The sequence below is a fragment of the Mesoplodon mirus genome, assembly GCF_964341445.2.
Source record: "Mesoplodon mirus genome assembly, chromosome: 1".
NCBI lineage: Eukaryota > Metazoa > Chordata > Mammalia > Artiodactyla > Ziphiidae > Mesoplodon > Mesoplodon mirus.
This window is the reverse complement of record NC_138976.1, coordinates 81999964-82225425: the sequence shown is the minus strand read 5'-3', so window position 1 is coordinate 82225425 and position 225462 is coordinate 81999964. Positions and strand designations below refer to the sequence as shown.

General features: G+C 38.5%; 1 protein-coding gene and 1 long non-coding RNA gene across 2 annotated transcripts; one reads left to right on the top strand and one right to left on the bottom strand.

The window, feature by feature from the left end:
* Nucleotides 1–29152: 29152 nt before the first annotated feature.
* On the bottom strand, nucleotides 29153–207540 carry RORB (RAR related orphan receptor B). The gene is made up of 10 exons (XM_082628156.1): nucleotides 207523–207540; nucleotides 79498–79583; nucleotides 75135–75276; nucleotides 66237–66638; nucleotides 49533–49654; nucleotides 48016–48148; nucleotides 45186–45293; nucleotides 43332–43442; nucleotides 40252–40364; nucleotides 29153–29790 (listed from the first exon to the last, which is right to left on the bottom strand). Exons 1-10 carry the CDS (start codon nucleotides 207527–207529, stop codon nucleotides 29635–29637), a joined length of 1380 nt encoding a protein of 459 aa, XP_082484282.1. The 5' UTR covers nucleotides 207530–207540; the 3' UTR covers nucleotides 29153–29634.
* Nucleotides 40395–45053, top strand: LOC309808146. The gene is made up of 3 exons (XR_014294703.1): nucleotides 40395–41833; nucleotides 42643–42759; nucleotides 44006–45053. It is a non-coding gene; the product is annotated as an uncharacterized lncRNA (long non-coding RNA).
* Nucleotides 207541–225462: the final 17922 nt, after the last annotated feature.

Sequence of the window (225462 nt, the reverse complement as noted above, 5' to 3'; positions counted from 1 at the left end):
TCCTATTTCTGTTACATCTTTTTATACTACACTAGCTGCAAATATGAACCAAGAAACATCATTAATTTTACCTAAGTGAGGTACCTATTTTTCCAGAAATGTAGAATTAGGAAAAAAAAAGAGAGAGAACTAAAAGGATAGATGAAAATAATGAGATTTAAAGAGATTGTGTTTCACTCAAAGTTAATATAACTATATTGTCCGAGGAGGGACTAGAACTCAGACCTTCTAAGTCATCACCATTTTTCTTAATAATGACTGAATTTGAGTTAAGGCAGATAATGTTCTCTTGTTGTATTAAACTTCTTCTCTGTTTTCTTAAAAAATATTCAGATGTTTCTGTGTGTGAATAAGTTTTTAACTAGGAAGTCTTTATAAGGCTGTCATCAGATGGGTCAAATAAGATTTACTTGTCTATGCTTTTCAAAGAGGATAATTCATTAGATATCTGATTTTAGAATTCTAGTTACAAAATGATATTGCAAATTAATGACTAATGATTTTAATATTTCACTTTGCTTATTTGTATGTGTGTATATAATATGTGTGTTTGTATAAGCAGAAAGTAGCTATTTGAATACCAGGCTTGGGCGACTGTTGAGATTTCAGTGAAAAGACTCTGTAAGACTTGGATTTCAATGAGTCTTTCAGATATTTCATTTTATTTAGGATGATTTGTGATTATTTCCTATTGTCATAAAAGGCCACTTAGGCCTGTGGCATGCCTTGAATTGTCCCAGAAGGGGCTTCATGGAATAGTAGAAAATTCTCTAAACCCTGAAACCAGGTGGACTTAGGTTTGAACTGAAGCTCTGCCACTGAATAATTTGTTACCTTGGGCAACTTGATTAACCTCTCTGAACCCAGCTTATCATACGAATATGGTACGATGATCTGTTAATATACTGACTTATCTTTCTTCTTGCTATTCTCCATCCCAAGAAGGTAGGTGGATGCCCTTGCCTCAGGACCGTAATGGCTTACTGCATAAGTTGCAGGTCCCGATATGACAGCCTCTCACCAAGACATCTGGAAATTGATGGGGGCTGGAACTTGGAGCTGGTGAGGCAGAGGAAGCCTACCCTGAGAAGAGAAGAGAGACTCACTCCTGGAGTCAGGGAAGATGATGGTGTTTTGCGTAAGAGGCGTAGGGCTCGTGAAGGGCCAGTTCATGGATATCAGGACTGACTAAGAGCTATGGCCTGAGAAGTCACAGGGAACAATACATGTCCATGCTAGTCATGGATCAAATGGAGCCACCTGCCTGTGAATGGATCCCATGGGCCTGTGGGCCTGATGGCCAAGGTTAGAAGCCCTTCTCTGTTTTTCAAGCACCCAGTGAACTGCTTTTGTTCTTACATGTTTTGGAATCCCGAAATATGACTGAGACTAACTCTTTTATCCTTTTGCAGAGAGCAGACCTCTCTCTAGATTTAGGAAAATAAGGTAATGTGCCATTTCTTGTACCTAAATGTTGTAGAGCAAATTCATCTGTGTAACCTATTGTCTACCAAGCAGGAGTAGTCTGAGAATTAGAGATAATGTACATGGAACACTTAGTACAGTGTCTGGCACACAATAGTCATGCTGGGAAGTTGTTAATCATTATTATTTAAGATATTCTTATTTTATCATCAAAACAGTTTCCCACCCAGGATTGGTGGAGCTGGAGATGCTTCTCTCTTTTTAAAAAATAGACTTTTTTAAATGACCAATTTTAGGTTCACAGCAAAACTGAACAAAAGGTACAGAGATTGCCCTTATACTATCTGCCCCCACACATGCATAACCTCCCCCATCTGCTCTTTTCAAACAAAAGGCTAATAGTTCATGACATTGATCCTAGAATGCTAGCATTGAAATGGTTCTATATTAGGGGAGACTGGGCAACAACAGTAAATAGGCACAAAAATGTGATGACTTGACACAATAGACATTTATTTCTCACTTAACATTCCAGGACAGACTGTGGCGAGTGGTTGAGTTCTCTGTTCCACACAATCTTTCTGGGACCCAGGCTGACAAGTGGTTCTATCATCTTTAACAGACGGGCACCAAGGGGAGAATGACATGAAAGGGAAGAGAACACATGGGAGGTTTTATGGGTCAGCCCTAGAAGTGGCACACATCCTTTTGTTCACATCCCATCAGCTAGAACTCAATCACACAGTCCTGCCTACCTGCAAAAGAGGCTAGCAACTGCAGTGTAGCAGTGCGTCCAAGAAAAAGAGAGAAAGGGGTTTGATGGACAGCTAACATAATGTGTCACATTAAGGATTATTTATTCTGGTCCAATTTTTCACTTGATTGAGTGTGGCTCTGGAAGGTGGAATGTTCTTTGGTAGGACTTTGGAGAGTGGGTTTTTTTCTTTCTACAGAAATGTTTAATACAAAGTTCTCCTTATTTAGGACGTGGACCACTTCTGACTAACACTCCATATCTTCTCGCACCAGGCATCTTCACAATATCATCAGGTATATTCCCTTTTGTTTTCCCATAATTTACTTATAATGGCAAAATCTACTGGACACAAAAAGTAAAATCTACTTGGAATGAGAGTTAGCTTTATTGAGCACTGTTAGTTTAGTGACAGCTATAAAATATGTCCATTGTGACTTTCCTCTCACTGCTTGACCTCCATCCATTTCCCTTCTCACCATCCCTCTAAGCGGCATCACGTGAAATCAAAAATTTCTTGCCCTCATTTCTAAATTGCATACAACCAGCTAGCAGGCATATAAGCAGTGAGGTAAGAGTAGAAATTTACATAAGGAGCCTATTAATATACTATACAAATGAGGGTCCTGTGGAGAATGTTAATTAATTTCCTACACTGAATGGCCATGATCACGGTAAATTTTCACTGTGGCAAGAGCTAAGATGGAGGTGGAAAACTTGGATATACATAAGAGATGGGAAATTAACTAAATTTTATGAAGAGAGTTAATTATCATATACTTTTCCTACAAAGCAGAAGACCTTAAGCAGTGCTCTGACTTTAAAGCTTGGTTTCATAAGCTTGAAAATGATTTTTAAGAGTCATCTTGGACCATTTCTTGAAGGGCAGTGGGTGGGGAATTGAAACATTTTCATGAAACATTTCACTTTATCAAATTTTTCAATTGAGGGCATTTTTAGAGTACTATTGTGAAAATTTATGATCTGTTCATTTCTCAGTCCCCTAGAGCCATGGCTGACAGCGCATAGGTGGACTAGACAGAACATGTGATTTTGGGGTAAGTCCCCAGTGTCTGCTCCATTACTTTAGTGGTTCAGTCATTGATTTATTGACTTAACTAAGACTCACTAAGTGCCTAGTGTTTGCCATGATTAGGAAGGTGGGTACTCACAGGTCTGTGAGAAGGCAGACATGTAAAACAACCTCACTGCACCAGAAGCTAAACTTGAGGCATTTGCAAAATGCTTCTGAATTCCAGTGAAAGAGGGACTCCCTTTCTCAAGAGGGAAGGGAAGGCTTCACAGAGAATGACACAGAGTTTACCTGGTGGAGGGAACAGCAGCTGGGAGAGATGTTTGGGGAATGGTGAATAGTTGTATAGCTAGTTTCTAGGTATTGGGATACCTAGAAACTAGGTACATATTGGGATATAGTAGGAGGTAGCATGAGATAAAGCTGAGAAAAATGGGTAAATTTGATAAAAGCCTTTCATGTAATTTTAGCAAATGAGTTTTATTATGCAGGCTAAGGAAGTTAGGAAATGCTTTAAACATAATCAATTCTGGGTTAATTAATTAATTCAGCAGACATTTATTAATCATCCACTGAGTATAACCTGCTTGGCCTTAGAACACTGACTATGATGTAGACACTGCCCACAGGAACTTAAGAGTTCGGTGAGTGATTACAATCAGTAGAATTGGCTCTAAGGGTTTTTTGGGAAGGGCTCTAACTGCTCATACCTTCCAAATTCACTTCATATCACCAATAATATCATTATTATCTGTGATATGGTTGATGGAAGTTTTCTCTATCTGAAAGGTAAAGGTTCTAGCAGGGAAATAGCACTTTGCTGACCAGATAGAGTTTCTCAAAATGCCATGGGCTCTCGGCCTGCCTCTCATTGGGGTCATCAGGCACACACTCTCTCTAGGAGCAGGAGGCATCTCCTCATGCTTGCAGTCTAAGCTTTCTTTACCAAGGCAAGACAAGACCAAGAGTTTCCCTAAAGGAGTGAAAAGAGATGCAGTGAACTGTTCTTAATTTTAGCATCACCTTTCCTAACCATGGACATTTCAAAATGTCCTGATACCATCTTCCAGTAGTTTTTCTTTTTCCTGCCAAAATTAACTGATTGACTATATCAAACATTTGTGGACCATGTGCCCGATCCCTGTGTCTCTGACTCCTGCCCCTGCCAAAGCAATTCCTAAATCATGGGTAAAATTTTAAGTTGTGTATCTCTGACTGATTTACCTTTGACTCCAGCAAAGAATGTATTTCATTGGGTTTTGGTGAATTAGCTGAAAACTCTGTTGCTCTCTGGACAAGGGATGGTTCTATTGGTCACGGAGGATGACCCAGAGTTTACCTGGTGGAGGGAACACAGCCATTGCCTATGTGGGAAGGCTGCTGTGGTCCTCTGTTCTGTGAGGAAAAAGGCCAGATAAGGTCAGGCAATACCTACAGCCCTTGTCCAGCTCTTCTGGCACAGAAAGCTTCCATGCCTTCTCATCTTATTTTGGGCCTCATTCAGGTGCAGTAACCTCCTGTTGGTCCAGCCGGATTAAGACATTCCCCCCAGTCTCCATCCTGAGCCTCCCAGCCTCAGCTAGGCTCTGAACTCCTGGTCCCAGAGAGCAGGATGGATTAGTGCTCAAGGCTCCCACGCTGACTCTATCAAAGCTTTCCTCCACACATCTCCATTATGTGAATGGCTCTGTTAACCAAACCTATTATCATTCCCCCTTGGTTTTCAAGTTGAGAAAGGGAAAGCAACTTCTTTAATGGCCCACAGATTGATGATTAACATTTTACATGTCCCTGCTGCTAAGTAAAAGAACGGCTTTGTGGACAGTGAAAATGCCTAGGAGAAGGAAGCGGGAGTCAACTTGGTTTATTAAGTTGTGCTGCTTCATTAATCACAATCTTTTTTTATGGCAGTGCTTAAAGGCCCATCCATTGTACTTCTCGGGAATGGGGTAGATCGAAAACAAGTGCTTTTAGTGCACCTTTGACATCTGGCATAGCAGCCGGCTATCTGCGATATTGCTCTCAAGCAGTGTGGGGAACTGCATTTACTGTGACTGTGCTGGCCCTTCTGATTTAAGCTACTGCAGAGGGCAATGAATTACCTTAAAGGAGCTCCAGTGCAGAACTCCAAGTTTTATGCCGGACCCCTGCCAGCTTCCCCACTTTATGAGTATGAACAATCAGACAATTGAACTGATTTGACTTTGCCGCTCCTGGAGTTTCATTGCCTCGAACCTGGGGATGTAATGATGGCAATGCCATGCTAAATGCCGCTCTGACTAGCAGCAGTACCCCTGCCCGCTCAAGTAGGGCACCCATTCTTGTTAGCTGAAAACTGCTCTGATTTGCAGCAAGGGGGAAAGTAGATCCTATGCAATCAGATTAACTCAACTCTGAATGTTATTTTCATTTAACACTGTGGAACCAGGCAGTGTCCCATTTTTTTTTTAATGGTAAACTCATTAAAAGGCAGGGTTCTTTTGCAAGGAGTCTTATAGCACTGGTGAGGAAGGCACCTGCCAAGTCCTAATACAGATTGCAGACACACATTTGTATAAGCTTACATATAAAATACACATATACTCCTACTCCACAGACAGGCTCGAGCTCAACTAGTATCATCAATATACAAAAGGGCATCTGGTCCAGTCAGAATGACGTGAAATTGAGTTATTCATAATGTTTAAAACTCATGTCAGTACATACTCATTTTAGCTCTTTGTGTGAAACAGAAGACAAGTGCTAAGGTGTGGTTATTGTATACTTTCTGTGTTAGAGGACATCTTCACTTTCGGGATTTATTATGTGTAAAGTAAATTTCCTCTAACATCCTTTGAAAATTGTGTTACTGTATTTGGTAGGCCAATCCAATGTTCACTGTAAAAAATTCAGAAAATGCAGTGAAGAACCCAAAATACATGCCACACACTATCTTACCACTTAGAGATCCCTATTATTAAAACTTTATCCAGACATCTCTCTTTGTAAGTGTACACTGATTGATTGCTTCATTTATTCATTTTGTATCTATAAGCAAATCTGTGTTGTTAAGACAGTATGTGAAGTGTGATCCCATTTATATGAAAGGAAAACACACACACACACACACACACACACACACATTTAAACAAAAACTCCCTGGAATATCAGTTCCTTATGTCCACATGCTTGTTTGGCATTGACGGGTAGACTCGAAGTCTAGCAGACATCTCAGTTGATTTAATACCTGAGTACCTGATGTCCCTCCAAATATACTTCTCCCACAATCTCTCCCATCTCAGTTAATGCAGTGCAAACTTTTGGTTGCTAAGGCCCCCAATTTTGGAGCCATCCCTGATTGTTCTTGTTTCTTTCACCCCATATCCAGTTTATTCACAAATCCTCTCAGCTCTACCTACAAAATATATTCAGAACAGGATCACACCTCACCATCTTTAGTACCATTGTTGCTCGCCTGGATCATTGCAATAACCTTCATATTGGTCCTCCTGACTCCCGCATGCAATTTGGATGAAAATCTACATTTTAGGATTGTCATATGCTTTTATGTTTTTCAAAAATATGGTGACAGTGGGGTATTTTGGAAAGAGCAGATGCTTAAATCTAGATAGTCCTGGGTTTGCATTATAGTTGTGAGGGTTACTAGCTATGTGGCCTTAGAAAATTCATTCTTTCTTTCTGAGTCTCTTGGTTTCTTCATCTGTAACGTGGGCTAATGATATCTACATCCTGGGGCTCTCATGCAGATGAAGAGAATTCACATGAAGTAGCAACAGTCTGGCACACAGTCTGTGCTCTGTAACTGTTCATTTTCGTGTTTCCTCTCATTCATTCAACTGGGATAATGTCAAACTCCTTCCTGTGGCATATAAGGCCTCTACAATTGTGACCCATCTTCTTTAAGCTAGACACCTCTACCTCCTCACTAAGTATCCCATGCTTCAGCTACAGTAAATAGCCAGTCTCTCCCAAAACCCATCCTCCTTACCTCCTCCGACACCCAGATGGCCTCCCTCGTGCCTGTCTACATCTTCCACACTGATAGAAAATTGACATCATGTATGCAAATCTGACAATATTATTAACGTCATTCTTCCACAAGAGGGTTTCCATGGCACATATAATAATGTCCAAACTTCCAAATGTGGCGTACACGTGCCCTCTGTCTCTCCAGATGTAGGTCATGGTATTCTTTGCCTTATATTTCATCTTGCCTTTGCTGTGCTGCCACTTGTGCTTGGAGTCTTTTTACCCCACTTTCTCTTTGATGACTAAATCTTATTTAGCCTCTTAAAAATGCTAATATTCCTTTATTGATGTATAATTTATGTATAGTCAAATGCACAAATATTAATCATACAGACTAATAAATTTTGACAAATACATATACACAAACATCATCTAGATCATGATAGAGAACATTTCCATCATCCCAGAAAGTTTTCTCATGCTTCTTTCCAGTCATTCTCCAGCCCTTACCAAGATACTGATTTCTATAAGTGTAGATTGTCTTTTGCCTGTTCTTGAATTTTTTATAAATGGAATCACCCTTTTGTGTCTGACTTGTTTTGCTTAACATGTGTTTGAGATTTATCCATGTGACTGTGTGTATAAGGATTTCATTCTTTTTATTACTAGACATGAATAGTGTATGTAGTGGTATCTCATAGTTTTAATTTATATTTCCCTGGTGCCTAATAATGTTAGATACCTTAAGAAAAAAAGGAAAAAGAAGAAATAGGATAAATTATATTAGAAACTGTCAGAGGGATTCATACATGGTAAAGATAAGCATCGTTTTGTGAAACTTTTTTTCAGTTATTTGTATGAGCATGTGCGCGCGAGTGTGTGTGTATTGGTAGCAGTATCACCTGTGAAGAGAGTTTGAAAAGGGTTTGAAAGCAATTGATTTAAATTTCAATTAATGGAGGCACTCACTGAGCACAGTGAAGAATGGAAAATGAATTGAGGTAGTGGGTGAGCAAACAAAATAAACATCATGGCTTTCTTTGGGAAACTTTACCAGCTTCCCCAAATAAGACTGAATTAGATGCCTCATCTCTAATTTTATTTTGCTAACGTTTTGTCGTTACCGAATGTTTTGACTCATAAGGATAGCACTTCTTTTTATTTGTGTTTTCCTTAAATATCTACTTCCATTCTTCTTCTGTTTTTAAGCCCATCTTTGGTGGAGGTGGGGGTGTGTTTTTAAAAACTCAGTCTGTGGTGACTCTTGATGGGGGAATTTAAACTCGTTATATTTATTGCCACAAAAAATTGTTACGTTGAATGATTTCTATAATTTTATATTTTCTTTCTATGTCATTTGATATAGCTTTCTTTTGGTCCTATTTATCTTGAGCCAGAATTTGTTAGCTAGATATTCTTGTATTTCATCTTACATCTTTTTTTTTTAACATCTTTATTGGAGTATAATTGCTTTACAATGTTGTGTTAGTTGCTGCTGTATAACAAAGTGAACCAGCTATACGTATACATATATCCCCATATCCCCTCCCTCTTGCGTCTCCCTCCCATTCTCCCTATCCCACCCCTCTAGGTGGACACAAAGCACTGAGCTGACCTCCCTGTGCTATGTGGCTGCTTCCCACTAGCTAGCTATTTTACATTTGGTGGTGTATATAGGTCAATGTCACTCTCTCACTTCGTCTCAGCTTACCCTTCCCCCTCGCCGTGTCCTCAAGTCCATTCTCTACGTGTGCGTCTTTATTCCTGTCCTTTACCTAGGTTCTTCAGAACCTTTTTTTTTTTTTTAGATTCCATATATATGTGTTAGCATACAGTATTTGTTTTTCTCTTTCTGACTTACTTCACTCTGTATGACAGACTCTAGGTCCATCCACCTCACTACAAATAACTCAATTTCTTTCCTTTTATGGCTGAGTAATATTCCATTGTATATATGTGCCACATCTTCTTTATCCATTCATCTGTCGATGGACACTTAGGTTGCTTCCATGTCCTGGCTATTGTAAATAGAGCTGCAATGAACATTGTGGTACATGATTCTTTCTGAATTATGGTTTCCTCAGGGTATATGCCCAGTAGTGGGATTGCTGGGTCATATGGTAGTTCTATTTGTAGTTTTTTAAGGAACCTCCATACTGTTCTCCATAGTGGCTGTATCAATTTACATTCCTACCAACAGTGCAGGAGGGTTCCCTTTTCTCCACACCCTCTCCAGCATTTACTGTTTGTAGATTTTTTGATGATGGCCATTCTGACTGGTGTGAGGTGATACCTCATTGTAGTTTTGATTTGCATTTCTGTAATGATTAGTGATGTTGGGCATTCTTTCATGTGTTTGTTGGCTATCTGTATATCTTCTTTGGAGAAATGTCTATTTAGGTCTTCTGCGCATTTTTGGATTGGGTTGTTTGTTTTTTTCATATTGAGCTGCATGAGCTACTTGTAAATTTTGGAGATTAATCCTTTGTCAGTTGCTTCATTTGCAAATATTTTCTCCCATTCTGAGGGTTGTCTTTTCTTCTTGTTTATGGTTTCCTTTGCTGTGCAAAAGCTTTTAAGTTTCATTAGGTCTCATTTGTTTATTTTCGTTTTTATTTCCATTTCTCTAAGAGGTGGGTCCAAAAGGATCTTTCTGTGATGTATGTCATAGAGTGTTCTGCCTATGTTTTCTTCTAAGATTTTTATAGTGTCTGGCCTTACATTTAGGTCTTTAATCCATTTTGAGTTTATTTTTGTGTATGGTGTTAGGGAGTGTTCTAATTTCATTCTTTTACATGTAGCTGTCCAGTTTTCCCAGCACCACTTATTGAAGAAGCTGTCTTTTCTCCATTGTATATTCTTGCTTCCTTTATCAAAAATAAGGTGACTATATGTATGTGGGTTTATCTCTGGGTTTTCTATCCTGTTCCATTGATATATATATTTCTGTTTTTGTGCCAGTACCATACTGTCTTGATTACTGTAGCTTTGTAGTATAGTCTGAAGTCCGGGAGCTTGATTCCTCCAGCTCCATTTTTCTTTCTCAAGATTGCTTTGGCTATTCGGGGTCTTTTGTGTTTCCATACAAATTGTGAAAATTTTTGTTCTAGTTCTGTGAAAAATGCCATTGGTAGTTGGATCGGGATTGCATTGAATCTGTAGATTGCTTTGGGTAGTATAGTCATCTTCACAATGTTGATGCTTCCAATTCAAGAACATGGTATATCTCTCCATCTGTTTGTATAATCTTTAATTTCTTGCATCAGTGTCTTATAGTTTTCTGCATACAGGTCTTTTGTCTCCTTAGGTAGCAGATGACATGATACTATACATATAGAATCCTAAATACTCTATCAGAAAACTATTAGAGCTAATCAATGAATTTGGTAAAGTAGCAGGATACAAAATTAATGAACAGAAATCTCTAATGCTGCAATCCTATACACTAATGATGAAAAATCTGAAAGAGAAATTAAGGAAACACTCCCATTTACCATTGCAACAAAAAGAATAAAATACCTAGGAATAAACATCTTACATCTTTTATCTAGCATTTTCACTTGTCTGGAAGATTCTTTATCTCTCCTTCAATTCTGTAGGACAACTTTGCTGGCTAGAATTTTTTTGGTAGGCAGTTTTTCCTTTCAGCACTTTGAATATATCACACCACTCCCCTTCTGGCTTGCAAATTTCTGCTGAAAAATATTCTGATAGTCTTATGAGGGGCTCCCTTGTATATAACAAGTCGCTTTTCTCTTGTTGCTTTTGAAATTCCTTGTCTTTAATTTTAACAGTGTAATTATAATGTGTCTCAGAGTGGGTCTCTTTGGATTCATATTATTTTGAACTCTGAGATTCCTGGATCTGGTTATCTGTTTATTTTTCTGAATAAGTTTTCTACTCCTTTCTCTCTTTTCTTTCTGGATTCCTATAATGTGTATATTGATCAAATTTATGGTCCCATAAATCCTTTAAGCTATCTTCACTCTTTTTTACTCTTTTTTTTTTTTTTTTGTCTTCTGAGTGGAGGGATTTCAATGTCCTATCTTTGAGTTTCCTGATCTTTTCTTCAGCTTGAACTGTTGTTGAACCCCTCTATTGAATTTTTCAGTTCAATTATTGTATTCTTCAACTCTGTGATTTCTGTTTGGTACTGGCTTTTTTTGGCCTTGCCACGAGGCTTGTGGGAATCCTACTTCCCCGACCAGGGATCCAATCTGGGCCCTCAGCAGTTAAAAGTGTGAAGTCCTAACCACTAGACTGCCAGGGAATTTCCTCTGTTTGGTACTTTAAAAATATTTTCTCTTCAATGAAATTCTCACTTTGTTCATGTATTGTTCTTCTGACCTCAGTGAGCATCTTAATGACCATTATTTTGAACTCTCTATCAGGTTAACCACTTATCTCTATTTCATTAAGGTCTGTTTCTGGAATTTTATCTTGTTATTTATATTCCTCTGTTTCTTCATTTTCTCCTGTATTTGTTTCTATGCATTAGGTAAAGCAGCCACCTCTCCCAGTCTTTTTGTTTGTTTGTTTGTTTTGTTTTTATTTATTTTTATATAGCAGGTTCTTATTAGTTATCTATTTTATACATATTGGTGTATACATGTCAATCCCAATCTCCCAATTCATCCCACCCCCTGCTTCTCCCCTTGGTGTCCATACGTTTGTTCTCTACATCTGTGTCTCTACTTCTGCCCTGCAAACTGGTTCATCTGTACCATTTTTCTAGGTTCCACATATATGCGTTAATATACGATACTTGTTTTTCTCTTTCTGACTTACTTCACTCTGTATGACAGTCTTTAGGTGCATCCACGTCTCTACAAATGAGCCAATTTCATTCCTTTTTATGGCTGAGTAACATTCCATTGTACATATGTACCATATCTTCTTTATCCATTCATCTGTTGATGGGCATTCAGGTTGCTTCCATGACCTGGCTATTGTAAATAGTGTTGCAGTGAACATTGGGGTGCCTGTGTCTTTTTGAATTATTTTCTCTGGTTATATGCCCTCTCCCAGTCTTGACAGAATGATCTCATGTAGGAGATGAACCTTGTCAATCAGCCTGGCCTGAGCGCTTAGCTGTCTCTCAAAGCTTTGTAAGTGTCCAAGCCACCTTCTTTGTTCTTGGTTCCTCCGAGTAGTTGAGGGTGTGCCAAGACCTGTCAGTGTCCTAAGGGGGAGGTTGGCAGTCAGCACCTACATGCAGGTTGATTGGCAGCTGGGCCCTCAGGTGGCATCTGGGAAGTATGAAGTTGAGCACATTCCAGAGAGAAACCGGGAGGTGTTCAGTTTTGCCTGTGTACTTGGCTTGGGTGTATAGCTGTGTGTGTGGGGTGATTCTGCATCTGTTAAGAACTGATTCTTTGTTTTCTACCATCCTGTGGGATTTGTAAATGCAAGCCCCGTTGGCTATCAGAAGCAGAAGATCCAGGGGCCCATCCCTTGGATGGTAGCTACAAAAACTGGAGCACAGATGTGAGTTCAAGCTCCTTCCAGGAAGATACTGGTGATTTGTGGTGGGCTAGAGGAGAAAGTGGAGGAGGCATCCTCTGGATTCCCTGGTCTCCAGGGAGGATGACGATCAGCCCCCGTTTTGATGTGGGTATTTTCTCATTTGCCCGATGTGTAGGTGTTGCTCAGCTAGTTTATGGATTTATCTTAGAGGGAATTGCTCCACATGTACCTGTACATTTGGTGTGTCCATGGGAGGAAGGGAGTTCAGTAGCCTCCTATATCACCATCTTTGACCAGAACTCCAAGTGATTTGTTTTTATGAGTCTTTTCTACTTCACTAGAGGCCAGGGAAGGGGACAGGCAGGACAGGCTGGTGTTCCAGGTGTCTTGGGCCAAGGGGCTGCTTCTGCTGCCCTGAGGCTCCTGCCCTGCCAGCTATCTAAAATTTTTAGATGCCTTCCATGGAAGTTTGATTTGACTCAAAGCTAAACATTCTTTTAAATATGTTATTAGTGGTTATATTAAAGCTTTTTTTTTTTTTTTTTTTTTTGTAGTACACGGGCCTCTCACCATTGTGGCCTCTCCCATTGCGGAGCACAGGCTCCGGACATGCAGGCTCAGTGGCCATGGCTCACAGGCCCAGCCGCTCCGCGGCATGTGGGATCTTCCCGGACTGGGGCACGAACCTGCGTCCCCTGCATCGGCAGGCGGACTCTCAACTACTGTGCCACCAGGGAATCCCCTAAAGCTCTTTTTAAAGAACATTCTTAAGCCTATATATCTCATCATCATATCAAAATCAAAACAATTAATTTCGATTCTGCTTTATAGGCAATGAGTTTAGTATTTTTGCTTTAAAATTCTCTACATTTAAATCATCATTTATTATTTCTCGGGTTCTGCATTGTATTATTTGAAACAAAAGCTCTTTTTTTTTAGTGTTTAGTTTTGTAATAATAAGTAATTATTTAAAGTTATCAATTAACTTTTGTAATTATGTTTAAAGGTTTATTAAAAACAGTATAGTTTTTTTAAGGAACCTCCATAATGTTCTCCATAGTGGCTATATCAATTTACATTCCCACCGACAGTGCAAGAGTGTTCCCTTTTCTCCACACCCTGTCCAGCATTTATTGTTTCTAGATTTTTTGATGATGGCCATTCTGACTGGTGTGAGATAACATCTCATTGTAGTTTTGATTTGCATTTCTCTAATGATTAATGATGTTGAGCATTCTTTCATGTGTTTGTTGGCAGTCTGTATATCTTCTTTGGAGAAATGTCTATTTAGGTCTTCTGCCCATTTTTGGATTGCAATCCCACTACTGGGCATATACCCTGAGAAAACCATAATTCAAAAAGAGTCACATACCAAAATGTTCACTGCAGCTCTATTTACAATAGCCAGGACATGGAAGCAACCTAAGTGTCCATCAACAGATGAATGGATAAAGAAGATGTGGCACATATATACAGTGGAATATTACTCAGCCATAAAAGGAAAGAAATTGAGTTATTTGTAGTGAGGTGGATGGACCTAGAGTCTGTCATACAGAGTGAAGTAAGTCAGAAAGAGAAAAACAAATACCATATGCTAACACATATATATGGAATCTAAGAAAACAAAAACAAACAAAAATAACATCATGAAGAACCTATGGGTAAGACGGGAATAAAGACACAGACCTACTAGAGCAGGGACTTGAGGTTATGGGGAGGGGGAAGGGTAAGCTGTGACAAAGTGAGAGAGTGGCATGGACGTATATACACTACCAAATGTAAAATAGATAGCTAGTGGGAAGTAGCTGCATAGCACAGGGAGATCAGCTAGGTGGTTTGTGACCACCTAGAGGGGTGGGATACGGAGGGTGGGAGGGAGGGAGACTCAAGAAGGAAGTGATATGAGAACATATGTATATGTATAACTGATTCACTTTGTTATAAAGCAGAAACTAACACACCATTGTAAAGCAATTATACTCCAATAAAGATGTTAAAAAAAAAAAAAGCAGTATAGTGTAAAGACTAAGAGTGTGAAATTTGGAGCCAGAATGCCTGGGTTCAAATTCTGGTACCACCTCTTGTTGGCTGTACAGTTTTGAGCAGGAAAGTGAACTTCTCTATGTGTCATCTTCCTCACTGGAAATGGGGAATAATAATAATAGTAACTTAATTGATTTTCACAAAAAGATTTAAGTGAACTACTATAAGCACCCAGGAGAGTGCCTAGCATATAGTAAGCACTATTAACTCTTACTATTTTCTTTTTTTGTGTTTGGCTCATCTTTCAGTGTTTTGGTAAACATCTTAGAAAAGTCTCTTCTTCTTTATCCAGGAAAGGTATATAGATACTATTCTCTTGTAATTTTGCATATTTGAATATGATTGTTTTGCATCTTCACATAGGAACAAGAAATTGGTGGAGTGTAGGATTCTTGGATAATATATTTTAATTTTTTTCCCTGAAAGCTGATAAATAGCATTTTATTGTCTTCTAGCATTGATGGTTGCAAAAGTCAATGTAATTTTTGTGTCTTGAAGGTGCATTGTTTTATCTTCTTGGATTAATTAATGAATTCAGTAAATATTTATTGTGATGATTCTAGGTATAAGATACAGTTCTTTGCTTTATTGGATTATTGTCTTCTCCCCACCCCTATCCCAATTAGGTTGTCAGCTTCATAAGGTTTGGTTCACTTGTGTCCCAGTGGTCATTTTGGTCAAACACGAAGCTGAGCAGATGCTTCCTTTGTTGTCTTGGCAAGAGTCTCCAGACTGGGAAATCTGAGGGGCACATTTAATTCCAGCTGAAGGCAGGATTATGAGTTGATGATTTACTGTGAGACCCAAGCTTTACTATAGGCACCATTCAGAATGAGAAGCTTGGGGATTTGCATTCATCAGACATAAGAACCAGGAGCCAGGAGGTGAATTATAGACCAAAGCTGTTTCACCAGCTGGTGAGACCTTGCAATTCAGTTCCACTGCAGGTAGAGCTGTGCTCATTAACGAAGGGCAGTCAGGCAAGCTGGTATAGAGCTCGCCAGGGCCTTTGCCTACAAGGGCACTACCTCCCCACAAGGCAGGGGGAGGCTTGGAGGAAGTACCCTCTGGTTTCTCCTAGGTTGAGTTCCATGGATCATTTCCCAATTAGGGAAGTGGAGAGCCTCAGAAAGTCTCTTGCTTCATGCTCATCACATGTGTTCAGGTGTCAGAGCTCCTGGGAGTCATGTTGCTCCTTACAGAAAAAGAATACATTATTATCAGATATTAAGATTAGTCATAAAATAATTTAATAAGCAAATTTTCTTTTAAATATTATTTCATCAGTTATTAAGTTCCAGTATAAACTTAATATTGGGTAGGGCTTTCTTGTTTTATGAGATCTAGATTAAGCACACAATTCCATGCTCCATCTAACATCTAGCTGAAGAAATCTAAGCATCTTCTGAATATTTCTGTGAGTTTCTGGGTATTTGAATCGTCAAGGTCACATAAACCATTTTGAGGTTGACTTTACCGAAAATGAGGAGTCTGTTGGGGGGGGCGGTCATGGTGGAGGTGGTGGTGCCATATTGTTCACCAAGCAGAAAACAATCTAAAACCATACATTTACCATCCCTGTTCTTAAAATCCTGCCACTGAGACTTTCTCATGGATCCTCTGGCCCATCTGTACCTAAGTTTCATGATCTCATTGGCTCCTTTCTTGGTGTCTTCTCCCCCTGTTTCCCCATATACTTCCTTCCTCTTGGAGAGCCTTGGGAACTTTGAATTCTTCTCCAAAACTTGTAAATCCAAAACTCTTAAGTCTCAATAGAATGGAGAGTTTTCTACTTAACAGAAATTGTCTTTCAGAGCAGGTAGTTGTGATGATAATAAATAACATATTTTTTCCCAGTACATCAATGTAGATGAGTGGCAACCAGTCCCAATGTTTAAAAAAGACTTATAAGGAAAACCCAGCTTGTGGATGACCAGTTCTATGAGGGCATAGTCATAGCAACACCGAGTTAAAGATATGCTTTTCAGAAAGCTTTTCAGGCAGGATTCCAGAGCCTTCGTAACTAGCCTACTTTTACCCTTTCTCCATTGATCTTTCATCATTGTTCACCATGTACTCAGTCATCTAAGGAGCCAGGCTGGTAAAATATGAGTAAAGAGCAAAACTGGAGAAAACATGTCCTAAAAGGAACAGTTTTTCCATATGAGAATATTATTGCCAGATCTTCTAATTTTTTTAATAAAAGAATCTGGAAAGTCCAATTTTATATGGAATTTCCTAATTAACTATAAGCCAAACAAAACATGTGAGGGTAATATTTGGAATGCAGCTGCCAGTTGCTTCATATTCTAGCCTCCTCTCTCTCTCTCTCTCTCTCTCTCTCTCTCTCTTTGTATATGCTTCTTCCACTACTAGAAATACTCTTTATTAGGAAGAACATCTTGTCATCCTTCAGGGCTCATTTCAAATGGCACTGTTTCTCTAGGTTTCCCCATTTTGCTCCCACAACTATTTCCAAGTAGATTTAACTGCACCCCCTTTACAGGTACCAGAATCCTCTCTCTAAACACCTCTTGTGATGTGTGTCACTGCCTTTGTTTGCTGGTCTGCCACCCTTGCTACACTATGAAAATTCTCAAGGACAGGGACCATGTTAGCCATCTTTTAATCCTTTGCTTCTGGTATAATACTTAGCACATAAGTATTAATGTTTGTTGAATGGATGAGGGAAAGAGACATGATTTTGGAATGTGGGGCCTGAGCTCAGCTCTCCTTTCTGCTTTACCTCTCAGATTTTTCTTTTACACTTGATCACAATGCCTTGCCTTTAGAAATTGTTATCCCTGACCTTTGGGGACAAATAGAAAAATAGCGAATACAATCTTTGTGAAAAACTAATGAAAAAAACTAGTGTGAAAAAGTTTATTGGTTGTTTTGAGCAAACATCTGGGCTCTTTCTTTGAAGAGTCTATTTTTAAAAAGTGTTTTATGGGCTTCCCTGGTGGTGCAGTGATTGAGAGTCCACCTGCCGATGAGGGGACACGGGTTCGTGCCCCAGTCCGGGAAGATCCCACATGCCGCGGAGCGGCTGGGCCCGTGAGCCATGGCCGCTGAGCCTGCGCGTCCGGAGCCTGTGCTCCGCAACGGGAGAGGCCACGACAGTGAGAGGCCCGAAAAAAATCTTTTACTGCACAGTCCATTGAGGGCAATTGGGTGGGCAGGTGAAGGTGTAAGTGAGGTAAAAGCTGGAAGTTGGATGGAACTGTCTAGATAGCATCTGGGACTCCTCTCTGGAATGGGAATTAGAAAGAGCAATCTGACTGCTACCTTGAACCTGTCCAGATAAGAGCTTTAAATTTTGCTAAGGAATACAAGAATGTTTCCCACAGAATGGTGCCATTTAGCTACCTGAGAGTTGAGTCTCCACAAGTTCACACAAAATTACTTTTAAGAATTTAATTCCTAATTTCAGGGAAGAACAGTGCTTTGGAAAGGAGAATTTAGAGAGACCTCCCCTTTTTTATTATCCTGAAATAGTTAGTTTTAACTTTAAAAATCAATAAAGATGAAGATCTTCTTTCAGTTGGATGATGTAGAATTAAGATGTGTGCCAAAAGGTTATTTGGGGGGAGGGAATTATTTTAATAGCTAATATTTTTTATGAACTTTTCTTCCAAAAACTAGAAACACCTAGGGCTCAATGGCTTTAAGCACAAGACACCCCTCCCCTCAAAAAAAAAAAAAATCAAGTTTCTACGTATGTCATGTTTTTATCTAATCATCTGTCTGGTTGTGCACAGGGAATTTCATTGCGTAATGAACAAGAATTCCCTGACTAATGATGTGGATGTGGGATTTGAAGTTTCTGCAGACTGAAGGTCATCAGAGTTACTATTTATTTGGGGAAAGTCTTTCCCGACTTTGCTTTCCCCACTAACCTACCCCTAACACTTAATCAGCTCCATCCCACCTTAAAATGTTTTGTTTCCAAAGGGGAAAGGGCAAGTGGCATTTTACCTGAACATGTTAGAGAACTGCAGGGCTTTAGGTTTGTTTGTAAAGTGTGGCAAGGATGGGAAGTACACAGAAGTTGTTAACAAATTCTCAACGATACTACATGGTAGCTTGGTATGGATCATAGCTCCAGTAAAACTTCCCTGCCATTTGGCAAATCCCTTCTGTTGCTACTTGGAGCTATAAAGTGATTATGAATTCTATTCTCCATCCTCCTGGTTAAATATTTTTAGCTGGCTATGAGAACGTGTTGTAAATTCTCTTATTTCATGTTTAATACATAAGTGGGTCATTGGCCCCTGGGAAAAGTGCATGGAAGGATGAAGGTATGTTTGGGATTGCAGCCATATTTGAATCCCAGAATTCCCACTGAATCCATTTACCTCTCAGATGCCTCTGACAGCTTTCTTCAAATGACTTTCTCTCTTCTCTGTGCCCTGTTATTTCCTGATGCTACTTTGACCCCTTTTCTTTGCATTAGGAACAAATTGTGTGACTTGTCTTCATATACAGATGTTTGAGGAATACCTTCATTTTCTTGAAATCAATTTAGTGTCAGCATCTCATTGAATAGGTGGGAAATTACAAAATGTCATTGGAATGCACACCATGTAAGAGGAGGAGGTGTGTCTATTGGTGCATTCTCTTTTCTCTAATTGGGAACTGTCAGTAACAAACCTGCTTCATCATCATCATCATAGTGGTGGTAGTAGTAGTAGTAGTAGGTAAAACCCCTACATTTTAAAACACAAGTGTCTGTAAAAGCCGTGTTCTAAGTGCAGATATGGCTGACATCACTGATATATACAGGATGTCTGATTGATTCTCTTGTCACTGATTCGTGTTATTGGTTGTTCTGATGAGGTTCTTCAAGTGAACAACACTTGTCTTTATGAGCAGATTACATTGTGGGGAATGTTTGGGTAACAGATAATCTTTGATGTGCAAAAAAGAAGACTGGGAGTGAGGAGTGAAAGATATATCTATTTTATTTAAGGTGTTGATATGCCAAAATAGGTCTAGACATACACTTGCTTTGCTTAGTCATAATGAGCAGAGCTAGCTATAATTGGGGATAAAAGATAAGAGAAGGAAGACTTTTGTCTCACCATTAAGAAATTAATAAAATAATTAACATTGTAAACAATAAAACAGAAAACACCAGAATGGGCTATGATGGGTGATAATGAGTTCAAGAGTAGAATTAAATAGAGAGTAAGTGACCACCTGTATGAACACCATGTAATTTTTTTTGTAGCTAGTGTAACAGTTGTAATAAAGTTTATCTTTTCTAGTTATTTGTTTTAGTTTTCACCCTTTTGTACACCCACCATTCTTGGACCTAGAGCCTAGATTCCATAAGGGCAGAGTCTCTATCTGTCATACTTCACAATTGTATTCCCAGTACATAGTGTCTGGCATATATTAGTGGAAATAAATATTTGTTGATAAATGTTTGTTGCCGTATCTGATAGGAAATCAGATTAGAGATTTTCTTGGACTCCTTTCACATTTGTGTCAGGACTGCTAACTGGTTCCCAACCTGGTTTCCCTTTCCCATGGGCAGGCAAGTGGACTACATTTCCCAACCTTTACTGTTATGTGGTTCTGTGGGATTAATTCCTACTCGTGGAATGTGGGTAGGCCTGGCCCATCCAAACCTACTGTGTAATCCTGCAAGCTCTCTCTTAGTTCCCTCATCTCTGGCCACATGCAAAGTATCCAGTGACTAAGATGACATTTGGCCCACTGTTATGACTGCGGCAACAGGAACACATGGTCACAGCTATAATGGGTTCCATCTCTTAAAAAGTAGTACCTTCTCTAAAATTTCTTACTTGTGCAGTGATATAGCTCAAGAATTAATCAGTTCTCCAGATTCTCTTCTTTTCGACTGAAACTTTGTCATCTGATGTAACCAGACTGGGAGATTTGAGAGGGACATGGCAAGTCCAGGCTTTTTAGCCACTCAGGCTCCTTCCCTTATTGCTTTTGGTTAAATCTTTGGAGAAAGGAAGGGAAGAGCATTTCTCCAATGCCCTTTGCCAGTGTAAAAAGCATGTCTATATGTGGTGCCTCTGCTGGAGGATGATTTGCTCAAGGGCAAAACCAGTGAGATGACAGGGAATAGATAGTAGGGAAGCTAAAGTTACAAAAGGAGAATGGACCCCAATACATAGTTGCCACATTTGTTGTATGCTTGCACTATGCCATGCCCTACTCCACGAACTTGGGGAGATTTAAGATCTGTGAGGCATAGCCATCAAGAATTCTGTAGTCTCTTAGAATAATCTTTATTCAACCACTTAAGCTTAGCAAGTTCAAGTTTGGAAAACAGAGAAAACTTTTATAGTATGGTGGCTTGGTAATCTGAGGCACCTTCCTACCAAGATGGCATTAGAGGGTTTGCTTCACTTCTACCTCACCTTTATTTTGGTCAAGGAGCTGCTGCCACTGGAGTATGAGGCCAAACCCTGGCTACTCCTTTGATACCTGAAATGCCTCATGCACATGAGCCTAGTGTGATTATGGGAACATGTTACCAGTTCTTACTCTTAAATAAAGAAGAGGATCTATGAATGAAACAAAGCTTTGTGCACAAAAAGGGCTTAATTCGTAATTTTGGTAACACTATCAAAGGTTAATAATTGTCATCTTATGTGGTTCAACCTAAATTTTAAAAATGGTAAATTTCATCTTCAGTTTCAATGCTGCTTAAATCTAGGTTTCTGAAAAAAGTTTAGATGATTTTATAGTAAAGAGTTCTATGACCTATTGGTGACAATTGACATGAGCCTGGGATAGGTTGTGTTGATGTACTTGATGTCTCTGGTCACTTGAAGACCATCTTAGAAACCAAGGGACACAAGTGGTGCTCTGACAGAAACATCAGTGCAGTTCTGCTTCAGGTCCACAGGGGATCTGGATGTTTTGAGCTGAGAAGTTGCTTGAAACATACGTACTGCAAGGGTTTCTACTGGTTCCAAAGACTAAAGTTGGGAGAGACTGTACAGAAAGCTTTCTGATGCTCATCCTGTCATATGGGCCAGTGGTTTTAGTTTTAAAATCTATTAAATCTTGCTTTAAACTACTTTTCTTAGAACATCTCAGCTCTAGGAACCCCAACCTGCAACAACTACCAAGCACCTGAAAAATTGCCATCACCTCTTAGAACTGCTTTTTTTTAAAACATCACTGTGAGTCTGTGATTATCTTCAATCGCTTCTGACTACAGCTTCAAATAAGACTCAGAGCATTTGTATGTTGGTGAGCATTGATTCTGGTGTTGGAGCAGCTTGGTGATGATTTGTTTTAAAAAAAAAAATCAGATCTAGAGACTTAATCATTAATTATTATCTGAAAACTTTGATGTATTTCAAACCTGCTGTAACGTACTTCAAGAGCAGAGGAGTTGCTTATGATTCTGCTAGCAGGGGCTTTGTTTTGTGAAAGTTCTAGGAAAGGAGGGCTATTAGCTTTATTTTACTTATTATCTTTGAGAGTGTTGCTCTCATTTTAATTGCAACTTGGTAAGCTTTTTGGCTAGAATGAAGCCTGGGTCTTTTCTCAATGAGCATTTCTAACTCAGGCCAAGTCCATGAGGACACAAGAATTTCCAGAAAAAAATTACCCAGTATTTACTAGAAAAAGGGCAACTCTGAGAGTTGGAACCCATGGAATAATGTTTTCAAAGCCAAATCTATCTTCTTCACAGCCTCCTTGTTTCCTGTGTAAGAAAAAGAAAACGAGGCAAGACTTTTTTCTTTTCCTTCTTTTAATTTTGTTCAGCATTAAAGGAGGGAACTTCATAAACATTGATTGTCATTTACAGAAAACATTCAGAAATCATGTGTGCATTATCAGGGAATGCTAACAGTATTCAACTAATAATTTACAGGACATAAAATAAGGACAAAAACCTATTACATTCTAAAGTAATATAAAACTCTGTTTTTAATTGTTAGGGAGTGCTGTTTTATTCTAGCATATTTATAATAAAAAAACTCAATGCTTACTTCCTAAATGACTCAGGCTGCAGTTTTACTCACGTACACAGAAATTAGGCCTTACATGTTAAACAAGGAGAGAGAGATCAGAAAATTGTAGATTTTAAAACTATATATGTCACTGGGTTTATTTGTAGTTTGCCTTTTGCCTCTATAGGCCAATAATAATACATGTAATAATGTAATTAAGCTCCAGAAAAATCAAAGACTATAGGAGGCATTATTCCTTTAAAAAAGAATAATTATTACGCTTTTTAGAGTGCATACTTTTATTTTACATACGTCTGGCAATGCACCTGGTGCGCGCTGCCAGCAATGACGTGCATGCTAGCAAGAGACACAAGCTGCACATTCAAGGTGCAGTAGTGGTCGGTAGGTACAGCTAAGCCCCAAACAGCACATGGTTTCAACGCTGGAGCACGCAGCGCTGCTCTCCACTTTACACGCGTAAGCTGGAGCTAAGGTAAAAACATTAAATCTCTGAATGTTGGAAGTATAAGAAAATCATTTCTCTCAACCCTAAAAGCAAGGAATTATTGTCAGGGATTTCAAAAATATTGGAAAGTCTCATTTAAATCTAAATATCTTTTTTTTAAATTATAAATCGGTCATCATAAAATACTAGCCTTTTAAACTCGTATTTGGGATGCAGGAAAAGCATCAGGTTCATCAGACTTGCTCCTGCCTGTGTTGTTACAGCTCATGACACCTTCAATTTGCCTCCCTCTCAGTCTCTCCCCAGCCCTCCCCCAGGTTCTTGACAACATTTATTTGGTAAAGGTCAGTTATGGCTTCAGCGAATGAGTGGTCTGACCTTGGGGTTATTAATACGAAATAAATGTGTACAAAAATATTTTGTTCATCAGAAAGCAGAGTTTGTTTTCCTTAAGCTATTCCATGCAGACGGGATATGGACTAAGCCATTTGCTACGAGGAAAGAGGACTTAGGCAACATTTTTTTAAAACTTTCCTTTTTCATGTTGTCTAGTTCAGATAGAGTTTGCAGGTCTTAGGCCAATCTTCAATACAGATTCTTTGGAGCAGATTTAATTGACAGCCCTGTCCCTTTCTCAGCTGTCTTATAAAAAGAAGTGTACACTTAACACCAATGACCAGTCAAGATGCTTAAACTGTTACAACCAGTTTCTGAGAAGTACGTAACACGCAGAAAGGAAGCAAGTACATATTTGCTCTTTGTTGGTTTTTCCCCCTCTAAAAAAATCGTTACAAAGTCTTATGCTTAAACAGAGACATAGAAAAATCAGTGTATTCACTGTCTCTGGTTATTTACAGAAAAAATTACAGAGACAGCATACATTGTATTAGACCTTCCACAAGCATATATTAAAAGTAATTACATTTGAAAAAATATTTTTATTTTTCCTCTACATTTCTACAATACATACTCAGTTTTCTATAGGTGTAGTTTTCATTCCTGTGTGTGTGTGTTAATCAGATGAAGCAGACAGTACTGTGCTTGGAGATGGGATCTGGAGCTTCTCAGACATACCTAATGTGTGTCTGCATCTGGTCGTGACCCAGGCGGGCAAATGCCCTCCAGCCGCTGCCCGAAGAGCATGGTTTACTAGAAGGATCATGCTGCCCAGCAGGGATGCACATTCCCTGGCTTCCCTCAACTGGGCTTATTCAATGCCGGTAAACTTGTGCTTTATTTTTGGCCATAAGAACAATCACTGAGCTGCTCTGTCTGATCCACTGGAGGTTGTGCTTACAGTCATGCAGGAGGCAAAGATTACTATGGCCGGTTCACTTTGGAGGAATTTCAGCAGCTTGGGAAAAAAGTGCACCAACAGACAACCCCCATCCACTGCAAAGGGGTCCATGGTCCTGCACTTCCTAACAATGGAGGACTATGCTATTGTGATTATCGAATGAATTCTTTAGCTACAACCAAGGGAAAAGTAAGAACTCGTAGATAATGAAGCCACACATCTAAAGAAACACACTGAGACTCAAAAGCATAAAAATCGTGCATTGGACTTTCAGAAGAAAAGTGGCAAGAAATCTGACCACCTGGCTCTATGAAGCTGGGAGTTTGGGCAGAACGGATGGAAGTGTCTTTTATAAGCCATCATTAAATTATCTTCATTTTTAGACTGTTTGCCATTTTTAAAGATGACCTCTTACTATATATTCTAGCAGTGATGGTGAAATATGAAAACGAAATTGAGAATCAGAAGAGCAAGATCTCCTGACCCCTAACCCCTGACTGATATCATCCAGAGTTGTATCTGGACAGACTTGCTCCAGCCAAACAGGCCCCTAGATTGGATTTTGCTTTAAACCAGGGGTTGCAAATCATGGACCGCCTTCTGCCCAGAGACATATTTGTTTGGTCTGCACTAAGCTCTGAATCAACTGACATTTACAACTCAAGAGACTGCATAAGAGTTAGAAACTTTAGCAATACTTCAGCTTTAACTGACTGTTGGATGCCCCTTTTCATTGGGGTATTTCCTTGCTAGCTTGCCACCGGTCTGCTAGTGGCAAGCTCATTTGCATCAACTCCCTGGCCCTTTTAGACTTTGGAATTTTTAACCTTTGCTTTAAATGAACATGTACCTCTGGTGTCCTGAGACACTCCCCTGCCACCAACCCCAAATGGTTGTATTTGCAACTCTTGTCTAAAGACCCACGTGGTTTCCCATATCAGGTTGCTGCTTGCACTAGCAGTTGGGAACAGAAAATCAAATACCACTTCACCTAAAGCAGATGGTGAGCCTTCCCCTCTGTTTAGAGGGACTTTGTGCAAAGTTTGACTACAGATGCACACTTCAAAGTTATTGCTGTTCTCTTGAACGGTGGTTCTGTCTGGGCACAGACATCCTTGCCTGAATTTACTGTCAATCATAGTAACCGACTGGAAACTAAAGTTTACAGAGAAAAAAGAATCGTGAAAAAGTCATTTCTTCTAATTTCCAATAGCAGTAGAATTCTTCCTTGCTTCTGTAATAAATGGAAACAAAGAACATGGAACAAAACTGACATCATTTGCAGCTGACTGATGTTTTTGAAAAAGCTGTTAAGTTGCGTCCTTGGGACACAAGAATTGCTTTTGCAGTCAAGTCTGGTACCCATGGGACTGTAGAAAGTGAGCCTGAGTTGACTATCCATGTGTGAGGTTTCCTCCAAGCAGTTGAGCTTGACTGCTATGAAGTTATGTGTTGAACAGGCAGCTACGATAGGAAATGAACTGATGCCTCCCTGGCACCTACTGTTAATATCCAGAGTCTCTTAGATTCTATCAAAGAAGTCTACCCAAGAGACCACTATATTCTCTGTTTTCACCTACTCAGTGGTCCTTTAGTCCAGAGCCCTGAAGACACTATTAAAACAAGGGAAATCCAGAAAGGGTATGTTTGTCGAATACATCTCCACCCTCAGCTTTCAGTCTTTGGGGATAACAGAGCTGCAGAAAAAGGAATACAAAGAGGACCTGAGTCATGGAGAGTTGGGGCAGATGTGAGATGTTAAGCCAGATGTGGAAGCCCTTATTCTCCTATATTGCCTCAAAAATTTGCCTTTCTTTTTACAGACCACAGGTCACCTCCATTGTCAGGTTCATTGAATGCTACTGAGATGGCTTGCTCAGGACTTGTATAGGAAGCTTGGGTTCTCTGGGAGATACATATTCCTATAGATGGGGCAGCTGGATCATTTGGCTCTCAGCAGATTTTAGAAAATGAGACTAAATTATTCCTACTCATGAGCAACTTTTCAGCAGGTCCAAATAGTGAAAGTAAATTCAGCTTACAACATGAAGTTACTGCTCGTTGGTCTGAAAGCCTTGTCAGAGAGGTTCTCTCACTGGCATATTTAATTTATGCCATTTACATTTTGTTGTCATTTTCCTGTTTTTTTTTTTTTTTTCCTTCCTTCTTGGTGTACTTTTTTTTCTTCTTTTTTTTTTTTTTTTTTTTAAAAAAAACAAAACATCCCTGAGTGAATACAGTGCAACATCTGCATCAAGCAGTGATTGTCATTTACGAAGTTTGAAGTGAAAAGTACAGATCCTGGGTCCTTTCTTCCAGTGCACATTTTATCATGAATGTGTTGCAACCACTCATGAGTCTTCATGGGGCAGGGACAGAGATTGCGTGTGGTAAAGAAAGTTGTTCTTAACTGAAATTTCAAAATACCTCGAGATGCAGTCACAGGAGATGTTCAAAGGGCAGCTTTTAAAGGTGCTTTGTTACCACTGAAAACATGACTTGGCTCTCTTTCAAGGGACAGATTTGGCAACTGTGGCGAAAAATGGAAATCTTTTTTCTCAACTGAACGGGGCTGAGTGTGTACTGGTTTCCACTATTTTGTTCTGGTTCAGTTGCTAGCTGTTTCCTGTCCCCTAGCTTCAAAAGGTTCATGCCGTCCCAGTGAAATGCTTGCACTAGTGGAAACGACACAAATTCAAATCCAGTACCTCCTGAGGCAAATGTGGGGAACAATCTTTTTCCTATATCACCCATGGGACAGGGGAGGAGAAATTCTCAGCCACTTCATCAATTGAGCCAATTTAAATCCTCTAAGGTAAACTGGAGGAAACAAATGGTTCCCTTTGCAACTGAGCAGGAATTACAGGCTGACAATTGGAAACACTAGGCCAACAGAACAATGAAAACAAAGTTTGACATAAGTTCAAAGCTCAAAGGGAAACACCAAGTAGACACATTAAGCATCGCCTATCACAAGCCAATCATAAAACATACATTGCATTTGGAAACGGTTTGGTTTAATTGAGTGCCTTCCATTACCCTGTTTTCCTAGCAATCAGTAAAGTAATCTTTCCATTAGAAGGAAATATGACTCTTGGAATTAATTCTTTATACAAAGAGCTAGCAGGAGTGACATTTACACCAAAAAGAATTGAGTCCCTGTAGCAGCATAATAAGCAGTCTACAGCTGTCTTCTTAGACACTGAAGGTAATTTGGTTCAATGTAGTTAAATTAATTGAATATAACGGTAGTTGAGAAAGATTCATTATTTTAAAGCCTTTTTGTTTTTCCCTATTGGTTTGGAATTCATCAATCATGATGTGGGCAAAGACTCTTGTTTTCTAAAAGCAAAGACTAACACTACTGTTTGATCATCAGTTTGCAGTTCTGTGGCATCATGGAGATGGCTCTCAACCATCTAACTTCAGGAAAGCATAAGAGATCAAAAAAAAAAAAAATCAAAATTTCCACTGATGGAAACTTCACAAAGCAGGTATGCATTTGTGTGTGTGTGTTGGACAAGGAGAAGAGGGCAGGTCTTCATGAGTTGATGGCCAGGCTACACTTACAGGAGATCATAATTTTCATTGTCTTATACACTAAGCTCTTCTCTAGCTCCCTTTTAAAAAATCTTATTTTGGATCAAATGAGACCAAAGGCATAAGGCCTCCAGAACACAGGCAGAACAAACTCCCTGGAATTTATGCTTTTCTGGTGATCGCTCTGATTGGTCAGCAAGTGGAGAAGTGAGGAAGTACTAGGAAATCCAAATTGTCTAATCCTGATCTCACCTCTTGCATTCTGTACTTTTAAAAGTTGCTAAAAAAATAATCCCCGGCTAGATGGATGGTGCAATTTCAAACGGCACAGGAAATAGTTTTGGCTTTGAGGTGTATTAGTTCTGTAGAAAACCCAGATCTTTTATTCTAATCTATCAAGGTTTTGCTATATTTTTATAATACAGCATTTTGGAGTTGAAAAAATTAGAGACCCCAGACTAGAAGGACATAGAAAGTCCTGCCTCCCCCTTTATTGCTGCTTTTTCTAACAAACTTATTAAAGAGAATGAACATAAAGAACTACTTCTTTACTCTGTATATTCTCTTTCTTCCTCTTCTTTGAAAAAAAATGGTTAGAGAGAAAAATGTTTACATGAAATGGCATTAGGACCCTGGGCTCTGACCTACTCTTTTCCTCTAATTTTATTAGCAAAAATTGCTGGTGGTCATAATCTACAGACTGTATTTCTCTGTTAAAGATACAATAAGCACCAAAATGAAGGTTCTTTCACAACTTGAAATCCAAAGGAAAAAAAACTGTTTTATGTGTCCTGGTGGAAATATCTATTGTTTGGTCAGAAAAGCCCTGGACTCCACAATGTTATCTGTGGCCTAATTCTTAAAACAGGAAAATGGCTCCAAATACTTATTTTTTTTTTCTCAATATGTACCATCTTGACAAGGCTTTGATGTCATTGATCGAAACAGAGTTTTTATACAGAGGTCATGCATTATATTTATTCCTTTGTAGACATTTCTGAATTGGTACCATTCTGCTATTAACTATAGATGAAAACTCTGGCTGGGAAAACAAAATCCTGATTGTCTAACATAAAGGTAACATATAACACAAGGTAAATAACATAATAGTGCCTGACTGAACCTCCTTTGCTAGTAGGTATGGTATTTTAAGCCACAGTGCATGTGCATGTATAAGTAATAGTCATATATAATATTCTCAGATATTATATACTCATTACATACATGCACAGTGCTTTCCAAGACAGCTACAAATTTATACATGCATCAACTATCTAAAAACATAGAAATCGTTAAGCCTATTAAGTGGAATTTTCTTAAATTATATTTGAACAATCAACAGGAAAAGTAATCATGTAAAGTACTGCTCTGTTCTCGTATATATCTACAATAAAATTCTATAAACAGTTGTCTCCCCAGACATACCTGAATAACATTAAAAAAAAGATAACACCCAGTGTCCTATATTTGTATATTTATGGTCATTTCAAAAACAAACAAACAAATAAAAGAGCCCCACTCAGGTGCATATTTACATTCTTCAAACTGTAGCGGTGAAAAATAATTGTATTAAGTGCAGGACATTCCTAATGTTGCAGTAGTGACATTTTCCTTAAGTCTTCATGAACACATTGCTTTTGTCTTAATGGTGCTGCATTCCATGACTATGAGACAGTTCGCTCGTCACCTTCACTTGCAGACGGTGGCACAGTCAGGATTAAAGAGCTCCTTGTATAACGGAGGAAAGAGTGTATTCACTATGTCTGGATGCGATTGCTTAAATACCTGCAGTTTCTCCCCGTGCAAGTTGCAAACTGCCGTGATGGTTGGTATCTTGGCTATTAACTGCAGAGTGGAGAGACAGGGAAGGAGACAAAGGGGGAAGCTCATTAGTGCTCTGTCTCCTGAATCAGTGTCCTTCCTGGCCTCAGATGAAGGGAACTGGCTTTGGAAAAAGATGTTCAAAAAGAAAGAAGGCTCACTTTCAGCTTCTCCTTTAGAACAAAACAAAACAAAACACCTCCCTCCCTGACTCTCTAACGAGAAAATAAAGAGAGGGAAAGAAAGCAGGACCAAGCTTCCTAATTCACTGTTCTTATATAAAGTAGGTATGGGAGGTAGTTTAGTTTAATCGTTAGGAGGGGTGCTCTCTCGGCAGGCTGACTGAGTTGGAATCCTGGTTCTAAAATAGCTAAATGGCCGTGTGGCTGTGACATCCTCTATGTCTCAGTTTTCTCGTTTGTAAAATGGGCTTACTTGTAGCACGTACTTCATCGTGTCGTTGTGTAAACTGAGTGAGGAAATTCGTGTGAAAGTGTTAAGAATACTGTAGGCATGAAATACAATTGTTAGCTAATATTATTATCTATCATTTCCCATAGATTTTTTTATGATGTGAATATCAGATTGTTTAGTTTTGGAAGGTGTAACCTAAATCATACGACGTGTAACTCACAACGATCTGGACTGCTTTTCTGTCAAGGTCACTAGCTTGCCGGTAGCTCTCTAATCCTTTCCCACCGTAATGAGTAAAATGAAACCTATATTTAATCAAGGGAGAATTTGGGAAGTCACTGGCACTCAGCTTCCTTAAGGAGGTGTTTCAAAAACTCATGGGAGAATATCCACTTATAATTGTTAGGTTTTGATATATAAGTATCATGTAGAATGTAATTTTTTGAGTTTAAATACCCAGAAGACTGTTTTAATAATTTAAAATATCCACAGTTTGTTAAATGCTGTTAGGTCTTAGGTTCTGAACAATTCTAGCTTTTGACACACTTATAATTTTGGAACACTTAGAATCCATCATTCAGTGTCAAAATTGCTTAAGACCAAATGTCATTGTGATCGAATTACTGTGGGAATAAGAAATGTTCTCATATAGATAATACTTTTACAAACAATAAACTTGATAGTTCATACAGCTGACCAAGGGTACACTTGAAAGTGATGATAAAATTAAGTAAAAACCCATCTAATCACCAATTAGGCTCACTGGCTCCCTACCCTATTCAATAATAAGAAACCATTTCAGCCTTTGAAGTAAAGGAGGAAACAGATAATTAGTTACTTTGTGGCTTTTCAAAATCAGAAATTTCCACTCTTTTATTAACTTTCCTTTTAACAACTAATGACTATATAACCACACTATAAGCAACTTTAAAAATAGCATCAGGATTAGACTTGTTGACATATTCATTAAAGGGATCTAGAACACATAAAGAAGTCTGGGGTTCAGACTTTCTTTTTTTTTTTTAATTCTATTTATTTATTTATTTATTTATTTATTTAATTTTATTTATGGCTGTGTTGGGTCTTCGTTTCTGTGCGCGGACTTTCTCTAGTTGCGGCAAGTGGGGGCCACTTCTCATTGCGGTGCGCGGGCCTCTCACTATCGCAGCCTCTCTTGTTGCGGAGCACAGGCTCCAGAGGCGCAGGCTCAGTAATTGTGGCTCCTGGGGCTAGTTGCTCCGCGGCATGTGAGATCTTCCCAGACCAGGGCTCGAACCCATGTCCCCTGCATTGGCAGGCAGATTCTCAACCACTGCGCCACCAGGGAAGCCCTGGGGTTCAGACTTTCTAGTTCCACTGCTATTTAATGATAGGGATAGAAATGAAAAAAAAAATCATGAAATCTTTATAGAATGGATGTTAAATTTTAGACTGAGAATCAGGACTTTCTCTCCAACATTATGAGGTATTTAAACTGGTAGCAGACACTTCTACTAGACACCAGAATTCACAAAACCGTACCGTTTTTGCTTATCATCTATAGGGGAAGACAGATGAATAAAGTGACCACACAGTCAAAAGCAGACCGAAAAACTGGTGAGTGCCATGGAGGAATGATGCTAGGACAAGTGGTAGATAATAGAATGCTCTGACTGCTTCAAGGCAGGCACTTCTGAGAAAGGACCATTTAAGCTGGGCTCTGAAGGGAGAGGAATAGATAACTAGATGCTGGGGCTGGGGGTACATAATATGTTCCAGGATCATTGGTGCTATTAGAACTGAAGGAAGTTCATTGTGGGTGAGCATGTTCAAGGATAAAGCTGGGGAGGCTGCTTGGTCAGATTATGCTAGGTCTCATAGTCTCTGCTAAGGTCTTTTGAAGGGTTTTAAGAAAAATTATCAGAATCCCATTCTGAAAGATTCCCTTTGAGTCCAGGGTGGAAAGCCGTGTCTTTTCTATATTTTCATAGGTAAAGAGTGTACAAGTGTCCACTTTAACTAGAGTCCCTTGGGAAATTATTCAAGCTTTCTTAACCAGCTGGTTCACACAGAAGGAGACTGCAACAATTTCGGAACACTTCTTGTGCATTACAATTCTCCCTGAAATAGCTACAGAACGCAGAGAGACTTTGAAAGATTTCTATAATCATCTGCAGTTGAATTGATGATGTGTGGAGCTCTTAAAACATCCAGATGCAACTCTATAATGCTTGTCAGTCTTTGGTGTGCACAGAACCATTGGAGTGCTTCCTAAAAATGCAGATTACGGGATCCACTCCTAGGGATTCTGTTTCACAAAGTCTAGGTGTGGAGCTCAGATTTCATGTTTGAAACAAATATCCTGAGGATGCTGGTGCACTGGGTCCATAGAACAGACTTTGAGAAATACTGTTTAAGAGGTTCAAATCTCATAAATTTACAACTGTTTTTCAAAGTAAATTCTTTGACGAGTAAATTCTTTATCATATTAGAAATAGTCCCGGTAACGGGGTGTCAAGTTAGCTTCTTTTCAGGAGGCCGATAAAAAAGTTATCATAGGCTTCCCTGGTGGCGCAGTGGTTGAGAGTCCGCCTGCCGATGCAGGGGACACGGGTTCATGCCCCGGTCCGGGAAGATCCCACATGCCGCGGAGCGGTTGGGCCCGTGAGCCATGGAGGGAAGGTTTCATTTGTTTGGTTCTGTTAGTTTGGTGAGAGACAAATAATGAAATTTCCTGAGTTCCCTATGAGACACAAATACTACATAGAGAGAATTAGTCTAGTGATAAAAATACAGGCTTTCAAGCCTGACTGTCTGGGTCTGAATCCCAGACTTGCTATTTACAGCTGTGTGATCTTGGGCAAGTCACTTAACCTCTCAGCTTCCTTATCTGTCATATGTCCATTATGACAGTCCCTATCTCGGAGGGTTGTTGTAAGGGTTAAATGAGTCAACACAAACTATCTATGGAGTGCCTGGCCCATCCTGGCAATATCTATGTTAGATGTCATGTGTCATTCCCACATAATGCTTCCCTCAAGGAGAGAAATGGTCAAGGTCATGCTTGTTCAGCCAAATAACATGGAGGGCAAGAAACCAGCTTAGCCGCTAACCAAGCACCCAAAATTGAGTCTCTGTATATTGTGGGTTAATGAATGGGGAAAATCAGCCATTTACTTTTATTGAAATGAAAAGCAACATCATATTGATTTTTATTTTCTTGTAGCAATTAAAGTAAGTTGCTCATTTAGTAAACTGTGATTCATAAAGTAGAATTCTATGTATTACAATTCTTAAAGCAGTTTTCTGCTCCTTTAGAGAATGGGTGGTTGAAAAATTAAATGTATAAGAGGATGGCCAAAATCATTCCACAGTTGTGCATTTATTGGAAATATTTAACCACGGGTTTGGTTTGGGAAAGTAAATATGGACTCCTGCTTCTTTCCTTCCCAAAACTAGGTTTAAGAAAGTCTGGTTCAGGATCTAGTTCCCTCTTTTAGGGGATTTCAATCCTATCCTGTTGCTCATCTGTAGAATGGGTTGAATGGTGACGAATGCTTTTTGTTATAGAGCATTGGGACCACTTGAGCAAAGAACACCGAAAAAGACAAAGAGCTTCCCCAACCTCTGTGCTCTCAGGAGGGGCTGATTTCAAGGCATCCAATTAGCTGTGGGAATAGAAGTGCTGCCAGGGGCATCCATCACTCTGGAGGCACCATGGCCAGGAGGCCAGGAGGAAGCAGCGGTAGCACTTGTCAGAGCCCAGAAGGGCCTGGTGGAGGAAGCATCAGGCAGTCACTTACTGCTCATTAATATTATGTACTGCAGCTGGGGGACCCCCAAGTCAAAGGGAGCTCACCTCAGCAGCAGTTAATGGCTCAACAACTTTTTAAACAGCTGAGGTGGTGATCCAGAAGCACTTGGAGATGGAGGGGGCAGTCGATTTCAAATCATCATGAAATTTCTTCATGTTTAAATAATCTCCATAGCAGGAGTAGACAGACGGTCTATAAAAAGTCATTTTTACACTCATCTCTCTCTTATGATAAACATTTCTTGTAAGAAGGAAGCTTTAGCTTATACCTACAGGGGTCTACAAGAAGAAACGGCAGCTGTTGGAGAAGAGATAATAATCCTATGCTTCTTTCCAGAGGGTGGTTTTATGAGAAAATCCACAATTTTATAGCTGGTACATTTGATGTTGGAAGAATGGAACATGCAGAGGTGAAAACTAAGGATTGTGTTCGTGTGGGCTTCCAGGCCATCAAGATGCCCTCCAACCTGAAGCAGGAAGTGAACAATGGCTTGATCAAAGTGGAAGAAACTTCAGAAGCACCGATAAAGACAGGACACAATAAGGTGAGGTTACATACATCCATTTCTCTTGTCCACTCACTTCTTTGTTTGTTTTTGGCTGTGCGGCATGCGGGATTTTAGTTCCCCGACCAGGGGTCGAACCCGTGCCCCCTGCAGTGGAAGCACAGAGTCCTAACCACTGGACCGCCAGGAAATTCCCCACTCACTTCTTTTTTGGGTTTTTGGGTTCAGCTAAACCTAGACACTTGGCCTAGATTTCTAACACCGAATTGGAGGTATCTGTTCAGGTCACAGCCCTCTCTTACCATCCTTACTCCATGCTGGCATCCACACTGTATGGCATGTTTTCTCAGGGAATGGCTGACTAAAGTGGAAGTGGACATTTGGTTTAACTGGGGTTGGAATTTGGAATCAGACGGTGAGCCAGCAAGTTACTTTCTAAATGTAGCAGAAACTATGAGTGACCTAAGGAGCTGGAGCTAAGAGCTACCCATATTTCAGGGAAGCAGAGAAAACTGGTGTTCAGAGAGGGAGAAGAATAAAGTAGATATACATAAAGAGAGAGAAACTTGTGAGATGGAGAATTCTGAAGGCTTCCTAATTCCTTGTCCTAGTGTTTCCTGAATGGGGGCTGAATTTTTTTACCTTAGATGAGATTTCTCTCCATTAGTTTATTTTATTATTTTCTCTTTGCTTTACCTGGTGTGAGCTGGTTCCTGTTATGTGTAACCCAAGAGTCCTAACTAATACATCGACTTGCAACTTGATGAGTGAGGAGGAACATCAAAACCTCTCTTCTTATTATAGACCATTAGTCCGATGGACAACCCTTGAAATTTCTGGGTGTTGGACCTGTAGTGTATGCCAGCAAACTATAAATGGCTAAAATGGATTGAAATAATCTGGTCTCTCACAGGAATCCCTCAAGGAAACCGCTAAAGGGCCAAGACCATGTGTTATTTGCCTTTCCCTTCTCTGCATCTGGCATACAGTACATGCTCAATATACATGTAGGTTGAAGTAGAAAACTATTCCATGAGAAAGGTATGTTTCTTGAGTATCGATTTGGAATTTAAAAACTTGGATGATCTATTGAACTGTTTTTTATAATTTTGACTCTTGCATTATTTTACAGTGTATATACCATGTGAGGAAACCTGAGCAGGGCTCCTGGAGTGCCCAGTTTTACATGGGCAGTGGTTACACAGGTATGTTAACTTTGTGATGATTCACTGAACTAAACACTTAGGATTTAAGAACTTCCAGCATGTATGTTATACTTTAAGAAAGTATAGAAAATTTAAATATAAAACAAATTCCTAACCAAATATGAAGGGGAACAAGGAGGCTCAGACCACAAGGCCACATCATCTGAACTAGGACCCCTTAAGTGCTGACTGGACAGACTGTTGTTTAAGATTAAACTGATGAATCCCTAGGCCCACCTACTAGGAATTCTAATGTGACACCTAGTGTCCTGAATGAAGAATAAGCAGGCTTCAGGCAAAAACATCCCATTATTAATCATGACATAGTCTCTTTAGATCTCACTGAGCAAGCAATGAAAATCAATGTAAATGACCCTTGGCAGTTTTCACTAATCTCTCAATCCGTGCTCGCTCCATAGACCCTATCTATGAGTCAATATGGCTTTTTTTTTTTTTTCTAAATCTGTATCTTAATAGCACTACTAAAGTGAGAGTGACCAGGAGTGATTTCTTTCAAGTAATATTTCAATTATTAACGTGTAAAATAGGGCTGTGTAAGCCTTACCTCTTCTAAGCTTTTATTTAGTAACCTGGTACTGTTACAGTAGAAAGACAAATTCCCCTTGTTGATGATGTAGTTTTGTTATTGTTATGCTAGAAACGGAAAGCCTGATGGGAATGCTGACCCCTGGACACAGGCTTTATAAACAGTGTATGCTTCACAGCTTTGGGATTGGAATATCACCCTAAATTCAATTACCATAGAACTAATTGAATCTGCAAGACTTGTAGCAATCCTTCTATTTATTCACTTAGAGTTGCGGCAGAACATCTAAAGAGTCCTTAAAACTGTCGCACGGGACAGGGCACTGGAAGGCAGGAGAAGACATCAGGAGGAACCTTTATTTTTCTCTTTTAGAGTCGTAGAATATTATACTGAAGGGAACTTAACGACCAGCCAGTCCCACCTCCTCATTTCAGAGACAAGAAAACTGAAGCCCAGAAAACAGATGGGCTGCCTCCCCCAGTCATATGGCTTAAAAATATATATGTATACATGCATATACATATACACATACATTCTACACATATTACATGTATATGTATTTTTTTCCACGAGCTTTAGTGAAAGTGACCAGTGTGACCTCATTTCCTCACTTCTCAAATCCAGGATCCACCCAAATCTAACTATTATTCATAGCCTGCCTATACCTTATACTTTCTTACATCTATATCATTGCCCCCATCTCTTGGAATGTCATACTCCACCTCCCTAAACCCCTAACTTCCATCTTTTGAAATAGTTATCATTCATCAGTGATTAGCTCAAATATACCCATTTCTTGGATAAATATTTCCCTGCCGAAACAAACTTTCTTCTGTCCACAGCAACTACAACAAGAGCACTTACATACTATCTGTGATGAACCATGCAGCTTGCTTATATTTGATCTCATTTAGTCCTTAAAATAACCATATGACATCGATACTATCTTTAATCACATTTTACTAATAAGGAAACTGAGGCACAGAGAGGTTAAGTCCCTTGTCCAAGGTGACTAAGCAGCCAGTGGTTCTGATGGTTTATTATAAATATGCTACATGTTATTATTATGGTCATGAGGAGAGGAAACTAAACTCTTTAATAGGGTTTTTTTTTCTACCCCAAACAAACAAACAAACTGATTAACATATAGGGGTTGAGACCTTCCTTCTAGTTAATGGATAAGAATTCCTGAATTTCAAATCTTCCCTAGGTCCAGGTTTGGTCAAAAGTATAAGGCACTGCTACTTGAACTTTAATTTCAGGAAGTGGGCATGCAGAAAGTGTATTGGAGACAGTTTTTTTAGGATGAAATCTAATGACTATGTCTGAACCCTGCACCTCACCTAAGTCTGCTCCACCTGTTCAGGGTCAAACTGGTCGGTGGCATAAACACTCTTTGCACACTGCACAGAAGGCAGATCTACCCACCTACTGCGGGTGTAACCTGAACTGCTGGACTTGAATACAACAGTTGGGTATGTGCACATTTTTCTAGAGATAAGTTTCATGATGTTCGCCAGATTCCCCAGAGGGGTCACTGTTTTAGAGGCGTTGTGGAGGCAGAAGAGCTCCAGGACTATGAAGGAAAAGAAGAAATTTCTGAAAAGATGAAAAGAATCTGTGGGAGGGTAGCATAGTTTTTCTTAGGTTTAAATAAAGCTATTTATTCCTTCTGGGGAGTGTGGGTTTGGTGAGAGGGTGTCCCTATATGTCAATGGCACCATTGTCCTTAAAGTATTAAAGCAGTCAGAACTCAAGAGACTTGTCTCACCCTCTGCCCTTCCTCAGGACACAACAGTTGAATCTGAGACTTAGACAAATGGAGTGACTTATGCAAAACCACACGGTTCAGAGCTGGGATAAATGAGAATCCAGTTCTCATTCCTTTTCATGGTCCCTCCACATTAGTTCACAGAACATCCTATCAAAATGATGACTGTTACAGCGAAGGGTCCCCACAAAAACTCAATATCCACACATGATCAGTGGAAGCAATGCTTTGTCATCTGGCTCCAGTGAGTTTTATGTAAGAAATAATCCTCTCTAATGCTTTCTCTGATTCCCAGCTTTGCAACATTCTCTTTCTATAAGAAAAGAATTGAATGGATGTTAACTAGACTTACTGTGGTGTTCATTTCACAATATATACAAATATTGAATCATTATGATGTACACCTAAGGCTAATATAATGTACGTTAATTATACTTAAAAAAAACTTTTAAAAAACTTAAAGAATTGTATACTTTTCCCACTAAGGATGGAGAAAAGAGAGTTAAGCTGACTTCACTTGGTGTTTTAATTTTTTTCTTGCTATTAAATATCTTTCATCTTCAATTTCTCTCTCCCCTTTCTACCCCAAATACCTCAGACCACCACCAGGATACCAGGTGGTAGAAAATGGTAAAAGCATGAGGGTTCTTCTCTTGGGAAGTAATAATCACCATGTCACAGTGTGTTAGAATTTATGCAGTGGAAATATTTCATTTGAACCTACACATCTCTATAGCAGTAAGAAATTATGATCTTCCTTTTAGAGATGATGAAACCACAGTTTTCTGACAAGAAGATGATCCCCTTAAGCAGAATAGCAACAACTTTTGTCTAACTCTGGATTTTATTAATTTCTTAATTTTTAGGGTGGTAAATATGGGAACCAAAGTCTTTGGGAGATCCCAAATGCAGGAAACATCCTCCCTGCCCACATTAACTAACCAGATGTATTTATGCATATATGCTATGGAGCAATTACAGAGACAGATGCGTATATCCACATTACTGTGTTTTCTGCCCAGTGTATCTGAAGTTTTGCTTATGTATGTAGAAGTTTTGCTCTTACCTGGGAGAAAACTGAGGTGTGAAGAGCAGGAGATTTGTCCTTGCCCACATGGTAAGTGAAAAGTTGCACCAAAGAGAACTATCACTCTACAGTGTAGAAATGTTCTTCCTAGTGATGTGTTAATTTTAACAAAATGTTACCATAATGAAGCAGCATATTTAACTCATGGAGGTTTTTTATAGCAGTACTCTGTATGTGCAAAGTAAAATCTGATAGTATCTCTAACAGAGTCTTCCCCCTTTTTTAAAATAAAGAACTTCAAGAGCAGAGTGGGAGGGTTTTAATGATAAAAATATAAAGAGTAGGATTCCTATCATCTTTAACTAAGGATAGGCTCCATTTCCTAGTTGTTTAACCTCTAAAAAAATTCCAATTCTTAAGAAATTTAAGATACTTAAGAATCTAAAATAACACTGAATATCATTAGAAAATTCCTTTGTCCTCTTATGATCATTTTACTTTGGTAAACAACTTTTCTCAGTATTCTTCTTAAAGATCACTATTTTTAATTAAGTTGAATCACGAAATGGATAGCATGGTCCATGCATTTTGCCCCTGAGATACTTCATTTTGAAAGAATCCTAGGGTAGAGTTGAAGAAATTAGAGTTGAAGGGAAATTTACAAGACATCAGTCTAATCTTTGATTCTGGGTAGGACTGTCATTTACAACATACCTGAAAGGAAACCAGGCAGTATCTATAAGAATACGACCAATGACAGGGACCTCACTTCTTCACACAGTGGTCTACCCTCTGTTCTCCAATTCTCGTCATTTTATAGTTCTTCCTCATTTTGAATAAAAATCTACCCATTCTTTTGCCTGGACCTGACTCCCAAGTGACACAAAGTCTCCTCTTTCTTCACATATGATTTTTGAAGACTTGTTTCCTTGCTTCAAGGTTTTGTTCTTCAAAACAAAAGATTTGTCTTTGATTTGTCCTTTGATTTGTCTTCCTCTACCTGTGGTTCAGATCCATCAGTATCACCCTTCCCTACGAAAGTCATTGTCCTCTCAATCTATTATAATTTCCTAGTCTCCCTTTTAAAATGTGTACCTCAAAATTTATGCAGCCTTTGGTAATCTTCAGAAATTGTTGCTGCTGAGAAATGTCCCTTGCTTTATGTGACTAGCCCTCTTCAGCTCACTGGGCTCTTTCAGTGACATTGGGTCTGAGGACCTACCTTTGCCAAGGTCTCATCATCCAGGTGATTCTTCTGAATCACATGTTGAAGTGCAAAATAAATTTTTTCCTGAAGCTTCTGGACCTTCCTTGGTTCTATCAGCCAGGCTCGGTCTGACAAAGGGAAAGAATGGGTAAGGAGGGGATAGAATGTAAGCTTTGCTGTATTTCACCTACATGTATATAAGTGCTGAGTACCAGGCCCATTTCAAATTAGTTCCAAATTACTTCTGAAGACATGTAATTATTCTTCTAAAACAAATATTTTATAAGCAATTCTATGATGACAGTAATGTATAATACATTGACATACAGAATCAGGGTGGAGGTAAAGACACAATGGTTCAAAGAAACTCCACGTGTCTTACTGTCTCTGACAATTTACATCTCTTACTTTCTCTGGACATATGCTTAGATTTTCTTTCAAAGTTTACGTTAATGATTTGTGAAGAAATGAATTAATTATAGAAGTGAAGAAAACCTATTGTAAAGGAGTGTTTTTGGAATTCAGAATCTCCCTTCCCTTTTATAAGCTAAGTTATAATTTATATAGCATCAACATGAATCAGTTAAAAAATTTAATCCTGAGTCCTCTTTTTCTATATTGAATGTTTAAATAATAGATAGGATAATCCCTCCTTCCCTTTAGCCTTTCCCACTTTCCTTTCTTTTTTCTTTCCTCCCTCCCTCCCTCTCTTTGTTCCCTGCTTCCGTCCTTCCTTTCTTCCTAGACGCTTTATACCATGGTGACAAAATTCAGCCCAGTGTCAACGCCTAAGGTTGAAACTTCAATGAAGAGACACCTAGAGTCTCCAAATGCTGAACAAATACTCATGGAAAAGAACTTGGACATGATCCTTCTGAACACAGTTCAGGTCAGGTGAGAAACTCGATTCTGTAATCCTAGACAGGGCCAGGACAAGTCTAGCCAACAGTTAAGCAAACCCTTACGTAAGTGAGCACAAAAGCCTTCAGTGACAATTGTCAATCAGAATACATTAAGTTCCCCTGCCTCTCCCTTCCCTAAACTATCTGGAGCTGAACAGACAGTAACTATTATGGCAAGAACTTGGGCGGAAGGGTGGGGTCTGGCATGCGATGGAGCCTACACAGGCTGGAATACTGTCTTTCCTCTCTTTTTGAATATGGCACTAGGCCAGGGTGGCAAACAAGGTATCTGGGAGTTGCAGAAGCCTCTGAGTGTGGGTCTGTTCCCCACTGGGTAGAATAAGCTAAATATCATGCTTCCAAACTCCGTGGAGTTTGATGGCTTTAGCATTTCTTCCTAGAAAAAGGCTCATAGTTCAGCTGATTTCTAACTCATAAGAAGCAGGCTTGCCGTCCAACTGAGGCATATCTTCATGGATTGTTTAGATTTGATATACCATGTCTTAAATATTTGCTGCTGGGAATTTACTGACTTGTCACACGCATACGTACGAGGACAGTGACTTTTGTAATGCTTCCTTTGATTAAGCAGGAACCAGACTGAAACCAGCTCCCTCATCATGGACTCAAAGGCTTAGAACTAATCTTCACCTGAACTGTAATCAATGGGAGCAATCAAATGCAATGAGAAAACGGTAGGAGGAAAATTATTTGGCAAGTGGTTGCTACCAGAAATAAATATTGCTTGTCACTTCTTCCATTTATCTTTGTGCTGCCAAGTCTGGGAAACTTTCTAGGGTTTAGAAAAAAAGAAAAAGAAAAGGAAAAAGCCTGGAGGAACAGCTTGATTTTAGACAGAGCCACAAAAGAAACTGTTAGTAATGATATGCCAATTGATAACTAATTTCCATTTTTGATAAAATAGTTAAATAAAAAACAGAAGCAGATTAAAAAAATCCTCATAAGATTTATCCTCATAAAAATCCTCATAAAATAAGTAAATAAAGCCTAACAGATACAAAGTGTAAAGGCCGTATTATGGGTAGACATAGCTAGAGTGACATGTCAACAGGGCCCATCACAGGGAAGATTAATTTCTTCCAGCCTCACTGAAAAATATGTTAGGTATAAGAAAAGATCAAGTCTCTAGAGATAAACGGGTTATAGAAGGAATGAGTCTCTTGACCATAAAAATGACCAGGAATGTGTCTGTCTTTTCATAGAGAACTGTCAATAAAACCGCTATTCCCTGACCCCAAATCTAACTGAACAGATGACTGAATGAACAACTCTGACTTTTCATTCTGGTTGAACCATGCATTTATTAGGATTCCATACAGTTTCAAGCCAGCATATACTTTTAAAAAGAATTTCAATGGCTATAGTGCTATTTGATCTATAAATGTCATACCATACCTTCTTCGAAAACTTTTTTGCTGTTTACTGCATTTCAGAGCTAGACGAGGTGTTTATTATTATGAAGCTCAACCCTCTTACTTTACAGGTGAGGAAACTGAGGCTCTGAGGGGTCAAGTGTTTAAGGTCACACAGATACCTGGTGACAGAGCCTGTCCTAGAACGTCTACCACCACATCGGAGATTCTTCCTTTACCAGTCTTTAGTAAGAGCCATTTTTTTCCTCTGCTGTCCTTACCTCCTTTTAAAGCTTCTAATATTGCATTAAAAAAAGAGGCATTTGCCTGAAGTGAGAACGCCAACATTAATATGGATAGAAAAACCGATGACAGAGATATTTAAAGAGGAGAAAATATATGTTTTACTTTTTTTAGTCTCTATGCTGGCTTGTACACTCAGGTATATTTCTACTAAGTCTCACCTAACTGGACATTTTTGTCTATGTCCTTTATTCTTAAAATCAAAATAGAACTTAGTTATAGCTCAGGCCACTATTTGTCTTCATTTATCTGTTAAGAAATGATTATGCTTTTCTGAATCTGGAGTCACCCTTACCACACATCCTACTCTTGCATTTGGGACAAAACTGATACTTAAATTAACCTGAGGATACTTTTCTTTGACTTGTCCAAAAATATCACAAGCTTGCTAAAGAAAATATAGTTCTTTAAAGTTTCTTCAGAGCACCTTGGCTTAGGCAGATGCAATTCATGTTAAAGACAGCAAAACAGTTTTTTTTTTTTTTTAAAAAGGTAAGGACCTCAGACCCCTCCCTACCTGGAGATATCAGAACAGCAGATGAGAACAAAGCAATCTCTTCTTCAGTCAGCTGCAAGGAACACAAATTCTTTGCAAAGTCAAATGCTTCATTCACTAGGTCATCAGAACCTATAAAAGAAGGCAAATTAAATGAAAATACTTGAACAGAATGGGACAATAGTAAGAAAAGTCTCATAATCAAGAAGTTATTCAAGGATTTGCATATTAGGCACACAGAAAAAATATTTCTAAGTTCCTGACCATAACAAATGATTTAGTGGTAATTATAGAATGAGAAAATTGGGCAACATCTTGACCAGGTAATGAAAGTCAACATCACCAATGAGAGGCAGATAGAAATGGTTTGCACCCATTGTAATATCCAACTGGGAATATATAACCCCAATCTAATCTTGTAAGTTTGAAATTCGCTCCGACTAAAAAATTTTAAATTAGTGATTTGGGGATCCTTTAGCACAGACATAGCATTCATAGAAAACCTAAACATGTATAATGGGCCATGGGCTGTCAGTCTTAGTGGCACTTATAGGATGTCACTGGCAATGTAGGATGTCCAGGGGCCTCAAGCTAAGCGAATGGAGATGAAGTGACTTTCAATTTGGTAATTTCCTGGAAATTTGATTGAGAAGCAAACATTCATTTATGTTTACCTTCTAATGAATGACTCGCAGGTCAGTTGCTTAGCCATTGTGAATTCTGGCAAAATAATGCTTCATCCCTACACGGATCCTTGGTAAATGTTTATTTTATGAAGCTGGAAATATACCCAAGTTGCTTGCCAAGGTTTTCCCTCCTTTCTTGAAAATCTAGCCTTGGAGATGACATGGAGGTATATCAGCTGCAGGAGGGAAACACTGCCGGCCCCGATGGATTTGCCATTGGCTACCATATCAACTGACAGCACAAAAGGTGAAAGGGCAGTGGCCTTCTTTGATGTCCGTGGGCAGGATATGGAACAAATGGCACTGTCAATTGTTAAAGCCTTTCCTGGCACCAGCCCATCTTTGCTAACGTTCTTCCATGCCGTGCACTGACGACTGGATGTGAATGACACACTTCCAGAGACTGACTCTGTCCTGCGCTCCCACAAGAATGGTCTGGGGATCATTTTGGGCTGGTTGGCAGCCACGCTATCTGTGCTCCCAGAACTTCATGAATTAACAGGGAGAAAGTCACTACCCTGGGTGCGAAACAAATGAAAGAGCCCCTCTTTTAAGCATCTTAACTAATGATTGATTATAAATTTGCATAAGAAACTTAAGAGGTCACCCATGGACCACCAGTGGTCTACGTAATATACTCTGTGAAGCAGTAAGCTAGAAGGTAAAAGAAAAGCTGATCCTACAAAGAATGCCTAGAATGCATCCCAGTTCTTTAGAATCAGTTTTTGTTGATTTCTGAATAAAGCATGTTGGTGTCAACAGGGTCCACGTTTCTTTCCTTCCTTTTATATTTGGAGGCACAACTATAAAATCAGGAGTTAGATGAAACACTGGAGGCTCCCCTAGTCCAACCCTTATTTTTTTTTTTTTTTTTTTTTTTTTTCCGTACGCGGGCCTCTCACTGCTGTGGCCTCTCCCGTTGCGGAGCACAGGCTCCGGATGCGCAGGCCCAGCGGCCATGGCTCACGGGCCCAGCCGCTCCGCGGCACATGGGATCCCCCCAGACCGGGGCACGAACCCGTATCCCCTGCATCGGCAGGCGGACTCTCAACCACTGCGCCACCAGGGAGGCCCCCAACCCTTATTGAATAATGAGATACTACGTCATGTTAGAGAATCAAGGCATTTCTTATAGTGGAGAAACTGATGGTAGTTAATAAAATTGTGTCATCATCAAAGGTGAACTCACCTAAGGCCTTGAACATTTGCATTCCTCCATATTTTCCTTCAAACAGAACAGTGTTGTTTAAGGGGTTGAAGGCACGGCACATTCTCACTAAAACCACTTCCAAGCAACCTATGAGAAAAAAATTTCAAATGTGTGTGTATATATATATATAAAGAGGTTACTACTGCATATAGGTCAAGAGACTTTAAAAGACTTTAAAACACACACATAGACACACACATTCAGAAACACCTCAAGATTCCTTCCCAAGTAAAAAAGAATTATGTTAGATATAAAGCTCTCTTGAAGTCTACGTGATGAATTAAAGATAAAATATACTTTAAAGGTGACTAAAATGAAGGGCAAAAACATTTTCTTCAGAAGCATACATTTCCCCCCCCCCCATTTCTGACTGATAATGAAGTTAGTTGCAACTCTTGAATTCACTGGTGATCATAAGTGGCCCAGAAAGGAGATTTGCAGCAGGCAAGTTCAGTCTGTTAACTTCTGTAGAAGTTTTGCTGTTGGGGTAACCTGTTCTCTCCTTCAGTTTTTAACACACTCCATGTATATTTCTGCATACAATGACTTCAATAGGGACACCTTCAGGATGTTTCTTGAGGGTACCATTTATGTCCTGGTATCTTTGAAATGAGGGTTTCTTGGTCAAATAAGTTTTGGCAAAAGGTTGAACATTATCCACTCCAGGGAGTTATAATCAACAATCACAGGTCAAAGGCTGTTGAAGTCCCAACATGAAGGAGTTTGTTCAACCCTGATGGACCTAACATTTCTGAGTTCTCTGTTAGCCCAATGGTGGCAGGACCTTCATCTGCAGCCATAGGCAATTGTGGTTATTGTATTCACTGTTATATCTCCATCACCTAGAAAAGTCCCTGGCACATAGTAGGTGCTTAATAAATATTTATTAAATGAATTAGTTCACTACCTTTGTTTTTCCTTCTGAACATTTACTGACATCCTGAGCAAGTACTGCAAAGTTTCTCCACATTTTGGAGAAATGGGCTTTTGCCCCACGGTGTGTTGGAAGGTGACACCCAGGCTCAGAAGTCAGAAATTTGCATGAGAACATCGTATAGATGATTTGGCACACCCATGTTGTACCCAACTGTACCCCTGGTGCCTTTCTTAATGCCTCCATGTATATTTATGTCTGTGTTTTACTTCTTTGTTTTGCTGATGTATCTGCTTTCCCTCATATGTCACCTTAGCATAGGGGCTTACGCATAAGAAGGAATCTGCAAATATTAATTGAAATAATGCTTTTCTGAGAAAAACAATAATAGGTACCATTTATTCACTATCTACAATATGGAAGGCACTTCCCTTGGCCCCTTACATTCTTCTGCATTCCATATCTCCTACCCTTAAACCCAGGTGGGCCTACATGACTGCCTTGACTAACAGGTGCAGTGGAAGTAACCCTATGGGACTTTTGAAGCTAAGTCCAGAAAAATGCTACACACTTCTGCCTGGCTCTCTTGAAATGCTAACTTTTGAAACCTAGCAACCATGCTGTGAGAAAGTCCAAGCAGTCTGTGGAGGATAGGAACTGAGGCCCCCCTGAGCCCAAAGCCTTGACTGAACTCTGGGCTGTCAACCAGCACAAACTGCCAGCCATGTACATGAGCCAGTATGCAAGTGGGTCCTCCTGCCCTCAGTCAAGTTGCCTCAGTGAACACCACAAGCCGTCCCTTGCTAAGCCCTGCTCAAACTGTAGCTTTGGAAGCAAAATAAATGATTATCGTTGTTTGAACTAAGTTTTGGGATTGTTTTTATCCAGCAACTAATACATCAAGTTAATGTTTGAGTCAAGATTTGCACCAACTTTAATCATCTGGTAAAGAAGCAGCAGCAACTTAGAATAATTGTGGCTCAAGTTCAAAAGGCAGCTTTTCTCCACACCTCTTTTTGTACAGTAGAAACTAACACAACATTGTAAAGCAACTATACTCCAATAAAAATTAATTAAAAAAAATAAGCCAGCTTTGCCAGATACTGGCTATGTGGTATTGAACACAGCCCTTCACTTCTCTGAATCTTTACTTCCTCTTCTATACGATGGAAATAATTACTGAGCACACAAGATTAAAAGAGATGTCACAGGTAAACATAAACATATATATATATATATATATATATATTATTGCATATATATAAATTATGTTATTATTATTTGCTATAGCCCAGGACCATGAAGGTTCACATGAACACCATAGTGGTTCTTATTTTCTATTTTCAAAGGGGGCCAAAAAAGACAAATACATTATTTTTTTCCTGTTTGGATAATGGCAGCTGCAAAGTCAATCATGTGCAAAGTTTCCTGAGTTGCTTCGTAAGTGACAGTGTGTGTGTGTCAGAGTGTGAGGGAGAAGTGGGGGGAAGGATTAGAGCAGAGTGAGTTTCTCCCGGTGTATTCTGGCTGCAGGCTATCCTCATTAAAATGACTGGAAATGACCACAGAGGCAGAGCTCAGCTAGCCTGGATTTTTTTCCCCCCAACAGAAGGCAAGTAGTACATTTTAGAGCCAGCTCAGCAATTCGGCCACCTTGACACGCTAATTACTAGCACTGCCTGTCAAGGTGGGTATCTCAACCTCCACAATTAATAGCTCCACTTTCAATAAGCAAAATTGTATTTGACTTCAAAGGGGAACTGAATGACTATCAGGGCATTTTTATTATTGAGAGTTTCCTTTGGGAGTTGGCTGACAGCGTGGGTGGTAAAAATGAGCTACATGTTGGATGGAGGATTTTCTAGAACTAACAGCAGGCTAAGGGTCAACCACAACCTGGTCTAAAATAGGCCCCCCATGAATTTTCTTGCTTACCTGACTTCAGAAGCAGGATTTGATCATTCTGACAGAGTTCCATGAAGCCTGTTATTCGCTTTGCAAACTCTACCACATATTGGATGGCGTGAGTGATCTGGATGGCACATTGCTGCCACAGTGCTTCCCTGGACTTCAAGAGAGAAAACACAGAATGTACATGGAGCAGAGAACAACTTGGAGACTCGGTGAAATACTCAAGGTTGCCCTAACTGGCGCTTACCTGTCACCTGGGGTCCATGGTAGGAATTCACCCACCTTTAGAGGAGAGGCAGTATTGTCTAAGATACTGCTTTGACCTCTTTGAAACTTGATACACCACAATTATCAAAGTAATGAGGCTACAATAATGGAAATGTTGCAATAGTACAAAAAGATAGGCATTTATAGTTTCTTGATTATTCTGCCTCCTTCTCCTCACCTAAACAAACTCAAGCTCTTAGTCTATTTTGTAAAATCAAACTCTTACACTGAGGAATAGCAATTTCACTCACAGGCTTCCACAAATTATTTCCACGTGTACCTGACAGACACTAAATCTGTAATATTTTTATGTTGTGTTCTTTTCCCAGAACTTAGGGAGACTGCTTTTTGGTACAAAAAAAAGTTCAAGGGAAAAGACATCAAATCAGATCACTCTCTTAAGTTATATAGAACCCCGGAAATGTATTTTGATCCTTGGGTTATTTTCTTTGGAATGGGAAACATAAATCCAAGTGATGTGTTAATTCTGTTTCTTATTGACCATAACAATACCTATGCTTTTGTCTCCTTATTCATATAAAAGTGGTAAGATTTAATTATTCCACTGGAGGAAAAATCAGTATGTTGTAGTCATATATTTATATATAGACACATTTATATATTTTATTAAAATTTCATTTACCGGTAGGTTTTGTGATTATGGATCTCAATCCTGTAGAAAATTAATGTGAGTCAAAACAGCAACAACAAAAACAGCAACAAATTCCTTCTCTTAAAACCTTCTCTAATGGACACAAAATAATCAAAATAATAACAGTAAAAATGTAGGGTGAGTTGTCCCTTTTTCCTTTGGTCCTTTTTAAACATGTAGGGCAAGAAAAAACATTCAGAATGCTTTGTTGCATATCTTTGTAGTGTAAGTTTGCAGCTATTATTCCTGCTATGACTTTTTCAATTGCTTCTATTCCTTGCCTGGCTGCAAGAAACCACTATGAGATGTCCTAAAATCACCTGATGTGGGCACAGTCTCCCCCGTCACTCAAATAGAGCAGTGATTTTCAATCGGGGTCGTTTTGCCCCCCAGGGAACATTTGGCAACATCTGGAGACATCTGGGTTGTCACAACCATGGGTGAGGGGATGCTACTGGCACCTCGTGGGTGGAGACCAAGGATGATGCTAAACATCCTACAATGTGCAGGACAATCCTTACAGCAAAGAATTGTCCAGTCTGAAATGTCAACAGTGCAGAGGTTGAAAAAGCCAGGAACAGAGAAATCACAGAAAAACCCTTCCTGTAGTTTCCCAGAGTACCTTGCTTTGATACGCTTTAATTTCTTCATACGTGTGGATCTGCCATGCCAGCTGGTGTAGCTCCTCCATGGTGTATTGACATGTCTCCAGATGGGACTTAATGATGTTCTGCGCAATTCGATCTATGAGAAAGAATATCAATTTGAGGGTCTGTGAATAAAATCCCACTCTGCGGAAAGAAACCTGATGTTGATGTGTTTCCTGTAGGAATGCCTTTTGGAGATACTCCAATTGTATGAGCATGTCTTTAACATTACTATCTATTTAAAAATCTCCAGACAAACTCTTTATTGCTTTTTTTCAATTTTCAGTCTTTTTATCAAAATTAACTGCCTTTTCCTGCTCTTTTTGGTCACAAAACTGGGGTCTTAAAGTTGTAAAGTGTTCAAATAGATATTTATTTTTAAAATAAATACAAATTACCATGTACCATGTTTCTTGATATTTGGCCTGAAAGTCCACTCACAGTCTTGTGACACCTGTCACACTGCAACAGTCAGTGTAAACTCCAAAAACTTTAAAATATTTGGAAAATCACTAGATCCTCAGTGTTTATCTCAGAAAGGAGGAATTGAAATATAAATGTGTTGCTTATATTTTAAAAAGGGAGGATTAAACAATAATCTAAAAAAATAGTTTTCTATAGAGGAAAGAGAAGAGAATGGGGGCACAGGGATAGAAGCCAGACTTCTCTGATGGTATTATTTTTGTAGATTTGACTTTGGAACCATGTAGATATCTTCCATAAATAATGTGAGAGGGAGATGAAATGATACGGACTCATGAGGTGATAATTTTGAAGCTGGGTCATGAGGGCCCTTATATTCTTCTTTCAAATTTTTCATAAGATAAAATATTTCCCTGAAAAAGTTAAAAAAGAGGAAATGGTTTTATTCATTTAAAAAGTATAAATAAACACAATTTGGGGGGGCCATTTATTCCAAATGGGTTGTATTTAGCATTATATCTTAAATATCGATGATTTTGGGTTTTGAGGTATGGGAGTTGAGTAATAGAACCAGACATAAGAGCTCTCCTTAACAACCGGCAGTGAGTCCCCCGAAGTTGGATACAGCTGGCAGAAGGTCCCCTCATAATCCCCCCTCTGCTATTTGAACATGTGAAGGTGACATCTTGGAATTCTGCACTTAGGAATTCTGTAAGTGGGATGTGAGTAGAATGAAGATGACCAAATTTTCTGCCTGGTAACTGTTCTTGGCTCATATAGAAATGGAGTTTTTCTTGTGTTTCAGGTGGTGCCATTTTAAATGCAATTTCTGTTCTTTCTAAATAGCAATATTTCATTTCTCCAGGATAATTCTCAAAGCAGTACGTAGGTACCGTTTTCTTTTTTTACCTTGCTAAGCTTCTGGTATATATGGAGTGAAATAAATTGAGTTTTAGTAATGTAGAGAATAAAAAATGTAAGCTTAAGCTTCTAATGAACCTTTGAAATAAAAAAATCTCATATATCCATTGCCTGGCACATTATAAACACTGAACAAATGGTAGCCACGATTGTCATTATTAGGACATTCTACATAGTTTTTCATCAGAGAAGGAATCTGACCACCCAGTGGAGATGAAACAGAGCTATTTAATTTTGGAATCAGTGCTACTGAAGGAAGATATTTTGATATTTATTAAAGTTGTTCAATCAGAACTATAAACTGATGGATGTAGAAGATGCTACAAAATGCTAACTTATGATTATGTCTATGCTCTATTGGATTCAGCATTGAGCATTTCTAGACTTTCATTGCTTATCATGCTATAAAACTCCTTTCTTTAAAAAAATCCTATATTCAAAAATTTATTGAACATCCTCCTATGTTGTAAAAAAGGGCAGGAAATATTCTATACATATTAAAATAGATTGGTATGTCATGGTTCATCATTTTTCAATTTCATTTGGGCAGTCTAATTACTTAGACTCTTAAAAAAACATATCTATTCCTCAGTAGGTATATAATGAAAACATAAGATTTTTATGGCTCTATAGTTTTCAAACCTTTATCTTCTTGGTGTAGTCTGTTTTCATTTTCAAAGATACACCGATTTGTCAGTAATTTACAGGCTTCAGGGTTTCTAAGCAAAATTACAATTGCACTCAAAATTGCACTATGAAAAACTTTTTATCTGTTCCTTTACAACATCTCCTGAGAATTGCTGGCCAAGGTTTAAGAATTCCCTGGCCTTCTGCCACCAAAGTTTAGGGTTCTATGGGGTATGAGGAGTGGGCATAATAAACATGTGGGCAGATTAAGCAAAATTGAAAGTTAAATCCACATGGATGCTTTAGGACTCAGCTCAGATGGCCGTTCCTCGAGAAGGTTTCCCTGCTTCCCAGTGTCCTCAGGTAGAAGGGCCAGCTGCCATTACACTTTAATTCCACCCCCCAACTGAACCTTTATTCCAGTCAGACTCCCACTGTGCTTATTTGAATGGATGTTTCTACACCCTTCAAGATTGTGAGTTTTCAAGAGATGGACTGCAGAACCCAGCACAGTGCCTTCATATATTCATTCACATGTTCACAAATACTTTTTGAGAAGCTATTATATACCAAGTTAAGGTACAGAGTTTAAAAAAAGACATTTTCTTTTTTTAAAAGGATCTTATAATAATATCATGGCATATCATGATGTAACAAATGCCCTGAGTTATTGTGGAAGCCCAAAGAAGAAAGTAACTAACTCAGTCTGAGGAAGGCAGAAAAATATCCACAGAGAAGATGCCTGTTGACCTGGGTCTGGGCAGGAATTTGTCACATGAAGAGAAAGGCGGACCTCAGGTAGAGGGGATGATGGAAAGGCACAGAGAGAAAACTAGCTCTGAGCTAGATAACTGCTGACATTAAACTTTACATCTTTACAATCCTTACTTTTTACAAACAATTTCCCTTTGACTGAGGAAAAAAGTGAGGTTCAGAAAGAGTGAGTGACTTTAGACCCATTTTTACAGAGCTAACAAATGGTGTTGAAATCAGCTATGTCTTTTCCAGCAGAAAGTCCGTAGTGTTTGCAATACAGAGTTCATTGAAGAGATGGGGAGAAAGAGACTAGGGACAGACACTGACTGGAGATGGAACAGCTGCGTAAGCATGGCCATGGAGTTTGGATTTTACCCTGTAGGCGATTAAGAGCTGGTGGAAGCTGTGAAGCAGGAGAGTGACATGGTCAGTTTTTTGTTTTAAAAGGGTGATACTGGCCATGGCAAAGAAGATGAGATGGCATTAAGGAGTAAGTGAGATTAATCAGGCTGTTGTGAAAAATACAGACAAGATATGAGGAGCTTCTAGAACAGGTGAGAATGACAGAGACAGAGTGGAGGGGCTAGATTCAGGAGAATTCTGAAGGAGGATGCATAGGACCAGCAGGGTGTGTGTGTGTGTGAGAGAGAGAGAGAGAGAGTGAGAGACAGAGAGAGAGAGAGAGAGAGAGAGAGAGAGAATTAAATATAGTAGGTACTCAGCCAATGTTGAGTTAGTAAAGATAATGTTGAAAATATGCATCCATCCATTCGTCCCCTCGTTTTCTGCTTTGACAAAGGATTTTAGAAAGCTGAGACTGACCCTTTGTTTGATGATCTTAAAGCCTAAGCACTCATGATGGCTTTAACATTAAACATGGGCAATTATTTCCCATACCCTTGTGGGGAGAAGTAAAAGGCAAATCTCTTTTTGACATAAGACATATATCAATGAAAGCTAAGGCACAGTAGCAGCAGTAGCAGGAGTGATCCTTCTCCACTTCCTTTCATGGGTCTGCAGTGCAAAGGTGAGCCACGTGCAAAAACCGGCTTGACCCTTCTCAAGGCTCAGGCCGGGGGGTCAATAAACCACACAGTAAAGCTAGACTTGGTCCCTCGGGAGCGAGGCCTGAAGGCTCATTCTGTCGATTAGAAAGATGCATGAACATCAGAGGAGATGGTCTGCTTGGACTGAGAGTCTGCAGTTGTGAAAAGGGGAGAAGGATTTAAAAAGAAGGGACAAAAGGGAGAGACAATGAATACAGTATGCAGAGTTCCTGCTGGGAGCCAAAGGAACTTTCAAGAGTCCTTGCCTGGAAAAATAGAAAAGGTAATAGTAAACGCTGTCATCTCTAGGGACCAACCACATGAGAAAGTCCAGACAAAAAGACTGAGGTAAAAGAGCAGGGGATATGGAATCTTTCTGGGCAATCGCACACCCTTCATCCGTTTCCCTGATTTGGATTGCTGTTGCTTCTCAGAGCCCAGTTTCGGATCCTTTAACCAGCTTGGGCTGCAGAAAGCACATGTTGAAGAAGGAGTCAGCACGCACTGTGCCGGGATAATGGGTGCAACAGAAATATGACTGAATAATGACTGAATAATGGGAAATTCAACCACCTTCAGAGGTGACGCCCATGGACTCTACACTCTCCTTTTCCTGAGACCAGGAATGAGGCTAGAGATTTCTTAAGTGGACCTGAAAATGCAGCTATATCTTCTCAGTAGTTAAGATTCTGTATGTATCAGTGAGACAGAGCTTTGTCCACTTCACTAAGAGTATGTGGGCTGTTTGATAGTTAATAAAACAACAACAAGGAATGAGAACAACAATTGTATATGCTCAGTCCAGTCATTCCTTTTCAGTCATGATGAGGGGAAATGTAAACACTGATGCTGGCAAGGGAAAACTGGGTGTGTAATTATAGGTTAATAGTAAGTCCATGATCCTTATTTTCTATTTGTTAATTTCATGAAAAATATCCTGCTCTCACTTTCTCTTGCATCTCTTTTTTTTCCCCATAAAATTGCTGTTTTATTTTTAGACTTTGACCCTTATACTATTCTTGAAGGAAGGCTTATTGGAACCCAAGACTTATAACTAATTAATAGAATTTGTAACTTCAGGTATTAAGTAACTTTATGAGATAGAAATGACAACATGTGATACAAATGAAAGAATAATCCTAGAAATCTTTAAAATAATTGATATAGAGATATGTTTTTGGCATAGGTTGTGGTGATGGTTTCATGAATGTATACTTATCTCCAAACTCATTAAGTTGTAGACATTAAATACAGACAGATTTTTGTATGTCGATTATATCTCAATAAAGAGGTTTAAAAAATAATTGATATAGGCAAATATACTTTATCATTTTTGATGAAAAATATTGAAAAATATTGTTAAAATTGTTAGACTTCCCTAGAAGCTTTAGGGGTAATCTTAAATCCACTTATGACAGGCAATAAGAAGAGAGAAATTAAATTTTTGAAGGGAAAACTAGAATAAAATTGATGGTAATTCTCAATAGTGTGTGCAAAAATTGTAGAACCCTGGGGCTGGAACTAACCTCCTTCCTTCATTTCCAAATGGACTGTATCTAAATAATTCCAGAAATTAGTTGGGTCTCCTGTCTCTCTCTGCAACTTTGGCTCCCTCCCCCGCACTGTGATCCTCATCAATCATCACTGTGATCTGTGGAATAAATCAAAGAAGTAGGAAGGAAGTCCCTCCTTAAGGTATTTACAGGTGGTTGAGATGTGCATGATATGTGTAAATGTTAATAATATTTTGTGTAAATTAATTGTGTAAAAATAATATTTTGAAGTAATATTAAAGAAATATATGAAAAATAAATTTTGTTAAGTCTTAATTCATATAGAAAAGCAAAGTCTGGAAAGAAGTCATCTAAATTGCCTAGTACTATGTAGACAAAAGGTTACATCTGCTTATTTTGGTGAAAAGTAAGTAAACTGACAAGTAAGGTGACAATTTCTTGTTTATAACTGTAATGTTATAAAATGTGGACCAGCTTGCAGCTACTAAAATAGCAAGTGACCTTCTGCAGCTCTGATTTCAACCACTCAGCGGGTTTTTTCCACCAAAGGGGCTTATTTTAGCTCTCACTAGACATTTCAGCAAATGGCGCTCTCCAAAGGCTACAGTGTCTCAGACACGGATTGCACGGGTGGTTTCATTAGAATCCCACATCCTGGGAGCGGGGAAAGTTGAGTGTATCTTTAAAAACTGCTGCTTTCAGTGTTATTACCAAGAGCACCCGTGGCCCAACTGTATCAAGGCGAGAAAGCTGAGACTCAAAGCTATATATAGCACTAGAGGGGGCTGCATCTGAAGTCCCTAATTCTTTCTCCTCCCCCTCCTTTTTTTTTTTTTTCTTCATGAGAAAGGATGGTTTCTTCTTGGTGAACTATACCCCCTATTCATTTTCCTCCATAAGGGATTTTTTTTAGAACTTGGAAGTATTCTTCTTATAATACTATATCTCAGCCTCAATCAAAATGATTAATGAATTTTTAATTTATCACTTGCCTTAAGGATCTAGAGAACTGCTCAATTCTCTGTTTAGTTTATACTACTAGTGTGAAAGGGGAATTCTTAGGGGATTTGCTTTGAATTAATGGCAGGATATCTCTATGGACTTGCTCAAGGCAAGTTTTAAGTGCCTGCATTAGGTTTTCAGAATATCAAGATTCCTCAGAATCCACACTCTGAGGCAGTAACTCTAATATATTAGAACAACTGGTTTAAAGGTGAAACATTTAACCAAGTGTGCATTTTGTCTTTTTGACAACAGACTACCAGTTTTATAAGTTCTTGGTCATTAAATAGAACAAGTCTGCTGGTTAGTGTGTAACAGATGAGTGTCAGAGAGGACAATGTTACTTTCGAGACCTTTCTGATTTTTCTAATCTCTATTTAGAGACGATTATTTTGGGGGCATAAATAGAATTGTGCTACCAGCATAAAAACATCAATATTTAAGCTTAAAACAGCCATCTATTAGTGATCCATAGCCTCAATAGGGAGGTAATATTTTCAGCATTTAAGTTCTTTAAATCTTTTAAAGAAGAATTTAGGGGCATAAATAACCCATAACTTATTTGTTGGCTCCGTTTCAATGTCCAACCACTCATTACTCTTTTACCAGTGAATTAGGAAAGCTTCAAATTTTCAAACAAATTCTATTGCCAATTATTACATCAGAGAATGGCATAGCTGATTTTTACTTCATGTAGATCTGAACCAAAATGTTCTTAAAGTGCTTCAGAAAAATATATTAACAAAATATAAGATTGTTACTAACTATAAAAATGATGAAAATGTGATAAAACTCAATAAAATATGAACACAGAGAAAAACAGTGAAAAAAATCAGATTAATACTACAAGTAATAATATCTGGGAAAGGACTGAATGAACAGATTAATAAATAAAATGGTTAAAATTTTATCAAATTTCAGGAAGTTCAGGTGAGAGCATTTTAATAGGAAGTAAGAAAACTGAAACTAAAGCAGAAAGAAAAAAACTGAAAGAATCCATAGGGCATTTGTATTTAAGCAGAGTATATCCAAAGGAAAAAACATCATACACAGCAAAACAAATTATCTACGAGGGTGCCTTCTTAATAATTTAATAATGGAAAGCTGTCTTGGATCACAAGTGTTTTGTTTCATTGCAATAGTGCATGTCTAGTTTTGGGGAAATTACAGTTCCCTTTCTTCAAACTAGCTAAGAAAATTAAGAATATAGTATAAAAACATTACCTTTTGAAGCTAACTTTCATAGTAAAAGAGACCTCCCTCACAGAACAATCAGAAAAGATCAACGTACTTCAACGCCCTAGAATTGGTGAGTTCTAAGGAAAGCAGCTTGTAGGATGGAGGAAGCCAATATGAACCCATTGAGCCTTTTATTTCACGCCCTTTGGGAAGTCACTTAACATTTTAAAGTCTTAGTTTCTTTGGGTTTGATTTTCTATCCATAGAAAGATTTGGCAGCAGTGATACTTTCTAAGGGCTGTGTAAAAGCATGGCAACTTGAGTCTAAGGGGCTAAATAGGAATGTCTCTTTCTTTTGACTCACAAGGGAGAGTCTTTCAAATTACAGAAGGTGGGAGTACAGCTCACAGTCTTAAAAGTACTTGAAGTGTCTTAGAACAAACAAAAACAAGATAATCTAGAGCCCACGAAAATATTTCCCTACTCTCTTTTAAAAAGTACACCCCTTTGGGCTTCCCTGGTGGCTCAGTGGTTGAGAGTCTGCCTGCCGATGCAGGGGAACGGGTTCGTGCCCTGGTCCGGGAAGATCCCACATGCCGCGGAGCGGATAGGCCCGTAAGCCATGGCCGCTGAGCCTGCGCGTCCGGAGCCTGTGCTCCGCAATGGGAGAGGCCACAACAGTGAGAGGCCCGCGTACTGCAAAAAAATAAATAAATAAAAAATAAAAAGTACACCTCCACACATTACCCAAAGGACACTTAGCAGGTCACAGATGATGAAAACCTAATTACGGAAATTGCTCACGGCCATCATTAGGATTGACCTTTACTATTTGGATTTTGTTGACATATGGATTGACCGTTAATTTAAACAGAAGCAATCCCTCCCCAACCTTACCCCCCTTTGGAAATGTAGCCAATATAATTCTGACCTTTAGGAAGAACTAATTCAGGAGGAATCTTTGGAGGCAATTTTTACATTTTCAAACATTTAATCTAAATTTTTAAAAGTAATGATTGCTTAAATAATACATTTAATTGACTAATGCTTTAAAATAAGTGTTTTCTAAATAGTCTAGCACCAAATGTTCCTGGAGCAAACCTGTCTGAAAACCAAATAGCAGTTCCACAATAGTCTGCATAAATAGGGCTCAGATTTAAATAATAAATTTCTTCTCAGTAGTAAGGGTATATCGTCATATATCCTTATCTATAGCTTACATCCTAAAATAAAATAAACAAAAAGTCTTTCCAGCTAGAAACATTTCCAACAGGTTTCCCCACATTTGTAAATATCACAGAAATAAATCCTGTACTGGTTGGCAGGGAGAGCTTGTTAAGTTGGTTGTATACCATGGTAATGAAAACCAAAGTGTATCAAGCTCCATCAACCTGGCCATCAATTGACATTTCTGTGTCCCATGGCCTATGTGGCATTTTAACCCCAACCAGCTGTTCCCAAAATAGGTGTTTGAAAATGTGGCTAAAGCAGTACCTATTCATCCCAGGCAAGGGAAAAGTGATTCAGAGCTCTTTCTAAGAGTGAGTGTCAAGCTTGCAATGCGGGAAATACTAGTCAACAGTGGGGCTGCTTCAGAGATTGTCTTACAAGCATAAACATTCCCTCCTTCAATAAGTCATAGGTAGAACCTCATGAAATCTCCTTCCCTCTTCCTTACTGCAGAATACTTCATATCTACTATGGCTTTTGAAACTGAGTGCATAAATTGGAATTGGTTTTCCAATAGCTTCCCAATAGCATTTTTTTTTTTTTTGGTTGGTGGATTTTAGAATCTTCTTAGGAAGTTCTGAATTCTGAGTCAAAAATTAATCCCAAACTAGTATCTCCAGGGGAAGTCTACTGAGGAAGATCAGTTTTGCATAATTTCAACTCAAAATAGAAAAGGTGATTTAAAAGATTTACCTAATCCAGTGAATGCTAGCACATAAGGAAAGCTGTACTGACAGAGGTACAAGCATGTAGTGGTTAATCTGCATACAGCTACTATAAATAGATATGCAGGTTTATAAGTACTTCAACTGAGCATATATGTGTGTATTGCTTATAATGTAAATCATGTTTATATATGTTTAGAGCCTTGCTGGTCCCAAAGTGCTTTTGTATACATTATGCCATTTATTCCAGTTGTGGAGAATCATTGCACTGAGCACGACAGCAGAGTGACTACAACGTATTACTAGGTGAGTTAAGACATCTTTTTCAGGTTGTTAAAGGATATCTAGAAAGATACGGATTTGAATGACTCTAGGGAAGAACTACAGTGTCCTCTGTCCCAGGATGCTCCAGAATAATTCATGGCCATGGACTAGTTAATACTATAGTTGTGACCATGGTAAAGACCCCAGAAATGTGACAAATTGAATTGATTAGCCCAGTCCCCACACTCGGGCAATTCCTTTTTTTTTTGAGATAGAAGACACAATTCTGGAAATAAGCAGCCTCTTGGGATGTAGTCTATGGGAAGCAGAGAACAAGGTAGTATAAAAATTTCAGAGGAGTCAAGTAAATCCCTCTCAAGTGACCAAGGTGATCTGGGTAGGCCTGGGGCTCAGTCAAGACCATATATTTATTGTTTTGTCCCCCTTTTTCTTTCAAGAGGGGTTTGGGGAGGTGGTCAGGTTGAAGTGGGCCAGAGAGGACAGGTCGATTTGCCCTGAAGTATCCATACAGCGGCTCACTCTTTACTTTGTACATGAACTAGGGATGGTTTGAGACTGGCCACCAGCCTCTCATTGATCAGCTCCTGGCTGTCCTTGATGTTCATTTTTTTTTTTTTTTTTTAAGAGTGTGGATGAAGAGAAGAGACTGGTGCACACTTCTGATGTGACTGTGGTTATTAACTTTATAGCTGACAGGGTCATTCCACCCCATGGAAATTGCCAAGTGTGGTCCTATTCCTTGAGACAACTGTTTCAGCATCGGTCAGGATTGCCTAGTTGCCTGTAAGTCCCCTCCCCTCCTCTCCACTACCCTACCCTTCTCCTTGGGAAGTGGCTGTAACAAAGGGAATATTTGTGCACATGGCCAAAGCTCCCACCAGGAGTTGGGAGAACCATAATCCTTCAAAGTCATTGAGCCCATCTGCCTTATTTTTCAGATGAAGAGACAGAGCTCCAGAAAGCTGAACTAATTTTGAACAAGTTCACGTGGCTAGTATGTGAACTAGCCATCAGGAGCCCCAATTTCAATATCCCTTCCCTAAACTGCCTGCATAGGACCTGTGTTTGGGTGAAGGTGACAGGGGTGTCAGATGATGATGGAAGTTCACAAGATGTCTTCCCTCAAGGCAAGAAAGAAAGAAGACACTGGATTTTCATGTCCCTTACTGCTTGTATGCTTTTTCTCATTAGTTTAGTCTAATGACTTACTAGGTACTTGCTCCTAAATTGAATGCCTACCTGTATTTGATAAAGGTGCCACCAGAGGACATAGGAAATACATAGCTGGAGTTAAATTCTATTCTCTGTACCATTTCTGAATGAGTAGTTGAATATGCTTAATAGGTTTAGGCAGCTGTAAAATATTTACCTGTAAAAGCCTATGTCATTGAAGCTGCTGTCTTATGACCATAGCACCTGCTTGGGGTTCTTAATAAATAACAACTGAAACACCATCAACTTTTACAGAATTTCCCCCAATAAAACAGCACTAGAAATACCTTCTATGTATCCACATAGCCTTGATGAAAAAAATAGTACATTACAGGGATTAGATCACCTTTAGGCCAATCCCTTTTTGTAATCTCCTCTATTAATACTCAGCTTCTGTAATAGATGAATTTGCTAAAAAAAAAGAGGTTTATTTCTATTTTTGGTGTTTAAAGTTCCAGGCTCCATAAATAGACCACAAAAGGAATATGAAAATAAATCTACATTTAAGATTACCCAGGAGGGATCAATGAATTCATTGACTTCATTGTCTTTATCTGGAGAGAAAATTACTGAACAGCAAACTCAGATAATGTTTGTAAAAGGCAATCTATCCCCTTAGCACTGAAACTAATTTGATGGATTTTCCCCCTGTTTTTAAAAGCATGTTGTTTGGCTGGTTGAATTGTCTTGTTGTCTGGTACCTCATGGATTCACTGTCAATCATCTTTGAGCTTAAATGAGCTTTCATTAAGAGTATTAGTCCTGCAGAATCCTCCAACCCATCTGAGGGCTATAGTGGGGGAGCAAAAACACGACCTTCCATTTTCTCTCTCTGCTTGTTTGCCAGTCCTCCTATAGCCAGCTTCCTTTCCCTGCGACCAACCACTGCAAAATTTTATTTGCAAAGATATAACACCTCCACCATGCCAGCTTGAAGTAAAATTCCTGCTAAACCCAGTTAAACCTGATGCCTAAATATTAATTTGCAGCTTACTTTTGCCCTTCTCTTATTTTATGGTGTTCTGTCCTATGGGATTTTGAGAAACCCAAAGCATATTATTCTGGAAATGTTTCATGTTCTTCTCCTTGCTTACCCACATTTTCTTTTCGAGTCCCAAGACTATGGGAATAAAACATTCCTGATAAGAGCTATGGCACAGAGTAAGCAATACCCCCCCGTCTTCTTCACCTGCAGGAGAGTTTGTGGTATCGTCATGCTCAGTATTTAGAATACATGGTGTTGAACTGCAGCTACTTATTTTCATGCCTGCCTCCTAGACGGTGAGGACAGGAACCATGTTCTCCTTGCCTTGAGTGCCTGGCACACACTACCAAATGTAAAATAGATAGCTAGTGGGAAGCAGCTGCATAGCACAGGGAGATCAGCTCAGTGCTTTGTGACCACCTAGAGGGGTGGGATAGGGAGGGTGGGAGGGAGATGCAAGAGGGAGGAGATATGGGGATATATGTATACGTATAGCTGATTCACTTTGTTACAAAGCAGAAACTAACACACCATTGTAAAGCAATTATACTCCAATAAACATGTTAAAAAAAAAAGAATATGTTTTTGAAAGAATGCCTGGAAGTGTAGAGTAGTAGAATGAGCTACATAAGAACTTAAGTTTTACCACTTAACTAACTCTGTGCCTGGGAAAATCACTCACTCTTTCTGACCCTTAATTTCTTCATCTGAGCAATGGGACGATTTCTTCACTTCCCACCTGAAGGCACTGGTAGGAGGCTTAAATTGGCTAATGTGCATGAAGGCATTTTCTGTCTATCCATAAGGTATTATTATTAGGGTTCCTGAACCTAGAAGTCTGTAGTTCCTCTGGTGCACTTTTAGAAAGACAAGTTTGGTTTTTCAGGGGGAATATTCCTGACTCATAACACTCAACTAATTGCCTTTTGGGGATCTGCATGCTGTTGCTAGTAATGTTTTATGGTTCTTAAACATGGATTTTTATTAAACTTTCAAAACTGTAAGACTGTATTCTCTATGGGCTACTCCAAAAACTGTTTTTTTTTTTAAATCTGCTTTTACAATGGCCCAATCAGAATCATGATCTGGTTGTACAATTTCATGGTTCTCTCAGAAACGAGAGGAAGCAGCCAAGAGTAAGGTTAAAAAATTATCTCGTGTGATATAGCCTCAATTCACCCAGTCAGAATGTGGCTAAAATCACATTTTCTTTTTTCCCTTATTGTTTTTGGTCGCACAGTGTGGCTTGCAGGATCTTAGTTCCCTGACCAGGGATTGAACCTGGGCTCTGGCAGAGAAAGCACCAAGTGCTAACCACTGACCGCCAGGGAATTCCCCACATTTTCTATTTTTTTTTTTGTCAGCACAGGCTTCTTTCTATGACAACTTGTCACCAGCCAGATTAGTATAGATCCTTGTTAATCAACTCAAGTCAAAATGTCAGCATGCACCCTCTGTAAGCTCCTTTGTAGCGCCCCGAGTAGGACGTCAGGTAGGCAGCAAACACCAAGCAGGTCTTGTTGTGGGAATGCCATTAACTTGGGAGGGGCTCCCTTTGTTTGATGGGAAGAAACATAGTTAAAATAGTTTTTAACTATTTTAACTAATATAGTTTTGATGTTACTTTGACCTGGGTTCACATGCTTACTTTGCTTTTAACAAGTTTTGTAACTTCTGAGCCTCAATGTTTTCCTCTGTAAAATGGATACACGAATAATTATATAACAGGCATAATAGGGTTGTTATAAGAGTTGAATATTGCTAGGCACCATTAGGGGCTCAATAACAGGTAATTAGGTAATGACCAATAATGTTATTAAGTAATAATGAGATTAATAACATTATAATATCAATTATATTGATAATAATAATAATAATAATAATGAGGCTTATGCATGACAGAAGCTGTTCTAAGAATTTTCAAATATTAACTCATTTAATCCACACACACAGGTAGGGATTATTATTATCTCAGGTTTACAACTGAGACTCAGGTTGGGTTAACTGCCTGAGGGAAAAGGAACAATGAGCTTTTGACCTCAGGCAGTCCGACTCCAGAACCAAAGTTCTTAACTGCTGTACTACACCACTAATGCCCTCCTGCCCAGTTAGACTGTTATGGACTTAGTGCTTTAGTGAAATGAGTGGCAGTTTTTTGGACGGTGTAGGAAAGCACAGTGCATCACACTGCTGTGGCTCTTATAGGTGCCTCCATTCGACACTCGAAGGAGTTTGTGTCCACTAGATGGCATTGCCGTTTTAACAAAATGGGAACCAAGGCAATACTTAGGCTTCGGAGCCTGCTAAATTTGAGAGCCCTAGGAGGACAACCTAATTGCATCCCTGAAAGTCTGATGGAAGAAACCTCTGAAATTTAAGGCGGATCTAGAGATCTCTAAAGACTAATAGTATCTTGAAATAAGTAAGAAAAATAAATGCTAGTTCATTTTGGGGTCAATGTCTGTGTAGAAAATCTGGATGAATTTGGAGTTTCTCTAGTTCATAGAGGAATAGACTCAAGGCCAGGAGGAGAATGACCTGGTTAGGGTTACTTGAACTTGATGTTTCTGGCTGTAGTTTTCTTTCTGTAATACCTCCTACTGATTCTAAATCACAAAGAAATTGTGATTTCTGCATTCTTAGAAGTCTTTCCTTTTTGGGTATGGATCAGATCATCCAACAATTGTTTTTGTTTCAGTATGTTTTAAACATGTGTTCCCAATCAATAGCAAACTCAGGAACTTAGATACTAAGTAGGATAAAAGCAAAAAATGGTGCCTATTTCCTTTTCCTTTTAACATGTCCTTTTGGAAAGATCTAGTGACTCCACTTAAACAGATGGTCCCCTATCGAATGACAATGCAGTTTGTGAATATTAAACCCATAGCAAGTAGCAGGATAATGGATAAGCACAAGGACTCCAGAATCAGACAGCCTGGGATGGAAGTTGGCTCTATCATTTAGTAACCAAAGGACCCTGGGCAGGTCATGAGACATCTCTGAGCCTCTGTTTCCACATCTGTAAAGTGGGAGTAATAGTTTTACTTATCATATAAGATGCTTGTGAAAATTAAATGTGTGTGAAGTGCCTGCGACATAGTCACAGGTTAAGGAGAGCAGCGTAATGAATATTTTTGTTATTAGAGCTGATGTGTAGTTTTCTGTGTCTCTCAGTTGTGGATGTCGTCACAGGTGCTATGTCAACCACTTCTTTACTCCCTGCCACAGGCTGAATTGCTAAGAGAGAAAAATAGCGTTTCAGGTTTTATAACTGTGTCACGTCACTTCTTCCTCAACCAGATGGTAGAAGTAGCCAAGATACATATGGCGTGTCCTTCGTTATGTGTTCACATCAACTTTATTTAAAACACTCGTAGGCTTTAGGCTCCTACTCACAGTTTAGACAGAGAAGGTGATTGAACACGTGGTGAACAAGTGAGAACAGCTCAGAGTTACTGAGCGCTTGTGGAGTGCCAAACATGGCTCTGTTTTACAAGTATTGACTTATTTAATTCTTACAACAATGGTGTGATCTGTGAGCTAACGTTTTTTGAGGAAAAAAAAAAAACCAGGATGAGCAAACCAGGATTGAGAGACAACAGGCGACAGATCCAGGATTTGAATTCAGGTAGCCTGGTTCTTAACCACTATTTTCTGCTCAGGGCAAGATGTGAGGAAGCCTCAAAGACTCCCGAGCTCCACACTGCTTTCCCTGTGCACTAAGTACTGCATGAAGCCTGCTGTAGCCACTGCCTGCTAGCTCCTCCGGGCTACTGTTAACATACAGCTCTGTTACCCAGGAGGGTAATGTGTTAAACCTACATCCATATTTTTATGGCAATTAGTTAATAAAATCAACTGATTAGACGGTTAACAGACTCCTAAGCTTAACAGGGTAAAACAAAGCTGCGACAGGTCAGAAGAGAGAGTGCACTCTTGAAGACCACTCCTTAAGAAGGACGTTGCAGAAGCAGGAGGGTCTGCAACCGATGCAACTGTGCCTGGGACTTGCCCTGCTCAGAGGGGCTTATTTGTTGTCCTTCTGTAACATTCCAGACTACACTCTTTTTATTGCCAGTAATTCAGACTCTATTCCCATGTAGAATTCTTGAATTCAGATTTACAAGAGCCTTAGAGGTCTTCTGGTCTACCCCTCTGCCTTTACACAGAAGGAAACAGGTTTGTCCCCAGTTATCTTAGATGGAGAGTTGGAGCCCTGTTCATTCAGTTACTACATACTGCTTCTATATCCCTTAGCTATATCACTTATTTTATTTTTTTTTTTTTTTGCGGTACGCGGGCCTCTCACTGTTGCGGCCTCTCCCGTTATGGAGCACAGGCTCCGGACGCGCAGGCTCAGCGGCCATGGCTCACGGGCTTGGCCGCTCCGCGGCATGTGGGATCTTCCCGGACCAGGGCATGAACCCGTGTCCCCTGCATCGGCAGGCGGACTCTCAACCACTGTGCCACGTGGGAAGCCCTATTTCACTTTTAATAGCATCACTTTGAACACTTGCTGAAATTTTCTTGTTTATACCAATAACATTTTTCCTTCAGTGATGAACCCAAATTCAACAGATAGCATCTGTTCCTTACAGATAGCATCTTTCTATTTATGATTTTTTCTTTCTTCCTTTGCTTGAAATAAACTTTTATGGGCCATGGGAACAGTGACAGTTATTAGACTATATTTTAAAATCAATTCGTTTCCTCGCTAGAAGCCATAAATGCAAGTAATTCAACGTAGACCTAAGAAAATGATCTTACTAAATAGGACCAAGGCAATTTCAAAGTAGAATTTCCAAAAATGAGCTGGAAGGAGATTTCTACTTACCGATTTCCGTCATCGTTATCCCTGGTGCTAACTGCCCATTGTTGAAAGAAGTATAGGTAAACAAGTTGGGTACGGATGTGAGGTCATAGATGGGTTCTTGCTTTATCTGTTTGATTCCAGTCATGTCAAGTCCTGACTGATCAGGGGACGGCTGGCCGGAATCCACGTTGTAATAACCCTCGGACTTGGGAAGGTCCATGACGTGTCCGTTGGCGTAAGTGCCACTGGCCTCGTTGTTCGGGTTGCTGAGGCCATTGCTGATGCTGCTGCTGTACACCCTGGCGAGGGCTTCCGCCTCCCCACTCTGCTGCTGCCGCTGCTCCTGCAGCCGTTGCTGGTGCTTCTGCACCTCAGCATACAGGCTGTCCCTCTGCTTCTTGGACATCCTCCCAAACTTCACAGCTGGGTGGGAGACAAAAGCAGAAAACAGCGCTTGAGGTTCTCATTCGCATTAAGCACCTCAAGTCCAAGGGCTCATGGACGGCTGTCCCCTCAACATAAAATGCACCAAGTCCCAGTACCATAGCCCAAGAGTCCATTCGTTTGCACTCCACATTTGATAAAAGGCTATATTCACGGGTGCCTGTACTGGTTTATGTGCATAGTGAGAACTAAACCTAAGCGAGGAAGAAATGTACAAACTTAATAGATGTATTTCTCATTGACACGAAGTTAGAAGGCATATTTCCTCGTTCTTTCTTACTTGCGGGAAAAAGAAGAATTCACAAAAACCCCAAACTACCACATAGTACCTATTCAAATGTAGACCAACACTCATTATTAGCTTCCCTCCTAAGCATTAGGATTTCTAGATTGCCAGATAGGACCCTATTATTTCACTATTTTCTAAATAGCATGCTGGGTAAGACCAAGGGTGTGAAGCAGAGTGAGAAACACAATTTCAAGGAAACCACATCATTTGCCTTCGATTGGATTTTGGGATCAAATGAAAACAATCTTTGGAAAACAGCAATTTTGTGAATACGATACCCAGCTAGTGAGACAACGGTAACCCTTCCTTTCTTATTCTACCGTCCCCAGGTTTTATACTGCCCCCCTCTTCTGGAAAAATCCTTAACCATCCTGAGGAAGAAGGAGAAAGAGGCTCTGTCAGTGGTCATAGAGTAATACAAAGATGCTTTGATCTGAATTCATTGTTCCTTATAGAGCTTAACCTCCTGAACTGCTGCAGATCGAGACATTTTTCCTCACATGCTGTCAACTCCCGTTTAAGACTGTGCGCATCTGGAGGCGAGGGGCCACCTTATCTGAATCATCAAGCATGATGTCGTTCAGCTCATGTTAATGGTAGGGGCTATGGTCAACTTAGAGGTTCCCTTTTGAGATTCTGCTTTCTTTTCTTTTGTGACACTGTTCCCGTCACTGGCTGGTGGTGGGAGCTCAGAGAATGTGGGAAGAAGAAAATGGAGAGTAGAAATAGGTCCAATTTCTGGACTCAGTCAGTAGAGTTGATGAGAATAACTTCTGAGAATGACTAAATGGTGAAGTGCTTAAGAATTCTCCAGCACCAAGGACCCACAGGAGAGATTCTTGTTGTGAAACAGCTGCCGTTTTACCTCCCATATGCCTCCAATATTCATTTTCTCTTTCCAGTGGTTATAGAGCTACCAAAGTTTATCTGAGCATAGGCTGTTCAGAATGGAGACCACATTTCCCAACCTCCCTCACTGCCAGGTGTGTCTCTGTGATGAAGCTCTGGATAACAGGAGTAAATGGAAGCACTGCATGCAGGTGTGTGTCCTGAGGCTCGCCATTTTCCTCCTTTCTGCCTGCTGGATTGTGGATGTGAGGGATGGATTTAGAGCAGCCCAAACTCTTCCTATCTCCTTAATCTTTAAAAACCTGTGTTCTGGCTTTCTGACACTGCCTAAGTAGGAAAACCAAGTGGCAATTATCCACTAATTTTTCTGAATAAAGACAAGGAATTGGGTTAATACAGACCAAACTCCCCATTCCACCTCAGTTGTCATTTTTATAGGTATTTTTTAAAATGATTTTGTTCCTTTATTTATTTTTTTTTTAAACATCTTTACTGGAGTATAATTGCTTTACAGTGGTGTGTCAGTTTCTGCTTTATAACAAAGTGAATCAGTTATACATATACATATGTCCCCATATCTCTTCCCTCTTGCGTCTCCCTCCCACCCTCCCTATCCCACCCCTCTAGATGGTCACAAAGCACCGAGCTGATCTCCCTGTGCTATGTGGCTACGGATAAAGAAGATGTGGCACATATATAGAATGGAATATTACTCAGCCATAAAAAGAAACAAAATTGAGTTATTTGTAATGAGGTGGATGGACCTAGAGTCTGTCATACAGAGTGAAGTAAGTCAGAAAGAGAAAAACAAATAACTATGCTAACACATATGTATGGAATTTATAGGGTTTTGAATCATTGTGTTTAACTTTGTAGAGACAGGGCATTAAATTCTGTTTCTCAGAGACAAATATATTTGCTTCCTAACTGCAGTGGTATTTTCAGCTTGTCCATGGACAGAATTCTGTAGTTGCTTTTAGAGAAAGCTTTCTATCTTTATCATTCCAAATAATTTACTCTATATCATTCTCTAGGGGGAAAAAACCCTTTTAGTATATGAAAAAAATAAATCATGGTAAGTTTTGGTTCAGAAAAAACTTTTTCCCCCCAAGAAATGTCACATGCTTCTCCATTTGCTCACCCCCTGTCCTTTGCATTCCTGTAGATTTGGAACAGCTCTTTGTGACAGAGATAGAGAGGTGAATCCAAAATTTATGTCTACTGCTGTAGGTTAAGATTTTTGTTTTGACTGGAGTAGACCTACTTTCTGACTTACTTTAGTAGAATAGTTTTGCATTTATTCATTTGAAATTTATAGGGAGAAAAAATTAAGAACGAGGAACTCTTCTGACATGGAGACAAAAATGTAGTGGCTCTTTTAAAACTTTTTCCCAAACCTAAACCTTGCTTTAGATTTCTATACACTTTAGGTGAAATACACATTGTAGTAGGTTGACTGCGTTAATAACCCTGATGCTTCTTGCCTATTTGCCTGCTCCACCCCATGTAAATTTGCAGTGCCCCTTCATTCTGTGCAGGCATCCTGCTCCATCCCCTTGACTCAGGGTCATGTGATCTGCTCTGGACCAATGGGATATTGACATATGTGACACAAACAGAGGCTTAAAAAGCGCTTGTGTGATTGAGTGCCCCACCATGAAAAGGACATGCCTACACTAGTTTGCTGAAGGATAAGATATGTGAAACAGAGCAGAACCATCTCAGGCAAGGCCAGCTACAATCAGGAGAGCTGTAGAACTGACCTGTAGCTGACAGCAGATATGGAAACGAGCCCAGTCAAGACCCTATACTGAACAATCTTAGGTTCAGAATTCTGCTGTTAACCATAAGACCTCACAATCAAAGCTAACAGTGTCAAATAAGTATGCTGCCAAGCTCTTTGCCCTGTAAACACCCAAAAACCCACTCAATGGTGAATAGCTAGGCCTCTTCCAAAAAACATTGACTTATCAAGTCACTGAGCAATTTAAGTATTTTCAGAGAAAAAACTTAAAGCTCCACAACATTTTGGAATTATCAGGCTTCATCCTAAATCAAGGACTTTGCTGACAATGACTATAATACTATTTTAGAATCAATTTTCCATTCATCTCAGAAACACTGATGAGCCAGTGTTTCAGTTTTATGCCCCTTCCTGTAATAAAAGTGGTGACATATTTGGGAAAAAATTATAGTACTTGGCAAAATAAAGTTACTGAACTTTCCTGATATAAAAATAATTTCTTGTCACTATTTATAAATACATTTATTGTATTCATGGGCCTATGTTTTTAATTTCATTTAATTTAATTTGTTTTTTATACAGCAGGTTCTTATTACTTATCTATTTTATACATATTAGTGTATATATGTCAATCCCAATCTCCCAATTCATCCCACCCCCCAGCCCCACTTTCCCCCCTTGGTGTCCATACCTTTGTTCTCTACATCTGTGTCTCTATTTCTACCTTGCAAACCGGTTCATCTGTACCATTTTTCTAGATTCCACATATATGCGTTAATATATGATATTTGTTTTTCTCTTTCTGACTTAACTTCACTCTGTATGACAGTCTCTAGGTCCATCCATGTCTCTACAAATGACTTCATGAGCCTATTTTAACAAAGGCTATATTACTATTATATTTTCAAGTACTTGCATTCTTCTTACCACTACCCATTAATCAGAATGGCACATATTTTAAGTGTTTGACCCTCTCAAACTTGAATTATTCTGTTAACGAGATTCACTTGAGTATGGAGACAGCCTCTTGTTAAACTGTTAGCTCTCAAAGAAACTAGCACAATTTGTATACATTGCAAGTGCTTTATAAATATTCAGTGATGATAGTATTTGCTCATGATATGCTCTTAACCCTCATTTTGATCCCACACTAGCAAAGAACCATTTTACGCAAAAGTATTGGAAATCTTTTCATATCTATTTGAATTGTGGGATTCTAAATGGAATGGAAGTTTTTGGAGTAACTATAAAACAAAGATGATGCTTCTTCAAAGATTTCTGCTTCCTACCACATGACAACTAGACACATGTTTTTGGTGTCAAGAGGAACCCCGTTGTAGAACTATCATCTATGACTTTCCATAGTCCTTTTGGAAATTATTTTATCTTACTATCTTTGGCTGTGAAATTCTTTATGTTTATATCTCACTACTTATCAAGGAAACTAGTCTTAATTTAACTTTACAATTTCAAGGCTATGCCGCCTTTTTATAGTGCTTTAAGATTTTTAGAAAAAAATCTGATTCAGTCTACCCAACCCTATTCATAATTTTAAAATATTCTCTCTCTTCCCCTTCACTTCTCCAACAGAACTTCCTGTGATTATGGAATGTTTCCTGCACTTTCCAATATGGTAGCCACAAGGCACATGTGGCTTTGAGCACTTGAAATATAGCTAGTGTGACTGAAGAACTAAATTTTAAATTTTATTTAATTGTAATAAATCTAAACTTAAATTTAAATAGAAACATGTGGATACCATACTGGACAATGCCATTCTGGATAACAAGAAGCTAAATCTGTGACACCTGCCCGTGTAGGGCAGCTTCCATTTTTTCATAGAGGCATGTCACTTAGGAGGACACATACTTCATTACTGCAAGGTGAGTATAATGGTTTTTCTTTGGGGTGCAGTATCTTCCTATTGATGCCGAAATATTTTCTGGGTTTCTTTTTTGGTAGTGCTAATACAATGACACTGAAGATTCCGGCAAGTAACATTTGTGAAGGGTCCAGTTAAAAAAAGAAATAAATACAATGGTGGAGAAGATTCAGTGCACATATGTATGCTGTCACTTCACACACACATATACATGCAATACCTTCACCTTTTTATACACATAATGTATTCCAAGTGGATCTGACTTTTGATTCTTTGCCAGTGCTAAATTCGAACAAATTTGTTACTGCTGAGTTTGTTGTCTACTCATATATCTCCCATGACTAATACGCCACTATAGAAGCTGAAATTCAGGAGAGAATGAAAGTCCAGAGGAGTCAACAGTTATATCAAGCAATCTACTAGCAGTCATATTGTTTTAGTGACCAGGTATGGTGAAGTAAATATTCTTGGAGCCGGGCATAACTGACAGAAAACAAATGCAAATATTAAAATGAAGATGCTACTTTATGTCAGAGGGAAGCTGGGTGGTGTGTATATAGAAGTTAGGTGTGAGGGCATCTTAACCTTGGCTACGGGTACTACTGCTAAAGCACTTTGAAAATATCTACTTCCTCAGTAGAAGGTAGGTATAATAAATTAGTGGCAGGACACATACTACCTCTTATTCTTGAGCCCTTACTAGACACAGGTAATTAACCATAACCTCAGGGCTTCATAATCCTTTGATACCACATACTAGGCATTACTTATCAATAGGAGATAAAACCTGTTTAGCTTCCCAGGTATTAGTGTGACTTGTTTAGTTTAAAGTACCCTATATATTCAAGGCTTATAACAAACTTCCTCTATATAAACAGTAAAGAAGAATTTGTTTTCCCTTAGAGAGAATCATGTTTTTCTTCTGCTGAAGCCTCTTCTCCTCATTCCCAGCCCCTGCTATCACTCCTGAGCATTTCTCCTCACCATTAATTTGACACAAGCCATGCTTAGGAGGCATTTTGAAAGATGTCCCTGGAAGCCTCAAGATTGTCTCTGGACCTAAAATTAAGATGGATCATTATCCTTAATCCTCAGCATCCTTAGATACTATCTTGCTTTTTCTTGCACAGAAGTTTATGCTATAGTAAATTTCTTCCCCCTTGAGAATAGACTGCGGCTGTATCCATAAATGATCCCCACGCCCCCACCCACGCCCGAACCCCCGCCCCGACAATATATTTCTTTTATGTCATGAGATTCAGACAACCTCTTAGATTTTGTGGGCTGACGTCACTGAATCTGCCTTGGACCATATGCCCATCCCTTGCTCATGATTCTGTTCACCAGCACAGACCCACATGATCTCTCTTTCCAAATAGATACTTCCTTTTATTGTAGGAAGAAGCAACAAAGGCAAATACTCAATGGCTTAGTCTCTCTGTAGAATTATTAATGAAACTTTTCAGATACTGTCAATTATTATGCTGCCTCCATATTACAGAAATGAAGTGCAAAATTATCAACTCAAATTCCCAGAGAATTTCACTAAAGAAATTCTGAAAACCATTTAACCTCCACCCTCCACTTTCTTCACTTTAGTTATGTGCAAGTACACAGGGCTACAATTTACCCTAAGAGTAAATGTATGTGATTAACAAATCTAGAAAAACAAACAAACAAAATCAGCTAATACATAGAAAAGTTTTGGAAACCTACATCTTGTAGCTTTAGAAGCCACCTATAAACTGGAAGGCTCAACGTCAGATTCTTTTTATTTTGGGGGTTAAATATATCTCATTGGTATACTTTTGTGCAAGACAAGTTTATGTGGGCTGGAAATTAGAGAAATGGTAAACAAAAATTCAAGATGCAACTATCTGGAGAATGCAAGCTGAGAAGTAAACAGTGTATATGTTTAGATACCATCTATGCAGAGCTAAATTTATCCAAATGACTAAAAGGCCCACATTTAATTCAATAACTCATAAAATCCCTTTATACCAAGAGACAGTGCATGCCAATTTTCTATATTTCTTTAAAATCTAGAAGTATTTCTGTTTTTTTTTTTCCTTTTTTGGTCCACACTGCCTTGAACTTCATTACAGGGAGTGTGACCAGAGACACATAATCCACAGTGATTCATGTAAAGAGAATGAGTATCAGGGGCTTTGCCCGTGTCTCGGGCTCTAGGTAAAAGAGAATTCCATGATTCATTCAACCAACACTTAGGTGCCTGCTTTTAACCAGACCCTGAGGATACAGTGGGAACAAGACAGAAATGGCCCCAGGGCACAGGGCTGCTCATAATCGAATACAGGAGTGCTACGGCCAACGTCAGTGGGGAAAGAATTCGTTTAGATGAAAACTTAAAAATGGACACAAAGGGCTTCCCCGGTGGCGCGGTGGTTGAGAGTCTGCCTGCCGATGCAGGGGACACGGGTTCATGCCCCGGTGCGGGAAGATCCCACATGCCGCGGAGCAGCTGGGCCCGTGAGCCATGGCCGCTGAGCCTGCGTGTCCGGAGCCTGTGCTCCGCAACGGGAGAGGCCACAACAGTGAGGGGCCCGCGTACCGCAAAAAAAAAAAAAAAAAAAAAAAAAAAGGACATAAAGCCAGATGAAATTCTTTGTGTGAGTTTATTTGTCCTCTTTCATTAATCTAAGAAGTTCAGTTGGGGTGCCAAGCCACCCATTTGGATTGGGCGTGAAGGTGGAGTACACACTCGAGTCTATTCTGCAAAGGACACCATCTACAGAACCCTTCTAAGACATGGAGCTCTGCTACAGCCTTTTTGACCTTCATCATGCCTCTGAATAGTCCACATCCATTAATTGAGCTTCTGGGCTTCCTACAGAAGCAAGGTCTGTTCCTTAGCATCTCCACATACCAAGCAACTTGTGCACCAGTCAGACTTACCCAGTGACCAAGTGGTCCAGGTCTGCCTGGGACTTTCCAGTTTTAGCTCAGAAAATCTCACATCCCAGGAAGTCCCTCATTCACAGGCAAACTTGGACAAGTGGTCACCTTTAGATCTAGGACTATGTGGCTTCCACCTAACCTAGTTAGCACAGGTTGCTCCATGAGCTACAGAAAAGTCTTTCCTTTCTTCCTATGTTATAGGCAATACTATATATTTATTTGCTCTTACTTTTCCTCTTAATACACTGCCAGCATGTGGTTTTCTTTTCTTCTTATCCCTTTGTCTAGAATTCTTCCAGCAGCTTAAACAGACTCCAGCAAAGCATCCATTTGATGCATCCATAAGATTCAAGCCATTTCTGTTTAATCATGTCACTGCCCTAGAGTGACATATACGTGTCAGCCAGTATATTATTTATACTTTCTAGCTCTGAAATTGTTTTTAATGGAAAATTCTTTTTCAGTTATCCAGCCTTGTAATTAAATAATTTTGAATGAAAAAAAAAGCATACATTTGAAAGCCTTTTTTTTTCTTTTACATCTTTACTGGAGTATAATTGCTTTACAGTGTTGTGTTAGTTTCTGCTGTATAACAAAGTGAATCAGCTATACGTATACATATACATATATCCCCAGATCCCCTCCCTCTTGCGTCTCCCTCCCACCCTCCTTATATCACCCCTCTAGGTGGTCACAAAGCACTGAGCTGATCTCCCCATGCTATGCGGCTGCTTCCCACTAGCTCTCTATTTTGAAAGCCTTTAAGTAAGAAGTAGGAAGGCGATGCCTTACCATCTCTCGACATTCCTAGGGCAAGACACTTCTGCAGTCGGCAGTGTTGGCAACGGTTTCTGTTGGTTCTGTCAATTAAACAGTTTCTCTGCCTCGGGCAGGAGTAAGAGGCATTGTTCTGCTGGCTCCTTCTAAAGAATCCCTAGAGGGAGAAAGAGAATGGGAGGGAGATAAATTTATAAGAAGCGACCATTAACAGAGATGATAGCTACATTTGCTACAGTGAACGTCGTTAACTGAGTTCACTTTTTAAAATTCTTTGGCTACCTCTCCTTGGACTGCTTACAAATGTTTCTACTGGGGAAAATTTGGACTCTGCAGAGATATGAAGGTATCATTCATTCAATCAGTGTGTACTAAAGACATCTGTGCTGTTCTATGCAAAGTAAAACAGAACAGAGTTCCTGCCCGCCCCCCAGAGAGCAGTGGGAAGGGAGTGGCAGAGGAGAGTGTCACGTATGACAAAACTTCATGGGGACAATAACAAAGGCGTGTGTCAAGTGCTGTGGGAGTGAGGAACTCGGGGTACTGAGTAGTGTGGGTTCAATATGCGCCACTATCTTCCTAGTTTCTAAGATGCATTTTTATCCATTTGGAAATTTTTGTATTTGGCCAGAATGTATCTGGAAGGTTGTTTTTCTAACCAGTGATGTACCTTAGAGTCAACCACATCTTTGAATAAAGGAAATATGGTATAAAAACTGCTCAGTAGAAAACAGACAATAAGTAAAAGTTGAATGAATGCTCTCTGCTTGGCCTCAGGCTGTAGCGATCTAGGAGGTCTTCATGCAAGTATGTTTAGGTCCTTCTGGTACAAAATGAACTGCCTTGGACCATACATCACCCTTATAAATAAACCCACAGCTGAGTCTATTATTTTTTTTTCATTCTTTGGATACCACCCACCTTAGTTATCTTACCAAAAATCCTACTGGGGTAAATAAACATTTTCTCCAGAGATATGAAAGTATCCTTCACCCATTCATTCACCCATTTAATTAGTTTCCCTCATCACTCCTTGTCCTTGAATTAAAATACAGCAAAAGTGCAAAGAGCTACAAACAAAGCAGTGATCTACAAATAGATTTACCAAGAGAAATTTTAGGAAAAGATATCCTGTACTATCATCTCTCGGAAGGAGGAAGCCTAGAAAAGGTCCAGGATGGTCATGCAATGCCCATCTCGCTGAGAGGCCTGGAAGAGGTCACCTGACTTCTGTCAAACAGTTTCCTCAACTATCAATGGGAGGATAGTGCAGGGCTGCGACTAGGGTGAGACTGGTGAGGCAATCACCTTGGTCACACATTTAAGGGTTGCCAAAAGATGTGGTACTCAGGATAAACATTTTAACACTGATTTTACATGTTAAAAATCAACATTAATGCAAACTCCCCAAAAGTTTACATAAAAACAGAATTAAAATTATCAATTTTCCTTTTGCCTCAGGCTTCCATATGGCTTGGCAAGGCACTGTAACAGAGAGCTTGGCCAACCTTATGAAAAGCCTCAGAAAAGGATGAGTGGCCAAGTACCTCCTTAGAGAGGAGTGCCAGTTGGTTTTGTGGTTGTAATCCTCAAGCCATTCAACAACAAGAGCTAGTTTTGCCCCCACAGATACATGCATATTATTTACTTAATGAACCAGTGGTGGCAACATAAGATATCCAATTGGCCAGTTCGCATGAACTCATGGAGTTCTTAAACAAGAGATCACATTTAAGCCCCCAGAGGTTGAAATTATGTATTTCATATACTGTGAAAGCTGTCAGAAGGTATAACCTCAGCTCATCGGTCTTGACTGAAGATGACTTGGGATTTACATTTTACAAAAGAATTGTGTGGTTTTTACCTATGGATACTCTTAAGTGCCACTTAGCAAAGGAGTTGACAGAAAAGACTTTTTTGAAGTCACAGCTACAGCCCTAATTTAAGGCCAATTTGACATTAATTGTGAGACATTTCTTGCTTATCTGTTGCTCATTACTGCAAATGAAGTTTCTGGCATGAAAAAGAAATTTTGTTTTAAATTTTTATTGGATGAAAAGGAATTTGAATAAGTGCACAAGCGGAAATGATGTTATTTAAAATGGGTTGTTTATATTGATCTGAAAACAGTATTATGAAAATTCAGAGGTTGATACTAAATATGCTGACATTGATATCTTATTCTGAGCAGAATTTCTTGAGTTTGCTATTTGGAGAAAAATGTAGCATATTTACAAATGTGGCTTTTTCCATGAAATAAAAAAAAAAAAGTTGTGTGGTGTACAGTGTCATTTTGACTAAAACCTCTGAATATGCTTCAAAATAACAGCATAAGTTCTTTAATCCTGGATTCCTTCTTTAAATAGAAAAGATGACAGAAGCCTAAATACTCGTTCTTGGCTATTGACCTGTTGGAATATATTTGTTCAGTAGTTAAATCTTTTTTGGAAATCACTGCTTAAAATGTTTAGTTCCTTAACATGACCATAGCCTCATATTTTGAAATCAGGCATTTTCTAAATACAGCTTTATACAATGAAACACAAAACATTTCCACTTTGACACTGAGCTACAAAACATTTTTTTCATGGGTACTGTGTAAACTAGACCAGAGCTCTTAAAATTGCATAATAAACCAACACGGTGGAAGTGATTTCACTGGAGAGGTGTCTGATTCCAAAATTATTAGTATTTAGGGGAATTCCCTGATGGTCCAGTTGTTAAGACTCTGTTTCCACTGCAGGGGGGCATGGGTTCAATCCCTGGTTGGGAGAATAAGATCCTGCACGCCACGTGGCATGGCCAAAACAATTTAAAAATAAGTTAAAAAAAAGAAAACAAAATTATTAGTGTTTATGAAGAAAACTGTTTGTCTATCTGCCCAGAGGAAGCAATAACTTATTCTAGGAGGGTAAAAAATTGCTGATTCGTAATTTTGCCTTAACGTTTCTTGTGATAAGTTGAAAAATTGCATTAAGGTGAATAACATGCAATTCTTAATTATAGGTCTGCAGAAGAACAGAATACAAGGCACATCTCATGATGTTCAAAGATGGATTATTGCTAATCACCTCTAAAGCCAGTCAGTATGTTGACGGGTTAGGACATTTCATGTTATTCGGCCCCCTCTGCATCCCTCCCCTACTTTATTCTCATTTAGTCCTTTTTCTTTTCTTCCCTCCAGTTTCAATTCCAGGAATCATAATTTTTGAGACTATTATGAAGACACTGCCAATTTTTCACATAGCATGACTATTTGAGTTACAGTACGTTTTGTTTCATTTATATCTGAATGTCTTATAAGATTAAAGTTGGTTCTTAGAATTTTTGATTGTGCCACATCTCCTTCAGTTTACTGACCTTAAATTAATGATTCACTTTGCTTGCATCTTTGATCAAAAATATAATTGCTTTTGCCAATAACTTTGCCAGTCTATCACTTTCCTCTCCTGGACTATGGCTGCATTTCATTTGTTCTGGTTACATACTGCCCTTTAAAATTGCAGGACTGTTTTCATTTCCCCCTTGATATTTAGTCTCTCACCCTTTCTTTCCTTCTAAGGATTAAATTTAAACATTTACTCTTAAGTTTCAAATTTCTCTTATTTCAGATTAAGTCTATGTTAACTGCTATTCCTCCAGCTTTGTGTTTTAAAAATCAACTTGCTCATAGGAATTAGTTTGTCTTTGGAAGAATTGGTTGGATTTGTTGTGGAGAACACCAGACTGAGAATGAAAAACAAACAAAGAAACATGCTTTTGGCCATGTTCTCTCACTAACTAGATTAGTGACATTGGCCATATGACATAATCTTGTTTAGACCTCAGGACCTCATTGATGAAGTTGGGGCAGATGAATTTTAACTGATCAGAGATTATCTGCTCCACTTTTAACATTTCCATGCTTCCAGTTTTCTTTTATTTTTCTGGAACATGAGAATAAAGGATGGTCACATGCATATTGCAACTGCTATCTCGATGGCTTTCTCAAGGAGATAAATAAATACAGGGCCATTAGCTTATAATCTTTATTTTAACCTTTCATATTGATATAAATGTGCTGGAGTTTACTGGACACAAAACTGTTAAAACAGCAAATCAGTATTTATATCTCTGTAAATGTGAATAATTGAAGCTTTTAAATATTAATCCATTTTTAAGCACCTGCTGATGAGTTAGACAATGACAAAAACGTAAAAGGCCAAAGAACAGAAAATCAACCCACCCACCCACCAAGCAAGAATTCCTGAGTGTCCGCAGCAGGCACAAGAATCCTTTAGCAGGCCTTTCAAAAGGTGTCACCTCTTGCACTGTGAAGTACACAGATGCCTGAGGCAAATGTGGATGCTGTTGGCAGTACTGAGTTAAAGTCCCATACCTTGCAGCCTTCACACGTGATGACTCCGTAGTGGATCCCAGAGGATTTATCGCCACAAATTTTGCATGGTATCACTTCAATTTGTGCTGAAAGGGGAAAACAGACATTTTTGAGCTTACGGAGTTGTTTTCTTTTCGCCCTCAGATCTCCCTTCCCACCTTTCCCCGCCATGGCTCAGTGTTTGAAGACACTAGGATGGGGGTGGGGCTGTGAGATCACCCACTTCTATTTGAACGGCCCCCAGCTGCTTCTTCTAAGTAAAGGGCATCCATTTACCATTGTTTGTTTCGTTTTCCTCAAACTAAAAAATATAACCAGGGACCAGAAGTTTTCTAAACTTTTGCTTTCACAGTTTTCTCCTTTTTTTGAACTTGACCTTTATGTAGTGTGACTTAAAAATCCCTTGAACCTGTGGCTTTGGTTTTCTTATTTTGCACTTCAAACATTAAGTCACTGAGAATGATCACATTGCCTTATTTCAATATTATTTTACATAAGTAAATAAGGGAAACTGGAAGGGGTGGAGGTGACTTTACACATTAAGTGGTTGGATGATTACTTGTGAAAATGCCAATGATGAATCAGTTCAATATTTATTAAGCATCTATATATCCACTAAAATAATAAAGGTTGTTGACACAAGATAAGATATACTAATGACTCTAATAATTTAATCAATAAAACAAAATGAATACATGGAGATATCAGGGGAAAAAACGATAAAGCATATGGGTACTATCACTTCAATAGGAACTGAAATAATTTCATTGGAGATGAAGACATTTTGATTTTGAAGATTGTGTAGGAAGTACAAGGTAAAAGGCATTTCTGCAAGCAGAATGGAATGAAGGAGGCCCCGAATGATTGTGGCTTGTGATCACTGAGACAAGCAACTTCGTTCTAATGGAAACTTGGGCCATATGGTTGGATAGAGGGAATGATGTCAGATTATCAAGCTCTTGGGAGTTAGGCAGAGGAATTTTCACCTGACGTCACTGGCCATAAGGAATCAAAGAAATGAATGAAGAAATGATGAAAGTGATGGTTTGGGTACTTTAGAAAGGTAAGTTTGGCAGGTTAACCAGACACAAATGGAAGACTAACTAAAAAAAGGCTATTCCTAACCTGGGTGTTAGGAACTGAAGGTGTGAATTACATCGGTGGCAGGATAAATGGAGAGGAAGAAGCAAATAGACAGCTCAATGGAAGAGGTGAGAAGATAAAAGAAAGACAGGATGCAGAGGTGGAAACTGATGAAGAATCAAAGGTGACTTCTAGCTTCCTAGCCTTGGGTGTAAGATTAAATAGTAGGTTTGACATGCATGGTTGGTTGGTAAATTAATTCCTTTGTGGAATATGGTGGGGCATGGGATTTCCATTTTGCATGTGTGCAATTTGGTGTCATGTCTTGTAGACACCCGTGTATAGAACCTCTTGGAAAGATGATTTTAAGCCATCAGCTTTGAGGTTATGGATGAATCCATGATATAAACTTTATTTAGAATGTAGTAATTCCTACGTCACTGATAGTATTCTCAGTGTTGTTAAAATTATACACAGTAGGAAGATCTGCTATTCTTGCTCCCAATTTAAAATAATTATGCAAAATATGCTTCAAAATACTTTATACATCAATCTGCCACTTGGATGCTTTTCTACAGTTTCTCACCCTTGAATATACAAAACAAATAAATGCAAGACACAACCCTCTTTTTCTTATTGTTTTCATTAAAAAAATAATACTTAGCTTTAGGGGAGCACATTAAATTTTTTTAAATTAAATATTTCTCAGTAAGTTCAAATCATCTTTATAAGCAAAAAATTCAGTTATGTCCCTATTTTTCATATGAGAAAACTGAGGATCTAGGTGGTTAATGACGCCCTTGAGGTGACTCGGGAAATGATGATGGGAAATTAGCTGATTTTCCTGAGATTTCATTCAGTAACCCTTTCTCTGCTTCTCACAAAGATAAAATACAAATACAATTCTGAATTCCTATATTATTCCAATAGCACCAGTTAAAGAGATAATGATAAAAATATCAGGAGAAGAGACAAATTCAACTAAAATACTTATTAGACTAAGTGTTTCTATTTGCTTCTGATTTTATATATGAACTAGGATTTGTTTTAAAAATTTTGGGATATGAAAAAAATGTGAGATTTGATGTCACTCTATTCTGTTATGTCCCCCTGGATTCTAGTCCCTAATCTGTTAATGATTGGGCCCATGACCAAGAAAAAAATCTCTGATCTTGTTTTCTGGTTTGTAAAGCTTAGCTGACAGACTTCATAGAGGTGTGAGGATTAAATGAGATATTTTATGTGCAAGTACCCTGCAAATAGTAAAGAGCTACAAAATGTCAATCTTCATCATCACCATCAAAAACATCATTATTTCTGATGTTTCTGGACAAAAAATATGACAAGCCACATTATTATTCCTTTATTAAAAAATCTAATCATTAAAAAACCCAAACAAATGACACTATAAGCTTTTTGTACCAGGTTTTGTCTTTTTTTTTTTTTTCCAGTGTAACCTTTCCAACTGTGGATTTTTTACAATGATTGCAAAATTGACTAAAAATCCCAGGTATCCATTGTATAGTTGTTAGGTTTATATGATATTAAGTCAGAGGTGCTCTTTGCATAAATTACTCCCCAGGGAGTAACTTACACATGGGGAGAATCTGCTTCAATAAGTTCTTAATTATAAAATGATCTAAGTCTAAAGGAAATGAAAATAGAGGTAATTTGCCCCCTGGGGTGTGAGAAGATGTTCTGGAAAGCCACAAAGGTTATCTTACACAACTTCGGAAATACAAATAGGATAAGGAATGATTCGATAGAGCATCTGCATATTTATACATATTTATAATTCTAGCTCAACATGTAATCCTGAAGAACCATAAACATTTTAACAGTATTTTTAAAGAGAAAGAAGTCACTTAAAAGTGTATATGTATAAGCCTGTTGTGTGGGAAGGGGTTATCAGTTTGGAAAACCTATGACCATTTTTACCTACTATGACAGAACAGATCATCTGAGGTTTATTATAGGTGAATATAAATTTAAATAATTTAAAGTACGAAGCCTTTTCCTTTTCTCTCATTTAAAATAAACTGCTTCTGAGCTACAGATTCACAGTTCACACTATATATTTTATAAAGCACATCTTCAAGGAGGGTATTTCAGACACTAATTACGACAACACATCACATTATTGCTCCAATGTTTGCCATTTCTAAATGTCTTGCCATTACACCAGTCATTGTTTCCTGTGCGATTGTCTTTCGGTGACTGCAGATCTAGAGACAAGCTATTTATCGTGGTTTCAAACTGAACATCTAGGGAGGATTTGGTGGCTTGGACCTCACCAGCTGTGACAATGAAGGTGATAGAGGCTGAGGAGGGAGTTCAACGTCCATACTTTTGCTGGACTCATAGATTAATTCAACAATAGCCTCTGAGACGAATTTAGATGGGCTGCAATGCCCTGAGAGATGGCTTGAGATGTGCTCATTTATCAGGTTTTCAATTTCTTATATCGTCCTTTCACTTACATTTTTCTATTGGTAAGCCTCTGTGGAGACTGTAGTTAATTTTTATTTACCAATTAAATTTTCTTGTTTATAAAAGCAGTCATATATTGTTTATTTGGAAACGATATTCTTACAGCGTCAAAGAGTGTCAGGGAAGATTTAAAATAATTTGATGTTTAACTTCATATTAGAATAATTCATGAAGTACAACTAACTTAATATCCCCTGATTTGGCAGGCAGGTCCTACTCAACGATTGCAGAGTAGTAATCCAAATTTGTCTCCCTCTTTGAAGATGGCAGTTCTCACCCTGGAGTACTCCTGAAGGCCCTTCCTTGCTGAGGGGCCCTTAACACAGCATCACACAAAGCCGCCACGCTTTTCATTCTCCCTGCTTCTCAAAACATACATATCTTTAGTTCTACTCCTTCAGAAGCCCCAGCTGTGACACCAGGTATCAAGGTTAAATAAACTAATCCGGGCTAATGCGTTAACTAGAAAATGAATCACTTTGATTCATCAAAATACCTTAACTGTTAAAAGCGTCCGTAAGGAATGGTAGTAATAATGGACCTTTTACGTACTTTCTGGTTGGTGGAAACATTTTTTTACTGTGTGAGCTCCTATGGCTCTCCTTTCCTACCATTCCAACTCTTATACCTCAACCCGGCCGTTTTTATATTCTGGCCATTTTAAATCCATTGAGGACAGAGTCCAGGTCATACTTCTTTTAAAATATTTTCTATGGAGCCTGAAAGAGAATTCTTATAACTCCTTAAAGCAATAGTCCTAATTTTTTTTCTTTCAGTACAACCAAAAGATATGACCCTCCCTTTTATGAAAGAGGCTTTAAGTAATACTGATTTTCCATATTTGGGGTGAGGAGAAGAAATCAAAATCTCAAGACTGGAGTGGATATGTATTTTGAAAAAGGCCCCCTGGTGATTCTGATATGATAAAAGGCTCCCATTGAGAATTAAATGAATCAAATTATTAACAAGGAATTCTCTGTAGCATGTAAGCCACTGTAAAGGAAATAAGGTCCTGGGATAAGGCCAGAATCTGAAAATACTAAGGAGTGACCAGTAGTTCTCTCTATATTTCCTGGCTTTTGTTTGGGGGCTATACCTGCAGCATCTTTTGTTTTCTTAAGGGAAATATGAAGCATCTACCCATAACTCCCATTCCTGGACACTGGGTTTGCCTGCCAGTTCCTCCTTCCCAGAATTTTACAGTTATGCTAAAAGTGGGCAGTGCAGGAAGAACTCTCAATGTCTGAGTGAAGCACAATTTGCATATGTAAAAATTTCCAATACAGATGACTATTTTGGTTAAAAATCTTTTTGCAGATGGTCTCAGTAGCCCAAGTTGTATCTCCTACTTAGATTGTATCTCATGTATCATTTGTGGAAAATCTGAATTAAAATCCCTGTTTGTACTCTTTTCCTCTCTCACTGGCAGATTAAGTATCTACCTCTATTAGGTACAAAACTCTGTGATATCACATAGCAACAGCCCCAAAAGATGAAGCAGGTATTCTTGAAATCTGGTTCCACTGTAACTTTGATTTATCAGAAAATAGCTCCAAGATTGGGGTAGGATGAAAGTGTGGAAAAATGAGACCCTCAGGAAAAAAGTAAAAGTCTTTGAGCCTTTGCCCTTATACCATGTTATGTGGTAATTTGAAAAGATTCCAGATATTGGATCAGGTTTGTGTTCTCGTTTATCTCATCAGGTCACAGAGTATCTTAATCCCAGCATCCTGCTTAAATACCAAATATAGTGCATGAAATTCAGTGTACTCTAATTCCTACTGGAATGCCCTCACATCTATCAGTATTTGGGGTCACCCTTTCTTCTCAAGCTCTTCTCTGTAGTATTCAGGGTGGTGGTCTGTGTGAACTTTCTTTTCTATTCAGTTGATAGACAGCTTCTGAATGATCTAAAGATACCATTTATTTTTATATCACTATAATTCGCTACACTATATCATTGGAAGCTACAGTAAGAAAAAAATTACTATCATAAGATAATGGCAAAAAATGATTTTTTCCAAAGGCATAATTGGTAGGATTATCACGAAGGGAGTTGATTTATCTTTTGCATATTAGCATTTACCCCTAAAGAGTTGCTTGCTTACTCTGACTCCCCAGAAGAGTGAAACAACAGAGAACGAGACCAACAAAGACCAACAGAGAACAATGACAGAAATTAGTATTATCATTAGTAGCATTACTGATAATAAGTTAAATATCCCCCTTGGAAGCAAAGCAAATCATTTTTGTAAGTCGTCCTGGTTTTAAACTCATAATGTTTGAATTAATTCCCATTAAGTACATCTTGTCCTGTCAAAGTGTTCATTATAATGAGATAATGTGTGTGTAGGACCTGACATCATTCAGGTTGAAAGCAGTTAATGCCTCCCATGACCACCCAGTGTGATCTGTACACCAGTTGCATCGGCAAGACCTGTGAGCATGTTAGAAATGCAGACTATCAAGACTTGCCCAAGCCAACTGCATCAGAATTTGCTTTGTAACAAGCTCCCAGGGCAGTATTCAAATTTGAAAAGAAATGTTCTATGATGTCCAGGTAATCACAGTTTTAGCTACTGTGAGAATTGATGGAATTTTTAATTGTGCTGGCATTATAGGAAATTAAAAACTTTACAGGATTCTGGAAAAGCACATTCTGCTATTGTCTTTTAGGCATTTCTCTTTTGTTCAAAAGGCAGTAAGACGATTGAAGGGTTAGTTATAAAAAACTCTGGTCATTAATTGCCAGGGCAGAAGAAAGAGAAGGCAGAGTATTCCCAGAAACATCTTGCGTTACTGTAATGAACATCCAGTGTACCGGTTTCCTTTGCAGATTTAACGGTTGTCAGCTGTGCCTACATCTTCTTCATGTTACAACACTGCATGGTAGCGTGTCCCCCCTCTTCTGTGGACTCCCTCTTGGGGTTCTGGATGCTAGCTCACTCTCTGGATCCTCAGTGTGGAAAAAGCCTCTCTTGAGAAGATTAAAAAACAGTTTTTCTATTTTAAAAGTGGAATTGCACCAAGTTTACTTCTTTTGTTAAATGTAAGAAGGTCAAACAGTGTTTGAAACAGAAATGAACTCATTTCAGCTAGCCATGGTAATTCTGGAAATGAAACATTTGGAATGCTGCCCCATCTCATGAAAACAGATTAGTTAACATAGAGTTCAATAGTCATGATGGATACTCATCACATTCCTCTCCTCTATCATAGTGCCGTCTTGAGATCTGCTACTCAAAGTGTGGTCCCTGACCAGCAGCACTGGCATGGCTTGGGTGCTTGACAGAAATGTGGGCACTTAGGTCCTACCCTAGACCAACATAATCAGAATCTGCACTGTAAGAGAACCTCTGTGATGCATATGCAGAGTAAAATATGAGAAGTTCTGGAAGAGAGAAAGGAAAGACTTTCTACAATTTAACTCTCAGGGTATCTACCCTCAAGCTCCAACTCTCTGTGAAGAGAACTTTATATAAGAAAAAAAGACATGCATCCTCTTTGATAGCTAATTCTTCCAGTTATAAAAAGAAGAAAACAGCAGTCATTGTGCTGCAGTGAAAAAACTTGTCTCTCTTTAGTTCCTTAATTTGTTTCTGAACCCCTTTCTCTGGTCTCCATTTAGCTGAAAACTTCAATAGGAAATTCTAGTTTATGCAGCACCACCTTCACTGAAGGAGGGCAGGGATGGAGAAACTCCACGCACCAGGTCACACAGATGATTCAGAGTGACCAGGCAGAGTTAATTCTCTGGAGAAAAATTCAGAAGAGCAAAAAAGCCTCTTTTAGAAGATGAAAAAATACAGCTTTTCTATGTTAAAAATCTAATTGCATTAAGAGAATGAAGAGACAAGTCACAGACTGAGAGAAAATATTGTAAAACACGTATCTGATAAAGGACTTGTATGCAAAATATTCAAAGAGCTCTTAAACTTCAAAAACTGGGCAAAAGATCAAAACTGACACCTCACCAAAGAAGATATATGGACAGCAAATAAGCATATGAAAAGATGCTCAATGTCATATTATATTAGGGAATTACAAATTAAAACAACATACTTTTAGAATGACTGAAATCTAAAAAAAACTGACAATACCAAATGCTGGCGAGGATGCAGAACAAAGGGAATTCGTTGCTGGTGGGAATGCAAAATAGTACAGTCCCTTTGGAAGACAGTTTAGCAGTTTCTTACACAGCCACATGGTGTTACCATATGACTCGGCAATTGTGCTGCTACGTATTTACCAAGTGAGCTGAAAACTTATGTCTACACAAAAACCTGCAAATGGATGTTTATGGCAAGTTTATTCATAATCACCCCAAACTGGAAACAAACAAGACATCCTTCAATAAGTGAGTGGCTAAACCCACTATGGCACATCCAGACAATGGGATATTATTCAGTGCTGACAAGAAATGGGCTATCAAGCCATGACAAGATATGGAGGAACCTTATATGTATGTTGCTAAGTGAAAGAAGACAGTCTGAACAGTCTACATATGGTATGATTCCAACTATATCACAGTCTGGAAATGGCAAAACTCTGGAGTCAGTTAAAAAAAAAAGAAAACAGTGGTTGCCACAGGTTTGGGGGATAAATAGGTGAAACACAGAGAATTGTTAGGGTAGTGAAACTGTGCTGTACGATACTGTAATGATGGATACATGTCTATGCATTTGTTGAAACTCACAGAAATCCACAGAGCAGTACCACACAAAGAGTGAACCTTAATGTAAACTAAGGACTATAGTAAATAATAATGTGTCAGTATTGGTTCACTAATTAATTGGTTCATTAATATATCACACTAATGCAAGCTAGTAATAATAGAGGAAATTGTATGTGAGAGGGTGGGTGGATATATGGAACTCTGCTCAATTACTTTGTAAATCTAACACTGTACTAAAAATTCTATTAACTATTAGAAATAATTGAATTACTCAAAGTGCTTCTTTTGATGGAGGTAGTGAAAATCCTCTGAGACAGCCCCAGCAAAGGCAACTGAGCAAGCATTTGTTTTAGGTCACAGATATGTGCAAAACCAAGTTTCTGTCTCCAAAGTGAATACAATGATTGTACAACCCCACACAGGTCTACATAATCTCGACACAGGGCAGACTGAGATGAATGCTAAAATAAACCTGGAAGAAGTATATTGATTTCAACTAGGGAAAGCTGCCAAGATTTGATGGATGAAGTGGCTTTTGAGCTGGGTCTTAGAGAGTAAACAGGGTAGTTAATGGGGTTAAATGAAAAATAAATAGTAGCAGAATTCTTTTAGAGTTATCAAACAATCATGCTTTTATCTGTAGTCACATATGTCATATTGAACCATATGAATTTGCCACCCTTTTGTGCAAGGAGATAGTCAACGTTGGCGATTTCATGTGGTTCAACCCAGTTTCACTGTTCACTGTGCTCTAAGATATGGTTCCTATATTACATTATTTTCAAGAGTACTTGAAAAGGCCAATTAACAGGGACATGGTTGAGAAATATAAAAATAAAGCCACTAAATTATATATTTGAAGGTAAACAATTCAAAGGTTGAAACAGGAAGACTAATTAACACTCCCCCGCCCCCCATACACACCAAGAAAACCCTAAGCAACTGAAGTGTGGGGTGGAAAGGACACAGTACTATTTCTCACTCTTTCTATTGATAGATGTGGTAGAGACCATTCCTGAAGTTTTTCAGAGAACTTGAAAATAAGAGAAAAAAAAAAAAGTCTCTTCCTGCTTAGTGGTAAAGAAAGACCAAATCTCTTGAAGTGTGTTAAAAAAGAGACAAACCAAGACTACAGGGGCAAAGATAAGGACATAGTCTAAGATACAGTGATCAGAATCCAATTTCAACGCCTTCGTTCTTGAAAGAGAAACCTAGTGAAATAGACGTGGCATCTCATCTTTGCATGAGATACTTGGGTGGATTCTTGTCCCACATGAGGACGACGTCCATATAAGATCAGAATGTTGGCACCATATTAACATTTTTCTTCCTAATGTAATAAGAGCTTGATTTAACTGGCTCACAATGTCCTACAGTCTGCTTGGATGGTCAAAAACTGAACAGTATTATAATTTATCCCTCTTACATATTTACAAACGCTTCTGTTTTTTAAACATGCCCTTAGCCATGGATGCAGCAAATAATTACATAAACAAACTTTAGAACATAGGTGAGATATTTACACCAGTTTTGTGTGTGTCAGAGAGAGAGAGAGAGAGAGAGAGAGAATGAAATGGAAAAAGAACAGTTACTACCATTATCCCCAAAGACTTTCTTTGCCATCAGAGGGTTGACGTAGGGAAAAATTCATTTGAATGGGCACTCCAACATGACATGAGAGATCTTTCACTTATGGGAGAACACCTGGATACCAGTGATCATTCTATAAGAACTCAGATTTTAGGAACTCATTTTTTGGATTAACTGCAAGAGATTTGATTCTGTTTTTAACATAGACAGTGCTACAACAGAAAAATATATTGTAAGTATCTGCATTGAGAATTACATTTTTATATCATTTATGTTCTAGCAAACTTGCAACTCAGTCTCCATTGTTTCTGAATTGAATTTTGAAAAGAAATTATAGAATTGAAAAGACAATCGTAATTTTTATTTCATCTCTAGAGACAAGAACAAGTTCAGAGGCTGGAGAAAGGCACATTTGGGTTTAGTTCATCCTTATATAGACAGCCTTTTTCAAAAAAGGAGACACTTAGAATTTAAATGAATATATTCTCACCTGTATGCAGCACCAGAAATTATTTTAGGGGTAAAATGATAACTTGGGATGTCACTCCAGTAAGCCCTTTCTTATAATTTCACCCTATTCCAAACATCACAAAGGCCCTATATCAAGGTAGGCAAAGGCTTAGCCACTCAACAAATATAGAATTATGAGTGCCTGGCTCCCTTGAAGACTAAAGTGCCTTTCTGCTGATACTGCACACTTTCCCTAAAGAGATTACCAGCATAATCCTAAACATTATAGGACCCAAGCTATCTTATTTTTGAGCTCATCAGATCCATCATGCTGCACGTAATCCCTAACAGCTTTATTCAGTGTTTACGTAAGCTGGTAAGGGAGTTCTGTGAACAACGATGACCAAGTACTAAGAACAGATACCCTGATTTTCAAATTTCATTTTCACAAGTTTCGTTTGAACTGTTTTTCTACAAGCAGCAAATTCATAATCATTGCTTGATAGTTTATAACAACATTTGCATGGAGATGTTTATGGCTGCTCCATTCGTTAGCTGTGTTTCTTATACATTAATTTCTACCAAAGGCATTTTGATGCTACCAGGTGGTCTAAATTGGTAGGAAAAAGTGGAGTTTTTCTGAGTATTTTCTTTAGAGGCTTGAATTACTTCAAAGCAGCAGAAATATTTATTTTGGGGGAAATAATAGAGGAAAAAGACTGGTGAAAACCAGTTGCTCAGCACAGCACTAAAATTTCTACCGTAGTAACTTGAAAAAAAGCTGCAGCTTTAATCTGGAATATTTCTTTTAATTCCACTAAAATTTAAGAGGAAAGTAAAATATCTGGTTCTCTTTAAAATGTAAAGGCACGTTTGTTCATACAGTTCATTCAAAAAATGAGGGGTGTGTGTGTGTGTATGTGCACATACACGTATAAGCTCCTAAAATTAAAGTGTTCTATGTAACTTTACAATAGAAGACAAATTCATGTTTGTTTTTTAACACCAAATCAAGGGAGAAATTTCAGAACATTTAAGTTTACCTGTCAGCCTCTGCTAATTGTAATTCAGACCCAAAGAGGATTAAGTACATAGACATTAATACGTCCAGTGTTATTAATTTCTAAACAACAATAGCAACAATATCCTGAGTAAATCTGTCAATAGAAGGATAAATCGTTGTTTAAAGATTCCATTGATGTCAGAACTGCAATCTGCTGGTAATGGCTTATTTCATGAATAAAGTCTTTATATATATTTTGGAATCAGTGAATAATTGCCTTGAAACAATATCTATTCTTTTCTAAAAACACAGGCACTAGGAAGCTCTAGCATTGTGGGAAAATGTACTTCTGAGTTAATATAATATTTTAGGAGTTTTAATTTGCTTAGTAACTTTTTTTGAACTTTTAGGCTTATATGATTTGAAACGAACAATTATATCAATTTACATGTTAAGATTTCCAACTGTTGTTCTAGTACTAACAAAAAAAAATGGCAATAAATCATGCACCATATTGACCTGAAATATTTTTAAAGTGAATGCTCAAAAATCTCTCTATGTTATGAGATAATGTGTGTTTAGGGAACTATATACTACTTTACTTACAAAAAATTTAGAAGAAAAACTCAAACATAATTCACCTGACTGTTAAAATCATTCAACCAAATAGAATTTTTTTTGAAAACAGATTTCTTACATATGAGAAAGTGCCTGCCATAATATATTGATAAAGAAATTTTTTTTAAAAATTACAGAAGTAAAATGATCTTAACAATAGTAGTGGCAATAGCTAAAATCAAAGCGACAAAATTATGACATGGATGTTCACACTGTTAACCTCATGTTAGTGTAATGGGCAGACGACCACATGAATTCAGTCTCAAAACTTACGCGTTTGGTAATTTGCTCTAGGATATAATAATATTTATACACAAATATGTTCTCCAGTGTAAAATAAAACCTGAGTGACTTATTTATTATATACATGCTCAAGTCAGAAAATATTTTATTGTTCCCGCACTTAGCCATCACTTTATTTTGCCGAGAGCTTATAAACGCTTACTGTCTTGCCTGAAGGATAGTTCGTACAGCTAAGTGTCAGAAGAAAGAAGAAAATGCAAAACTCACCAGTGGCCTCAGCTTTGGTTTTGAGCTCATCCTCACACATTTTGACGTAGCAATTAAAAGTCTAATCGAAAAATATCGCACTTTTCATTAGAGGTCTAACGCGTCTGTCCCTATGTTACCCTACAATGAGAATCCCAACAGACTGCATTAATGAGATTAAATGAAAGAGGAGTTAAAGGCATCGCCTGTTCCGTTTCATTAAGTGAGGGTGAAGGGCTGCCCAGGCGAGGAAGGCAGGAGGGAGAACACTGGTTTTACTTTTTTTTTTTTTTTTTTTTGCTGTACGCGGGCCTCTCACTGTTGTGGCCTCTGCCGCTGCGGAGCACAGGCTCCCGACGCGCAGGCTCAGCGGCCATGGCCCACGGGCCCAGCCGCTCCACGGCAGGTGGGATCTTCCCAGACCAGGGATCGAACCCGTGTCCCCTGCATTGGCAGGAGGATTCTTAACGACTGTGCCACCAGGGAAGTCCCCAGACAGAATTTCTGATCTTCAAGCCTTGTCACGAGGAAGGATAAATACATGAGTTTGTAAAAATTGCTTTGACTTCCATAGAAAAGAGCATGATCTTTAGTTGAGAGCAATATGCTCACATGAGTGTCAGCTTTATGTAACTTTTGCTTAGAGTTAGTAAATTGTTTCAGTGATGAATCTCAAACCTTTCTCTTCACCCCTCACCTCCCCCTACCACTTTTGACAGCTCTCATTTTTTTCCCCTAATCACTTGTCACAAATGGTTTCTTGATCTCCTTCCCTTCTGTTCCTCTCTTCATTTAAGTATCTCGGCTTTTTCCTGGCCCACACTATATGGGAAGAAAGGCAAGGGGTGGAGAGGTGCTTAGAGGAGGCTGGGTAAACCCCTTAAATATTATTGTCAGTCTAGCAGAGCTGAGCCCAGTGGTTCTCAGCTCCGGATGCCCACTGGAATGATCTGGAGAATTAAAAAGTATCGAGGCCTAGGGATTTCTCTCTTACTTCCCGTTGATTTGTTTAGAGCAGGGCCAAGGCATGTGGACTTTTTAAACATTGCCAACATGATTCCAATGGGCAGCTGGGACTGAAGACCCCTGAAATGTTTCTCAGAATCACCAGAGCCATAGATTCCTGACCCCCACCAACTACTAAGTCAGAATCTTCTGAGGAGAACTTGAAGAAGCTAGAGTAGTAAGCACTCAGGTATTTGCTATAATTAGATACATGTGGGAAAAACTCAAGGACAGAAGCTTGAAGTTTGAATTAGATTTGAATTAGAACATCTGGTTTGGGATTCTTGGGTAAGTTACTAAACTTTTTCTGTGCCTCAGGTTACATATCTCTAACATAAGATCATAACATCTGCCCACTTGAGTTGTATGAGGAGGAAATGTGAAAGTCCTTAGCACTGTGTCTGGTACATATTGGAAATTCAGCAAATATATTTGAAAATGAATCTTCTTGCCTTTGCTTATCTCCGAGACATGCATTTTGGCTGTTGACTCTGGTTATTATTTGTTCATTCAGCCAATACATATTAATTAATAATTAATATTATTTGTACTAGACACTGGGAAACAAATAAGATGGAGTTCGCACTTCAGTGTGTACTTAAAACCTATGGGTTTAGGGTCTTCCCTGGCGGTTCAGTGGTTAAGACTCCACACTCCCAGTGCAGCAGGCATGGGTTTGATCCCTGGTGGGAAACTAAGATCCCACATGCCACACGGTGCAGCCAAGAAAAAAAAAGAGAAAGGAAAGAACAACAACAACAAAAAAAACCCTTGGGTTTAATCCTATTTAAATTCTTCCATTATAATTGTCATTTTCTATATAATAGCAGGAATAATACTTTTAGAAGACCTGTTGGTAATGAGGATAGGTAAGAAAGCTATTTAGAACCACTTTTTTTTTTTTTTTTTTTGCGGTACGCGGGCCTCTCACTGTTGTGGCCTCTCCCGCTGCGGAGCACAGGCTCCGGACACGCAGGCTCAGCGGCCATGGCTCACGGGCCCAGCCGCTCCACAGCATGTGGGATCTTCCCGGACCGGGGCACGAACCCGTGTCCCCTGCATCGGCAGGCGGACTCCCAACCACTGCGCCACCAGGGAAGCCCAGAACTATTTTTTTGAAGTCAGAAAGTAAACAGACTTGGGGGATACCAAATGTTTCACGTGTTACCATTTGAATGGGGAAGCTGAATTGTTCTCTGTGAACTACTTAAAGGTTAGTAAATGCTACCTTGCGTGGAACGAAATTTATAGGCACCATTCATAGGATGCTGGAAGCCAAATCCTGGGTTAGAAATTTATACCTCCTCATGCCTCCTGAGCCTTGAAAAAAAATCCAGCTCCTGCTCTGGCGAGCCAGGAAATTAGTACCAAACAACGCTGAAACAGACTCAATGGCGCCTTGATGCACAGAGCATGCCCATGCCCCACAAAGGTCAGGATTGGAGATAGAAGCATGTGCACGAGGGGGGAATCCAGCCTGAATACGGGACGTATGGTCAGGAAAGAAAGGAAGAAATGGTTGGAATTTATCTAGAGTTATAGTGTTATCACACTGCTCTCCTTATCAAAAACTTTCCAGCCCTCCAGGGCCCACAACACAAACCCATTCTCCTCTTTAGTCTGGCTTTTCGCAGCCTGGGTCAGCCCTGTGTTCAGGTACTTACCCTGTGATCCAGGGCCAAATCCATCCATCTACCTTGAAAGTCTGCCCCAAACTCCTCACTTCTCAGCCTCTTCCATGACACCCCTCTCTCCTCCTCGACGCTGCTGAGGGCCTCTCTCTACTGTGCTCCAACTACCCACACCTGACCTATTCTTGAAGACCCAGCTCAACACCCATCACCTCTGCAAAGCATCCCCTGCCCACTCCAATCATAGTGATTACCCTATCATTTGGTCCTGGTGTTCTTCATTAATCCTGATTATTTGTTCACCTTTCACGTTGACTGTAAGCTCCTTAGGGATAAAACCCTCTCTTTGTGTTTCTCTCAACGTCTCCTAGAGATTCAATAAAATGTATGGAGTCCGTTAGTGGGTGAGTGTATTCCTGCTGATTGACTGTGGCACTGGGGGACCATATATAATTCTCACCACCTACTCCCACCATTTCCTTTAACTCATGTTTCACTTTGATAGCTCATCTTTGGGGCATGTTGACTTATTTGCTTGCTGCTACTTAGCAGAGATGAGAGCAGGTTAAGAAAAATATCTCTTATCTCTTTTTGCCCTTTATTTAATCATAATTGGTTTTTAGTGTAGGAACAAGGACATTGAACCAAGAAACTTCTCTTGATTTCCTGTTCTCCTGTAATCTACTACCTTTCCCTTCATCCCCTATGTCAGGTATTTAATTGCCACTTTGGAGTTTTCTCCCATTGGTGTAGGTCCCTTCTTTGTCCTGTTTGGATTTCTTTTTCTCTGGTTAGGAGTATTATCACTAGAGGCAAGAGGGTGTTGATCTCTCCTCCTGGATGGCTCTCCCTTCACCCCACTCCACTGTAGGCAGCAACTATTATACACTTGTCATACCAATGTGGTACTTAGACTGTCCCTGGTATTACAAGACATTAAGCTAGTGGGACAGAAAAGTACTTAAAAAAAAAATCTCCTAAGATTCAGGGGAAAAATGAGAGATGAAGCTTCTTAAACAAAAGATGTGTCATAAAAGAGAGAGAGCTTGATTTTATAAAAAACTGTCCCTCTTTAGCACTGGGGTTCTCAAATTATAGTTCCCCAGAACAGCAGGATCAGCAGGATCACCTGGGAACTTGTTAGAAATGCAAATTCTCAGACCCCACCCAAGACGTATTGACTCAGAACCTCTGATGTGGGTGTGTGGGAGGGGCTCCAGCCATCTGTGTCCTCACGGCCCTACAGGTGGCTCTGATCACGCTCGTGTTTCAGAGCCACTGGTTTACAGCATGGGTTTTCCAATCAGGAGGAGCTAGGGTTAACTGGCAGCTCTGTCACACACTGGTGGTGTGCTCTGGACAAGTTATTTAATCTTCTGACGCCTCAGTTTCATCATTTGTAAAAATGGCCATAAGAACATCTACCTGATAGAAGTATTGAAGAATTTAAAGTATGGTAATTCCTGTAAAGTATTCAGCTCTGTCCTAGGCACAAAATAAGCACTCAGTGACTGTGGGCCATTACTGTATTACTTTAGTGGAGACTAGAAAGTGTTCCGTACTTTAAAAATCTCTGCTATTTTTCTTTATACGTTTCTCAAAACAACTTGGCTGCATGTTAAAAATCATTTCAGGAACTTAAAAAAAAATCTGATTCCCAGGAGATTTACTGCAGACCAATTTAGTAGGAAGTTTTGGATGTGAGACGAGACATTTTTTATTTTACAGAAGATGCCAAGATAATTTTGATGTAATTTAGATAACATAATGCTGTTATATATTAAAATCAACATTGCCATGAAAAAGTGGTATAAGATTAAATACAGGTAAGAATTAATCATCAGTAATGTCAGATGTCATATTCATTATTTCCATGATTCTGCCCCAATTCAATGGCAGAAATGTACAGAGAAATGCTGAAGGTAGGTCCTACAGCAGGGTTCCCAACCTTGCCATTATTGACATTTGGAGCTGGATAATTCCCTTTTCTGGGAGCCGTTCTGTGCACTGTAAACATCCTTGGCCTCTATCCACTAGAAGCCAGTATCACCCTATAGCTGTGACAACCAAAAAGGTTTCCAAATATTGCCAACTATCTCCTGGTGACAAAATAGCCCCCAGTTGACAACTGTAGTTGTTTTAGAGTTTCAGTGTCTGGATACAAATCTAGGCTTTACTATTTAACAGCTATCTGATTAGAGCAAGGTATTTAACCCCTCTGAGTCTCGGTTTACACTCCTGTGAAATGGAGGTAATAATAGTATCCACCTCATGAGTTCTGTTATGCCGTTTGAAAAATAAAAGAGAAAATGCATAGAAAGCACCGAGAACAGTGTCTGAAGCATGGTAAATGCTATGGACTGAATGTTCCTGTCTTCCCAAATTCATATGTTGAGATCCTATCTCTCAATATGATGGTATTAAGAGGTGGGGCCTTTGGGGTGATTGTTATGAGGATGGAGCCCTCATTAAATGGGATTAGTGCCATAATAAAAAATTCCCAGAGAGCTCTTTCACTCTCTTTTCACCATGTGAGGATACTATGGGAAGTTGGCAGTCTGGAACATGGAAGAGGGAACCCAATCTGATCTTAGACTTCCAGCTTCTAGAACTTCTAGAGAAACAAATTTCTGTTGTTTATCATCCACCTGGTCAATCAGTCTATGGTACTTTGTTACAGCAGCCTGAACAGAGTAAAACAATACATATTCAGTAAGTATCAGCTATCATGTGTATATATATATATATATATATAGTCTTTATCTTGATTCCAAACCATTCGGAAAACTCTTCTACTAAAGTCTTTGCATAGAATTTGTGTATCCATTTATCAGTTTATCCTCTGAGTAACGAATCAGAATGACTAAATATACTCATATACATCTTAGGGTCTACAGTGGGTGTAGAGGCAGAGGAGCAGGGTGTGTCGGAATCATCAGAACAGGGTTCTATTTCCACCCTTTTCTAGCGATGCACTTTTAGGGAGTGGCTTAATCTCTCAGCACCACTGTTTCCTCATTTATAAAGCAGGGAAAATAATTACTATTTCATGTATGTGTTGTAAAAATTATATTAGATAACATAGGGGAGAGCATATAAGCCAGTATCTTGGTATACAGAAGGCACTTAATAAACATTTAATTCCCTTAAAATCATAGCTGGTGACAGCATAGTAGGAAGCAAGGTGGAATCCCTATCTTCATGGCTGTGGACTTTGAATGGCATCATTTTATCTAAATTGATGAGCAGTGAAAAGGGTTTCTCCAGTCATGTTAACATTTTGTTCTGTAAAAACTGCATTTGCTTCAGGTTTCTGAGGGGCACTTAGTAAAATTAAATATATATTTTAATTTTTTATTTTGTTTTTTTTTTTTTGGCCTTGCTGTGGCATGCAGGATCTTGGTTCCCCAAACAGGGATCGAACCCGCACCCCCTGCAGTTGAAGCACAGAGTCTTAACCACTGGACTGCCAGGAAAGTCCCTAAATATATATTTTCATTTAGTCAAAACTATACATTCTTCAGAAGGCTGAACGAATTAATCTACTGATGGTTTTGTAAATGCATCATTTATGCTATTGCGCAACAGCAAAATTGTAAACATCCTTGGCCTCTATCCATTAGATGCCACCATCACCCCCTAATTGTGACAACCAAAAAGAGTTCCAGATATTGTCAAATATTCCCTGGGGGATACTTATCTTGTATAATCCATTTAAGAAACTTTAGCCATTTAATTTTGGTGCAGTATAGAGTAGTGATTAGTGCCTTAGTCTGTAGCTAAATTAGTCTGGTAACTGAACTTGCAAACGTTTTAACTTTGGTTCAAACCCATATTATAAAAACCATTTACATTTTCAAGCATTTTCTCCTCAGTGCTCTTACTTATTTTCCATTCAAGGGAAGGTTATATAGGCAATATAACCTTGAGACTAGCAATACTCTTATTGGATGACATTAGTAATAGAACCCCAAATTCAAATGGCAGAAATCCTGAGCCCTGGTTGCTCATTTACTAATACATTCCTAAGCTTCCTTCCAACACATCAGGTTTTAAACGTTAAGTGGTGGCGCAGTGGTTGTGAGTCCACCTGCCGATGCAGGGGACATGGGTTCGTGCCCCGGTCTGGGGGGCGTCCCACATGCTGCGGAGCGGCTGGGCCCGTGAGCCATGGCTGCCGAGCCTGCGCGTCCGGAGCCTGTGCTCCGCAGCGGGAGAGGCCACAGCAGTGAGAGGCCTGCGTACCACAAAAAAAAAAAAAAAGAAAGAAAATTAACAACAAAAACTTCCCAGTATCAAGTAAAATTAGATTCCTTTCATTACATGGTTATTATATTGATAAAATATGTAACATAGATTTTGGGGAACAAGAAATTATATTCATTAAAAATGTGGAATATTTTTCAAAAGACTTTATATTTTTAAATTAGTTTTAAGTTTACAACAAAATTGAGAGGAAGCTAGAAATTTTCCATATACATCCTACTCACACATATGTGTAGCCTCTCCCATTATCAACACCACTCACCAGAATGGTACTTTTTTTTTTTTTTTTAAACAAGGATGAACCTACATGGACACACCACAATCACCCAAAGTTCATAGTTTACGTTAGGGTTCACTCTTGGTGTCGTATGTTCTATAGGTTTGCACAAATGCGTAACGACAGGTACTTATCATTATAGTCTCATACAGAATATTTTCACTGCCCTAAAATCCTCTGTGCTCTGTGTATTCATCTCCCACACTTCCACTTCTCTCAGCAACCACTAATCTTTTTATTGTCTCCATTATCTTGCCTTTAATATTTTTTACATTAAGCAAACAATATCTAATTCAATAGAAATCAGAGCTATTTAAGAGTTGAGATCTGAACATTAGGAAAGGCTGAAATCCAATTCCTTCTTGAATCTTGACGTTCGTTTATTCAGCAAATACGTTTGTTGAGTGCACAAACTATTCTAATAACTTAGTTAAATACCTTTCTTTATGGAACTTCCAGTACGTAAGCTTACTACGCAGGAAGAGTAAGAGATTTCCTTGGTTCTCATCTAGCATCTGTTTGGTTACATTCAGTGATGGGAGGTTCAGCACTTTGCAAGACAGCCAATTTCACTATTGCATTCTCCTCCTGATCAATCGATTATGACTTCCTCCATATCTGTGGTTTGCCCACAAGCCTTGCTGAAATAAAAATAGGATGTCTGTGTTGTTCCATTGGAGTTATCAGTATATTAAACACTATCAAAAAGTGCTATGAGGTTAGTTTGTCACTGTTTATTATCTGATGTGCACAAGATGACTGCCAGTGACACAACCTTACCTCGCTGGTCCCGTGACTCTAGTCTATAATCTGTTCTAAGGTCTTGCTGTTGAATGTCTATAGAGCATATATGTAAATATGCATATATATATTTATATACATACATATAGAAATGTATATGTGCATTTATCTATCTAGTAGAAATACTTGTCTATATATAATTTATGTTTCTCTGCCTGCTTTTCAATGTGGGATATTTTACTTATTTCTAATCTTCTGGAAGCTTTCCAGTTCACCAGGAATCATCAAAGAAGAAACACATCTGTTATCTGCAATATATCATTCATCTGGAGACTTCCACAATTACTTAAAGTGGCGAGCTTCACCTTGTACCCCCTATTCAGTGGTGAACTTCAATTCTGCCTTAATGTCTCTTGTTCTACCTTATGGTATGAAAGTATTTCTCCTGAGTGGTGGAAGCACCAGTCTTAAAAATATGCAAAGAAATCGATACCATAAGAATGTTTCCCAAAGTATCTTAACTTGGAAGTTGACTTCCAATAAGCTCCCTCATAAGCCTGTATATGATGAAGACTCCTGTTCTCTGGTGCCGTAGGAAACAGCAGTAATTTTGCATGGTGCTGAATATGCAACACCACATGATGAACTTTGATTGTTTTTTTTCTTTTTTTTTTTTTTTTTTTTTTTTTTTTTTTTTTTTTTGCTGTACGCGGGCCTCTCACTGTTGTGGCCTCTCCCGTTGCGGAGCACAGGCTCCGGACGCACAGGCTCAGCGGCCATGGCTCACGGGCCCAGCCGCTCCGCGGCATATGGGATCCTCCCAGACCGGGGCACGAACCCGTATCCCCTGCATCGGCAGGCGGACTCCCAACCACTGCGCCACCAGGGAGGCCCCCAAACTTTGATTGTTTTAATCCAGGACACAAGGCTATAAGCTGCTGCACCTGAGACCCATATTACTCTATACTCTCGCGTGAGCTTCACCCACGCTAGCTCAGAGTCTTCTAGCAAAACCATTCCCACCACTCAAAAGTCTTGTCTTCCTCCATTGTGGTCATCAAGTAAAAAGAATAATTTCTTCCTTTTATGACCATCAGTGATTTTTAACCCTAGATCTCTAGGTTCTGTCATTTATTGCTATGGCTTAGATTCTATTCTCCTTTTTTCTTTCTGTACACAGGCACCAGCAACATATACAATTTACATAAGAACCAGGCAATTCTGTCAGAAAGAATTCACATATAGTCATTAATGCTAATCCAACTCAGTTTTGTTCCAAAGTCAGCAACAGAGTTGAGTTTCTCATCTTGTATCTCCTAAGGCACATCTTTACCAAGAGACAACTTAACTACCAGAGTCAGTCAATTAACTTAAAAATGTGGAAAGTCCAAAAATGGTAGCATTATCTCTGTGTGCAGTCCAAGTTTGCATTAGTAGAAAGAAATTTGTCCCTGACGTATCTTACAAGGTAGAACCGTGCATGGTTCTTTTCCCTCACTCACCCTGGGACATCTTGCGGCATCTTACAGCCAACCAAAGTCATGAATATTTTACTGCACAGGGTGAGAAACAAATGAAGAATGTAAAACCACATACACAGATCATGCTGCCAAACTAAGTGTGGATTTAGCATCCTTAAAGAACAAAAATCTTTCATTTCTAACTCAAAATTGAAAACAGGTGTTTACTCTGATCAAAAGTTAAAAGCAGAAAATCCAGAGAAGCAATCAAAGTAAACACAACAAGCCATTCATTGTTTTCATTTTTGGAATCCTCCAGGGTCCAGAGAATTAAGCAGTAATAACAGCAAGCACAGACTGAGAACTTCATATGTGCCAGGCACCACGTTAAGAGCTTTCAAAACATCATTTATCGATCACAACAACTCTGGGAGGTAGGTGTTAATATTCTCGAGTTAACTGGTGAAGAAACTGAGGCACACCTGGGATAAGGAATGGAACCTCGCAGTGGTGGTCTCAGTATGTGGTCCACAGACGAGCAGCATCGGCATCATCTCCGCCTCCCCTGTCCTTGTTAGATATTCAAATTCTCTGGCCCACCTCAGATCTACTGAGGTGTGGTCCAGAGACTCTAAGAGTGAACATTATACCAATCTGTGTTTTAAGAAGCCCTCCAGTTGCTTCTAATGACTGCTAAATCCTGAGAACAAAGGCTTAGATCACCCAGTTTAATAATGGTGGATCCACATCTGGTTTGTTTTGTTTGGTTTTTTTTTTTTTTTGTGGTACGCGGGCCTCTCACTGTTGTGGCCTCTCCCGCTGCGGAGCACAGGCTCCAGACACACAGGCCCAGCGGCCATGGCTCACGGGCCCAGCCGCTCCGCGGCATGTGGGATCTTCTCGGACCGGGGCATGAACCCGCGTCCCCTGCATCGGCAGGCGGACTCTCAACCACTGCGCCACCAGGGAAGCCCTCCACATCTGTTTTGGCATTTAAGCCCATCCTCTAAATGACATACACATTATGTAGGCTTGTTCACAATGGTGAGTGATATTTAGGAGCACTTCAAGAAAGCCATACTTTTTACTGTTTATTAAGTTTTGCTTGTTTTGTCTATTTGAAGAAGTCCTGAAGGCCTATGTTTCCAGACCCGGTAGTTTCAGCACATGATCACTGCAAATCATGATGAACTGCACATTACACAAGCCTTTCCCTCTCATTTCTAAGGAGCTGACTGACACTGGGTTATCTCCTTGCTAGGGGCAATCTGGTGCTCGCCATGGTGGACATACTGCCTATACTGTGGAAAATAGAGCATGTCACTGTTTTGGGGATTAAATTTCCTTAGAATGTTTTTTTAGGGGTGAGACTTGGTCCACAGGAGGTCACTGACCAGTAGTACCATACGTTTTTGGTTCTAAAGCCTATCTACAGTCCTCTTAATCCTCATGACATTTGATTACCTGTGATAAATCTGTGTGTCTGGATGAGAAAAGAATTGTCAGTTATTTTCTCTTTCTGCCTTTTCATCATGACATTAGGCTGGGGTGGCATTTCATCATTACTATTTTTACTCAGTACCATTAGTACTTTTGCTGTGCTTCATGCTGACTGTTACTTCAGGAGTGAATGAAAGATTTAAACTTCAGTCTCCCTGAAGAAAGAAAAAAGGAACAAAGAGAAATACATGTTTATGATGATCTCTCCCTTTGCTTCCTAAGATTAAAGGGTTACTCTATAAAACTTGGAGGTTTACCCTATTTTGTCAGAACAAAGGGTAAAATACTGAATGTGGATACAATTTAGCGAATGTAGTAGCATCTGCCTTTCCACTTTATTTATGTTTTTTTTTATCCTAAATACTTATTAGGTGTTCAAATCGCTGTCTTAAGCACTATTAAGTGGTAAATTAAAGTTATTTTCAAACTGCTTGAAAAGCATTATCAAAATATTGCTGCTATGGAGGTCAACAAAGCCTGGGGAATTTTCAGTAATAAATGTCATATCAAAGACTTAAAAGACTTCTTTTGTTACCCTATTTGAGCAATTTTTTTTTTCTTGGGCTGAGGTAAAATTGCCAAGTAGAAATAATTGCTATTTCGCACCACCACACTTACTAATAGATAATAACTGGATGATCTGAAGGAATCAACATTGAATTATTGTCATATAGTTGAAAATTAAGAACTGTATCCCATGGGCTAAAGAAGTTTTCAGATGAGTATGGTATGAATGCTGTGGGAATATTTCAATAAATAAAGGACAATAATATATATCTTTGACTCTGTGACAGAAATGCTCAGAGACTGAATAACCCAATTTGTCTATGCCCTTGCAGCTAATGGGTCCAAGAATAGTTAATGCTCGGAATCTAAAAATTATCTTTTGCTTGCTAAAGGCAGCTTATGGGTGATGTGTTGGGAGTAGCAGCCGCCTTGGGTAGGTTTCAGAAAAGTGCTTATTCTGATTTTCTGAAGAGAGGTTAAATGACTTTGCTGAGAAGTTTATATTGCTTAGGGTATGAAAAAGACAGAATGATTAGGATACATTAAAACAGGAAAGGATTCAAATAATATTTACTCACAAAATGAATCAATGTGAAAATGAAAACACAGCTAATCATCTGCATTGGATGTGTCCTGCCTTATTTGAGAATCTAGATCAAAAGTTCAGAAAATAACAATAGGGCATTTTTTAAGAAAGGATCTTATGTAAATTATAGGAATATGAGAAAAACAAAATAACATTTTGTTCTTAAGCTCCCATTCCACGTATAGGAAAATAACACCAGCATGCTCTGCAGTTCGTATGCAAACGAATAAACTCTTTGCAGTGGATTGAATGTTTGTGTCTCCCTAAAATTCATATGTTGAAATCCTAACCCCTGATGTGATAGTATTAGGAGGTGGGGTCTTCAGGAGGTAATTAGGTATTGAGAGTGGAGCCCTCCTGAGTGAGATTAGTGCCCTTATAAGAAGAGACCAGAGGGCTAGCTAGCTCTTTTTTTCTACCTCATGAGGATACAGTGAGAAGCTGGCAGTCTGCAGCCCAGAAGAGCGCCCTCACCCAATAATGCCGGTGCCTTGATCTCAAAGTCCCAGCCTCGAGAACTGTGAGAAATAAATTTCTGTTGTTTTTAAACCACTCAGAGTATGGTATTTTGTTATAGTAGCCCAAATGGACTAAGACACTCCTCTCTCCCCTTCCATTTAGCATAATGGTTGAAACAGCAGTACTCAACGTTTTTTTATTGTAGCACACTTAAGCAAGGCAAAGACCTCGCAGTGCTCCCGCCTGACCTGTTCCCACTTTCTAGTGGATTTCCAATTATCTGTGTGATTACATATTGTGATGGTTGATTTCATGTGTCAACCTCCCTGGGCTAAGAGATGCCCAGACAGCTGGTAAAACATTGTGTCTGAGTGTGTTTTTGAGGGTGTTTCTGGAAGATTAGCATTTGATTTAGTAGACTAAGTAAATAGGATATGCTATCACCAATGTGAGCAGGAATCATCCAATCTGTTGGGAGCCTGAATAGAACAAAAGGCAAGAAAGGGCGAATACCCTCTCTCTTCATGAGCTGGGACATTCATCTTCTCCCACCTCTCACAGCAGAGCTCTTGGTTTTTAAGCTTTGTATTCCAGGACTTACACCACTGGCCCTCCAGTTCTCAGGGCTTCGGCCTCAGAATGGAGTTATGCCACTGGCTGCCCTGGTTCTCAGGCCTTTGGCCTTGGATTGAATTATACCACAGGCTTGCCTGGTTCTCCAGCTTGCAGATGGCACACTGTGGGACTTCTCAGACTCCATGACAGTGTGAGCCAATTCCTATAATAAATCTCCTCTTTATATATCCAACTGGTCCTCTGTCTCTGGAGAACCCTGACTAATATACATAAAGTAGCAAATCTACAATCTGATCTTAGTCTGAAATCTTATGAAAATATAGAATAATAAACTAGAGCATCTGTAAACTACATAATAACATGTTAATTTTAGTTTCTGAATATCAACACTTTAATAATGCCTTGTAAACCACCAAGTAAGTTACTAGCGAACTTTGCCCTTAGTCTTATGTAAAAATGAAACTGTGTGGAATTGTCATTTGCCTATTACGAGAACTGTAAAAAAGGGCATGTCATGTTTATTTCAAGGCTGGTCTGGAGGAATTGATGGCCCTCTCAGTGGACTGAGGATCACACTTTGAGGAATACTGGTTTGTGGCATGGGCTTTAGACCTGTGCTCATGCTCTAGTCCACTTAAGAGATGCATACTTGGTCAAGATGATACACCTGTCTGCGTCTAAGTTTCTCTGTCAAACGAGTGTGATGATTCCTCATAGGGTTGCTGAAAGAATAAAATGAAATTCTGTTGTATGGTAATTGGCCCATGCTTGGCACATAAAAAGTGGTCGGCAAATGGTGGTCATTATGAAGCATGACAACTGCCTATCCCATAGCTGAGGTTGCTGCCCCTGAGCCAGAAAAGAGCCACAAACCCAGGCATGCTGTGTACCTGCATTGTCCTCATTACGAGAGGTTGAGAGTCCTCCCAGGGACCCATATATATGTTTTGGGGCTCAGTACTGAAACTCTAATAACTTGGCACAGATGTCAAGAAGAGCTGTCCCGGGCTTCCCTGGTGGCGCAGTGGTTGAGAGTCTGCCTGCTGATGCAGGGGACGTGGGTTTGTGCCCCGGTCCGGGAAGATCCCACATGCCGTGGAGCGGCTGGGCCCGTGAGCCATGGCCGCTGAGCCTGTGCGTCCAGAGCCTGTGCTCCGCAATGGCAGAGGCCCGCATACTGCAAAAAAAAAAAAAAAAAAAGAAGAGCTGTCCCACAGAGCATGCATTCTTACTTGCACAAGGGACCTCATCTCCCAAGCTAGTTCTTACTTATTCCCTATGATTCTGTGACATGGAAAATTACACCTACCAATTAATTCAGCAATAAATTCTTATCAAATGCACACTCACTGCCCGGGCCACTGCTCATTTATACTCATAGTTATCCCGCTAACAAGTTGCCTGTTATTTTGAGGGGACATTATAAACAGTGTCATTTTTATACTAATTATAACAGCAATAATAATCATAAATAATAATACTATATATGACACATTTTTATGTATATTACCATGCACATTTTAAAATTTGAAAATGTTTACCATTTATAAATGAAACCAATTTACACAGTGAAGAATTTCTTAATAAAACAGAAGGAAAGGTATTAAATAACCAGATACAAGGAAAGGAATTGCTGGCTAAACACTGGGGTTCTTCAGGAAAAAAAAAAAAGGTGCTATGTAATTCAAGCATCATTAATTCTTTTTCCACTCTGCCTGTCTGGTTCAGTTCAGACAAAATGGCTTAGAGACATAACAGTCTGTTAGTAAGGTCAGTCGCAAAGGATAGACCACCACTTGGCATGTTCTGTATCCTGTCATCACCAGTGCTTTAGAACCAAATGCTGCATCAAACCTTTCTTAAGCACCACTCCACAAATTCTCTTCTCACCACAAGAACTTCCACCTGTGCTGTTTTTATTTAATATAATATGCAGTGCCAAAAGGCATCATTCATACATCTTTTAAAAATAGCCTTTGAAACAATACAAAATTCATTCATTTAGGCAGCTCTTTGAAAAATTATTGAGTGCTGGATCCAGAAACTCGATAAATAGTTTATATAACAAGTTTTACATTTTATGATTTTTTTTTTTTTTTTTTTTTTTTTTTTGGTACACGGGCCTCTCACTGTTGTGGCCTCTACCGTTGCAGAGCACAGGCTCCGGACGTGCAGGCTCAGCGGCCATGGCTCACAGACCCAGCCGCTCCACGGCATGTGGGATCCTCCCAGACCGGGCCACGAACCCGTGTCCCCTGCATCGGCAGGCGGACTCCCAACCACTGCACTACCAGGGAAGCCCAACATATTATTTTTAAGTGTAAAATTCTGTGGCATTAAGTACATTTACCTTGTTCTGGAACCATCACCACCATTCATCTCTAGAACTTTTTCTTTTTCCCACGCTGAAACTCTGTACCCGTTAAACACTAACTCCCCATTCCTCCCTCCCTCCCTTTAGTCTCTGGAAATCATTCTCTTTATCTCCATAAATTTGACCCAGCAATCCCACTACTGGTCATATACCCTGAGAAAACCATAATTCAAAAAGAGACATGTATTACAATGTTCATTGCAACACTATTTACAATAGCCAGGACATGGAACCAACCTAAATGTCCATTGACAGATGAATGGATAAAGAAGATGTGGCACATATATACAATAGAATATTACTCAGCCATAAAAAGAAATGAAATTGAGTTATTTGTAGTGAGGTAGATGGACCTAGAGTCTGTCAGAGTGAAGTAAGTCAGAAAGAGAAAAACAAATACCGTATGCTAACACATATATATGGAATCTAAAAATAAATAAATAAGTGGTACTGATGAACCTAGTGGCAGGGTAGGAATAAAGACGTAGACATAGAGAATGGACTTGAGGACACGGTGGGGAACGGGAAGCTGGGGTGAAGTGAGAGTAGCATGGACATATATACACTACCGAATGGAAAATAGTTTGCTGGTGGGAGGCAGCAGCATAGCACAGGGAGACCAGCTTGGTGCTTTGCAATGACCTAGAGGGGTGGGATAGGGAGGGTGGGAGGGAGGCTCAAGAGGGAAGGGATATGGGGATATATGTATACATATGACTGATTTGCTTTGTTGTACAACAGAAACTAACACAGTATTGTGAAGCAATTATACTCCAATAAAGATCTATTAAAAAAATTGACCACCTTATACAAGTAGAATCATACACCATTTGTCCTTTTGTGACTGGCTTATTTCACTCAGCATAACGTTTTCAAGATCCATTCATACTGTAGCATGTGTCAGAATTTCCTTCTTCTGTTAAAGTTGAATATATTCCACTGTATGTATATACTACACTGTTTATCCATTCATCCATAGATGGACACTTGCATTGTTTCCACATTTTGGCTATTGTGAATAATGCTACAATGAACATGAGTATATTGTTTTAATTTTTAAAAATTTCATTTGTACATGGCAAAAACAAATCCATGTTTTTGACCTTGGAGGCCATTTAATAAATAGTTGGCATTTCGATTCATGGCATTTTTGTGTCTGATAGAAAGGATGCTTACATTTGGGAGGGAGGCCAGCGTTTTGCTATATACAACAAAAACAAGCCTGTTCTCACTTGGTTTTGTAGGGATATGCTGAAGAAGTGCAGCTCAGTTAGAAAGTATACGGTATTGGTATGTGGGCCTGACATGTAGTCCTCTGTGGCTTAAGGAGATTCAATCATCTTTTTCTCTGAACTGCAGATGGAGAGTGGGTTGTCATGGCATTCAAAGGGAGATATTTGGCAGGTTTGTCCAATGTTGGAGGACAAGCAGAGAAGAAAGATTATCTCCTAGCAGTTAGTCTTGCAAGAATCACAGATTTTGGAGCCTTACAGGGCTTTTAGAGATCACTAACCTACCACACCTACCCTCTAACCCAGGATCCCAATTGACTGATAGGCAATTAATAGTCCAAGAGACTGAAGTTAAGTTCTAGATCAGCACAGTCCAATAAAAATATAATGCAAACCACATGTGTGATTTAACATTTTTCTAGTAGCCCCATTGAAAAAGTAACAAGAAACAGGTGAAAACTACTTCAATAAATGTTTTATTTAACCTAATGTGTCCCCAATATTATCATATGTAGTCAACATAAAAATTACTAATGAGATATTTAACCTTTTTATCCATAGTAAATCTTTGAATGCCTATGTGTCAATGTGGATGTCAAATTTTCAATGGTTCAAGTAAAATATAGTCCTGCCAAAACTATATAGCTGTGATTAATGGAAAAAATATTTTACACTGCTTTAATATTTAAACTTAAATTATAATGAATAAAAATTAAACATTCCATTTCTTAGGTGCATAATTCTAGTGCTCATCAGCCACATGCAGTGGCTACTGTATTGGACAGTGCAGTTCTAGGTAATACTTTTCCATTATAGAATCAGGCTTGATATTTGTAGTTCTGTAATTAACCTGGTACCTGGCATATAGGAGGTACTCAGTAAATGTGTGTTGACTGAACTGAGATAAATTTGAGTATTCTAATTTATTAGTCAAGTACATTTTGCATGCCAGTTACCCTCCTGGTATTACTCCTACTTCTTATAGACCAGTGGTTTTCAAAAGTGTGGACCCACGGGCTTCCCTGGTGGTGCAGTGGTTGAGAGTCCGCCTGCCGATGCAGGAGACACGGGTTCATGCCCCGGTTTGGGAAGATCCCACATGCCGCGGAGTGGCTGGGCCCGTGAGCCATGGCCGCTGAGCCTGTGCGTCCGGAGCCTGTGCTCCGCAACGGGAGAGGCCACAACAGCGAGAGGCCCGTGTACCGCAAAAAAAAAAAAAAAAAAAAAAAAGAAAAAAGTGTGGACCCATGACTGGAGCATCTGTCATCACCTGGAACTTGTTAGAAATGCAAATCTGAGGGACCCTTCGTAGATCTACTGAGTCAGAAACCCTGGAGGTGAGGCCCAGCAAACTGCGTTCTAACAAGCTCTCCAAGTGATTCTGACGCATGCTGAAGTTTGAAAACTAACGCTACGGGGTCTAAAGGAGTCCTATTTTCCTCAGCTTTTCCTTGGGTTGGGGGGGATGCCAAGAGGGCAAGAGTTTCTAATTTTATAGTGCTGTCCAGTAGAACATTCTGTGACAATGGAAATATTCTGTATCTGTACCGTACAACATGGGCTTGAAATGTGATTAATGTAAATAAGGAATTAAGTTTTAAATTCTCTTTAGTTACCTTACCTTTAAATTCACACAGCCGCATGTGGTTATCTCACACGCCTCTCTTACAAACAGGCATGGGGCTCAGTAACTGTGCAGGGACTGTTGATCCGAATCTGGAGTGAGCTCAGCGTTAACCTGGAGGTAGAATCTGATAGGCGACAGTCCTGTCTTCTCCAGGGCTACTCTCTCAGAACAGAGAGGAGGCGGATTCACTGAACCGCTGTGCGCTCTAAGCCCAGGATTAGGGTAATTGAAACAACCTGTAGCCTATTGCCTGCTCAAGACTCAGGGACTTACTTTTCCAGGTCAGAAGTGGAACCATGAATTCTGACAAGCAGGCCATGACACACAATAATCATATTTTGCAATTAACAACTGCACAAGCTGTTCTCTTGCTTTGGCCCCTGAGTTATCATTACTGACAGTCTATTAATTTTTTAATGGTGCAGGCTATCTGGCTGTGCTTATTGTGACCTTTTTGGTTTGTTAGTTCTCTTTTCTGAAAAAGCTTTCTGGAACTGACAAATGTCTCTCCTTTTGTCCTGGATCCTTTCTCTTTCCACAGTTCTTGAGCAAATTACTATGATTTCCTTGTACTTTAAAAGTACAGAGGTTTTCCATAATGACACAGAGAAAAAGAAAATGACTGGGTTTCAAGGTACGAGGTGGAAAAACCTCAGTGTCATGACTCCTATTACGTAAAATGAGAGTGGATAAGAAGAAAAGTTACTTGCATTTTTTGTTCGGGTCATTACACCTTACTTAAAGCAACTCAAAACCCATGTTTCCCTGGACATGAATCATCTTTGATCATGTGATTGAAATGGGCTCTGTGGAGCTGGGATGTGGCACCTGATGAAATTTACCTGGCAAAACACGGGGACAGCATAGCCCAGTGGTCCCCATCAGAACATGCTTTGTAATTTAGGTGCACCAAGAGCGTAAGTGTGACCTTAAAACAACCCCAGGTGCTAAGCCTGATCCCCATCTGCTTACTCTTCCCATAGAGAGGAGACTTACTTTGTACGTAGTTGTAAATGCTAGGACCTATTTAATGACCATGCCATTTTTATTTGTAAGTAGAACCAAGAAACAACATATTATGCACAGAGGGTATCACATAAACTGGTAAACTGGCAAAAAAAAATCTGACTTTGATGAAAGGAAAGTGGTATAAAGCTGTTGTTTCAATATGTCTACCTGAAACCTTTCCAAACAATATTCTCTCTCTACCTCATCCATCTAACGTTTTAATTGACAGACAGTAAAGTGTGCTGGGAAAATAATGGTCTCTTAAATACCTGAGAATGAAAAGCAAATTAAGTTAGCACAGTGTAAAAGGCAAGTAATTACATAATGTCAATCCCGTTTTATACTGTTTAGTCTTAAACAGCATATAAAGAAAGAGTATGTTTAGAAGCAAAAAAATAAAACTACCTTTTTAGATGACTAATGCCCTGCTTATTTTGGTGAGCAACGAATGGGCTTCAGGGCAGCTTTTTCAAACGAGAGGCTGCCTGCACCCAAGGCTTCTCTTTCTCCAGCCTGTCTTCATTTGCACTAGCCCATGACAGGTGACCATCAGTATGAGTCAAGGATTGTTTTTTGGTTCACAGGTGTGTTTCTAAACAGGAAAACAACCTGACTACATATGGAACAGAAGAGAGTCCCAGAGAACCTTGTGTTGCTGGGAGAGTGACCCAACTGGTGAAGGTTCCTCAGCCTCTGGCTGTACCCAAGGCTGGCTTTGTGGCCTCAGGCTGGCTTTTATTCTTAGTACCTGGGTTTTATCGGCTACCAAAAAGGAACAGTCTCAGAGACTGGTGTCTCTGAGACACCATGGCAATGACAGGGAAGCCTCATAAATAAAAGGGCAGGACAACCTAGTATTGAGAAGGATGACGGGAAACTGACAGGCTAAGTGGCACTTGGGAGATCAATGGACCAGTTTCCCTCAATCTCCAAGTCCTCCATCCCTCCCTCCCATTCTTCCTTATTTCTTTTCTTCCTTCCTCCCTCCCTGTTTCTTGCTTTTTCTTCCTTTCTTTCCAAATGGAAATACTAGTATTTTGTGCGTATGTGTGTGTATGTGTGCATGTTCGTGTTCTTTGCAAAAACTTCACAGAAGGCAGAGATGTAAAGAAGAAAGTAAAGATGCAAGTAATTCTATTTCCCAGAGAAAAAACACTGTTAAATATTTAGTGCATTTTTTATGAACTTTTTCCTGACATTTTCCCAGTTCTCTGTTTCTCTAGTATGTGGGTATAACAACATGATATTATATATATATATATATATATATATATATATATATATATATATATATTTGTATTAAATACACCAAATCAATATACATACTATGTGTTGATTGTATATATAATTTCCATGATATTTTACACTCAGATATCCCTATTTTTTTTCTGTGAGAATTAATAGTTTCATATTTTGTTCACCTAAAGTAGATTTTCCCCTAGATATCTCTATTTTTGAGTATTCCTTAAGGAGCAGACAAATAAGGGTCATGGTCCTTTTGTTTGCAGATTCTTGGTGGCTTAATTGAAATAACACTCAAGAACTTAGAAATAAGGGTTGAAATATGAGAAGAGTGGGCTGACAGCTCTGGATCCTCAGATGTGACGGGAAAATGCTATGTGATGGTCACAAATGTACAACTGGTGTAAAAGTCTCATTCATGCAAAAGGTAGAGAGTGGAAATTAGGGTCCATCAGACACAATGTTCCTTATTTCAATGTATTGTTATTACACTAAGTAAATTTTATCCTTTTAAAAACATACTAAAGCCTCACATATCCAGAATTTTATAGCTTGAGCCTCTGCAAATTCCCCTAAAGTGCTGGGTTATTCTTTCAACACCACAATTTTTCTACTGGAGACTCTTTGCATGGAGAACTTTCTAAAATATGTTACATAATTTTCATTTTTCTTTCTTACTTTTTTTTTCTGCCGTGCCGCACGTCTTGTGGGATCTTAGTTCCCCAACCAGGGATTGAACCCAGGCCCTCAGCAGTGAGAGCGTGGAGTCCTAGTCCTAACCACTGAACCACCAGGGAATTTCCTTCATTTTTCTTTAAAATAGTGTTCTGAACATGATGTAACTTTCTGTGAAGACTCAGCACCCTTTTAAGGGTCCATTGCACTGGTGTAACATTTAAAGGCCCAGGTCTTACAGGGTGCATGGAAATGTTGTATCTACACAAAAATGGCTCCAGAGGGCTGTGCTTTCTGAGCTCTTGTGTCTTCTATTTAATAGGTCTCTGTTCCTGCATTTATGGACAATCTATTGCTCTTTTGGCTGGATCAGTGCATTTTCCTGTAGGAACAGCATTGACTGCCCTGTCCTTTCACTCCTTCTGTGGAGGACTTGGAAATCAGATAACCAAACTTGCTGGAATTGTGTGTACAGTAGAATAAAATAGATAAATAAAAATAGGCTCAGAATTAGGCTTATCCTGGTTCTACATGGAAGAATTAGGAGCTTTAGTAATAAACTTGGTCACCTATTTTGATTATTTGGAGGTTCTTTTTTTTTAATTAAAAAAATTGAGTCATAGTTATGTGCCTAAAACATGCAATCAATAAATATGTATTGAATTGAGTTAAGCTAAATTTCTGATGTATATCAGGGGAAATGACGTTGCCAGATAGTTGAGTTATGGATGGACAAAGGGCTATACTTGGTCACTGTAAGAAGCTGGGTGGACCTTTAAAGGTACCAGAGATAGAAAACTGCTGTGACTGTCGTCAGTTCAAGAAACAGCCTACAGACACAAGGAAAACCTTCCTCAGGTTCAGCAAGCACCTCACAGACTTGTCACAACAGCATCTCCCAGTTTCCTCTCTCTCTTCACCCCTGAATTGTGTATTTTGGAACATCCTTGACAGGCTTGCAGTGCCTCCTGTCATCCCTTGCAGGTTTTGAGACATGTTCCTGACCATTACTATCCAGCCTTGGTCTGGTTTCTCAGGTTACAAACAGGTAGTATCTGCTTTCCCCCTTGGGGCCCTCCCCTTTCACACTTTCACTAGCCCTTAAGTCAGCTATCCCTAGAAAATTTGTTCAGGCAATGAGTAGTGAAAGACGAACGTTTTCTAGACACCCTTGGCTGTTTCTTACTCTCCAATTCTACAAATTCTACTGTAATGTCACAGGGATACTCCAAAGATCCTGGGGGTTGGAGGTGGCCACAGTGTGGGGACCTCCTAGGACAGGGCTTCCTAAGCTTTAATGTTCACACAAATCACATTTTAAAATGCAGATTCTGGTTCAATAGGTCTGGGATGGGGCTTGAGAGTCTGCATTTCTAATCACTTCTTCTACTCTAGGTACTATACTCTCTCTAGCAAGAAAATGAATCCTCGCCCTATCATTCCTCAAGTTTTGCATTCCTACTCTTTATTTTCCAGGGATGTGTGAACGCTGAAGCAGGAGATGGAAGGGTCCAGGGAAAGTGAATATATGGCTATGGTCACTTTCTGAACTATCAAAATCTGGGCCATTGTAGATAGTAATCCACTTCCTATTTTCCAAAACCAAACAGAAAACAAACCTAAAAAAATGATACTCTGTCAAAAGAAAAAAATCAACTATCATCTTACATCACACACACACACACCCTCTCTAAGCATTAGAAATGATGAGAAACATATTTGCTTAAATACAGGAGTTAGGGTCTCTTCTACATTAATAAATGAAATGTACTTAATCTATCTACTGGAATTCTGTGATGTAAACAATTTAATGTGAATACATTTGGCTTCCAGCTGTCAGTGAATTTAGGTAAATCCAGCTTTGAGAAAAACATGCTTTATATGAAAAACACTTTAAAATTCCATGAGAGTAACTATTTATTATCTCAACCATCACACTTTTGGGCAGTAAAATGAATAATCCATCCAAAATTAGAATTTTAGGGCTTGATTTTACAGTATTTGCCATAAACCTGAAGTTTCTTTTTCTTTGTAACTAGAGTGTGTGTAATTTTTGTGTTCTCTTAAAACATTTTTAAAGCTAAGGGACTTCTTCATCTTAAAGACAAAATTAATAAGAAGGGCGTGGGGACTTCCCTGGTGGTCCAGTGGTCAAGACTCCATGCTCCCAATGCAGGGGACCCGGGTTCGATCCTTGGTCAGGGAACTACATCCCACATGCATGCTGCAACTAAGGAGCCTGCCTGTCGCAACTAAGGAGCTGGCGAGTTGCCACAAAGAAGCCCCCCTGCCACAACTAAGACCTGGCACAACCAAATAAAATAAATAAATAAATATTAAAACAAAAAGAAGGGCATGATGTTTTGCCTGTTCAATAAACATTGACACACAATGGAAAGCCAGTTATTCACATGCCTAGAATATCATAGTCCCAGTTGAAGATTGGGCCATTTTTTTATGGTAGATATTTTTTTTTATTGGAGTATATTTGCTTTAAAATATTGTGTTAGTTTACACTGTACAGCAAAGTGAATCAGCTATACGTATACATATATCCCCCTTTTTGGATTTCCTTCTCATTTAGGTCACCAAAGAGCATTGAGTAGAGTTCCCTGAGCTAAACAGTAGGTTCTCATTAGTTATCTGTTTGACATATAGTATCAATAGTGTATATATGTCAATCCCAATCTCTCAATTCATCCCCCCCACCTTTCCCTTTTGGTATCCATACGTTTGTTCTCTACGTCTGTGTCTCTTATTTATGCTTTGTAAATAAGATCGTCCCAGTTGAAGATTGGGCCATTTTTTAAAGGCAATATAAGGGTAGTTGAATTTTAGAAGTTCAGTCTACATTAAAGTCCATTTTACCAGAACTGGATCCAGCTAGAAATTTCAGTGCTTTCTAGTGTTTGGTGGAAGGTGTCTTCATTGTCCCCCTGTTTCACTGACATTCAGTTGGCTTTGGAATTTCCTTTAAAATACCCAAATCTCTCCAAATAGGAAGCTTTCTAAAGTGAAATTACAAGTAACTCCTGAAGAGCAATATTGTATTCTCCAAAATCCCCTTTGGTGTCTTGTGAGGGATAGAATACAGAGCTGGATGGGCCAGAGGTCTCAGGCAACATGACAGCAAACCATGGACAGAGCTTACCGTGTGCCAAGTCAGTATGATTAGCATTTACAGGTGAGGAGATAGAAGATTATGGAGGCTAAGAAAAGTTCCCAGAGTCACGTAACATGTAAGTGGGAGAATCAGGACTTGAACTAAGATCTAGCTGAGGTTCAAGCATTACGACTCCTAGACTAGTAGCAAATACTGTTACACGTAACTGATAAAATAATTAATATTACATTTTAGAAGGACTCGTAATTGATCCAAAAGTAATCAGTCGTCAACAAACGTATCTGAGTGCCTACCATGTGCCAGAGAGAAACCCAGGCACTGAGGATAGAGTGGTGACTAAAAGAGATGTTTGTTCCAGTCCAGCAGGGACTCCTCGCACTAGGACTCCTCGGTACTCCTAGAACGAGTGCTAGTGCTAGTGCTACTACTCCTAATCGCTGCTACCTCTACTTGGAGCTTTACCACGGCCCAGGCAGGATCTTAACTGCTCTCACCTTATTGCCTCATTGAGGCAGGTAATATTGTCAGCTTCAAGTTACAGATGAGGAAACTGACGTACAGAAATATGAGGTAACTTGCCCAAGTTCACACAGGGAGTAAGTGGAGGAGGTGGAATTTGAATCTGGGCAGTCTGACACCGAAGTCCATGTTCTTAGCCACCATAGAAACCCAATCGTTATGATGAGTGAATGAATAGCAAGTGTGTGAAATACAGCCAAGAAGCACAGGGAGTGCATACCTGGAGACCCACTCTGGTCTGTGGGCTAGAAAATACTTGCAGAGAGTGCCCGCTCAGCAGGTCCCTGAGAGAGGAGAGAGTGGGATATGTAGGAGGGCGTGTGGGAAGCCCCTCTGATGCCCTTGTCCTATGGTTTCTTCTTTTCCTTTAAAATTTGGTTTCATGGACGTGGAGATATAGAACGAAAGCATGGAAAAGAAAACTAATATTTACTGAACACTAGGCACTTTGCTAGATGCAGTCCATACAACAAATGATTTTTAAGTCTCACAAATGTCCTGTGTGATAGGTCTTGACACCATTTTAAGAATAAAGAAATTGAGGCTCACAAAGTGATCGTCCAAAGTCCCATAGCTAGTAGGTGACAAAATTAGGTTTTGAATCCAGTCCTCATCTGGGCTTTATTACTGAGTGTGGGACCCTGTTTTGAAGAGAAAATTATAAGTCATGGGGTAAGAGGGGACCTGTGTAGTTATGTTCCAGTAATGGAAGAAACAGTAGAGAGACACAAAAACCCAGTTAAGGGCTTCCCTGGTGGCGCAGTGGTTGAGAGTCCGCCTGCCGATGCAGGGGACACGGGTTCGTGCCCCGGTCCGGGAGGATCCCACGTGCCGCGGAGCGGCTGGGCTTGTGAGCCGTGGCCGCTGAGCCTGCGCATCCGGAGCCTGTGCTCCGCAGAGGGAGAGGCCACAGCAGTGAGAGGCCTGCCTACCCCCCAAAAATAAAAAATAATAAAAAGAAAACCCAGTTAAAATTAGGATCACAGATTCTTTCATCCGACTACTAAAATCCCCCACTTCCTTAATTTCAATTTCTGCCCTTCCTGTCTATTTGCAAAATTACTAAATCCTTATATTGAATCTAACTGTGGACGAATGATTCCAAGGAATATTCTGACCTCAAACATAGGTAATTTTTAAAAGGGATGTTTTTAAGATGCTCTGTAATGAGATGTCCAATGAGTCCTGCCTGTACTACTCTGTGAATGTTAACACTGTATTTCATTTTAAAGAAAAATTATAGGTAGAATAATTCATTCGCCAAGCACGCGCATAAAGCCTTCATTTCATTCTGGGTTCCTTGTTTAGAAAAAAAAAATCTCATCTAATGATCAGTGCCAAATCCAAAGGAAAACAAGAAGAAATAAGAAACGTTAACAGTGAAAGCAGGCCAGAGAAATATACAACTGTTTTCCTCAGAGGATTAGAAGATATCTTGCTTTGAATCACTTTGTACCCATACAACAAGGTAATACATGTACTTTAGCTGACTAAACAAGATTCCATTGATAGCTTAAAAGCTCTGAGTGTTCTTATGTAATGAATATACTATTTCATGTACTAATGGCCCAAAAAGAATGAGAAATGTTTTTTTATCTTTCCTTCAGAAGAAAAGTTAACTGAATGATGAATTAAGAGTATAATACCGTTGTTCTAAATCAAAGAATGTCCAACCATAATGAATGATGATCTATAATAATATTACATTGTTTACAATGCATTCATTAGGATTAGAGGTGAACTCATTTCCACCACTGGCTTTGGATCTTAAAAGCATTATTCTATGTGTAGATAAAAAGTGGGTATTGATTTCTTTTGAGGTAAATATCAAAATTTATTAACATGAGTTTGCCAAGGTCAATATTTTCCTTATAGAGCAATATATGTTTATTGAAGCACGGCATCAATTTTTGTACTGTTATACATATCTGGATGTCTTCTATTTATAGAATATCAGAGTCAGGAGGAAGCTTAGCCCAAATCACTCATTTTCCAGGTGAAGAAATTGATCTTATGGAAAGGGAGGGACTTGTCCTAATTATCTCACTCACCCCACATCATGCTGGTGAAAAATCATGCCTACTTAGATCTAGTCCCATATTTTTGCCACTGTATCCTCCTGCTTTTCTTGAATATTTTGAAAGTTGTCTTCTAAATCCAAAGAAGCCTTATTTTCAATAAAATTCCTACAAGCAACATAGAATCCTGTAACCTAAGAGCCCTGCGTGAAAGGGGAGAAATGATAAGAACTAGTGACAACTTATGCAGAATTATACTAGAATAATTTTTCAAAAGAAAAGGCCCAGTGATTGAACAGAATTCTAATGTTAGCAGCAATGGCACCCAACATTTCACATCTCTCTATATCCACTCATTTGGGGCGTTTCTCCCACAATGACTCTAGTCTTGCCCATGTTACTTGCTTTGGCCAATGGGACAAGAGCAAATTTGACAGAAGCAGAGGCTTGACATGTGTTGGGACTTGCTCTCTATTGCTGAATTTTGGAACCCTAAGACCACATGTGAAGGAGCCCAGGCTAGCCTATACTGGAGGATGAGTCATGCCAGATGAGGCCCCTTTGACCACCCATCTTCCCAAATGCCAGACATGTAAGGCTATCCAGGATGAGTCATTTCCAGCTGAATTGTCAGCTGACTTCAGAGATCAGCTAAACTGGCTCAGACAAAAACAACCACCCAGCTGACCCACGGAATGGGCAGTAAGGCTAACTGACATACTCAGTTATCTATTATGATGGAGTTAAAGCATATATGACTGAAAAGCACAGAAAGCAACAATAACACAAAGTAGGCAAGTGGCTCATTCCAAGTTCATCCATGTAGTCTGGCAATTCTTGAATCATTCCAAAAATGAAAACCATTCAAATTCTCTCATTTTCAGAGGTGATAGAAGTTCTCATAGAACAGTAACTTTTAATATAGAATTTGGTCTATCCCACTGGGAAGTGGTCAGGAGAGAGCTGATATGAGTTTTATCTGATTTGGGCATTAAAGCTCTGACCAGTGCAAACACAAGTCCTGAAACCACCCATTCAGAGCACCATGAATCAACCGAGGCTAAACTCCTTCAATGATTTGATCTTTATTAATTTAAAAGTATTCCTATCATTTATCACACCACTGTCAGCTTAGATGAAGGTGTTGATAGGTTTATTGATGGGGAATGCGAAGCCCAAAGTTAAACAATCTGCTCCTCAAGGTATTAGCAGCTAAGGTTGGTACCAAGAAAATGGACACATTGGTTAGGAGCCCACTGGATGCTAGATAAGACTTTTAATACAGAGCAACAGATAAAGAAACAGAATAATGCATCTTCACTGATGTAGGTAGGAGAGGGCTATGTTGTTAATTCCATGATTAAACCAAAGTTAAAAATTTTGTTTACTCTGACCGATCTCCTGAGTGATGTCAGTACATATTATTAGAGCTTCTCTCACAATCTCTGCTCTAAATTTGAGTACATCGCAAAACATAAATAAAAACATTTGCCAGATGCAGATAAAAGATTCCAAATTTGTCCATGTGGAGTGGTATCACACAGAAGCAGGAATAATTATTTCTAAAATAGAATATTAGGAAAATGCAAACATATCACACAAACACACACACACTCATACACATACAATTTTATTTTCCCTGAATCACTAATACAAATAAAAATAAGTGAAATATATTTCTCTACAATATAAATTATCTTGCTAGTTCTAGAATTTCATATGCCATTGGCATCTGTGTATCATTGACACTTTGGTAAATTATGGACCTCTTTGGTGCTACTATCCTCTGTGAAAAAGAGTGCTGTGTCTGTAGGGTGGGGAGGGAATGAGAATTTTTAGGGCAGTGAAAATGTATGACATTATAGTGATGAATACATGTCATTATACATTTGTCCAAACTCATAGAGTGTACAACACCAAGAGTGAATCCTAAGGTAATCTATGGACTTTGGGTGATTATGATGTGTCAATGTAGGTTCTTCCTTGGTAAAACATGTAACATTCTGGGGAGTGATGCTGGTAATGGGGGAGGCTAGGCATGTGTGTGGGAAGAGGGTGTTTGGGAAATCTCTGTACCTTCCTTTCAATTTTATTATAAACCTAAAAGTGTTCTAAAAATAGTTTTTTTAAAAATAAAGAGTAATGTGTAGATTTTTTTTTAAGTCGAGTGCTCAAAAACTTCCATAGAGTGATAATATGCACAAACCTAAAAGTATTAGTTGAAAGCTGAATGTGAATAGCTTCTTAAGGGAGTGGGGCTGGAAGCAGAAGGCACTAACTGACAGTATAGTACTCATGAGGCGATTCTTCATAGTCTATGGTTAGGACAAGCAAAGGGTAGTCTATAGCTGTCAGCTGCATCCCCTCTAACACTTAGAATTCAGAGAGAGCAAAGAGGCTTACCAACATTACTGAAAGGCAAGAGATCTTCAGTTTGATAAACCCCAAATAATTTATGATCTGGCTGAAAAAATCCTAGAGCAGACACTTGCTTATAGTCTTTATAAAAGCTCTGTATAGAATATGGTTATTCAACCTTTGGAGAATGCCATTCACTTTTGTATTTTCATATATTACTGTTTTGGTTCCTGGCATTTTTTGAAATTAGGCTAAGGAGAGTGGTTTCCAAAATCTGGAATAAAAAGACATGCTTAGGGTAGGCAGGTTTTCAGATCCATCCTAAGTTGTACTTTTGGAATCTGTTGATAGGGAGGATTCACAGCTACAATGCACTGAATAAAGCGTCTACATTTATCTGTACAAGATAATATTTATTCAGTCTTCAGGTAACACTTTGTGCATATACAGGTTGGGTGACTGCCATTCTTACCCTGAGGGTCTCTGATTGGGCCATTGCATTAGCGCTGAGATTGAAAGGGGAATAGGAACCTAGTCCACCAGAGCCCTGGGTGTATCGTCATTTTCAACATGAAACACTTTATGTATGGCTGTTTCATATGCAACAACCTAGCTTCATATCCATTGATAGCCAGTCCCAGTGAAAGCAGCTTTCTGGCGATCTCACTTTGAAGACAGCCCCCAGACTAATTCTACTTCTGCTTCCCTTTTGCTTAAAGCTCCATTAGTTTGAAGGTCTGTGACAACAGTCACTGAAGAGAGAATTAGAACAGTTGCAGAGCACGTGTCTCCATTACCAAGGAACAATGACTTTAAACGGAATAAACTAATGTCTAGCTGAGTGTGTCCTTAACGGCTTCTGTCCTCTGTGATACTGAGCTGACATGAAGAACAGTAGACTCTTGAATCAATAGACAACCTTTCCAATGCAATGAATGGCACCGTGAAAGTCCCAGGCTGCTCTCTTTAGAGCCTAGCACACTATGCTTCCCAGAGAAACAATAAGAAATCAACATTTAAGTGAGTGCTTACTATATGCCAGTCCTTGTACCAAGTAAGTCATTGTTTCATTTATTATCTCATTTAATCCTCACAATAACCCTTTAAGTGGTTATATTTCCCTAAACCTATTTTTTTTGGTGTGTTAGTTTCTGCTATATAACAAAGTGAATCAGTTATACATATACATCTGTTCCCATATCCCTTCCCCTAAACCTATTTTGCATGAGGACACTGAGGCATAGAGAAGAGAAATATCTTGCCTAAGATCACATAGCCAGTACAGCCCCAGGCAGACTGACTCCAAAGAAACTCTCCACCACTCCATAATACTGTCTATAGTGCTGCTGAAATGACACAGCAGTATTTTTTTTAAATAAGACAAAACTTATATAAATAGTAAGACTGCATAGAAGACGGGAATAAACTTCTGTATGATCCACTACACTGAGCCTACCAGTAATAGCTCATTTAATGCTATCAGTGGTTTATAACTCTTAGCCTGTCCAGCCAGAGTCTTAAGGTTGGAGAGAGTGTTTATGGCCATCGAGACTGGCACAAGCTAAGTCCTCCAAAATGCCTCCTCACTCTCATAAGAGTCCTCACAGATAAGTTTCAATTTGAATCAGCTCTACACAAAGACGACATTTGCAATGCCATCAAACTTGAGCAGTGCCATCAAAGTTCTCAACCTGTTTCCTAGTGAGTTTATTTTCTGGCTGGGCAAATGCTAAATTCTGCCTTACTGAAGGAAGTGACATCTTTAACTTGTAGACTGCTCACCAGAACTAACATAGAGCATATTTCGATTCGGCCATCAGAGTCTCAAAAAGCAGAGAGGTTTAGAGCTAAATAGTATTTGCTCCTTAGATGTCATACCTCAGCCGTAGGCCAATGTCCTCCCATCCAGGAAGGATGAAGCTGGTTTGTGGTTTGAATTGCTTGTCTTCTGTAACTGACAGATCATTAACCTGGGGGTAAATTTTGGAATTCTATTTGACTAGACAAAACAATTATTTGGCAGATAAGTGAGTATCTGTAGAATTAGTAAATTGAAAAAAAATAGATAATAAATATTTGGAAATATAAACAATTTCAGGACTCTGTACAGAAAACATGAATAGATCCACAGAGACTGTCAGGATGTTCGGGGAAGACAGTTGGGGCATGTGCAGCTTTGGGAACTGCCTGCATGGGTGCAAGCTAGTTCTTTAGTCCATAAGCTGCTTTATTAGCCACCTACTGAGGCAACAGTAAATTTCTAAAGAGAAACATTGGCACGAGCCCTAGATGCACATCTATGGTTTGGAAAGTAGGTTTGTGTCTGTTCTTGAAGTGGTAAACCTTGCAGACTTTTGGGGAAAGAGGGTGGGTAGAGGGAGCTAAAGATGCATTCTCTACCCCTCATTTGCACACACTAGGGCCCAGCCATGTGTCACACAGCTGATTATGCATGAATAGAGCACTTAGGACATACAAACCCAGGCAGAGATATGAGCAAGAGAGCCATAGTAGTACAAGCTCTTGAGTCTTCTCTTGAAGAAACAGCAGCTCTCATTTTTCTATGATTTCAAAGCAAATGTTGACACCTACTAAATGAGTGGGTCTTTCTTTTTTTCCCCCAAAGATAAACTACGCAGGTCCTACAACTGTTTACACTGTATTATGTATATAAGGACCTCAGGCGATTACAAGCTCAAGTACCGTCTGAGGCTTGGGTAGGTAACATACATGGTTAAAGGGAGATGAGCACAAGACAGTAGGGTGTGGTGGGGACTGTGGTGAACTAGTAAGCACGTGCTCTGTCCAAAGGAGCAGCTGCTGCTCAGATCCAGCTGACTGTTGCTAGGTAGGACTATAGACGCAAGAGGCAACCCAGGATTTTGTGTGATACCTTCTAATTTTTGAATGTTGGTAACTGATTCAGGTGTTTTAAAAACACTATAGGGGTGAAACAAAACAATATTGTTGGGGGTATCTATCAAGCAGGCTGCCAATTTGTAACCTTTGTAGGGTTCTCTTCAATTTAATAATTTGCTCACATTTTTAAGCGGCACTGGCATTCCTTACCTGCCATTATTAGGGCATGGGCTCTGAGCCATTTTTCTAATATCAGTGACAACTTCCACTGGTCCATTTACCCTTTTGGCTAAGTTCTTTTTTGTACACATAACAAAAGCCAGCTGGAAACTGATTTTAGAAAACAAGTAGGGAGTATATTAACCCAGATGGCTAACAGGCTCATAATTTTAACCCTAAATCCTGGTCGTATTAATGTCATGGCCTAACAACCTAAGCAAACCAGTCATAAACTTTTCCCATTCTACTTAAAGTGTAATGCTATTTTGGGTGTTACTTCTTCAGATGGAATGCAATATTTCACCCATGCTGGGAAGTTCAAGGGGAGATATAAATAGACACTGAATAGATGATAGAATATTTATATTGTCACCACAAATCCAAGGAATCCGATTTTTTCTTTGAACTGATTGCTATGGGTGAGAATTCTTTGTTTTGCTTCATGAGTACAGACTTTAAGAACTAAAATAACAATGCTATTTTTTAAAATGTAAAATAACAATCTACACGTGTAAAGTGTATAGCAGGCGTCTTTGAGTTTTTAAAGTTTTAGAGAAATACTGGCATAAAATATATAATCAAATAGTCCATCAGAGGAATGTCCCATGTTCTAATGCCTACCAGTAGCCATGAATTCAGTATCAAATGATGTTTGTCCCTCAGGGGCATCACTTCATTCAGAGAATTTCGCTGCGGAGTTACACAGACTGGGGCCTTTGAATAGATGAATAGAGATGCACTTTAAGGGAGAGTGGAATATTTGAAGAGGAGGATGTGGGCTCACATTGTATTGTTAATGCCTCTTGCTCCTTTGCACTTTGGCTTGAGGTCTGTAAACTTTTCCCTTTCAAGTAGATGGAGATATTTCTTGTCATTCTGGTGACGTTGTAAAGGCAATCAATTTACTGCTGGCAAACCTCACTTGCTAATAGGAACCTTCCTTTGATCTTAAGTTCCTGGGATAAGAGATAAGAAAACAAAACAAATCTGGTTTCCCTAGTAAATCACCTCTTCTCAGCTCTATCTTGAAACTAGTCTTAGTTTTATTAATCAGCTGATGGAGTGGAGCACATAGAAAATGTTTGTTTACAGCTCAAGAAAGGGTAGACCTCCTGGATCCTATTTCATTGTCCCCACCTTTGGCCACGATCCTTTTTTTTTTTTTTAATTGAAGTATAGTTGATTTATATGGCATGGTAACATTTTAAATGCCTGAGACTGCATAAGCCTTTACTCTGGATCTTTAAGAAGGAATGAGCGGAAGTTCTTAAGATGCTGGTGAATTTTCATGAGGGAAGATAGAAGCTAGTAATACATCCTTACTTCCACTTAGGGACCCAGAGGAGTTATGTAGGTTTTCTGGGGTTCTGTGCTACCAAGGTCAGGGACTTGAGCCTTTAGGGTAGAGGGAAGGGGTGAGATGTTCAGCCACCTGAACATCTGGCTCCTTTCCACAGCTTGATGGCGCAAAACTTCATTCACATCTGGAGATTCAATGGAGTATTTGATTCTAAAAGAACCATGACTTTCCCTTACTTATCTGTGGACTTACTAAAGAAATTTTCCTCTCTACTACTTTTGCTGTTATAGAAATGCCCATTATGCAGTCAAAGTAACTGAGGCATGATTTATTTCAGTGACTTCCCCAAGGTAATGTGATATCCTTATAAATCACTGGTACCTAGAGTGTTCTTGCCACCTTCCTGAGCTGATTCTGGGAACTGTCTGGGACCAGCAGTTTCCTTGGGTCCCCAGAGGAAGATATAACCAGCTGCTTGATTTACCATCCTTGATGGATAAATTTTGGTGGCTTTAATTCGTTCTTGGAAAAATAGTATATTCCTTAAAAATTATTATAGAATTCTTTTGGAGGAGCAGCAGTAACAGGTAAGACAAGTGACATTCTCTTTCTAATCTTCCCATAGCCACCATGAATTAGGCTTCAGTGTTGGTTTTACACTGTTTTCTAGGCAATAATTCTTGGAAAGATGATTCTGGATCCCAACCAAGGGGCAAGATCAGTGAAATAAGTCAGAAAAAAACAAATACTGTATGATCTCACTTACGTATGGAATCTAAAAAAGCCGAGCTCATAGGAGCAGAGTAGAATGGTGGTTGTCAGTGACTGGGAGTTGGAGACATGCAGGAGATGTTGCTCAAAGGGTACAAACGTCTAGTTATAAGATGGATAAGTTCTGGGGATCTAATGCACAGCGTGATGGCTATAGTTAATAATACTGTATTGTATACTTGAAAGTTGCTAACAGAATAGATCTTAAATAGTCTCACCATAACAACAACAAAACAGTAATTATGTGAGGTAAAGGATGTGTTAACTAACCTTATTGTAATAATTTTACAATTTATATGTGTATGAAATCATCACACTGTACACCTTAAACCTGCACAATGATATGTGTCACTTATATCTCAAAACTGGGAAGAAAAAGGAGCAAGATCACCAGAATAATTTCACTTTTTTGAATACTCATGCAAACCTTGGTAACAGGTGACACTGGCTTAGCAAATTAGCATAGAAAAAAATTCACGTGTATTTCATGCATTTTTTGGAGACTCTTTTGTGTCACAGGGAAGTTTATCTTAAATTGATGATTTCCTTATCCCTTTGGTTACACTCTTGTTGAGACTTACTATATCTGTGTCATTTCCAAATTTCACTTCCTAAATAAAAGCCTTTTAAGGTTATTCTGAAATGCCTTCCAATGTTCCTCAGGCAAATGAGTCTACCCAAAGGGACTGCCCACGGACAGAAGCGAGCCAAGGCTGACTGACACAAGTTGAGATCAAAATCTAGAATTTTCACATTCTTACAGGTGGTGTTTTATAAAATACTCTTTTCCACTTCAGTGAATGTGACACGTTAGGAAAAGTGCTTCTCAAGTTCAGGATTGCAATTTACATTCTCAGGCAAACAAATCTACTTTTCTATCTCTCACTTATTTTTACCATCAACATTTTAATCTCGTGCCTTAATTCAACTCTTGTACATGGCCACATTAGAGCTTTTAATAAGAAAAGAAGTGGCCCACCCCTCAGAGTTCAGTTAGCTGTGCTGTGATTTAGGGAGGAAAGCCTTTGGAAATTCAACCCTTTAACAATGCTAAAAGATGCTGGCAGCAGCCTAAAACAGACAAACCAAAGGAAGAAAGAAACTAGAGAAGAAAAAAGGTAAAGTATACTCTGCCATGTGTAAATCATTATTTTAATGTTTAAATAAATAAACAGTAGTTTTGCTAGCACTTGGCATTTTACAACTATTTAGTTTTAAGTTCCATGCCTGATTTGCTAAAAGTCAGAATTGAAAATTCCTTATAAAACTAAAGTATTATGTACTAAATGTAAATTGTTGTTTCTTAATCTAGTGAGGAAATAGTGGAATAAACATTAGAAAAATCACAAAAAGATAACTTGATCAGCTAAAAATATTCATATTCTATAAAACATGTATATATTTATATATAGAAAATGAACACAGTGTATAAATTGGCTTGTTGGGAAGAGGTATTCAATTTCTCATATATATAAAATCAAGGTCAGGGACTGCTCTCTTTCCACATGCAGATAATCGCTGACTGCTGAGCTGAAGCTGGGCAGGGCAGGCAGAAGGAAAGGGAGGAGGACACGCTCAGACACAACATCAACTGGCCCGGGACCTGACTGGCAATCAGAACTTGTGCAAATGAGTTAGGTGGCCTTATAGGAAAGAGAGAAACCCAGTTGTGATTTTAACCATAATAGTGTCCACATGGAAATAGTGTAGAAGGACTAAGGGCTTGTCCCATTTCAGCTAAGTCAATGGTATATGGCATTAATATGGTATCTTTAAGATAATCTACTACTTTAAGTAAACTTTTAATATTCAAAATAAAATCTTTTTACTGCACTTTATGGCACAAACAATTTTAAGAATCCATTTGCAAGACACCTGTATCACCTGGTTCTCATAACTGGTTTACTTCCCGGAGTCCTTCATGCCCTGGACCTGAACATACTTCACTGAACCACATACTGTGGCGAAAGGATCATCCCCAAAGAATACGTTCAGTTTGGGTCTTAATTGTGCTCTCTGTAAACTGTTACTGTTCTCTTTCTCATGTGAGCATCTGATGGCCTATTTATAACCTACACTTTTCCTGTTTTTCCTAGAACCCCTATTTTTATCTTATGATCTTGGTGGTCACGGGAATCAAAGCTAAACATTTAGAAAGAGAATTGCTCTTGGCTGACCCCTACTGGCCTAGACTTTCAGTACAGAAAAAACAACAAGTGTATTTAAAAAAAATGCCCCCGGAAGGAAGGCAGAGTATTTGGTTCCAATTTTATCTTCATCACTTGTAGGTGTATTGATCTTGAACAAGCCATATACCCTCCCAGGTCCTGAATTTCCTTATCTGTATGATGGGAGAGTGGGTATGGATTAATACCTTCTCTGGCCAGGCCAGATAATATGTGGGGATTTCTAAGATTCTTTGGAGTCTGGGGAGCTGTGGAGCCATCCCCAAGGTGGGTTACTAGGTTCCCTTTAGTCCAGGGACCAAATAGAAGAGAAACAAATTATTGCTTGTCACTATAAATTAATTAATCAGCTACCAAGTGACAGGCACTTGATGCAGGTTCTCATTCAGTTCTCACAGCAAACCTACAGTGTTATGACTCTCGTTTTACAGAGTTGGAAACTGGCGACCAGCAAGGCTAAATAACTGGAAAGTAGGAGAGCTGGAACTTACACCAGGTTGTCTGGTTAATGAGTCTGCTCAATTTCACTTCATATCCAGAACGGGTATCACCCCCTAATAACTTCCCCTGAGGAAGTGTTTGCTCTTGGTTCTCTAAAACAGAAATAAACGAACTATTCTGCCTACTGACTTGCATGTTCACGTGAAGACTCATACCCTGTGAAGGCTGCTATTACTCCCTAAAGCAAATGTAGGATGAGGAGGAAAAAAAAAAAACAGGAGGTTTCCTAAAAGCAGGCTGATGGTCACCCTGGATCTAAGCTACCGATTCTAATTTAAGGCAGTAAAAATTTTGAAGGCAAGGGAAGACACCAAATCCATTTAAAAAGGAGATGGGACTCTTCTACAGAACCAATGTGACATTAGTGAAGAAACTAGATCCAGTTGATGGAGTTAATTGTACAGGAAGAAACTGAAGAACATAGAAACAAACCAGAAAAATTCAATTATTTCAGTACATAATAGACACAGACCACAGAGACACACATACACTAGCCTTTCTTGTAACATGTATGCACCAGAAACGTCTGTGGCACTAGCCTGGGAGGTGGTAAGATGTGGTTGATAAGAGCATAGATTCTGCATCTAGACCACCTGGACATAGAAACTGACTTCTCGCATTATAGGCTATGTGACCAGAGACAATCACATTAGTGAGACTAATCACATAGCTTTAGTGTGCCTCAGTTTCCCCAGGTGTTCGTTATGAGTATTGAGTTAAGACATACAAAGCACTTGCTAGTACAAGGCATGTAGTAAGCACTAGTTAAATGTTAGCTATTATTATTATATATGAATGTTCTTATTAAAAGGCTTTTGGAACCCTACCAGTATGAAACTAAAAACAGGCTTTCCAAAAAACATTTTCTCAGCTTGTCAATTGCTTCCACTGGCACGTTCAAAAAAATAGACACTGATTAAAATTTTCAATTTAAAATGAAGCTACACAGACAGATGGGCAGTTTTCCAAAGCGAAATCCAGAGGTTTCCTTGCTAGACTTAAAAAATGTTTCTATTATAATCATGGTGACACATACAAGGACAATTCCATTTTCTCCCTCCTACTGAGCTTTCTTTTGTCCACTATGAAATCTTGAATTCCCTGTAAGTTCCTTTCTCCTTAAGCTTGGCTAATGCTCTGGTCTGCCACTGTTGTCCTTATCCCCACTTCTATGATGTTTCCATACTTCAGGGCGGGCCACAGACTGGCTGGCATACAACTGGGAATTCCTGCGAGGCTTGCCAAGTTAATGGTGATCAGCTGTTACAGACAGGAGCCGAGACCGGTGTAGATGGTCCCAAACAATGGAGTCTAATATCCATCCACAAAAGCTTTCATCTTGAGAACATAACCTCTTGTGAGATATAACCAGAAGTCTCAAGGTAATTGCATTTTACTGGAATCAAACTTAACAAGTATTTCATAATTAAAGATCATGCTGGTTTCCTTTACTATCACCTGCAACTTAATCACATACTTGAAGCTTCCCACAAATCGTGAGGCTGTTTAATATTTATCAAACATCCACAATTACCTTTACATTTTGTTTCTCTGGAAACAACACTCCTTTGGTTTCACTTTTAGGGACCTTGAAGGAAACCATTATTTCATTAAGAATGGAGGCAGAGAAATCATATTATTATTAATAACACAAGCTTACATTTCACAGTGTCTTTTCATTTACAAAGTGCTTTCACATACATTATCTCATTTGATTCTCACAAAAGTCTGTGTCCAATTTGTCCTTCCTACTCTGTGGAATATAATATTCCCTGTACCATTCTGAAGGGAGACAGCCCTTTATCCCTCCCCCTTCTGACTTTTAATGTGTGCAAAACTTCAGGCGGCACATCCCAGATTTGAAGAGAGGAAACTGTAACTTTTTTTCTGTGTCAACTGCCTTGTGAGCTGGGGCAGTCAGATCTTTAAAAATTGGGCCTTTTGGAACAGTTAGCCTATTCCTGGGTGAATGTCCAGACATGTACAACAGGTTTGGAAGCCTGGAACAGTGAATAAAGTTACCACTGATGGCACATTTTGCAAGCCATCTGTCAGAGCACAGACTTTGGTGTCAGGCAGATGGATTCAAATCATCCTGGCTCTATTACTTATGGTACTACACTGTGGACTCTGAAAAAGTTTCTCACCTTCTCTGGTTAAGGGAGTAGCAGTGCTAAGCAAGTGCCATGTGAATATACAATCCGTTCAAGGTAAAGGAGTGTGCCTGCTAAGAAAACAGCCTGACAAGTCCTTCAACTGCCTCTTCCAGGGGGACCTGTCCACTGAGAAATTCTGGAACTGCCACTGAGCCTCGGGATCATTAGTAAAATGAGGGGAATAATACCTATTTTACAGGGTAATTTTAAAGAGCGAACAAGGTGATTGTTTTAGAGTAGAGGCATAAAGAAGGTGATCTTGCAGTTGTTATTAAGAGAGAGGCATTCCTGCACCAGTCCAGATACTTGAGGTGTCCACACCATTTTCCATAGGGTTCAGTCAACTTCTACAAGGATCAGGACACACTTAGAGTAATCTGAATTTGTTTCAGTTCTTTACTTTGTATTCCTTCTGAAGAAATACTCCTTTGCCCCCTAACTCGTGCCAGGATGAGCTTAATACTAAGTGTGACTGGCACTAGTATATTCAGGGAACCCTCCCTAACATGAAAACTCCTTCCTAGAGCACTGCTCCCTATCTTCTTCTTTGTTTATAATCTCAAAAATCACTAGAGTTGGAAGATTTCTTCTTTTCTTGATAATGTGAGAATCACCTCACTGTAGGCTTGGATTCTCAACTGTATGGCTACTTTGGGGCTTTTTTGTGGTGTCTCCAAGTTCCAGTTTTACATGATAAGTTTATCTATCAGTGTAGACGATCCAGGAAGGCTTAAGCTTTTGCCCAGTTCTGACTTTGTAAGGCTTTGTTCTTTTACAATAATCTGGTTGCACTACAACGTGGACCATGCTATATGCCTAAAGACTAAACAAACATGGATGTTCTCACCAGAGACCATGCTTTATTGTATTTCCTTTTTGGAGCTCTTTAATGCTACTTTATGCAATTGTTATTAACAGTATATTTAAATGAATAGAAAAAAACGATATTAGCAGAAAATATCTATGAGATAAAAGGGAGAAGATAAGTTGAGGTTAAACATTCAAGGAAACCACCTTGAAGTATTAAAATGAGATAACAATATGGCAGGATATTGGCTTTTTCTCTCATAAACTCATTCTCTACATTAAGATCATACTTTATTTATTCAACATTGTGTTTACAGAGGACTCCTAAAACTGGCTCAATGCTAGGACCGTTTGCTGATAGCAAAGCAGGAGGTGTATACCGCCTGCCCCCTTCTGGGGGAGGGGGTACGTATGAAATGAGCTTGCCAGGCGATCAGGGAAGAAACAATGGGGAGGCAGTCAATCAAAGCCATGGCTATCTAGAATGGACATCGTCTTCGTCTTGCTGGGGTGGTGCAGGTATCATAATGGCGCCTCTGTTCCTTTAAAATGCTGCTCAGATAATGGCCTGGCCTCCCACGCATTCCGAGAGGGTGCCTCTAGCTTTACTGAAACCCTATCCTGACCACAGACCTTATTTCCCCTTGCAGCTTTGATACCCTGTCCAGCCAACTTATCCTCTAGGGACGCAGTCGCTGTTTCTTTCGATGTGCGCCACAGTGGTTTTCGAAATTGCTTTGAGAGCACCTGAGGACAGATGTCCCCCTGCCCTCCCTACCCCTTCCCTCTCATCACACACAGATAGTGTCAGGGGGTTCATTAGTGAAGTTCTCTAACATTCATCTATGGAGACAAGCTGACAGTTAGCTGTGGCGCTGAAAAGCCACCAAAAGGAGTTGGAAAATCGACTGTAAACTGGAAATTTTTTGCCAAGTGCTTTGTCCTTGCTACTTTCTGAGGTGGTGTGAGTCATTAGCAAGCCCATGCTAATTGAATTTGATTTAATGTCAACACTGTCACAGTCACATACAGTACACCGATAAAATCCCAACCCTGTTTGCTGCAATCATTAGGCCCAGTTTTTCTCACAACAAAAGCTCAGCCTTTGGTTGAAGGTTGTCACATGAAGCTCAGAGAATACAGTGTTTTCCTGGCCTTCCGTGGAATAAATTCAAGCGCGGAAGTCATCATTTAGAGTGGAACCAAAATTGAACGGGAAAACCCACTTGTACAAATGACACTCACAAGTGGCTGACTGGCCCCTCGTCAGTGTCGGACATGGGACCCCTTTAAAACAGTTACAGATCACGCTTGAATTCTTTACAAGATGTACCAGTTAATTAAATGTCCAAAATGGCACTATGTACTCTCTTCAAAAAAGTAAGACCAATAGAGTTAAGCTGTGGAAAAAGCACATTTAAAAACTTGCCAATCTTTTCAGTAATCGAAATACATGTGAAACTTTCGTTACATTTATTTCACGTTATATGTTTTATAGGTTGGGAAAGTGGGGCTCCTGACTGAATTACCAAAATAATTTAATACCAAAGAGGTGAGATCTGGTAACGTACAATCAAAAGATTCTGAAGGGTGAAAATTACTCCTTCGAATTCAGCTACAATTTGCTAATTTTTGAATAGTCATTCGATAAGCAGTTTCCTCACATTCTAGAAGTTCTTGTCTTTTGTGCCACGTACATGAATGGGAAAATTGATAATGTATTTTAGAAAGTGGCATTGGAACTTTTTTGAACTTAACATTGTCATGTCACACCTGGATGAGAAAACATATGAGGTAATTAAGTGAAACCTACTGAGAAAAAAGAGGATTTCAGCTGAATTTAGCTAATTAGTCCCAAGATTGGCCCCGAGTGCAGAAGGAAAAATATTCCAAGGGGTTTTTCCTTACTGGTTTTAATTTAGCTCTGGGCAATGGCGGTGTGATTCTGTTGGTTTTGTATCTCATTGCCCTCAAGATCACCCTTTTTTCCTCCTGTGACCTGCGCTTAAAGGATGATACCATCGCCTCATCAATTGCCAATGCCACTAGTTCAATAACCGGCTATCACTGTAGGGCATCTTTCTTGATGAGCAGCAACTACACGTCTCGGCTCTCTCCAAAAATAGCCTGCATTGCAGTCCCTGGCACATCCTAGATTTCCTCAGTCATCTAGGCTCAGGAAAAAGACTTTTCATCCCTGTGCTTTCTTTAAGACACTTTTGTAGTCAACTAAAGATTGCATTTCCCGTCACTTTGGTCTTGAGACACAACTGGCAATAACATTTTCTTTAATACCAGCATTCATCCCTCCCATTTTCCTTTAAAACCGGCGACAATCACCTATATAAGTAAATATTATCTGTGCTTCCCCATCCCGTTGAATTTAGCGGCTTGAATTTTAAAAAGAGAGAGAGAGAGAAAGGGAGTTTTTCATTTAGGATCGTATAGCACAATAAGAGTTCCTCCAGGGAACCTGCTTTCATTGAACCCTGGCAAAAGTCGCAAATTGATACCTCTGATGGAGATATGGTAGAACTTAGAGATCCTTCCCCAGGTAGGGAGAGAAGGATCCCCAGAGGGCTCTGTACTGTGCAACATACTGGTAGGTGGGAACCAGGTAAGAGCCACAGGTGGGAGGGAGAGGTACAGAGCTGGGGATGACTGTGAATGTTGACTGAAGGAACCATCACTTCTTAGCTCTGCTGGAGGAAGATGGCTCAGTGAGTACTTACTACACCTGTGCGACAGGGGGCTGGGCTTCAGCCTTGCCTTTCCTCCAGGAGAAAAGAGGGCTACAACAATGTCTGCAACCTCCCATTGCATCAAACTACAGGAGCATGACACTGAAAGGTAGAGACCAGCACTCTCATTTAAGTAATTTTTAAGTTCAAAGTTTAAACAAAAATGACTTTTTTTCTATTATGAACTGAAAAGGGAATTATGACAAAACACTTCTAAACTTTGGGAGATGACTGGTGCTCTACACAAACAATAATATTCGATTAAAATATCATAGGTAATTTAAGCAAAAAAAGATACAAATTTAGTTTCCTAATGCTTTTAATAATGGTGGCATTTTTTCAAGTAAAAATGTGAGACAGTGAATAAAGAATTCTACCCTTTTTTGAAGAGAACAACTATTCCTACACTCTAGTAATTAAAAATGTCAGTTTTTTTTTAATGGAAAGGGGCAAATGTCGTAGTAAAGAAATATTGCCCCAGTGTACTCTGCACGTGGTACTGTAACTCATCAGTTCTCACAATTATTTGCATACCACGTTATTCTAAAAGAAGTGCATAATCTGAGAGACATTATTAGTCATGATATAGGTGAAGTACTTTGTTTCAAATTTCATTTAGGCTATATATATTTAAAGTTTTTTATTTTGCTGAAAAGTAGTTTTTTCCAGCTCTACTGAAGTTTAATTGATGAATAAAATTGTAAGATTATTTAAAATGTACAACATGAAATTTGCTAAGTAATTTAACTGTTTTTAGGAAACTCTAATTTTGCTGTCGATACCAACATCAACCACACGATGTCACCAGTAACTACAGTACTGTACTGACTTGCCTTGGGGAAGAACTTTAATGCATGCATTTCCCTATAGGTTAAATTATTTTCTATTTTGTTCATGAATTTTCTTTCTATCCATCAATCTAAAATACATTTATTATTACTTTATTATTATATTATTATTATTTGTTTATACCTATAGTATGATTCCCAGCATGTACACATTTCTAAGTTTATTTTTAAAATATTAGTAAAAAATTTAAAATATTCTTTCCAAAGATCCATTTACTTATTAACCTTCACATACGTTATGGTGATGTAATTCGAAGGGAGAATAAGAGTTAAGCAAAGAATATATATTGAACACTATTTATAAACACTTTGGTGAATTAGAGAAATAGGCACATTTATAACACACACACACAATACATGGGCTATGTATATAGTACACTGTAGACACAATTAATACTGCCTTCTATAAATCTGTTATGTGAAAGTTAGAAAGGATAGGATACTCTTGCCCCTCAAAATTGTACCAGTCATATTTAATGTTTATTACATAAATACTCTTTTTCGGCAAAACACCAGGTTAAAGTGTTTTAAATGCTAAAATAACATTTAAAATAACATAAAATAACATTTCACCTCTCTTCCTGAAGACAAAGTCAGTCTTTTCTACCTCCAGTTCTTTTCACAAATGTATCCTGAATATACAAGGTTAAAAAAATAAACATATTGTGTTGGTAAGACCAACTTTTTCCTTGAAATAGTTTATCATAATATTATGATTAATTATGCAAATATGCTGGAGGCTTTTTTATGGGCATATCAGCCAAATTCGAATACATTAATGATGACAAATACATATTCATTTCCACATTCAGCACATATAGGCCTGTATGCAGAATTCTATTAATTTAACAAATAATGGCATGTAATGACACATTAAAAAGTGAGAAAGTGTGGAGCAAAGCTATTTGACAGAAGCTCATGTAGAAATTCTTTTTATTAGAAATAACCCTAATTTCTAAGGAATTATATTTATTTTGTTGATTATTCGCTATGTCATTACCAAAAAATATTCCAGGGAAGAAAGGATTTTAGAGTATAAGATTGACATAGTATTTAGTATTAGCTAAAAAATATCAACTGAAGTTTTATATTATTGGAATGTATGTGCTGCTGTCTTTTAAGGTGTGGGGGAGAGGAAGGGAGAATAAAAAAAGATAATCTTAAATACTTTGATGAGATCTGAGAAAGGAATAAAAATTACCAATGTTTCCAAATATTTGGCAGAGAAGACATATAGCTGAATTTTTGATTGAATATGCTGGAGGTTTGGCTTTATTTATATCCATCCAAAAAAAGAGAAATTTGCATTTGTATTATAGTTGTCAAAGAGCTATATTTGTGCAAAATGTAGTATATAGTTTTCTTTTTTATCTGTTCCCTGAGGTATTTAAAAATTAGTTATAAACAAAAATGTCAACATTTCTTAATTTTGTACCTCATTTTTGAGGCCTGCAGGTTGTTTCCAGGATGAGTGGAGGCTCACAAAAACAGCACACGTTTTACCATTGAGGTAAAGTATCTGTGGTGACTGGTCTCTCCATGCTATTTCAATGCAACACATCAAATTTAGGAAATAATCTTATCCCCAGACACCATAAAATGTAAGTAGTTATTACCTTTTATTTTCTGTGCAATAAACACTCTCCAATTAGCCCTACTTTTAAAACTATCATAATAAACTTTAGCAAAATCAGCACTAAAATTTCTAATAAACCTTGACTATGGCTACTACATATACACATTCCTAACACCTTAGAATACAGTCCTTTTAACAACAAAATAAAAATATTAATTTCATATACTTATAAAAACTAAGAAAAATAAATATGAACTTTATAAGCCAATGCTTGAAACAATGGCGAATATGTCATTGTATTCATTAATAAAACCAAGAAAAACTGGACAATAATAATAATAATTTCACTTTATTGTGGTCCATTAAGTTTTTTTCCACTTGTGTGTTGTGACTGAAGTAGATTTATGTGTGCTTTATTCATACAATAACATCTCAATAGTTTATATTCATTCTAAGAATGTCTTCAGCTAACAAAAATCTTTAACACTGATACATCCAATAGAATGTCTCTAGCTGGGGGTATATCTCTGATGTGTTCTTAGAAGAGTATTTCTTTTTTCCACTATTTGGTAAAAGATGAGCGGTTTTCATAGCTGGAGAACTGCAATACTATAAATATCCAGAGGAAACTGCAAATTATTTAAATATATATTTAGATTTAGAAATATGATTTTAGATATAGATTTTAGGTGTTCATGCACTCTAGGTGAAAATGCTAATTCAAATCACTCTAACATTTTAAACACAACTTTACAGTTTTTTTTTTTTGAAAAAATAAGTGATTGCTACTCTCATAGTCATATTTATTTTGCTAATTTTTTACCATTATTAAGTGATGTCTCTCTAGCCCCAATGTAATGACCTAAAAACAAAATCACAATAATTTTGTTGGGTTCCTATTTTCAGAAAATTTACATAAATACATGCTACAGGCCAATGTGGAAACAGAATACTTTTTGCCTGAATCAAGCAGCTTTGGGCAGTGCTGTCCAGTGCTGAATTTTATTTTATTTTGTTTTATTCAGCAAAACTGCAGACTTTTAATACGTGAAAAGTGTCATATGAGTTTGGAATAGCTGGACTCTATTTGGAGTATTGAGAGCAGGAAGAAATGGAAAATACTTAATGGAAATTATGTGTTAGATTATTAAACAGGAGAATTTGTACCTTTAAATTACAGATTTATGGTTAATGAACACATAGAAAACTTCTGCGTTGTTAAAACCCTGGGCTGTAAAAATAAAATGACACTAAGCTTAAAAGCTTTATGACAAGTCATCTGACAGTTCTTGACATTTGCTCTGTAATTGGCCAAAATGTGTTTTCTTTCATGACACTCCATTCCAAAGGAAGCACAGATACTTGCAATACATTTGAATAAAAGCACCCATTCACTCAAGGACAGGGATATGCTGTTTCAGAGTATTGAAAACAGGACTGCTGAGTCTTTATATTTTATGAGAGGTGTTGGTTTCTTTAAGATTGGCAGCAAACTTTCAGAAAGAGGGGGAGTTATGGTACTGAATTAAATTGGATATGTGTCACTGCTTTGGAAAAGATGGTACACATCAAAACTATTTTCTGTGGAGACCTTCATCATCATTACTCCCCCACATTTCTCATGTTCCTGGTTCCTGAGACCCAACATATTGGGGAAATCTACTTTTCATTCCTTGCTATTACCTGCTCTGACTTCTTCCCCTTTTAACCTCTTGGTTATGACAACTCAGTTACTAAGAAGAAAATGTTAGGGTCCAATTCAGTTTTGTTTCAGACTAATCTCTGCTTCACCTTCTTTGGAACCTACCCAGCTTTCCTGGGACTTGAGGGTCTCCTCAAATAAAGGAAATCCCTTGTCCCAAATGAGGCAGGTAAGTAACAGCTTTTGGAAAACCAAAAGTAACCCACAGACTCACCCCTTCAAGCAGAAACTTCTGGATTATTTTGGGTTCCACATAGAAAGATAATTCATATCAAGTGACAACATCAATATGGACGAATTACTGAAATACTAATGGCTTCTCTGATTTCATTGGGGTTGTTAACCTTCTATCTTCCCCACTTCCTCCAGTTAACTTAGGAAGCCTTAAAGACTTATAGAAGATAAACATGTGAGGGGGGGTTACAAGGAACGATGGTAGAAATATAAAACTGTTGAGAGCATAGAGAAGATAACAAAACTAATACTACTAACAAAATAATGGAAAATGACATAAAATGTTCTTAAAACATGACAAGAAGTGCACATGCATAAGCAACAGCTGTATGAAGTAGGATTATTTTGAGATTCTAACTTAAAAAGTTTAGATTTCGTAAAGGTGGGAAAAGCTGAAGAGCCATAAAAGCTTTTGATGAAAGACATTAATGAAGGGAATATTTTGGCTAATGCATTTCCCTGGTCTTGAATTTTACCATTTCTTCACTCTTCAGTGTTTGAAGTGATAGGGGTTGGTAAAGGACAGAAAAGAAGGGATGCAGATTTACCCCTGGGTAGGACAGTACTCCACCTTCCTCAACAGATAAATACATAGACGGCTTCGGTCTTTTTCATTCATGCTTATCAGTGCTTGAGAGCAAGATTACGACACATGAAGTATTTTTACAGAACTTTTTTAACAGGGAATTTTAGGATTGGAGATCATCAGAACACTTTATTCAAAGAGCACTTCTTAGTAATCGGGGAAGTTTCATTCAAATTAAGCAATTCTGATATTCGTGTAAGAGAACGTCATGTAGGGGACTGTGACTTATGTCTAAGTAGGATAAAACTAGGAGATCTCACAGATAGAATGTCTGTAGGTCAATCATATATAACCCAAAAGAGACTTATTTGGCCAACATGCAAGCAGAAAAGCTCAAACGCAAATTATGAAAGGGCTTCCCTGGTGGTGCAGGGGACACGGGTTCGAGCCCTGGTCCTGGAAGACCCCACATGCCGTGGAGCAACTAAGCCTGTGTGCCACAACTACTGAGCCTGCGTTCTAGAACCTGCGAGCCACAACTACCGAAGCCTGTGCACCTAGAGCCTGTGCTCTGCAACAAGAGAACGCACTGCCACGAGAAGCCCGCGCACCACAACTAGAGAAAGCCCGCGTGCAGCAATGAAGACCCAACGCAGCCAAAAATAAAATAAATTTATATTAAAAAACACTGAAACAAAATATGAGTTTTCAACAATGAGAATTTAAAAAATATGAAAAAGACGATGCTTTTTAAGGAAAGTCATGTTTAAAGATATTAAGACAAGTTTTCACATGTCACTTATTGAAGAAATGTAATCTTCATCTTACTTGACTTCACATTCTCTAAATTTAACTGTTTAGAAGTCATGTGAATGCCCACAAAGTGGAGTGTCTTAAAATAAACAAAATCACACTGATCTCGAAGATACAGATTGCTTATGATGAAGTCTGATGCTGATATTAGCCTGCTAAAGTGAAAACTGGGCAATGAACAGTGACCAAATTCATCAATTATGTGATTTTAATAAATATTTTGATTTTGATGTGCATATGTTTCAACAATTCATTCTTCTCCCACCCAAGGTTGCTAAATGTTAAACCAAAGAAGGAACAGTTAAGAGAAACCTGTTGGTTTTCTCTAGTACTTCTCAAGCAGTAATTTTATTTGTACAACTTTTTTTTTTCTTTTTGGGGTATGCGGGCCTCTCACTGCCATGGCCTCTCCCGTTGCGGAGCACAGGCTCCGGACGCGCAGGTCCAGTGGCCATGGCTCACGGGCCCAGCCGCTCCACGGCATGTGGGATCTTCCCGGACCAGGGCACGAACCCATGTCCCCTGCATCGGCAGGCGGACTCTCAACCACTGCGCCACCAGGGAAGCCCTGTACAACTTCTTGAATAAATGGATTTTGCAGAGGAAGCTCTCTTCTGAGTGAATATATTGTGGTGTGTCTTTGCAAATGGTGGGTGTTTTCAGCTGAGAGTTATGCTGTTATCTGGTATTTATGTCATTAGGTCCTGGATACCTGATTCAAGTAACACAAAATAGGAACCACTATGGAAAGAGATTTATCAGTAACAGAGGAAATTTTAAAGAGTTGTCTTATTTTCTTGCCCTGTATCTGGTAAGTGCCCATTACGTTAAAGATACATGCTTTATGAGAATCACCACTGCTTGAAGATGCTAGTGAACCAATGTTAACACACTGAGAAGACGTAAGTAGAAAGATGTTCTGAATGTTTGCTGCCAACCAGAAAGCCACCAATCCAAGCCTAAGCTCCTGGTATCTTTACACTCTTAAAAAAAAAAAGGTGGGCTTCCCTGGTGGCGCAGTGGTTGAGAGTCCGCCTGCCGATGCAGGGGACACAAGTTCGTGCCCCGGTCCGGGAAGATCCCACGTGCCGCGGAGCAGCTGGGCCTGTGAGCCATGGCTGCTGAGCCTGTGCGTCCGGAGCCTGTGCTCTGCAACGGGAGAGGCCACAACAGTGAGAGGCTTGCGTACCGCAAAAAAAAAAAAAAAAAAAAAAAAAAAAGCACTAGAACTAAGATTGAGGTCCTTTTAATTGCCACATATCAGTGCTTTGTCTCACCCAATTTTTAGAAATCTTCTTTCCATTTCTAAGTCCTCCTTTTGAATCCTGGTGGATGCTATTTTTTAAAGAGAAATGATACATAAAAACCATGTTTACATTCATTCTATCTGCCTTTCACCGACCAAATATCTACTGACTGTTAAAAGAACTGTAGTCAACTATAAAAAGTAATGAAAACAGAAATGCAAAATGGCAAGGAAAACAGAGAAAACAAGAGACAAACCAATCTAAAAGAGTTCGGTTCTTTTCAGCAGTATCCCTAAATGAGAGAAAATGGTGGGCTTGCAAGTTATAGCTATTTATGATTTGTGCAACTCAGAAGTAGTAATATGGTAGATGCAAGAAAGACACACTACATGAGAAAATGGTTTCTTTGGAAAACAGTTCTAATAAAGAGGCACAGGCATTGTCACTGAACACGAGGCATCAACAGATTATTATGCTTCATTTATTTTCCTCTAAATTAACTAACTGCGGCTAACTTCATAGCCCTACACCTATCATATAGCATGATAATCACCTTTGCAACTACACCGTAAAGGAGAGGGACAGATGCTAGGATGCTGACTTTACAGAGACTCAAAGGGGCTAAGCATTTGGCCTGAGATGACATGGCCAGAAAGAGGTTATGCTAGCAATTGAGTCCAGGTTTTCTGATTCATAGATTAGAATTCTTTGTATTTTATTGCACAGAACATGATGCACTGTAGCTTTATGGTCTGTGTTGATTATGAGGAAGAATGAGAAATAGGAGTTTTAAATTCTGGAGTGGTTATTCTCTATTTGTCTATCAGATCCATTTCTCTGCTTGTCTTTGCCTTGTTTGGGACACAGCAGGGCTGGCATTTATGAACTACACCACCAGTCTTCCTCATCTTCTGTCTTCTCCTTGTATTCAGCCATTGGGAGGCACCTTGCTCTGGCACGGCTTTGGCAGTGTCTCTCTTCCTCTAAGATGACTGCTTTTCTCAAGTGCCTCCCACCCCACTCCAATCCCCACAAGGTTTTAGCTCTAGCTCATAACAGACTCCCCCAGGGGCATAACCACTTCCTCTCTTGCTAGTTGTAAATGCCTCTGCATCCCTTGCTGGTTTCGTTAACACTGCCCTTACCTGTGTACATTACCTCTTCATTACTTCAAGACACATCACTGTCAAAAATGCACGACTTCAATCTAATCATGAGGAAACATCAGACAAAACCAAATTGAAGGACCTTCTACAAAATAACTGGCCTTTACACTTCAAAATGTCAATGCCGTGAAAGAAAAAAAAGCAGATTGGGGGAAATATTCACGATGAAAGGAGACTAAAGAGACATGACAACTAAATGCACTGTGTGATACTGGATGGGACTCCAGAGGAGATTTTTATTTTTTTTGCCATAAGAACATTACTGGGAAAATAGGTGAAATATAAATAAGGTCTGTGCATTAGGTAATGGTAATCTATCATTGTTAACTTCTTGATTTTGATGATTTTACTGTGGTTATATGAGACAATGTACTTATTGTTAGTAAATGAACATTGAAATATTTAGGGAAGTAAAGGAACATTATGTTTTCACCTGACTTTCAAATGGAATAGGGAAAATCAGTAATGTGTATATATATATATATATATATATATATATATATATATATATATATATATATATATACACACACACACACACACACACAGAGAGAGAGAGAGAGAGAGAGAGAGAGAGAGAGGATAGAAAAGCAAACGTGATGAAGTGTTCATTGGGAAATCTGGATGAAGTGTACATTAGGAGTATTTTGTACTATTCTTGCAACTTTTCTGTAAATCAGAATTTTTTTCAAAATAAAAAATAACTTTTAAAATCAGGTTTCATTTCAAGAATTCTAGCTGAGTGTACAGTCTCATTCCTTCCAGGACCCTCACTGATAAGGATTCGAATCTCCATGGTAACTGCTGTCTACTAAGAAATGATGATCCCACCATTCAACCTTTCATTGTTTCAGAGCCACATGAGCATCATGGTGAAGGGATGGTGAGAAGAAAAGATGGCCACCTCACTCATCAGGTCTACGAGGGGGTAAACCAGCAGGAGAGTGGTCGAGGTACTTCCCAAAGCATTCAGAGACCTATCTCTGCTCTCAGATAGGATTCACAAACAAATGGAAATCTAAAAATTTCTTGATATTCATGGCATAAAGTGTATCATGTGATGTCATGTATTATGTACATAAAAATTTATTCACACACACACATAAAAGATTGCAGGGGTCATAGAACATAATGAAGTCTTTCGCTTAAGTTCCTACTCCACTGGATCTATCTTTGAGATACCGAGAGTAATATTTTAGCAGATCCTTACAGATAAGATATGGAGTCATACCTAGCATATAATTGGGTGTACAACAGGATAGCAGATTAGAATATGAAACAGTTTGGGTACAGTAGGTTTCACTGGATCAAGGATAGCAGAGTCAAGATTACTAGTGATTTGGAAGACACCGCCTTAACCAAATGATCCAGGAGAATACAATCAGCAATATTACATATTGACATCATGCACCAGCCTCTGGTATAATAAACTGACAATGACACAATATCACTTTTGTGATATTCTGGCCAAAAATGCATATCATCAATCTATTCATGAAGAAGCATCAGTAAACCCAAATTGAGTGACATTCTACCTATTACCTGACCAGCAATCATCAAAAGTGTTAAGGTCACAAAAGACAAGAAAGACTAAGAGAGTATCACAGAATAGAGAGGCACATCAACGAAATGAAATGTGGGATTCTGGATAGGATCCTGGAAGAGAAAAAGGACACTAGAGGAAAAGCCTGTGAAATTTGAATAAGGTCTGTAATGTAGTTAATAGTATTGTATCAATGTTAATTTCCTGGTTTTGATCACAATACTGTACTTATATAAATTGTTAACATTAGAGGAAGTTGGGTAAAGGGTGTATGTGAACTTCCTGTACTATTTTTGCACCTTTCTGTAAGTCTAAAATGATTTCAAAATAGAAAAGAAAATAGTACCAGGAATTCATTCTTCCTAATAAAACTATTACAATTCTATCTTGAGTGTTTCCAATTTTGTGCACAAACATGGCACGTTAAGTCTAAAATATTATTTTATACCAGTCATAAAAGGTTTCAGATTTTAAACTCGTACTCATTTAGTTGGTAGTTACAGACAGAAGTCAAAGCATGATTCTTCAGGCTCATAGTGTTCATGTGAAAATAAGATATTTACTTTTAGTGCCTCTCAAGGGAATGTGGTACTTTATTCACTGTTTCACCTGATATTTCATTCCTCTTTTTGACTGCCATTTAGAACAAGAGATAGAAAGACATACAATGCTGGGAGGGGTAATTTGAGCAAAAATAGTCTATTTCTCACATTTCTGGAAAAGACTCAATGAAGGCATCCCAGGGAGTTGGAGATCTCCACTTCCATAATTTGATTCTAGTGTTTCTTCTTCTAGTTCCATCCGTCGGAAGTATGTAGAATAGCATGGTTTATTCTCTTGTACAAGAATGGAAAGGAAATTGCATCTGTTGTAGGCAACATCATCTTTAATTTGACTCAGGGGCTGAGGTATAATAGCTTCATATATCTGCTCCACAGACTGAAAGCTAAGACCATTGCCTCATACTGGATTTCAGGCCTAATCCTAATAACAGATGTATTTTCAGACAGCATCATGGCAAACGGTACACATTTCCATGGCTCTGAGAGGATCATGTAAGAGAAACTGAAGACTGCATGTAGGAAGGAATCATTGATGTGTCTTACTTTTGATTTTTAGTGGGGCAAGTAATTTAAAAATTATAGGTGAGTTTTGGTAATCATTGACACCATCTTAGCAGTATTGAAACATATTGAGGTTAAATTCACATATTATTAGACACATTTCAAAAAGATGACCAAGATCTTTTGAATCTACTTTAAGATTTACATATATATATATATATATATATATATATATATATATATATATATATTCTTAAATCTATGAATAAACAATCCTAATCATAATTTCCCCCCTAATATTTTCAGTTCAATAAACTGCTTTGGAGTTGACTGTGATCAAGGCATAGTGATTGTTAATATTGTTACTATGTGGAACCACAGTGCTCTTTGACATGCTTTGTATAGGATAACATTCTTATGTTGCTAGAAAATTTAAGGGATTGTGCCACAATCCTTTACACTGTACCTTGGATTCTGAGCGCTTTCATTACCATACTCACAAGTACACAATAGATTAACAATATCTTGCACTTGAAGTTGGTAGAATTTGAACTTGGTGGACTAGCCTGTAAGGGAAATAGCCAAAGGATACTTCTAGAGATAGATTTTAACTCTTAAATGACAGACCATGAGGTTCCCATATGTCAGTGAAGAAGTGAATAGAAATGGGTGAACTGTAGAGGAAACGAATGCTCCAATTCTCTTAACATTTTTCAAATACTTTTGATATAATTTTCTTTGAGACACGTGAATTTCAAGCAGGATTCACTCCATATGACAATCCAATATTAATACATTCAAATGGGATTTTGTGAATGGTTTGCAATGTGGTTGTATGTAATTTACATGGAATTCTTAAATCTTTCCTTAGTGTCCCTGAAAGTCCCAACTTAGCCGCTTTCTGTACGATCTTGAACAATGCCTCTAAAGAAGCAGGTCTTGGTTTCCTCATAAACAAGGTAAGATAATAGTATTACAACCACTTTATGGAAATGTTATGAATATTTCAATATTGCTATCAAGGTGCATTAATCTCTTTAGTGGGAAAATGACATAGAAAACCAGAATATTACTATTATTATCCCATCTAGCCTGAGCGAACTTTAGCCCAAAGGTCCTGTCTTTGTATATATAACTCCAGTCTGAAAGATCTAGATTTGTTTTTAAATTTTAACAACTTTCTACTCTTATCAATAATGTGCAAAGTCAAAGGTGAAACTGTGGTTATATTAAAAATAAAAAATAACTCACAGAGAGAAAAGAGGCCAAGGAAAGGTGGTGGCCAAGGATACTGGGAACGGGTTTCATGGGCCACAGGTAGGCAGGCTGGCACCCAGTGACTCCACACAATACCAGCCTCATTTTCACATTCTGGCAGGAGCAGCTCTGAAGTGTCTGCCTATCATTAATTTCTACATCTTGGATCTGGGGAACCCATGTCTGAAGACTTATGTTGTCTCTTTCAGGGTTTTAGAAGCCACTACTTGGTGTTCTGGTATAGAAGGTAAATAAAATGGTTTGTTCACAATATACAAATATGCAGAAAATATGGTTTATAGAGATCCTGTGCCTTGTGTTTTTCAACATAGTAGTAATTTCATATATTCTGACCCACTAGCCCATGGTGGTTATCAAATCCCATGCCCTGAATTTGGAAAATATGACTACCAAATATTACATTTTAAATTTGACAACCATGCTCCAATTCAAGAAGCTGAAGTCTTAATTAAATGGGTCAGTCACACTCTCCCCAAAATTTTCTTTTAATAATTGTTACTAATAATGACCACTTACATGTGTCTGCTTTTAGTGAACTTCCTCCAAGGGGGACAGCAGACAAGTGCTCAGATCCTTTCTAGAGCTAAAGTCTCAGAATAACTGGCAAGTAACAAGTCTTTGTTTTCTAGTGGAGTACAGCTCATACATAGCATTATATTAGTTTCAGGTACATAAGACAATGCATAACATAACTGGAAGTTTGTACCTTTTGACCCCCTTCACCCATTTTGCCTGCCTCCACACCCTACCTCTGGCCACCATCACTCTGTCCGCTGTACCTATGAGCTTGTTTTTTTGTCTGTTTCATTTGGCTTAGGTTCCACATATAAGTGAGATCATATGGTATTTGTCTTTCTCTGTCTCTATCTTTCTAGAGCTCAACTCCCTGGACAACTGGCAAGTACCAGTCTTAAGCCTTACGTAAAACTACATTACAACTCAAACTTGCACAACTCCTGAAGAGAAGTGTGGCTTGCAGATTCTAGTTGCTTCCCCTTCTATTTCTTTTCAGCACTACGTTCTTACCTACTTCAAGTGTACTGCCATGGTATCTTCACAGTCTATCTCCCTCAGTAGACTGGGAACCCTGGAGGTCATGTATGCCTATCCATTCACTCCATACGAGGCTGTGCTGAGTGAGGGAATGAAGGAAGCTTATGATAAAAAGTGAATCTTCTTATCAATGCTGAATAGCACTTCCCAGCTCTCACAGTCACCTGCTCCTGCTTAGGCTCAACCGGATATCCTTGGAATCTGTAGGCACACAAACTGGATGCAGCTACCTGAGGAGCGGCCACAAAAGAAAAGGTAGCTTTGTGGGATATTATAATTCAAAGGGAATATAACATTAATCAAGATGTCCACATTATATGAAAAATAAACTAGTTAAAAATAGCAATTATGTAAATATTAAGGAAAATATGTGCCCCTTGATAAAAGAGTAGAAGCATGTCTGATCATCTGCCAACAATGGTTTGCTCTGGAGGGTGAAAATAGGTCATTTTTATTTTGTTTGAGTTTTAATATTTTTAAAACTTTGTATAATGGTTATCACATCTTAAGTTCTAGAAACGTAAAGTTTACAGGAAAGTATAACATGGACCAATAAATGTTCCTAATATGAGTCATCTGAAAGATATCAAGCATGGTGTTTTCTTCTTGTTAATAAATCAACACCAAAACTAAAAATAAGGAGCGAGAGCGAATTCTGGTCTCTATGCGTCTGTGCTGCAATTTGTACACTAAAGCTACTTGAGTCATGAGGGATGTCACAAAGAGTTCTCTGGCATGACCATAATTAAGGACAAAGTTGTAGAAGGCTGTCTTAACAATGATAGTGGGACCTTCTGTCAAAGCACAATCCTTTCCTTAGTACAAATCACATATATCGGGTGTATTCATACATCTGAACACATTAGTGCATATTAGATGGGATGTTTTCAACTGCAAGTTACAGAAACCTTGTCTTAAATTGGCTGAAACAGTTAAAAATTTTACTAAGTCACTTAAAACATCCAAAGGCAGACCAAGTGCAAGGCACAATGCCATTAGGACTGAGGCTGTTCTCTTGGCATTGCCCTCCTCTGTGTGGAAGGCTTGTTTCTCAAGTTGGTGTTCCGAATGGTTTCAAGATGGCTGGGGCCACCTGCCTCCTTACTCATGTCTGTGGAAGGCCAAGAGAACCTCTCCCCCATGTATGGGATAAAAGTCCTTCCTATCAGTTTATTTGGGCCAGTAATGATGTTAGAGAGTGCCCTATGATGACTGGCTTAAGCCTAGTTTCTGGGGCCGAACTCAGGCAAAGGGGAGGGGTTTGTTTGATTGATTTAGACTCTGGATGGGAATAAGATCAACTATGCTTGAGTCTTCTGTACTAATGGTGTAAGAGTTTGTCCCTAGGGGGGAAAAAAGTAGAGTAGGCCGGGGTTCTAGCGGACAGAAGAAAAGGGGGCAGTGGGTAGGCAAGGAACAGTATCTACTACATGGTAGTATAGTCATGGTAGAAAAAAAAATCAATATATGAGTCAGAACTCCCCAAAATCCATTCCAGGTTTTGGCATTAACAAACCATTTGACTGGAAGAAAGTCACAAAATTTCTGGGTTTCAGCTATTGTAGCAATAGCAATCTGTTGCAAAAATATTTCTACGGCCCCATTCAGCTCCATTATCAGATTGTTACTCATTCTGATTCCCTCCCTTCCCCCATCCTGGCCGCATGCTCTCCACCACACAAAGCACCCACTACAGCATATAGGTAAATACTTTTAACGGAATGACTTTCCTGGTGATTTTTTTTCCATTTATCTCATGGCAGATCAGCCAATTGCTATGACCCAGCAAAGCAAAACAGTGTGTGGTGCAATTATCTGGGAAATATAAGACCATCTATGCCATCAGATAATGCAGGGAAGGGTGGGCTTTGTTTCCTGAACAACCTGCCTGGTCACCGTGATGTTCCCCAAATCCTCAGATAAATGGACAGGCCTCCACTTTTCTTAGGCTACATAACTCCAGCTCTTTGTGAATCAGGATCAAACTCCTTGCTGTAGAGATAAGATCATTTATGCCACATTTTAAAAGCAAGAGTTCCTTTTGAAAGGCTCATTTTACTCTTTTAGTGCCATATGACACTCTCTTACTAACCCAGAGGGTCCTAAGACCTACAGCAGAGGCCCTTGTGTTTCTACAATAGCATATACCAAAAAAATAAGTATAAGATATAAGTGAATTGAATTCATATAATGCTTCTGTCTTCCCACAAATAGTTTCAGGAACTTACAGAAATCATTTCAACAAAAGCCTTCACATTGATGACTCTACATATATGTTTAAGTTTCCAAGAATAATTAGTTTTTATCTGTATAAAAATTACAAGGGCAGAAACTAATAAGACCACCAATTTGTAATGGAAAACTTGATCTCAATGAAAGTGAATTAAAAACTTGCAAATACACACAAATAAAGAGCCATTGATATTTTATGACTCAACTAATAAAAAAAATCACCAAATACATTTAAAAAATGCAAACACACAATGCCTAAATTGTGGAATCAGGTGTAAGAGCTTGTGTGGTGACTTCTCTTGAGAAATTTCTGCTGGGCTTACAGATGCTAATACCTTCTTATTTTCCCACGCTGACATCATATGCAAACTACCATGTCAAGAACACATTTGCAGAATACATAAGTAGTGGAATGAAACATTATTAGTTCTTATTTGCAGTTGCTGCCAACCCCTGAGCCCAAGCTCTAATTGGAATTACAGTGAATTTGAAAGCTGTGTCCACTCCAGCATCTGAATAACATACACAGAGCTGCCATCCAAGACCCAAATTCTTTCAAAATACATACTTCTAAAAACTCAAAGATAAATAACAACCCCCTGCTTCATGACTTGACAGACGCAGAGTTTTAAAGAGATTTTAACAGTTGCGAGTTCAACTCTTTGCTAAATCATGTGTGGATCTTTTTAAGCAATAACAGATTTAAAAAGGAAACGTATAATATACTTGTATTTATTAAGGTTTTATTTCTCTTCAATCAAAAGTAATTTTTAAAAAGCTGTTGGTTTCTGGATTCTTCTCCATGAGCAAGCTCCCACTTTAAACGTTTCCTGATTACTGGCTGCTTCTCAGGCTAATAAAAGCCGCTAAATCACTGCTAGGACAAAGGTCCCCACTGTGGTGCATAAAAAAGAAGATTTACAGTCATATGCTATGCTGAACAGCCTTGTCAGGGCAACACAGTGCCCTGCGTCTGTGACAGGCTAAAACAAACCACACGCCAGATCTGATTTCAAACTTACATAAGAGGCCAGCAAGGCTGTAGCCTCAGTGCTTAGGAGCATAAACTGGATTGGGAAGAGGCCATGAGGGAGGATGAGTGGGGACCAAGCTGTACAATTAGCATGTGCCTAGTTTTAATGACTGATTTCCTCAGATAGCCAATTCCCAATGTCAATTTGCTCCTTTGCCCATTTTCCTGTCAAACTCCTTCTTTGCTCATCTCTTTTGCACACAGACACACTCGCTATCACACCTGCCACAAACACCACCCGACCACTGGGGTAACTGTATCGTATTTGGCTATATTAACGACTATAGAAAGGAGATGCCAGGTAAAGTTCTAGGATGACAAGATCTCTTTTTAGTGGGGACTGAATTCGTAATACCATCTTACTAGCAAAGAAAGCAGGGGGTACACTGCTATGGCCTTGTGCTACCAAATAGTCACTGGTCATCTGAATTTTCAGGCTAGTATTTCAACTATCTTTCCACTTCTACTGGGACCTTTGTATTAATTCATTCCTCAACAAACAAACAAACAGAAAGCTTGTATTGAAGCTATGATCAGATAAATGCTTGTGAAAACAGAGAGTGGATTACTATTCTTTTTTTTTTTTTTTAAAGTTATTCAAATTGCATCTGGAAGAGGCTGGACTTCAGGTAGCTCTACACTCCCTTCTAAGGTTTAGCCGAGGCTAAACAGGGCTGGCTGTGCCTGCTCATTATTTATGCAGCTTCCAAACAACAAATGCCTGCAACTGTCCAAAAAGAAATGAAAGAGCCCAGGTGCTTCAGTGAAACATACCTTTCCCTGATGTAGGATAGGAGGACACACACAAAAAGCAATGACGATTGGGCCCAACCTGAGCTTCTTGGGTTGCAGCTGTAGAGAAAGGAAGGAAGTCCAGTTCAAAATGCAAATGCACCGCACGAGGCGTCAGGAGGCCCAGGTTCTAGTGCTGGTTTAGATGCTAACAAGCTGGGTCATCTCGAGCAAATCACTTAATTTCTCTGGTTCTCAGTTGCCTCACTTTTGCAATAAAGAATTTGATCCATATCAGCAGTTCTCAAACTTAAGCACAGGTCAAGATGGATAACCTACAGGTCTTACATTAAGCACAAATTGCTGGGCCTTATCTCCAAGGTTTCTGATCCAGCAAGTCTCGGGGTGGGGGGGTGGTGTGCCTGGGAATTTGCATTTCTAACAATTTCCCAGGTGATGCCAATGTTTTGGGACAGAGAACCACTCTTGAGAACTACTGAACTAGATGATTCCAAAGGATCTGCAAGTTCTGAAGGGCTACACATCATTTTACGGTAGCTCTAAGCAGTTGCATGTTGTTTGTGCCTGGGTCAAGAGAACTAAGGAGTGGTCATAACTCAGCCTCCTGTGCTTTTAGTAGAAAATCACAAGATTCCAGTTTTCATTGAAATCATTTGCTTGATAATTAAAACAGAAGGTGATGACAAGTGTCCCCTTGAAAGTGCAAGATGAATGTTTTTAAAAAATTGGCAATGTATCCATCATAGCTGTACAAATTGACTTGCAAAGACACAGCTGGAAATTCATTTGTTGATAAATTCATGTTGATAGACTCTGTGCTCTCTCTTTTTATCTATTTCTTGCATTTAAAATCATGTCTGTTACAGACATTTCAACATAGTGATTACAGTTAATAATACTGCATTATATACTTAAAAGTTGCTAAGAGAGTAGATCTTAAATATTCTCACCATGGAAAAATAGTGATTAAGTGATGTGATGCAGGTGCTAGCTAGTGCTATAGTGGTAAACATTTTACGATATAGAAGTGTATCAGATCAACATGTTGATTTGTATGATGTTGCACAATTGTCCACAAACTTGCCCAGTGTCAATTATATCTCAATAAAGCTAGAAAAGATAAAGATAATAAAATAATAATAAAATAAAACCATGTTTGGTACATAAATTTGATAATCACTGTTGAATGGGACTCTAGTTCTTGGTAAATAAGTGCTGGTCTGTGTAGTTGCTGGTAAATCATGTGATGTTAATTCTGGTTCTAGTTCTCTTATTGACAAAATGTGACCATAGAGAAGTCATTTCACTACTCTGGGTCTCAAAATTCTCATCTGTCAAATAAGAACATTCTTGCCTAGAATGAACAATATTTGTTTATGATTCTGGATTTCCACATATGTAAGTACATGAAATGTAGATCTGTTTCAGAACCAAAATATAAATGAAAAAAGAGACAAACTACGTAAGTTCCATCTGGTAGCTGTAGATTCAGGGATAAAAAAATAATTGTTTAAGCCATTTTCTCTCACCAGGACTACCCAAAATTGCTTCTGCTTCTGCTCCCTATCCCTCTGTAAAATCCTCCAACAGCTTCTTGCTTCTCTCAGAATAAAGTCCAAATTCTGTATTCAGGTCCCTACCCTTCACCAACCCCATCTGCTTTAGATCGTGTTCCCATGGCTTCCTAAACTCTACGGTGACCTTCTTTCTGATCCTTGAACTTGCCAAGTTGGTTTCCTCCTCAGGGCCTTTGTACCAACAGCACCTTCTGTCTGAAATGCTCTCTGGGTTGAGTCCTTCCTTTGATTCAGCTCTTTGGAGAGACTGTCTATGACTGCCCAATCATACCATCTCACGTCAACTGTACAGCACTTGTTACTGGCTACTTTTCTTGTTGTATATTTATATCTTCCTTATCTGTGTCTGTATCCATCTCCTCTGGAAAATGTAAGTTCTGTGATGGTGGGAATCCTCTCTCTATAATGGTTACCCTATCCTTAGAGCCTAGCAGGGTGCATGGTGCATGATAGATGCTCAGTATATTCATGGATAAATGATATTATAAACATGATATAAGAGAAATTCTTTTGCTCTGTATAGAAACGTGAGCCTACATTAACCTAGCTAAACATGTGTATTGAATATACTACATGCTAGGCACTTTTCTAAGTGCCTTATTTATTAATACATCATCATATTTCACATTTTACAAATGAGGAAATTGAAGCAGAGAGAAGTTAACTGACTTGCTTAAAGTCAGAAAGCCAGTAAGTACATGGTCAGGATTCAAACCCAGGTTGTCTGTTTTCAGAATAAGTGCTCTTAACCATTATGATATGAGTAGTAAGATGAGGCTCTTAAGATAAGTTCCTCCCTCACCGCCCCCCGCTCAAATCCATGCCAAATGACTACCCCATTTATGCTTAATCACTTCCACTGATGAGATTCTCACTACTTCAGAATCAGTCCATACTGAAAGCACTGATTTCTGCCTTATTCTGTGATCCCAAATTTCTCCCAAAGTTTCCTCCACCCCTTGGTCCCAGTTCTACTCCTTGAGGCCTATAGAACAAATTTAGTTTCTCTTCCACATGGCAATCCTTCAAGTTTTGGAAGCTACTTAGCATTGCCTCCACAAATCTTTTTTTTGCTAATCTGACCATCCCTTGTTCTTTCAATGGCCTCCTGCATAGTGGGACTTTGGCCCTCTTACTACACTGGCTGCTCTTCTAGTTTATATCCTCTAAAAATTTGGTCCCAGCATTGAATATAATATTTTCCTTATGGTCTGGTCAACACAAAAGAGTGAATAAAGTTTCTCCATCATTATTAATAATTCCATTAATGAATGTTATTAACAGAATTTATAAGTGGAGATTAACAGAAAAAATAATAACTTCATTGATAGCCAAAACACTTAGTGATTCCAAATTTTATTTGAAAATTTTAATTCACTTGAAATTTCTGTTTTATAATGTGGCAAATTCTCTTTTCTTTATTGTGTAACTTTGTGTTAAGACTATACTTTAGTTTTTAAATAAAATTAATTTCTCAAGCAAGTTAGCCATTGAAAAGTGGCTCCCATGACAAGATTTCCTCTTCTAAAATAGTGTTGCCTCAAACTATGGGTCACTATCTATCAGTGGGTTGTAAAATCTTCTCAGTGGATCATATGTTTTGTCTCAAGTTAAAAACTTATTATGAGGAATGTCAAAAATATAGAATAGTGGACAAAAATAACATAATGAACCAACAATGTGCACACCACCCAGCTTCAACAATTATCATTTTATGGCCAATCTCATTTCATTTTATACCTCACCTAATCTCTCTCCTCCTGAATTACTGTGAAACAAATTCCATGCATCATATAATTTCATCTAAAAATAAGAAAATATAAGCACTCTTTATTTATACAACTACAAAATTATTATCAAATCTAAAAATAAATTCCTCAATGTCATCACAGTCATTATTCAAATTTCCTATGTTCTCACAAATATATTCTCTGAACAACCAAAATTTAAAAAATTGAAAATAAAATATCAGAGTACAGCACACACAGTAAAAGTAAGCACTATTTTATGACACTTCAGTTTCATCTGTATGCATAGTTGTGTGTGTGTGTATGTGTGTGTGTGTGTGTGTGTGTGTGCGTGCGTGTATACTGGGTCATGAGGAAAAATTTTTTAACAGTGGGTCCTGGTCAAAAACGTTTAAAAAGGCAGCTCTAGATATGTAGCAACATTATTTACCAATATGCTAAAATCTCTTACTGAGTATAGTTCTTACACATGCTTATCTTGCAGGAATGAGCCCTGGACTCTGCTGCTGTTCACTTGCTTTGTAATTGTGGACAAACTGTTGCACATTAGTTACCTCATCTGGAAAATAAGTGGGTGGTACTAGCTCAAGTTTTCCAAATTGTGATGCTCAGAACAATGGCTCCACTGGGTGTAGTATAAAGGTTTGGAAAATGCCATATACCATTCCCTCAACTTGAAGATTCATAATGCATATTAGCATTTAAGAAGACCCACAAAGAACAGAATCCTATTCTTTTAATATTTAAACCTGTTTTTTTCTCAGGACTTAAAAAATTTTTTTCCATGACACTAATCAATGTCCTTGGGTTATCTAGTAAAGCCCCTTCCGGTTCTAATGTTCTACATAATTCTGTTGCCTAACCTTATGTGATACTGAAAAGTTAATGTTCTTATACAGGAAAGGCATTGCTTTCACTGGAGAAAGATACCTGTGAAGAAAACAAACTGCATAGCCCTGAACTTGGTTGTGAGATTTATACTTCAAAGAGACAACTGCTTTCTTCCAGAGTTGCACCATGGATTATCCTGTGGATTGAGACAGTAATCAGGGCTTGGGGACATCCAACTGATGGTGATTGTTGCTGTGTGCCCTGGAGCGTCCAACAGACAGCCTGCCCACACTGCCATGCTGTCGCTGCTCGCAGAGTCTGCTGCTAACTCCAATTGTCAGGCTTGTGCTTCATCCAAAGTTTGTTTTGTAACAACCCTGTCAGGTTTACTGCATCCAGGCTGGCTTGTTTGCCTGCTCTGGCTTCCCAGAGATTCCATTCTGGAAACAGTACTTTAATATGCCTTTAACAGTATTCTATCTTCCTAGGCTACAACTGGGCCACCCCATGGCCAGTCTGTATTTCAAGAAACAGAAAAAGAGAAAAAGTTTTATTTTAAATGTATTTTGAATAACAGCCAAGTTCTGTGCACGAAAAAACCTTCGGTAGTTCTATCAAATCAATTAAAAAAATATTCATGTTGTGAAAAGCACTCCACAGTAAACTTTTGAAAATCAAACAACAGGTAACCACTAACACTTTTTTTCAGGACAAACTTTTTGTGTTGCAATTCCTCTGAGAGATATTTATATACACCATGGATACTCCTAAGAGTAAACCAAACTAAATTATCTACTCTAAGTCTCTAATTATATTGTATACTTTTAGATGTGGAAAGTTTCAACAATGTGAAAATAAATTTAATTTGCCTCAGTGGGCATGCTTTATCTCTAGATCAGCATTGTACAACAGAATTGTATACAAGCCACGCATGTAATTCAAAATTTTCTAGTAGTCACATTTAAAAAAAAGGAGAAGGAAACAGGTGAAATTTAAATAATTAATTTCACCCAGCATAGCCCAAATAGCATCATTTTAACATGCAAGCAACGTGAAATTTATCAATGAATTTATTTATGAGATAATTTACATTTTTGGGGTAGTCTTCAAAATCCATGTGCATCTTAGACGTGTAGAACATGTCAATTTGTACTAGCCACATTTAAGTGCTCAACAGCCACATGTGGGAGTGGCTGCCATGTTGGACAGTGCAGCTCTAAATGTTCATAGAAGAGATAACGTCTAACAGGTATTTATTCTTTAGGCTGCCCTTTAGATTTTGCTGTTTATGACCAGCATATGGGATTGCCCCGACAATTGCTTTCTTCCAGAGTAGTTATATAAGAAGAGAAGAGAAAAAACAATTTGAAGTGACAGCCTTTTCTGTCAAATGTACTACCAAGTGGTAATTGAAAGGTGGAAGGGACCAAAGTTAGCATTGTCCAATTAAGAGGAAATTGCAGAGAGCTAGAAATAAAAACTACTTCTCCTCCATTAGGAAATAGTAGAAAAGTAGTTCTCAACCCTGGCTAGGCAAAAAGACCACTGGTGGAGCTTTCAAAATTTACAGTTACCCAAGCCCTACCCCTGATCTAGAGTGGTTAGGGCTGGAAAAGGGTATATTTCTTAAAAGTGAGTTCTGTTCTTTACTGCCATCTAGATGGGTCATTCTAAGTACTTTTCTTTTTATCATGTTTTAAAAGCATATATATTTTTTTCTACTTGGAAAAAATACTCAAGATCAAAAACAAATTCTACCTTTAAAACATCAAAGGAATTAACAGTGGGAAGATATAGAATATTTCAAAATACTTAAGAAAATATTGATAACTGTGTTTTTTGAATTGGCGGTTATATAACAAATCGGTGAAATTAATTAGTGTGGCCAGAAGGGAAGGGAATTAGAAACAGCATATGCTCTCACAGTGGAGGATCAGACAAACAGTCTTAAAGGATGTGGATGAGAATGTGAACATGCACAACTTCAGAAGTCTTTAAATACTGAAGCCATTTAGTCCAGTATTCCCATTTTGGTGTAGTTGAAGACTTAAAGAATTTGAGATTTAAATAAAGGACTGATGTAGCACTATAAACAACAGATTTTATTTGAAAGAACATGAATATTTAATAACGGCACAATTATTAAACAAATATGATGTCTCTATTATCCATAGTATGGGCTATGATGAAAGTTTATGAAAAATAACTATGATCATGCAAAAAATCCTTAGATTTAAATGGAAAAGTAGGATAGTGAATAGGATACTAAATTTGTTTACAGTATAATCTCAAGTTTAAAAAAACAAAGTATATAACATATGTATAGAAAAGAAGGCTGGAAGAAATTTCACCAACATAAAATTCACCAAGGTGTTCATTAATTTTTGTTAATTTTTTTTTTTTTTTTTTTGCAGTACGCGGGCCTCTCACTGTTGTGGCCTTTCTCGCTGCAGAGCACAGGCTCCGGACGCGCAGGCTCAGCGGCCATGGCTCACGGGCCCAGCCGCTCCGCGGCATGTGGGATCTTCCCGGACCGGGGCATGAACCCGCATCCCCTGCATCGGCAGGCGGACTCTTAACCACTGCGCCACCAGGGAAGCCCTTTGTTAATTTTTTCTTTGAATGTTTCTGCATTGTCCACGTTCTCTGCAATGACTAGTTATTACTTTTAAAGCTGACATTACTTTCAGGGTAGCTGCCATGTGCCGCTCCAGGGAGCAGAGGGCCACAGTGCCAGTGGCGGCCCCAGAGTGGTGCAGTGCACCGTTTGTATAGCTGTAAGCAGCAGCTCAGATTATGCTGTAAATCCACTTATTCTAAAAAAATAAAGTGCAAAATAGGAAACACTAAAAAGAATTAATCTGGACCAAAAATACTGATTTCCGTGGGATAAAGAAAATCTTTTCTAACCAGAAAGCTCATTTCCAGTATATGGTTTCCCTGTGTTATCCTGGAATTACATATTTTTTACACTTCTCAGCCAACAGAAATTGCTGTTTCAGTGAAGCTGAAGTTGTGAAAATACTTTCTAGATATAAAAAGACAAAACTAACCTGTTATCTTCATAAAGGTCATACCATTTAGTGCAAAAAGTAATGCCTGGGAGTAGAGAAGGTGATGGCAAGAAAAGGCACAATAACAACAGCTAACTCATACACAACAGCTGACTGCCCCCTGCTCCAACCCTCTCTACCACGGTCATCCCATGATTGGTAATGCTGTTGCCCTGGGTGTTCATGCTAAGTAAATAAGGAGTCATCCTTGCCTGATCTCTCACAGCTTACATTCAATCCACCAACACTTCTCTTGGTTCTTTCTTTAAAAAGTATATTGGACACTCAACATTAAAAAAAAAAATTAAGCCATTTTCAAAGCTACATTTCTGGTCCAAGTCACTCTACTTTGTAACCTGGATTATTAAACTAGCCTGCTAGCTGGTCCCCCTGCTTCCTTACTTGCCTTCTTCCAGCCTATTCTCAGCATCCAGAGGGATGCTTTTAAAATATAGGTCAGATCATATCAACTCTCTGCACCTCCCTGGAATGGATTCCCATTTTACACAAGATAAAACTAAGTCCTGTACAATGGTGTACAAAGTCCTATGTAATCCTGGATTATAGGAATCACTGCCTCTCCTCCCCCTATTAATTCTTTGACCTTATCTCCTTGCTCACTGCTGTTCATTTAACACATCAGGTGTTCTCTCACCTCAGGGCTTTTGCTATTCTTTCTGCGGGGATGTTTTTCAGCAGATATCCACATCCCTCACTCCCTCACCAACTGGAGATCTTGGCACAAATTTCACCATTTCAGTGAGGCCTCCCTGACCATCCTATTTAAAATCACAAGCCTCTAGGGTCTACTATGAGAATTTCCCACATCAGCTGTGACAAACCTTTTCTAATCTTGGTTCTTCCCTCCTCGTCTTATCTCCTTCACTGTCAGCAGAGGATCTTTTGTCCTTTGTTAACTGACAGGTTTGTGTTTAAAAAATGATTAAAGAAGACAATTTAGGTGATACAAGCAAACTTTACTAATACTTCATGGAGCGGATGGTCTCCGTTTGGAGAACTGCAAGATGGGGCAGAAGGCAGGAGGCTTTTATAGGATAAAGAATAAAGAACAAGGAAGAGAAAAATAGAAAATATCTGGTTGGCTGAGGCCTCAGAGTCAACCTCGTTTGGGGTGAGAAGGAACAAGGAAATAAGTATAGAGCCCAGAGTGTTTGGGATTAGCTGACTGGATATACTGAGTTTCTGGTGAAGGGGAACATTTACAGGGTCATGAAAGTTATCAGGGTTTTGGATTGCTGACCTGGTACCCCTGGCATGAGTGGCTCCATCTTGGGTCTAGAAATTTATTTCAACATTTGTAATTATTAAAGCTTAGCTAACCTATCTTCTTGCCTCTGTTACCTCTAAATCTTAATATGCCTCACCTACCCTTCTTCTTTCTATTCTTCTTTCTTCCAAGGAAGATAAAAACTTCTTATTTAAAGCCATGCTCTATGCTCATGCTCAAATTCCATCTCTTCCTCCCTTCCTCTGGGCCATGTTTCACAGGGATCTCCTCTCATACGTATTTTCTTATGGTTTTCATCCTTTCTACCAACCTACACACATACCTAGATCTCTCCTCTTAAAATAAACCAAGACTATCCAACAAATTCTGATCCTGATATTCTTCTTTGCTTACTCTCATTGTCAAAATTCTCAGAACATAGCCTTTTCCTCTATTTCTATCACCACTAATTCACTCACAAGAGATTTAGGTCCACTCCTAAACCATCTGAATCTGAATCTCTAGGTGTGGGTTCTGATTACATGCATTAAACAAAAACCACCACCACCATCAACAAATCCACAGGTGATTCAAATGCACAGCTGGGCTGAGAACCACTGTCTCAGCTCCTAGCAGTTTGTCTGTTGTGTCTCAGAATATTTTCCCTCCAGGCTTGTCAGTGATTAAGCTTCTAATCACTAACGGCAGTAGCTTTTTCTCAGCTCTCTTCTTCCCTGAAACTTGCATCAATCTATGATGCCACTGATTATGCCCTCGTTCTAACCACTCCCCCACTTTTTTTTCACTTGCTTCTGTGACAGACTACTACACTACTTCTTTTCTTTCTTGCTGCATCCTTTGTTAGCACCTCTTCCTCCTGCCTCCTAAATGAAGACAATCCTGCACAGTTCCCACCTCGGCCTTCATCTCCTATCTCACTATAGCCTTTATCAGAAATAGCAGCTGCTTCAGCAATTTCAACAATGACTGCCCTGAATATGATTCCTCAGACCCACATATCTCGCCTTCTAGGTGTAAACCCAAATTTCTACCATTTGCTCACTGTAACATCACATCTACCATATCTAAAATCAAACCCATTGTTGTTCTCCATAGTCCCAGTTTGAAACTTATAAGTCATTTTTTTTTTTTTAAATTATTTATTTATTTATTTATTTATGGCTGTGTTGGCTCTTCGTCTCCGGCGAGGGCTTTCTCCAGTTGCGGCAAGTGGGGGCCACTCCTCATCGCGGTGCGCAGGCCTCTCACTGCCACGGCCTCTCCCGCTGCGGAGCACAGGCCCCAGACGCACAGGCTCAGTATTTGTGGCTCACGGGGCTTAGTTGCTCCGCGGCATGTGGGATCCTCCCAGACCAGGGCCCGAACCCCTGTCCCCTGCATTGGCAGGCAGACTCCCAACCACCGCGCCACCAGGGAAGCCCCTATAAGTCATTTTTAAACTACTCTATCCAGATCGTCTCCAAAGACCACATTTTCTCCTTCTGCCATGTCTTTGTGTCTGTCTTTTTTTTTTTTTCTACAAGTAGGAAAATTCTCATTACTACCATTCTCCTGGATTAATACAACAACCTGTAAATATCTTTCTGTTCCTAGTTCCTCTCTCTTTTTTTTAATGTCTTTACGTTCTCTTAGATGAATATGTCTGAAACAAAATATTGAATTTGCCATCTCCCTGAGTTAAAGCTCTACTGATAATCTATTTATCATTGGTTCATGCTAATGATAATATACATATATCCCCTGAAAAAAATGATTTTCAGGTAAAATACAAGTAACTAAACTCTAATTTCCATATTGCAGGTTGTTTATTCTCATGTTCATTGTAAATCTCCAAAAAGGATGTATGAAGTGTTTCAAAACACTTGAGCTGGGAACTTTCTTCTCTTTAGAGGAACTGCCCAGCTTAACCAGACTATTTTTCTACAACTTCTCATCCACCTTCTCATCTCTCTGCCTTTCCCCTAGCTTGTTCCTCTTCTTAAGGGTACTTTACCTCTTTCTCTGATTTTCGAAGGGTTTTCTCAGACATTATCATTTTACAAAACCTCTCCTGATCACCTAAATTGGAGAATTGGATTTGTCTATCTATTGGAACAGAGAATGACTTAGTCGTCATCATGTTAGATATATTGACTGTGAACATTGACTTGGGTTGTTTCAAAGAGTCCACTGGGATAGATTGCCTTTTTGTATAAAATAATGGAGAGATTGGATGGGTGCAAAAGTCACTACAGTATTACTCCTAGTAGAAGGAGAAGAGGAGAATTCACATTTTGTGGAGTACATCATAATTTCCAAAGAATTTTTAGTACATTTAAGTGTCACAATTTCCTGTACGGCTAATCCCAGTTTCAAGATGAAGTGAATAAGTTTCTGAGGAGTGAAATGCTGCCCACCCTCCACTCTCCCCATTGCATACAACTAGTCAGTGGCCATGCTGAATGCAACTGCTAAAGATCTGTTTTCAAAGTTTATATTTATTCCTCTGAATGATGGGGAACTAGCTGTGACATCTGCCATCCTTCTGCAGACTGGGGTGGACTCAGCTGATGGAGCTGGCTGGGTGGGGGGAGCCTTCCACCCTCAGGACCCCTGTGCACATTGAAGAGAGAGGTATCTCTGTACCGGTTCCTGCCAAGATGTGCATGGTAAAAAAAACCCAGGGAAGGGCTGATGGTGATATGGCCCCGAGTCAAGGACTTCTGTGAGCTACTCTATTGCATGAGAGCTTGTTGAGCCAGAGGCTGGAGGGAGCAGAGTAAGCATGGAGGGAGGTGGGAGAAGAGGCTCGGGCTCTGAAGATGAGTGGTAATTTACCCCAGAACTAGGCCTCAAAGTCAGGACCACTCCCACAGTGTCTGTATTTATTTACTTATTTAGACCCACAGTATGCAAATTAGAAAATTATAATGCAATCAAGGGAGCACATCTCTTCCCCCATCTTTCGCTTTAACAATTTACAGGACAGAAACTGAAGAACAGTCTTTATGTGTGTGTGTGTGTGTGTGTGTGAAGAATAAAGGGCTTACTGTACGGGTGTGGGCCTTTTCAGCCTCCCTCACGTGACCAGATAGCAATCAACATCAATAGCTGTGTCCTCAAATCAGAAGGATAATGATAGAGAATGGAGCAAATAGAGGCACCGAGGTAAATGGCAAGCCTGAGAGTGTTTGGAGGAGGCGGGGGCAGAGGCCTAGTAATGAAGACAAAATAAGAAAAGTGAAAAGGTATTGTGTCCGCTGACAGTACATTTCACTGGCTCTTCTCCACCAAAGAGAGACGCTAGCACAATATCCTGAAAGATTCCATCCAATTTAAGCCCTAGGTCAAGGGATTGGCAACAAAATCCTCTAGCAGTTTGAGTCTAGCTTCAAGGTGCTCTATTCAATTGCAAGCTCACATCACATCCTAGTTTATACATATAGATGAAACTAGGCTTCATATTATATGCATTTAGCTGAGACTGTGTTTCTCAGTAATTTCCTTTCATGCTCTGATGAAGTGATATTAATTTTCTTTGCATTACTACAAAGGAAAACATCTCCCAACTCTTTTTTAAAGATCATTGATAGAGGATTATATTAGCTTTTTAAAAAAATTTACTTATTTATTCTTTTTAACATCTTTATTGAAGTATAATTGCTTTACAAGAGATTAGGGAGATACTATCTACAGACTCGATTTGTTTTTATTTGAACATATATACATTACTTCAACAGTTCCAACTCCTTTGCTTCCTCTTCCATCAATGTAAGGTTTTTATTTTTAAATTAAAATTCCTTGGACTTCTGAATCAATATATTTTTTATCTCTATGAGTTTTTTTTTCAAATATGCTCAGTCTTAGTTATTGTTTCCCATTGATTACTCACATATTATGTATCACTTTTTATTTTCTGAAATATAGTTAACACACTGATTTTATATTTTGGATCTTATAATTCTGATATCTGAAGTCTCTGTGAATATAGTTATTCTGTCTAGTGTTTCTGTCAGAGTATCTTATTTCCTTCAGCATTTTGGTTATTTTTGGTTTTTAACTTACATTCCTTAGAACTTTGTGTGAATTCTTTGAGGTCTGGACTGAAGTTTCATTTTCCAGAGAGGATTTCATTTGCTTCTATTAGGTACCTGAGGGTACTACTAATTATTTAAAATACATTTTTGGATTAGATTGGGCTTCCCTTCAATCCCCATGTAAGCAGTATAACTTTGGGCTGAAAATCCACACAAGGACTACTTTATGGTTATTAATTCTCAAGAAAGATATTTTTGCCTCTAATGTCAAGGTTGAGGCATTCTTGGCTCTTCCCAATTTTACGTGGGGGTCTCATTAGACTCCCAATTTGGGGAAGGTCCTAAGATCATGATACTGACTTTTGAACTCCCCACCTACCCCCTTATAGGCATCAAAATGGAAGCCTGTGAAGGGTGGCAGATGGCTTGGGGATGAAAGACAACTTACATGCTTCCTTCCCTCTCTTGTTCTTGATTAGGTATGTTTGTAAGTTTATTGAAGGGAAAGCATATTTTTCCACACAAAACTTTATATTTAAACTTCAAAAATCTCTCTGACAATTTAAACACACTCCAAAATTATAACAACCCCTTTCCTAGAACACCTCCAAAATGATATATTTGTGAGGTTGTTCATTGAGCATTGTTTGTGAAAGCAAAAGACTGGAAGCATCTCAAATTATCAGTGAAGGAATAATTGAACCAAGTATGGTACATCTATTCAATGGAATACTATGCAGCTGTAAAAATGAAGATAGGTGATCTGGTAGTATAGAGAAAGTTCTCTGTACTAATCACAAAATACTTTAAGATATATTAAGTGAAAAAAAGCTAAGTTACAAAATAGTGTATATTACATTCTACCTTTTGTAAAGGAGGAAATTACTAATATATTTTCTTATTTGCTGTATGTATTGATTTATTTACTTAACAAACATGCACCTAACACTTTCATTTGTCAGGAACTCTTCTAGGTATTTTTAAGAATATCAAACCAATTCATCCTCATTTAAGACCCTTTAGGCAGATACTACTAATCCCACTTTTGCAGATGAAGAAATTGAAACATAGAGAGGTTAAATAACATGCCCAATGTCACATAGCTAGGAAATAGAAGGATACACAAGAAACAGCTGCAGATGATAAGCTGGAGGAGGCAGGATGGGGCACAGTGGGAGCAGATGGGGCAGAGGTGGGAGAAAGAGGTCTCAGTGGGTACCCTCTTACATTTTTCTCAAACTGTGTTGATGAATTATATATTCAAACAAACAATGATATAATTTTTTAAAGTATCCAACATTTTTAGTTGTTTACAGTGGAAGGTATTTAGTTGCCATATTGCTGGAAGAAGAAGTTCCAAGGGTAGTTTGTAAACCCTTTTTATTCCAGCCTTCCCTTTCTGACACCCAGATGAAAAAAACCTTCTCATTTAAATAAAACACTCTTTCCTTTACCATTTTATTTTTTTTAAGATTTTTTTTTGATGTGGATCGTTTTTAAAGTCTTTATTGAATTTGTTACAATATAGCCTCTGTTTTATGTTTTGGTTTTTTGGCCAAGAGGCATGTGGGATCTTACCTCCCTGACCAGGGATCGAACCTGCATCCCCTGCATTGGAAGGGGAAGTCTTAACCACTGGACCACCAGGGAACTCCCTCCTTTACCATTTTAAATTAGAAAACCATGATTGCTTTTGTGTCTGGGAGATGATTTAAGGGCTGAAACAAGAAGCAAAGTTACTTTGTTTTCGTTAAAAACTTTTTTTTTTGAGGGGTTGGGTGGATAGGTGATCTGATTATTTAACCAGAAAACTTACGATTTTTCTGGCTTTGTGCTTGAAAAATGGTATATTATTTTAACCCACACATGGAATTCATGGTAAAAGGTGGCTCCATCCCATTACCCCTGGTTTCCTTTACCCTGCTTTATTTTATTCCTTTACCCTGCTTTTATTTTAGTTCGTTGCATTTATCAATAAATGCCATTTGTACTATTTTTGTTGTCATGTTTATTTGTTCATGGTCTGTCTCCCTTACTGAACTAATGAATAAAATACTTTGTGAGGGTGAGGACCTTGACTGGCTTATTGATGCTGTAGCCCAGTACACTTAGAAACAGTGGCTTCCTTTCAATAAATATTTATTGAAGTTATTAATAGAAAGTCCCAGTTTAATCTCTCTGTATAAATATATACATTCAAAGTGAGCAGGGTTTTGTTTCTTTTTTTTTTTTTTACATTGCTTTCTGTTTCTTTTATTCTCATCCAAACCACAACCTATCTTGGAATGCTGCACATTCGTTTTCATGGCATTATGGAGTTAGTTTCTCTAAGGACATTGCATTTCAAGGGATGTTACAAAGAGAAACCAGCAACCTCTAAATGAAATCTAATGCAAAACTAGAACTTTAAGAATAAATGTATGTGGGTTACCCTGGTGGCGCAGTGGTTGAGAGTCCGCCTGACGATGCAGCGGACACGGGTTCGTGCCCTGGTCTGGGAAGATCCCACATGCCGCGGAGCGGCTGGGCCCGTGAGCCATGGCCGCTGAGCCTGTGCATCCAGAGCCTGTGCTCCGCAACGGGAGAGGCCACAACAGTGAGAGGCCCGCGTACAGCAAAAAAATAAATAAATAAATAAAGAATAAATGTATGTGGTTATCTGTGATGTTTGCTTAAATTTTTCTGCTGTAGCTCTTAATTGATTGCATACTGTCATAGATACTGACAACATATGAAACGTATTCATGGATACCATTCTACAGAATTTGTTGTACAATTTGACTTGATCTTACTCATCTCACAGGAAAAGTAATTTTAGTTCCGTATTTATTTTTATATTTCTATATAATCATGAGTTGGGGAGGAGAGTGTAGCTCAGAATTTTATTTTTGTGTTTAATTGCAATAGAGTCCATTAGTAAAGACAGTTCAGGAATAAAGACAATAGCAGCCACCATTATCTTCATTGAGGTGGTTATTATTATCTCTGTTTTATAGATTAAGGAGTTGGGGATCAGGGTTGGGTAAATTGTCCAAGGTCATCAGCCAAGATGGGATTCAAACGCAGTTTGACTGACTCCAAAGTCCATACTCTTAATGACAACTGGATTACTTCCCTTTTACTATTTAACTTTTCCTTTTAACCCCATTTATTTTTTATTGTTTGCATCCTTGTCTTCTATTGTAAGCTACTCAAAAATTATTTTATTAAGTAGATTGCACATAATACATTTATAAGTGCCTCCTAAAGTCCTATTTTATTTGCATACTAATTGAATAATTAATAATTATTAATAAATAATTGAAGTACACAGTATTTATAATAGTATTGCTGAAACCAAACACTAACAGAGGAAGCACTTTCACAATAAATTATACCAAATAGATGGTCTCTTGAAAGTGTTTTCCCTGCTTTCCAAATCCTAGAGTTTTGTTGTCTTTTATTCATCTTTAATTTTTTAATTGAGAGGGTGAACGGTGGGCAAATGCAGATAAATTTCTCCAGTGATAACACTTCTTTTCACTAATTAAAATTATCCAAGTGTTCTTCTTGAGAACAAGAATATTGTGTGTTTCACCAGTTAACAAAAATCTTATTCTTTCCATGTCTGTACTGCTAAAACTCATCAAATGACATTTAAAACTTCAAATGGCATGAAACTAGTCAGCAATGAAGGTCTTTGAAAATGTTTCATTTTGAACTAATGAATAAAATGCTTACTTTTGAAGAAGGATGAATAAAGTTAAAATGTCATTCTTGTTTTTAAGAAAACAAACACCTGCTTGAAGATTTCTTATATTTAACCAGAGTCAAGAGTTTCATGTGGAGGAAACAAGTTAGCCTTTTCAAGTTTTAGGAGACTCTATGGGGACATTCTTTTGAGTAGACAAAAGTAAGAAGAAAAAAAATAAACCCTTTAAGAACTAGAAAGCCATGTGCAGAAAAATGTCTGTGATTTCAGAAGCTTAAAACATTAATGCTTCATTCGCCTCTGTTTACTACATAAGTAAGAGAATGTACAGCCTTTATTCTTCATATCCCCTAAGCAAAAACAGATTTTTGTGCCAGGAAGCATGCGGAAGAGGTAATGATGAAGGAGGCATTGCGGTGTTCTAGAAAACAATAGATTAGGAGAATAAAGGTCTGCATTCTTCTTTCACCTCTGTTCCTAACTGGTTCTATAGCTTAAGTCATTTAACCTCCTGGGGCTCAGTCTCCTTATTTGTAAAATGGGTCTTTTACCCATCTTATATCTCTCAATGCTTCTGGGAATCAATTCAAATAAGTAAACTGTATGTGCAAAGGATAGAAGTTCAATATCAATATAACAGAGAATTCTTCCTTATGTGGATCATGGGGATGTTCACACATTTTAGGAAAGCTTAAAAATTCTTCCTTTTCTATGCAAGTTAAAAGCTTTTTGAATGGCAGATATTAAACTGCCATCTTTATCACTGTCTTACCAGGTGACCTTGGGCTAGTTAGTCAGCTGATATTTCCTCTTTGTAGTTTTTACATCTTAAGAATTTCAGGTTTCTTTTTTTCTTTTTCATGCTATGGGAACAATTTTATAAATGACTCCAGCTACACAATCCGTTTTTGGAATCTTGAAGTTACTGATGTAGTCTTATTACTACTGCAGGATGATCAGAGTGAGCAATTGGATAGAAATGATAGTCAACTGGATTTGCTACAGAAAGTGAGAGAAAGGGAGATTTTGAGTTGTTTATAATCTTAATTGACCAAACATTTGAACAAATCGTATTTTAATGTACCCCAAAGAGGTGAAGGATTTCAGTTTATGTATTTTCAAGAACTTAGATGAACTCAAAGAATTAGTCTGCTAACATAGTGTCCTCTCTGTATATTATCCTATAGAAATATGTCAGAGTTAAAATAATTTCCCTAATCTCCTCTTCCTCTTTTACCTCCTCTTACTTTTCTACCCCCTCCTCCTTCATCATCATCATCATCATCATCATCATCAAATACTGAATTCCTACTCAGTTTCAATGTAGTGTCTTAGTTCCTTTTAAGCACAGTAACTATAACAGCTGACTCCCCTCTTTTTCTAAACCTAAAGACAAGGTGTTATTTTAACCATCTAAACTGGAATAAACCTGAATAAGGTCTTGTCTTCTCTCAGTGGAAGTAAATTTAATGGAAGAATTTAATACTTTACATAAGCAGAGAAATTTGTTATATTTTATGAGACTGTGCAGTAAATTTATTTTTTAGATATAGTTTTCTTTTTTGCTTCCTTTTGAGATAATCAACAACAATCCTAAAATCTTACAGTATTTATTTATCAAGTCATTTGTTTTTAGATTTAGTTGCTTATAAATGACTAATGTTAAAATACATTTAATCTGTGCACTTCCTATCTATAAATTCCAACATACACACATTATTAATATATTTCTTTTATTAGCAAGTTACTGCCTTCTGAATTTGGATAGCTCAGGAGAATGATTTCCACCTCATCCTTTGAAACATTTCTGATGCAGCCAGGCATTTTATTTTGTGAATATGTTTACCATAAAACAACAAAGGGTGTTTCTCTAAAACCCATGTAAATACCAAAGCCACTTTTCAAAGTTCATTAGTGGAGAGATAAAAGTAGGAGGTTTTGATTTCATGAGAGTAAACAGAAGCCTCTGGAGAGTACATTTCACTGGAAATAGGAGGGCAAAGACTGGAAATTTTATCCCAAGATTTTTTCATCTGTCATCCTAACCACAGCACTGGAATCCCAGCAACATGAACACAGATCCTCATTAGCCAGAGGCTCCCTTGATTTAGCCACTCTGAGTAACTTAGAAACAGGTGGGAAAAGAAAGCTGGGTAGTCTTCAGTCAATGGACAATGTAAATCCCTCTTCTGCAGCATAAAGATTTGTTTTTTCATCTCCTTTCTCTATGTATTTTAATAAAGTGAAGAGAACAATATGTCTCTTTTTGTAAGATGTACACACATGCACACATACTTCTATGTTGCTTTGGGAAAGACTGCCGTTTTCGTGTAAAATAACTGCATGTTTCACCTTGTTCTCCAGGGCTCCGAACTGCCAATCTTGTGATGCACTGTCGCAACTTATGCGTGACTGACTGGTTACAGAGCCTGCTGATCTATATGGAGAGGTGAGAATTTGTCACCGTGCATAAGCAGAAAGATCAGTCAGATACAGTGATAGATCTGTTCTTTGCCTGGATTCGTCTGCTGCTATATTAGGGTAGCTCGGCAGCTGCCAAATCCAATTGTGAGCCTGGTTTTGTGGTTGAAAAAACCGAAAAAGAAGAAATGATGTCCTGACATAGCCACCCTGGGGTACAGTAACAGCAGAGTGAAAATATTATTGTCATCATTACATCAAAATCTTCTCTGACTCCATATTCACCCCAGGGGGTGCAGCAGCTAACTTCATCTTTTCTCAGGCACCACAGGGAGAGTTCATATACTGGGGCTTTGGGGTTCAAGTTAGCATCTGGGGTAGAAGTGGGTGGACAGGGCCACACAGAACTCATTCTGACTTTTTCCAGGCCTGCTAATTAGAATTAGCATTTGTAATTAAAAATTAAGCCAGCACTCTGGTGCCAAGGGCAAAATATGGTCAAATGACCCTTACACAAGCTGTAATAGTGTGCTATGAAAATATGACAGATTTTGCAAAACTCATTAATGATGTTAAAGACAATGTGCTCATTAGATTGGAGGGTATAAAACGTGCACAGTAGCTTATCTGCCTTTGTGTTCATTCACTCAGCTGTGTTCATTACTATTCATGTGAATTAAAGAGAGGAAAAAGAAATAAGATCAAAGAAATAATATCAAGCCATTCTCAATCATATTTAACTGGTGCCCTTTGACAATCAACCTCTATTCAGCATTCCAAACCTGAGGGAAACTTCTTTCTTAGAACGCTCTTCACTCCCTAAGAGAGTGCTCAAAGGCATGCTGTTTATTCTTTATCCCTTTATGAACCTGGCCATTTTAACAACAGGAAGAAAACAGCAAACACAGGAAAGGAATACTTATGAAATAGAAGGAGGGACTTCATCAGGAAAGTCACACTTAAATTCAGTCTGCAGGGCTTCCCTGGTGGCGCAGTGGTTGAGAATCTGCCTGCTAATGCAGGGGACACGGGTTCGTGCCCTGGTCTGGGAGGATCCCACATGCCGCGGAGCAACTAGGCCTGTGAGCCACAACTACTGAGCCTGCGTATCGATGGAGACTGTGCTCCGCAACAAGAGAGGCCGCGATAGTGAGAGGCCAGCACACCGCGATAAAGAGTGGCCCCCACTTGTCACAACTAGAGATAGCCCTCGCACAGAAATGAAGACCGAACACAGCAAAAATAAATAAAAATAAAATTAATAAACTCCTACCCCCAACATCTTCTTTAAAAAAAAAAATTCAGTCTGCAGGAGAACACTCAGAGGAGAAATGAATAATTTTGTCAACAGATCAGTAATGCGGGTGCCATAGTGGCCACCGACTTTTTGGATGGGTGGGTGTTCTATCCACTACAAGACAAAACAATGAGTCAATGGCAAAGCGTCCATCCTTAATGGGCACTCTGCCAAACTCATTGGGCAACATTTTTTTTCAAGAATGTTATCACCGTCTAATTTTTTTAGTAAGAAAACAAAAATCAGTATTCTTAAAAGTCTGAAATTTTGGCAGCAATGCACACATTAAAATTTTTTAAAACATTTCTCCAAGTTCCTCCTAATTGAAGAATCATAACCACTGTAGCTCATGGATATAATAACAAAGCCAATCTTGTAAGAGCTGGTGCCATTACCTTCCCGACTGACATTCAGCCCTGCAATCAATTTAAATAAGCTTGACAGGCCCATCCAGATTAAATGAATTGTTTGAAAGTTAGGGGGTGGATTTTTTTAAAAAAATAAAACAACAAAATAATAAGCATCAGAGCTTGTTAACCCTTGGAGAACTGTGCTGTGATGAAAACAGGGATGCTGAAAGGACTCCACTCACATCTTATTGCCATTAGCACTATTCCAGGTGGAGATGTTGCTGTCACAGTCACTGTTAGTAATTTTTCAGGACATTTTACAGAACATTTCAAAAGTGCAGATCTCATCATATTCCCAGAGTGTGAACAGCTGAATAAGGACTCCTGTAGAACGATAAGGAAGAGTCCTGCAAAATTTTGCAAAAATACGAGGAAAACCACAAGAACAACATTTTGACAACGACTGGATCCTATCAGAGGAAAGCATCTATCATTTTGCCTCATGGGGAAATTGCATTTGTGAGATAATTCTATAAAGTTGATTAGAAAGACTCTGAACAACATGTGTGCAGAGCAGAGGTAACAAACTCAAATGGCTAGGCAGGTAGTGTAATGAGTGGGGCGAGTGCAGAGGGCCCCGGAATAGAGAGTGAACATCCATCTAAGGAGGGAAGCCACTCCTCCGTTCCAGTGGTCACCCTGTGAGAGTGGAGGCCCAAAGCTCCTGACTTTTTAAAAGAGAAACTGGACACCTGGATTTTTCAGAAGTTTCCTGTTTTTAAAATGAGGACAGTTCATTCAAAATGAGCCCAAACCATAAACTAACAACAAAAACCCAGTGAGATTCATCACACCAGCTGCCATTTGTGTTTATGGAGTTTGTTATCATGCTGTCCATGTTTATTGAGAGTCTCCTGAATATAAAGTTCAATATTGATGCTCTGAAGGACACTGTATATCTTGAAGGCAAGAATTTTACTCTTAAAGAGTATGATGTGTACCTGGGGAACCAAGTAATGAAAGCAGCCCTCCAACAGTCCTAGAAAAGTACAGTATAACATCGCACTCTTCCTTCTAATTAGTAATAATGAGTTCATTAGACTTTTTGAGGAGTAAAGACCAAGAGGAGTGAATGAGACTGGAGAGAGAAAATAAAAACTAAGCTCAGAGTGATGTTTTGGGCAGAATATCAGACATGATCACTGAAAAAAAGGGAAAAAAATGGGGGAGGGAGAAGAACTGGTTAGATTTTTGAGTGATCTTCACAGATATACATTTCTAGCTAATGTGACTGCTGTTGAAATAGGACTGCATTTACATTTGGTCATTTCCCTTATGTGCAGAAAAGCACAGGAAAGAATTACAGAAATATTCAGGTTTTGATTCTTAGAAACTAATATTGACTGTAGAGGTCATGGATAGCTGATCAAGGATAGGTAAGGTTGAAAGAAAATTTCTGATTGCAAACAATTCTGCAGCATTATATGTTCTTTTATTTTTATTCAGTGTGACAGTGTGTCAGCTTAGATGAAAAGGAACACTGAAGGTTTTTCATGGGCTTCAAACATCACATAGCATTAATTCCGATGAAAAACTTTCAAGACGTGACTTTAAATGGCAATAATTTTGACACCGTGAATTTCAAGACGAATTCATCACCCATTCCATATAAACTGCACCCCATGTGCAAGAAGACTTAGCAGTTTTTATAAAAAATTCCCATGTAAGGTTTAGCATCTTTACATTCAAATTTTAGTGGGGAAGGGTGGAGAGAGAAAAGCATTTCTGAGTTGACTTATATTTAGTTATCTTTCAAAAAAAGATACCATAAAAGATGTAGGGCTTGTTTTTTCTTTTGTATATTAAAGAAGCCAAATAACAATGAAACTTGATTGTCATTCTATTTTGTTTTTTTTTTTTGCGGTACGTGGGCCTCTCACTGTTGTGGCCTCTCCTGTTGCAGAGCACAGGCTCCGGACACGCAGGCTCAGCGGCCATGGCTCACGGGCCCGGCCGCTCCGTGGCATGTGGGATCTTCCCGGACCAGAGCCGAACCCGTGTCCCCTGCATCGGCAGGCGGACACTCAACCACTGCGTCACCTGGGAAGCCCCGTCATTCTATTTAAAGAAGGCAATTATGCAGTGGTTATACATATCTGTAGCTCAGATGTCTCAACCTAAGATGTCTGAGCCCTATAAACTGATCTCATGACAGAACTGCACTTCACAGGGGGATAAAATGGCATAAAACTACAATCTTGGTATTTCTGAAATGGGAACGCCATTCACTCAGGGAGAGACATTCAGTCTCCCCAGTACCTTCAGATCTTCACTTTATATTTGGATGTAATATGTAGACAACTGGTAGCTTTGGGGACGCTTTTGATTTGGCTGTGCATATGGCCCTAGTCTGAATGTGGAGTCCTGCACCTATTAGAACTGGCAGCTTCAGGGTTATGGCTACATCTCAAAAAGCAGAAAGCTTGAAACTAACATTTAACTTTGATCAGTCAATGTCACAGTAATCGGTGAAATCCCAGTGTTTAGGCTGTCAGTTTATACCTTCAACAAAGTGTGAGCTCATTCACGATGACTGACAACTCTGCTTCAAAGTAAACGTCCTGCCCAGCAAAGTGTTCTCATGTACTGGGAGTCTCTTCATGAGATAAATAGTGTCTTTAAGGGAGCACTATTTTTATGTTGCAGGAGAAATGTTGAGATTAACAGTAGAATAGTCTAGTACCTTATGAAACAACAAAGAAAAAGGAAAGGTTATAAATAAATTGACTTCTGGGATAAGAATCACATTTAATAAATGGGGATGATACGAAGGAAGGTGTCATTTAAAAATGTCTCAAGTATTCACTGGGAAATGAACAATTAGTCCATATTAGAAATAAAGTCATCTTGAGGCCAGGAAGAAGGGCCGATGTCCTTAAGTTCTTCCTACAGGGAGGACTGAGATAAAGGAAAATGAATGATTTCAGGCCACAAGCCATCGGTGTTTCTCTCTGATTCTGATTGCCAGCATAAATAGCATGGTTTGACAATTTCTCCTCTGCTTGGTCCAGTGTCCCTGGATCTACATGATAAGAAAGAACAAATTTCCTCTTCAGGTGGCCATATGGCCAATTTTACCTGCAGAAAGCTATGAGATTTCATAGCAGCATCCAGAACTTGGTTGGTGTTACCTTCAAAGATATGTGGTTCACTTTAATTGTTGGGGCTTTAGTTGGCTTCAAATTCAGGCTATATCTGGTGTGACAGTTTTGATTTTGCTAAACCCAAAGTAAAGATGGAGAATTTACAGTCAACTCTCAAAAGGAGTGAAAAGAATCATGTTTTTTTCCCCAACTACTAAAATCTAATGAAGATAAGATTTTTCTTCTATTTGGAAAATATTTTGGTTATGTGTATGACCTTTCATCATACTTGGGCTGGAATTTGGATATATCTTAGAGATTTGTAGAAACAGAAAGGGAAGACCACTTTTCAGAAGAAACATGGTATGCCTATAAGTTTGGAGTGAGAGACAGAATATTTACACTAAACTGTTGCCTAAGCATGCCATGAGCCTCATACACTTTCATTTGATACAGCTCTGAAGTGTTACTAAATTAAGATATACCAGTTTAATAATAAATCCTCATATTTAAAATAGAACTAGGGAATTAGTTTTCATTCCTCTAGGTAATCATGCTCTTTTACATACTGAAATGTAATAATAAAACTTACAGTATCCAACATTGAGTGCTCACTATGTACTAGGCACTATTCAAAACACTTTAAAAAATACTTTGTATTAGCTCTTTTAAATGCATTTACTATTTTAATTCTCACAATAAGGCACTGAGCCAGGTGATATTATTATGCCCATTTTAAAGATGAGAAGTTGAGGCAAAGAAAGGCTTAACTGTCAAGGATTTAAATATTGGAGAAATATGCAGGGATTCTACAAGGAGCAGAGACAAAGGAGAGGTTTTTGTTTTTTATGGTTAACCACTAAACTGTGTTATATTTTTTCTAGCTTTGTATTACCTATTCTCAGCTTATTTATTCCTTATTTATCTCTTTATTCTTCTGTTCAATCCTCTTCCCGCTACAAACTACCCTTCTTTCCTTTTTTCCTCATTTTTCCAATAAGAAAAATCAACTTTCAGAAGTCCTTGGGTTACAATATTTCTTCCTTTTATGAAGAAAATAAATATTATTATGTAAAAGTCCATGATTTCAAATTCTATGACAGCATGAAGAATTTTTTCTTAATTATGAAATATATGATACTTGCAATAATACTTCCTCCATTTCTTAACCATCTTCATGGATAGAAAACATGGCAATTCCCCTGGAAAAAGTGGTCACGTAAAGAGAATTCAGTCAACACTTTGATGAAAGAAGCTTCATGAATTTGAATACTGCTGATCTAAATCCTAGCTCCAACACTCACTAAGTAGGTAAACTTGGGAATATTATTTAACCTCTCTTAGACTCACAGCCTCACCTAAAACATGGCAGTAATAACTGTATCCACTTCATCTGATTGTTGTGAGAATGACAGGAGATAACAAATGTAAATCTCCTAGCAGAATGCCTGGGATAGAGTAGGCACACAACAAATGTTAGTATTCTCACCAGTGCAACAAAACCTAGAACAAAGCACACAGAACTAGTACCTAGTAGCTCTTAGATCAATGTGAATGCAACATTACCTATGAAGAAGAAAATAATTTTAGTGATACTACATAAGAAGAACATACTACATTCAGAAGAAATAATTTTCAGTTTGTCCCTTAAAGGTATTGAAAGCCCAATTATACCCACAGAGTATAAAACTGCTTCAGGTGTATCCACAGCCAATCCCTGTCTTGCTCTCATTTGTTCACAGTTTACAGGTGGAAAGAGTAACAAGACATTGGCCTGGCACACTAAATCCTGGACTGAAACATCTAGGGCTGCGGCTTCCCCACTACCAGACACACGTCTGTGCAAAGTGAGATTAGGAGACACTTGAGACATTGATGCCTGAGGCCTGCATTACTAACCATAATAAACATTTTTCTTTTTTCAGTAAAACAGATATGAGGGGAGCAGCTGCACTAGGAGAATAGTATTTTCACAGTTACTTCTAGTAATAACTGCGCTTTAAAAGTGTTCTCAACACTTGGACTATAAGGGACAGAGCCCACTCCCTTTATGTAGATTACAGTCTTACTCAAGCAGGGTAATTTCCTGCTCACCTTTTCCTTCAAGGTCTCTCTGGTACTTGCCCCAATAGAAAAATGATCTCTTGTTTTATGTCACTGAAGTTTAGTGAAAAGGAAGTGACAGATTTGGAGTGTCTTTTAAAAGCAGATAGATAGTTTAAAAATATATTATAGCAAACTATATTTATGGTCATCTGTTGATAGTCTACATAGATCTCAGTCTTGGAAGAGTAGCTCTGAAACTCCATTTGGAAATCATGTGAAATTACGTCATCACTCACAACATGGTGTTAACAGCTATCTATCTTCAAGTGCATGAAGTCGACCAGTTACCCTATAAACATGCTGCTGGGGAGATATACACACAGAGAAATATTTTGGAAGAGTGAAAATATTCTTAGTCAAAGTCTGGCCTCGTTTGCAGTGACAAAATGCATTTGAAGGACAATTTCTAAACTCGTAAAAAATGCACATGATACGTTGTGCATTTGTATGAGTAGACTTGAACTCAGGCCTTGGAAATCTTAGACAAAGCTTGAGATTCTGCGGGCTTTGTTCTCTCTTCTGCAAAACCGTGGGGGAGGGGGTTGAACTAAATGACTGAGTTTGTGAATTCTAAAATCATTCTTGGCAATAATAAATGTGGCTATACTTTCATTATATAAACAGAAAAATAGTGATTCTCTGCAATTTCTTATGCTAGCACCTCTATCTCTCTTCCTTGCTTTATTTTTCTTTGTAGAAATTACTACCATCACAAATACTATAGATTTTACTTTAAAAAATTGTCTGTCTCTCTCTTCTGGAATGTATGTTTCATTAGGGCAGGGATTTTTGCTCTCTTTTGTTCACTGCTGTATTCCCAGATCTTGGAACAATGACTGGCACATAATAGATGCTTAGTAAATACTTATGAAATGAATGAGTCTTATACTGTTCATAATTTAGCATCTTGTTTTTCATAGTAGCATACTGTAATCAAAGTTTCTCCTTGCCTTCTATCTAAAAAATGCTTGAGAATAAATTTCTAATTTAAAATTTGAGGGCTTCCCTGGTGGCGCAGTGGTTGAGAGCCCGCCTGCCGATGCAGGGGACATGGGTTCGTGCCCCGGTCCGGGAAGATCCCACATGCCGCGGAGCGGCTGGGCCCGTGAGCCATGGCCGTTGAGCCTGCGCGTCCAGAGCCTGTGCTCCGCAACGGGAGAGGCCACAACAGCGCGAGGCCCACATACCGCAAAAAAAAAAAAAAAAAAAAAAAAAAAATTTGAATAATACTCAAAGTCCTTTCATACTGTATTACTAGCAACAAATAATGGTCAACTGCTATGCTTACAGTTTCTAGGTCCAAACTCTCCTGAGTTTTATGGTTAGCTTTAATTAATTAGAGTGTCTTCCAAATTGTGTTTTGTGAATAGCTGTAAATATGTCAACATGGAAATGGAATTTAGATCTTTAATCCCAGTCTTCCATTCAGTGAGGCTTACATTTTTAAACTGCCCGGAAAGTCAACCATTCCAAGCTCTGCTTGAGCATGTCAACGAAAGGGCCCAACACAACTCTCTTAGACCACTATTCCTTATTACGAATGGAAATTTGCTTTCTAGGCACTTCAACTCATCAGCCCTGGTTCTACCAGAGTGTCACAGAATGTCTCCTCTCTAACATTTAATCTTCACTGTCTTCGTCTTTTATTTGAAGGTGGGGGTTGATTGGTATTTGTTGTTGTTTACTGTCCAGTTTGATTTTGGGGTTTTAAAGCATACATTTCTGAAATACATATTCTGAAATATATATATTTGCCTGCTTTTTCTTCTGATCAGTCATGAGTCTCCCATCTTTGTCCTAAGTGTCTCTTTTTTATTATAGCAATTCTGAAATTAATTATAATTACATAATTTAAAAAACAGAAATCATGGCAGCAAGACCACAGATCATAGCTGCCACCTCATTGCACATCAAAGAAAATATACCTTCCCCAAATTTCTGGCACAAACTTTAATTTTTGATAATCATCAGGAAACATGTATTGGATGTCTCACATGTGCATCCTCAGTTGTAAGAAAAAGTCATGAGAAATTCTGAGAAACAAGTGTTGGAAGAAAAGGACCCATGGAATTGTGGCAGCCTTGGTCTGCAGAGGTGAGAAAGCAGATGCACCATGCAGAAGAAACTGGAGCTCCCTGCAGGGATCACCATGGCAGACTGTCCAACTGAGTCTGAATAAGTCTTTATGCTTTTTCTCTTTGGTTGCTTGAACTGAGAAATTAAAAGTAAGGTCTTTGTTTTCCTAAGGGGAAAGTGTGTGAGTTAACTAGAGTAATGAGTTGCAAGCCATAGTGTAGAATCATTTGGGGTCTTTGGTAAAGTGGATGGTTGTCAAGATATTGGGCCCCTAAGTTAGAGATTCTGATTCAGTAATCTGCACTTTAAATGAATTCCCTGGTAGTTCTGATGCAAGCCAGGAGCTGAACACAACTTGAGTGAGTCCAAGAATTAGGCAAATCTATGATAGTCCATTTTGGTTTTTTTATTGCGAAAATGAGTAGGTGTGAAGTTGTAAATTAGATAGGAGCAAACTCTACTTTTTCTTAAAGTCACTGTACCACATCTTGTATTTTCTTACTAGTTCTTTTGCAAATTTTTTTCTTTTACTTTTGAAAATTCAGTGATCAACTACAATTTGTTTGCAGTTATTTTCTCAATGTCTCTGGGCCCTAGGTCTGTATTGGAATCACCTGGGATACTTTTAGTAAGAGATTCTAATTTTGTTGCAGATTTCAAGAAGTAAAGGTGAACATTCATCAGGAGGCTGCTAGAATGGGGACGGAAAGCAAAACAGGAGAATTCTATATTTATTATAAAAGCTGAAAACAAGTATTCTTCAAATTTGCTCATCTTGCCATGGGAACATATGAACTGAAATCAGGGTTCCCACATACCTGCTCACTTGCTGTGTTGAGAGTGAACATTCTAATGTGTGGGTATGGTAGCCTCTTTTCCTTTTAAGAGGGACCCAGGAAGAAAATCCTGGCTGGTTTAATAAGATGTGAAATGCAAAATGGGAAACTAAAGATCATTTGACCAATTATAAAGATAAATCTCTAGCTTTCTCTAAGAAAGAATAAAAATAAAATTCTATCACCCTATTAACTGACTTTATTAACTAGAGTATACAGCTGTTTGGTTTCCTACTGATTTCTAAAAAGGGATCTCAGAAACACGACTTCTCCCTGCCTTGATGTTAAAATTCCTTTCATATGGCATGCAAGCCTTTAGCTAGTAATGAAAAAATCAATATAACCTCCAACTCTTGATAACTTCTACATTTTACTTACAAAGGATTTAATCAGTCACAGCAGGGATTATGGCACATAAGTACACTCTTTTTTCTCCACTCAGAGGACAAAAATGAAATATTGTTTGTTTTCTGAAAATCAGGAGTTTATCTTTTGTGTTTATTTACCAGCATTTGGGATGTAGATCACTAAGTACACTCAGCTTCAAGTGAAATTAAATAAAACTTAGTGAGTAATTTAAAAACCTTGTATACCTTTAGCTTTGTGCTACAGGAAATCCAAAGTAAAAAGTAATAATTTCTCTTTCTAAAAGTCTTCTTTATTATATGTAATCAGGACCAAAGATATATTTTCCAAGAAAAAATATTTTTGGGAGATCATTAGGTTTCTAGATGTGATCTTTGCAGGATATATAATATTATTTTTTTCTTTTACATTGTTTGAATGTAAGATAAAGACAAATATTATAATTTTTTGAATTTGGCTTTCCATATTTGAGCTATGATGGTTGATCCAAGCTTCGATTACCAGACAAGGGAGGAATCAGTAGTGGTTAAAAGAAAGTATTTCCATTATGCAAGTAGAGATGAGACCACAGGAGTTGTTTGAGCAAACAGTAGAATAAATATTGAAACATCTTCTCCTATAAATTAGTTGAACGTTTTCATGCATGTATTCAAATCACCAGCTGATCTTATGGGAAGGAAATTAAAAGGTCAGCAAAAAACAAAGTTAATTCGTTTTTCATCAGAAGTCAAGACCTTTAAATTTCCTTCAAGATCTCTTAAGACTTAGTATCTAGAGATGATAATGATATAGTTGTGGTATCAATTATTTCTAGCAAGTGTTTCCCCAATTTTGTTATCCATCACATCTAGTCAAACTCAATCCCTTTTCAGACATTGTTCTTGCTTGGGTTGAGTCTTAACTCTTCCTCCCTCTGAAGGAATCCCACCTTTCTTCAGGCCTTTCCAGACTCAAGGCAGATTAAGTCCCCTCCCCTATGACCTCTTAGCCCCATGTGTAAAACCTCACCATGGCATACCCACTGCAGTGTAATTACTGGCTGGCCGTATCTCTGACTCTCTGCATATAACATGATCTTTACTTTATTCCTCTTTCTTCCTGAGAATCTAGCACAGGTCTTGGCATGTAATATTTGCTAAAAAATTTGTGGTCGACCCAATGAATGAAATCATGACAATAATTTCCATGCTGTCAATTGAAAACTCTGGTGTGTAGTACCATTGAATTATTCTCAAGAGTTTTTCTTAGCTCAGGAATTAAAGACTGAGTATAAACCCAAGCAGCTTCAGTTACATAATCAACTCATCAAAACTTTCTGCCACACTAAGACTGACTGTAGAAGGAAGATTCAACAGGAAACAAAAGATTACTTATTATTATTAAAAGAATTAAGTTTAAAAAGTGTTTGGTTTAACAGTCTCCTAGAAAGAGTCCAGTTGGAAAGCTAGTTTGGAAAACATCACAGGTGATTTTTTGTTTTAACTTTTGATTATGGGACACTAACAATAAGGCTGAAGATTTTATTTTGAACACTCTGGCTAGAGTTTTCTAGTTGTGAAAGGTTGATATATGTAAAACAACACAGATGTGTGACAAACATACTTTTCATCTGACCCAGTTTATGAAAGTATGAGAGGGAGATATTGAGATCGTTTCTCCCTTAGTCCAATAGCACTTGTGATAAACTTTTACCAAAGGTAGAGGTAGAAAAGACGAAAAGGACTATGACAAAAGAGAGAAAAGGTATCAGTCCCAAGGGGGCAAGCTATGAGATGATGAAAAAACTGAGAAATGACAGGGAGCAAAAAGATATAAATATGTAAGAGAATGCAAAGGGAAAACATAAGACTTTAGCAAATTAAAAGGTTATTATAGAGAAGAAAATTTGAGAGAATCAAAGCTAACAACCTGAGTCAAACCTCAAGAAATATCTACCAAATGGTTACTGCTTGTTAAACACCTAAACTTAAATGGCATCATCCCTACCCTATAAATCAGCATGATGTGCTAGGTTAATAAGGATTAGAGATAGAGCTGAAAGTTAGAAAAGAGGTACTCACATGAATTTTGCATTCTCCCTTTTTTTAGGTTAATAGTGATTTTCAGTGAAGCCCCTATTCATCAAAATATTTCCCTCCATTCTTTCGTTTATTATCTGGGTACAGTGGAAAGCCAAACAATGACTTCAGCTTACAGGTTGTTCCTTGTGAAGAATAGCCTACACAGATTCTGATTTATGTCGTTTCTCTTTTTGGTAACCAGTTTAAAGAACTGAATATCAGCACCATCCTCTAGGGAAGCAAGTCACAGACAATGCACTGCATTAAATGATTTATCTTAGCAAAATCAAAGAATTAGGCTTTATCCTTACAGAGGCAAACACCTGTCCACTGCTGTATTACCAGCTTGTGATCAGCACTTGGGTTAATAATGTGAAATACATTTCTCAGCCTTTATTTGACCTATGTACAGATAACTCAGAAAATAATGCAATAAGATCACTGTACAGAATCAGTTTGCTCAGTATTTCCTAGAGAGAATGTGAATTCTATTTTTTAATGCTTGTAAAATTTTGATGTCATTTACTTTGGATCTAAAAATACTTCATCTCAATTATTATATTAATGATGTATCAAATAACAGGCTCAGTTGAAATCAACATGCCCAGTGGAAATCAATAAGTTCAGCACAATGCAATTCTTGAAAGATTATCCAATTTTTAGAGAGCTGAAAATGTAAAATTGAAATTGAAGGCAAGCTGCTAAAATTCAGCAACTATAAATGTTCTCTGAAAAGAAAGTTATCTGTCCATCCACCCATCCATCCATCTACCCATCTACTCATCTTCTGCTTTGCGGCAAAATGGTCTTAAGTTACTGCTCAATAAATTTTTATTGAATGTATCAGTGGTGTGACAACAGAAAACAAAAGCCAGACAGGAATAGAATCCAGGTCTGTTGCAGCCAGGAGCAGGAATTGGGAGATATAGGAGGTAATACACAAGAAGCATATTTATGAAAGATTGGAGCATTGCAGCAATGTCCCTTTACCATCCTTATAATTTCATAGTAAACCATCCAAAGGGGGTTAACTGTACTTTAATACTATTACAGATAGGGAAACAAGGTACGGTTCCATTTCCTAGGTGCATTTATTCAACATTTGTGTCAGGTACTATATTCTGCAATAGGGATAAAATGGTGAAAAATCAGCCTTGTGACAATCCAAGATTAGGGATAAACTGTAGAAACCTGGCTCTCTTGGCTTACCCATGTTACTGACTCAGTAATTGGATGACATGATCATGAGGTTTCAGGAGATTCCTATGAAAAAGTTCTAAAATAGACTATTGAAACCTGTGCTATTTAGTGTGACAATATTGTCCATTAGTGAAACTTCAATTTGCTGTGAAGATTTCTTTAAAAGTTTCTGAAAAGGCTCACTTTTGTGTGTGTTTGGCATTTTTTTTGGATTAAATTTTAAAATCTGAATTTAATTTTGCACAGCAGAGTAAATTATGACCCCCTGATTTATCCAACAGAAGGCCATGGGCTAATCCTTTTGGATTACAGTAAAGGAAAAGGAACACTTTAGTTAATTATAGAATGAGTTTGCATGATTTATCATCCCTAGATCTGTTATGGAAAACTTTCAAGGGATTCAATATACATGTGGTTATTTTTCTGGATGATACTGCTGTTGTTACAGCTGGACTTCACCATCTGAATCATCTTGGGCTTATGATCAGACCCCTAAATGAAATATTATTTTGAATAAATCATCTCCCCAGAATAAAAATAGGAGTTTCAGCTCAACCTTGGTGATTAATGCAGTGGTACAATCAAGTTTTTGATAATGGCAGAATTTAGAAGCTGGGAAGTTTTTATGTTGATGTATTTTTCTAGCTGGTAGGAAATGCCACTTCGTATGCAGTTGCCCAGTAAACTAAATATATGTTAGTCACATACAGGTCATTGCTTCCATTTAACACCTCGACCTGGTTAATTAAGCTGTTAAAGCACAGAATTTACCATTTATTTTGTATTCATATACAACAAGCCTAAATGGTGTGGTGCTATAGTTAGTAAATAGACTAAAGAATGTGAAAGACTCTAGGGTCAGTGATCATGCTTTAGCTTGTCATCAGACAAGACGCAAGATCAACAGAACAGAGAGGTTCATAGTATGCAGAAAAGCAAGCCAGTCCTAGAAATATGAGCGACATATTAAATGGAATGTAGCTACTTAGGACCAACTTTTTAAAGTGCAAATATCGTGTATGATTGCTGTCTGTCAGATAATAATAATACTGCTAATTAAGTACCTGCTAGATTTGATATTTAGTGACTCATTTAATTCTTGTTCCTAATCCAATCAAGTAGGTCTCAGTCTTCTATTGGACAGGTGAGGAAATTGAGACTCAGAGGGGCAGAAAAATAATCCCAGTTGACTGGGGAAATAAGTAGGGCAGAAAGACTCTTAATTTCAAAGCTCAATGTTTACAATTTTTCTTTTTCTTTTTAAAATCAGTCTGCCTCCCAGTACTACACTGCTACAGCCATCCACAAAAATAATCTGGGCTCTTTGCACTAATAACTTTATGTTTGTGCAGCAAAATTGCTTGTGAACGACAATTTATTAGACTCTGTGGCTGTAGTGGATGAGAAGGAATAACAATGTCTAGGTTCTGGTCTGATCCTCCCACTGATTGCCTGGTTAAGCGGCTGACTCTTTTTTTTTCTACAGCATTGGAAAAAATGTCTTTCTTCATCTTCTGTGAAATGCTTAAGGGCAGGCTTTTTTTCCCCTCTCTCCCTCTTTCTAAGTCTCTGTGTGCTATGTGTGGCAGTTAATAATAAGTAGGCCTTTCGCTGTTGAAGGATAATAAATAGGGTGCTATTGTACCTGCGTCTCAGAGGTATTTTAATTGCTATGTAGTTAACAAAGGATGTGGTGATGCTTTTGGAAATTTCTGGGAAACGTGAATAAAAAAATGATCAACAGGACAAACAGGCACAGCTTGTCGGGCGTGTTTTTAATTTGCATTTATGTAACTTTCCTATTTCTGGGCATCCCTGTGAGGACACATTTAAAAAATTAAAAAGGAAAATTTACTTTTCCAAAATGTTTGCTGACCTTCACAGCACAAAAACCAATGAACCCGAGCTTCCGAGACGGCGGACTGTGGGGAATTGTAAAGATGATTCGGGCAGCACATTGTTCCACGGGAGGCGCTCAGGCTTTCCACTAACAGAAAAGTCTAAGTCAGCATTTACTTAGAAAATTTCTTTTAAAAGAGTTACAGAGGCAGTCCAGAAGTATCAATATTCCCTGTACAAACTCATATCTTTGTTCTGTTCTCTTGCTCTTGTGCCGTCTCTCTCTTTTTGAATTTTCTGTAAAAGCTAAATTAGGTCTCAAGGGTTCTGCACCACTAAGCAAGGATCTCTTCTAGTCCATTGTGATGGAAGTAAATGTACTCAGGAGGGAGATGTACTTGAAGGAAAGGCTAAAGTATCTCCCTTCATTGAATTCCCCCGTCTCCCACACAAGCTACCCACCCTGACTTCTCTAAATACTTCCCGCATGCGTGCACACACACACATGCACGCACATGCACACACTCCAACTAGCCCTCAGCAAAACTGTGCAGTAGGTAGGATATTTATCTTAATTCAGCACAACTGTTCTGTGCTCACCCCATCTTGACTCCATCTAGAGGGGATGGAGGGATCGTTCAAGTTTTCAGGCCCTTGAGGTCTCTCCTTAAATCCCTATGAAAACCTATTCTTAGGAAAGGATTTGGTAAACTCATTTACCAGGATACCAGTGTTCTTGAGGCTAAATTTCTCAGTGGTATACACCTTATAATAGACTTCAAGAACAATCAGACTCTTCTTTTGTTATTTGTGACCCTACCATACTGAATATTGTTATTACTGGTACAGTGTAAGATATGGGACTATGTAAAAATTCACTATAATTCTATTTAGTTGGAGACCAGGCATAGGGTAGGAGACAAATCTGTTGGATTTCAGAATCACAAAGAACATCCCAATTCAGGATTCTGGATCACATGGTCCTGAAGTGGAATCCCAGCATGCATACCTCATATGTGTTTGGTTTAGGGAAGGTTACTTAATCTATAAAAGCCCCTGATCCCTCAAGAAATAAAACAACTAAGAACCAACAATGATAACAATGCAACAAGGTATTATCCATGGATTTTAAAAGCTGGAGGGACCCTGGAGACACTCTTATTTAGAGATGAGGAGGCAGGGTCCAAGAAGTGACTTACCAAGGGTGCACAGTCAGGGGCAGCAAAATGCCTCCTGGATAAATTCTAGAACTCTTTGCACTGAATCCCCAGAAGACAGGCTGTCTTTGGTGAGACAGAAAATTGTCATTGTGTTGGATACTGCTTGCACATGGGTGTGAGCCATACGTTCTCAAATTAAGACAGGTTGCTTCAGGGCTAGGTGCGGTGTATGATTATTGGTGGCCATTTAAAAAGTGCATGTTTACAGTAGAAAGACATGTTTTCAAGTGATTTTGAATGATCATCCTCTCATTCCCAATGTTCTGGTAATGGTGCTGAAGAGAGACGTTTTGATACTGTGTGAGAGGAAGATGAACCAGATCACTTCCCCAGACCATTCACCTCGCTTTGGGTTGGCTAGGGTCAGGGGGGCATCTGAAGGTCGTGCACCCTAGGAAGGGCCTCTGAGACAGACAAGACAGACCAAGAGAAGGAAATCAGCTTGCAGCATCCTGTGGCCATAAGTGAGTGAGGGGGAGAAGGGAGCGCACAGCTGTTAAAACCTGGATTCAAATCCCACTCTTCCAGGTGCTAACTGGGTGACCTTGTTATTTAACCTCTCTATGCTCCATTTTCTTCATCTGTGAAATGAGGATTCAAAACTACTACCAATTTCAGGGACTTATTCTGATGAGTAAGTGAGGTAATTAGTATAAGGTGCTCACAACAGTGCCTGGCACATAGTAAAGGATCAATAAGAATTAGCTATGATGATGATGATGAAGAAGAAATATAGATAAATGCCAGGGGAACATGAGCCTTATAACACACTTACAATACATGTTACACAATCACTTATCTTAAAATAATGGTTTGGAAACTGCCCACTGTTTTTATGAGTACTAGGCTAGCTTTTTTTTTTTTTTTTTGCAATTAAAAATGTCCAGAAAGAAAATACTTTTTTTCTGGATTCAAATATAAGTTCATCAAATGCCTTTCAAACATTACAGCTTATATCTATATCTATATCTATATATGTATGTATAAAACTTCGCATTCAGAAATAAGTTCTGCCTGAAAAAGCAGGTTTTGGACTGCTAACAAGGTGTTAATATCTGTACCATAACACTGTACTTTTCTGCCAACTGACTCAGTTTGTATTTAATTAGACCATAAGATGTTGGGCTGAGTATAGTACAAGTTACATAAGTTTCACAATTTAGATCTCTTGATGTCAGTAACTTCCATTATGGCAGAAAACATCACTGAAATTATGACTCCCCTAATGGGAATCTTAAAAACGAAATGATGAGTACAAGCATTCATTTGTTTTAAGATGAAATAATGGAGAATTTGAGTTTTTTATTTTTTAAAGATTGTACATGCATTTTGCAGGCGTGTATTTGAAAGTAGATTCAGATGCAATTTTTCAGGAGTTTTTTTTCTAATGGAAAGCACAATTTTTACTGGGAAGAAGAGGAAAGATCCAACTATTTTAGATACTTGGTGGGATCTTTAAAGGTTGCGTGTTAAGTATAACAAAATATTGGACTGCTCCCATTTCAAAAGTGGTGAGCTCCTTCATAAAACCCCCCAAGAACAGATCAACCCTCCACGGCTATGAAAGAAACACCATAGATATAATAAAATTCAGTGAGATGGTATGTGGGGAAACACTGCAGTTTGTATCTGGTAATTGTTGTGTCTGTAAGTTTTTCAATGAGATCGTGCTAAACAAATATAAATAAACGTAAGGAAAAATACCCATCAAACCATCATAACAATCTTTGAGTTTCTTCTCTGCAACTGGATGCAATGCTGTGCTCAGTTAATGTTTTGAAATCAAGGGAGGGAGACGCAAGAGGGAAGGGATATGGGAACAGATGTATATGTATAACTGATTCACTTTGTTATAAAGCAGAAACTAATAAAAAAAATGTTTTGAAATCATGTTCACCAGGTGTATTAGGACCTCTTAGGTGAGAGTGAGGAAACTGACTATGAGGCAGGTTTTAGGGGGGCAACTGAGATGTTAGCTAAGCCTGCTGACACTGGCATATGCCAGACCAAGACTCCAGACCACCTCTCTGCTTTTTGCCTGACTTCTCTTTTTCTCCAGTGACCCCTAAATCATCAAAAGATACATTTGAAACAAGGATTCGTCACAGATTTGGGTTTTCCAAATGTTTAAACATGGATCCGCAACATTCTCAACTCATCTTAGTACAACAAAACTCTTCATTTGATACTTCAGCATCTCTCAATTCTTTCCTCTATCTAACCAAATCTCTACTTCCTAATGAAAACTCTCTGGGAAGGCTGTTGTACTTGGAAAATTATACATGTGCTATAGATGTTGATCTGAGATTCTCTGAGTCTCAGCTTTCTCATTTGCAAAATAGAGATAACAGCACTTCACTATTTTTGTGACAATAAAAATTCAAGATAATAATAAACCACTCAATGAGGACTAAATACCAAGGCACTATGCTAAGTACTTTATAATGTTAACTTATGTAATTCAACCCTTACAATAACCCAAAGAGGTAGGTATTCATCTTCATTTTACAAAATAATGTGAGGCTCAGAGAAGTTAAGTAACTTGCCCAAGGCCACACAGTAATTAGTAGAGGTTGGACTGGAACCTGATTGTCCCACTTTAATGCCTGGGATTGTAAATTGCACCCTGTGAGGTCAAGGACCTAACGCAGCATCTGACACATAATGAGAGTAGAGTAAATGTTAGTTTCTTCTCTTACACTGTTTCATTTGGGGTGGTATACACACAATTTGTGCCTTACAATTCTGTCCCCAAGCTTTAATCTACTCTGTCCTTATACTGGAAAAGCTTCTTGTGATTCCTTACTGATAAAATTCTACGCAATTTGAAGGTTCTGTTCAAATGACTTCCCATAAAGTTCATTCTAATCACTGTAACACTGACCTCACTTCTGAACTCATCTGGCTTTCATGTGTTACAGGGGTCCTTTGGCAATGCCATACTGTTGTATTCTTAGTTAACAACTCACATCTGCCCTTTTGAAACCTCAGGGGTTCACTTCTCAAGAAAAGGGACAGCATTTTGCAATGGTTAAGAACACAGGCTCAGGAGGTAGCCCGCTTGGGTCTGAATCTCAGTTTTGCCATTTACTAGATGTGTGACTTGGGCAAATACTTAGCCTTTCTATAGCTCAGTTTCCTCACCTATCAAAAGAACCAAATAATAAACACTATTTTATTATAAAGTTGCTGTGAGGATTAACTAAGTTAGTATTTGTTAGGAATTAGACAGGAACATGACACATAATCAGTGCTACATAGTATTTATTTTTTAAATAAATATATTTTCTTCATTGGATTGCCTCCAACAACTACATAATTCTCAGAATATACTAGATATGCAAAATATTGGTTTGTCAGTTAGTTAATTGGTCATTTTTTGAGTTACCTTTCCTCATCCATAATTAATTTGAAATTTCAATTACCTGCTATTCATGGATAAAGTATTCAGTTTGGAGTTGGGGATTCAAAGATGTCTGACACCAAGGGGTTAAAATATAGAGAAAATAAATACATAAGGTGTTATACTTAAATATTAATTGATGATTCAATTTGGCAATGTGTATAAATAATGTACTACAGACTCATTCTATTAAAATGTGGCCAAGCTGCCTGGTACTGCATTGTATTTCAGCATATTTTTAATATACTATTATCTCCTTAAGGCTTGAATACTTTCATTTATTCAACATTTATTGGATGTCAGATTTTGTGCTGGGTGATGGGAATACTAAGTTCAATAAGACATGGATCCTGTCCTCAGGGACTTGAGTCCAGAGTTGGGGTCAGCAAAACAACTGTCCACCAAAATCTAGCCCACCACCTATTTTTGTAAATAAAGTTTCATTGGAACACAGCCACGATCATCCATTTATATACTGACTATGGCTGCTTTTGTGCCTCAGTGTCAAAGATGAATAGTTGTGACAGAGATTGTGTGGGCCATAAAGTCTAAATTATTTACTATCTGGGGCTTTAAAGAAAAACTTTTCAGACCCCTGGTCTAATAGAATGCACTGAAGTACCTCTTTTTTGAGTAGGGTATTCTTTCTATCTCATGGTCATTGATTTTGAGGTTAGTGGTCATCCAGAACTTCTACAGAAAACTGGCACTTCAGAAACTTGAGTGGAATAAATAGTTGGTTATTGTCCAAAGCCTCTCAGATATGATTGTGCCTAGTTATTTAAGAAAAAGTTAATGGAGAACAGGTTATTGTTCTTGGTTCTTCTTAGAGTTTGAAATAGTTGTTGCCTAGGTACTCAATCTAATGAAGTTCCTAAGCAATTATGATACCAGGTTAATATGGACCTGAAAAAAAGCATGGCAGAGCACCATAGACTAGGAATCATAGGGTCTGGAGCATTCCCCTTCACCTAGGATTACTATAAAAGTAGACTATATACATACTATACATACTATATCACTGCAAGGGAAGTAATTTATGAGTCATTTTAGATTTTATATTTTAAAATGAAACTGATGAATTGCTCTTTAAATATATTAATGGACTCTAATAAATCTCAAAATGTTTTGATATCTGTATCATACATTTGAAAAGAAAATCATAAATAAGCTCTTCCTAGAAATTTTTCAATATATATTTTTCTTCTTAAATTCACACTTTCATTTCACTCTCCCCACAGAATTTTATTCTAATGTCAAAATTTTCATATTTGAAAGTGTTTTATTAATCACCTGGTAATACTTCTCTGTAACAAAAAATATATATATATATTTATATTTAACATTTTTCCTCTATGAACACAAGTTCTGAATTTTAGCTTTCCTTCTGGATTGATTTATTGTTATCATTGTTGCTAAATCACAGTCAATAAAAATTACACAATTATATTACAAATTTTATATTTACTAAACATAAAATTAAATATTTAAAGGAAATTCATCTCTTAATAAGCCAGATGAGGCTTTTTTTCCCCTTCCAATTATTTCTGGTACCTATGCTTGTCTTTTATTTGCTACTAGAATGTAATGGGGTTTAGAATCACTTCTATTCCTATTTTTGTTTCTAGAAATAAAGTGTTGAAAACGTATTCACATAAATATGTAGGTGGAAATGGAAAAAATGTTGCCAAAGCAGTTTAATCACTTCTTTAAACTCCTGAAATCTATGCCTCAAATTACATAGCATTCTATCATCAAAAACTACCTTTAATGATCTATAACGGACAATTTAGTTAGGTCTTCCTTCAATTTTGTTGGAAGTAAAGAAATAGAAACTACCTGACTTGTAAAAGGATGTTTTGCCCTTTCATTAGAATTATTCACTTTCTCAGCATCAAAATCAAACTTTCAAATTGTTCCTCTGTTGTAGTGCAATGCAAGTTTGGCCATCTTGGGAACCATGCACCTAATACAATTTGAAATGAGTGAGAGCTCAGTCTTTCTTTTGTGGAATGGAAGTGAGATCACTGTGAAAGCAGAGGAGGAAAAGAGGAGCCAGCTTTCTCAGAGGATACAGTAGGAAAACTGAGGATCTGTAAAGTGATTCCATTTAGAAAGCCTTCATATGTTTCTCAATCTTAGCTCTATGGACATTTTGGCAGAATAATTCTTTGTTTTGGGGAGCTGTCCAGTACATTGTAGAATGTTTAGCAGCGTTCCTGACCTTTACCTACTGGAGGCCAGTAGCACCTCTTCAATTGTGACAACGAAAAATGGCCAAATATCTCCTGGGGGCAAAATTTCCACCTGTTATGAACCACTGACCCAGGGGGATGAGTACACATGAAAGAAGACTACCTTAGCAGGGAATATCATACTTGAATTCTGCCCTACAAGTACCAATGAGTTCCCAACAGTCTTAAAGGCAAATGGAGATTCTTCATCTATCTCAGAACATAGGAATATTTTAAAAATCTTCCCACAGCCCCACCAGTAGGTATGAATTCATCCTCCAGCTCTTATATTTTGAGACTTGAGTATATCTGTGTTGGTGTTCTTTAACATCTCTAGGGATTACAACGCTCACCAGTGTTGTCAGGAGATAAATATGGGTTAGTTTAATGAAGGTAAAATGAAGGCAAGTTGATTAATTTTTCAATATGAGTATCCTGATCTTTCCTTCAACATTTAAAGTAATATATTTCTCACATAAATATGAGCCTTCAGAGACAAAAAAAAAGCAATGTTATACTGTTCTTTATAAGAATTTAATAAGGCAGAACCCTTTGTTTCCCAATGACGGAGAAAGGTTTTTAACTGCATATTATTATTATTATTTCCAGTACTTATTGTAAATTACAGCATATGGCTTTCAAGAAGACTAGACTCTAAGCTCTTCAGATGAAGGGACTGAATTCTAATCACCTTTGTATCTTCAACACTTAGGAGAGTGCCTGGTGCATAATAGGCCCTTCATAAATGTTTGGTGATGAATGAGTGAATAGTTGTACAAGTATTAAATAAGTTAATTTTCTCAGTGAGCCATTGAACTTTCAACCTTAACCCTATTATCATACGAGCTGACCTCAGGCAAATGCATGAACTAAAATACAATGAGTAGTAGATAAAGGACAGCCTTACTGCTATGCCAGAGTAATTGAGCATTCACTGTGACACTTATCTACAGACTAATCTACAGAGAATGTGTGGAAATTTTTGAAAGTCCAGAAAAAGCAATAAGAAAATAATTACCTGATAACTTAATATCTAAAGGTAACTTCTGACATTTTTATACATTTGCTTTAATTTCTTTTTTATGCATTTTATATAATTTGGATCATATAGTATATGCAATTTTGCATTTTAACTTTTTATTTGTATTTAGGTTCAGTGATGTCAGGGATGATGTCTTTCTTGCTCACCATTTTATCCCTAGAACCTAAAACACATTGTCGAATACATACAAACATTTAATACTAGTGAAGTATATTATACACGGTGACTACATACTAGTATAAGAATGAGTACATACTAAATGAAGGTGCGCTGGTAAAGAGCATTACAACAAAAGTTTCCCTATATTGTTGAAAATATCATAATGAGGCTATAAAAAATCTTTAGGTACAAGACTTTAGGAATAAATTATTTTGACACTTTATTTACTTTGGGAAAATTCCCAGAAAGTGAATTATTGGGCCAAAGAGTATGATCATTTTTAAGGGTTTAGGCTCAATGACTGTACCAATATAAACACCCACTATAGAATATGAGGGTGTCAAATTCATCACACCCTCTACAATTTGACAGGTGAAGATGCTACCAATATTGTTTTAATTCTTTAATAAGTGAAGTTGAGCTCTTTCTTTCCAATTATTTGTTAGCCATTTATATTTCTTCTTTTTATAAAACAATTGTTTATGTTTTGTGGGACTGTTTTTAAGGCGTTGAAACTGCATTTTTAAACTGTTAAAAAAGCACTCTGTTTTGGGGTTTTCTTTGGCTTAGCTAGCAGGGCACATTCTTATTTATACCTGTCCTGCATTATCTCACAAGATGCTTTGTGCATCACCCAGACGGTGTCTACAGAAGCTCGCTGAGAACTAGAGAGCACTCAACACAGGCAAGACAGTATTATCAATTTTACCTGCGATTACATTTGTAAAGAGATGAGACTACATCTGTCAGCTCCTCCCAGATTTACAGAAGTCCCTTTAAAAATGTTTTCAGAATTTTCCTTAAGAGCAGCTACAGTGCAAAGACTGACAGAATTAATGAGTATAAAGAAATATTCCACTATTTCTAAAAGAGCAAGCACAGAAGGTATTTTACATGAGGTAAAACAAAGAGAATCACTTGAGATAAACCTACAGTTTTTTCCAGTGTGATGTTATCAAACATACTAGATACTAGATGCAAGACGAAGACAACGCAGCACAGACTCTGATGCAATCCATTTTCTTTCTAATAGTATCTGTGGTCAAATTTAGTCGAGTTGTGCGATTCAGGACCATTATATAATAAAATCAATTTGAGTCCCGGAGAATAAACGGCAGGGTAGGGTTGGTGTTTCAAGCTATGTTTGTACAGCACAGCTTACACAAAAGAGGTCTGAAAAATCAGTAACAGTGGACTAATAAATATGCTTTTAAAGAAATGTGAGTGAGCTTAATGTGAAAGCATAAAAATTCATCATATAAATGATAGCTCAATGTAAGGGATACCGTGTTTCAGCCAAAATGCAAAACACATTAAATTGCAATATTGTTGCAGAGGAGCAGAACTCTACATTTATTCAGAATTAATGTCAAATTTAATTGTTTTTTTCTTTATATTTCTGGGCACAATTAGACATGTCACTCTCTTAATGTTGTCAAGGTTTTTTCCTTAAGAAAATATTTTATGCTTGTACAAGACATAGAGTTGGATAGGATGGTAACAGGGCTTTGATATAAATGGTGTACTGCTGAGACTTTCAATTCCAGCCAATCAATCAGACAAAATTAATTAAACTCAGATAAATGGTGGTATGTTTGGCTATTCAACCCATTACTTTGTTTGAAATGCTTATGGCCAAAGATAGATAACCCTCCTCTTAACAAACATAAAAACCAGAGGAGAGAATTGACAAGCTGAGGGACAAATGAGTGAATTAACATAAACTATTAGGCAAGTGCATGTTGATTACTGAATAAAAAGGAATTTCATATTTAGACATAAACAGTCTTTAGAGCTACCCATAAAGTTGTTTCTTTCCTTAAATTAGAGGCAGCTAGGTTAGGATCTTAGTGGAGGAAACATCTATAAATATGTAATTTCACTAAAAATATGAAATCTCTGTCAAAGGAGACATATTTAAATTTATGAAATTAAATTTCAGAATCTTCAAGGCAATAATTATGTTCACAAAAATTTTTACTATATATACTTTGACTTTGCTATTATTGTTACTGGATAGTTTCCATTCAGAATCTGTAGATGTTTCCATAATACTTATTTTAATTTTTCCTGAGATTGGTAAATGTCATGATCATTATTTTAGGAGTGAAAACTGTGGAGAACTATGGTTTGTCCAAGAGGATCCTGTGATTGGATGAAATATATAGTTTTACTATATTAATATGTATTCTTTATATGGCCAAAACACTCATGAGAGTTTGGGTACCAAGTTTTATCTTGAGGGCCAATACTGGTCAAATGGTAGTACAAGTTGCATCTGGACTTAGCAAGTATTAATGCCATAATTGATGAATGATGTCTGCTGTGGGTACAGGGATGGCAAAAAATAGTACAGCACAGCCTAAGAGAGAAAGCACAGAGTAATGAAAATAGAACTGGACTCAGTCAAAAGCCCTTGACTGAAGTCAAACTCTGGTCTCAACTTCTTTTAACAAATAATTATGGACAAATCATATATTTTCATATTTAGAAAAAGGGGTATAATCAACACTGGACATTTCAGAAATTCAAATGAAACAAAGATTATCTAAGAAATTCTTTAGGAATTTTATAAGAAAACCGCTTTTGTTGTGCCTGAGACTGTTATCTTAGAGGGCATCGCTTCTTATACATTGTAAGTACTCAATAATCAGGATTTGCTGAATCATATTTAAACCTGATCCACTATTGGGAGTGTCACCTACAACTCTGTCACATATTTTCTTTTACTTTTTGATCATTGTATTATGATAAAAGAAAGTCTATCTCTGACTCTAAATCAACACTCATGTCAACCATGTTAGGTAACCTTTGAGAAATCATTAATGAAATTTCGGTGGAAAAAATTTCAGAATTAATTTATTTCAATACAAAACAACACTTTCTAAAACCAATCAAATAAACTTTAATTTATTGTGACACGGGTGGCATCCAGAAATGACTTATAGTGATATTAGTTAACAGAACAAAATAAAACAAAAACACAATTGGAAGGGTATTAATGCTACCTTATTAGCATTCTTATTATTGATATTTCTGAGCTGTCTTTGGAAAGATACTCCAAAAGCCCTGTTCCTTTGGTACTTAGCTTTTTTTTTTTTCAAATGACAGGAATGAAAATATACATGCAAGGGTGAAAGTGCTTAGGATTGCCTTTTAAAAGTAGTCAGCATTTAAAAGAAAAAAAACAGAATATTGGGCCATTTGTTTTAAATTTAATTTTAGAGCAAACTGATGAATAGTATAGGACCCTAAAAATTTCTAAATGAATTTATCCAAAATATTAAAACAATTATCGTCAAGAAGCACTGCACCTTAATGATACGATGTGTTTTTCCCGAACAAATGTTCCTCTTTTCAAATCAGACTGTGTGGCATTTGCTCATATTCAACAACTGTGGAAATTTGGAACAAGGTTTCTTCTTAAAAAGAAAAAAAGTCTAATCCCTTTGCTATGTGCCAGGAACAACTTATGTACAAGTTAATAGGAAATGCTGTATGTAATAATTTTATTATTTGACTTGACAATGATAAGGATAGCCAGTTACTCATTAGAAACTGAACATGCCTGAGTTCTTTAAGCTTGCACATTACTGTTTGATTCTGGAATCTAGCAGCCAGCAGCTGCTGGATGGTAAACTATGATTGGAGTGTTCATTCTGGCTCAAGCTCTATAATGAAACTTTTACTTGGGCAACTTGGAATATGGGTTTTTATGCTAATCCAGTGTTACGGAACCCATATGAAGCACTTGTGCGATCCATTCCTTGGACACGTGAAATTAAACATTTTAAATGTGGTTTGATAAATAGTTTCAATTATTTTCATTTCACTATTCAGGCAAATAAAAATAGTGCTACTGTTTGAATTTCATATCCTCAGAATCAATTATAGGCAAGAACACATTCTGATCCTATTTAACAAGACCGTCTTTAAATAGCCTTTTTAAGGGAAAGATCAAATAGTGGTTTAGTGTTTACTTAGTAAACGTATTTCCATAAAAGCCAGAGTAAAAAAATCTAGATTCATATTACATATGGCATTCAAGTAAACCACTGTTCTCCAAAGGTTCAATCTATATTTACCACCAAGAAAAGCACACTGGCCCAGGCATAACATGAAGTGGGTATATGTGTCCACTGTCATATAACATATGATGCCAGAGATGAGCACCAGAGAAACCACAATAAGAAGTGAGGGAGGCAGATATAAGCTAAAATGTTCTTGGTTTTCAGAGTTCGCTAAAGGCTGCTTTTTCTTGTTGTTGATTTTTGTGTTTTAACTAACTGCAGTTTCTGACCAATCTGATGATATCACTGTCCTTTTACAGTCCTTTTATTATCACCTAAACTTAGAGAAATTTGATTTTAAGCTCAGATAAATGGTGTGACCGATCACATGACAGGCCAGATTTTATTCCAGAGTTAGGAATGGAATCACAGATTGTAATATCATTTCAATGTCATTTTTCAGAAAAATAACTCCCATTTCATACTTCTACTTGATACTAATCTTAGTTTTGTTTTTCTTTTGTTTTGTATTATATTCACCTTTTGAAATAGAAAGCACTGTCAACAAATATACTTTTCAGTTTAACCTGATAACCTAACTAGGTCTGAAGCTGAGTACTGTATTCTGATGTCTAAATATAACGGTACAGATAAATTAAAATATTTTAAATATAAAAAAAAAAAGAAGCGAGGGAGGGAGTGTCCAGAAAACCAGTTGCCTTATTTAATAACTGTTCAGTCAAAGCTCCTAAAAGTTAGAGGGGCCGTTCTGTGCCCTCTCTTCGAATTTTTCACCTTTTTAGAAAAGCCTCAAAAAATGGGGTCAGTCAGCCACTTCTTGAATTCTTCCAGTTCCATGAAGTAAATAGATTAAGTACAGTAGCCATTATGTTATCAGGATATGTTGCAACAACAAAAAAGTACCATTCCTTAGTCTAATAAATTCCAATTAATAATCTGCACTTTAAAAAAATGTACCTATTTTTCAAGACTGAAAATGTATGACTATGTGGCCTTGCTCACTGTGTAGAAATTTGAAGATGAGGTTTATGCTAATGCAGAGGGTTATGATCAAGAGTGGTGATTTGGCTGCCTGGAAGTCTCAAATGGTGACATTCACCTTTGTGAATTCTCCCCAGTCTAGGGTCCGGTTTTCAGTTTTGTAGGCTCAGAAACTTGATCTCATCAGTGTTTCAGAGTAGATTAGACCTTAGTATGAGGATTCAAGTTAACTAAGCTCACAAGAGCTAATGTATAAGACCAGAAAGTCGAATTATCACTTCAAAATGAAGAGCCTACTTGCGAATTGCAGTAGATACTTTTTTTTAAGCTTAATCAGTGATTTACCTATAGATAGATAGTGCTAGGATGGATATGGCCAATAGTTGCTTCTCACACTCACATTTCTGTTACTGCCTAGGAGTCCAGGATTTCTCCATCTTTAAATATGCTTAAGGGAGAGAATAACTCAAAAGTCAGCAAGACTATTATCTGTTGATTTTATAGTTTAATTTTCAGAGTTCAATCTTACATCTAAGTTCTTGAAATGGAAAAGTTTGAGGAATATCACTATTGCCCTCAGACACTGCCGACATGCCCTATTACTTCAATGGATTTTATTCTTTCTGATATCTAGTAATCTAAGATACTCTCTAGAGCAGATATCACTATTTTCAGGTAATGCCTTAAATGTTAAAGAAAATGAAGCTCAATATATATCAGCCATGTACTTATTCCTTATTTTACAAAGATAAGAATTTCTCTTATAAAAACAAATGTATAAGAACATTGTATTTTCCTATTTTTTTTTTCCTAGTGATTCTTTTTTTGCAAGTTACATTCTTCCCCACTCTGATATTTGTCTAATCCTGTACATTTTCTTTTTGTAATTTAAGAATTACTTTAGAGCTTTCTTTTTTAAATTGTCACTTGTAAATTATTTTACTAGTAAGAGTTTTATTTGGGAACAATACTACTAGTTATTCTACATCAGGATATGTTCTTTTTGGAACAGTTCTACTTCCATAAACTAAATTTCATCTAGCACCTACTATAAAAGGCAACTGTGGAATACAAGAAACAATAATTTAATAAACCTCATTTATAATGAATAAATTAACCAAAAGACAGACTTCTATGCGTCCTTAGAGGCCCATCTCAAACATCACTTCCCCTGTGAGAGCTACTCTGATGTTCTGATAGCATCCCTACTGTATTCTGTTCTACTCTCACTTTGATCATAGCTTTGACCTCACCAGTTGTCTAATGTTTTATCAACTTGGGCATCCTTAGGGCTCAGTTTTGTGCCTCACTTTGACTAGATGCTCAATAAATCATGGATAAATGAATGTGAGTCACATACATTTCTATTAGTATATACGTGGCTGCAGAAGATGAAATCTTTGTGTCTGTCCCTTTTAAAATTAAAATTGAAAATTGAAATATTCAGGAAGATGGTCTTATTCCCATTCTTGAGAGGATATCTTAATTTGGACTCCTAGAAATGAGATGATCAATGAGTTTGACAAAGTTTTCAGAACAGGGGAGAATCAAGCTTGGTTGGTTCCAAATAGGGAGAGAAATTTTTATTTAAAAATGATATTTTAAAAAACTAGTCAGAAGATTAAGATAAAATAATATTCTACTTTTTATTGCAGCCAGTAATACTCATTTATTCCATGCTAAGTAATGATTACAAATGCCAAGGCCTTTTTAAAAAGCTTTTGCTGTTTCTTTTTTAAAGGATAACTTGGTGCCCCAATTCAGAGAGGACCTTTTGTACTTCTAATTCAATATTAAAATACTGTATATCTGCTATTGTCCCATGATTACAATATAATCCTAATAAGATGCAGGTAATGTTGTGACAGTTTTTAAAGAAGGCTGCTTTATTGGACAGTCATATGAAAAAATTTTAAAATATAATTTAAAATTGACTTGTCACAACATTCACTGGGAAAAAAGCTTTACTATGAAATAAAAATCTATGTAAGTTTTCTTTAAGCATTCCAAATCTTTCATATGTCCCACGGTACCAGGATATTGGGTTTACATGAGTACAAAGCAATAAGCAGGCTAGTAACAGAAAACATAATTTGGTAATCAACCAGATTATTTGTCCCCACCTCTCTCTCTCTCTTTTTTTTTTTTTTTTTTTTTGCTGATGTCTGTAATTCCACTGAATTTGAGAAATATAACCCAGGGCCACATGATATGAAAACTAATCACACACAAAAAATGACACCAATAAATACCCTTTTTAGTTAAGTAATTTACAAAGTCAGCATACCCACCCAGTTAATAAAATATTCACATGCAGAGGTGAACACGCTTAAGTCAAAGCAAATTACCTATGTTCTTTTATAAGAACAGGTTTTTGAACGAGTTTTTAGTTTCATGTTTTGGCAAGAGGTAACATGTTTATTTTGACCTCTGTAGGAACATGCCTAAGCCAAGACATCCTAATTGAATTTTAAAACAAAGTTTACCATAACGTTGTAATAATTATCATAAAGTAAATTCTATTTCTAATAGTTATAAAATAAGGACTAACCAAGAAAAATGCATATTACATTTAATAGAAAACACTATACCTTTTAAGAGTTATTTTTAAATGTTTTAAATGCTTGCTATGCAAGGTATTACACAATGCAGATAAAATATACTTTGAATATTATTTTTAACTCCCCAGATAACCACTAATGAAATTGCACTTATTATTTGTTGCAGACAACAAATCTAAGACTTGAAATATTGATGGCCACATAGATATATTTTAAAGGTGAACAGAGGAAGCCAAAATTCTAAGTGCTTTGCAATGCATAATAATTTTGTTTGTGACGCTACGATCTCAATATTTCCTTTCATAAGAACCCACTCCCCACTGCCACTAGTTAACCACATGGTTATTATATTTAGCTTGATTCTCTATAAATGCCGTTATAACACCTGTGGTTTCCCTCATTAAGAACTGAAATGGATGGGGTCAGGGGTTGAAAGGACAGCATATGCGCTATGAAAGAACTAGTTAACATAGCCTATTATATTGGCGCACTGGTAAATCTCATTTCTATTCATCAGATGATTAGTTCAATCAATATTTATTCCTCTATGCTCCCTTTGTCTTTTGCTACAAAGGAGACATCCTTCAAATTCATGGCATAAGCCTTGTTATCTATGAATTTGTTGCTTAATTTGAGAGGGAATATTTTATTTACTTGGCAGTCCTAAATTCTTTGATTCTTTTTCCCTCTAATTATCATTAGGTAGTATAATGGAGTTTTGTGTAGATTATTTATAAATAAATGCTATTAACAGTTTTTTTGTTTGTTTGTTTTGTTCTGTTTTGTTTTAATGTGACTAAAGTACCACATGTATTCATTTCTTCTTTTTGAAGGCTCTGGAAAGTTGCTTCTGTTTCTCTATATATGTTTGAATTTGGAAGTGTGGATTGTGAAAGCAAAGATAAGAATGATTTTCTCTCTCAAATATTCATTCTTCTTCTCTGAGTGGGTGGTTATAGGCACATACATATACATATTGTGTATCAGTGTGTATCAACAGACGCCTCCAAAGACTGCTATTATCTGCTAGGGATTCTGTTAAGTCACAGATTCTAGTCAAAGTAAGATAAATATTTGCACGAAGCTGTAATTGGAAGATGATTACAAAGTTACAGAAATAATACTTTATGTGTAGAGTGCTCATTTTATCAAAGGTCATTATGCATTACATTACAAAAGATTTATTTCATTTGTCTACTTAATTTCTGTCCTTTATGTAAGAATGGTTGGAATAGTAAAACTATATCTAGGATTTAAAAAACCTTATATTAATTATTAAGCAAAATTTCCATTCCTAATATTTAATTTTCTGTATATTTTAACTTCACAATAAAATGCTTTGTTAATGTCAATTACATAGAATTAATGGCAATATAATTTAAAGCCTGTTTTTGTCTTTATGGAAGACACACAGAAATGATTTAGTCTTAGGAAATTCTCATCATAATACTAGAATGAAAAAAATATATATATTTTAAGTCATCTCAATCACTAATAAATTTGCACTAATCACGTATGTGTTCATAACTTTTGATATGTTTTAATCGGGCTAAAATTTGATGGTTTTAACTTTGGCATTAATTTTCCTATATCTTCATATAATTACCTGTAAGGCTTAGATTTCTCCAAGGTACAGTGGCACTGATGTTACTGTTCACAATTTAAAACCTCACTTTATTTACAAATTTGCAGAACACCAGCAGACCCTCATATAAAGAATTTTAAAATTTAATAATTTACTAGAATATTTTTAACTCTGTATTAATTGAATGCTATAATATGTACTTTAAATAAGAGGTATGTTATTCATAGCAGTGAAAAAATCTAGTTAATGCCTTGTGATTCACACTTTTATTTCTTAACACTATTGTATCAAAAAGTATAAAAACTACATAAAGCTGAAAAAAAGTTTTACTTGTCTTTTTATCTAGGAAAACTGCCTGTATTGAATCATTTAAAATCCTAGTGACTATTCTGTATATGCTACTTTTAGGGGGGAAAAAAAAGTAGGAATTATTACACAGCTGGAATGTCATGTTCACGAAGACCAACCCTGAAACTTAATATTTTCTTCATGTTGGAAAATTTTTGCTGTTGTAAAATTAGGTTTCATGAGTATGATACATGTAAATTTAAAATACAGTGTATTTGTATTGCATACACACATGAATAGTTGCTTTTATGGTTGTAAATAGTTAGTGTCTAACAAATTGTTACCAAAATAACTAAATGTGGACATTTCTTCTGATTGAATATAAAATAAACGTGTTAGTTATGTTAAACTTCACATAAACCCCTTTAATAATGATGCAAGAAATCCTTTAAGGTTTTTCTAAACAGTACAGCAAATTATACTGCTGTTGATGGAAAATCCAGGACTTGTGAGTTTTAAATGAACGCTACAAAGGAGTTTTAATCTTGTATCTCCCATGTTTATGAAGCCTGCTGCTCAAAGTTCTCCCTTTCTGTTTCCATCCTGGTTTCCCAATTCCTGATTATCTGAAAATATAGAAAAGTTAAAAGCCTTGATGGTACTAATGTGTATACCGGAAGTCCAGGATGTCACGCCCTTCTGTGTTAAAATACTTGTTACAAATTCACTCAGGATGTTGAGAGTGGGGGAGGAGAGAGTCCCAAGATGTAACCACCTAAGAAAAACAATTTTCTGGCTATATATTTTTTCAACAATACTTGAAATATAGCTTTAGGATTTTTCTTTGAACTGTTTGAATGTTTACTTTTCTTGGATTATAAAGACAGCTTACTGATAATTATGTAGTGAACAATTACTAATGACTACTGACAGGGATGTCCTTCCACCAATGTTTTTTAATTGTGGGAGGTGGAATGTTGGTTAGAAATATTTAATTGTAATTTTTGGAAGAAATTAAGATCTAGAACAGGTTTAGGAAATTTAAAGGCCTGGCCGTCAGGACATTCAGAGCTCCAGACTTCCCAAGGTTTGCCATAGCTCTGAGAGCAAGCCGCTTCTTTTCTGAAGTTAGCAGTTCATAAAAATTAACTACCTGAAAATAATAGATGAAAACCGGACTTTGGAAAAGCCAAGCCCCATCCTTGTTTACAGCAAGGATAAAACCAGATTTCTAATCCGCCGGAGCCACAATCACCTATTGATTGCGACGACATCTGTGCCCCTGTTTTTGGAAGCAGGGTATTCTGCGGAGGCAGGGTGAAAAATCCGACCATTTCGGTGCTCCTGTGTAATAAACAGCTAGCAGGCTTCCCAGGAAGGAGTCTTGAAATCCACACCTCGGCTCACTTGTTTCTCACCTATGGACGGACCCAATTAAAAGTCCTCCCTTCCGCATTCATAAGTTATCCTTTTCAGCAATGCAATCTACGAAGTAGCATCTTTAGACCTCATGTGGTAGGTACTCTGTAGCAGACAAAGGGTGAAAGGCTTTGTGCGCCACCAAATACACCCTTCTCCGCCCCAGGCCAGCCCCGAGTAAGCCGTAGCGCTGGGGACCGACTCAGTTCAGCCGTGGGGTAGGACAATGACCTAAGGATCAGAGCCTCTTAACCCCTTTCTTACCCCAGAGCTTCCCTCGGGATAAAGTCTCTTAACTATCCTAGACCTGGCGGGGGCGGGGTGGAGGCCGGCAGTCGGGGGGTGGGTTTACTGTGTTGGTCCCCAGGGCGACCACTCGATCCTGGACCAACTTTGCATTGTGCCAAGTGCCCTGACCCAGTAGAGTTGCCAAATGCAAACCTTGGAACCGAGGCTGAATAACAGACTGGGACCACCCGGGGATGGGGGACGTGTGTGTGTGCGCGCGCGTGTGTGCATGCGCGCGTGTGTGGTGTGTAGGGGGAAAGGGAGCTCGCACTGTAAAGCTGAGTTCAAAAACTGCCCCCTCCCCCAATATAGACTGCTTAGTAGCCCAGGTACAAGAGAAAGTTGATTCGTTTCCGCTCTCACTTCTCAAGTTCACACTCAAGTTCAACCCCTGACTCTCGTAAGACGTCTGAGTAGCCTGGACCTTTTCTCCATCCTTATACAATCACCTCTAATGACGCGGAAGGGCACGGTCTGTAGGAAACGCGCAGAGATGGCAGAGGAGGGACAGTAAAGGGTCAAGAACGGAGAGCCCAGGAGGTAGAGAGGACTCCGCCACCTTTTAAGGTTGATTTTTCTACAGAGCGTTCCCCCAGGCCCCCTGAGAGCTGTCTTAAGTTAGAACCCTCTGGGACTGTGGGGTGATGGGGGGAGAGTAAGCTTCAACTTCTTTCTCAAGGTAAGAGGCAGCACCTGGCGTCAAGCTTCTCGAGTCCCCGAAGTGGGCGCCTTGGCGAATCTGGACTGTCGCTAGCAAACTGCTCCTTCAGGAGCAGTGCGATCAAGCTACAACCCACTCTTGTCCCACACTCCTCTGTTTTCTACAATTTAAGGGGAGAGTGAGTGGCTTTTGGCCCCAGGCCCTAGTGCCCGGTTGGAACTGACGTGGCGCATGGTTTCAGACCTTCAGAACATAAGAGCTCAGCCACGGGAGGAATACTGATTGGAAAGGGAGAAGTAGGGGTTGGACGAACTGGCTACCCCAGAGAGGAGCAGGGGAAACTGAAAGGAGAGAGGATGGTGGTGAGACGGGACAGAACAACAAAAACAAAGACTAGGGCGTCCTTTACTTAAAGGTTCTGCACTCGCCAATTACCCAAGTATAGTTTCCTGAAAGAATTTGGGCAGTGGAGCATGTGACCAATCCCCCAACCGGGACACTGAACTGGAACCAGCTCGCACTCCCGGGGCCCCCACTACCAGTATGCGGGTCAATCAAACCATTTCACCAGGAAGTCTCTGTCCCTTAGCTTCAGCTACCTCCCTCCCACCCACCTCCATGGACGGCCTCTCTGTTCCTCCTCCTCCTTCCCTTTCTTGCCACGTCCCAGCGCCTAGCTGGCTAACCCAGTCTCTGCTCTAGCGTCCAGGCTCGGGATTCACTTCGAGCGGAGCAGGGGGAACATGCCCGATACCCCATCCCGACGCTCCTCAAGAGGTTTTGGGAATGTGGATGGGAGGTGAACACAGCCGAGTGGAAGGCGATGAGTGTTTGCAGCCCAACTCTCCCAAGTTCTTCTTGGCTAGTCCACCTGTCACGCGGGCTCGGGGATGTAGGAAGGTCTGGAGCTGGCCAAAGTTTCCACCTTTCTGTTGCCAGGACCCAGAGGGACAGACGAGGAGGAGAGGAGAGCCCCCGCCCCCGCCCCACCGCAAGAAACGCAGAATGGCTAGAAAGAAACACTGGGGAGTGTGGGGCGGCGGGTGCTCCGAGGCTCGCACTTATCCCCATGGCACGCGGGCACCCGGCCCGCTCTCCGAGAGAAGAGTGAAGTTGTGGCCAAGCAGACAGCGGAGGAAAGCGGCTCTGGGCACAGCGCGCAGGAAACGTGAAGGTCCTGGCACCGCAGGGGAGGAGACGGATCAAGTGATTCCCTAAAGCAGGCCAGGCCATCCGCCCGGGCAGCCCAAAGTGCAGCCGGAACAAGTGTGTTGCCCCTGTCCCCGGAGCGTCACCCCACCGCCGCCAGCTAGCCCAGGGGACCTGCCACCGCAGTCGCCGCTGGGGGTCCTGGCCCGAAGGTTCACCCAGCACCGCCTCCCGCAGCGGCCCTTTGACAAAGGAGCCTTCCCCGCCGCGGGTAGCGCGGGCTTTTATCCTCTGGAACTTTCTCTGCACAACTTTTTCAGGGTGGCGCTCGTCCCTGGGCCGCGCGGGCTCGGGCACGCGGACCTGGCCAGGGCGCAGCTCCGGCGCGAGGGACGCGCTCAGGGGACGAACCCGGAATCTGTGTCTAGTCCCACGACACCGCCCCCTCTGCCTACCACTCCCACGAAGGGACACTGTCCGTTGACCTGGACGCTGGTGAGCCTCGTAACCTGAAGAGTGTGTGTACCCGCCTGGCCGCCTGCCCGTGCGCCCAGCGCGCCCAACCCGGGCCGGCGACCGCCGCGCGCCCGGCGCTTCTAGCGGCTTCTGCCCAGAGGCATACTTCTCCTGGCTCTCCCTCCAACCGGCGTTCTCATCCGCACCCGAGAGTGACATCCCAAAATGGTACAGTACAAGGACTGGGAGGAAGCAACTAGCGTCGTCCCCCTCTCCAAAAAGCGCCCTCCCGTGTCCTTCCAGAACTCCTGAGAGGCATCAACACCTTCCCACAACTTTCTACGCCCAGGCCATTTGCAGCCCAACTGCGAACACGAACTCAGTAACTGCGCCCCGCCAACCTCTTTCCTCTTCGGCTGGGTGCGCTCCCCTCCCCCATCGCCCATCTGGCTGGAGTTGGCCGGACCGGGGAGACACGGTGCCTGCGGGCTCGCTTACCTCGCATGGTGTAGCCGCTCTCCCGCTCCGCGTAGTCATGAAGCTGCTCCCAGCCCGAACCCCGGAGAGCCCAAAAATCCCGCTCAGCACGAGTGAGGAAGGTAGTCGGCGAAGAGCTGCTCTGCCGAGAAAACCATCCCTTTAGGTGGACGCCGTGGCCGGAGGGTGACGTTTGCTGCCGCCGCTGCTATGTTAACAGTTTTGATGATGGTGGTGGTGACTGTTTTGATGGTTGTTTGGTTGTTTGTTTGTTTTCAGGAGGGGTGAAAAAAATGTGCTGGCTGGCTGGTGCCTGGGTTTTGTTTTGCTTTTGTTTTTCTTTTTTCTTTCTCTCCAATGTACTTGCTTTTTAAAAATGCCACCGCCTCCGGCTCAGAAGGTTTCTTTTGTGATCACTTGGACTGAGGAGGAGGAGGAAGGGCAGCAGCAGGAGGAGGAGTTGGTGGTGGTTTTGTTAGTTACAAAGAAGAGGGAGAAGGAGCAAGGGGAAAAAAAGGAAACAGAAAGAAGAGGAAGAAAGGCGGTGTGGATGGCAGAGCATGTGCGTTTTCACATGACATCTGTGCCTGTTAGCGGATCCACAATGTGAATTTTCACTGTTCAGTTACAGGGAGGAAGGGAGCGAGAGAGAAAGAGAGAGGAGAGAGATGGAGAGAGAGAGCCGAGAAGGGGCTTATACGCGAGGGCGGGTTTGGCTGGGACTTCCAGGCCCCGCCTCCTGTCAGCGCCGCCGCCAATCAGCGCCTGGCAGTTCTTGGATGGGCTGGGACCACGGGGGACAGGCTTGAAGGCGAAGGGCGGGGGATTAGGACACTGGAGGCGAAGGCGGCCGGGGCTGGAACTGGGCATTAGAGACTGTCCGAACTGGGCGGAGGAGGAGGAGAGGGACCGATAGAGTCGGGCAGATCTGCAGGTGACATTCACTTCCCATTCCAGGAGGAGGGAGGGGGCACTGACGAGTCTTTGGAAGGGAGGGACGCGGGGCTCTCCGGGTCCCTGGTTGCTTCCCTCTCTCGCAAAACCTGCGGGCCCCGAATAGTTAGTTGTGAATTTATGTCAGCTCTCCGCAGAATCCATTTTCGGAAAACTTCGCGTGTCTGGCAGGGCTTTCTTTCCCCGGGCGGGACGCTTCAGTTTTAGTGGCAGAATAATGCAAATCAACTTTCATCACTTTGAGCACAACTAAAATGCCGTCCCATGCAAGTAGCCGTCCTCTTCCTTTAAAACCATCTTTTAGATGCTTCCTGCCCCAGTCCTAAAAACAAAATAAACAAAACAATGAGATCTCTTTTGCTTTTTAAAATTATTTTACAAAGTTTTAATGCTTTCCTTTATCGAAGAAGTTGATTTTATCAGCATTTGGAGTTGCTAATAAACTGGCGTTGGGCCATACAACTCAGTGATAACAGCCCCAATGGCAGTGTGGCTACCTTAGTGATGCAAGGCAAAGGACTGGCTGAGGCTACAAGGTATGATTGTGTGGTGCTATTGATGAAGTTGCAGGGCTTTAGCAGGGAGGAACTGTTTATTCTAGTTGCTACTAGAAGACATTTGTCTATTTAGAGGGGTCTGGCAATTAAACGTAGGTAGTTATTGTATTCCTGAGGTGAAAATTGTCATCTATGACCGTTTATTTGTATTGTGGTAAAAATCTAATGCATGTATCAAAACTGTTCCTTTTCAAGTTTCCTCCTCTCATTGGACATACTACATAGATGATCACATTTACTTGCCATAGGGAACTTTGTAAATACTTTAACTGGTCACCCTAACAGAGAGGTGAAAAAATTTGCCTAATCTACTCAGTCTTAAGGCATTGAGGCTTCTACTCTATAGCATACCTGTTGGCAGAGCAGGCCTCATCATTGTTTAGATACCTGAATAATTTGATTTGTACTGGTATTTATTTATATTACATCATGTAACACGAAGTGCAATGTAGAATTGGCGATTATTTAATTAGATCGTCCTACACTGCCAAGTAGTCCCCCCCAACCCCGATTAAATAAAAATGGATTACTTTCTGAATCTTCACTAGTGTTAAATTGACTTAGCTCTGCTGTATGCCCTTCCATTTGCAAGCCAATGTGTAATTTAGGAAAATTTTAGTATTAAGAGTGAAAGTTGATTGAGTCTTTAATGAAATGAAATGAACAAAAGGAAGTTACTGTTCAGAATAGTTATTCCCTTATAAATACCTTTCCCCTAGATTTTGTAATTGACACAGTAGTTAACCTTTTAAGATAATATTTAAGCCTCCCTAGTTTTATCATTTTAATCAAGTAAAATATATTCATCATAACTACATTAAAGCTGAACTAAGTTATGCCTAATTTAGTTGCTTCATTAAAAATAACTGAATATAAAGTAGACAAGAAACAAATTGTGACTACATCATTTTAATGTGATGTGTTTCAAGCAGAGACACAGGAATACTGAAAATTCCAAAGCCTTTGTAAACATTATAATTATTATTGCTGTCATTATTTTAGATTTCTATTTTCATTAAAGAGGAATTTCAAAGTTCAAGAATTTTAACTCTTTCATCTAGTCCTAAATTTCTAAACATTTACTGAACACTGAAATTTTCTTTTACTGCTATGATATCTGTAATTATTTAAAAAGATAGTCAAAATATATATTAAAAGTACTTTTTTCTCCTTCTACATATTTTTATATATCCTTTGCTTTGTGGGTTTAACCAAGCATACTTTTGCTTACTTATAGTTATATCACATATTTATTAATCTCTCCTGAACACTTTTGAAAAAACTGTTAATTTGAAATAAAGACAATTATATTACATTATTTTTTCAAAACTGTATGTATATTACATATATGGTGGTGCAAAGTATCTATTTTAGAGTGGAATAAATGTTGATCATTGGTTATAATGTGGTGATCTGGGACATTCTGGATCTTCCTAAAAATTAAAAAAAAACCTAGTCTTGAGTGTTTCTATTAACTTTCAAATTATTTCAACTGAATGGAACCTATTTATGTAAGATAAATATTCAGGATTTAAATTAAAGAAATCAGCATTTTTCAAGAAGTCACGAAATACTTATCTATAATCTTATGTTTTTGTAACCCATCTGCCAGCAAATATCCATATTTCAAGTGGCATAATAATAATATATTAATATAATATCCTTGATCACATGAAGTTCAGTGTCAGTAATTTTATTTGAATAATTATGGAACTGTCTGGTTTCCTATAAGCTTGAAACTCTGCTTTTGGCTCTGGGCCTGAAGGATGTTCCTAGTTGACAGCTAAATTTTGATAAGTTTAAATGATAATCAGTAAGTCACATAGACTGTACTCAGTCTCAAGAATTGATATAGTTTCACTCAGGCTTGCCTGCTTACCTGCTTTCCCCACATATCACTACCTAAGGTTAGGCTGTATGCCCATGGAGTAATAATGACGAGAAATATCCTGACAGACCCAAAGGTTTAATATGAGCCAACCACTTAGGGTGACTGTGGCATTTAGGATTACACTATTTCAATCCTAAAATGCTTGGACCAAAATAGGAAGGAATGGTTCATTATATTCTGAGCTGGTCAGTCTATATATAGAGACTATTTTATTTTTGTTTTATTTTGTTTTTTTAAAGATTTGTTATTTATTTAGTTTATTTTTGGCTGCGTCGGGTCTTAGCTGCAGCACGCAGGCTTCTCTCTAGTTGTGGCGTGCAGGTTTTCTCTTCTCTAGTTGTGGCACGCGGGCTCCAGGGCGCATGGGCTCTGTAGTTGTGGTGCGTGGGCTCTCTAGTTGAGGCGTGAGGGCTTAGTTCCCCCACGGCATGTGGGATTTTAGTTCCCTGACCAGGGGTAGAAGCTGCATCCCCTGTATTGTAAAGCGGATTCTTTACCACTGGACCACCAGGGAAATTCCAAAACTCTTTTAAATAACTATGAATCATGGGGGGATATTGGCAACACTGATAATATTACATTTAGAATGACTTGAAGATTGGGTGTTTTTCGCCCAGTTTAGGGAAGCTGTGTGGCTGTGAAAGTTGAAAGAGAGGTATAAAGCTACCTTTAAATGTTGGAAAAGCCAGAAAAATGTAAGAATTTTTAACGTTTGAACCTATTAAAAATGGAAAAGGTGAAGTACTGAGTTCCCTGTTGCTGAAGGAATCTGAGAAAAGACTGAATGAAAGACTGGTAAAGATGCTCAAGTATACAGACTTTTCTACTAGGCTGAAAATTGTCCCAATTACCTCCAGTTTGTTCTGTAACTCTAAGTGTATTCACAGGTAGGCAGCAACCTCTGCCCCGGTAGCTGCAGCAGAGTTATGCTTCCCACTGAGAAGGTAGGCTCCTTGAGAGCAGGGGCCAGAATTTCCCTAAGGTTTGGAAGAGCTCCTGGTATTTTATAGGCGCTTGGTAATTACTGGTTGAATGAATCTTTTCTACTCTTTGTCCACTGGATGTGAACCAGAAATGTAGCAAAGACCTGAATAAGATCTCTTCTTTCTTAGTCTCTAGTGAATAGGAGAGAGAGAAGAAGAGGGAGAGAGGGGAAAGAGGAGAGATTTTTTTTTCATTTTAAATTCTCCTAATTTGGGGAAGAAAAAAAATGATGTTTGAGTTTGGTTACATAATCATAAAAGCAAACAAAATCTAGTTATTTTCACATTTATTACTATTTTCAATTTTATTCCCAGATGGAGAGTCTTCATAATCTTTCAGTACTTTAAATGTTGCTTCATTTTTAAGTATGGATGCAAATTCAACAAGTTTTCAGAATGAAAAACAAAAGAGCAAATATTAAAAATGTTTAGCTGGTTCTTTTCACAATAAATTGGAAAAAGCGTTAAGGACCAAAACAAAATGAACCCCAATACGTGGGGTAAGAGGTAAGTTTAAAAAAGGACCAATATACAGGTCAGGAAAAAAAGCTAATATTTTTGGATGAGTCTCATGATCTATCAGGTTATCCAATTTCTATTTCTTAAAAGAGCCTACATGGTACATATTATATCACTGCCCCCCCCACCATTTTTTTTTAAACAGATAAAGGAATAGAGGCTTAGAAAAGTTAAGTAACTTGCATAAGATCACAAATCTAAAAATGCTGGATCCAGGATTCAAAACCAGATATAGCTACTAAAATATAAGTTCCTTGAGTGCAGGGCCTTTCTTGATTTTTTTTTTTCAGTGCCAAATCTACAGAATCTCGAATCTTGCCTGGCAAATAGTAGATGCTTAAAGCATACTTGTAAATAAATAAATCAGCATTTGAACTCTTACTCAATGTATAGTACTATATGCTCACACACTCCAGAGCTGAAACTAGTTATTTGCTAAATGCCATTAAGCAAAGATCAGTGAATTTTGACTTTGAAAATAAAAGGATACTGTGAAAAATTTATGTAATAATTATCTAATGCTTGATTCAGTTCCATCGAGTCTATGATATACTTTTGCAATAAATATTTCAGGTTAGAGATAATGTGGGCCTGAATTAAACTGGCACCAGTAAAAATGAAAAAAAAAAGATTAGTCTAGAATGAATTTAGATGTATAAAAATGCTTAGCCAAAAAACTGGAAGGAGATACACTAACATTTTAATAGTGGTTAACTAGAGGAATTAGAGAGAGAATGGTGATTGTAACAGTTTGTGTCATACATTTTGTAATGTGATTTATTTACAAGAAGTAGATAATACTCTGTGTGTGTGTGTGTGTGTGTGTGTGTGTAATGAAGTTTTTTCAAGAGGACCAGAGGGGGAAAAAAGATGAGTACACAGAACTTCCTTTACCAAACTTGCTCTAAAGTCATTCCAATGAAAGTAGAATATTTTGGCACAGAAACAGATACATAATGGAGCATTATCAGAGCATGCAGAAATTGATTTAAGACTATGAGGACTATATATAAAAACAAAGGTAGAGTTTCAGTTCAGATTGAAAAATATGATGCATTTTAATGTGATGGATAATGCCAGATTTCTCAGATCATATACAAAAATATATTTCAAATGAATTAAAGATTTAAATGACATATATAGGGCTTCCCTGGTGGCGCAGTGGTTGAGAGTCCGCCTGCCGATGCAGGGGACACGGGTTCGTGCCCCGATCCCGGAAGATCCCACATGCCGCGGAGCGGCTGGGCCCGCGAGCCATGGCCGCGGAGCCTGTGTGTCCGGAGCCTGTGCTCCGCAACGGGAGAGGCCACAGCAGTGAGAGGCCCGCGTACAGCAAAAAAAAAAAAAAAAAAAAAAATGACATATATAAGCAAATACATAAAATAACAGAATTATATTTTTGTATATACTTATATAATGTTTTGTATGGGGCAAACTTTTCTAAATTAGGAAACTCAGCTTTTATAAGGAAAAAATTAGATGTTTTTTCCTATATACAAATTAAGAAAATGAGTAATTTAAATGACAAAAGACCCCCAAAACAAAGTGAAAATACATACAATAGGCTGGAAAAAAATTGCTGCACAAATGATTAATAGTCTTTATAAACAAATGTATAGAAACTTACAAATGGATATGAATTAGACAAAAAACTCAAAACTGGAGGTGATAGAGAAGAAAGGGAAGCTGCTTAGCGGATAATTTTTTTTAACTTGATTTTTTTTGCTACAGGCGAACAATTTCTCTTTCATGTTTATATCTCAGTGCTGTTAGAAAGTCCGTTTCCAGGGCTTCCCTGGTGGCGCAGTGGTTGGGGGTCCGCCTGCCGATGCAGGGGACACGGGTTTGTGCCCCGGTCCGGGAAGGTCCCACATGCCGCGGAGCGGCTGGGCCCGTGAGCCATGACCGCTGAGCCTGCGCGTCCGGAGCCTGTGCTCCACAACGGGAGAGGCCACAACAGTGAGAGGCCCGCGTACCGCAAAAAAAAAAAAAAAAAAAAAAAAAAAAAAAGAAAGTCCGTTTCCAGATCACTTGACCATATTTAAAATGTCTTGTGTGTTTATTAAAATATGAATTAAAATGCAAATATGTTATATAACTTCACCTTAGCTGTTGATGCACTGCAAAATTCATCTTCAATTTGCTACTACTCTCTCTATTCCTGCATTATCAATTCAAGCCACTGTCCCTCTCCTACCTAGATGGGTACCATGTTCTCAGAGTTTGTCTCTTTACCTCCATTTTTGCCCCTTAGTCCATCAATTTTCCATCTGGCATCTAGAGAGGACTTTTAAAAATGTAAGTCAAACAATCAATATTCCCTTGCTAAGACATTTTAGTGTCTTCCAATTGCATTTAGGAAATAACCCATACTTCTTTCTTTGGTTTAGAAAGAGGGTGCATACATATTCTGGTTTGCCATGGCATCCTGCATAATTATCAGAAGTGCCCCCTTTCATTCTCAAAAGTGTTCCAGTCTGAGCAATATAAAATATAGTTACCCTAATTATAAAGCTCTGCTGGCTTAAAGGTACATTCTCAGAGAAATCCTCCTTCAGCGTATCACTTAAAAGAGCCCTCACTGATAATTCTTTATCAGAGCATCTCTTTGTGGTCTTTATAGCCCATAGCAAATTTATGATTATTTCCTTGTCTTCTCTTATTATTATCTAATGAAGGAAGTACATTAATTTATATTTAATATTATTATTAGCCCCATGAGGCAGGGATTAAATCTCTGCTGTTTTTGTATTAGGTCATCAGGGCCTAGCACGTGCCTGACACTTAGCACATGCTTAAGAAAAGTTTGTTCAATGAACCGATTCTTGGACTAATTATTGGGATTTTTTTTCAAGTTTTAATTTAAAATTTATTATAATGGGGTCCGCACAAAAGGAGGGGGTGAAGGGTGGGGAACATGCAGGGACACAGGAACACGATGACATGGCCAGGGCCACAACTTCTGTTGTGGGGGTAGGGATGAAAAGAAAAGGCCAGGGCTGGAGCTGGGGGGGTGGAAGAGGGAAGGGGGAGACACTGTGGCTGCATTCCCCCCACCCCAAGGAAGCATGTCTAGTCCCTGAATCTCCCCCATTTACCCTGGCCCCCTAAGATACCATCTCTTGTCCTACCTCTGGCCCTAGTGGCTCCTTCTTTTACTCCCTTTGACTTGTTTTCCTCTGACAGATTCTCAAGCAGGATGATGTTTAGGGCCTGACCCCAAACCACCCCACCTTATGAAGGTACAACCTTTTCCTTCCCTGTTTCTGCCCCTTCTCAAATCTCACCTTTCCCCCTCTCTGGGACAGAATCTTTGATTTCCCTCCTTCCTTTCCTCCCTCCCCCTGGAAAAAGAAATTTAAAAAGGACCAACTCCCCAGCAATGTAAATAATACTTTTTTTTTTCTCTTTGAAAACCTGTTTGTTTCACACATTTGCTGTGATGTCTCCATGTTGCATTATGGCTGCATTTAAAAAATGCATGGAATATTAAGTTTTTCTTTTCAAGAAAATTGACATATATAGTGATGATTAAGGGTATCAATTCTGGAGTAAAATAAAACAAAAATAAACAAAAATTGTTTTCTGTTCCCAGATCTGCTGTTTTCAGTGTGAGTTGGTATTTAACCTGCCTGAAACTCACTTGAAAAAAATATATATATAATAGGCCTATAAACAAACTCAAAAGAATAAAATGGGATATATTAACATAATGCTTCTCACATCATAATCATGCAAAAATCATCAACTATTGTTACTTTTTAAAAAATTTTCCTTGTAGAAAAACTATTTCATGAATTAGCAACAGTAAATTTTTCAGTTCAGGTCAATTAGGTTTTGTTTGCCTATAACACTTCCCAGCTATTTCTGAACAATCAATGAATGCACAAAATATAAACTAATTTAATATTTACCACATTATTTGTTATTTTCAATTTGATACTTCCCAACTGCTTTATGATACCTTTTTTTTCTCCTTCCTTATTTTGAATTAATAAATTCTGGAACATTTCATTTATTTTTCCTCTATTGGCATGCTTGTTACACATCCTTTCACTATTCTTTTAGTAATTCCCACAAAGAGTAAACATGTGTTCCTGGATCATTAGAATGAATATAAGTTAGTTCTCTTACCACACTCCAGTCAATGCTGAGACTTTTGGACACTGAACTCTATTAACTGTCCTCAACCCTCCAGGTGCCATTAGTTATTATTGTCATGTATTTTAATTCTACATATATTTTAATACTCTTAAAATATTATTGTTATTTTGTATAGTCAGTATTCTTTCAGATTTGCCCCAAATTTAGCATATATAATTTTTTCCTGCATTGCTGTGTTTCCCTTTGGGATAATTTTCCTTCTGCCTGAAGAACTACTTTTAGCATGCCCTTTCATGTAGGCTGCTTGATGAATGTGCTTAGTCTTTGATGATCCAGAAATTTCTATGTTGCTTCAAGTTTGAAAGATATTTTCACTGGTTGCCAAATTTTTTTTCACACCATATTCATATCATTCCATTGTCTTCTTACATCTTTTCTGTTGAAGAGTTAGTTCTCAATCACATGGTTGTTCCTTGAAAAACAATGTACACCTTCTTTTTGGATCCTTTTGTGATTTTCTCTTTGTCTTTGGTTTTCAGCTTTTTTACTGTGATGTATGTAGGTGTGATTTTCTTTTCAATACCCCATCTGGAGTTTGGAGCATCTCCTGAATCTTTCATCAACTGGAAATTTTTTGACATTTATTCTTAAATATTGTTCTTGCCTCCTTCTGGAGGGAGATGATGCTATACATTTGTTAGAACTTTTTGTTGCATCCCATATGTCCTTTTCACTCTTAAATGTATTTTTCTATTCTTTTTGCCCTTCAGGCTTCCATTAGGGTATTTTATACTTACCTAACTTCTAGTTCACTAATTCTTTCCTCAGCTATATCTGGTCTTCACGTTTATTGTTAAACCTATCTATTGAGTTCTTTGTTTTAGTAATTGTATTTTTTTCAGTCCTTGAGTTTCTATTTGGTTCTTTTTTATAGATTCCTGTTATCTGGTAAAGTCCTGCATCTTGTCATCTGTTTTCTTGAAATATGAATATATAGTTACTTTGAAGTCCATGTCTGATAATTCCAGTATCTGGGTCATCTGTTAGCTTTATATATTGTTATTTACTCTCCAGAATTTTAAAATTGAAATTCTGGACACAGTCTGTAATTATACAGTTTCTGGGTGGTCTAAATGCTACTTTTTATGGTGGTATTTATCTTTCTCAGTTTCAGAAAAGGTTAGAATGGACAAAGAAAACAGAAGTGATGATAATTTTGAAGACTTGAGTTTGAAAAAAAATTTTGTTGAAAGGCATGTACTCAGACCAAATGACTCAGGGCATTTTCCATTAAGATTAAAGAACTTCCTGTGTGTTTCCACTTCCCAAATATCAAAATTGTTACTGATATATTGCTGCATGTTTACAATATCACTAAAAACACTACTCTGTTTTCAACTTACTCACCAAAGTCATACCATTTCTCAATACAAAATGCTGTTTTTAATCTCTTCTATTGCTCAAAGGAGTAGATGGGAATCTGCATTTTGCTTTTTAAGACGTGAGATCTCATCCTTGGTACTTACTATCACATTTCTTTCCTTGAAATAAAGAATACGCAGCTAACTACAGCTACTTTAGGGACCAAGATTACAATCACCACGCCCCTCCCTTAAAATGAATCCACATACATGCCATGGGATCTCCCAGTATGAATGTCTGGCAGACCTGGGGCCTGACAGCATTTTGATAAATGATGCACATACATAATTTGAAAATCTAAAGTGCATGGCAGAGATCAGGAGATGTTTGTGTTAATGAAAGCATGATTTTCTGGATCAAAGCAGACAAGGGAGGCCTAATTCTCTCAGATGAGGAGGGCTGCAGAATCTGTTTAGTGAATGAAAAGAGAGGTTGATGCAAGATGAGCTCTTTAAATAAGGGCAAAGTACTTTATCAATCCAAACCAATTTTCGAAAAGTCCATCCTCCTCTCTGGAGGGATACTGGGAGTAAAGGCATGAAATCAATATGCTTTTTAAAAACTCAAGGAAAGTATATCTTAATTCCCAAGTGGTATGCTTACAACCTCAGTCAGCTGGTATGAAAATCTGGAAAAAAAAGCTTTTTGTTTTATTTGAATGTAAATTTTGTTCACATCAACAGCCAAGACTTAGAGGAGGGAGAGAGAAAAATATATGAGTGTGAGATAGAAGGTGAAAATAAAGTGTGAGAAAAGAAATGAGAATTCAGGGATTTAAAAAGTTTTGAGAGAATGGGGAAAGGTATACACGTGTCTTTAATAAAGTGATAACTAATAGTTATTCTGTATTTAGTGGGACATATTTCAGATTAGTCAGTCTGTGAAAAATAAGGAAAAGTTGGGCTGGAATAAAGATGGAGAGCAGAAAAGGAAGAAGAAGGGAGGAAAAAATGGGAGGAGGGCAAGGGCAGTGGAAACTTACATTGTTTGTTTGGCTGTGCTTATTGGCCTCTGTGAAGGGAAACTGATTACTTAGGACTGGAGTTGATTGCCTGGTTTCCTGAGGAGTAGTACCTGGGTTTTTGTTTGTTTGTTTGTATTTTAGCAATTCAGTACCAAGAATTTCCTCGCAATGGCACCCCTAAGTTACCAGTCCCTATCTTTGACCACTTTGATCTACCATGGGAAAAGGGAGTGATGGGCTTTTCTGCTTACGTTTATATGCAACATGTAAATATGAAACTAATATTACAGGGCAATGTTCACAGTCCCCCAAAAAAAGTTTCACAAAGGACTTTGTTTTTCTTTACTGCAAAGTAAAACATAGCCATTAATTAAGTTGTTTTATGAGCTTTTTTTTTTTTAGGTTTTGGTAAAGTTAATATTGTTCATTTGGGAATTACTTAAACTTAACAATAAAATTAGTACTATGAGACAGCTACTATCTTAAAAAAAGACAAAAAATTTCAAACACCAGTGAGTTTACAGAACTTATGAAACATTCAAGTGAAACTTTCTTTTTCATTTGACAGGTTTGTTACCGCTCAGAGTGTAGTAGAAATAGAAAAAAAAGTTGTTTTTTAGAAGAATTAATTTTTGCTAGTCACAAGTCTCAAAGCTCTGTGTAATCAAGGAAGAGCAAAAAAGTATGGCATTGAACATAATTGGTTATGCCATATTTTAACACATGTGCAGGTGTGTCCCCAGAGAAGGCTAGGATGATTTCATGTATTTAAACTCAAGGTAAGTTGATAAACAGTTGTAGGTATTTGCTTAGATCTCTTGTATCTGCTATCTTTGCTTCTGGGTATACTGGAAGGATATAAATGAAATGGTAAGGGAGGGGTTCAGAGCAACAAGCTATGTGTTCTTCTCCCCACTCCAAGGGGTGGGTTGCATTCATTTCCTGTCCCAACAGATTTAGAAATGGAAGAACAAGTGTCCAGCAGAGGGTGCAGTGCTAGAGTCAGGAGTGCTGGACCTGGTTTAACAACCACCTTAAACCTGCTGGTTAGAAGGAGCCAGAGAACCTGACTACACTGCGGTGATGATAATATTTAAAAGGTGCCAGCACCTTCCCTTACCTAGGGAGCTAACTGCAGACCACCAAATAAATATTTTAACTTCAAGCCCACTGAGCTCAAAATTAACTATATAAAACCAACCATACTCATCTGCCTTAAGTTTTTATTTAATTAATTTTTAAAATTAAAATAGAGCATGTATGAATGAAGAGCTATCAGGGAAATATCAATAAGCTATTAATTTTTCATAGTTGCCTTCAATCAAGGGTAGTTTATTACCTTATATCTCATATTTCTCACATATTACCTATCTCTAGAGTCAATTTTTTTTTTCCTGATTCATTCTATGTTTGTTTCCTTTAAATGCTGAAATAGCTAGATCTTTAGCAACCTGCCTGCACATTGATATTTTTGCCTTGGTAGGCTACCTCTTGTGGGCAATAATAGATCCTTACATTAGCTCTCAGAAAGATCTACAGTCTCCAAAGAAGAATTTTTTTTCCCTAAAGGACTAAAGAACTTGGCAATGATAAAAGGATAGTAAATGGAAACATTAAGATACCTAAGGAAAAGGCAAAAAGGTTTTGATCCTGTGGACTTTGATGAGTGGGCAATCTCATACAAAGACAATAAAAATTGCTAAAATTCAAATGTTTATTTAACTAGGAATGTTTCTATAAAATATTCTAAGATATACATAAGCCTGCAAAATCATTGCTGTATATAATTTAGCTTTTAAATTTAAAAGAATATTACAAAAATACTTTAAAATCAAAAAATTAAGCCAACTAAATAAAAAACAAAACTTGAATTTACTGAAAAGATGATTTCATGAACCACATTAAAATTATTATTTTTAACAGACTATTTTTTAGAGCAGTTTTAGGTTTACAGAAAAATGAGTAGATCGTACAGAGTTCTCATATGTCTCTCTTCCCCCATTCTCATAACAGTTTCTCCTTTTAATAATATCTTGCATTTGTGTGGTAATATTTTTTACAACTAGTGAACCAATATTAATACATTATTATGAGCTAAAACCCATAGTTTACATTAGGGTTCCTCTTTGTGTTGTACACTCTATGGGTTTTAACAAATGTGTAATTACATGTATTCATTATTACAGAACAGTTGCACTATCCTAAAAATGATACAGAATAGTTTCATTATCCTAAAAATCCCCTGTGCACCACCTATTCATCATTCTCTCCCTTTCCCCCCACTCTGAATCCATGGCAACTACTGACCACTTTACTTGGAGAATTTGAAGAAATGTCCACAGCCACCCCAACCTTCAGCAACCACCACTCCAATCAGTCAGCAGCCATCAGCATCGAGGCAAGACCCACCACCAGCAAAAAGATTATTATGATGTGCTGAAGGCTCAGACAATGGTCTGCATTTTTTAGCAATAAAGTATTTTTAAATTAAGGTATATATATATTTTTCCTAGACATAATGCTATTGTACATGTAGACTACAGAAAAGCATAAATATAAGTTTTATATGCATTGGGAAACCAAAAACTTCATGTGACTCGCTTGATCACAATAATCACTTTATTGCAGTGGTCAGGAACCGAACCTGCAGTATCTCCAAGGTATGCCTGGATGTGAAAGCTCCCGATATTCAATTATGATGAGTCTTAATCTGTTTCTTGACACAACTCCTCTCACCCATTCCTCCCTGTTCATGGTTTACTGAAATTCTAATTGTCAAGGAAAGGCTATTCTGTGGTATATCTGCATGATCAAGATTCTGTGGGTTGTAAGTGATACAAGTATCACTCAAACACTCAAGAAAATAGCACTAGTTTGAGAAAAACAGAATTTAAGTAGCTTATGGCCAGAATGATTACAGTTGGGTTTAGGACTTAACATAATATCATTTCCATCTTTCAAATCTGCTTTATTATGTGTTAACTTCCTTTTCAGGTACCCAGGAGGTGGTAAAGATAGTTACCAGATATTCTTGCCTATGTTCTACCACCTGAGCGAACTCAATGCAAATGAGTATGTCTTCTAACAGTTTAGCAAAAGTCCCAGATCTGACACCAGCCGGCTTGGCTTGCATCATGTTCCCAACCTTGAATCAGTGATGTGGGTCTGGGGTAGGTCCTTGTAGAACTTCAAGGGGGTGAAGGAATTGTGGAATTACCACTGGAATTATGTGGGAGGAGAATTTCACCAAATGAAAACTGGGTTTGGCAGGCAAAATAGCACAAGTATATGTATATTATACATTCCTGTAGGGACTCCTTTTGTAGCCCTGTCTAAGGGACAATGCAGAACAGAAGGAGAGTAAAACAATCTCAGCTATTTCCATTTGCTCTCCCCTGAGAGGAGGAAGAACTCCTGAACCAACTGCTGCTGCCACATGATTTATAGGGGAGCCACCCTTGTGGACAGAGAGTAGCTGTCACAGCCTGGTCCAATTCCACCCCATTTCCCCAAATTTCCACTTGGAGCTCTATGTAAGTAAGGATGGTGTTTGTAAATCACAGAAAGACCATTAACTGTGGATGAATTAAATAGGGAAGGTTTTTTTGTTTCTGTTTGTTTCACATTATAAGAATGCCAGAGGTAAGCCAGCCAGTACAGTGTCTCCATGATTCCATCAGGAACATAGGTGTCTTTTATCTGTTCCCAGGAATTATAGGATACTGTATAGTTTTTGTCCTCATGCTTTTCCCCAGGGGACCTCAAGATATTTTTTTCTACCTCCTACATTACATCAGGAACAAATGGAAAGAAGAGGGCAAAAGGTGCATGCCAGCTCACTGTCCTCTCTGAGAGAGAGAAAAGGGGCCCTTGGCAGTGAGGAACTGGCCTGGTGCTATCAATGGGCTTTGGTGTTGCTAGGAGCTGGCCTGGCACTCACAGCTAGGCCTTGGCAACTGAAGCACAGCACTAGAGATACCAGAATTATAGACAGAGTTGAAGAGAAAAGGAGTGAAAATAAAACCTCTGACTATTCACAAGTTGGGCTAGATTTGACCTTCCTCCACAGTGTACTACCCAAGTGGACCACTGTAAATATGGCTGAAAAAATTAAATTAACTCTGTCTGGATTATGTAAATAGTCTCAGAGAAAGCAAACTGAGAGAGCAAATGGCAAAACTGTGAAATACAGTTATATTTGCAAACATGAGAACCTAGTTTTGACATTTTCTTAAATAACCAAGATTTATTCTTTAAAAATCTAAATAACACAAGTGATACATAAACACATATGCATTATGAAAAATTCAAATAATTTAAAGTGTAGAGGGTAAAAATTACAACCCCCTTTCCCTTCCTCCACAGTCCTCTCCTTTCACCAGCAGGAACCACTGCTAAAATATTAGTGCATTTATTAGAAAACACTTCCCTTTACATTTATACTCATAAATTTTAGACGTGAGATCAAGATGGCAGAGTAGGAGGACGTGGCGCTCACCTCTCCCATGAACACGTCAAAAATACATCTACGTATGGAACAATTCTCATGGAAAACCAACTGGAAACTGGCAGAAGGATTCCTGTACAACCAAGGTGTAAGAAAGTTACACACCTAATCGGGGAGGAAGGGAAGAAAAGCGATCAGGTTGGGACCTGTGCCCCGGGACAGGAATCAGAGGAAAAGAGAAATTACACAAGTGAGCACTCGACCTGGGCAGTGAGTGGGTTGAGCCACAGAGTGGGCATACCAGTCCTGGGGTCCTAGGTGTAGGGGATAAGCACCCTTGGCTGCCTGGAGAACTGCTGGGACAGACAGAAAAGCTAGAGAAGCCCAGACTCCATTCATGAGGAGCGCTCGGGTGCTGGCTTGCCACCAGGCAGGGCAGAGAGGCCTGCTGCCTTGTTGTGCTCCCCCTCCCTAGCCGAGCAAACATGCTGGCCCTGCTCACTCTATGCCACAGCTTGGCACTGGACATGGGGCAGCCAGCACCTGAAAAGAGACTTAATCTAGGGACAGAGGCAACCCAGGGGCCCAGGGTGTAGCCCAGGTGGAGCAGTGGCAACCATTGTTGGTGATGACTCAAACAGCATCACAGAAGCAGCCCAGACTTCTGATGGCAGCACAGCTGCTGGAATTCCCACGACTCCCTCGCTGTGCTCCCCAGGCCCAGCTAATTGAACACTCCAGCCCTGCCTACTCCATGCTACAGCCTAGCACTAGATCTGGGTGAAGATGCAACCATGGGCTGCTTCTGAGTGGAGCCACAGACACCTACATAGGTGGAGCATCAGATCTGTGTAAGTACAGGAGCCCCACTTGCTTCAGCACTCCCCTCCTTTGAGGCAAAGACCCCAGAGCAGGGAGGAGGAAAAACACACACTTAAAGAGAACAGACCCAGCTTGAGCCCATCCCTGGAGCCTGAGAGGGTGGTGACAGCCACTGAGCAGAGAGGAAGTCGCGCCTCACACCCTGTGCAGGCTTTAGCTCTTCCATTACGAGCCACACCACTTACCAAGGTGATAGCTGCCAGCACACCTTGAAGAAGGATGTGTCTGGCATCCACATCAAATCCAGCTCTCCCACTGAAGGCATTGGGCATGCACAGTCTGCATAGTGATGCTCCCACATAAAAACACTCCTTCAAGACCACAGTAGATAACTATTTCAACCAAATTCATAGAGACAGAGAAAGTTAAGTGAAATAAAAAGGCAGAGGAACTACTCTCAATTGAAAGAGCAAAAGAAAACCCCTGAGAAAATAAATAATGAAACAGAAACACCAATCTACCAATAAAGAATTCAAAACATAGGTAATAAAAATGCTAACTGAATTACGGAAGAGAATTGATCCAAACACAAATCAGTTTAACAAGGAACTAGAAAATATAAAGAAGATCGAATCAAAAATACATAATTCAATGTCTGAGATAAAAATCACTCTAGAAGTAATGAACAGCAGACTGTGACACAGAAGAATGCATACGTGACCTGGAAGATAGAATAATGGAAATCACCCAATCAGAACAACAGACAGAAAGACTACAGAAAAATAAAATATGAATGCAACATACAAGATCTCTTGGATAACATCAAACATGCCACCATTCACATTATAGGGGTTCTGGAAGGAGAAGAGAGAAAAGGGTATCAAAAACGTATTTGAAGAAACTATGGCTAAAAACTTCCCAGACCTAAAGAAGGAAACAGATATCCAGGTACAGGAGCACAGAGGGTCCCAAACAAGAGGAACCCAAACTATCCCACACCAGGACATATCATAATTAAAGTGGCAAAAGTTAAAAATAAAGAGAAAATTCTAAAGGCAGCAAGTTAAAAATAAAGAGAAAATTCTAAAGGCAGCAAGAGAAAAACAGAGTCCTATACAAGGGAATCTCCATAAGGTTATCAGCTGATTTGTTTGCAGAAACTTTGCAGGCCATAAGAGAGTGGTATGATCTATTCAAAGTCCTGAAAGGGGAAAATCTGCAACCTAGGATACTCTACCCAGCAAGATAATTATTTAGACTAGAAGGAGAGAGAAAGAATTTCTCAGACAAGCAAAAAC

What these genes read in the sequence shown, in the direction of transcription:
- RORB (XM_082628156.1), bottom strand. An exon ending in TTAAAGCGTATCAAAGCAAG is followed by an intron (nt 48,149 to 49,532) that starts GTACTCTGGGAA and finishes TCTCTCTTGAAG; the next exon opens with TCCAGGGAAGCACTGTGGCA. An exon ending in TGCTGTTCTGATATCTCCAG is followed by an intron (nt 40,365 to 43,331) that starts GTAGGGAGGGGT and finishes TCCCTTTGTCAG; the next exon opens with ACCGAGCCTGGCTGATAGAA.